Source organism: Misgurnus anguillicaudatus, chromosome 25 (assembly GCF_027580225.2).
Source record: "Misgurnus anguillicaudatus chromosome 25, ASM2758022v2, whole genome shotgun sequence".
NCBI lineage: Eukaryota > Metazoa > Chordata > Actinopteri > Cypriniformes > Cobitidae > Misgurnus > Misgurnus anguillicaudatus.
Genome location: NC_073361.2, coordinates 17593959 through 17882316, shown reverse-complemented (window position 1 = coordinate 17882316; position 288358 = coordinate 17593959). Strand labels below are relative to the sequence as shown.

Below are 288358 nucleotides of genomic sequence, written 5' to 3'. Positions count from 1 at the left end.
TGGCTACTTCCAGCAGGATAATGCACCATGTCACAAAGCTCGAATCATTTCAAATTGGTTTGAATGAGTTCACTGTACTAAAATGGCCCCCACAGTCCCCAGATCTCAACCCAAAAGAGCATCTTTGGTGGAACGGGACCTTCGTGCCCTGGATGTGCATCCCACAAATCTCCATCAACTGCAAGATGCTATCCTATCAATATGGCCCAACATTTCTAAAGAATGCTTTCATCACCTTGTTGAATCAATGCCACGTAGAATTAAGGCAGTTCTGAAGGCGAAAGATGGTCAAACACAGTATTAGTATGGTGTTCCTAATAATCCTTTAGGTGAGTGTATATCCATATATACACCATTACGTATAGTGTTGCTAACAATAAAAGCCCTAACTTTTCAGGGTCGGTTTCCCAGACAAGGTTAAGATTAATCAAAGAAGGGGCCTTAGTATTATTAGGATATTTAAGCAGTTTTCACAAACACATCTTACAAAAACAATACTGGTGTGCTTTTTGAGACAAAACAATGTACTTATATACACTATGTTGACAAAAGTTTTGGGACACCTGCCTTTATATGTACATGAACCTGAATGACATCCTATTCTTAATCCATATGGTTTAATATGGAGTTGGCCCATCCTTTGCAGCTATAACAGCTTCAACTTTTCTTGATAGACTTTCTACAAGGTTTAGGAGTGTGTTTATGGGAATTTTTGACCATTCTTCTAAAAGCACATCTGCTCGAATTCATTCCAAAGATGTTCAATTGGGCTGAGGTCAGGACTTGCTCATCCATGTCTTTAGGAAGGGGCCATCACCAAACTGTTCCCACAAAAGTTGGGAGCATGAAATTGTATAAAATGTCTTGATATGATGAAACATTAAGCGTTCCTGAGGCCATGGAAGTGATTGGAACACCTGAATTCAATGATTTGGAGGGGTGTCCCAAAACTTTTATAGTGTATGTTAAAATATGTCAGTACAAGGTGTTTATAAATGAAGACATGCATTTGGTCTGGCACTATGGTAAACCCTGTCAAGGAAACCACCCCTTAACCACTTATACTCTGCAGTTGGTTTGGATTTCCTCCTGAATTTGGCTTACTAAATTTCAAAAGCTCCCCAATAATGCCAAGGTGATGCACTTCTGCAGAAAATGATACCACATATGACAGCAAAGTTCCACGGACATTTAAACTATGTTGATTTCTGCAGAGTCTAAGAGGTTAAAACAGTTGGGGACAATGCACAAAGTAATCTTAGTACCTGTCATTTGCTGGGTGCTTACCTGAAAGTCAGGGTTGGGATTGGGATAGGGCAGCCACGCGGAGCGCGAGTTCTCCTGGTACTTGAAAGGCCCGCTGAACACTTGGGTAACAGCGCTCAGATTGAAGGCGCACACTGCCGATGCAGCAATGCTGTTCCTGAGAACACAGTCGGAAATGTGAGCAGACGACAGACACTCTCGCATTTGACAGATTTTACCCAGGACATCATTAAAGCATAGTGGGTGATAACGTAAAAAATGGATCTGTCTATTGCTGACTGTGATACAGCATCATGAAGGATAAAAGAGAGTAGGCTACAGTGAAATCTCTAAAAGGCAAAAGCATGGTGTAAAATTATAGTATCCCCATTTACCACACAACAAAACAATATGCAATTAATAAAAGCCCTTTGCTGACACTGCATCGCTTGCAAAATGTATAGTGCTGCTAGAACTAATGGGCCATGAGCTGACCTCTAAGATATTAAAGTATAACAGCAGATATCTTTAAACTGACCAATAGTCTGACCCTGTGTCTTATGACCTGCAGTGTTGGAAGGTAACTAAATGTAGCAACGCTAAAGTTATTTGGTAACAGTTTACAATAAGGTTCATTAGTTAACATTAGTTAATGTATTAACTAACATGAACAAATCATGAGCAATACATTTGTTACAGTATTTATTAATCTTTGTTAATGTTAGTTAATAGAAATAAAGCGTTTAATTGTTTGTTCATGTTAGTTCACAGTGCATTAACTACGATTAACAAGATTTTAATAAAGTATTAGTAGTTGTTGAAATTAATATTAACAAAGATTAATAAACGCAGTTTATTATTTGTTCATGAACTAATGTAGTTAACTAATGTGCCTTATTGTAAAGTGTTATTTAACTTATTTACAACTTATTATAACTTAAATTTACAAGTCCTTTTAACCAATATTTATCTTGACTACAGATGAGTTGTTTTAACTTATAAAATGTAATTGAAATAAGTCAACTCATCTCTAGTTGTTACAATTCGAGTTGATGAAACTTAAAAATTTAAGGCAGCAATTAATTTTTTTCAATGAAGAAACTTTAGCAATTTTAAAGTCTGATTTATTTTAGCGAATCGGTTCATTCACATGCTTCATGTAAATAAATGGTTCACAGAATCAAATGAACCATTCACTGATCAAAGAAAAAATTCACCTGATCGTTTCAACCCCCGCCACATGCCAATCGGCCCGCTTGCTTCTTTTTAAAGCAAAATATGGTGTTCATCATAAAGCTTTCAATGTGTTTTCTATTTATATTATCAGCCATATTTAATGGCTTAACTTGGTTAATGGCTAAACATTTATATTTATGCATTTGAAAGACACTTTAATCCAAAGCGACAGTAAATTACAAGGTAAATTTGTGTGTTTATTGAGTTTGAACCCATGACCTTCGGTTTTTCTAACGCAAAGCCCTACCAATAAAAAATGAATCCATCATGGTGGATCAGACAGTGCTTTACTTACACATTAGTGGTGAAAATTCCATACAGGAGCTCCAGCTCAGGCAGGAAAAACGTTCCCTGCAGCTCATTGTAGTTGAAGGGAATCTCGCCCGGCCGTGAGCAATTCAGCCTGGCCTTCATAAAGGTGGTCCAGGTGTCCTCCAAAAGAAAACGTCCCCCAATGTCGTTCTTGCAGACACGGGCGGCTCTGGAGAACACCGTCCTGCCGCAATCATGCTCCACCGCGTTCTCGCGAAAGAAGAAGTAGGTGAAGTTCCCGATGTCATAGGAAGAAACGAAGTTGGGTTCTGAGTTTGACAGCAATGAGAGATGTGAGAAAGACTCATGAGTGATTAATAACAGATGCTCTCGACCCATCATTTGTAGTATAGAAAAGATGCATTTATTAATCTTTTGCGTAGGTAATGGACAAACTCATTTGTCACGGGCGAGGAGAAAGGTTACGGTGAGAAATGATCAAAGCAAGCAAACGCATTTAATTATTATTCTCCATTCAAAACTGATGATCGAATGAGTTTCTCAAAGGCACAAAGATCAACTGTCACGACCAACTTTATTACATTCGAAGCGGGTGTGACTGACAGTAGTTTAATTTTCTTTTGCGATGAGAGGCTTAGCACATTTGCACAACATGAAGCGAGGAGGAACGAAATTGGAAAAAAGTTATTTTGTCAATTTTCTATGAACGTAAATCTTGTAAAATTAGTTTCTGTCAAGATTCTTTGATTACGTTCGCGCTATTACTTTTTAACACATCAGTTTAGACATTTTTTGTGGAAGTAGATGTTTAAGTTGGAGGAAAGAGTCTTTTTTGCTCCGGTGCCGAATGTGAATGTCACACATCTGCATCTACACAGAAACACACATTTTTATGCTAAAATACTTTTTTAATTTAAATATGCAGAGAGAACTATAGGTAAGCCATTCAAAGGTTAATCCCTCTGAAAAAAGTAAACATTGTGTCTCTGTGACATTATCAAAACATAGCTGTTTGTCTGAGCATCGTGACTAGCCAACAAATGGCATGAGTTCGGAGCTGGGCTATTTATCTTAAAAGTTTGGTACCAAAACGCGATAAATGGCTTTTCTTTTAAATGAGTTACTGGCAAAATCAGTATTGTATCAGGTAGTAAAAAAGTCAATTCTAAATTTTACGCAAAATATCCGCACACCATTCCACGCATTGTAAACAACAATGGCAGCGCATTGAATACACACAGAATCCTACTTTGTACTTTGTGATCACCAAACAAACAAAAACAAAATAATACTTTGATGGCATTGCTAAACCTATGTTGGTTTTCTGTGATGGCGAAGAAACGTAAGCCATCAAAATCGAATAATTTACGTGAGAGGCACTTGGGAGACGGAAAAATGCCGGATGTTGCTTGTTCTCCTGACAGCATCAAGCTTCTGTAATGCTAACACATTAACTCCAGGGGATCTTATGAAAAACTTTCCATTATTTTCTCAAAGTCAACAAACATCGAGCAGGACCAAAACTTTTTACAGCTGATCGCTGTCAAAAAAATTCAGCGACGACATCCCAAGGATGACAGCAGCAATGACAGCGTTCTTAATATGACAAAGTAAGTGTTTTGATTAATGCCATTAATGTTTATTTTTTTAATTAAAGTGTATACCACTAGTCAACTAAATGAATATAACATAGCAAAGATGAATGCACATTTATATATTGATTCAACAGATTTATAGCATTTTGGAAAAAAAAACTTGATTTATTGCATTTTGTGGAAAAAAATAATCAGTTTTTATAATAAATCTTTGGAAATCAAATTATGGATTTTAATTTTTTATGTTTTATAAACTAAAGATGCTCTCCAAACGTTTTTCATCTTGTCACTTTCTTAGTATAGAAAACACATTTTTACCCAAATTAGTCAAAATTGATTTATTGCGTTTTGAAACCAAACTCTTCATTTACTGACTGGTGGCAGATTGGGCAATTTGTTTGAGAAGCTTAAAAATTTCATACATTTCCATTGTGGCTCAAAAATGATACATCTTATACCACATTTATAATGGGTTTTCAAGCATTAGGGTTTTAGCTTTTTTCATGAAATTCACAGTTAAGTGATCATTATGCTATTAATGACATTTTAATAGTGCAATAGATGTAATTCACATTAAATCATATCTCTTCTTCTCAGGCGTACCATTGAGCCATTTGGAGTTGTACTGGGCAGTGCGCAGAGGTGGGAGTCCTCCCAGGCTTCGGTAGATAGCTGGGTCTCTGCCGGAAAAGTCCATAGCTGTGGCAGCATATAATTCCCCACTGGATGTGATGAGGGCGGTTGAATTATGCAGGGGGTTATACGGGCAACGGGCCATTCCACTGATCTGATCATGAATCTCGGTCAGGTTGGTCAGCTCTGATTTTGGAGAGACAAAGAGCGGGAATTCAGAAACATTAACACTACCGAATCCTTACATATACATGACAAGCTCAAAAATAGGCACTTGTGTTGCAGGTTATTTTTTAACAAATATAAGGTAACATTAACACAACACCATTTTTAACTAACAAAAAAAAATATATATATATATATATATACAGAATATAGATATATAGCGACTAATATAATATATATACACATTCATGAATATGTGTGTGTATTTATATACCTAATAATAACACACAGCACACACTCATATATTATGCCAAAAATCACTTTAATATTTATGCAATTAATCGTGTAATTAATCTTTGTTCAGCACTATATATTTAATCATTTTAAGTTATCTTGAGGCCCCCATGGAGGTTAGTTGAGGCCCCTAGTGGGCTCAGGCCCCCCGGTTGATAAACACTGCCCTAAACTGCTTTGGAAACTATTTACCATGTCTCCATAGATTATTTAGCTGTTTTTTTTTTTGTATAAATTGAACTTTTTATGTATCATTAAGTATCTAACAGTACATAATTTGAGATGTAGTAGATATTTGTGTGTTCAGAAGAAAATAATGTTATTATTCTCTTCTATGCACATCTTTCTTGAGTTGTTCTTGAGAGGCAATTGAAAACAAAAAAACCTGTCCTAGACCAAAATAATATTATATGAAGTACTTGTTTACTTTGAGATTAAGAAGAGAAAGAATCCATTATATATTTGACATAAATATCAAGGATGAAATTTTGTTTATTTTAAGAAACAGCATAGTAGAGCTGATGTAGCTTATGTTTTTCACTGTACAAATCATTTAATGTTGCCGAGATGCTGTCCTACTTCCAGCCGTGTCGTGTGCTATTTTGCAAGATGGCAAAAATGTTTATCTCATTACTTGGTTGTCACGCCGAGTGGCGGCTGCAATGGTTAAATGCTAATCATTTGCAACACACCCGTTCCATCCTTAGATGCAATACAGATGCAAAACTCAGATTCTTTCTTAGCGTGACATTTAGCTGGCAAAAAGGGAAGCTACCATGACAGGAAGGTAATTTACAGTTGTATACATTAAGCACAAGGGATATATCCCAACACAGAATTCAAACAGTTGGGACTTTTCAGGCTGGACCATTTTTCAATAGGATTTCTGAGTAAGGCACTAGAGAAACACCAGGACAGTTATGTATCTGCACTGCTGGAGAAGTCATCAGCGGGTCGCACTGGTTTCAAGGGGTTTTTGTTTTCTCAAAGGAAGCGATTTAAAGAGCAGTCAGCATTGGGTCTTTTGAGAGCACAGCCAAATCCTGTTCAACATATTTAAAAATATTTAACAACATGACCAAAACTGGCAGGCTGACAGTGCACTTGTTTGGACTCAAAATCCTTTACCATCTCAATAGACTGACTTAGCATTCGAAAAATTCAATTATTGTTATAACTAGACCAGACAAAGCAATTGTGCACCTTATGCTGCGTTCACACAAGCCGCGGTAGAGGTGTCAAGCGCGATTTCAATGTTAAGTCAATGTAAAGACGTGTTGACGTGCGTCTGTAGGTCTCGCGGCGCGAATGAGGTGTTTAGCGTGGCGCGGTAGACGCGAATCCACCTCATTCGTGTGCCTAGTTTGCGCAAATGGCGCGTATCGAGCGTTTCCGCAGAAAATGCGCAAGTTGAAAAATCTGAACTTTGGCGGAAAAACGCCCCACGTTATCCAATCAGAAGATTGCTCTAGTAGTGATGTGATTACAGGAAGCAAGCAGAGTCGCAGAAGTGATGCAAATTTCCGCGTGAATGAAGCGAGTACACTCAAAATGTCCAAGCGTCCAACTAAGCGTGGTAGACGCGAATTTGACGCCTCAGATGCGTTTGGTGTGAACCCCCAGTAACAGTTCAATATACATATTACTAGAAAAGTCCCTGTAAAGTCATTTTAAATGTGTTCTGACTTTGTCACACCACAGGAATTGTGTTATTAACCACCCAACCAATTTGAATGATGGTAAAATTGACAAGTAAATAAAATAAGTTATCAAAATCTTAGAAAAATAGACAGGATTCTCTGCTTTCAAATGCTGGGGGTGTGCCAGTGCTGTAATCACGCCCCCAGCATTTGAGAGCAGAGAATCCTGCCTATTTTTCCAAGATTTTCATACGATTTTTTGTGGGATAGCTGCCATATTTCGCAACTTTAAAAAACCACTACAACCTGAATGGATGCTTGCGACTGTGTTAGGGGCGGGGCACTGGTGCACCTTATGTTGCGTTCACACCAGCCACGGTAGAGGCGTAAAGCGCGAGTGATTTCAATGTTAAGTCAATGTAAAGGCGTTTAGAGCAGCGCGGTAGACGCGTTTCCACCTCAATTGCGCGTCTAGTTTGCGCGAATGGCGCAAATCGAGCATTGCCGCAGGAAACACGCAAGTTAAAAAATCTGAACATTGCTGTGAATGTCTCGATGACTAGAATTTCACGCTCGGCTTTCACGTGCGGATGAAGCAAGTACACTCAAAATGTTCAACCGTCCAACTACGTGCGGTAGACGCAAATTTGATGCATCAAACGTATCTGGTGTGAACCCACAGTAACAGTTCAATATGCATATTACTAGAAAAATCCCTGTAAAGTCATTTTAAATGTGTTCTGACTTTGTCACACAACAGGAATATCTTCCAACCAAATTTGAATGATGGTAAAATTGTCAAGTAAATAAAATAAGTTATCAAAATCTTGGAAAAATAGGCAGGATTCTCTGCTCTCAAATGCTGGGGCGTGTCAGTGCAGTAACCACGCCCAGTCGTGGGAAAGCTGCCGTCTCTCTCAACTTTCAAATACAGCTACAACCTGAAGTGATGCTTGCGATTGTATTAGGGGCGGGGCAATGCTCGTTGGCTCCAGTGCATAATCGAGCCACTGCTTAAGCCCCGCCCAAATAATCCTAAACACAGAAATGGTGAAAAATGGCTGGTCACTGCTTTTCCGAGGGGCACATATTCAAAACATGTATTCGGAGTGTCATGTGTGTTGCTCGTGTTTTCAAAATATGTGTTTGTTGCGTCATGTGAACCATGTGCATCACATGTTTTGTCAAAATAGGTGCCTGCTGCAAACACGTCAAAACCGTTTATGATTAAAGAGATGCTCACATTCACAAAATACACGCAAGACACTCCCTTAACAGAAAACTCTGATTACGCATGAGATTATAGGAGTATCTGGCAAACACGAGCGTCTTTTTTATCAAAAACCTTTAGACGCGTCTGCAGCAGGCACTTATTTTGACAAAACACGTGATGCATGTGACACGCCGAACACATATTTTGAAATGATGAACCACACACATGACGGGCTAGATACATGTTGTGACGAACTTCGCATTGTGCGCCCTCAAAAAAGGAAGTCACCGACCGCCACTGTGTTTCACGTACTGCAATGCAGTATTGCATAGTTCAGTCTTTGTACTGTGTTTCAGCAATACATTTCTAACATTTATAATGTGTTTAGAAACAATTTTCAAGATTGACTTTACCCCAAGCACCGTTAAATAACATATGCATGTTGTTAAAGACATCCTCAATAGTCCTACCTCAATAGTGACTAGCTTATTATGCTTTATTTGTACTAGGAAGTCTGACATATTTTGTGGAGTACAAGCGTATCAGTCTATCCTGAAGGCAGCTTAGATCCTGTGTGGCCTCACTTGAATGCTTTTATCTTACAAGCAGCTGACGACCACAACACTTGCCCTGTGTAATCAATGTAAAGAAGGATTATCCTTGATCTTGGCTCGGAGAAAACCATCGCCAGTAAGTCTCTCTGCTTCCTTCAGGACCTGCAGCCTGGCAGTAAAGTCGAGTCAATTTGCATGTTTGGCAAGACGAGGCGGCCTTTTGAGGCGGCAGTGCCAGGCTGATACTTCTGTCCGAGCCAGCGCCTGAAGGATGTGCCTTTCTGGGCGCAAAGAAAGATGAAAGGCGGTTATTGATGGAACACCTTCGGATAAATGGCATTCGGAAGTCACAGTAGATGTGGACACGCTACCCACAATGCACATTAATGGAGAGGATTGAAAGAGCCCTGTGCAGGACACGGACAGCTGTGGTTGTGCTACACACTTAGCAACTTAACAGCCTCTATAGCTGTTTGTTTGAAGATCAAGCCGTACCGACAGTATCGCAAAGACACAAAGGGGTGAGACGTTTTGCACGTGGCTTCCTGGCTCGAAGCTTTTCTCGCTGGCACCAGGTACTCAAGACGGTAAATCCCAGTGGTGATTCAGTTTTAAGTCAATAATTCCTGCAATTTCTTAAAGAGCATCTGAGGAGACGACTGACATCCAATACGAGCCGAACCTCATTATCACGTTTAAAGAAAGGATATAAGCGGTCATTTAAATTCACAGATTCGGGACATAAATGCATGAATAGAACCTAAGAGATTGTGAAGGGGAATGTCGTTAAAAAATGCTTATCTCTCAATCAACCTCACTGAGTGGCATTTATTGCGATTGCGATAGCTAGCGACCACGCCGCAAGCCGTGCATCAGCTAAATTTGTCAATGATAAAGTGCAAACGCTCGCACAATACCTGCATAACAAGTGTGAACTTTTTACAAAGGACATGATGTACCCACTAGACCTCAAGAAAGCTTTTTCCGAGGCCGAGCGCTGTTCAGTCAACAAGACTCTTATTGAAATAAACCGCAGGCTTTGGTGGAAATACCACATGCTATGCTACACAACCCACGCAGCGTAGAAAAGGTCAATGCTCGGGACAATCTTGCTTAACATTAGGCCATAGAAACTCTTTCATTACAATGAGCGTATTAATGCATTTACTGTACCGTGCGATTGGTGCAAATGGGAGTGAATGCATTTGTGCCGCAGGTAAACAGCCTGTCTCCATTGACCAGTAGGACACGGATGTAATTCTGGCACTCCTCCTCTGAAAAGACATTAGGGCAGATGCGTTAGTCCATAAAAGTGTGGTTTTTAAGTGCTCCGATATAAAGAAACAACATTTATGATACCATTGTTGTCAGATTTTATTATCGATTTGGTTATTGAAGGAGAGGTCTTTACCTACTCAAGTATTTACAGTAGGAGCTACTCTTGCCTTAAAGGGATTTTGGTCAACCATTAAAAATGTGAAGACTACTGTATACAGTGCAGGTGCTGGGTTACGGTTCTCCTCCAAACAACATTATTTGTGTGTTATACCAGTTGCAACTTATTTAAAACATTATTGCCTCAGTTCAGGCTTTTTGAGAATTTAGGAGCCAGTAAATCACACTTGTCTCAAGCACTTGAAATCTTGTCACCCCCTCACTCTCTCTCTCTCTCTGTTGATTTAAAGGTGTTTCATAGCATTGCTGGAGGGGCTATGCTTTATTCCCTCATCACAATAGCTGTTAACTTGTAAAGCCATTTATTTCTCTGCACTAAGCAAAGTACCGAAAAGCGTGATTTACAATTGCTAATGCAATTTGGCCGGCGGGCAGCGCTTTGCTTTACGGGTAAATAAACCGAGATTTAATATGCCCGACGCATCATGATGTGACGTGTTTATGAAAACCCCTGACAGATGGCCGTATTGCATAGCGTAATATACTGGCTATTATGCACTGTTAGCATTATAAACAAAGCAAAGTCAATACAACGCCACGCATTCCGAACTTTTCCCTTTGTTCTCGAAACAACAGACTTGGGCCAGATGCAAGAGCTGAAGGAGACAATAACTCACAGATTTCATTTAAACATGCTGTTGTAAAAAAAAATTTGCATATTGCTTTGTGATGTGTCTCAAGGTGCATTCCTGAAAGTTACTATTTTAATGTTTTTAATGGCTAAAAACAGAACGACATACAAAACCGAAGACGTCCGTCTGAATGTGTCTGGCTATAGAGATGGTGATTTTAAAAAGGAACTTTCCCCAAAGGGCTCACCTGTCCCAAATGTAAATGTAATGCGGTGGTAAATAAAGAATGCTATTAATGAATAAAAAAATTTAATTGTACACTCTCAGAATAAAAGGTATAAAAACGGTCATTGGGAATTATACATTTGAACCTAAAGAGTTCATATTTGACACTGGACCAGGGTTGTAACAAAAGCCAATAATACATTGTATGGGTCAAAATTATCGTTTTTTCTTTTATGTCAAAAATCATTAGGATTCTATGTAAAGACCATGTTTCATGAAAATATTTTGTACATTTCCTACCGTAAATATATCAAAACTTTATTTTTGTGAGTGGATGCATAGGGACTTCATGTGGACAACAGGCGATGTTCTCAATATTTAGATTTTTTTGCACCCCCAGATTTCAGATTTTCAAATAGTTGCATCTCAGCCAAAAATGGTCATATCCTAACAAACCATACATCAATGGGAAGCTTATTTATTCACATGATATATAAATATCAATAAAAATTACCCTTATGGCTGGTTTTGTGGTCCACCAGTGCTACCTCAAAGTTACCAGTCCTTCCAGAAAAATTTTGGAAGGAAAATAAAGAGTTTTTTTGTGATTATTGCGGGCCAAAATCCTTGATCTTGCGGCACATTTTCTTGAAAAATGCGATGGAATATGCAGGATATTTATGCAATTTTATGCCAAGAAATTGCGGGGACTTGCAAAACTGCGGGAACTTGCAAAAACTGCGGGCACTTGCAAAAACTGTGGTTGCGTAATTATGTCACTTCATAATGTTCCTATGGGAACAGGGGACATGGCTGCCCTTGTGTGAAGTAAATTCAAATTTTTTTTAACTTTCTGCCAGTGAATCGGTCAATGTATAAACAACCCTCACTCGACCAAGGTTTTCAACTAACTCGGACCGCAAAAAAATAAAAAAAATTATTTTTGTACCCGACCCGCTCCCTTCCCCGAATTTTTAAAAAGTAGTAATTTTTTAAAATATTTATTTGGAATGTTTTTTTCAAACGACTCAACCGACTGCGACCCGAATATTACAAAAAATATTTTCGGATGACTAGTAACCGGGGGTGACCGCAAGCACCCGCTCATTTCGGATCAACCCGCGCATCACTGCTTTCTGCTAAAAAAAATATATGACTTTTTGCTACAAAAATGTGGGCATTATGAAATCATGCAAGCCCAGCATATTTTGCGCATGTCATAAATCATTAGGATACTATGTAAAGACCATGTTTCAATAAAAATACTTGTAAAAATACAAACAGGCGATTTTCTCAATATTTCGATTTTTTTGCACCCCCAGATTTCAGATTTTCAAATAGTTGTAACTCAGCCAAAAATGGTCCTATCCTAACAAACCATACATCAATGGAAAGCTTATTTATTCAGAAATCATGAAATCATGCAAGCCCCGCATATTTTGCTCATGTCAAAAATTATTAGGATACTATGTAAAGACCATGTTTCATAAAAATACTTTGTATTTTTCGTACCGTAAATATATGAAAGCTTTATTTTTGTGAGTGGATGCATAGGGACTTCATGTGGACAACAGGCGATTTTCTCAATATTTAGATTTTTTTGCACCCCCAGATTTCAGATTTTCAAAAAGTTGTATCTCAGCAAAAAATGGTCATATCCTAACAAACCATACATCAATAGAAAGCTTATTTATTCAGATGATGTATAAATAACTTTCTCCCAGTAAATCGCAAGTCAATGTATAAACAACCCGCACTTGACTGATGTTTTTAACTAACTCGGACCGCAAAAAAATAAAAAAATAAATATTGTACTCGACTCGCTCCCTTGCCCGCATTTTTTAAAAGTAGTAATCGTTTAAAATAGTTGATTGGCATCTTTATTTCAAACGACCCGATCGATCGCGACCCGGATATCATAAAAAATATTTTTGGATGACTAGTAACCGCGGTTAACTAGTCACTCGCTCATTTCGGATCAACCCGCGCATCACTGCTTTCTGCTAAAGATATATATGACTTTTTGCTACGAAAATGCGGGGATTATGAAATCATGCAAGCCTCACATATTTTGCGTGTGGAAATTTGCAATTTATGCGGCGAACGTGTGGCGTATTTGAAAAATGCAGCCCCCGCATAAATATGCGAACTTTGACTGATTATGCATTGAATCATGCGATCGCACAATCGCATTTTTCTGGAGGGAATGAGTTACATAATGGTACCAATAGTGCATATATAGTACCGCAAAGATATACATTGGTACCAAATGTATACATATCTGTACCTAATTGGTACATATTAACACCTTGTTAAAGGATTTCATCCCAGTGACACCTTTGGCACCTTTGTTTTTGAGAGTGACAGCCATCTCCCTGGGAAAGGTGGCTATGGTAATTTATGATGATCCTCTGACCATGTTTCACAAGCAAATTAAAAGAGAGTCAAGGGGAAATGTACGCAGACTTAAACCTCAATGGGCCAATAGAAATACACTTTGGGGTTCAGGCAAGGCTGTAAGGATGGCAGGTTGATCCCAAACTCACTCCCAGAGTCCCATACCTGACTTAATTTAGCATACCGTACTAAAAAACAAAGGGGATCCTTTGTCTCACAACTGACAGACCTAAAGTAAGTGAAATATTAAGGAGGCTTAAGAAACAGTCTGTAGCACGATTCAGTCAGCCATCAAAACACAAGGGAGTAGATACTTTAATGCCATGGAAACAGCTCTATATGAAAGTAAATGAAACATGGGAATGCCTCAGACACAACGGGCTAGCTATTTTAGGCTGAAGGGTGATTACTTTCTTAGGTACATACTTGTAATAAAAACAACGTTCATTGTAACAGAGAGTACAAAATATTGAGGTGGGAATTTTGTATAAATGAATTTAAGTCTCGTATAGTGCATGTAATAATGTTTTAGTGTCAAACTACTTTTACAAATCAAGAAAAGGTGCAAACATGCCCATACGATTCATTTTTATTATATTTATATGCATCTTACAATTTCCTATCTGCTGACTCTGAGTGCTGGTTTGGATTTTTAGTGTACATCACATTTAAAATAAAAAGTGTGGATATACAATATCCCCAATCTTCAACACTTTTCTCCATCTTCAAGTACTACTGCCCAAGCCCCAAATAAAATTGACTATAGTGAATGATTTTCAAAGCACTGGGTATATGTATAAGTGGCATTTTGTAATGACGATAAAACATTAAACATTAACAAAAAAAATAAAACATTAAGGTAGATACTCACCTCTGATTTTCCCCGACTGAAACACGCTCCTTTGGTAAACTCATCACAGTGCCATTCTGCCTCCTGTAAACAGACACAGAAATTTATCCCCAAATGATTTTCTGCTAAATCGAGTCTAACGCAGTCATAGATCGAGCACTGGTGTGTTTTAGTCATTAATAAACTGAAAAAACAAATCTATATCTGCTACACAAGAAAAGTTTAGTAAGAAACAGGATATAGTGGCGAAAAAATTGAATCCACTCTCACTAGCCAGGTATTATTGATTGCAAAAGATAAATGAACTTGGCCATAGAAAGCAGGCTCTTGGATGATAATCGCTTATATGCATTCTAGAAAAAACAACAAGTCTGCCATCCTTTAAAATGAGCAAATTAAATGACTGCGTACATAGGCTACCATTCACATTTCACCACTGGCACTGAACTGCTAGATAATGCCAAGTTTGATGTCCGTAAACCACGTCCAAATGGAATCTGATTTCAAATGACCTCTTTGCATTTATTGACCGTGCTTTCGCTGGCACATATCCCAACTTAAGCTTGCCAAGTGGAAACAGGCAACTAACTATTAAAATACTATTAAAGAAAATGTTTTAGAGGCACAACAACCATTTAATCTTTCCGGGAAGTAAAAATGTATAAGAAATTATCATTCCTCTAAAAAAAGCCCAAACTGGCTAGACGGTAACCTCATTTTGAAGTGATATAGTAGGCATGAACCCCTGTGGCTGATAGCTGAGATGTTACTTTGACTTATTTCCAGAAGCATGGTGGAGAATCTTCTATTACAGAGTTATGAGATGGGATTCTTGTGTCAACCAGACCAGAGGCTGAACGGGGAAATCGTGCAATCATCCCTTGATGCATGACCCTTTGCAAACACTAATATTAAAGAAATTCCGGCTTTTCATTCCCTCCGGCCGATAGGGAATCTTTCCAAAGACACTTAGCAGACAGCAGGGTGTGAATGTGCAAATGGAGGATTGAAAAGCTGTTGTTTTGCCCAGTCATGTTGGTGAATGAGTTTCCCCACCGGTCCGATTCATGCCAAATCACCATGGCAGGGTGACGAAATGGGCTCATCATGCATTGAGGGATAGAGGCATCAGGGAAACTCCTTCACATCCTGGGTGAAATGAAAAATGATTTAATGTGTCAAAATAACCATTAAGGACTGATATAGTACGTTCTCTCCTTACACAACAGAATCACGACAGTGGAAATGGGCAAAGAAAGAAATCTAGTATTTGCTAAGGGAACCACTATACTTTTTCATGCTTCAAAGATGGCAGTAAAGTATACGTATTGTCATAAACCATAATTATAGCCACGCAGCTGAATTGAGGCACAACACCAGAGTTATAACAGTGGATCTCATGAACTTTGTTACTGAACAAAATCTTAGTCACAAAGAACAGTCATTCTACTTATATCCCAAGCAAGAAACTAGCTATTTTGAGGGCAGTCGCTCATAAAAACAAACTGCACATCAGCAGAGCGAACCAGAGTGCATGAGCAGCATTCGGCTGTGTTAAAGCGGTTTTAGTGAACGCTAGCACAAATTCTATAGAGGAAGTCGTTGCCCACTCGAGGTGTTGAGTTTAGCTCAGCAAAAACGGAGTGAGAGGTGAATTAAGAGTAATTACTAAAACCATTATCTCCACAAATCCGGTTAAATTGTGCTTTTGAAAATCGCATTATGAATTTCCAGGATAATCGGAACAATTTCATTATTTGATCGGTGTCATTCATCAATAGAGCTCATTACGGATGTAATGAAGCAGAACCATTAACAACTTCAGTGTTATTTGCTCACTGCAACAACTTTAAATAAATCTCATTTTTTAAATGAATCACACGGGAAAAGACAGGTAGACACCAGATCATGCTCTCATTTTCCTTGTTTTTCTGCTTATATAATTCAGCTCACATTACACTGGAAACAATCCCATTGTGACTGTCATTTTGATTAGCTTAATGAGGCAGAAGAAACTAATAGGTATAATTAAAAATATAAAAAAATAAACTGTATAATTGAAAAGCTCAGATGCAAAACTGTCTGACATATATATTTATAGCTGTAAGTGCATGGAAGACAGTGCAAGAGTTTTATTCAACTGGTTAAATGAGATTGTGACCAAATTTTTGAGCATTTTACTTTAATTCAGAAAGGAAAGAGAGACTGGAGACTTATTTAGAAGTGGAAATGTGCTTTTATTTGAATGTACTTAGTGGGTTTTGCTGTGGAAGAAAGTACAATTGTATAAAATAAATATATCATAAATTAATAAATTATTAACTTAATTACTTTTTAAATGTACTTTTTAAAAGTATTTAAAATTTAGATAATAATATACCTAATGTAAGAGAAAATATTTCCAAATGCAGTTACACTTATTTAAGGTGTCCTGTTGTAATTATACAGTTAAAGGATTAGTCCATTTCCAGATAATTTACTCACCACCATATCATTTGTTCAGTCAAGAAGAAATTATGTTTTTTGAGGAAAACATTCCAGGATTTTTCTCATTTTAATGGACTTTAATGGACCCCAACACTTATCAGTTTTAATGCAGTTTAAAATTGCTGTTTCAAAGGACTCTAAATGATCCCAAACAAGGCATAAGGGTCTTATCTAGTGAAACAATTGTCATTTTGACAAGAAAAATAAAAATATGCACTTTTAAATCACAACTTCTCATCTATCTCCGGTCATGTGACACGCCAGCGCGACTTTAAAAGTGCATTGTTTTTTTCTTGTCAAAAATGACAATCGTTTTGCTCGATAAGACTCTTATGCCTCGTTTGGGATCGTTTAGAGTCCTTTGAAACTTAGTTGAAACTGTAATTTTAAACTGCATTAAAATTGTTACGTGTTGGTGTCCATTAAAGTCCATTTTTGTCCATTTTTCAATGTCCATTTTTCTCATTAAAATGCGAAAAATCCTGGAATGTTTTCCTCAAAAAACATAATTTCTTCTCGACTGAACAAAGGAAGACATCAACATTTTGGATGACATGGTGGTGATCCTTTAAGTACTGAGTAAAATTAATTGAAATGAAGTGCACCTATTTCATTGCTAAAAACAGTGTTATTTTGTGTATTTGGTAATACAATGTGTTTGTGTGGTTTATGGTTAAAAAAACACATTCATTCCACATACATTTTTGTAGCTCCAGATATACTCTTTCATGAAACGCACTGATTTTGTACAAAACTCATTGATTTTACAAGCGCTGTGTCCCTGATTGGCCATCTAATCTGTACGTTGTGATTGGTCTGAATACCTCTGATGTCAGCCGGAAATGTGAAGCTCCTTACCATGTTTAAAATATTCGCTCACAATGCAATGCTAACAGGAGTTAACTTAACTCCTTAACTCCTTAACTCAATTTGTTAATATGTTGCTGAGGCCTTATTTTTACAAGCAGTTACATAACAGCTACATAATGTTCACCATATATAGCACAACAAAAACACTTCAATGCGTAAAATATGCTGAAAACACTTGTTTTTACAGTTTGACCCTTTTTGCATGGACAGACTCAATCCGTTGTTCCAGACGGGCTGTTGCAGACCCCAGAACTAAGCAGTCATTGTGAAGAACAGGTGGGCCAGAGAGACCCAGTCAGCAGAGTGTGGGCTGAGTCGCCCACCATGCGGCACTTGCAGAATTCCTTCTGGAATTTACCATATTTCACAATGCCAAGACAAGACAAAATATGCACAGAGGACTGTAAGTATTTCTGCTGTGCATGCTTGTATTGTCTGAGATGATATTGTCTAAAGAATGTAACCACAGGCACGCTCTGACTATTTTATGAATTCTGCTCCTTTCGATATCTCAGCTACAGTTCACAGATAAACGATTGCATCTGGCTCATTGTAAAAGTTACATTTTTTCCAATCGGATTAATTCTGTATTTTCATAATTATGGTGCACCGAAGTGTGAAATCTAAAGGTCCCTCAATAGCGAAGCCATCTTGCACTGCAACTGTAGGAAACTCATCTATTACCTCAATTCTAGCCAAAAGTGATCCTTTACCAAAACCCAATACATCTCTGCTCATTATATATGTAAATGGGAAAAAAAGTCCCAGCAGCTTTAACTGGGTTTGTTGCTAAGTAGCTATTATCGGACTGTAATTGCCACATTGGACTGCAATCCAAGCCTAGTCTCATGTTAATCAGACATCTGATGATGAAGTTACAGTGTATGGACTGCTGAAGGGGAGCTCATATGCTCATTTTTTCCTGAATTTTAATGGCTGAGTTACTGGCAGCAACACGAACAGCAGACCTCAGACATTACCACAAGTGTTCTGTTGATCAGTGCATGTAATTGTTTTAGTGACGGTGAGAAAGAGAGGTTAATAACATACATGACTGACAATCTGTCACTTTCACTTGTGCTTCAAATTGCATATAAAGGTAAAGTTAATAACGTAACGTCAAGCATTGCAGCAAAGTGCTTTAAAACAACACATTATATTATGGATATTAAAACTGCTGATCCAAAGTAAAGGTACATTTCTGATGGACAATAATTTACTGAGATTAAAGAAAGCTGATCTTTTTGCCCATGCACTAAGAGAAAAGCAAATGTTTGATTAGAGCATCAATGCGTTGTCATCATTTACTCATCCTCATGCACTGGAAAAAATTATTCAATTTTTTAAGGTAAGTGGTCGCAATCAATTTATTTAAGCTACTTTAAAAAAAAAAAAAACAGAAAAAAAACTTTTATTTAAATGTAGCTTAAATAAATTGATTGCAACCACTTACCTTAAAAAAATGAATAAATTGAATGAATCATTTTTTTCAGTGTGTTGTTCAAAACCTGTATGAATTTATTTTTTTCTGATGAACAGAAAAGAAGATATTTTGATAAATAATGGTAAACACAGCAGATAGTGACCATTGACTTCCATAGTAGGGAAAAATAATGTGATAAATGATAAAGAAGATATTTTGATAAATGATAAGCACACAGTTAAGGGTACCCATTAAATTCCATTATATTTTTTATTCCTACTATGGAAGTCAATGATCACTATCTGCTGTGTGTTTATCATCATTTCTCAAAATATCTTCTTTTGTGTCCATCAAAAAAAAAAAAAAAAGTCATACAGGTTAGGACAACATGAGGATGAGTAAATGATGACAGAATTTTCATTTTAAAGTGAACTATCCCTTTAAGCTCAATCGACTACATTTGTGGCATGATGTAATAGCTAAAACAGGAAAACTAGAAAAAACATGGCACTGAAACCCATCTAAAGGCAAGTCAGACCAACGCTATAGACCCTCAAATTTTCTGCGGGAAACCCTGACCACCTCTCAAAAATGCGTCAATCTACGCGGACTACACTGTAAAACCTAACAGTTAACTTAGACATAAGACCATTTAAGTTTTAAAACACATAAATTGAAGTACTGTGAACTTGAGTCATGTGCAATTATGCACTTATATTTAAGTAGTGTGAACTTAAATATAAATGCATAACTGCATATGACTCAATTTGTTTGAGTTCAGAGTACTCAAATGTATGCTTTTAAAACTAATGCAACCGGTTTACTTAAATGGTTTGAGTTGAGTTAACTTTTAGGTTTTACAGTGCACAAGCACTGTGATTGGTTTGCTAGAACCCTGCTCTTAGGTAAAAAAAACAATGTTGCATTTCCTCATACGCATTTCCGCCTGCGACATTAAAAACAAAAATTGACCGATATAAGTTCAGGAGCAATATTTAACAACTTAAGCTGCAAAAGAAGTCTATTTCATTGCTTTTTCGCTGATCCTTTTCTAACAACGTACACAACAAGCTGCTGCATCTTCGGCTTTTGCCTTGATACTGTAGGTTACACCGGTAACATGCCAGTAGGGACTCTGCATGTAATTGCATGTCAACACAAAGAACGGCGCAGAGGTATAAATAAAAACTGACACCTACAGTGTAGAGCAGTGGTTCTCAACGTCATTCCTGGAGGCCCACCGCCCCGCACACCCTGTATGTCTCCCCCATCTGACACACTCAGTTCAGTTCATGGAGATCCCTTCTAATGAGCTGATGATTTGAATCAGGTGTGTTAAATAAGGGAGACATACAAAATGTGCAGGGCAGTGGGCCTCCAGGAATAACGTTAAGAACCACTGGTGTAGAGGATAAGCAGAAGTATGAATCAGCCTTAACTCAGGAAAAAAACTTTACTTGTTGTGACGGCACTAACTATCACTTAATATTGCATCTCAATGCCAAAATAACATGCAACATCTCCAAAGCCAAACAACTAAAGCACATCAAGACATTTATGAAGCAGGTCATGAATAATACCAAGGCAAAGATGTGGCTTATTAATATTAATTAGGTAACGTACCTAAACAGTCTAGCAATATTGCCCCCCAACGTCAGCCGCATGCACAAATAAATATTCATTAGCTCAATCTTCTGCGCCACTGGCTGAAATATAAACAAGATAAAACGAAACAAAGATCCATAATTCAAAAACAAAACAAGGAGACACGGCAGAACGAAATCTCAGCACAACCACCTGACATGATACAATCATCGATCACGGTAATGGCTCTATTTTTGCTGAACAAAATGCACCGTTGCATGTGTGCAGTAGCTACGGCAGAGAGCCGAAATGTGCTCATGGGCATAGCACCTTGGAGCAAACTGCTAAACACAGGTTTAAATCACAATGATTTCCATATCTGAAGTGGGGGTGAATGTAAACGGCAGTTCCAGATGGGTACATCTAAAATAAGACGACCGCTGCAGTGCTGCATTGCATTTTGAGTGGACGACTGCTGAACTGACACAGCAGGTTTAATTGTTTGAGAAGTCATAAGCGTTTCTTTTCACATGATTGGTCAACAAGCTGCTTTGCTAAGAAGTGTAAAGCCTTGACTTGACCCTATTCAATAAAAATGAATACCTCAATTATTTAATGCCAGTGTTAAGCTTATGCATATGCATTAGGGAAGTGACTGTAATTTCTCAGTTGTTCATGTTGCATATTAACAACAGATTTAAATTTACCCTCACTAATCTTCTGAAAAGAAGCATACTGGGGAAACAAGCTCAGGTGTTCATTTGTCAAGCTTGAAATACAATGAAATGACTACAATGCAGATTTATTTAGGCAATTAATCAATGATGCTAGGAGTGCTGCTACTGTACAATATGCAAAATGCTCAAGGGAGAGCGGACTTGACAGTGAAAATCGGCTGAGCATAGTGTAATAGATTGCTGTAGAGTAAAACCATAAGGCTTAACAATAGTTGCTCCCTCTCTGACACCTCTACTGTTTGACCATTCAGAAAGCTTTATAGGCTTCAGAATGTACATGACACTATTCAGAAACAGTCCAACACCTACAGCTGAAGGAAATTTTAGTCCTGTCCAAATAAATATGGGAATGATTTCGTTTTGGAAGGTTGTTGAGCAAGTGTGCAGCTTGGTTTGATGATGTGCCATGTGACGCAGGTGTGCAACCGCATACATTTTTTAAACATAACCAAATATTTTCTATAAAGCATTATTTTTATAAAGTTTGCACACTGAGTTTGAAATCTTCTATGATATCTTCGCAAGTTAAAAAATAAATACGAACTAACGTTGTGTTAATCACGTTCATGCACTGCCTGCAAACTTTCGTCCATCATAAAAAATCGTATTGGGTTTAGTTTCTGGGTTTTTCACATGCATGGCAAGCATTTTGAGAGCTGTTTTGACAATTCAGAGCCACCTTGCAAGTGAACGCCAAAATCCTGAATTTTTCGCTATTCAATAACCATTTTAACAATAACACACTTTTTTTAACAATTAATTAATGAATACGCATCGTTTTTTAGGATGACAATTATAAAAAAAATACATACGACAATTTCGTATTTTAGTTTGTTAAGATCTCAAGTCTTGTGTAGCCTCTTATGGAACGGCTACAATTCCACAAGGGGGTGTATTTGTTCCTCAGACGTTGCACAATAAACGTGACATCCGAATATATTCATTATAAATCGTGAATGAAAAGTGAGATTCAAACGAATGGCTGTTAGTGAACTAATTGTATACACTATTTATATCGTAATTCGGTCAGAAACGTCAAGATTGAGAGATGAACAAATCGTTTAGGATTAAAAGGCTTGGATATTCCATTTCCTTGGACTTTTGGGGATTTACGAACAAATTGTTTTGGACAATTTCACTAAAGCAGATAAAGGGAAGATTTTGAAGGTAAGTAAATATCCTAAATCGGCGCCGCCCGGTTCAGGTAACTAACAACTAGATTACAGTTTTATGACTGCTGAAAATCATCTTAAGCTTTGCATGTGCGCTGAATGGAATCCCGAAAGTCTAAGCTTTTCAACGATGATTTATTTTAATTGTTTAGGTAAAGTCTTTTTTTAAATACTGAAGCATTGCTGTCCTAAAGATATTTATTAAAACTGTTGTAGGGTAGATTGTATTTACTTTACTTTGTTATTTTCTTTTACACAGTTGTGTGGACCTAGTTACTCTTAGTGTTATAAATGACATTATAACACAAAATTTATGTTTATGTATTTTAGGATTATGGGTATTCCTTACATCATCAAGCAGACTTGAATGCGCTAAAGTTTTTTATTTAAATTTACGTAATTTTTTAGGACTATGTGCAGTGACTATAAAATAGTTAAATAATACAAGAAAATATACAATAAGACTTACTATTCCCACACAGTTAATGTTGTACATGAATTTATTGTGTATTTGATTATAATTTACTTAGGAAAATCTAGTTCTCAATAAATGTTAATATTACAGTAGAAATAATGAGAATTAATCTGATATATTTTACTAAACCAAAAAGTTTTTTTTCCAGTGTTGTTCATATTTTGGGCGCACTGTATTACTGCCTGATGAACATTACTTATTTTCATTGCATAATGGAATACAAAAAGTTATATTTGTCACTGCAGTTATGTACGATATGTATTAAAATAATTTATTAGTAAAAAATAAATAAATAAAAAAGGAAGCATTTTAAAACAAAAAAAAATCACATTTATTTTATTTATTTTAGTTTTTATAGAAAACTTTATTGTTTTTATTAAGTTTATTTTTTTAGACATTTAAATAAATAAATAAGCAAACAAATAAACAAATCATGATCCATATAATATACAATAATAAAAGTTTTTTTTTTCAAGGAGAGGTCACATATGTTGCTATACTGTGATTTTGGTAATATCGACTACACTTAGTGGAGATGATAACAAAATGTAAAAATAAAGTTATGGTGAGAAACAAAAAAGGCCTTATGCTACATACACACCAAACACGGGGCATCGCTTTACTCGCTCTAGATTACTCGCGGGATTTAACTTCATGTCATGCAAACATTTCGCTCCAGTTGAATATTTTCAACTTGGGCGAAGACAAGTTTGAGGCGAATAGCGCGTGTTTTTGGCGGCAAACGCGCCGTCCATATCGCGTCATTCGCATCGCCCCACGACAGGATGCATCTGATCGCGTCTTTGCATTGACTTTGTATGTAATCTACTCGCGCAAATCGTTGAACTCGCTTTTGGTATAAACCCACAGTTAGAGGGTTAAACAGAAGCAAAAAATGAATAAAGACAACTGTAGGCCAAAAGGGTTTGTTGTTTGCCTTGGACTTGCTTCTGTGTGTCTATGTCTATTTCAGCAATGTCTTTGTATGCAGCCTAAGACACACTTCAGTGTCAAACTGAAGTTTGTCTCTCAACAAACAGATTTGCACTGTGAAATTGTATCTGAAAGCCAGGTTTCCTCACCTCTAATTTGGATGACAGTCTGACAGAACATCAACGACACACAGAGGACGAGCATTAGGAGACATCATCTGGACCTGTCAGCAAGTGTGCTAGCAAGTGTGTCTAAACAGAGTATGTGACTTTCCATTGACAAACCCCTCTTTCATTTTTTTTATATAAAGATTTCTCAGCAAACCATCAGCCCGACACTTTCACTTTTAATTAAAATACAGTATATCCAACCTGCCCCACTTTCCAAAGAGATCTGCTTCAACAAACTCTTTCTTCTGTGGCTGATCCGAACTTCTGGTTTTCATTTTGCTAAAGCGCCTCAGAGAAACCGTAGGGCAGTCTTAGTAATTTATGTTACAGACTGGATCAATGAAAGGTAACCTTTATCCTTAAAAAACATACTTCAGTCTACAGTTTCATCTGACACCACTGCAGAAATGAAAGCAGAAGATACTATTCCAGGTTAACACCAATATATTATTATTAGAGCTTTAAATTTAAAATAATAAATTATATTGAAACTGACATGTACATTAGTGACTATGTATGTATAATAATGTAATGAAATACCGTTATAGTGCTGACGCATATATCCTGCCATTAAAAGCCTTTTAATGTATTTCAATCCTGTGCTTTTAAACACCAGCTGAGGTGCTACACGAACATCACGGGTCATTCAGTGGGTTTATTTTTTCTATTCCTGATGCGTCATTGCTACTGAAAGTTATATTCTGTGAGATCAATGATGGATAAAAGCAGCCATTTCCAGACCATTTCATTTTCTGGACTTCCTGCTTATTGCAATGTATTGCCAGCATCATTGAAATGATACCCTCAGTGATATGCTTAAAAATTCACCAACCTGAGACCAGAAGTCGTCATATAATAAATAAAGATAATAGTACTTTTTCTAATAGTTGCTAGATTTTCAAAAAATTGTCATGAATTCTTTCAATGATTCACACTTAAAATAAAGTATTTTTTATTTTATTAAATGTGCTTCAGCCTTCTAAAGTATACAAGTAAAAAAAAGATTAAGTCACCAAAGCAAGACAATACACACCCAAAAAATTATTCAAGCCCTTCTTAGAAATGACACATTAAAATTGTGTTCAGTTAATTTAAAATACCTCATTAAGAGCAAGAAGAATATATTAAATTAGTCTAACACAAAATTAATATGTGCTATAATTTATTGATTTCTTTTTAATTGCGTTAACACAATTAGTTTGAGTTTGGGTTCTAGAAAAGAATACCGTGTTTTTTTTATCTCAACCTAATTTTATCATGTTCAGTCCACTTAATCTTTTTATGTTGGGACAACAGCTGATATTACTAACTGGGCCGTGGATCTGTATTTCCTAGCATGCTTTGCATGCAACGGCTTTTGGAGAGTAATTTTTTTAATTAAGTGTTATGCATTTTTAGGTAAAGAGAAAGACCTAATAGTGGTTAATGTTCGTTTATGTTATTGATTTAGAAGCGTTTGTGTTATATTTTTTCAAATTGTTTGGTTACCATCGTGCAGAAGAGTGGCACTTGTGGTTAAATTGTGGATGTGATGTATTTCTCTCAATGAGCACTAACTGTGTTAATGCCTGTTTGGAGATCAGTCTTTTCTCACATGCTCATCCAAAGTATCATAGCCAACATGTGCTCATGCTAATTAGTATGATATAAAAAGTTTTATATAAAATAAATGAATTGAGTTATTCAGACTACACTACGCTGAGTTATTGAAACTACACTACATTGAGTTATTGAAACTACAATAAATTGATTTATTCAAACTACACTAAACTGAGTTATTTAGACTACACTAAATTGAGTTGAGGCATCTAAAAACTGCTTTGGATTAAAGCCAGACGTGAAAATGTTAATGATTCATGCATGTACAAGTATACATACGCTACAGTGGGGTTTAGGTCAACAAAATTGGCAATCTTTCCATACAACATCTCATCAAAACATTTTCTTTTTCAGGAAAACCTTGAGCAAAGTCAGTATTGCAATGACAAAAGACATAAAAGACCAAAAAAGAGAGTACACACAAGGCACCATGCTGTGAAGAAAGTGAAAAAAATCTATGACTGGCCGGGCTCATCTTTGTGATGTTGGTTTCCTGTGTTCGGGTCTGAACAAAAGGCTAAAAACGTTGGGACTGGTCTGTTTGCTCTTTTTCCCCAGGAGGTCACACTTTTTGAGGAGACCCCGTGATGTGCAAGTTGTTAAACAGCCAGTGATTGGCCTTTTGGAGGGCTTAGAGAAGCCACTTCTTTACACTGGGAAATGCTTAAAAGACATTCCCAAACGGTTGGATGAGTGTTTACAGGGTTATAAGATTTTAAGAGCAATGGGAGGAGGAAAGCAACTTGTTTCAGCCATGCTAGTACAGCAGTAACATTTGGGTAATTATGCTTGAAAATTTCAAAAGGACATCAATAAAATAGGGTATAAGTTTAGGCCTAGCATTTCAGGTCCATTTGCCCATTAAACTGGGCTAAAACTGGATTTAATAGCCCTGGCAATAGTCCAGAATTACTCTGAAAAATAGTATCTATATACTTCATTGCCTTTATCACATTTAGTAGTGCAAATCAAAGCCAATGTCAAACTTATCAAGGGTTCAAGAACGTTGTTTACCAATAACAAAATGTACATTTACCACAAACAGACACCTGTGGCCGGTTGCATAAACTTCTAAGACTATTCTTAAAATTTAGTCATGACTTTTTTTCAAGGCTGATCATAACTGCTTTAAATGCTACATAAAAAGGTAGACTGGTCTAATTTAAATCCAAATATAAGACTGATTAGCCCTAACTAATTGCTAGTTAGTCAGACTCATTCTTAAAGAGATACCCCAGCCAAATCTCAAAATTACCCCATGATTTACTCACCCTCAAGCAATACGAGATATATCTTTTAGACAAGGAAATTTTGAGTTATTTTTATAAAAGTCCTTACTCTTCCAAGTTTATAATGGTAGAAAACAAGGATCAGGGAACAACCTCTGACTCCAAACCCCAAAAAAGCGCAATTAATCCTTCACAGAAGTAATCCACATGGCTTCGATGGGTTAATAAATGTCTTCTGCGGTTATCGATGCGATTGTGTAGGAAAAATATACATATTTCAAACTTTATAAACTGTAATAACTAGCTTTTGGTAACGCCGCCATCCTAGACTCACTCGATTCATGTATATTTTTCTTACAATATTGCATCGATTACCCGCAAAAGACATTTATTAAAGGGATAGTTCACCCAAAAATGAAAATAATTTCATTAATGACTCACCCTCATGTCGTTCCAAACTCGTAAGACCTCCGTTTATCTTCAGAACACAGTTTAAGATGTTTTATATTTAGTCCGAGAGTCTGTTGACCCTTCATTGAAAATTTATACGGTATACTGTCCATGTCCAGAAAGGTAATAAAAAACATCATCAAAGTAGTCCATGTGACATCAGTGGGTCAGTTAAAATGTGTTGAAGCATCGAAAACACATTTTGGTCCAAAAATTAAAAAAATTACGACTTTATTCAGCATTGTCTTTTCTTCCACGTCTGTTGTGAAGCGCATGCGCGAGACTAAAGTCACGTAACTGCAGTGACGTGGATGACGTGTTATCCTCAGACATGTTTGCGAAGTTTATTTTTTTCAAACTTACAGCATGCGTCTCCCTCAGACTGTAAACGCAGCCCGGGCGCACAAAAAAAACAAAGAACCCAGCTGGGGCGCACCAGATAACACGTCAGCCGCGTGATAACACTGCAGTCACGTGACTTTAGTCTCACGCATGCGCTTCACAACAGACGCGGAAGAGAAGACAATGCTGAAAAGTTGTAATTTTTGTTATTTTTGAACCAAAATGTATTTTCGATGCTTCAACATATTCTAACTGACCCACTGATATCACATGGACTACTTTGATGATGTTTTTATTACCTTTCTGGACATGGACCGAATACCGTACCTAGATTTTTAAGCTCTCAGACTAAATCTAAAACATCTTAAACTGTGTTCCGAAGATAACGGAGGTCTTACGAGTTTGGAATGACATGAGAGTGAGTCGTTAATGACAATATTTTCATTTTTGGGTGAACTATCCCTTTTACCCCTTGGAGCCATGTGGATCACTTCTTTATAGGATGAATGCACTTTTTTGGGGGTTTAAAATCAGACGTTGTTCCCTGATCCCTGTTTTCTCCCATAATAAGATTGGAAAAGCAACGACATTACATAAAATCCGAATGTGTTCATCTGAAAGATGATGGATGTGTGTATCTCGGATTGCTTGAGGGTGAATACATCATGGCGTAATTAAGATTTTTGCCTGAAGTATCGCTTTAAGACGCCACCTTAACTTGACAGCTATGTTTATGCAACCGGCCAAAATCGTTTAAAACGAATGAGAGCCTAAATAAGGTTTACGTATGACTTTAACAGGAAGCTTCAGCCCATGGTGTGCAATTGTTTTGTGCCGAAACTAAATCGACAGCTTTTAAATTGGCAGAAATCTTCTTCCTCAGCTTATGAAGTCGCTGTAATTGGCATTCACACATAACAGCAGCAACACCTGTTAGCCCCATCCTGGGTTTTCAAGGTGTCTGAGCAATTCTAGGTAAAGGAACAAACAAAAAGAGGAGACAGACACAAAAATTTTCACCCACCTGGATCAACGAAAGATCCTCTAAATGTAGCCTGAAGAGATGATTTCTGAAAGATTGAAAGAACAGACAAAAAGGATACGATTATTTTCAAGCATCTGAGACAATTTTTTTCTCAGACGGTGGGTGGGCATTACGGATATAAATTGGGGGGGTTTGTTAGTTGCAACATTTTAAGTGGTTTCATTCAGAATGGCAATCATGAAATGTGAGAGTAACTTAATCAGAAATAAACAACTAAATTACTAAATAAAACAATTGCTGAATAAATCATATTAATGTGGTCTCTGTTATAATGTGTACGATCTGGTGTACTTCTTAATTTTTCGTTTTATTTAAAAATATATAGTATATGACTGGAATACTTGGCTGTAGGCTACGGTAAATATGTGCTAGAGTGAAAACCCTCTTATGCAAAGTATAGCCCACTGTCACTTTAATGAGTTGGTGCGGGACCTTGCCTCAGGATAAGGTGCTTGTTTAAAACGGCACAGGCCTGTAAATGCTGACTGCATTTTAAATCCAGGAAGCAAAACACTCTTGTATTTTTATCACTGAATGAAATACAAAATGTGTCTTCTTGGATTTAGTTTAGGGGTAACAACAGCTATGCCAACAATATTGATAAATTAATACTATGGGGGGATTGGCAAATCAATCTGTCTGATGTGATTTTCCATCCATCTATTAAACACAAAAGCACACACACCCTTTCTATAAAAATAATATGTCACATAATATGACAATAAAGCCTGTATTAATGCGACAGCGCATGATAAATCAGGTTGCTATTTACTGAATTGACATTGAATCGTGTATTGATTGTGTTTCAGTATATTAATGCCAAAAGAGTTTCGTCTTATCATAGGCTGTTTTGCACAAGCCAATGGGCTTATTATCTTTGTCACATACAGTTACACTCACAATACAGATGTTTTTGAAGGATTCCACGTTATTCATCAACAATATATTTTAAGTTAATATGTAAACGTAGTTTGGTAAGATTTTAATGGGTGGGCTGCATCCCTCATGGGAACAGTGGGTATCACAAAAAGCTAAAAAGTATACATTGTTTTTCAAGAATGTCACCTTAGTCTACTTTTAAAATCTGATTACTTGACAGTAATGTTATTCTATGTCAAACAAGTTTGGTGATCCTGTAACATGTCCTACTTAGAAAAATCTTATGCATTGCATAACCTATGTCTGCTTCATATGTAGTGAAAGTGGTTTAAAAATCTGTTGGGTAGAGGCATAGCTAAATTCATCCCAATTGAATATCCTAAACTTTTGACAGGTCTGCTCAGGTTTGTCTTGGTAATTGGCAAAATTTTGCCAGAGGTCCTGGGTATCTTCATGAAAACACTGTTATTCAGTGACCTTGATCGGCACCTCCACACCATCGGTTTTTAGACCTGGCCATTGACAACCCAGCCAGATTATCTCCTCCAGGGATAACCAATCAAACCAAAATCCTCACAGAGCTCTATAAGACTTTAGCTTTCCTCTGATCTGAACAACATTAATCCACATCCCATATATCAGAGCTATTCAAATCTCCTCCTGTAGGGCCATCATACTTGAGAGTTTAGCTCTAACCTTAATCAAACACCTGAGCAAACGAATCAAAAGCTTTGAAGATTACTTTAAAATTAGAGGCAGGCGAGTGTGGAACAGAAAACGCTCCGGGCGGAGAGTTTATAGTCCTGACTTCATGCTATCCATAGTGGTGCATATTTTAATCGGTACAAGTTGCCGGAAATGATTGTTGTGTAGTTTCCAGTCTCCATCTAAAGTGCTTTACTGGATTCCCTCAGCTGCAGTTGTTTCTATTTGTCTTATTTGTGGGACTGACTGACTCCAGGGCCGTGCCAAACATCTGAGAATAAGACATCTATCGACAGCCCAAGCCATTAGCAGAAATTAGGCAGGCTTTCTTCTTCTAGGAAAATAACCAGAACACAATACTGAGTTTTATGTTTATTTCAATGCTAGGATGAACTGTTTTATGTCTGGAGTCCAAGAGAAACCAATTTAGTTTGTCCTCAAGAATAAAATTTTTAGGAAGCACTTTTGCCTCACAGAAAGAAGGTCCCCAGTTCGAGCCCTGGCTAGGTCAGGTGGTCTTTCTATGTGGAGTTTGCATATTCTCCCTGTGTCAGCGTGAGTTAACTCAGTGTAGTCTGGTTTCCTCCAACAGGCCAAAAACATGCAAGTTAGGCAAATTGGAAACCCCAACCTGTGTCTGTGATTCATACAACTTGTGTATGGATAAACCGGTTTTTGCCATGAATATAGCCATTGATGCTGGAATGGTGTAAAGAAAGAAAGAAAGAAAGAAAGAAAGAAAGAAAAACATTTGATTAAACTTAACTAAACTTTTCATAGTAAAATGTGTTATCGAACTGTCAAAATGGCAACGTACTGCATCCCATACAAAGTTTTAGGTCATCTGTCCACTCCCCTAAATACGACCAAGAGAAGCGTTTACTAAATAAGCGCCTCTATAGGCAGCAGATCAAACTCAATATATTGGGGTATGAAATTAGATATTGGGGTATAATTTTGCAATGATTGGGATGTATTGTGAGTAGGACTATATCTTCCGTGTCTCATTCAAAGGCTCTTTTGCTTGTTCCAAAACATCATTTTAAAGCTGGCAATGGAGGCTTGAGCCGTTGATAGCATTCTAATGCAGTTATTAATAAAGTTATTAGTAAGAGAGCGAGAGCGACATAGACACAGAGAGAGAAAGAAAGAGAGAGTGAGAGAGAGAGGGCGAGCGAAAGAGAGAGAAAGAGAGGGCGAGCGAGATTGTGTGAATGAGGCTACCTCTGTGCGTCTCTAAACAGTGCTGTTATTGCCTCGGAAAATCGTCTGTCATGTTGTTTTTGTTAGTCCGTTATTACAGTTAACTATGTGAAGTGATATAGAACTGTAATGCGGTCAAGAGAGCTGCCTGGAACTACGTTCGCCGTGCGTTTCCCAGAAAATAATTGCACGCCTCAGAACGTTCATCAGCCAATCAGATTTAAGCATTCAACGGACCGGTAGTATAAAGGGAGATATTTGTATTAAAACAAGAAACAGAAGCACCATTATCTTCCATAGTAGGAAAAAATACTACTATGGAAGTCGGTGGTGTTAAAAAACGATTTGAATACAAACATTGCTCAAATATCTTCCTTTATATTTAGCAGAACAAAGAAGTTAACACAGATTTCTAATAATATTAGGGTGAATAAAGGATGACAAATTTTTCATTTTGGAGTAAACTATCCCTTTAAATATTTGATTTTTACCGTTTTGGAATCCATTCAGCAGATCTCTGGGTCTGGCGGTACCCCTTTTAGCATAGCATAGCACAATCCATTGAATCTGATTAGACCATTAGCATCACGCTAAAAATATCCAAACAGTTTCGATATTTTTCCTATTTAAAACTTGATTCTTCTGTAATTACATCGTGTACTAAGACCGACAGAAAATTAAAAGTTGCGATTTTCTAGACAGATATGGCTAGGAACTACAGTATACTCTCAAACTGGCATAATAATCAAGGACTTTGCTACCGCAACATGGCTGCAGCAGGCGCAATGATATTATGAGCGCCTGAAAATAGTGCCCTGCTATTGAAAGTTACCAAGGGGACTATTTTCGGGCAGTGCACAATATCACTACGCCTCCTGCAGGTTGCCTGCACAGAGTCTGTGAGGTGCCCGCCAAAGCAAATTATATTAATAGTCTATTTAAACAATGATAAAACATATAGACAAGTAAAAAAATAAGTAAAACAAAAATGTTTTGAGTAGACTATATCAAAAAAGTAGCCCTCTAGATTATTTTATCTATTGTGGTAGCCCTTGCTCACAAAAAGGTTGCTGTACGTCGTAACAAGCTGCTTGCACAAATGACATATGGGTCGTTATTAATCGAGGATAGTCTCTAAAATGGCCTTGGCATCTCTCGGACACACACATAATAAAGTCAAAAAGTTTTATAGAAATGCTTTGCTTTATTTCTTTTTTAACACCTGCTCACGACAACAGATATTTGAGCAGTCAGATTTGTTAACAACTGTCAGATTCTGACAGCTAACTAGCACTTTCTTTCTTGTTACTTGTACGTTAAAAACGTTGTATGTGCTACTGCTACAATGAGTCACTAGTCGAGTGTATGGTAATCTCTGTGAAAAAGTAATTATTTTACCATTTATAGCACTGTGGGCGCATGAACTGTAACAGTGCTTCATTTTAAACCATTTCTGTGGATGTCACAAAATAATTGCTTGGAGACCTTCCAAGCCACTGACAGATCGGGAATATGAGATTAATTTGGCTGAAGATGTTCAGGAGGACAGTGTGAAAGTCTGGGTGGAAATCATCATGCTCATTAATTACAGCCGGACAGAAGGAAACCTTTTCTATTCTCACATTTTTATAACAGTATCTGTCAGTGTGAGATCTACAAGTATAGTCTTTGTGTGTCGCCACTGGTTTAAATGTGCAGTTTTGCAGAAAGTTGGATTATATATCACTGTTGTGCAAATCATGGGAAATTTGGAAGCTGTGGCCTTATGACATTCACAGTGGGTGTCCGTTAAGTGTTGCTAAAAATAAAATGTGAAGAGTATAAGCAGACACATTGCCCCAAACTTCGACAACCGAGACACTACTATTGTATTTTTCTACACTTCGCCACATTTGCTTTAGGACCAAATCCTAATTAAATTTCAAAGAGTGATAAAGGAAACCAACATTACCTGGCGCCTACGATCAGTTCGTTCTGCCCGGGGTCAAAGGTCAGCTGTGAATAATCGACCGTGCCCTCAGCTTTGAACCGGTGGATCCACGGCTCGATTTCTGCAGCAGGGAAGAGGACACAAGTTAGCACACACACATTTGTTTTATGTACCGTACCTCAGGGAGAAACAATTTATTCATAGTGAATTTGCGGGCGCCGGGCTGTGTGTGTTTGTTTGTGTGCGGGTGTGTAGTATGCATTGCAAATGCTCTCACTGTGGCGCCTTTCATATTAACCTCTGCCCCTGGCATCAAAGCCCGAGTCTTACCCTATGAAACATCTTTGTTGCCCTACCTGCCACTGTGTAATGTGATAGCTAGTGGGTTTGGTGGTCCCGTTATGCTAATTTTCCAAGTCACATCATTGTGACTTTCTGGCTCTGGAATGTAGTTTCAGATGAACTCATATTTCTGGTTCTAAAGTTCAAAAGGCAGGGGTTTGTAACACTTTAAAGCCATCAACGGCTGGAAACATTTGACACTGCATGCATTTCTTATAAGTAGCAGGTCAACTTTCATTTATCCTATATGGTATTCAGTATATGACCCAATCTGTGAAAACACAGCTAAAGTCATTTCTTATGATTTACTAAATCATTCTTCATAATGTAAAAACATTTAGTGAAAATATAACCTTGATCTTTAATATTGACTGCGTAAGGCTATGTCAAAGACTGAAATCAATGTGAAATAAATGATTGAAATCAAACTTTAATGCTCCTAATCTCATAATTGGTTTATGAGACTTAAGCATCTAGTTTCCTTACTTTATTGATTTGTTTTATGCAACAAACAATGCATATAGAATAAAAGAGCAAATAACCACCATTTTTTCTGTTCTTTCAATAATCAATTTAACAGCTACTGTACAGATAAACAAATGGCTGTTTTTCTTCTGGAGAAGTCTCAAAGCATACAAAAGGAAACCAGAATTCCCTAATGAATCACAGCATCAGTTACCACACTGTTCCTCCATAAATCTTGCATGTCTCTATGGGATAACCCTAACTTCCCTGCGAATGGATCTCTTAAGTGAATGTGGCTACCCTGCAGTCTCTTTGCATATTTATACCATGACGATGTAAATTAATTCTCATAGGACTGCATGACTTAAGAGGCTAAAGCTGTGTACTGTAGTAGTTTACTTATGTTAGCTAAATCCTGGAGTATGGCATTTTATGGGTACCATGCAAAGCAGTTTATTTGACTCGTATGCGAACACAGACGTTTGACGCATGCACATTGTGACAATTTGCAATACCTCTCCTGGGCTACATACTACATGCTGCTGGTCGAGCATGCATGACCTATCTGTACAAAGTACGCACGGTTTCAAAAATCAGGTGTTATGCGATCAGTACGTGCGTTGCCGCTTACTATTCTGAAGACAAAATTTACCTCTCAGGCATTGTAAGCTGACTCTTGCGTACATATAAAAACGAAAACAGGCTTAATGGGCATTCATGTTGGTTGGCCTTAAAGCCTAGAGTCTGTTTTTACGTGTAAATGAATGCACGCGCACGGTTGAATGCACAGCTTTGCAAAGCATAGTTTATTTGACTTGTACTGTATGTTGACACAGACGTTTGACGCATGGGCATTGCGACAAATTGCAATATTTTGGTCTACATACTACATGCTCCTGGTCGAGCATGCATGACCTACGCGTACAAAGTACGCACGGTTACAAAAATCAGGCGGTATGCGAGCAGTACACGCGTAGCCGCTTACTATTCTGAAGACGCAATGTACGTCTCAGGTATTGTACGCTGACCCTCGTGTACATATAAAAACGGAAATATACTTCAGGCTTAATGGGCATTCACGTTGGTTGGCCTTAAAGCCCAGAGTCTGTTTTACGTGTAAGTACATGAACGCAGGTGCACAGTCGAATGCACAGCCTTGCAAAGTATTGTTAATTTGACTCGTATGCGGACACAGACGTTTGACGCATGCGCATTGCGACAAATTGCAATATCTCTCCTGGTCTACATACTACATGCTCCTGGTCGAGCATGCATGACCTACGCGTACAAAGTACGCACGGTTACAAAAATCAGGCGGTATGCGAGCAGTACACGCGTAGCCGCTTACTATTCTGAAGACGAAATGTACGTCTCAGGTATTGTACGCTGACCCTCGTGTACATATAAAAACGGAAATATACTTCAGGCTTAATGGGCATTCACGTTGGTTGGCCTTAAAGCCCAGAGTCTGTTTTACGTGTAAGTACATGAACGCAGGTGCACAGTCGAATGCACAGCCTTGCAAAGTATAGTTCATTTGACTCATATGCGGACACAGACGCTTGATGCATGCGCATTGCGACAAATTGCAATACCTCTCCTGGGCTACATACTTCATGCTCCTGTACGAGCATGCGTGACCTACAAGTTCAAAGTACGCATGGTTACAAAAATCAGGCAGTATGCGAACAGTATGCGCGTAGCCACTTACTATTCTGAAGACGAAATGTACGTCTCAGGTATTGTACGCTGACCCTCGTGTACATATAAAAGTGGAAATATACTTCAGGCTTAATGGGCATTCACGTTGGTTGGCCTTAAAGCCCAGAGTCTGTTTTACGTGTAAGTACATGAACGCAGGTGCACAGTCGAATGCACAGCCTTGCAAAGTATCGTTAATTTGACTCGTATGCGGACACAGACGTTTGACGCATGCACATTGCGACAAATTGCAATATCTCTCCTGGTCTACATACTACATGTTCTTGGTCGAGCATGCATGACCTACGCGTACAAAGTACACACGGTTACAAAAATCAGGCAGTATGCGAGCAGTACGCGCGTAGCCACTTACTATTCTGAAGACGAATTTACGTCACAGACATTGTACGCTGACCCTTGCATACATATAAAAACGGAAATATACTTTGGGCTTAAAGGGCATTCACGTTGGTTGGCCTTAAAGCCCAGAGTCTGTTTTACGTGTACGTACATGAACGCAGGCGCACGGTCAAATGCACAGCCTTGCAAAGTATCGTTAATTTGACTCGTATGCGGACACAGACGTTTGACGCATGCACATTGCGACAAATTGCAATACCTCTCCTGGGCTACATACTACATGCTCCTGTATGAGCATGCGTGACCTACGCGTACAAAGTACGCACGGTTACAAAAATCAGGCGGTATGCGAGCAGTATGCGCGTAGCCGCTTACTATTCTGAATACGAAATTTATGTCACAGACATTGTACGTTGACCCTCGCGTACATATAAAACGGAAATATACTTCAGGCTTAATAGGCATTGATGTTGGTTGGCCTTTAAGCCCGGAGTCTGTTTTTACGTGTACATGAACGCACGCGCGCGATTGAATGCACAACTTTGCAAAGTATAGTTTATTTGACTTAAATGCGTACACAGACGATTGATGCATGCGCATTGCGAAAAATTGCAATACCTCTCCTGGGCTGACCCTTGCGTACATGAAAACGGAAATATACTTCAGGCTTAATGGGGATTAAAGGTTCTCTAAGCGAATCTGTGTGTTGATTTTTGAAATGTGTTTTCAAACAAACTGAGCGTAGTTAACTCCTCCCCCTCCCTTCCGTGCTTTCATGAACGTGCCCAAACCCAACCCCCAAATCCTTTTTGGCCTTTATTGGTTAGAACACTTTGTTATGGTTTCTGGTGTAGGTTTGGCCAGTTTGTTATTATTGCAGGTTGTGGAGGCTGGGCTGTCTACAGAGATCGCGTTTTTTACAGTTTGATCAGCGGACAGGCAGCAAGCAGATAGTGAGGAGATGTTTGCTGTATGTAACAAAAAATGTTTTATGGTCTAAAACGCATGAATTCACTTAAAAAAGCCTTTAATGTTGGTTGGCTGTTGTTGGTAATGTTGTTGGTTGTTAAAACCCTGAGTCTGTTTTTACTTGTACATGAACGCACGCTCACAGTCGAATGCACAGCTTTGCAAAGTATACTTTATTTGACTCATGCTTGTATGCAGACATTCAACGCATGCACATTGCAACAAAATGCAATGCATCTCCTGCAACATAATACAATCCACTGTACATGCGACCTATGCGTACAATGTATGCAGAGTTTCAAAAATCATAGTACCGTATGCGCACAATCTTTTGATGACAAAAATTGTGTATGTGGACCATCGCCTACATGTAAAAAATGGATCATACTTCAGCCCTTAGTCTCTGACCGATTAGAAAGCAACTTTTTGCCAGAAAGTCTTAGTACGTGGGTGCCATCTTCACAAAGAATACATACAAAGGACTTATTCTCAACTTTACTATGATTTCTACCATTTGTTACTGTCAGGTTGACTGCAAAATATTTTTAAAAATAATGACTCAAGTTTTAGTCATATAATGTATTTCCGAGTCATTAAACAATCTGCAATTGTTTATATCAAAAAACATTAATACGTCTTCGCCATTTAAAAGATTTTTGAGTATAGGAAGGAATATCTGCATAATACAGCTGGGATCTTTGTACTAGTTTGACAGAGGTGAAGCCCAAAGCATGCTTGTAAATAAAATGAGACAAAACCTCTTTACATAGAAAGTGTTCATATATAAATGCTGGGAAAATTTATTTTTTATGGCCTAAGAAAGTTTTTTTTCTCATATGCATTAAACATTCAAAAACACAAATATGTTTGACAGAGTGTAAATATATTCAGTGTTGAGGAAACAAGATTACATTTATAACTCCAGATGCAATCGTGCATCACCTTAGATGATGCAGTTCAAAAGTCTGTGACTGAAAATAAAAAACAGAAAAAACATTACCTTAAATAAAGACAAGTTATTATGTATGAATATTAAAAATTATGTTTGTGCACAATTTGCAATTTTTTTTTATTTAATATACATTTACCACCAATACCTTTTAATTTAATTTTACTTTTAGTGACTTTGACAAATGAACGAACATTTAACATTAAGAGCCAACAAACAGCATAATCCCAAAACCTACAGTAGGCACAGCAATGAAACTACTGTAGGTCAACAGACATTTACAATAGTAGTCTTTGATCGATCTGTATACGTAAATCAGTATAATCTTAACTAAGGACAGCTTACTCGTTGTTTACTGATCAGAACTTTTGAAAGTTCAGACATAAAACCAAATGATGTTGAAAGCTTTATTCCCCCACCGGCAAGCCTGTACAGACAATCATAAAATATATACCTGTAGGGAACCATCTGGTTCTTAAAGCCTGTCATTTACAACAAAAGAAAAGCCTTGTTTTCCCTCCTTCACACAGAAAGATATATAACTCTCTGGAGTCTGACCAAAACAACACACGAAGCTCACTCACCATGAATGTACAACATCAATCTAGATCTACATTATCTGTCTAGAACATTATTGTACAAACACCCACTTATGAGCTGTGTGGAGCACTATGGCTCCATGACTCAGATTAACATTTACTTTTATACAGTCAACCAATGTCAGTCTTTATAACAGAGATCTACCATTGGAGCACAGCTGGGTTTCTAGCGTGGCTGTGGGGACGTACGTTTATCTTCTTTATAGTCGTTGCGGCAGAAAGCCGGCCGTCAATTGTGCCCTTCCCACGTTTTGATTCCATATAGACAAGGATTACGTGGTCCATAGAGAAATATGTCAGCACAGCTCTGGAGGTGTTCCATTTAGGAAACCTTTGTCTCACTGCCAATGTCTCTTTTGGTCAGGATCAACACATGCATCTCTGCGCCTCGACCTTTTTTATTGATTTTTTCTGGCTCTGCTAGGAACATTCTCAACTATGCAGACTGCAGGCTTAATTCAGTACATTTAAAGAGCAAAATGTTTCTCTCATCCTTCAATCCGGTCTAAATTGGCTTGCTAGGTGGTCTGACAAAGTCTGAAAGGTTTAGATAAAAAAGCTGGACCCTCAATCACTCCTAGCCTTTGTCAGGATAAACTCAACACTAACTGTGTATTCGCCTATAATTACAGAGGAAGCACAGTTTCGCAAAGTAAAAAATTCAGTGAGCAGACTGTGCAAGGGTATTTATTAAGCCAGTACTGTATCAATTTTAGGTGTAAAAAACTTCAGGAAATCCTGAATGGCGTTTTATATGTGTTAAATGCCAGTGAATTGGAGTGATTTTGAAACAAGATTTGATAATTGCAGTCTGTGCGTTAGTTTGAGAGTGACAGAACCGGATGACAGAACCTAATAGATCGGTGTTTCAGTGGCGGGCGGTGACTTCTTTTTCGAGGGCATACGATGAGAAGCTTGTCACAACATGTATTTAGCCCGTCATGTGTCTAGCTTGTCATTTCAAAATGTGTGTTTTGCGCGTCATGTGAACTTATGTGTATCACACAATCATCATGTCAAAATACGAGCCTGCTGCAGATGCTTCGATGGGGTTTATGATAAAAGAGATGCTCACGTCTCAAAGTTTAGTGTTAAATTAGTGTCTAACGATTATTTTGTGAACGTGAGCATCTCTTTTATCATAAACCCTTTCGACGTGTGTGCAGCAGGCACGTATTTACTTTATGCATTTGGAAGAAACTATAATCCAAAATGACATTTCATTTATCTGAAATAGGTTTTATGCCCAGCTGCACTACTTCCTGAACTTCAGCCAGCTCCTTGTTTCCTGTCTGCCATTATTGGACAAACTTATTAATCCAGGTGTGTCTGATTATTGTTGTTGTGACTACTGAGGTCAGGCACACCTGGATTAATCAGTTTGTCCAATAATGGCAGACAGGAAACAAGGAGCTGGCTGAAGTTCAGGAAATGGTGCAGCTGGTCATAAAGCCTATTGGGTTCAAACCCATGATCTTTGCATTGCTAACGTGATGCTTTACAAAGGGGCAACCTTCCGGTCTCTATCGTGAAGCCAACACGGAGTGCACTGCAATTTATCGACTGGCCGCTAGAGACTGAAAAGGAGCCCTCATGTTAAAATGCCCCACTTTACAGCAGAAATACATATGTTTTACAGCCTGGTAAAAAGGTGTTTTTGCCCTTCATGATAACTGTGAGGGGCAAAAAGACAGGTATGTGTTAATTCATCTAAGTTTTACATAGTAAAATATTGGAAAACGGTGGTGTTTTCCTTTAAAATCGTGCCCAATGAACTGCATAGGTTTGTAAAAAAAAGATATGTGAGGTGTGAGCGTTTGTCTATGTGTGGCAGACCTTCAAGTCACTGCATGCATACCATTAACACTACCTTCACTGGGAATATATGATAAATGTGGTGCTAATAAAAAGGTTTGTGTTACAACATTTTGCCTTTTACCTTTACCTAACAATAAACACAGTATAATAAAGCTACATTTACAAGTAGGGAAACTTTTAGCAAACTCTACAAAGTTTTTCTTACTATGTTGAGTCTAAGATTGTTAAGGACTTGTCAACTTAGTGGATTTGAATTGTCCCATGTCAATAACGTTTCTAGTTTTAACATAGATTATTGGATATAATAAGATTGATCACCGCTATTACTATGAATAGGGGGAAATGCAACGCTCAATATGGCTGTTCTGGTGATGGAAGTCACACATTCCAGTCATCAATCAACAAAGACTGACGATTCTCTGGGGGATGAGCAAACCAGTGTGCATGCGACATAGCTTAAACAACGTCGAAAAATCAGTTTCGACCCCAATTTGAGCTTAAGAAACAAAAGCTTTGGTACAGTTGATAGAGATATCTGTATATTCCCCGTTCAAGTAGATAGGACTTTGCAAACATGGCTGTCTAGTGGCGCATCAAATAAAAAGACAAAATCCTAAAAGTGTAATTAACCCAGAAAATGTTTATATTTGACCCAACATTTGGTTAATACAACCCTATAAGTTCAATTACAACCCAATGCGCTGGGCTTGTCCATTTTTGACCCAATGGTGGGTTGAAAATAACCCAGCATTTTTTTTTGTGTACCCCCTGTTTCAAAGCATAGACCTGTGTTTGGCACATGAATATGGACTCTGTCACTCCATTTTAAAAATCAATGGCTTAATTAGCTACAAGTCCGTGTTACTATTCACTGGACCACGATTATGGACAGCTTAATTCTCCTTGAGTTTAGTTACAGTCGAACTTGATCACTTGGCAAAAACAATGACCTTGCCGTTCCACTCCATTAGCCCTGACAGAACCCCTTTGGCTTTGACATACAGCTGCACAATTGCTTATTGAAATCTGCCTCCTAAATTTACATCGATTACAATGCACATTCTCCAGGCAAGGGAGTTTCGTCATTTAAGCTACAGGAAAGGTGACTGAGTTTATCAGTGCAATTACGCCTCTTTGATTTTGGGCCAAAAACAATATTCTGCAGAAATATATAGCTGTTGTCATTCAAAAAAACCTTTAATGGCCTATTCACACAGTGTCAGACAAATATCAATTACATGATGAGCGTTACCCAGTTTAAAAGCTGGCATTGCTGACATAAGCTCTTGGGCAGTTTGGTCTGTGCTAAGTATTTTGCATAAGAGAGAGAGAGAGATGCTGACCTGTGTGTGAGATGAGTGGGTGTTCCGCTTTGTGGCAGGGGGACTCAGGGGCCCGTGTGGCCCCCCGGCAGGGCACTCCTCTGGGAAACAGCAGCAGAAGGCTGTGGAGCAGGACGAGGCAGCGGGCCAGGGGTGTTCCCTCTGCAGGGGGAGCCATGGGGGTCCACGGGACTCTGCTCAATACTGCAGGGGCATAGGGCACTGGGTATCTGTCACTGGACACTACAAGGAGAGAGAAAGTGAGAGAGAATGACTGAATGAGTATGACAAGGCTTGTAGATTTCAGTGGTGGCACTGTATTTAACTTTAAAACTAAAAATGCTAGGTAATTTCAACCTATGGTTGAGTAAAATATGGACAAACCCAATTGTTGGGAAAAAGAACCTAGACAGAAAATATGAAAATATGACATTTGACACAGACATCGGTTATAATTAGAGCTGTCAAAAGATTGATCATGATTAATCGCATACAAAATATAATATACACTCAATACTGTGTTTGACCCCCTTTCGCCTTCAAAACTGCCTTAATTCCACATGGCATTGATTCAACAAGGTGCTGAAAGCATTCTTTAGAAATGTTGGCCCATATTGATAGAATAGCATCTTGTAGTTGATGGAGATTTGTGGGATGCACATCCAGGACACATAGCTCCCATTCCACCACATCCCAAAGATGCTCCATTGGATTGAGATCTGATGACTGTGGGGGCATTTTAGTACAGTATTCACTCATCATTGTCATGTTCAAGAAACCAATTTGAAATTATTCAAGCTGTCACATGGTGCATTATCCTGCTGTAGGTAGCCATCAGAGGATGGGTACATGGTGGTCATAAAGGGATGGACACGGTCAGAAACAATGCTCAGGTAGGCCGTGGCATTTAAACGATGCCCAATTGGCACTAAGGGGCCTAAAGTGTGCCCGGAAAGTATCCCCCACACCATTACACCACCAACCTGCACAGTGGTAACAAGGCACGATGGATCCATGTTCTCATTCTGTTTATGCCAAATTCTGACTCTACCATCTGAATGTCTCAACAGAAATCGAGACTCATCAGACCAGGCAACATTTTTCCAGTCTTCAACTGTCTAATTTTGTTGAGCTTGTGCAAATTGTAGCCTCTTTTTCCTATTTGTAGTGGAGATTGAGTGGTACCCGGTGGGGTCTTCTGCTGTTGTAGCCCATCTGCCTCAAGGTTGAGCGTGTTGTGGCTTCACAAATGCTTTGCTGCATACCTCGGTTGTTATTTCAGTCAAAGGTGCTCTTCTATCAGCTTGAATTAGTCGACCCTTTCTCCTCTGACCTCTAGCATCGACAAGGCATTTTTGCCCAAAGGACTGCCGCATACTGGATGTTTTTCCCTTTTTACACCATTCTTTGTAAACCCTAGAAATGGTTGTGCGTGAAAATCCAAGTAACAGAGCAGATTGTGAAATACTCAGACAGGCCCGTCTGGCACCAACAACCATGCCACGCTCAAAATTGCTTAAATCAACTTTCTTTCCCATTCTGACATTCAGTTTGAAGTTCAGGAGATTGTATTGACCAGGACCACACCCCTAAATGCATTGAAGCAACTGCCATGTGATTGGTTGATTAGATAATTGCATTATTGAGAAATTGAACAGGTGTTCCTAATAATCCTTTAGGTAAGTGTATGTGTGTGCACTGTGTGTAATTATTTTGTATATAAATACACACACATGCATGCATTTAGAAAAACTGTTTAGCAGTTTTACAAGTATTGACAAAGAAGGCATAGAAGGGCAAGGCAATTAATACTATACTAACAAAATATATACACAAAATATAGATTTTAACCCAACAGTTGGGTTTGTAAATATTTTACCCAATTATAGCTTGAAATAACTAGCATTGTGTTTTTTTTAGAGTAAAGTCATTATGCAGCAGTATTACATATTATGCTTAAATAGATAACAAAATGAGCAAGTATGTGTAAAATGATTGATATTCATTCACATGAAAAGAGTGACATTCATATAAGTCAACAAGCTATTGAAAGAGAACACACAGCCACATACCAGACAAATATAAATGCAACATGCAATTGGAAATCTTTGCTCCAATCACCTCAGTCATGTCTGTTATGTGACTACAGTAATTGCTTATAGCATCCATGTACATTGATAACAGATCTTTATTGAGGTAAGCAAGAGGTTTTATTATACTGTAGTTTCCACAGAGATTTACATTTTTGGATGTACTGAAAGGAGTGAAGAGGGCGAGAGGGGCCACCATACAAAAAAGTAAGACATGAGTAAAAGAGTGTCAAGCGCAGCGTGTAGCCAGATAAAGAAAATGCAGCTGTTGAGGTCTTCATCTTTGACCTCTCTTCCACGAATCAGCACAGATGCGGTCCTCTAGCACGTCTGAAATGGCATACACCATCAGAGAGCACACCGCAAGGGCCCTTCACACTGCATTCACATGCAGTAAAACTCCAGTGAAGCTTTGCTCTCATGAGATACTTAAATTGTGGTTATAGATTAAGTTTATAATGGCCTGATGCACATGAACTCTTCAGGATCTGATTGCAGGTCTACCTGATGGACTTTTAAGCACGATCTCACCATGTTGATGCCAAGCACCTGTATCACTGGTTTACTAGAGCCTGTCAATCGCAATATCTCTCCATCTGGTTCTTTCTTAGGATAGTAACTCAACAGTATGAGAGATAGAATTGAGTCAAGGTCTGAAAAGGCCGGTACAGAACTCGATTACGCCTAAGTTGCCCTCATCAGCAGAGACCACAGGGACTTTCAGAAAACGACAGCGCTGGTTTGAATTGCCTGATGGTGCTGATGCTTTTGGAGATGCATGTCTGTAGGCTGGATCATGCACTAGTGCCGCTGAATTTGTGTGTAGCGTTTTGTTAGCACATGGTGGGCATGGAATAGAGTCAAAACCCACTTACTGTCTTTCTGTCAAAACACACTGATATCTATTACATCTGTAAACCCCCATGGAAAATTAATGCAAAATAAATATCAAATACAAAAGGGTATTACTTTACAATAATGTTGTATTTGTTAACATTAGATAATGCATTAGTACAAACTAACACTGAACAATACTTCTGCAGCATTTATTAATCTTGTTTAATCTATTGTAACTAGGGCTGTCAAGCGATTAATCACAATTCATCGCTTACAAACTAAAAGTTTATTATGCAATTATTATGTATAAATACACAAAAAGTAATGTATATCTATCTATCTATCTATCTATCTATCTATCTATCTATCTATCTATCTATCTATCTATCTATCTATCTATATATATATATATATATATATATATATATATATATATATATATATTAGGGCTGTCAAAAGATTAATCGCAATTAATCGCATACAAAAATAAAAGGTTGTTTTTGCATAATATGTGTTTGTGCACTGTATATATATATATATATATATACGTTTCTGTTTGTGTCACTGTCACGTATTGGTTACTCAACTTTTTTGTTCCATTGTCGCTTCGGTTTAGGGTTAGATTTACATAAAATGACATCCCTACCCAAACCCAACTCTAACCCCACTGTCAGGCGACATTTGGTTAAAGTTTAAAAAATATAAAAGAATTAGTCTTGTATCTTTTTTTAATAAATACTTAAAGTGACATACTAACGCAAGCACCAAATCTAACCCTAAACTGAAGCGACAATGGTTTGAAAATAGGACAAAAAAGTTGAGTAACCAATACGTAACAGTGACACAAACAGAAAAGCGTGACATGTTCACGCTCAAACGCGGCGAAACGTTGGCCAATACGTGCCTATAGGTACATAATTTTGTGATATAGGGTTGCAACATATATATATGTGTGTGTGTTTATAGATACATAACTATTACACACAGTACACACACATAAATTAAGTATACACAAACTTTTATTTTGTATGCGATTAATTGCGATTTATCGCTTGACAGCCCTAGATGTAACTGTTAACATTATTCACTAACATGAAAAATTGTGTTTAACTAATACTAAAAAAGATTAATTAATGCTAAAAAAGCCTTTATCGGTCACTGTTAAAGGTGCAGTGTGTAAATTTTAGCGGTATCTGGTGGTGAGGTTGTGAATTGCAACCAATGGCTCAGTCCACTGCTTACCCCTTGCTTTTGAAACACATAGAGAAGCTACGGTAGCCGCCACTGGACAAAAATGTCATCATCGGAGACAACTTAGTAAAAAAAGTTTGTCCATTAAGGGCTTCTGTAGAAATATGGTGGCTTAAATTGGCGACTTCCATGTAAGGGTATGTAAGGGTCTGTGTATGTAGATAAAAACGTCTCATTCTAAGGTAATAAACACATGAAGGTTCAATATAAAAAGGTCTTTATACACCCCTGATAATATAGTTTTATATATTATTTTGCATTTCTGTCAAAAGATCCTTCTGAAAATTACACACTGCACCTTTAATTTATGTTAGCTTATGTTTTTACTAATGTTAATAAATACAACCTTATTCTATTACCAAAAAGTACATTAAGTACATGTACTGTCTGAATATTTACAAAATAAAATACCTATTATACTACTTTGAAAAAAAGAACATTGTGCCTTTATATAGTTGATCCAAACCTATACTGTATGCTTATATGCTGTTATTTTTCTTATAACAAACAAGCACAGTTAAAATGTAAGTATTAGTATTTAAAAAGTGAACAATTTTATTTGTATTAAATTGTAGTTATCCATAAATACATTTGCACACAAAACATTTTGTATCGTAGCTATTCCCAGAGCTCTAAACACGTATCTATTAGCATTGTTTTGTGTTACCTGATATGCTTCTGGTCTCATGAGAGTCAGCTGTTGTGTATAACAGCCCTATAAGGAAATATAAGCTAGGCAGAGCTGTGGCCTAACACATTGAGTTGTTGTGCTTACGTGGACCATGCGTATTCGAATCTGGCTTGCATTTAGTGATTTCCTGAAATTCATTTCTACCAAATTAAGGATGGAACCCCTACCAAAAAAGGGAACAATTGCAACTGCAAGCTTAACCAATTATCACCAGAACAACAGAGTGTCTGGTCATTAATGTGTCATACAGAGGACACAAGCTGGGAGATTTCTTTAATCATAGCTGCACATATGACAAAATGAAATATTGCTGCTATGGTTCGGTGTGTCATATACAAAAAATAATGATGTATATAACAGTGATGAAGCATTTTAACAGTACTACAGGCTATATATGCAGAAACCCACCCAATGTCTCTCTCTCTCAATGCATACAGTGCAGACTAAGTGGCTTCTTCCTGCCTCAGCCTGTTAAACTGTCCTCTCCTAATATAGGAAAAGTAATGGGCGAGTACAATGGTCAATATGATCTAATTATTTCGGCAATAACATCAGATCCATCCCATATTACATTCTCCCACTGCAGTCTTTACATTAGTAAAATATTGAAAAAACATTTAGCGTTGAACTGCGCTCTATATAGCAATATACTATATAAATAATTCTGCTTATGCCGGGATGCATACAAACCAGAAAATATGGTCATAGCTTAAAAGAAAACAGGACGAGATATTTCAAACAGCTTTAAAGGCCGGTCAACAAAACAATGTTTAGGTCATTATGCAATACAGCTGTCGTGAGAGCTCATCTAATACACTTTAAATGAAACTGTATGGTACTATAAACTTATGTATTTTATCTGTGCTAGATGCTTGTGTCAAAACCTTCAACAATGGAGTTCAAACCCTCTCTGCCTCATACTGTGGATACATCTTCCTCTTTCATACCAGATAAGACGCATGCTGTAAAACCCCAGACTTCACCCAGAGAAAAACCAATAACGGTAAGAGATGAGGAAGTTAGGTTTACCAGAGATTGACAGGAAAGAAACACAAACCAGCGCAGACAGTCACAGAGAGCGTTTTTGTTTCCTGTAGATCAATTTCAGTCCTTCCAGTCTCTGCTTTTAACTCTGCTGTTCTTGATGTCTCCACTAATATGGATATTTCCACCAAAACCCTTGAGGCAAGTGGACTGAGAAAGCATTAGCAACATCTGGTCCAGAGAACAGAAAGCACAGGTTGTCTGGTTCAGGAAGACTCCAGGCATTAATACACATAATGCATAATTAAAGGACATTTTCATATGAGCTCCGGAGGACTGAATAAGGCTCGGTTGTGCTGTCTGAATCATTGTTCTCCAACTGCAAAAATATCTTAATTGGCCATAAGTGTTAGGATTATCAGTATCACATGGGTTGATGTGGCTTGTACCACTACTGTAAAAAAATGCAGCAAAAGTTAAAATAACTCTGTTTTGCAAGTCATTTCAACCTACTTTTTTAAGTTTTGACCTGTGATATATTGACATAACTTAGAAAAACAACTTAAATTTTTACATATATATATATTATGGGGGGGCCACACAGGAAATAATTAATAACAAAAACTGAATTTATAGTTATAAGTTTGAATATATAAATATAAACCATGAATATATAAATATAAAGTCTGAATATATAGTTAAATGTCTGAATGTAGTTAGAATATAGTTAGATTTTGGTATAAAAGCATGTTTCACATCGCCTATTTTTGCCATGAACCATCGATTTAGACAGAAAGGGGCCATACGACCAGCATGACCAACTACAGGTTTGCTTTTTTACACTGTACATACTATAAGGGAGCAACCCATTCTACCAAAAAGCTTACAAATGACACGCAGTGTGATTATCGTGCAATAGATACACCAAATTCCGATTTTGCGTGCATATGATACGCCAGTCCCTCCCATTCACCCACATGGCGAATCGTTTCGTGACGTTTTATTTATTGTTTTCTAATTTGTTTTCTGTTTTTTTCCCATTTTCGCTTGGGTTTAGGGTTAGAACAACTTTTTGTTATATAAAAATGACATCCTAACCCAAACCCCAACTCTAACCCCAACTCCAAGCGACCATGGCTTAAATATAGATAAAAACATAGAGAAACCTGTATATTAAATAACCTGCTTAAATAAATGTGAAATCTAACCCTAAACCCAAGCGAAAATGGTTTAAAAAACAGAAAACAAATAAGAAAACGATAAATAAAACGTGACGAAACGATTCGCCATATAAGTGAATGGGAAGGACTGGCGTATCATATGCACGCAAAATCGGAATTTGGCGTATCTATTGCACGATAATCACACTGCGTGTCATTTGTACGCATCTTGGTGAGAACGGGTTGAGGGGAGAGTATGGTTATGCCCCGTTTACACAGAGGATAGACGCATATATTTCCCTGCGGTTTGGCCTATCATTTACACGAAAACCCAGTTTTTATCACTGAAAACGAAAGTGGAGATTACTGATAACCCCGGTGTTGCTGTGTCAACTGGGAGAAACAAGGTTTTAGGTTCTGAAACATCACATTATGTGCCAGAAATGCTAAACGTCATGTGAGCGCCCTATGAAAGGAACAGGAAGTCTCTCGTGTTATTCATTGGTGTCGATTCTGAGGATTTTGATTGGCTTGCATGGCTTTATTCCTCTCCCTACACTGCCGCCCATAGGTTTGGCATAGTTATTATGGCGCTCGATGGCGTATTTATGCGGGTTGTTATTATTGAAAATGGAGGCGGGGAAATATTTGTTTCTCTAAATACCCGGCTATGTGTAAATGTGGCCTTATTGTCACAAAAAATATACAGTTAATGTAGTTAATTAACTGTATATATATATTTACTATAATTTTATGAAGAATATAAAAAAAACTACCCTGAGCCTACCCCCAATCATATATACATATGCAAATACATATAAACGGTTTCATTGGGTGCATTTGCGTTGTCGCACTTACGAAAGCCATTTATGTTGTTACTACAGTATACGCATATATTAATATATCTATGTATATATGGCTGAGGTATGATCATGAGACCCAGAAAATGTTTGGTGACATTTTTTAAACGGACAGAGAAAGTGTTGAAAATGGAGTTAATCAAAAAAGTTTTTTTTAAAGAGACTGAGAAAATGTTGTGCATGCAAACTGTGTGATGTTAAAGAATGGAAGGAGTTAAAATAAAGTTCAACACAGCCTATATGATCACATGGGAACAGCTGGCATTTCACAAAGTTTACCTTTCAGATATTACTTAAGAAGACTTGATGTGTGCAATCCTTACAAAACTGAACCTTGGTTTGACTAGTAATCACAGTCTTATTTTTATTTAAACCATATTCACAAATTCACTATGGTCTCACCATAAAAACCATGGTATCTTTAGTAAAACTATGGTTAATTAATTGGTAATAGGTCATAAAACATACATCACTTTTACTATAATAAAACAATGGTTAATTTTCTTAGAAGTAAATCCAGATAGATTTTTAAAGTAAGTGATTTTAAAAATGGAGATCATTCTTACGTGGCACTTAAAAAATATCTTGCTGCACGTTTTGTCATAAAGCCAGTGGCTCCTGTGTTCTTTTTAATTTTTGTCTGGTGCCATGTGATAATTATTATCACTCAGTATTTAAATATATAAAATCACTGTAACAAGGACAGATTAAAATTAAGTATAACCGATTATAATTGTGACCTTTTCTGTGAAATCCACACTGAAGTCTTATAAGCTAATTATGACATTAAAGGGCACCTATTTAATTGCTAAAAACAATGTTATTTTGTGTATTTGGTATAATACAATGTGCTCGCGTGGTTTATGGTTCAAAAAACACATTTTTAACATACCATAAATTTTTGTAGCTCCAGATTTCCCTCTCTTCCTGAAACACATTGATTTTGTACAAAACTCATTGATTTTGCGTCACCGTTTATATTTGGGGTTTGTACCTTTTGCATATCGTTAACATGTACTAACACACACTTACACACCAAAGGAAATGTAAAAACGTGAATCGGATAATTTGTGCTCTTTAAAGGTGTAGTGTGTAGATTTTGGCAGCATCTAGTGGTGAATTAGCGAAATGCACCCCTCCCTTTCGGAGCACATAGAGAAGCTTCGGTAGCTGTCACAGGACGAACATGTAATTGCCTGAGACAATGTAGTGGCAAACGCGCTCTGTATAACAGTTTGTCCGTTTAAGGCTACTGTAGAAAAATAATGGCGCAAAATGGCGGCTTCCATGTAAGGGGACCCACAGTGTATGTAGATAAAAAACGCTTATTCTAATGCTGCGTTTACACCAGCCGCGGTAGAGGCATGAAGCGCGAGTGATTTCAATGTTAAGTCAATGTGAAGACGTGTTGACGCGCATATGGAGGTCTTGCGGGCCGGATGAGGCGTTTGGCGCGGCGTGAAAGACGCGATTCCGCCTCTTCTGTGCGTCTAGTTTGCGTGAATGGCGAGAATTGAGCGCCTGGCCTGGTACGCGCTAATGGTGCTTTTTGTGCATTTTGCGTTTGACGCGAATTGCCGGCTGACGCCCGAGTTGAACATTTTTAACTTTGGCGGAATTTCGGGCTGCGTTAACCATTTAGGAGCCTGCTTGCTGCTTAGGCGCCAGCCACGCCCGGAGTCACTCATTCAACCTGAAGGAACGCTTGATATTGTCCGTAAGCAGTCACCCGGAGCTGTATGACACAAGTTCTTATTTCTATAGAGACAGGAATAAAAATGACTTCGCTTGGAAGAGTGTTAGTGAGGACATTGGGCAACCTGTTAAGTTGTAAATACACATTTCACTTTTGAGTCACATGACATTTATCGACCCGCGCCCTTTATTTTCCCCCTAGGTAAGTCTCTTGATAAATGCACAATCAACACCAGTCATCTTGCAAACAGATAACCGCATAGCACTTGCCCATCCCACAAGAAGCGGCTTTTGCCTCTGATGCACGTCAAATGCTTGCTTTTTCCGCGCATCTACTTCGCTCTAGACGCGCAAATGCATTCAAACTGTTCAAGCGGCAAACTAGACGCAGTAGACGCGATTTTGATGCCTGAAACGCGGTTGGTGTAAACGCAACATAAGGTAATAAAAACAATAAAGTTCATTATGTAAGGTCTTTTTTACATCACTGAAAACATAGTTATTTATATTATATTGCATTGCTGTCAAAATAAACCTTTTAAATGTACACACTGTACCTTTAAGTCATCAAAGGTTTGATTTGACATTTATTTCAATCTTTGACATGGTCTTACTCAGTCAGTATTAAAGATAAGAAGGCTATATGTTCACATAATGCTCTTTCATTATTATGTGAAAAACAGTAAACAAAACAAAAAAATGATTTAAGCCGTGTTTTTGTGTTTTTTACGTGGGTGACAATCACGGAAATGTGACAACTATTCCTGGTTTCCCACGATAGTGTAACCCTAAGAACAACACAGAACATAGTGTGCTCAAGGACATCCTGCTACTTTATCACAGAAAACACAATTTTGAATATTTTGTATATTTTATTCCACAAATTTGCAATTCCAGTGAATGTTTCTCCCCTGGTGCCACTCATTGTAGCAAATTTTTCAAAAAGAACTTGTCAAGATCACATTGTTTCCAAGTGAACTAATACATGTAAAACCACCCTGACGCCTGAAAAACTGAATCCAAAACAGCCAATCGGAATGATCCTAGGCTAGCAACTATAAGAAACAGTTCATGTATAGTTTGTGGTTAGAAAATTATGCAAATAATGTGAATCAGGAGTGTTTAAAAAGATAACTGAAATCTGTTTTGGATTTTAGAAAGTATGCAAGTCAATGCTGTCATGAATGTTTTCCGAGCCAGACAGTATACTACAACAAATACAAACATTTCCATTTAATACTTTGTGTTCCCATTTTCCCACTATTGAATCCCACTTTGATCTTTCCCTACAACTCTGAACTGTCACCAGAGGCAAGACTGAGCATCAAAAAAGCATAAAAGTGAAGTGATATGAGGCTTTGAGCAAATAACAACTAACACAAAACAGTTTACTATGTCAGTCTGTAAACATTTACTGTTTCTCAAGGCGAGACTGAAATTTTCCGCTAACAGCCTCCTTATCATCTACTGATATTTTTCTCAGCCAGACAGAACCATTTCCATCTCTAATCTAATGCTGTTTTCAGGTCCAACGCTCTCTCAAACGGTTAACCCAATACCGTTCGAACATACTGCTCATCTGAATGAACAACATCAGTCAACCGGACAGCCAGTCGCTGATCTTAAACTCCTAAATGCATATCTGTGTGCACAAGCTGATATTCATCAAAAAGAGAAGAAAATAAGAATACAAAACCTTTATTTCTCCCACGCTTTGCCAGCCAACCCAACTGGACAAAATTGATGGCGGGCTTGGCTAGAAGTGTATTAAACTTGTTTAGAATAGGCAGCCACAATTGCAGGCTAGTTACGAAAACAATACTACTTAAAAGCTGACATTGAGGGTTACGTTCAGTGCAAAAGCTATGGAGCTGTTAAAGAGTAGTTTTGGGCTGGATGGCCACAGACAAAGTCAGATTTAAATTTGGGACAGCAAACCCAGCAATTTCAAACCGTCACACCCTAACTCTCCTAAGGTATCCAGGGTTTATTTTTAACCGTCTGTTTCTCTTCTAGCCTCTTTGATGAAACCAGCGCTGACTATGCTTGATATTTAACAGACTGACACATAGCTTTCCCGATGTTGAAAGGACGCTTTGGCACTATAGTTATGCGGCTCTGTCAAGAGCAGCCGGTAATCACTAAGCGCTCCGTCACGAAAGCATTTTCACAAAAGACCCTCAGGCTCTTAAACATTTAAAGTGTATTTGTTAAGGTGGGTTTAACCTTTATCTTGAAACAACAACTTTAGATCAAGGTTGATGTTTTACAAAGTCACCACTGCACAGCTATTGCTGACCATTACCATCTATACATTTTTTTCTTTAAACTTTTAAAAAATATATCAACACACGAGCCAAGATTCAGGTTGAAAGTACACAGGAAAAAAGGTACGAAACTATACCTTTCTGTCACTGGAATGGTACTCTAAAATGTTACATTTTAGGAGTACAAAACAGTCAAATGTACCTTAAAAGTACGTAAAATACCCTTTTTTGTAACATGGCTGCAGGAGGCGCAATGATATTACACGGCGCCCAAAAATTGTCCCCTGCCATTGAAAGTTACTAAGGGGACTTTTTTCGGCTGCTGCGTAATATTATTGCGCCTCCTGCAGCCATGTTACAGCAGCAAAGTCCTTGATTATTACACCACAATGAGAGTATAGTTCCTAGCCATATCCAGTCCCTCCAGAAAAACGCAATTATAGTTCAATGCAATCAGCCAAAGTCTGTATATTTATGCAGCGCATTTTTTAAAATACACAGCACTTTAGCCGCATAAATTGCAGATTTCTGCGCGCAAAATATGCGGGGCTTGCATGATTTCATAATCTCCGCATTTTCCTAGCAGAAAATCACATATATCTTAGCAGAAAGTTGAAAAATTTTGCATTTACTTCACACAAGCGCAGCCATGTCCCCTGTTGCCAAGGGAACGTTATGAAGTGACGTAATTACTCGACGTGAACATCAATGAAAAGCTGCAAAAGCTAAAAACAGTTTTTGCAAGTTCCTGCAATTTCATCGCATCAAATTGCATAAATATCCCGCATATTCCAGCACATTTTTTAAGAAAACGTATCACAAGATCGGGATTTTTGCCCGCAACAATCACAAAAAAAGGACTGCATATCTGCCTAGAAAATCACAACTTTTAATTTTCTGTCGGTCTAAGTACACGATGTAACTACAGAAGAGTCAAGTTTTAAATAGGAAAAATATCCAAACTCTGGTTATCTTTCAGCAAGATGCTAATGGTCAAATCAGATTCAATGGATTGTGCTAAGCTATGCTAAAAGTGGTACCGCCAGACCCGGAGATCGGCTGAATGGATTCTAAAACGATAAAAATCAAATGTTTAACTCTAGAGGGGGCTTGAAAATTAGTATATTTTCAATAAGTGGAGTGTCCCTTTAAGGTACTGTAATGTACCCAAAAGGGTAAGCGAACGCCGACTGCCAGCTTTCTTTAGCTTTTCGCTTTGGTTGCTGTGATACTTCTGCTTTGTTTATCAGTTGTTGTACGATGTGACGGTTGGTTGTTGTGATATTTGTCCCACCCCTCCTCCACTGTGATTGGACGGGCGTGTGAAAACTGACATTGACGAGTTGACTATTTTTTAACTCTCGGCGCTCAGGGCTAAAAAAAACGCCAGCTGCTGGCTTTTCCGAAAAATGACGCGTTTCCATTGGAAACAATTGAAAACATACGCACGCGTAAAAGCTTTGGTGTGCACGCCCCCTTAAGGCACTAAAGGAAACCTTACTGTTGGTTTACACCAAACGCGAAGCGTGCAATCGCATCGTGTTGCTCGCTCTAGATTACTCGCGGGACTTAACTTCGTGTCATGCAAATTTTTCACTCGAGTTGAATATTTTCAACTTGGCCGAAGACGTGTTTGAGGTGAATAGTGCGTGTTTTTACGGCAAACGCGCAGCTCATTTCGCGTCATTCGCATCGCCCCACGCGAGGATGCGTCTGATTGTGTCTTTGCATTGACTTTGTATGTAATCTACTCGCGCAAATCGTTGAACTCCCATCTGGTGTAAACCCACAGTTAGGGTACCACCCCAGTGACAGAAAAGGTATAATTTTGTATATTTTCTCTGACAAATGTATCATTGTTGGGTTAAGTCATCATTTTATGCTGCTGTTTCGCCCCAGATGAGAACATACTGTAATTGGGTGGGGTGCTTAATCTCTGAATTTGCTTTAACAACACCATATCCTTCAGTCACAGAAGCTAAATAACAATAATCATGCACGTCTTTAAAATTATATGAACCTTTTGCTTGTTTTACCGGCATGTACTATAATCTCTTTATAGTGATGCTACCTATAAGAACATTTTATTGCTCGATTGGTTTCGCTTCATAGCTCAAGAGATTTCAGATATTTCTCTGTTTGGTTCAACACACAGAAAGGTAAAAGAAATCACAGACTTAAAGTGCTAAAGTCTTCTGCTTGTCTGGTTTTTCCCATGTGAAACAGACCATAGTAACATCATGTGTCCCTTCTCTAGAGTTTTATTCGATTTTGCAAACATATATCACATATACCAAACTATCAAAAATCAAAAAGACCTACAATATTTATCTGAGCTATGCAGTTAAGGTGAATTTAATTTGTTATAATTGCTGGTCAACACTTCTATGTCTCATATTTGCCTATTTTTATTTCATCTACAATGTAAGCAATTGTAGGAGAAACACAGCATGAGGCTTCAATTAATAGAAATATAATTTTAAAGAAATATAACTGCACTGTCAGAAAAAAATGGTCCCAAGCTGTCATTGGGGCAGTACCAGAGCCGGAGTGGGACTCATTTACAGCTTATGAGTTTATGACTGACTATATTAAAATAATATCATTATCATATATCACCCGCAAATTACGCGAGTGGGGCTAAATAAGTACTGGCAGGGGACAGCAACCTTCAACCAGGTGGCAAAAAAAAAAAAACAGTCCGGCCCACCGAGAATTGTCCTGGTCCTCCCTATGGCCAATCCGGGCCTGGGCAGGACCCTTTAAAAAGGTCCTAATATGTACCATTTAGGAACAGATATGTATATATTTGGTACCAATATGTACGAGGTACTAATAACTCTTTAGGTGCAAAGGGTTACTTTTTTTTACCATTTATTGACAATGTGAGAACTAAGTCTTCTGACTTAATACCAACCATGGTTTTCTCTGCAAAAGCCATATCAAATCGGACTCATAAACCGAATCATTTTTTACTCGACAGAGTTCAGATATAATCCAAAAGGTCTAAAAAGCTTTGGTTGCTGAGACATTTAAATGCCAAACCATGACATAGGCGGTGGGCTATCCCCCACATCAAAGAATCCTTTCAAGACGTAAACCTTCACAAGCTCTCAGACAAGAAGATAACAAGAAAAGTCAAACATTATTTTAGGTTGTACAATTCTATAAATCATGCATGGAAGCACACATATTGACTGACTGAACTCAAGTGCCCAATTGTTGTGAATTGCCCCATATGTGCTTAACCTGACATAAAACTCCTATTGAAAGGCATGCAGTTCTTTTTAACCCATCGTTTTCTACCTAACGCCCAGGCAAGCGCAAACACGCACCCCTGGAGGTACACAGATAAGGCTCATATTACCTGTCGCTTTGAACGTTTGACATTTTTAGGGGTTTAATTACACGCTTGGCCACCAAGAGCTGGCTGAACGTTGCAGCAAATGACACTATCACCATCCGCAGCTGCATATCAGCATTGTAGTAATGTGGTCCTTCAGCATTTCAACGCTTTCAACCTTTTATGAATAAATAGGGGGCATATTCAGAAGTGAACCTCAAATTCAAATGGTAATTTGGCTTTTTTATTCATGCAGAAAACATTGGGCGGATCGCTCTTGCCCCCACATTGTTCATTTAGTAATTTTTACTATTGGGTCTCCAAATGTAACGTGATTGGTGCCTATGAGAAACAACCAAAAGATCAAATTTTTACATTTTCATTCCTGTCGTCGGCACATCTGAATGTGGAACACACACAAATGATTGATGTGACAGATTTCACAAAGCTGTGCAGAACGTAATTTAGGAGAAGTCTTGCAATGTGAAACTGATTTAAACCATGTTAAGCTGCATAAAGCAGAAGGATAAATCTTTTATCGGTTTTTAAATGTGGCACATCTGCAATCAATGTCGCATTCGGCACACACGTTTACACTAAGAGAGCCAGGTGGTGGTGTGTGCGACTTAATCAGGTTAGAAACTGTGGCACAAAGATAATAACAAGAATTTATTCTGCCGTACAATTAAACTCTTTAAACAACTTTACTGAAAAGACTATGGAGACGATCGCTGTGCATATGGGAAAAAGGTCGATGCTTTGATTTTGTTTATTAAGTCCTCAGATATGCAGAGGGTGGAAATGTAAATAATTACTCTGCTCCAGTGGAACCAATTAATCACACGTGTGGAGTGTCATTTATTTGTCCCATAAAAGAAGAAGTGAGACACACAGGCAGCGACAGAGAGAGAGAGAGCAATGCAGTCCAGCTGTGACCAACGAGATGTCCTGCCAGGACTGAGCATGTCGCACAGCTGCACAGATAGTTTAGCTGACTTACACTCCTAAAAATAAAAGTGCTACAAAACAAAAAGGCTCTTCATAGGGATACCATAGGAGGACCATTTTAGTCCCCCACACAACCATAAAGTTAAAATGTTGTTTCTTTTCTACCTTTTTACAGTCATATTCAATAACAAAGACCCTTTTGTGAAACAAGGTCCTTTATGAAAGCATAAAGCCAAAAATGTTTCTTCTATGCCATCATGTAGCACCTTTATTTTTAGGAGTGTAGCGGTGAGTCGGGCAGATTACAGCACTTTCTACCTGTGACACCACTTCTAAAACAACCAAACGATCACAGTGCCGTCAGCATAAAGAAACACAGACTCTCTTGTTATCCTCTGAGCAATTTGCTGATCATATTTTAACACCTGTATGCAGACAACTGCAAACAAGTGTTAAAAGAATAAGGAGATGATGATGAGAATCAGTGATTCAGTGTTTAATTCAGTGTTCACAAACTTTTATAATACTGCTACAGCAACATCGCTAAACCTCAAGAGGTATGATACATCACTGATATCACACCAAAAATGTGTTTTTTTATGTCTATATTATTTAGCTAAAAGTGTCGTTCACAAATGTATAAAATTGTTTATGTAAATTATACATTAAATACATTAATTTGCGCTTTCATTAATTATAATCATTAATCACAATTGGGAACTGTATGGGAATATGAAGAGTTTGGTTTCAAAACACGATAAATGCCATTTAAAAAAAGTTACAGCCAAAATCAGTATTGTACGGAGCCCCTAAGGGGACATGGAGCAAAAATTGAATAAAGTTTAGTTTCACATGCGCACGTGAAACTATCACGTTGTTTCGCGTGTGCACTTGAAAGCCAAAATTTTTACGTGCGCATGAGAAAGTTTTGCGTGAGCACATGAAACTACATTTTAGATTTTTTTTTACTACAATGTCACTTTGAAGTTCGGTAGTATTGCATCTGGTCAGTTAGGGATGTGACAATTACCGGTTTCACGATTAATCATGATACAATGTCCTGACGGTTAGAATTCTCGTTTAAAATGTAATTATCATTACAACCATGTTTGATTACCGTGATTTTGAAAACTCGTGGTAAATCCTGTCCAGACAGAATCAGCTTGACGCAGGCGCGCGCATGCAACATTGGTTTTTGGAGAAGGCGTGGCGGAAGGCAGTAACAGGAGCACTGTGTTTTAATGCGTTGCTTATGTGTGCATTTGATGTTCTTATTTAAGGTACTGTTCATTAAAACAAGTTCATACATCTCAGGGCTCCATGTTAATGTTCATTTAATGCAGGGGTGTCCAATACGACCAGTCGATCGCAAATGCACATAAGTTAACAACTGTGTATGCTGCTCCATGCCTCCACCAGCTTCGGAAAACACAGCGCCAAATTCGCATTATGGTCTTAAAAACATGTCTTTTTGAGATGCTGTGCATTTCTTCTCAAGTGTGTTTTTATAAATCTTATGCCTGCCCGCTTATAAATCGTCTAACTTCCGAAATTTGGATGCACATTCTTGCCTTCATGCAGGAGTTGATCCACACGCACGGTGTATGTGCGCGCGATCGTTCGACCGACCGAAAGAGAGAGATGCTTCTGATAATGTTGTCATTTTCTAGTTTATAACATCAAAACCGCATCTCCGCTATTCCACTATTAGTACTCGGCATGTACTCAAGGATTTTTTTTAACTCCTCAAAAAGAATGGAGTAATGGTGACAGCCATAAAATTCAACGTAGAGATAGTCCTCCTAACACACATTTAAAGTGTTATTAAAAAATTAAAAAGTATTTTGTTAAAAAATGTAATTTAGCAGGTAGGTCTTGTCGGCTTTATCATTTTAAAAGTAAATTTGCCACACAAAAAAGGCTGGACACCCCTGATTTAATGTTTATGCTTAAAAAGTGCATATAGCTGCTAATTGTATTAGTTGTTTGCTGATTTTAGAAAATAAAACTTAAAATGTTAAAATGTTTTCAGCGTGTGTATCAGTTCTTTTTGAAATTTCCATCTCAATTTAAGAAAACCATGATAATATTGATAAACGTGATGACTTTGGTCACTATAATCCCATCCCTATGGTCAGTACTGAGAAGTAAATTCTTCATTTTATGCAAAATTTGATATCCGCCGTGTTATTCTGCCATCTTTTTTTCCTTTTTTCCAAACCACAACAAACGCCAGTCCTCTTTCTCTGCAGAATGCAATAAATCCGCTCAACAAATCACAGCGCACCATTCCAAGCATTGTAAACAATGGTGGTGCTTTGAATACACATGGAATCCTAGTTTTCCTCATCTACTTCGTGATCAACAAACAAACCAAACCAAAATAATACTTGTTTTGATGGCATTGATAAACCTGTGGTGGTTTTCTGTGGGGGAGAAGAAACGTAAGCCATCAAAATCAAATAATTTACTTGAAAAAAACTTGAAAAAAGAAAAAATGTCACCTGTTCTCCCGACAGCATCAAGCTTCTGTCATGCTAACACATTGACCCCAGGAGATCTTATGAAAAACTTTCCATTGTGTTACTCGAAGTCAACGAAAATCGGACCAAAACATTTTACAGCTGATCGCTGTCAAAAAACGTTCAGCGATGACGTCCCAAGGATGATAGCAGCAATGACAGTGTTCTTAATAAGACGAAGTAAGTGTTTTAATTAATGCCATTGATGTTTATTTTTTAATCAGTTTATACACTAGCCAACTAAAGGAATAAAACATGGCAAAGATGAATGCACATTTATATATTGATTCAATAGATTTATATAGATTTTATAACTTGTCATAGATTTATTGCACTTTGTGGAAAAAAAATTAGTTTTTATAATAAATCTTTGAAAATCAAATTATTGATTTGAATTTGTAATGTTATTATAACCTAAAGATGCTATGTGAAAGTTTGTAACAGAAAATTGTGGTTTTCATCTCGTCACTTTCTTAATATAGAAAACACATTTTTACCGAAATTAGTCAAAATTGATTTATTGCGTTTTGGAACCAAACTCTTCATATGTTGATATTCCTAATATTTAATAATTTTTACAAAAATTGTTTCCACACCGAAACCCGCCTGTCTTAGGTTACACAAACCCCTAGTTGGAAATCACTGGAATAAGTCTTTTAAATGTTTTGTGGGCATTTGTAGACTCGTATGATTAACTGATGTTCATAAGCATTGTCTCTCGAGACCCAAAATTCAGGGCAAAGTCAGGAGACACGCATGAGAGAGAAAGAGATGTCTCTTCTGATGGCTCGCATTTGCCTGTAAAACATCGCCTAATAAGCTTATTAACATCTTGGAGGGAAGAAAAATAAGTCTGATGATTTATGCCACATTGAAATACAGCATATTATGAAATACATGAATTTTAATGTAGATCTAAACTAATTAAGGTTTTAGGAAGACTGAATAATTGCACTCCAATGGCATTATAACATGCTCGGTGTGAATTCACTCACAAACACTGAAAAACATGGATGTTATTCTCCGAAGACTCTATTAGTAATGAGGTAAACATGAGGCAACAGGCAGATGAACTCACACAATATCCTAAAGTAGAGCAAATAAGATCAATTCTTCAGAAATGCAATGATGCTATGATGATGGCAAACACTTAAAAGGGAGGAAGAAGGGAGGGAAAGCCAAACCACTGGAGACGAAGGAAGCTTCCAGCTCTTTCTCAGGACCCAATGACCCAGATCTGAAAGATTTAAACCTTTTCTGCATAGCAACAAGTCCTCTCACCATCCTGAGAAAACAGCTTTGCTTCTACCTAATTTTCCCTAATTTGATTGCTGGAAATGTCATCATTAAATGCCTAACACATTTCAACCACACTTCACTCAATAAAGGTGTTAAATGTCACAGGTGTTATTTAAATTGCCCAATCAGGTCGCATTCAGCTGCACTCGAAGCTCGACATGCAAACCCGCCAGAACGGCAAACCCTTCCAGCGCTCATAAATAAAAAATAATGCGGCCAGTGGTGCCAGTATTTGAACGCTTGGTCACACTTAAATATGTATGAATGTCAATTGCCTTGGACAACAATATATCAAACAAGTGGCATGTGCAAACCAATGCGGCTTGATCAAACTTCACTTTTCTTAGTTATTTTTGCAAATACTTTTTGATCTCAAGGTCGTTTTAGTTTTTTAATTTTCAAGTGTACACAAATCCCTCAACAGAGTGAAAGTGTGACATGTTTGTCAACTATGCAGCGCATATTTGAAATGCGACCTCTGCATTTAACCCGTTCTAGTGAGTAGTGAACACACACACACTGCACGTCATGAGAACACACACACACACACACACAGAGCAGTGGGCAGCTATCCCTACAGCGCATTCTGGTGCCAAGCTCAAGGGCATCACAGTCGCATCCTGCCAGGCCGACCTTTGCGTAAAAATTCCGACTCTCTAACCATTAGGCTACGACTGCGCCCCAGTTACCTTCTGGTCTGTGATTGTTTATCAGTCTGATTAGTGGCTAAACTGACCTCTGAAACATATACCTTGTTGAAAATTAAAAATGTTTCTGTTTCCTAAAGAGAAGGGGAGACGGCATAGATCATCGCTGTTTGAGAGGTTTGGCAGCCAGGCAAGATTTGAAGGATCTGTAGTTCACAAAGTATACATTAATTTTACACAATTATGCTAGCTCAGTGTAGTAGTTGATTTCAATTAATGAAATTTACTTATTTATTTAGCTTATTATCAGAATTAATGTACTCTAAAGGGACTCTTGATGTTGATTCTTTGCGGAAGTGTATCGGAAGTTACATTTTTCATTACACTTAAAAGTGCAGTGAATAGATTACAATCCCACAATTATTATTTTTTTTACAGTTAGTTAATGTAGGGAAGAAAGTAACAAAGCGTGGTGAAAGTAACAAAGCGATTTTCTCTGAGTCCTGATAACATTGGCATTCCAAACTATGACAGTATCTTCAGCACACAACCCTTGACAGTGCTGACAAATATCTCGTTATTTTATCACCGTTTTGCGCATCTAGGTCTGGAAAGCTGTTTTCAACCATGATAAGTAAATTCCTTAAGCTTTCTATTTTTTGCTTATAACGCGTTGTGTTTCTCGTTTTACGTGTTAAAGTACTGATCAATATACAGGTTATTTAGTGCGCTAACACATCCTGAAGTTTGACTTCTCATGCTGCGTTTACACCAACCGCGGTAGAGGCGTGAAGCGCGAGTGATTTCAATGTTAAGTCAATGTTAAGATGGAGGTCTGGATGCGGAGATGAGGCGTTTGGTGCGGCGCGAAAGACGCGTTTCCGGCTCATTACCACGTCTAGTTTACATACGAGAATGACGCGAATTGAGCGCCTGGCGCGGTATGCGTGAATGGTGCTTTTTGTGCATTTTGTATTTGACGCGAATTGCCGGCTGACGCTCGAGTTGAAAAATTTGAACTTTGGCGGAATTTCGCGCCGCCTTAACCAATCAGGAGCCTGCTTGCTGCTGTAGAGGCAGCCCCGCCTGGAGTCACTCATTCAACCTGAAGGAACGCTTGATATTGTCCGAAGCAGTCACCTGGAGCTATACGACACAAGTTGTTATTTCTATAGAGACAGGAATAAAAAGGACCTCGCTTGAAAGAGTGTCAGTGAGGACATTGGGCAACCTCGTAAGTTGTAATACACATTTCACTTTTGAGTCAGGTGACGTTTATCGACCCGCACCGTTTATTTTCCCCCTTTAGTAAGGTTACCAAATACAAACCGGTAACTCTCTCGATAAATGCACAATCAACATCAGCCATCTTGCAAACAGACAACCACATAGCACTTGCCCCCCCCCCCCACAAGAAGCGGATTTTGCCTCTGAGGCGCATCAAATGCTTGCTTTTTCAGCGTGTCTACTTCGCTCTAGACGCGCGAATGCACTCAAACTGTTCAAGCGGCAAACTAGGCGCGGTAGACGCCTTCAAACGTGGTTGGTGTAAACGCACCATCAGAGTTTTTCAAAATAAAAGTAAATATCAGGAGTTCGTGTCGGGACGAAAGTAACACTTGGTACTTTTGTCCCACTGCTAATACTGTTGCAATATGTTGAAAATGTATATTATTCTAATTTGATTTAATTTAATTTCATAGTTTCCAGTTTGTACTTTTGCTTTTGAAACATTTTATAAAACTGAAATTATTTTTTGCAAAGATAGTTGTTTTGTTTGTGCTACGTTTGACCCACCTGTGTGTTACTTTCGTCCCTGCTGACATTATAGTGAAATTATAGTAAAGTCATTTTTACATTTGTTCAAAATTCCACGTCGTATTGATAGACCTCACTTGTGAGTTATTAACCAAAGCAAAAAATATATCTCTGTCTAAAACATTATCTTTTTAAGTTTTTCTAAAAAATGGCACTTTCACCCCTGCTCTTTCCTACATCTTACAGAAGATTTGACAAACGTACTTAATAGTTTTATGAATAAATATACAGTCCGGTTATACAGATTTTTTATAATACAATGTATTTCATAATTTTCCTGTTTTCAGGATTTTTTCCTCTTATGTCCATACTATTCCTTCTTCTTACGTCTTTATTTTGATTGTTATACAGTGCTTTTTTGTAAAGCAGCTTTGCAACAAAGCAAAATTGTGAAAACTGATACAAAAATAAATTTGAATTTAACAGTAAAACATGATCAATAGAGGTAGGAGGCCATTAATGCAAAAATAATGCAGTGTCTGCAACAAAACTCACAGCTCTAGACTGTAGTTCATTATATTAAAAAAATATATATGCTGCATTGCAAATGATCGGTTTTGTTGTTTATTCTTGCATGGGAATGAAACTGCAAAGCAAACTCACTGGTATGAAAATACTGCATGCGGCAATATTCCAAGTACTACTATCTGAACATTAAATAATGATGTTTAAATCGTAAATATATGTAAATATACTTTGTTCTTGAGGCACATTGGTGTAATTGAAATGTGACCACCCAGTAGTCTAATTAGATGTGAATGAGAAGTCAAATCTAGACATGAAATTAAATAACCCACAAGGGCTTTTAAAACACAGTGTGAGTCGAAATTAGGCTTTTGTTGCTACAGTAAAGTATTCAAAATGCAGTTTCACTACGGCTTTATAATACCACTGAGAATGAAGATGTCAATGTGATATTAAGTGGTACTTTTGTCATGTTGTAATATGTCCATAATGGTGTTGTCTTACAAAGTAGGAATTTTCCCATAACCAGCGAAACACTGTATATATATTTATATATACACTTTAAAAAAATCTTTGCTGCTTTAAAATTTTTTGTTGAATCAACTCAGATTTACAAGTCATGTCAACTTACTATTATTTATCTTGACAAGAGATGAGTTGCTACAACTTATAAATAGAAGTTGACTTTTTTCAACTGTATTTTATAAGTTATAACAACTCATCTCTAGTCAAAATAAATAATAGTAAGTTGAAATGACATGTAAATCTGAGTTGATTGAACAAAAAACAAATTAAGGCATATATATACTAAATTACTACAGAAATATTTAAACTTGGAGGTACACAACTTCCTACCCGGGTTGACATCCTTAAGCCTCGAGTATAGTTCGGTTTTACGTGTAGGTGAGGGGCAGCGAACTGTGTAAGGCTGTGTGTTCGACTTTGCACGCTCCCGTATGTAAAAAAAAATAACTACGCTTTAGACGAGATGTTAAAAGTGAGTTTCAAAACCTAGGGCCTTGCAACAGAAAAATACTGTACAGTCAAAAATACAGTAGGTACTGTTTAATTTTAAGCTGTATTTATAATGATTAAAATCTGATTTAAAAACACACTGCAACATAATTACAAGGCCTTCACCTCACTTACTGCCTTTTAAAGTAGAGGTATTCTCGGGTCCAAAAAAACGTACCCGACCTGAAATGACCCGAATCACTTTATACCTGAACCCGACGTGCAACCCAACTAGACCAGAATGTAAAAGGCACCGACGTGTGTGCAGTCTGCATCCCCGCATGCAGCAGTCAGACAGAAAGGAACCCGGCTGGTCTCGCAACCAATTTGGCGAGCTGCTCCGTTTGTTTTACTTTGTTATCTGATGATGACACAAAGGTAACCGCTAAAATGTACATTTAAAATTGACTGACATGTCTGTCTCAACGAAAATTAACCTGCCACCAGCCACACAATGTTGTAAGCGCTCTTGGCAAACAGAGGAGAGTTTTGAAAAGGACACTAAGGGACACACGCGAGAGAGTTCGGGTCTTCGGGTCTGTTTGAAAAAAAAAACACATTAATTTTAATTTACCCAAGACCCGATGCCGCTATTACTATACCCGACCCGTGTCGGAGGCACACGTGAAAGTTTTAGACCCGGGTCTCGGGTTGGACCTCGGGTTTTCGGCTCTAAGTGGACCTGTGAAGACCTCTATTCTAAAGCCCTATACTGTGCTCCAGTTATTTGTTTGATGTCAACCATACTACCTAGACAAACAAGGCGCTCCATCTGTAAGCAGTTTCCAAACTATAGCAGATGTTTAGGGCTCTATTGAGAGCATCACTCTTCTTGTGTATTTGTAAGCAGTGCGGGCTATGCGTTGGGCCTACAGCAGTCACTTAAGTACCAGAGGAGAGCTTGTTTTGGTTTAAGCAGCTGTGTTATTGCACTCGAGTCAGGTTATGTCGGGTCGTCTTCTGATCTTTTGAGATTAACTGAGCTAGGCTAAGTGTACTTTTGGGTAGAGATATAGTGTTTGATTAGAGCACTAACTTACGTATCGATATAGCATGACTGAGAAATCTTTTTTGGAGAGTGGGAGGGGAAACCGGGGCTAATCAAAGTTTTTACTCTATATTTATTTTGGTAGGAAACCGACCTATACAAATTATGAATTTAGACGAATAAACAAATATGAAAAATACAACAATTAATGAAACGCCAAAACATAAAAAATAACAAACTCCTGTTTTCATTTATAAATAAATGAAGTTTTGTCATGAAGACTATTCAATCGTTTTACTTCTACCTTCATTATATGAAGAGCTCAGATGCAAAACCCAAAGTGCTTCTGACATGTTTTCTTGGAATTTAACATTTTTTATCAGGCTCTTATGTTTAGGTTCAGTAATTTAATTTTAATAGCAATGAAAAGGTAAAAGTCAGTAATTAAAATGTTTTTTTTACAAATATCACTTTAGTCATTTCTAAATTGGTATTTTGGGTCAGTGACAAAAATGGCTTGGCAAGAATATTTTCAAAAACTTGTTTCAATTTCAATGCACATACTGTATTTATGTTTCTTGAACTTATGTTAATTTTATGCAATAAAAAATATTTTTGCACCATTTTTATGGTCTAAAAAGACTAAATTGACCTGAAAATGTCAAATGGTGTAACCGCCAATTTCTCCAAAGAATGAGAAATATTAAATATATTAATGTAAACATAATAATAAAAAAAATATATATATATATATATATATAATTTTATTAGTTATTTCTAAATGTACATTTTAATGCGTTTTTGTAATATTTGTCCTGGCATTTGCTGAAAACAGCTCTGTTTTCTAATTAATCTTTGACAAATGATGTAAAAATGTATGTAAAAAATCATATTACAATAAATTAGATGATTATCTTTCATTCCACATTTTTTTATGAATACATTTATATTTTTATTTAAAATAAATACTAGTTACACCAATTGACACAGACCGGTTACACCACAATGACATTTCTGCAATTATCCCCCCAAATATTCTTTCAAAATTAAACAAAACCAGAAATTTTAGACTTGGTCCTCAAAAAAGAGAATGTATGCAAGTAATTTGCAAATTCATTTTGAAATTTTAACCCTTTTACATTTAACTAAACCATACAGACATAGGGATACAGTCATTTACCCATTCAACAAATTATTTCACGGCAAAGCCCTCTAAGTACAAAAGTCTCCAGTCACTCTTCACTGTCCTTTCTGTATAAAGGTAAAAGGCTCCAAAGGCTTTTAATAATTACAAGAATATTAAAATTCAAATGGGTGTTCCAGTATATTATATAATATGCATCTAATGACACAATTGCCTATTTAATAAAACATTTATGTGAGTGACAAGAAAAAACTCTTCATAATGATCTTGTCACGTACTCTAACTCTACTAATACAAATGATAACTAGGAAACAGGATTCTATATATATATACTCTGGAACTTTATTCAATACACAACGATGACGAGGAACAGCTTCAAACACACATGCACATTCAACGACTGACCAGGGAAAGACACATGAGGGCAGAATATAAAGGGTGAGCAAACTAATAAAACACAGGAGTAAGAACTTAACTATAATGAACCACAGGTGTGACTAATAATGATAAAATGAGATAACAAATGAACTAAACAAGATGATTAACAATGAACAGAAATAAATGAAACACAAAAACCCTGACAGTACGCCCCCCCCTCCCAAGGCGCGTCTCGCGCCGTAACTAAAACAACACCGAAGTGGAGGGAGGGAGGGAGTCTAAAACAAAAATGTCCAAAAATAAAGGAGGGATTAGGAAGGGGTCTGGACCAGGCCCCAGAGACCGAACGGGATGAAGCCCCAGGGTGGAGTCGCTGGTGGGAGGAGCCAGGGTGGAGTATTGTTCTTACTACCCACCCTGGGGACGGACAACGGCGATGACGGCACTTGGAGGATCCAGGGTGGAGCCGCGCGAGCAGAGAACCCGGGGGGAGCCGAGGAACCGGAGGGGCGGGGCAGAGCTGGTGGGTCTCCTGACCGAGATGTAGGAGGTGGAACGGAGCTACGAGGCGGAGCCAGAGCAGAGGAACCCAAAGGTGAACGTCCGTAGGAGGGAGGAGCCCAACGAGCTGGAAGGGTGGAGTGAGGGACACTTGGGGAGCGAGGAAAACCCAGAGGCGAGGACGGGACGACGACCGACCAGGGCGAAGCCGGAGTGGTGACGATGCCTGGTGACGTCGCTGTAGAGACGGGAGCCGACGAAGGGGAGGGAGGAGAGACCTGAAGTGATGCCACTGGTCCGAAGGGACGAGGCGACCTCTTGGTCTCAGGGAGCGGAGGCGGAGAACTGGAGAGCTCCCCAAAAGCAGCTGGCAGAGAGGCACGCCACGGATCAGTCGAACCAGCGGCACTGACGCGCTGAGGATGAGCAGGGGCGTGTCGTTGTGATGGCTGCAGGTGCTTCAGACTGGCTGAGGTAGGCAGAGGAGGCGGGAGTGGGAGGTTGGGCGGGTCCAACTGTGACGAGGAGGAGCTGGACAGAACCAGCGGAGCTGACGAAGAAAGGGAAATGTCCATAGCACAGTCCAAAAAAATTTCCCCAAGAGACGTAATATGCTCACCCTCAGCAGCGTGGAGGTGGATGTCTTCCTCGACATCCTCAGCAGCTCCCGCGGCGAATCCCAGACAACTCGGCTCTCGCACCTGGTCGGGGGAGGGATCCGAGATCTCATCGACGTTGGGCTAAGGGGTTCGCTCTGGCTCACTGGTCGCATTGCCTTTCTCCGCCCGCGTTGGGCTCGAGGTCCATGGAGGGTGTTGGCGTGCCGGTCTTTGGGAGTGAAGTGGGGCTGGCGGCAAACTCCCCATCGGCGGGGCCGACGGTGAATGGGGAGTTGTTGTGGAACAGCACCCACTCCACATAAGCGGCGAAGTTGTTCTTTGGACCGCCCGCTGGAAGGCGTGCCTTTGACTGCGCGCTCAGGCTGGTCAAAAGAAAGACACAGAGCGCGCTATCAGGGTAGTGAGTCAGGCACGCCAGGTCTAAAAAGTCCTTGATGTGAACTTCCAGCGGACAATGTCCCTGCTCCAGACATAGAATTTTCACAGCCGGGATATCCATGATAAACTAAACTAAAAACCGAAACTGTGAAACGCAAAAACAAAAAACTAGCTGGAAACAGGAGGGAACACTAAACGCCACGTAAAACTTTTAGGTCAGTCGTTCTGTCACGTACTCTAACTCTACTAATACAAATGATAACTAGGAAACAGGATTCTATATATATATACTCTGGAACTTTATTCAATACACAACGATGACGAGGAACAGCTTCAAACACACATGCACATTCAACGACTGACCAGGGAAAGACACATGAGGGCAGAATATAAAGGGTGAGCAAACTAATAAAACACAGGAGTAAGAACTTAACTATAATGAACCACAGGTGTGACTAATAATGATAAAATGAGATAACAAATGAACTAAACAAGATGATTAACAATGAACAGAAATAAATGAAACACAAAAACCCTGACACATCTTTATAATGGCTCTGTATTATTAAATGTTACCATTGGATCAAGCTAACTCTACTGGGAGAGATTCCATGGATTACGCTGCATAGAAAATCTAAATGAGAACATTTAATAGCCATTTGACATCTCGTTTCAGTTTCCTTTCAGGAGTTAATGCATAAAAAATATATTTTTTAATAAAATATGTGACCATGTCTTTGGGTAAAGTCTCATAATTATGGGAATAGGAGTATTAAAGTTGTTGATTTCAATCTTTGACATGACCTTACTGAGTCTTAAAGATATCAAGGTTATATTTTCACAGAATGTTCTTTACATTATGTATGAAGATTTTATGTAGAAAAAGTAAATTACAAAAAAAAAGGACTTCAGCTGGGTTTTTACAGATTGGGTCACTTAGAAATAAATGAAATTATTAACTACGAACATGTAAAATGTTAGCAAATATGGCTACTGGTACTACTCACCATCTCCTAAACCACAAGAACAAATCACAACACAAATGTCTATATCAGTGCTTCCTCTGTAGAGTCACAATAACCAATTCTCTCCCCTTGCCCAATCAGAACGGGATGAATAGCACCTGGGATCACCACAAATAGCCCAACACCCAAATGCACCAGTGCGACCCCTTATTTCCCCCACGCTGTCTGGCTCAGAAATGAAAACAGCCCTTTAGGAAGTGAAGGACATGCGGGTGGGTGCAGCTGGATAAGCAAATGTTACATTAACTCCAGCTTCTCTGATCATGGTAGAGTCAACCAAAAATAACATGTCAATACTACCACAAGGCATTTCAAGCCATTAAAAAATCATTATAGTTGCATAGTGCATGCCACAATCATTTAACTGAATACATTTTTTTTAAAGCGAGAATGAACATTTAGTCACTTCAGTTTTGGTTTAACACGATTTCGTAAAGAATTTGCAGACACCCTTACCATAAAAAACCCAAACAGTTTAGATCGCAGGAGGAATTGTTTTCATTTCAGCAGTGTTTTGTTTGAGGCATACTGTGTTGTTTTAAATAATTTATGATGAGCAATTGAAATTTTTACCATCAAGGTTAGATAATCCTTTATATTTAAAAATGCATTTCAGGTTTTTTATTACAGTGTTTACAGTCTGTTACTGTTTTTTCTATCATTCCACCAGATAAATAAGAAATATAGAGACAAGCATTCCTCAACGAGCTCGCGTAACCCATCAAGATTTACGTTTAAGCGCAGTGGAGTTCATTCCCCGAACAGTTCATAAACAAACAGAAACAGGTGCTAACAAGATGGAGAATTTTGCACAGTCGGTGGTTTGGGAGCTGCACAGCCTCTCACCCCAACTTTTCTTTTTAATGACGGGCGTCTGAGAAAGCCCAACAATAAGTTATTCTTCTCTCACTGCTAGTGAACATGCCCTAGCAGAGCTCAATGAAATCGTATGGTGGTGATAAAATATCACAGCTCACATAAATAACATTTTAATGAGCCCCCGCACCCTTCAATTTAATGGTGACTGTAGGTTTTCCAGTCTGGCGTTCACTGGGGCCACCACATGTGGCCTGCAGGTGGGCCAGTCAGACATAGTCTACTGCCACGAAATTATTCCAAGCACCTTTGATTCTTAAATCATCCAGGACTACCGTTGGACAGGCCATTTACTTCTTTCTCTGTTCACCTTCAAATTCTTTCTCACCCTTTCACCATCTCACACACCAGAAAAAAGCGTGTGTGGTGTGCAGTCATGGTAAATTGAACCCGATTCGAGAGCAGAAATAACAGGATGTGTTCCTTAATTGTTTCCAAAGCACATTCAGCCATTATTAGCATGAAAGAGAAATCCTTGTATGCATAATCCTCATTATCCTCCTCCAATCCTAATTAACATGAAATTTAGCAGTGTTGAAATGGCCCATATGGACCCAGTTTGGTGGAGCTTTAAAAAAATGTCTGTTATGTAAAAATAGAAGAATGAGTAATAGTTAAATAAAACATTTTAAAAGACAGCACAACATTTTATAGGCCTCTTTAAAAGCTTTAATAAACTAGATAATTTCTTAACAACGTTGAAGAAAGAAAAACTTCACAGTACAAAAACAACTAAGTTCCACATAGTAATTATATGTTGTGCTCGTTGTTTTTACAGTAATTAAAAAGTGCCAATTTGTGAAAAGAAGAAAGGGAGATAAAAATAGATGAAGTTATACAAGGCATCACATAGGAGGTACTGTACCAGTGCTGCTGTGGTGTTACAAATACATGACCAATGGAGTAAATAAGTGGTCTTAAAAAGTTCGTCCATCCCAAGATTAAGATGTATTCATCTTGAGGTACAGTTTTTGGATAGCTTGCAAGAGGAACTAGGATAAAATCCTGGCCATAAATACACTTGTGTTTATCTTTACAGTTTTATCTATAACTGAATAGATGATGGATGGATGAATGGATGGATGGATGGGCGGGCGGGCAGACAGATGGATAGACCGACAGACAGATAGCATCAGAATGTAAAGTGCATGTGTACAAATGGACAGATGGATGGATACAGTTTTAACTTCATTTAGATACAGAGAGTTTAATCTGTAACTGGATGGATGCATGAATGGACAGATGGACAGACTAAATGACAGACAAAATCCTGATCATAAATACAGTTTTATTTTAATTTAGAGAGAATTTAGAGAGAGTCATTATCTGAATGGATGGATCCATAGATGGATGGATGGATAGAAAGATTGATAGAGGGATGTATGGAGAGTTGGACAGACAAAATCCTGATCATAAATACAGTTTAATCTTAATTTAGAGAGAATTTAGAGAGAATCTTTATCTGAATGGATGAGTAATAGATGGATTGATGGAGGGATTGATGGATAGACAGTTGGAAAGACAAAATCCTAAACATAAATACAGTTTTATCTTAATTTAGAGAGAATCTTTATCTGAATGGATGATGGACAGATGAAGGGAGGGATGGATAGATTGATTGATGGAGGGATGGATAGACAGTTGGACAGACAAAATCCTAATCATAAATACAGTTTAATCTTAATCTAGAGAGAATTTAGAGAGAAACTTTATCTGAATGGATGAATGCATAGATGAATGGAGGGGGGATGGATGAATAGATTGGTGGAGGGATGGATGGATAGACAGACAAAATCCTAATCATAAATACAGTTTTATCTTAATTTAGAGAGAATTTAGAGAGAAACTTTATCTGAATGGATGAATGCATAGATGAATGGAGGGGGGATGGATGAATAGATTGGTGGAGGGATGGATGGATAGACAGACAAAATCCTAATCATAAATACAGTTTAATCTTAATCTAGAGAGAATTTAGAGAGAAACTTTATCTGAATGGATGAATGCATAGATGAATGGAGGGGGGATGGATGAATAGATTGGTGGAGGGATGGATGGATAGACAGACAAAATCCTAATCATAAATACAGTTTAATCTTAATCTAGAGAGAATTTAGAGAGAAACTTTATCTGAATGGATGAATGCATAGATGAATGGAGGGGGGATGGATGAATAGATTGGTGGAGGGATGGATGGATAGACAGACAAAATCCTAATCATAAATACAGTTTTATCTTAATTTAGAGAGAATTTAGAGAGAATCTTTATCTGAATGGATGAATGGATAGATAGATAGATAGATAGATAGATAGATAGATAGATAGATAGATAGATAGATAGATAGATAGATAGATAGATAGATAGATAGATAGATAGATAGATAGATAGATAGATAGATAGATAGATGAAGAGAGGGATGGATGAACAGATTGACAAAGGGATAGATGGATAGACAGTTGGACAGACAAAATCATAAATATAAATACAGGTTTATCTTAATTTAGAGAGAATTTAGAGAGAATCTTTATCTGAATGGATGAATGGATAGATGAATGGAGGGATGGATAGATTGATGGAGGGATGGATGGATAGAAAGTTGGACAGACAAAATCCTGATCATAAATACAGTTTTATCTTAATTTAGAGAGAATTTAGAGAGAATCTTTATCTGAATGGATGAATGGATAGATTGATAGAGGGATGGATAGTTGATGGAGGGATAAATGGATGGATAGACAGTTGGACAGACAAAATCCTGATCATACATACAGTTTTTCTTAATTTAGAGAGAATTTAGAGAGAATCTTTAGCTGAATGGATGGATGGTTGGTAGATTGATAAAGGAATGGATGATAAATTGATGGATGGATAGATTGATGGAGGGATGAATGGATGGATAGACAGTTGGACAGACAAAATCCTGATCATAAATACAGTTTTTCTTAATTTAGAGAGAATTTAGAGAGAATCTCAACTGGATGGATGGTTGGTAGATTGATGGAGGGATGGAAAGATTGATGGAGGGATGGATGATATATTGATGGAGGGATGGATGATATATTGATGGATTGATAGATTGATGGAGGGATGAATGGATGGATAGACAGTTGGACAGAAAAGTTCCTGATCATAAATACAGTTTTATCTTAATATATAGAAAATCTTTATCTGAATGGATAGATAAAGGGAGGGATGGATAGATTGATGGAGGGATGGATAAATAGACAGTTGGACAGACAAAATCCTAATCATTAATACAGGTTTATCTTAATTTAGAGAGAATTTAGAGAGAATCTTTATCTGAATGGATGAATGGATAGATGAATGGAGGGATGGATAGATTGATGGAGGGATGGATGGATAGAAAGTTGGACAGACAAAATCCTGATCATAAATACAGTTTTATCTTAATTTAGAGAGAATTTAGAGAGAATCTTTAACTGAATGGATGAATGGGTAGATTGATGGATGGATAGATTGATGGAGGGATAGATTGATGGAGGGATGAATGGATGGATAGACAGTTGGACAGACAAAATCCTTATCATACATACAGTTTTTATTAATTTTGAGAGAATTTAGAGAGAATCTTTAACTGAATGGATGGATGGTTGGTAGATTGATGGATGACGGAGGGATGGATGGATATATTGATGGATGGAAAGATTGATGGAGGGATTAATGGATAGACAGTTGGACAGGCAAATTCCTGATCATAAATACAGTTTTATCTTAATTTATAGAGAATCTTTATCTGAATGGATGGATAGATGAAAAGAGGAATGAATGGATGGATAAACAGACAAAGGGACAGACAGATAGTTTCTTAATCTATAGTGCATGTGTCAGTACCAATGGTTGGATGGACAGCCAGATAAAAAGATAAAGAGACAGAATGCTTCTGAATCTAAAATGCAAGTTTCAGTACTAATGGATAAATTAATGGATTAATACAGATGTATCTTAATTTAGAGAGTTTAGCATCGAACTAGATGGATGGACAGACAGACAGATAAAATCCTTTAACTAAATGGATGGATGGATAAACAGACAGACAGACACAGACACTTCTGAATCTATAGTGCATGTGTCAGTACCAATGGATGGATGTATTGATGGACAGACAAACATAGAAAGACAGACACAGACAAAATATTGATCATAAATACAGCTTTAACTTAATTTAGAGAGAATCTTTAACTGGATGGATGCATGGATGCATAGGTTGATTAACACACAACTAGATATATAGATAGACAGAAAGACAGACAGACAGACAGACAGATAGATAGATGTAAAGCTTCTGAATCTACAGTGCATGTGTCAGTAGCAATGGCTTCCTTGAAGATTATCTATTAAGTATGTCTGTGTTGAGCTGTCTGAAGGCCAGCTGTCAGGGAGATCAGGCTTGAGCTCAGGGTTTATGTGCTGACAGAAGAGAATGTAATGAGGAAAATTGCAACAAGAGCCGTCAAAAGGTCAGCAGGTGAGATGGGGGAGTGCAAAGAGCGTAGACCTCAGCGGGGTCAACGATAGACTGGAAAGCCTCATGAAACAAGCCGGTCTTTTCATGGCTCTGAATGATTGCTCAAGGGCTCCATTATTTAAGGCCACTTAACACTTAAAACCATTTAGTTTCTGTAATTTGTCAGTGTGTGTGGGGTGCTAAAGTCAAGGAGTGGTGCAGAGGTTTTGACATCCTAAACTGCTGCTTTATTCACTGGACAACAAATGTTTGTTCTGTACTTGGAAACTGTGGTATGACCCTGCGTGTTTCAGCTTACCACAATTTATTCAGTCTCATTCAACACGATTCAAAGGAAAAAAAGCCTGTTGATATTATATTCATTCAGGACTTAATAGCCCATTAGGCAAAAGTGAGAGCAACAGGTTATTTCTCTTCTTGTCTTTCTAACTCAATATATTCACATCCGAGCACCTGGTCTTTTTCGTAAGGAGTTGAAAGTTGAACAGCAACTAAAACATACATTTATAAAGAAATTGTGGAAGTGTGTGTCGATTGTTCCATTGCAGGAACTCCAGATCGACAGGTAGATTAATTTTCTAGCTTACTAGCCCTCCTCCAGTGACATTTATCCAAGGTGAATACAAATGAAAGGACGCTTTTGATCTCTCACAACACTTGCAAAGCACCCCACAAGTACAGGTGTATGAGTTCTTAGCTCAGACCAGAAAAACTGGTGTGCTGGCATGACAAGTGGTACAATGAAAAAAATGTGACTATTTCTCCTTTGTATGAGAAATATGAATGGATTTCAAATTATTGAAGGATTTCAAAACAAGTACTGGCAAATATAATATTGGGAATTCATGGATGTTGTTTGGCTATGGTTGACCAAATTAAAGACGGTACCAAATGGGAAGTGGTGTAACTGTGGGTTCACACCAGATGCGAGTTTAACGATTTGCGCGAGTAGATTACATACAAAGTCAATGCAAAGACGTGATTAGAAGCGTCCTTGAGTGAGGCGATGCGGATGATGCGATATGGGCAGCGCGTTTGCTGTGAAAACACGCGCTATTCACCTCAAACGCGTCTTCGCCCAAGTTGAAAATATTAACGCGATGCCCGGTGTTTGGGGTGTACTTAGCATAATACCGAACACGGAAGAGGGGCTATTCGTGCGTAGTTGGACGCTTGAACATTTTGAGTTTACTCCATTCATTCGCACGTGAAATTCTCGTCATTCGTGACATTCACACGTAAATTTGTGCCATGGGAGGGGCTAATATAGCTCAAATTGAGTAAACTTACCAGATTGTTCGACCTTCTCACTCTTCTAAACAAGATCCTTTTAATTCCTGTAAAAGTATGAAGATGTCTCGTGTAGTGATGATGATTGTGCTCCATTGTTGTTATGTTTTTCTGCCTCCGCTCACTTCCTGTCTTTACGTCAATGCTAGAGCAAGCTCCTGATTGGTTAACGCTGCATGAAAATCCGCCAACGTTTAGATTTTTCAACTCGCGCAATTTCGCGCATTCCGCACTATCTGTGTCCTGCCTTCTGCGCAAAAATAACTGTCTGCAATTGATTCTGAATCGCAAGACTCCGATTCTGTGTTTCATGCGCAGCTAGTGCGTGTACTACAGGTCTGTGATCAGTAGGAAGTCCTTATCAATCTAAAATCATTATAAGTCTGAGTCGTTTACAACATGCATTTAAAAAAGCAACACTCGTCAAACACAATCATTCAAAATATTCTTTATTATCATGAAAATAGTAAACTATTTGAAGAACAGCGATGTAAATATGCTTATAGACATTTCCTGGAATAGCGTTTGTAATGGTTCTTCTTTTGTGGCACAAATGGAGTTTCTGCACAAGAGCGCCCTCTGGCTTTTGGATGTGGTGGCATTTCACTGTAATTGATTAGAATTTATTCATTCAGAAAATGTGCATTTGCACGATTAATCGTTACAGCCTTACTATTCGCATCTTTGCATTGACTTAACATGAAAATCACGTGCTTGCTGTCTCTTCCGCGTCTGGTGTGAACGCACCATAATACTTACATATTGTAAGCATGAGAAAGCTGGCAAGATATGGTTTGCATGGCAGTTGTGAGCACACCTTCACCCTTCATACAGGGCATCCAAGTTTTGCAGATTTTGGAAAAAAGATGAAAATGTAAATCAACAGCAGGTCATCTATATCCATTTTTGTGCCTGTAACACTGCAGTGTACAGTATTTGAAGAAATCCATCTAGAAATGGCTCATCTATGTCATATATATCTCTACATTATAAAATGGGATACGGGAGAAGAGAGCAGATGGTACTTGATCGATACAATTTACATATCAGACATCAAATATATTTTGTGATGTGTAAACATCTTTGCTAAAAATATTCTCTGATGTGTATACTTTCAATGACTTTATTCAGCCGGCAAAAAGTTGTCAGCTGGAGAGGATCACACCCACCACAAGATGAGAAATGTTTGCCTGTTTTCCATTGACCCTTCTCAACTCAATCTGGGGGTTTTGAAGCCTCTCACGGAGACATCTGTCTGCGAACAGATCACTTGGAAACATTTTCCAGATTTTAAATATAAATGACACCCGCTTCTAATAAAAGTAAATCTCTTATTGATTCCTGCACGCAGTTCGCATGAGCAAGCATATTTGAGAGGCGGCGGACGACGCATTTAAAGTGCCCTGCATGCGGCAGCGCTGCCCCATCCGAGCCATGCACTACGGCTTTTCGGGGAGACGCTCGATGCTTTAAGCAGGACTTAGGAGGCTTTGTATTGATTAGCAAGAGCTCTGCCTCCATAAAATCAAGATGTTCACAGACACGGCAGGGATTTGCTGCAAGCCATCACAACTATGAAGGCCGTGTGGCGTTGTTTACTAAAGAAACAGTTCAGATAAAAAATCTAATTTTGATATTCTTAATTCGCTCCCGTGACTTTAAAAACTTGAAAGATATTTTTAACTTTGAATGTAGTGCACAAGTCACAGGAATAATTTGTTTTGTCCTTTTTGAAGCTCCTGGCACCTGTTCACTTTTATTATATGAAAGAATCAGATCAAAGATAAACATTTTCTTTGGTTTTTGGTGTTTGTACAGACAAATTTACCTAACTTATTTTTTAACTCATTCCCCGCCAGCCATTTTTTGAATAGTTGCCCCCAGCATTTTTTTTGTGATTACCACAAAAGTTTCACAAAATGCCTTCCAGGAAAATTTTCTTCTAAAAATATATAAACATATTTTCTCTGCTTATAAACTCTTAAATATTGGTGTTTTTCTAAAAATATTAAAAAAAAATTTTTAGCAAAAAGCTGAAATAATTGCATTTTTGTGAAGGAATTTTGTTAGAGATCAGATTCAGAACAATAATCAAAACATGCACAGAGTTTAAAATTAGTAAATAACGTTTTGTCTTCAGTTTTTTCATAAATTGGATTATCCATAAAGTGGATAATCGTGGTATTGCAGATTAACATAAAAATTAATTCAACACCTTTTTTATGCAAACTTTTTCTCTTAATTGACGAGATAACTCGTCAATGGCGGGAAAGAGTTAAGAAAACAAAATACTTTGCTAGATACACATTTATTTAAAGTAAAAAAACAACAGCTTTCATAGCACATGTACAGGCCACGTGTAGTGGCTGTTTATACTTTGTTTTGGATGTTATTTTTTATGAAGGAGAGCATTTTAACTTTAACTCACTTCCTGTCACGTCCTGTCTGACTACATTGGCTTCCTTGAGCCCGTGGACTCGTCACCTGTCAGGGATGTCAAGTCCCCTGACACTTCCTCAGATTTGGATAGCACAGACGCACAGCAGGACATCACAAATATCAAATGTCAAAGAAGCAAGTACAGAGTTTGACTCATCCTCTGATGTGGCATAGTGGTACTTTTTTATATATGAGGAAAGATATGGTATATATAGGTGGTGCCTGACTAGATAGATAGATAGATAGATAGATAGATAGATAGATAGATAGATAGATAGATAGATAGATAGATAGATAGATAGATAGATAGATAGATAGATAGATAGATAGATAGATAGATAGATAGATAGATAGAGCTTCCATGTAAAACTTCATTGACAGTTTGACGTATCGGACTAAAGAAAGTACCTGTGCAGAAATTCAAAGCTAGAACTGACACAGAACCTAAATCATCCTGCCTCACCTCACAGGAAAAGAAAGCGAGAAAAACAAGAGTTAGATGGTGTTAAAACAAAAGCGGCGATGTCACGCAGACCACCTTCCAAAGCATCTCATTAGAGCCTCTTTTTTTTAAACGTAGACCTTCTTCACCCCAAAGCAAAGTCTCGGCTTCAAGAATCAATCTACACTCCCCCTATCTGCTACACCACATTTTCCCAAGCAAGACCCCAGACAGAGATGGATGTTGTTCTCAGCCAGACACAAGCTTTCAGAGCAGCAGGGGATGAGGTAGACTACAGCTCTATCTGAAAAAGCCCTAAATACATATTAAGTGCTTTCTCGCTATCTGCATCACTCTCCCCATACAGCCCTTGGTCACAATGCTGTTAGAATCCATCAGGAGCTCTTCACTTACACGGCATTAGAATCTGAGGCTTTTCTCTATACAAAAAAATCAGACTGCTGAGAGTAATCGTGTTTACTTGAATGGAAAAGTTTTCTTTAATGTGATTTTTATTGGTGTTCGGCTGTACGGCGTTTCGATGAATGATTCTGATATGCAGCCAACATCATTTCAATCCGGTTTATGTAGTTGGATACAAAACATTTTGATGAGAGGAAGACTAACTGACATATGATTTCTTTTCCGTTACATTTACGCCACAAAAAAACTTAAAATCAAACGTTTGCAATGATGTGAATAGACTGACGTGTCTGATACACTACCGATCAAAAGTTAAAGGGACATTCCACTTTTTTGAAAATATGCTAATTTTCCAGCTCCCCTAGAGTTAAACATTTCCTTTTTACCGTTTTGAAATCCATTCAGCTGATATCCGGGTCTGGCGCTAGCACTTTTAGCATAGCTTAGCACAATCCATTGAATCTGATTAGACCATTAGCATTGCGCTAAAAATAACCAACGGAAATAGTCCCCTGCATTGAAAGTAACCAAGGGGACTATTTTCTATTTTTAGAAAATCGCAACTTTTCATTTTATGTCTGTCTTAGTACACAATGTAACTACAGAAGAGTCAAGTTTTAAATAGGAAAAATATTGAAACGCTATGGTTATTTTATGGCGCGATGCTAATGGTCTAGTCGGGTTCGGTGTATTGTGCTAGGCTATGCTGGAAGTGCTGGCGCCAGACCCGGAGATCAGCTGGGTGGTTTCCAAAACGGTAAGAATCAAATGTTTAACTCTAGGGGAGCTAGAAAATGAGCATATCTTCAAAAAAAGTGGAGTGTCCCTTTAAAGACGTTCATTTTTTTATTGAATGTAAGTTTGTACTGCTATTATAGGGATGCGTTTCCAAATCTGGAACAGTTTTGGCTGTACAAACTTAGACACCAAACTTAGCTCTGATCTGATTCTTTTTCATATAATAAAAGTTAATAGGTGCTAGGAGCTTCAAGCTTCAAAAAGGAAAAAATGATTAATGTGAATTGCAAAATACGACTCGTATCAAAGTCATAATTTTGAAAATACTATTTTTGATGTAATGAAAAAAAATTAGATAGATAGATAGATAAAAATATTGAAACTCTTTGGTTATTTTTTGCGTGATGCTAATGGTCTAATTAGATTCAATGGATTGTGCTAAGCTATGCTAAAAGTGGTAGCCCCAGACCAGGAGATTAGCTGAATGGATTCCCAAACGGTAAAAATCAAATGTTTAACTCTAGGGGAGCTGGAAAATGAGCATATTTTCAAAAAAAAAATGAAATGTCCCTTTAAAAACGTTATTTTTTTTATTGAATGTAAGTTTGTACTGCTATTATAGTGATGCGTTTCCAAATCTGGAACAGTTTTGGCTGTACAAACTTAGACACCAAAGAAAATGTTTAGCTCTGATCTTATTCTTTTTTATATAATAAAAGTTAACAGGTGCTAGTAGCTTCAAGCTTCAAAAAGGAAAAAAAATATTAATGTGAATTGCAAAATACGACTCGTATCAAAGTCATAATTTTGAAAATACTATTTTTGATGTAATCAAAAAAAATATTGAAGTATTTTTTTAAATAAATAAATAAATGGTTGGCACAGTATACAAAACTTTCATGTCTTCAGATAAAAAATGAGAAACTTTTGATCTGTAGTCTATTGAAAGTGTAGCAAACTTTATCCCTTATAAATAACACTCAGATATGTCAATTTACACTATCCCTGACATTTTTGTGCTGTTAATACCTCTTTAAATGATTGAAAGGAAAGGCAGGTGTTTCATAAAGTGATTGAATCATCTGCCTGTTTAGCATCCAAATCATTAATGGCCCATTAAGTATATTATGCCATAAGTCAAAAGACCACATATATAAAATTTAGTACAAGAACAAGGTCCCAATAGCAACGGACCGTATGGCAATCTTCAACAGCTTGACATAAATCGACCGCAACCACAAAATAATTTTTGTCCATACAATTTTAAAACAACCGTCAACCACAAACCTGCTCTTTACATCCGTAAACAATGTAAATCAAAAGCGAAGCATAAAACACACATCAGCGATACGACTGAAAGTCTCCTGAAATCCAGTTTAGTGTGTATCCTGTAATACATCACGACAGGAACACATCACTGCAGCTCATTCAGACATCCAGTAAACGAGTCACTCAAAGCGGTGAAATGAACCCTTCACTGGTAGCGTAATATCATTCGGTCACATAAAAATTATGAGCCAGTAAAACTGAGCCTAGAAACCATGGAAAATCATTTTCAGAAACACTGACAACTCATGATTCAGGCTGAAGAAACTTCTGCCATCACAATAATAAACTAAACTCCTGAAACAACAGTCCCAAAAACTGCATGGTGCTACCTTCTCCAATTCCCTTTTTTGTTGGAACATAAGGTCCACTGTTTTAAATATAAACAGGTCACCGTCCAAGTCTTTCCTAAGAATAACAACTGAAGTTCTGATGGGGTTATAAAGTTGACCCGCTCAGTAAGCAGTGGTGAAACTCGCGCCCTTATTTAGAATTTACAAAAAGAAGTATTTTATATGAACAAAGCTTATACACAGATCTGTCAGTGCATGGATTGTGATTAAAATGACAGCAAAAGCAGCGTAAAACGAGGCTTTGTGGTTTTAGGACTAAGTAAGCATTTCAGCCGGCATGGAGAGATGGTGTTAATCAACACTGACATGTGGACATATCATTGTTTCCAGCAAAGCACGAGCATTAAAACATTCTTTCACGTTCAATGAAAAGCAGACTCGCCTTTAAATATTTGTAACAAATATTTCAAAAACTCATTTTGAAAGCATCCACCAGAACAAAGGCAGTCTGTTACTGTAGTCATGCTCAAATCTGGCATTGTTACAGACTGAATGAGCTGTCATTACAATATTGTACATTCACACTAGTATAGTGATGGGAAAAATGTATGCAACAGATAACATTTGCCCATAAACTGATCAACTGAATTTCAGGGAAGTTACTTTATTCAGACCTAAAGGTTCTTAAGGATAATAACCATTAAAACACACTGCTTTTGTAATTAAATGGCCATTAGAAAGTAAGTAAGGAATAATGTATAGGCAGCCGGTTGTTATAGCAGAAATAAGACCCGCCTGTACATTATCCCGCTTATTGTAGCTATTTACCTCATAAGTAAGGTGAGGAACATTAAAGAGCACCAATTATCAGATTCACAATTTTACATTTCCTACACTGTAAAAATACTTTGCTGCCTTAAAAAGTTTTGTAAAATCAACTCAGATTTACAAGTCATGTCAACAGAGATGAGTTGTCATAACTTATAGTTGAGAAAAGTCTCACAGGAACTCAACTCAATCATCTCTAGTCAAGATAAATAATAGTAAGTTGAAATGACTTGTAAATCCGAGTTGATTCAACAAATTTTTTTATGGCAGCATAGTATTTTTTACAGTGTACGTGGGAATTAGTACATGTTAACGATATGCAAAAGGTACAAACCCCAAAATAAACAATGATGCGGAGTTATCGTTTCCAATGTAAATCACAAACACTCGGATTGTAGGCAAAAGTTTACACGACGTGGACACGACGTTCATTATCTTAATTCCACTTGCTTCTGACTGACAGCATGCAAGTAGTCTATGTTTTCATATTTAAAGAATTTACTACTGACTAAACCATGATTCAAACGCAAGTTTTGAGCAGTGCAGAGTGGCGCTTTTTGTTTGTTGTTGCTACACTCACAAATCCAGATATGGTTTTAATGTTTTAATATCCTCCTTACCAATCTGTTAAACCTGCTCAAGTTGATAGATCAACTTGGTCATCAGCATTCAACTGGATCAGATTCAGCTTGTATTGATAAGGTAGTAAAGATGATATTAAAGGAATATTCAATTTTCTTAAAAAAAAAAAAAATCCAGATAATTTACTCACCACCATGTCATCCAAAATGTTGATGTCTTTCTTTGTTCAGTCGAGAAGAAATTATGTTTGTTGAGGAAAACATTGCAGGATTTTTCTCATTTTAATGGACTTTAATAGACACCAACAATTAACACTTAACTCAACACGTAACAGTTTTTTTCAACGGAGTTTCAAAGGACTATAAACAATCCCAAACGAGGCATAAGGGTCTTATCTAGCAAAACAATTGTCATTTTTGACAAGAAAAACAACAAATACACACCTCCAAAGCACAACTTCTCGTCGAGATCCGGTCGTGATGCGCCAGCGCGACCCCACGCAATACGTCATGACGTCAAGAGGTCACAGAACACGAACGCGAAACTCCGCCCCAGTGTTTACAAGTGTGGAGAAAGAGGACCGTTCCTACGTTGTTGTATGTCAACTGATACTAATTAATGTCTTTGTGTCAGTTTTTGTTTAAAATGGTCCGCAAATGTGCATTTCATATATGTAACACGTGACCTCCCTACGTCACAACGCATTTACGTTAGGTCGTGCTGGACCGGATCTAGACGAGAAGTTGTGCTTTAAAAGTGTATATTTGTTATTTTTCTTGTTAAAAATGACAATCGTTTTGCTAGATAAGACACTTATGCCTCGTTTGGGATTGTTTATAGTCCTTTGAAACTCCGTTGAAAAAAACTAAAAGACCACGCGTCTCCCGGTTTATAGCCCACCCCTAGTACGGTATGTGGAAAATAAGTTTTTTGAACCATAAACAATGCAAACACATTGTATTATAACAAATACACAAAATAACATTGTTTTAGCAATGCAATAGTTGCTCTTTAAATATTGATAAGAAATATTTTGTTAGCTCATTTTAAAGAGCGCAGACCTTCCGCGAGAATGATCAAACGTCACAAACACGCCATTTGGATTAATAATTTGTAGATACAATCTCATATATGTTATTAAAAAACATAATTTAATGCAACACTCAATATGGTGGCTCTTTGTGACAGAAATTCAAAGAAGTGGATTTTTATTAGAAGTGGAGGTTTTTGCCATGCACTTAGAGGGTTTTGCAGTGAAAGACATTCAAATTTGTAAAATATCAATGAAATGACTAAAGTGACATTTGTGAAAATAAGGCATTTCATACTGACTTATAACTGACTTCATACTGACTGAAAACATTGTCATTACCATTAATGTTAAATTACTGAACCTAAACATGAGCCTGATGAGCCACTCATAATTTTTGCAACTGACCTCTTTATATATAATGACATTGTAACAAATATACCATAAAATAAATTGTAACTGAAACACACACACACACACACACACACACACACACACACACACACACACACACACACACACAACAACAACAATGTCGCTTAGGATGCTGCTACCTAGTCTCCTGAGGTTGCGTATAAATAGCACGAAGTGTAAAACTCGTGCAATACATACGCCAAATTCCACTTTGGCGTGCATATGATACGCAAGTCCTTCCCATTCACTTAAACGGGGCATCTTTTTTTGTCGTTTTATTTATTGTTTTCTCAATTTTTTTTGTTTTTTAAACCATTTTCGCTTGGGTTTAGGGTTAGAATTTAGATTTGCTAAATAAGGTTATTTAATATACAGGTTTCTCAATGTTTTTGTCCATATTTAAGCCATTGTCGCTTGGAGTTGGGGTTAGAATTGGGGTTTGGGTTAGGATGTCATTTTTATATAACAAAAAGTTGTTCTAACCCTAAACCCAAGCGAGAATGGTGAAAAATAGCAAAAAAATTGAGAAACGACAAAAAAAGATGCCCCGTTTAAGTGAATGGGAAGGACTTGCGTATCATATGCACGCCAAAGTGGAGTTTGGCGTGTGTGTTGCACGGGTTTTGCACTTCGTGCTATTTGTGCGCATTTTCAGGAGACTGGGCTGGATAAAAGCATCTGCGTAAATGTAATGTAATATGTAAAATACAGGTTATGGTGAAAACAGATTTGTTACTATATCTAACCAACCTCAGTTAACCCAGTTCTGATATAATAGCCCATGTTTTCATACAACAAAGTTGTTTAATTTTCTTCAGTAGCTAGGACAATGTCAATAAAACATCTCGTGTTACACATTCTCCTCCTCAGTGACTGGCATTGTTGTCACATGGACCTCGCCGGTCTGCCATCAAGGTTGTGCTTTCGGTATCCATGGCAACCATCCATTCTCAGACTGATGTGGTAGATAGGGCCACACACACTTGAATAAGTTAGCGCATCATTAATCTCGACCTGTATTCTCTTAGGCCAGCTGTTCCTCAAGCATGACTTGCTCTACAAGGGTAATACAGTGATAGCCAGTGCCCCGGTCACCTCCAAAAACTACCACAGCTGTTTTTTGGGAGGGAGTTGCACGCTAAATATATAGACAAGAGGGCTGGGACAGGCAAACCACAAATATATATTCAAGGGAATTCCCCAAGTGCTCCTCAAATGACTAAAGATGCCCACAAGCCTTTTAAAAAGAAATGTGTTTTGTATAGCACACTGGATAGTTATGATGTTATCTTTATATCTTATTTAGTTTTATTATATTATTTTCTGAACTAATGCATTCATGAACACTTAATACTCTTTAGGGCAGAAACAGTGTTAAATTTAAAATGCAGTTTAAATTAAACTAACCTGAAAGGTGCTAAGATTTACTTGAATATGTCCATAGACAGTGTTAAACCTGTGGTGTAATCTGAACCAGTCTCATTGCCTGAAGGAATCTCATCATACTCTTTTAGAATTCAGCACTTTTTTACTTTACATTCCCGAGCTACTTTGTCCTATGGGACATTAATGTCCGTACCTTTGCAGGAGGACTCGCGCACTTCTATGATCTAAAAGTAATTTAACCATCTGGACTAGGGTCACGTTTTTCCAGAAGTATGCTGGTGATATATTATACTTATGCACTAGTCGTAAAGTCGCACTATGTGCCTAAATGCAAAAAACGAAAGAAAATCAAACAATTCTATTATTTTCTTAGACTAAAGCAAATTCGGAAATCTAAATATCATCAAATACTCGGTTGGACAATGTGTTTTTTTGATGCATGGGTAAAACTGGTAATGTTATAGTCTTTGGACCCCTCCTGAAAGCCACAGCTCTACAGGTGAGCTACTGCTTCCAAGAATGCCAAAAGTGTTCAGAGTCATTAAGCAAATGCATTTGCTGCCCAAACTACTTTAAATGGTAATTTTGCCCCTTCAGATAAAGATCATACAGCAAATGACTAAAAATAATATATTTGACGATTGCCGCACGTGTTTGAGTGAATATGTCCAACATTTATGCTATTATGCTTAATGACCTGACACATTCAGTAGTGCATTAAATGTGACCTGATGCATAGAAAACAGCAGTGTGGTGGACTCGCTGCAGAGGTCAAAATGCTGGAAATCAATTATATGTTTTAGGCACACTGAAAAGTTTATAGCATACATCAATTGGTGGATGTTTTAAAGTAAAAAACATATATTTCAATATACAGTTATAAAACAGAGAAGTGCACACTATATGAACTTAATAAATACCAATAAATAAATAAATATAGTGTTTAAACTGCAATAAGCTTCAGCTGCATGCTAATATGGAATATTATTGAATATATTATGAATCAATTTATATGGAAAAAAGAAAGATTGTTGAAGCCTATAATAAAATAATCTGATAATGTGTCAAGTGATTGATTAAGACGTAACACTTTATTGCGCTTTATCTCAATGAAACAATGTGAATTTACTCTGATACAGCGCCACCATGCGGTACATAAGCTTATATTCGCAAAAGTTCTTCCACAAAACAAACAAACAAATATTTTGTCAAAATGTATTTCTCTATTAAAAAGAATATTATGTGGGTAAATAAGTTGTAATGCAAATAATTGTATGCAGAATAGTGTTTAGGCTGAACTAATGCTTGAAAATACAGCGTGCTAAAATAAACACTTGTCCTCGTGTACTAATGTATTGCAAAAAAATGGCAGATCAATCTTGCCATTTTACAAATAAATGAAATAGTACCGCTGCAGTCTCATATCACATCACATAAAGCTGTTATTTTTGCTTCATAGTTGAACGTTTTCCCGTTTTGACATTGAAGAGTGTAATAGAAAAAAAGCATAAAACGAGTCACTTACCAAAATAAGTCCCGCGATATTCCTCCTGTGCATCTAGATGAGAAGAAGCTAAGAGTCAACGAGTTCTGCCTGTAACGGGAATCGTAAACGTGTAAATCCCAAAATCTCTCCAGTCCGCAGTGGTCTTAGTCCGTGAGAGTGCAGGTTTCTCCCCCTCTATACCCCGCTGTAGAAGAGAGAGCATTCACACATGACCAAGTCTGCAACAAATCCCTCCACTACTTTCCCAAAAGTGAGACCGGGAGCGACAGGAAACGTGGAGCAGACCTGACGAGTTTAACTCACTATGTGTACAGTTTGTGTGTGAAGCGCGCCCGTCAGAGAGAGAGAGAGAGAGAGAGAGAGAGAGAGAGAGAGAGAGAGACAGAGAAACTGAGCGCCCCCGTGTCTACTCTGCGGCGCGACGCGACACTAGAGCGTTCCTGACGAGCGCATACTGATAACAGTTGGACGCGTTCTGTTTTGTCGCCGACGCTTATTTTAAAATTAACATTTGAATGAGAAGATGTGCCTATAAATCTATATTTTCTTTCTACTTTAATGATATTTTCTAATTAGTGTTTTTGAATCTATCTATCTATCTATCTATCTATCTATCTATCTATCTATATATCTATCTATCTATCTATCTATCTATCTATCTATCTATCTATCTATCTATCTATCTATCTATCTAAACTGTCAGAAATAAAGGTACAAAACTGTACCTTTTACCTTTTTTGTTAGAAAAAAAGTCAAAATATATACCCTAGCTGTCAGTGGGGCAGCACCCTTTAAAAAGGTAATTGTATGGACCATTAGTACAGATATGTAAACCTTTAGTACTAATATGTATCTTTGAGATACTAATATGTATTTTTGAGGTACTAATAAGCTCTCTTTGGTCCCAGTATGTACCTCTGAGGTACTAAAATTAAATCCTTAGGTACAAAGCTGAACTTTTTGAAACAGCCCCAGTGACAACAGAAAAGGTACAGTTTTGTACCTTTATTTCTGACAGTCTATCTATCTATCTATCTGTCTGTCTATCTATCTATCTATCTGTCTGTCTGTCTGTCTGTCTGTCTGTCTGTCTGTCTGTCCGTCTATCTATCTATCTATCTATCTATCTATCTATCTATCTATCTATCTATCTATCTATCTATCTATCTATCTATCTATCTATCTATCTATCTTTTGATCCATCCATCCATCGACACCCCCACCCCCATCCTTCCTCCATCCGTCCACCCACCCACCCACCCATTTACCCATCTATCCATTCATTTATCTATCGACCATTTACCCATCTATTGACACACCCACCCCATCCATCCATCCATTGACACACCACCCCTCATCTATCTATCTATCTATCTATCTATCTATCTATCTATCTATCTATCTATCTATCTATCTATCTATCTATCTATCTATCTATCTATCTATCTATCTATCTACCTATCCATCCATCCATCCATCCATCCATCCATCCATCCATCCATCCATCTATCCATTGACACACCAACCCTCTATCTATCTATCTATCTATCTATCTATCTATCTATCCATCCATCCATCCATCCATCCATCCATCCATCCATCCATCCATCCATCCATCCATCCATCCATCCATCCATCCATCCATCCATCCATCTATCTATCCATTGACACACCACCCCTCATCTATCCATCCATCCATCCATCCATCCATCTTTCTATCTATCCAACCCTCATCAATCCATCCATTCATCTGTCTATCCACCCATCCATCCACCCACCCACCCACCCATCCATCGACAAACCAACCCTCCATCTATCTATCCACCCATCCATCCATTCCATCTATCAATAGACATCCCCCCTCCATCCATCCATCCTTCCATCCATCTATCTATCTATCTATCCATCCACCCACCCATCCATCGACACACCCACCCCCATCCATCCATTCATCTATAGACACATTCACCCTCCATCCATTCATCTATCTATCCATCCATCCATTCATCTATCTATCCACCCATCCATTCCATTCATCCATAGACACATTCACCTGTCGATGTATGTACATACATACATACATACATACATACAGCGACACACCAAACCTCCATCTATCTATCTATCCATCCATCCATCATCATCCATCCACCCACCCACCCACCATCCATCCATCCATCCATCCATCCATCCATCCATCCATCCATCCACCCACCCATTCATCTCATCTAACACACATTATTTATGTACTGTCCCGTGGTTGGGTAACAACAACAACCCAGCATAGGTTTGCGATTATACATATAGGGGCGGTTTCCCGGACAGGGATTAGACTAGTCCTAGACTAAAACATTTTTAAGAGCTGTCCAAACTGAAAACAACTTGCACTTACATATCTTAAAATACATCAGGGCCCTTTTTTTGCAACAAAATGCACACAGGTAATGTTTTTAGTAAGGCATGTTTGTTAAAACTAGTTATATTTCCTAATTAAATTAAGGCCTAGTCCTGGATTAAGCTAATCCCTGTCTGAGAAAGTATATACTTTACCAATTATCTTTGGTATACCATCAACAGTTTAGTAGATTAACTAAACTATTGGAGAAAGTTTAATATAATTGACTGATTAAATTTAATTAGCTAAATTTGTTAAAAAGAGACATGCAAATCCTTTTAAAGGCAAGCAAAAAGCAAAACATTTTTATTTTTGCATTGTTCCCTTGGCAAAAAGAACCTCTCACAAAAAAGCCCAGGGAATGAGTAATCCTCTTTTTTATTAACTTACATTGCTTGTTATATTAATCTACCACGTGCATACATATTCTAATAAATCTAGCCTAATAGAGCCCCATCAGGTCTAATATTTTGGAATATAGGGTACAGGATTTAATTGTACTCGCCTGTGATGCAGTGCTGCTTTGGGAAAAGGTCTTTTCTCTGGTGCTAGAATATGTAATGATTTCGGTATAATGCCCTATTTGTAATAGAGGGCCATAGGAAACTTAAAGACTGGTCCAATATAAGTGCAACTGCTTGCATGAAAGCCAGAGGATTATATTCCATGAATGACATATTGTGACCACCATAGAGACACCATAGAGATCGACTGCGAATAAAACATTTACATTTGTATAATGCAGAAAGTCATTATCAGGTTTAAATGTGCTAAAACCTTAATCCTTCAATGTTATCTACTGTCTTCATTAGCCAGAAACTTATGAGTAATCAAATCACAAGTCTATAAGTGTGATAATATGCCATTATTGCACCTATAAAAAGGACAAAGAGGTTTCTGGGAACTCTCTTAAATCAAAGAGCGTCCTGTATATAATTCCAGACTCTTGATTAAAGCTTTGAGAAGTCTAATGATTAAGATGCCAAGCAACCATCTATTAAAGTTAAAACCCCTTAACCTGGTCCTGTGTGCCTTTATACTGTATGCTGAACATGTTTTGGCAGAGCAAGGGGATAAACACTATTCCTTCTCTAAAATGTTTGCCTCGGCGCCCAAGCTGGTCACCACAGGACCATGTCCAGCCTTGTTACACAACATGCATCCATCACCAAACAACCGTTTGTCAAGTTTGGCCCCCGATGGAGGCATTAAAACAAAAAGAAAGCACAGCGCTAAACAACTACCTCAGCAGTGACTCCATCATAACTGACAGAGGTCCCTGGGGACACTCAAGGTACCATGAAGGAGGATGTGAAGCCCATCAGACATCATTCACCTCTGTGTACCTGAGCGGGACTCGCTGGGGCGTGGTGAATAGTCCCATGGTCAGGTGATTTTCCAGGAGCTTTTCCTGTTCTGGTAGGTTGGAGGTGAGCTGAAATCATTGACCCCTGTATGAGAAGCTTCTGGAGTGATGCTTAAAGAAAAAAAAAGAGGGATTATTTGTTTTATTTATCCATTTGTCTTTATATCAACCTAGTGCAGCTTTTCTGAGGCTTAGCCAGCTGAGATACAGACTATATGTCACTGTCTGAACTGTTTCAGACATGATGAATAGGATTATAACCTTTACTTATTTTAGGAATATGGCTGGGAAGTTTGGACTGGAAGAGAATATCAGAAATGTTTACGGTTCAGAAGTATTTACACTTAAAACCTGATTTCTGATTGTATGAATATTTCACACTGAAATGAACTTAAAGCGATACCCCAACCAAAAATCAAAATTACCCAATGATTTATTCACCCTCAAGCAATCCAAGATACACATGTCCATCATCTTTCAGAGTTATTTTAGTAAATGTACTTGCTTTTCCAATTTTATAATGGGAGAAAACAGGGATCAGGGAACAACGTCTGACCTTAAACCCAAAAAAGTGCATCCATCCTTCACAGAGGTAATCCACATGGCTCCAAGGGGTTAATAAAGGTCTTTTGTGGGTAATCGATGTGGTATTGTAAGAAAAATATCCATATTTTAAACTTTAAAAAATATAATAGCTTCCAGTCACTGCGCACCGTACCCGTGGCAACTAATGCTCACTATGCTAAAACTCCATATGAGTCCAAGATGGCACCGATACCGGAAGCTAGTTATTATAGTTTAAAGATTGAAATTGTATCGATTACCCGCAGAAGACCTTTATTAACCCATTGAAGCCATGTGGATTAGGGCTGTCACGGTTATGGAATTTGGCTGACGGTTATTTGACTAATTAATTGTGACGATCATGACAAATAATTGTTTAGGGCTTTGACGATTAATTGTCTGTTTTATTGATTTGACATTTAATTATTTTTGTTTGTTCATTAAATTATTTTCACACATGATCCTACCAAGGTCATTAGTACTGGACCACATGTCTGTAGTGGCTTCAAAAAAAAATTCCTTACAGATTTTTAAGAATAGCATCCTTCACTTCCCTAAATTTGGAATTTGGAAATGTATGTTTTATCTGGCAGTTCATACTGCTTATCAAAGTTTTGCACAATTTCTTTAATGCATTTTTTTCAACTGTATTGAATGGCTATGGCTTTTCAATGTATCGCATTACACTGTCAGTTAACCTGATAAGGAACACTGTGCCATACACGGTACACCCCCTCTCTTGCACGTGAGGCTGCATTACGTCATTGTAACTTTGAAGCATTAAATCTTCAAAATATACGGTCATGCGGCACAGCGTTGGAAAGCTTAGACTTTCGGGTTTCCATTAAGCGCACACACAAAGCATAATATGATTTTTAGCAGTCATAAAACTGTAATCTAGTTGCGGCGCCGATTTAGGATATTTACTTACCTTCAAAATCTTCCCTTTATCCGCTTCGGTGAAATTGTCCAAAACAAATTGTTCATAAATCCCCAAAAGTCCAAGGAAATGGAAAATCCAAGCCTTTTAATCCAAAACGATTTGTTCATCTCACAATCTTGACTTTTCTGACCGAAATACGATATAAATAGTGTATACAATTTGTTCACTAACGGACATTCGTTCGAATCTCACTTTTCATTCACGATTTATAATGAATATATTTGGATGTCACGTTTATTGTGCAACGTCTGAGGAACAAATACGCCCCCTTGTGGAATTTCAGCCGTTCCATAAGAGACTACGGATCGGCATGAGATACTAGCCGTTTCTCAATGTCAAGGATACTTCCTTGGCAGGACTAGTCCTTACAAGTCACTTCCTTCAGAGGCGAGGCGAGGCTCCTTTTAAGCATTCGGAGAACACGTTAAATGGAACAGGCTAGCAAGTGCACGTCATTACGTCATTACGTGATTGAAAGGTGTGCTTTCGGTGCTGCGCGCAGAGGATTGTGGGTGATTTCAGCGCGTGAAGAGCGCGAAGGATACAAATTTGCATCCTTTCCTGTATATGGGATATTTGTCGAACGAAGGACTCAGTCCTTGGCTGAAATTTCGAGGATCCTCGACATTGGAACAGTCCTTCGACGGACGTCGATGACGTAGCATCCTCGAAATTCCAGCTTCCGAGGATCCTTCCTTGACATTGGGAAACGGCTACCGTCTCGCTTATACACGCGCTACAGCTCCCCCTTGTGTTTTTAAAAGAGATGTGCAATCATTGCGGTGATCTGAAATCATCGCAATGAGGTCAAACAATCGCAATGAGATGATTATTTAATCATTGTGACAGCCATGGCCGGACTTACCATTGGGCTTGAGTGGGCTTGAGCCCAGGGGCCAGGGCCGGAGTGGGGCCACTTTTCAGCCCGGGAGTTTCAGGCCCAAGACCGGCCCACTTTTTCCATAGTGTTATTCCAAATTAGCACTTTTTTCAAATTGGATAAATAAAGCAACAGTTCAGCTCTTACGATAGTTTTTATTTATATCATGGTTCAACAAATAAGGTAAAAGTTAAATAATATTTCACTTAAGATAAGAAGTTAACAAAAATATTCCTCTACACTCTGGGTTATTTTTGACCCATAATGGGCAAATACCGGACAGAATAAACGCTGGGCCAAAAATAACCCAATGCTGGGCTGTTGTTATGCAACCATGGATTATAATAACCCAACAGTTGGGTTAAAACAACCCAGCATTGGGTCAATTTTAACCCAGCAGCGTGTTCTGTCCAATATTTACCCATTATGGGTCAAAAATAACCCAGCCCTGTTTAGAGTCTATTCCACAAAGAAAAGGTTGATACATTATTAGCATTGCTAATGCTATGAGGCCTATGATTAATCAGGTGCAATTAGAAATATTAAACCCAGTCCTAATTTAAAAAGAAAACAATTTGACAAAAATATTGAATCCAATATTGGGTAAATATATAGCATAAAAAGTGATTTATAAGCTTTTTTAGGCTGCTCATTTTTGACTGGGAACACAAAAGGTGTTAACTTATATGGTTCTGAACACAACCTGAGGGTTAAATAACTTTAATTCATATTGTTTACTCATTGCCTCCTCGTTTTTAGCTGGGAACTGTCTTATCTGCTGCTCAGAAACTGCTTGCATAATATTTGCAAAGTCTATGAATCGCATGTATACACTAAAGGCTGATATTTTAACAAAAAAAATGTTGGCTTGTAAATAGTTTGAAAACGGTATTAGCCGAATAATTAAGTTGCTAATGCTAACCATTACTAGGCTTATTTCTCTTTAAGTTACCTGTTGTCACTTTTGTTTGTCCTCTTGAAAATAATCTGTAAGTTTGGCAGCATCCTCCTACAATGGTTTTATTCTTCAACCTGTTTTTTTACGCCCTCCTCCTCTCAGACGCGTTTTTTTACGGTAGCGCCGGCCCGGCCCGGCCCAGCCTACCGGAGAAAAGTTTTGGAATAGACGTGCTATGGACCGAACCAACTCTATGGGAGGGGAGGGGAAAACTCCTTCACATGGTACAACCCATGCAGAGGCTGCGCGCTGCGAAACGTGTGAAGTGTCATTAAAGAGAAGACAGACTAACGTGACAAATGTAAAAAAAAAAAAAAAACTCGACCGGCCCAAAAGTGAAGCGGCCCACCGGGAATCCTCCCGGTTCTCCCGATTACCCACTCCGGGCCTGCCAGGGGCCCTGGCCAATAGGGGCCTCCGTGCCGGCTTGCGTTCGTTTGATTTGTTCAGTCGTTTTCATTTTTTATTTTACAGCCTATTGGTTGGTGCTGCATTTAATTCGTTAATATATGTCAGTCATCTTGGTGCTGAATATGACGCGCTGAGTGTACTGCTTTTGAAACCCATAGATGCTAGTATAATAGCGAATACGCGATAACGCGAAATGAGAGTCATAAATGAGCTTTACAAATAACGAGAAAGAGCAACGCGAAAATGAAGCGCTCCGTATGAAAGATTACTAGAGTAGGTCTTGTAACTCTGTTTTTTCTTGTTTGTTTGTAATCTAACGTGATACGCAGCAGGTATACGCAGTATACCCACTAGGAAAGGTCAAGGATTTCCGTATACCCATTTAAAAAAGCGTGAAAATACTTAACAGTGTGTGACAAACCTTTGACACTTTCATTCATAAATTGACATCTGAATCACTCACCATTCGCATGCTCCACTTGCTACTTTGGCGGGTTGAACCTCATATACACTCGGCTATTTGGTATTTGGTACATTTGACTTCATGCGGCACTTCGCGATCCGATCATTATATTAACTTAAATTATCACGGCGCAAAAATGACTTTAAAGCAGACGGGGGTATTCATGTGGTTCAACAACATTCAAAAAAATGACATCAGAGTACCGCGAGAGCGATTCGAGAAATCACACGGAGAACTCTGCTTTCTAATCGCTCTCGCGGTACTTTGACATCATCACCAAGCGGTCTGCGTAGCGCCAAATGAAATCCAATCTGCTCGCAGTCTGCAGCTCACACGACACTGTAACCAAACTGTGAACGAGTGGAGCAGAGCTACGAAACATAACAAAATCCGGAGAGTTAACCACGCAGATATGACTATGTCAACATTTAAATCATCAGTCCAGTTTATTACTTCATCTGGAGGTGAGGATTCACTAAATTATGGCCATGTTGATGTCCTGATGGTTTTTGATATAATCCACTAGCTAGCCTACCTGTAGTTTCTCTTTCAGCATGTTTGCTTGTGCTTAACAGAATCACAGTTTTTTTTTTTTTTTTTTTTTTTTTTTTTTTTTTTTTTTTTTTTTTTTAGAATCACAGTTTAAACTTCTGAAAAGTGTTCATTTTTATATCTACGTTCAAGGTTTTAATGTATTACGTTCATATCAGACGCAAAAATTAATGAATGATCATTTTTGGTGTCTAATATTACATGATGGTCTTGTCATAATTATTAAATAACATCCTAAAATCTTTTCTTTTCACTGCACCACTTAGGCTATATGCACAAAATACCCTTGTTGATTATGTTTATAACTTTATATGGTGTGTAATAAGGTGAATGTTAATCAAAACATATCATTCTCTTCTTAAGCTAAGTCTAACACAACGATTTTAAATAATGTTATGGGGTATTTTTTAATGTGGATGATTAATTTGGATTTGTGACATCCCTAAAATACATGATTTAATTTTAGACTGGGCTTATTTTCTGCTATAGAGATATAGGGGCAGTTTCCTAGTCAGGTCTTATCCTAGTCCAATACTAAAATGCATGTTTGATCTATCTTAATTTAAACACATCTTGCACTGATATATCTTAACATTGTCTCAAGACGCACACCAGTAATGTTTTTTGTAAGGTTTGTTTGTAAAAACGACTTGAATGCCCTAATATAACCTATAGCAATAGGCCTAGTGCTAGATTAATCCAAACCCTGTCGGGAAACTTCCCTAAAATGTAGTTCTATGATATATTTTTTTATTTAGGTTGTTTACTGTATGTGCACTCTCAGAAGATAATTTACACAAGCTGTCACTGGGGTGGTGCCCTTTCAAATAGTACACCTTTGTACCTAAAGAGTGCATATAATGGGTACAAATGTACCTATATCTGTACCTAAATAGTAAATATTAGGACCCATTTAAAGGGTACCGTCCCAGTGACAGCTTTTGTACCTTTTGTTCTGATAGTGTAGGGCCCAAAATGTATTCAAGCCCAGGGGCCTCCACCCTGTTAAGTCCTGCCCTGGTGACAGCCCTATTACATCTGTGAAGGATGAATGCACTTTTGGGGGGTTTAAAGTCAGAAGTTGTTCCCTGATCCCTGTTTTCTACCATTATAAAGCTTGGAAGAGCAAGGACATTTACTAAAATAACTCAAAATGTGCTCGTCTGAAAGATGATTGACATATGTATCTCGGATGGCTTAAGGGTAAATAAATCATGTGGTAATTTTAATATTTGGGTGAAGTATGTCTTTAAGGCTTGGATTTCTAAGGAAATTAACAATGATTATTTTATTTCATTATTATTTTAAGCTAACTGCAAGGCACATAATACAAATGTTCAACACGTTCCATAAACGAATGCTGAAGAGAGATAAACCAATATTACATCAAGTATATTTCAGCTCAGATCAGTTGCTATTTTTTCTTCTGTGGAGATGAAGCGATGTGGTGATCTCACGTTTCACGTTTCCCTCTATGGCACACAGAGGCTTTTCAGTGAAGGTTATAATGTCACAACCCCAAATCACAACCTTCTCACCTCAAACCCAAATAGACTAAAGCTTGTCATTATGACAATTACAGGTCATTTACTTGTGCACTAAGCAATTTAAGATAATGACCATTCAGACTGGTGCATTCAATACAATTTTTTGCTTTATTTAAATCACATTCTTCCTAATACACATTGATTCACAGAAGAAAAGTGAATTTCATTGCAACATTATGTTTCAAACTACCAAATGTTTGTTCTTAAACTTTATTTTTACTGTAGATAGCCTATACCCTGTGTATCCTTCCTAAACCAACACATTTATAATCATCATTTCAGCGACTTTGATCATGCCCTCACAGTTTTGCTAATGGAAATGTTGCAAATAAATGGGGTTTTAAATTAAGAATTGCCCACCTCAGTGCAGGTAAACATTCATCAACTCTCATGTCTCTATAGCAGAGGCCACTGCATCTTAACAAGCTGTCCAAAAACCCACACATGGAAACTTTGTTAACAAGCAAGTTTACATTGGGGTAATTAGTTTTAGGCACACACCAGACAAGTTAATACATTTTAATTACTCGCCGTGATAGGCAGGGGTCAGGCAAAAAGAGCAACGGGGCTGGTTAGAAGTTTTTGTTTTTTCTAAGACTGTTTTCAGGTCGGCTGTTGCAACTAGTAATCTTCTCTCAGTGTCTGCCTTCACTTGTCTGAGCCTGTCATAATATTGACTGCATGTGCTGTTGAAAATACAACATAGCAGATAGACTGAAGACCTCTTCAGTATGCTTTGGTACTGATGTTACGAAGTTTGTACCTTCAGGATGATCTCAGAAAAGTTACTGTCAGAAAAAAATGGTCGCAGGCTTCAACCTTTAAAGGGCCTAGTGGGTAATTCTTGCGAAATTAGACTTGAGGTGTCATGAAACATTTTGATAAAAAAAAGTAAATGCTATCAAAATAAGAAGCATACAGTTACAAACATCTCTTCATGTAGTTTTTTGCACATGATTTCAAATGACATCATACAAACCAATTTTTTTCCACATTTAAGGGGAAAATGTTCATTACTGCAACATGTCCATGACTGGATTTTGGTTCTTTGACATGGAAATATTTAAAATTAAAAAATCTAAAAAATAAAAAGCTTCAGTGCATGTTATACTATAAACATTTACAGTAAAGAAACATGTGGTATTTGGTGATCATTGGTTAATGTAAAGACAATAATAAGAAATATAATTGTGTCCAAGAAAAATTTTCTCATCCTCCGCAACAAATTTCAATCATTGTTTAATCCCTCAAAGAACTAACAATTAAAAAAAAAAAAATTGTTGGAAGGGACATAATTGATTGTGACACTCAAAGTGGCTACCAGGTAAGCAGTTCTTATTTTTTCTCTCCAGATAAAAGTTAAAATTTTGTTTGTCACAGTACCTAGACAACTTTTTAGTTCATTACCGAAACATGAGTTTGTAAATTCATATGTTTAATGTAATATCATGTTGCGGTAATGATTATTTTTTATAATGATAATCTAAAAAATTTTAATAATTCTATAAGAAATATTTTTTAAATCCTCTAAAAATAATAGTAAGTTCAGACCTTAATCTTAAATGTGCAAAAAAAATGGCTTCAATGGCTTTTAAAAAAAATCTGATGCTGGACACCTTTTAAGTCTGTATTTCGTGAGAATCACCCTAATATGTATCATTTAGGTACAGATGTGTACCAAATGTACCTTTGAGGCACTATAATATGCATTATTTGGTACCAATATGAACACTTTAGGTACAAAGTGTCAGCTAGGGACCATTTTTGTGACATTGTACACTCTAAAAAAACAAACGGTGCTATATAGAACCAAAACTGTTGATTTGAATCGCAACCATAGAAGAACCGTTCCCAGTGCCATACAGCACCGGTGAAGCACCTGTGCAGAACCACATAGGGGCCATACAGAACCACTATAGCACCACATTTGGTTCTACATAGCACCATCTGGCTCTACACCGGTGCCTCACCGGTGCTATATGGCACTAAAAACGGTTCTTCTATGATTACGAGCAAAGAACCACTTTTGGTGCTATATAGCACCGTTTGTTTTTAGAGTGTAGGAGCACATGAATCAGATATGTGGATTAAATGCATCATACCAATACTAAGAAAGACACAACAGATTCTGCCGCAATACACTTATTGTATTGCTGTGCTAGTGCAGATACCGGTTTCAGGTGAAAGAAAGATTTTCCCAAATCATCTCTAATATCTAGGATCAGAGGATTTGTGTCAACACTGCAAGCCACACTAGTATTCTATCATGTGCCCTATGCCTGTCAGCAGTGAAGCATGGGATTGAATTTAGCTTGTAATAGAATAAAGCACATTGTCTCACTCCAGTGAAAGAAATAAGAGTAATGTTGCCTTTTCATGCAACTGAAGAATCCGTTCCGCAAAGTGATTTTCAAAGGATAAGATATCTTCTGCTTTGGTTTGGTTTTCTCTGGTTTGATCATGAGCATTGTGATGGGGTCTGTTTTTGAGGTTGCATTTATCAAAAATTGCATTTGTGATATAGGGATGAATGGAGTTGAGAATAAACAGCATCTTGAAGTTCTGAAACAAAAATAACATTTACAAAAAGGTAACCTGATTTGTTTCTCGAGACATTTTCTCATGTCTAACTCTTCATTAGGAATTTTAATTAAACGCCTGCGTAATCTCAGACGTCCATTTTTCTTTTCCTCTCACGTACGTTTTACTTTCGTTCGCTGAATGCTGTTGAATGAACAACCACATTATCACTTAATTAATTTCTATCAGCTATGCCACAATGGCTTCAAGAGCAAAAACAGCATCTTTCAAAATGACAACACGCTACAATCGCTTTCCTTGTTATTGAAGGTTAATGTCGCGTTCTCATTTTCATCGGCTGTTCATTTCAAGCCTTGTTTTGAAGGTGTCATCTTGAAAATAATGCACATGGCACTGGACAAAATTGGGTTTCTTTACTCTATATAAATAATGGTGCTTAGGTTTTTGGGTTTTTCAAAAAAACATTCAGCCATAGGTCATTAAAATAATCATTTCTTATTTATGTTTTTATAATCTAAAGAACCTTTTAACCATAAAAAACCTTTTGTGAAACAGAAAGGTTCTTCAAATGTTAAAGTTTTTTTTAGTTAATTCTTTTACATAATTTTGAACACAGTAAAAAAAGATTTGTTGGTTCAACTTGAAAAAGTAAGTGTTCATGTGTTCACGTGTCAAAACCATGTATGATAAAAGAGACACTCACGTTCCCAAAATACACGCAAGACACTTCCTTAACAGTAAACTCTGATTACGCATGAGATTCTGCGAGTATCTGGCAAAGGTGAGCGTCTCTTTTATCATAAACCCTTTAGCTGCGTCTGCAGCAGGCACTTATTTTGACAAGACACGTGATGCACACAGGATCTCTCGATGCACAGAACACATATTTTGAAAAAAGGAACCACAGACATGTTGTGACGAACTTCGCATCGAGCGGTGCCAGATGGGCCGGTCTGAGTATCTGCTCAGTTACTGGGATTTTCACGCACAACCATTTCTAGGGTTTACAAAGAATGGCGTGAAAAGGAAAAAACATCCAGTATATGCGGCAGTCCTGTGGGCGAAAATGCCTTGTTGATGGTAGAGATCAGAGGAGAATGGGCCGACTGATTCAAGCTGATAGAAGAGCAACTTTGACTGAAATAACCACTCGTTACAACCGAGGTATGCAGCAAAGCATTTGTGAAGCCACAACACGCACAACCTTGAGGTGGATGGGCTACAACAGGGAAGACCCCACCGGGTACCACTCATCTCCACTACAAATAGGAAAAAGAGGCTGCAATTTGCACAAGCTCACCAAAATTGGACAGTTGAAGACTGGAAAAATGTTGACTGGTCTGAAGAGTCTCAATTTCTGTTGAATTTGGCGTAAACAGAATGAGAACATGGATCCATCATGCCTTGTTACCACTGTGCAGGCTGTGGTGCTGGTGTAATGGTGTGGGGGATGTTTTCTTAGCACACTTTAGGCCCCTTAGTGCCAATTGGGCATCGTTTGAATGCCACAGCCTACCTGAGCATTGTTTCTGACCATGTCCATCCCTTTATGACCACCATGTACCCATCCTCTGATGACTACTTCCAGCAGGATAATGCACCATTTCACAAAGCTCAAATCATTTCAAATTGGTTTCTTGAACATGACAATGAGTTCACTGTACTGAAATGGCCCCCACAGTCACCAGATCTCAATGTGGTGGAACGGGAGCTTCGTCCCAGAATAAATGCATGTTTGAGCTGCTTTATTTTAAAAACACCATATCTTGTCTTGAGATGCACACATGTATTGTTTTTTGTAAGGATATGTTTGTAAAAACTTCTTAAAAGAACTCATATTAATAAGGCCTAGTCCTAGATTAACCTCAACCTGTCCGGGAAACCGCCCCTAAGTGTTTAAAAACAGTAAAATTCTACACTGCTTTTATTTCAAATAAAACTGACAGCAATCGTTGAACCAGCCAGCCAGCCCAAACTTTTATCGACTGGATTAATTAATATTCAGATAAGGATTTGGAAAAATGACTCATTTAATTCCCCAGCAGTACACAGACAGCAGAGAGATGTTAGCATGGACATCTGCCAGCCAAACAAGAACCTCCAATGTTTTCTTTTGTGTTATTAAACCAGTGAGGGTGGCCCAGTGGGAAGCACTGTTGGCCGGTTCGAGCCCCGGGAGGTCTTTGTGGAGTTTGCATGTTCTCCCTGTGTCTGTGTGGGTTTCCTTCAGGTACTCCAGGTACAAAGATGTGCATGTAAAATGAATTGGAGATGAACAACTGTCCTTGCCCAACTTTTAGCATATAGAATAGCCAGTTCTCGCCATAAATATAGCAAAAGATTGAGTACAGTATCATTATAGCTTAAAGTCGCAATGAAATTGAAATGAAAAAAAAAATGATTGTGGTATTATTAACAAATGACTTATCTGTGAGCTTCATTATTTAAAAAAAAATTTGTGTGTGATCATAATCAAAAATGCAAATCTCCTCCTCTCCTCAAAACGATCTCTCCTCACTTCCGGTCATATGGTATGGCAGGTGGGCGGGGTCTGGGAGAAGATCGCAGCGATTAGCAATTAGCAACATGACCCAACTTCAAACGATCCAATCAGATCTCGATGGACAAATTCAAATCCAGCCGTTTCATTCGGATATACGTCACCACGGGGAAAATAAGGTAATCGCTACTTCCGTTTCATGGCGACTTTAAAGGAATAGTCTACTCATTTTCAATATTAAAATATGTTATTACCTTAACTAAGAATTGTTGATACATCCCTCTATCAATCTTTGTGCGTGCACGTAAGCGCTGGGGCGCGTTGCGGCGCTTCGATGGCGTTTGGCTTGGCCCCATTCATTCAATGGTACCATTTAGAGATAAAGTTAGAAGTGACCAAACACATCAACGTTTTCCTATTTAAGACGAGTAGTTATACGAGCAAGTTTGGTGGTACAAAATAAAACGTAGCGCTTTTCTAAGCGGATTTAAGGGAGGAGCTATATTGTGTGGCGTGGTGGCACTTTTGGGAGTGCTTCGACTCGCCTGAAAAGTCCGCTCCCCTTCTCACTCTCATAATGGGAGAGGGAGGGTGTTACTGCGCCGAGTCGAAGTACTCCCAAAAGTGCTATTACGCCATAAAATATGGTTCCTCTTTTGAGTCCGCTTGGAAAGGCGCTACGTTTTGTTTTGTACCACCAAACTTGCTCGTGTGGCTGCTCGTCTTGGATGGGAGGGACGTTGATGTGTTTGGTCGCTTCTAGCTTTATCTCTAAATGGTACCATTGAATGAATGGGGCTAAGCTAAATGCTATCGAAGCGTCGCAGCGCGCTCCAGCGCTTACGTGCACGCACACAGATGATAGAGGGATGTATCAACAATTCTTAGTTAAGGTAATAACATATTTTAATATTGAAAATGAGTAGACTACTCCTTTACCAGCTCAAACACGGCTTCATAGAAGTCAAGCATAGTGTTCGAATGAACTGTGATACATTCTCTATCACAGACGGTTTTCGCAATGGATCCGACCATACATCCAGCCTAAAGGCGCAAAGTGAATTCTCCAGAGCAACAGTTCAGGCCATAAAAATTTCTACTCAACATGGCTAATGGCAGTCCGACTGACTGCATGTAACCTCTGCCAGACTTTGCGAATGAGATTTTAACTTTGCACACCTGCCACCTTTAAGTACAGGCAGATGGGTATTGCAATTCAATTAAAATGGAAATCTTGTTCAATTAATGTAGTGGAACAAAGGATTTTCCGGTGGTAACAAGAAACTGGGGGCCTCTGATTATCCGAGGCTCTGTTGATGAGCCAGACAATGGATTAACATGGCACACATCCGCAGACGCCGAGACAGGCAAATACACGCATGGGTAAAGTCATGAGCTCAGGTGCCAGGCAGCTCTGCAATTTACACAGCTTAAAATATCAGCCTTAAATAAAGCATCCATGTCAGGTAACACATAACATGCCACAAACAACATGCATGGTTTTATCTTCATGTTACGCTACAGAGCTGAAGACTTATAAATATTAGCACTGTGTCATTAGTGGAGCTAATTTAAAAAGCGTATGATAACACCATGAGCCCTGACATAAGTTAGAAAAACCCCTGCTGGGGTGACAATTTTCCATTTGGCCAAACCTTCCCTGTAATTTATGTAAAAATATTAATTCAACACATGACAATAAATCACTGCGGCAGGCAAATATTGCCTCTGCCCCGCAATACTTTAAGTTGAACACAGCAGCGAGTTAAAGCTACTGACCTTGAGTGACTTTGTTGTCCTGTTTTCAATGTATAATTAAAAGAGACAAGATTAATCGTGTCAGTATGTATTAGACTTGGTTGGCATGGGGTTTGGGACATCAGTGAGCCAGCAGTCTTGGAGCATCTCTGGCACGAAACTTTTCATTTTCCAGCGCTGAACAAAGAGCCAGTGCTGCTTGTTTTCATGCCCATCATCCAATAACCAGCGTCATGTGAGTTTTGTTATGAACAGAGGAATCATCCGTGCTGTAAACAACACATCAAAACAAATTTGGGCTAAATATCCCTCTTTCATATAGCAGAAAGTCCTCACTAACAGAACATCTTGCATGGATTAATTCATGAGCGCATAATGCACGTGTCCTCAATAACGACAAACATTAAGACAAAGCAACTTTTTTGTATGCGAAATCAGAAAATAAATGAAAATGTCAATATAAGACCATATGATTGTGGTTAAATGGCAGACTGTCAGAAAGAAGTACAAAAATTTACATTTTCTGTCGCTGGGGACAGATAAGGAAAAGGAAAAAATTTGTTTACATTTTAGGGGTACAAACAGTAAAGGTCACACTCTTCCTGATCCCATTTTTTGAACTTTAGTTAGTGTGTAATGTTGCTGTTAGAGCATAAATAATACCTGCAAAATAATAAAGTTCAAAGTTCACTGCCAGACGATATATTTTCTTTAACAGAAGTCCCCTTTCAAAGCCTACAGCAAACGGCCGGTTGGGACTACAGCCCTCTACTTCCGAATTGAATGACATCAGTGGCCCTGTCCCAAATGGCGCACTTCATGTGGACTTTCGGTCTTGTGGCTTTAAATTGCGCGTGCTCGCTTAGTCTACGAGTCCGTAGGGTGTCCCATCTGTAATTTTTATGCTTTGAAGTCTGCTCATCAGCGCCCCCTTTGCCCCCTTGATGCAGTCTCCAGCGAAGCCAGCACTGCAGCAGGCTTCACGCACTTTACCAACCCAGAAGTCTTTGCAAAAGAGCAATCAGACCAATCGGACGTTCGAGTCTGTCCCAAAATACGACTCCGGTGCACCCACGTGGACTCGCATCAAGGGGCCCTAAGGTCTGCACTCTTGAGGTGAACCACTAGTCTGGAGTGTGCCATTTGGGACAGGGCCATAAGTTTTTGACTAAACTCCGCCCACAGGAATACGTCAGTCAGCAGCTTTGGCTCATAACATGCTTGTTCGACTTCATGCGACGCTGCAAGAACCGACAGCCAGATGACGTACCACGAGAACGATTCAAGAAATCATACAAAGTGTAATGCACGCTGCGTCCGAAAACTCAAGGCAGTGACTCGTTGCCTCGCTGCCTCATGAGGAAATGACTTCGGAGGTATGAAGGCAGCTTAGAGAAAGACTTTCGGACACACTTCAAAGGCAGCGTGTTTGAAATATAAACAGAGAGCGCCTTTGTGATAACTAATCACATATTTGAAAACTACAATACAAATTTCTCGCTAGAAATGCAATTAAAAGGTGTAAAAAGTGAAAATCTATCTTTATTTACTCTAAATTTGTGCTCCAGTTGCGTCCTTGGCCGCCATTTTATTTTTTCGAACTCGACTGGGCTCGACCAATCACATTCTTAATGTACGCCCACGCATAGGTATCTCAGGAGACAGGAAGTAAACCAAACATTGAATTTGGACATGCCTTGATGCCTTCCTGCCTTGGAAAGCTGCCTTAGAAGGCAGCAATTTAGAGTTTTCGGACGCAGCCTTCGTCTCGCTCTTGCGCCACTTTGACGTCATCCGCCTGACAGTTCTAGCGGTGCCGCATGAAGTTGAACAAGCCTAACGGTACATTCACACGGAGCGTAAGCGTTGACGCTTGACGGAAGGCTTGTCTGAAGCGTGACCAACAGCCAATCACAGTGGCCGCAACACATGCTCCGGTCTTCCATCAACGTAATTAGCTGGCTCTGCCTAGGTTACTTGCATAAGGCGATCTGATTGGCTGACGCGCGCATTGCCACTTGAAAAGTTGAGAAATGTTAAACTTCTGCCGCGAGCAACGGCACTGTCGCGGCGCCGACGGATCCACAATTCAATGGAAAGCGTCGCCCCGTGTGAATGCGCCATAACGGCTCTGCTAAGCTAAGCTGCTGTCGAATCACAACCTATTTTTTAACAGTCTGATCACGACAAACCAAACAAACTACACAATCAGAACTCGTTACGTATTTCTGAAGGAGGGACTTCATAGAACAAGGAAGACATCAGCACATTTTGAGGACAGTGAAAACAGCAGTGTAGAGATAAGTAAATTGTGTGGAAAAATACAGCGTTTTTTACACGTGAAACATGAACACATGTTATATTGCGCACTGTAAACACAATCAAAGCTTCAAAAACGCAAGAAGAACAGGACCTTCAATAGATCCAGTAATGTACCCAAAAAGGCACAGCATTGTTTTGTTTAGTAACTTATACCTGTAAAGGTACCAAACAGAAACTTAGGGTACAGCGTAGGTTTAATAAAAATAATTGACTTCCAAAGAAGGAATGGAAGTCAATAGGTGGCGTCAACTGTGTGGTTATCATCATTTATCAAAATATCCTTTTTTTGTATTAAACAAATAATAATAAAACAATAAAGTTAAGAACAACATGAAGGTGACTACAGAATGCTAATTTTTGTGTGAACTATCCTTTCAAGCATAAAAAGCATGCTTTAAATCAGTTTAAAAGATCTTACCTCTAGGTACAATAGTCCTTTCAAATATCATTAAATACGAATAGATTTCATTGTTTAATTTTTGATGTTAATTGTACATTACAGGTATAATATTTGCCGTAACTTATGTTTATCTCCTGCTGCTACTGTCAAAGCAGCAATTAAACACAATCTGCACCAGACGATGCAGTTTAGGTGACAGCTTAAATCTGGTTTATACCCTCATAAAGAACTGCACACCAAACAATAATTCTCACATGACATTTTCTGCTCATCCGATAATCCTAATGAATACTTGATAAGTGCACGCTAGGATCCAAGAAAAGAGGGAGAGAGAATGGGCCAGCTCCAATAAAGAGAAATAAAGATTTGACCGAACCAGAGGAAACGCAGATGATTCAGAGTATATTTGAGGAATCAACCTCAGCTCCAGCTTGGTGTATTTACATTTGCTGATTCACCTGTGCTGGCAAATATTTGTTTCTCACACCAGACTCACATCGATGAGGGCTACGTGAGTTCAGGGTAACAGGTCTTGTGTTCCTGTAGGGTGGATTAAAGCGGTCACCCATTGAGTGCTTCTCTCGTGCTTCAGCTCTTGGCATGAGCTGCGGAAGTGAAGGATCTCAACACATGAGCATTAAACGTCAGTTAAAGATCATTTGTGCACTCAATGTTCACTTTTTTCCTACTATGGAAGTCAATGAGGCTCAAAAAAATTATTTCAATGCACAGTGTATTTATGTTAATTTTATGCAATAAAAAATTACATTTGCACCATTTTTATGCAGTTAAAGGTGCAGTGTGTAATTTTTAGAAGGATATCTTTACAGAAATGGAAAATAATATACAAAACTATATTATCAGGGGTGTATAAAGACCTTTTTATAATGAACCATTATGTTTTTATTACCTTAGAATGAGACGTTTTTATCTATATACATAGGGGGTCCCCTTACGTGGAAGTCGCCATTTTGTGCCGCCATGTTTTCTACAGATGCCTTAAACGGACAAACTTTTTACTAAGTTTTCTCCGTCAATTACATGTTTTTCCAGTGGTGGCTATCGTAGCTTCTCTATGTGTTTCAAAAGCTAGGGGTGAGCAGTGGACTGAGACGTTGGTTGCAATTCACAACCTTACCACTGGATGCCGCTAACATTTACACACTGCACCTTTAAGACTGAATGGACCTGAAAATGTCAAATGGTGTAACCACCAATTGCGGTAAAGAATGAGAAATATTAAATATTTTATCCACCTTGATGGCATGTAAGTGTAATCATAAAAAAACATTTTAAAATATCATTTTATTAGTTATTTCTAAATGTAAATTTTAATGCATTTTTGAAATATTAGTCCTGAGTCTGACATATGCTGAAAACAGCTGTTTTCAAATTATGTAAAAAAAAATTTAAACTAGATGATTATTTTTATTCCACATTTTTTATGAATATATATATATTTAAATTTAAAATACTACGAGTAACACCAAGTGACACAGACCGGTTACACCACATTGACATTTTTGCAATTATCCCCCATATATTCTTTCAAAATGAAATAAAACCAGAAATTTTAGACTTGATCCTCAAAAAAGAGAACGTATGCAAGTAATCTGCAAATTTAAAGCCTTTTACATTTAATTTATCCATACGGACACAAAATTATTATCGTCACGTCATTGAACCAAACATTTCTTAAAATATCTTCTTTTGTATTCAGCAAAGAAATGTATACAGGTTTGTAACAACATGAGAGTGAATAAATGATGACAGAATTTACATTTTTGGGTGCACTATCCCTTTAAAGGTTCATTTTTGTATCTTTTTGGGAATATGACACATTGAATTGTTGTACCTTTTGGGATACAATTTTATACCCTAAAGATAAGGAACAATTGCAGTTAAATTGACAAAACATTTAAAGGTACACAATAGATCCTTAAGGTACACAATGTTTCCAAAAAGGTATTGTATTATGTTTAAAGAGGACTTTTTTAAGATGTCAAATAAATCTTTGGTGTCCCCAGAGTACATATGTGAAGTTTAAGCTCAAAATATCATATAAATAATGTATTATAACATGTTAAAATTGCCACTTTGTAGGTGTGTGCAAATGTGCCGTTTTGGGTGTGTCCTTTAACATGCAAATGAGCTGATCTCTGCACTAAAAGGCAGTGCCGTGGTTGGATAGTGCAGATTAAGGGGCGGTATTATCCCCTTCTGACATCAGCAGGGGAGCCGAATTTTAATGACCTACCCTGAGAGATCTATCAAAGCACAAAAAGTTGCAAATATCACGCAAAGTTGCGTTCCTCACATATAAGATAAAGCTGTAGTGAATGCCAGGAGCCACCCACTTAACTATTTTAACAGAGATGTATCAACCCACACAAGAGTAGGAAGCAAAGCACAGAGGGCATTGGCTCTGTAGGGATATTAATATGAAAATACACAGCAGGCTGTCTAAAAATTGAGAGGCAACTACTGAGAACTTGAGAAAATATCCAGCGTAGTGTGCTAGTGCCATCTTGTGGAAGAAAATGTTTCATACTATTAATACACTCAGAGAAAAGGTAAAAGTTGGTACAAATTAAAAGATGGTACAAATGTTGTTTTCAAAAAGTATACTTTTGTACCTAAAAGGTGCATTTTGGTACATCAAAGGTACCAAAACAGTACATATTAAGATCTTTTTAAAAGATATCGTCCCAGTGACAACCTTGTACCTTTAATTCTGAGAGCGTAATTCTGCTGTAAAGTAACGTATATAGTATTTGTAACTGCATAACATGCACATACTACATTATATAATATACATAATTCATATACATGCATCACTATAAATATAATCCGTATTGAGCATGTAAAAGCAAATTGGTCAGATTTCCATTTTGACCAATGAACAGAAGGTATATGTAATAGCAAACATATTAAACTTGATCTTTAAAGGGGATATTTCACAAGACTTTTTTAAGATTTAAAAAATCTCTGTCCCCAGAGTACATATGTGATGTTTAAGCTCAAAATATCATAATAGATAATGTATTACACCATGATAAAATTGCCATTTTGTAGGTGTAAACAAAAATGTGCTGTTTTAGGGTGTGTCCTTTAAAATGCAAATGAGCTGATCTCTGCACTAAATGGCAGTGTCGTTGTTAGATTAAGGAGTGGTATTATCCCCTTCTGACATCACAAGGGGAGCCAAATTTCAATTAGCTATTTTTTCACATGCTTGCATTAAATGGTGTATCAAAACCAAGTTACTAGGTTGATCTTATTCAGATTTTCTAGGTTAATACAAGCTCTGAGGACCCAATTATAGCACTTAAACATGGAAAAGCCACTAAATGTAAAGTGTCTATTGCATTTGTCAGTAAAGAACTCTCGATACTTTCAGACATTTCACCCAACTTTATTTTTGAAAGAGATTTGAAGGGTTTTTCCATAAATACAAAAATAGCATATACAGTACTTCAGTTTAAATGAGATAATACATGTTAGCTATTTAAATCATGATTAAATGAAATAATATAGTGAAAGTGGAAGGACAGGGGCGTCCGTATAGGAAAATATAACTACTACACACACACATTTTTTAAAAGCACACTTACAGCACATCCTTTCATGTGGACTTTTTTATACAAAAATGATTGATCCCATTATGTTAACCTGGTATATTGACAATTGCACAGAGATGACTTCATGCGCTCACCACAACACATCAGCATTTTCACAAGGAAGTTCATTTTGGGTTTATCACACTTAACACATGCCATAACGCGCACATACGCACAGAGGATTTCTATTCCGGTTAGCAAAATTAGTTCATAAGGGCACTGTGATTTCGAATGCATCAGTGTATTACAGTTAACCTGATAAGCGATACAACACAGGAGTATGACTGCTTCACATTTACACAACAAGTCAGAACCAACAACCACACTTATCCACACTGGCTCCGGTTGATTCATGGATATCGGACGTCTACCAACAGATTAAGGCAATAACAACACATTTAAAAGTGCTTCACAGGGCAAAGTTTTTTTTCTTCTTTTTTTAATTGTCATCACATATAAACTAAGGTTAAAATAAACCTTCACTTACTTGAACCTCTCCCTTTGGGACTTTAGAGAAGAAAAAAAGACAAAGTTTGTATAACATTGTCCATAGATAGCCTATGTACAGTTCACGGAATATAAACTCCGTAACGCTGTGCTGATGCTCATTTCGTTGATCCCCAGGACTGTCGCAAATAATATTTTTTTTAAATAACTGAATTATGTGGTGTCTGTCGTATGGCTAAGCCCTGTTGTGATGCTGGCTAAAATGAGAATAAGGCATGAGTGAACTAAAAGCACCGGTTTTTACCAGCGTGGGCAGAGCAGTTATCATCTCCACCAGCAGATGGCATCAGTTATTCTTTATACTGCATATTGTGCACTTTACAAGAGAACCAACAAACATCCTTAATCCTGTATAGTTTACAGATTGCCTTGTAAAGAAAATAAGTCCAGATGGAAAAAAACAACAACAACCTGGGGAAGGGCTAAACCTGTTGCCTAGCCCTTGTTTTGAAATCAGGAAGATGTCTAACTTGACCTTCCCTCGGATTGGCTGTGGTTGTCTGCTTGCTGATTGGCTGGAGAGATGGCACTGGGTGTGTAAGGAGGTGGGGCTTCGGTGATCAAGCTAGAATCGTTGCCGTCTGGGATGGCGATGCTGAGGGATGTATCGGTTTCGTCGTTTTGCGCATACTCGCTGTATGGCGGAGGCTTTAGATCGTTTGCTGTATAAAAGAGAGAGACAAAAAAAAAATATGCGACATCTGTATCAACTTTATAGGTTACTTACAGATTAAACAAAAAGGTGACAGAATGTGACCATTTTTAACCCTCCAATGCGTTCCAGCTAACAAACCTTGAAATGACCCAACAATGCAACAATGCAAGGTCATGCTTATGAAGTTACAAAACTTGCAGGCCACTAAAAATTATCCTTCATGGCTCAATGCCCCCCCAAAAAAACATTTCAACGGAACAGGTGAGTGTTTTACCATGTACAGACTACAAAGCAAAACTGCACATACTGAAAAGGATTTTGGAAAGCGCTGAGGGTGGGAGGGGAATTTCTATTATCGCTTCACATCAAATATCAATGGTGGAAATGCTGAATGATATGGAGGATCTCACAATGACTGCTCACTGAAGGTCATATGACAAATACCACATCCTGCTTTACAGATTTTATCTTACTGTATCTATAGTCATGCTGCATCTTTCCCACAATGTCTAGTTTTCGCTGTTCTTCTAAACATGTAAAATGTTAAACACGTTCTTTACAAGAGTATTTGAAAGCGCCTTGCATGCGTTACCTCAGAAAAGAAATGGCTGCCAGAAGATCAATAAAACATGAATGAACCATAATAAACAGTTGAGTGAACTCAGATTGAGGGAAGGCTTAGATTAAGCACTTTCTATAAACACGCAGGCTTAGTTTTGCAAATAGCATAGCTGTAAGCCGATGGATCAGCAGTGCACATTTTAGATGTACAAATGACATGTGGGTGCTCAGGATAAAAGTGATGTTTCTTGGTGAATTACATTGGCATCTTTGCATTCCATAAAGAGTATTGGTTTTAGCCAATTATGCAAGGGCACCTATTATGCAAAATTCACTTTTAAGGTGTTTGGACATAAATGTGTGTTGGCATTGTGTGAACACATCCACCCTACAATCCACTCACTCCTTTTTTAATCCCCATTAAACCAAAGTCAAGGGCCCCAGACTAACTTTTTTCACTAGGAGCACAATGGCCCCCAACTGAAAATTTTAGGGGCGCAACCAGAAAATTTAGGGGCACACACCGTAAATCAACATGCTAACCAAATATTCACATTTGTACTAATTTCCACTGTATTACTAATAAATACTATGATGATAGATGCAGAAAGTACAATGTGCTGTTTCAAATTCAGTGTCACATCACAAAAAAAAGGTCAAATTTACTGTTCGCACATGTGCGACTGAATGTAAAATTCAGTGGCACACTCTTAAATTTTGGTGGCAGTCTGGAGCCCTGAAAGTAGTCTCATTAGACATGCTGTTTCGATGGTCTTGTTAATGTGATGTCACACTGATAAAGCCCCTCGCACAGCCACTGACTGACAGTCCTGTATTACCTCTCCACTGCTAAACAGATAAAAATATTGTATACGTTGTAATGCACTGCAAGTCGTTTTGAATGAAAGCATCTGCCAAATGCATAAATGTAAATTAACAATTTGTGTGCAGTAAATCTAAAGCACAGATCTCTGAATGGCAGTCTCGTCCATGTGTTAATATCAATAGCTGGCAGCTGGTGTACACGAATGTCCTTTTTGAAATGTCGGTTACGAAATTAAGAGACATTGATCATTGACTAATTTAAGATGGCTTGATGTCTGCAGGCCCACTCTCCAACTGTTGTCATGAAATTGTCCCAGTTAACCATTTACAGAGAACACAGCAGAGTAAAGGCACAAGAATCAAATTTTCAGATATATAGAAACTATGACAGAGCTTGACGTGGAAAGCCTGCATCCAGAATCTCATACTGTGACAGTACGTACTGAATTATAGGGCTGTTAAATATAACTGTTTTTCGATGCATCGCGTCGCTAATGTGAATGATTACTGCACTGATGCATAAAAACTAATAATCAATTATTAAAAAAACAATGTCTTTTTCTCTCGCTCACATCTTGCGCACACATTTCTCTCTCTCTCTCTGAGGTGAATGTGCACGTGCAGGAGGTGCATTTTATAAAGCATATTTTATATTTTTGAACTTGGACTGATGTTGAAAGTTTTTTAGGATGCAAAGAGCTCAATCGACATGTTAAAGGTAGGGAACAAGCAATGAATGTTGTTATAAAAGATGTCTTTCGTTTTGTGGCTCCTGTGCAGGTTGTCAATTCAACAGAAAAAGTTAAACTATAACGAGCCCTTTAGCCTAAATTCAGTAAAAGAAAAGAAAGAAAAAAGAAAGAAATTAACTTTAATGATGTTAAACAATTACAATTTAACCACAAGGAACAACTGTTTCCTTATGTATTTACATTTGAATAGAGCCGTATTACCACTTTCCAACATTTTTGAATATCTTTGGTTTACTTCTCTTCCGGGTGCTCAAAGGATAGTAAAGTGTCCATCAAATGCAGGAAGTAGGATGTCATCCGGGTACTTTTCGGCTACTGTTTTTTGAAAACTATGAATTTGGACATGCTACTAATATTGCGTACTATATAGTATGGAAGTAGCTGATTTCAAGTTTGCATGATGCTAAACTACATCATCATACCAAATGTTGTCTGTTACTACTATGCGTGTTACAGGTTTGGTTCTTCAATGGTTTTGTCTTGTTTATATAATCTTTCTGAGTAACAGAGGAAGTCTTCTGAAGAAATCAACTGTTACAGAAATATATCGCAAGTTGTTTTTAGAAGTGAGCATACAGTTACATAGGAGGGAGTATCAGTGGTTGGAGTGCAACAAAAGTTTAATCATTTACATGTCAGCTATGCAACGGGTAACCATTTGGAAAATTTGGAGAAGTATTTTTAGGGATGATTTACATTTTGCATTTGGCAGACAAAGTGACTTATAGTGCACTGCATTTAAACCTTTTACCAAGCGCCATGATAAGTTGAGTTACATGAAAAATTAAGTGCAGTTTATATATAGGATCAAGCAATGTTAGTATTTGATGTATACATTAAGACTAAGAAGACAATACTATACAAATCCCTATAGTCCAGAAAATGCTTGGTTGTTTCAGCCCATGGTTGAGTAAAGTATGGACAAACTCAACCGATAAATTAACCTACACCTTGGTTTTTTAGCCCAAAATTTGTTTGGGTCAAATATGGACATTTTCTAGTTTACTATAACCCAACGGTTCGGTTTGTCCATATTTTACGACAACATTGACTGAAACAACCCAGCCTTTTGTCTTCATAGCCTTTTTCATAGCACTCCATGACTACATTACAGAAAAATATATCATATTAATGGTACACTATGATTTCACCTTCTCTAAAATGCGCTCCAAGTTTTGATTAACAAATTTCTTGTCGTCCCAGTGCAGGCCATGGTGTATTTGTACAGTGAGTCAATCTTACCTCCAGACACGGCCTCATATGGTGGAGGCATGTCTAGATGAGAAAGTGATGATGATGGTGGAAGAGAGGCGGAGGGTTCGCCCACCGAGCCGTCGTCCTGAACGCCATACCAACTGGGCCAGATTGATGTCTGTGGAGCAGAAGGAGTTAAACACCCACAATCAGTCAGGAATCAGACATGTTGTATGTTTAGGTAACATACAGGAAACATTTCTCTATCCACACTATTCCTACGCTCAATGACGCTTTGCGCGAATTATGGGTGCGACTTCCGGCGCGTACTGTCACTGAACCAGAGCCGGCGATTTCCATGTTGATTACGGTCAAAATTTCATGCATGAACCAGTGTGAGGATGAAATTAAGAAGTGTCCTGATACATCAAGATATATTCAATCGTTTCATGTTGTTCCTCAGGGGTCTTCAATGCGCAAATATAAAAGCACAGAGACATGTCGTATCTCTACAGTGGGACAGTCAGTCGAGTGTTTAATACATGGAATATACAGAGACTTCTTGTTTTTAACCTTTTCAGGTGATGGTTTAAAATGTTACAACTGTCCCTGGTGTGAGTTTTTTAAAACGGCAATTTTTAAATCGACTTACCGAGTTTTTATGGCGACACATCAAGCTTCACGCGATCCGACAGCAGCAGTAACTTATGCTTCTCATTCAACACAATGCGAGTTATTTAAACAAACTATAATAAACATATTAAACTCCTATTACATATTTTCAGTATTGTTTTCATTTTATGAAAATATTATACAGTAAATAAGACATGAGCTTATGAAATTATTTGCTTAAAAAATTATTTAAAGCATAACAAAAGTAACGGTATGCTTAAACACATCACAAACTATTATAAACATTAACTAATAAGCAGTTAATGTCGTAGGCTATATATTATGTACTGTAATCTCATTTTTGTAATAATATATAGTAGCAGAATAAATAAATCAGCATATTTTTATCAGCATAATATGTTGTTTTTGAATAATTATTGTATTTATTGTTCACTGTCAGTTTCTATGAAAGGTTTTACTTGATAGATGTGTGGATACAGTTAATAGATGCACGTGCGCCACATAAACATTCAGTTCTTGTGCGTGTATTATAGTTAAAACAACTGTTTTGTAGAGATTTACTGCATTTGTATCATCTATTATGGCAACCCCTAACTGCACAATATTTGCCGGTCTTCATAATAAGCATTAAAATGCTAGACAAAATGTCAGACTCGTATCCCTCGCAATAGGACTACTATTAGCTGTAGTGGCTGACTGGAAGTTTTACCCATCTGAGCTCAAGACGGCGTCGCCCGCATTTACGTCAGGAATAGTTTGGATAAGAGAATTTTAATAATGTGGGTGTGAAAACAGATCAGGAAAGTGTTTGCGAGAGTCATACTTACATTGTGCAATCCATTGACCTGACTCTTGTCTACACACATATTTCAGTTCATTCAGAAACAGCTGCCCATTTAATACACACTGACTGATAATAATACTGATAAAGATCATCCTGAAGCATGCACATAACAAACTATTTTCATATTAATAAATATGTATCTCCATTTACAATTCAACTTAAAACCTTTGCCATAAAGATCATGAGCATGTGGCGTCTCTAATTTGTACAGTAAGTTATAGCATGTTCATCTATCTTATACTAATGATACAGTAATCTGATGCTAAACAAACCTCTTTGTTGAAAAGACTCCTCTTTAATGTAGTGCCTTTACCACATAACCTTATAAGGCTAAACAAACTACACATGATGTCCTACTATGATCTGACTGTTAACTGCATGACTGTTGTGAAATTGAGGGCATTTCCGGTGTAGAGGGCTGGAGGCTTGTGTTTCTAAAAATATATCATTGCACTTCAGAAGAAATAACAACTGCAGTAAATGTCTGACATAACATAGACATGGAAATAAGATATGGCCTATAAAAGTTAAGTTTGAAAAGCAAAGATGATGCAATAAGAATGATGTGAATGGAAATCTAAGATGTATCAGAGTTAATAGTGCTATAGATAAAACATGTTCATATATTATTATCTTTGAAGTATTGAAGTAACATGCATTTATAAACTTAAAGTATGGTCCATTTTTTATGCATTCACAAGGGTCCACATAGGCTGCGTGATGCAATTTTCGTTTTCCGAATCGCCAGATTTTTGAAACCCCACTTACATTGTATGCGTAGGTCGCATATGCGCCTACAGGACAAGTCAGTATGACATTTTGTCACAATGCGCAAGTGTCTAATGTCTGTGTACACGTACGAGACAAATAAACTATACTTTGCAAAGCTTTCGACCATGCACATATTTTCACGTGCACAAAATTTTGTCAAAATAAAAAAATGAATTTAGTGTTACGGGTTTCAACATGATCCAAAACGTTTTCTACACTTGAGTCTCCTACAGAGAAATGTTACACTCAAGGATACAATAATCTGACTGTATGAGTGAATAAGCTTTAGATAAACTGCCAAAAAACACAATAACATTCCTAAAAGGTTTTGTCAGCATTGTCACGTCCCTTAGCTGTGGGCCCCACTTTTCCTCCATCTAAACTGCTTCTCCTGGCATCTTCAAGCCTTTTCACAGGCACCGGCTAGATTTGACAAGTGCTGGGCACCAACAAGTGAAAGCATTCTCTTATACAGGAGAGCTCACACAATTATAGACCTGTGCGAATTACACACACTCGAGACCTGAGAAGCAGCCCTCAGTTTGGTTTAACAAATCCTCGATGTAGCTTTTGGAGTGATACTTTTTTGCATCATGAGAAAAAAAACCAAGGTCAAAACTGGTGTTGTGAAAAAGCAAAAGTGGAGGCGCACGAAAGCTGCTTCTGACCTTCTGAGTATGTAAATAGTACATGCAAAGTCTCTACAGGAACATGAATTTAAAGAAATTACCCTTATTCAGTCTAAAAGCCAAACATACTTCAACCTAGTTATTCCCAATCTTGCACAAGATGGTGCCAAGGGGCAGTTTTATGACATTTTATAAAAAATATCAATTCGATTTAATCAAACTTCAGAAAAATATAGCTACCAACCAAAAGCACTACATTTTATATTTCAATATGCTTTTATGTTTTGTTTAATTCGAAATCTAAGACAAGATTATTTTATATCATGAATTATTAAGTGTAAAAATTATCCAAAAAGTTTTTACATGTCCATTTACAACCCTAGGATTTGTCCTTTTAATGGAATGGTCTATTGTTATTTATTTATTATTTGGAAGGGTCATGAATAATAATGCTGAGCTCTGCGGCTCATTTCAGTAGCTCACACTAGTAAACAGACCTTTTATGTTTGAGCATGTATAAGACGAAAATACAGATTTTTGAGGAACAAATAATAATTTTAAGATAGTTAATGGATGGTTCTGAGTGGCAAGTTTGTGTTTTTTTTTTTCAGTATGGACCTGCAAAATTGTCAATAGTAGAACTTCAGCCTAAACGCTAGCATATAGCATTAATTAGCATGTAGCACTAACTCAGCAGTCACAACTTTTTAATTAATATGCAATTTAATGTAGGGGGCGTACATCTCGACTGTGACATCACAGTCAGCGTTATGTTGAGATGGCCTGTTTTCCAGCAGTCTTTTGCATGCACGAGGTTTACATAAAATGAGGAAACAAACACGTGAGGCTCACGATATGTCATTACAATGCACAGAGCTATTATTTTTCATCTATGCCTAGGTAAATACAGTTTTTTATACTATGGGACATTGTAATGGTTTTACAAAAGTTAGCTCATACAACTCAAGTGCTTTATACCCAAGTTCATAATAGATGCATAATAGATGTGTAATAAATTGATTTTAAAGCTTGAAAGCCCTGAAAACTACTTATTTTTAACATATGGAGAAGTGTGGAAGTATACTCTTTTTTTCGTATTAAACCAGTGGTGTTAAGTGGTGTGGGTCTGGAATAAATGCCAACAGTGTCTCATTGGTATTTACATACAAACATTTTCTGACACTTTAATGGTCACATATGAAAAACACCCCAATCTAGTTTTAGTTTTGTTGTTATGAATCTTAGGGATTTTTCGCTTTTAAATACCGATTACATACGCATCTAATGACTCACAGTCAAATAGCCACACCCTAAAAAAACTGAAAGCAGTTGATAAAGCTTTGACTCACATTTTGCCTTTCGCAGACCTGGTGCAGGTATGCTCTTCCTCCCACAATGACGATCTGTGTATTGCGGGGATTGCTGAGGTATGCAGCGAGCTGTCTTTGCCTCGAACGGTACCAGCAGATGTAGAAGAAGATCTTAATCATAATAAATATTATGACGACTCTGAAACAAATAAAGGAACAAGCTCATATAATCGTTGTGAAAGAAGATAATTAGGATAATTACTAAAATTACATGCCATGAAGAAAGTGAAAATATAATATCAGGAAATACATTCTAATTTATTTACTGTCATATATATTCATTAACATCAAACTGTTAAAAAAGAGCTGACAATGTTAAAAATAATGTAGCAAATATAATAGTAATCACATAAATATCCAACAAAAGACCACAACTTACATGTACCAGTACAACTCCATGTTTCTCACCAGTTGGTATTTATTATCATAATCAGCTTTCAAGCTGTGAAACTGAAATAAAACCCAAAACAGCGTTTGGCAGGATTAGCATATGTAAGTTTTATTTTATATATAGACAGTTGTGACTTGTACAAATGTAATAATCTGCGTACTGTGTACACACAACTTTTAACGCTTTTAACTTTTAAAAGAGAGTTTATGTCGCATCGAAAAATATTGTGTAATATACAGAATTTGATTATGTTCTTTAACAAAAACACAAACAAAAATCTAAAAAAATAAACTAACACGACCACTGGCTTAGAGTATTTATGTAAACAAGGCTAACTTACATAAACACGATTAGCCTTCAAATACATTCAAAGTGTCATTACGTCTAAATTTTAGACACATAATTTTAATAACACGATTGTAATTAAAATGAGCTTAACTTACCTTTTAAAGCTTATAAAAGTTATAATTCACTCCAGTTTTAGGGAACTAGCACAGCACCCGCACCTCTAACGTTACCACAAGAGAGGAAGTTGCTTTGCTAACGGGCTAGAAAAGAAATTCACCCTAGATAAATTAAAAACAGAGAGTTTGTATAATTTTACAGACGCTCGGTGTCACTAACTTCTTGTAGACTGAGTGTATCTCTTCTGTAAATAAATTGTAATATTTGAAACAATCAACGGTTTCCGAGAAAGCACTCCGTTGCTGTATGTTTTTTCCATGAGCAGGGGTTTCGCTGTAGTTCTGTTGTCTAACAAGGCGTCTGCTTAGTGGCATTATGGGAAAAACTCCCGTCAAAATAAAAGTCCCTTCTACTTTTGTTTTATTGTGGTTAATTAACCTGCCAAATGTTTATACATATTATGTATTTACATTTGTAGACATGATGCCAAGTAAAATCTGTACTGTCGTTCTGAGGTTTTGAAAGAAAAGATTTAAATATTGTTCAAAAAGTACATAAATAGTATCATAACCCCCCCTGGTGGCGTAAGAACAAACTTCTGTTATTATATGGCTTTCAGGACAATGACATTTTTTAATTTGCTTCATCTTTGGTCAAATAATTACTTTTGATTAAAGGAACCACTATGTTAATTATATGCATTTAACTACATAAACAATTAAAGCCAAAAGCCATTTAAGGTATTGAATTTAGAATACACTATTAATGATTTTGGGCAAATCCAAAGCAAAAAAAGTACACAAACCTTTTCCAAAAATGCATTTATTAACATGTATTCCAATTTATTCCTAAATGAATTGCATTCTCCAACTTTATTTCTAAACACAGATTATATAATTCAAACATGCCAAACATTTCACAAGACAAAATGTTTCAATATTAGCACCCATGTTTCTAGAACCTTAGATTTATAATTCAGTTCCTGCTAGTCAACATAGTTATGATGATCAAGTTAAATCCATGTTTGGTGTAGCGACATACAGAAAAAACTTTTTACAAATGCTAGTTTCAATGTCTGTCATTTAAATTGCCAACATGTGTGTAAAACATCATCCTTATCGGTTGTCTTCAATGACAATTGTCCTCTTGGGATAAGTGTCTATCTCTACAAAAATATACCTGAATTCATACTTTCCTGTCTCTGGATTCTGTCAAAAAAAGCAGCTTTGTAACAACATGCAAACAATTTAAGTACTTTATCTACTTTATTTTTAATTACATTTTATTTAAAATTAAATGAGATGTTGGTGTACCTCCTTTGATTCTGAATGAACAGTTCCCCGTAAGCCTGGTTCAGATCCCTCAATGTAAAATGTCAGCCTCATGTGTTTGAGTCCATTCTTTACGTACTCAAAATGACTGCAGATAATCACAATAAGTATAAAGCATATGATGTACATGTATCAGAAGTGTTTGTATTCAGGGATACTAAAAAAATTACTTGATATGTTGTCTTCTCCCACGTCCACTGGTCTTCCCAAAGCATTTAATAGGCTCACCAAAAGCTCCAATTACCTTTACATTTAACAAAGGAAACATTTTATAAACTTATTTATAGATTCAACAATAGTGTATTTCATATAGTGTTCCTTAAGCATTATTTAGCAAGGCAAGGATCATGGGTTAAATTAGTTAATAATAAAACATAATAAACCTCTGGGTGAGATCTGCACTTCTCAAAAGCTTTTCCATAGATTTTGTTTGGACTTGATGAGGAAAATAGCTCTTGAAAGACCACATACAGCAGTCCACCTGTATAGATGGATCATGGAAAACATATATTATATCATTTAAAACATTAACACATGCATAACAAATAATAAATGACTTTTTATTTGAATTATATCACTATAACTATATCAGCAATTATCTGTTTATACTATATATAAATGAAACACACTTCACTTTACCTGTAACTCCAAGTCCAATGAGCACCACAATCAAATATGTGAAATCTTTGCCAGCCTGTTTAGCTGCAAAAGAAAATCAAATAGTATAATACAAAGACTAAAATATCATATTTATTTATAATTATACACAATCTTTAAAAAGTGTTTGTATATTTTGTATATCTCTTCCACATTTTAAAATAATAGTAAACTAAAACTATGGATGTATCCATATAACGTTGTGATTAAAAAAAAAAAACAATAAATCAAACTTTTTTTAGCATCTTCAGTGTAGCCACTGCTTGCTATAAACCTAGTTTTGTTAAAACTTTTGTAGGCTTTTAAACTGTATTTACATATATTGACTGCTTTACAGTATCTACATTATTTTGCCCATTATATCCTCAAAAACATTTGAATATTTTTGTATCGTGTTTAAATAAATTAATATATGTTTATATATTAACTTCTTCCATATTACTAATTCAAACCTATGCCAAAAGGTTCAGATCAAAAGGTTTATAAGATAATAAAAATCAATCAGTCAGGTGACCCTAAACCTTTGTAGTGTATACAGAGATAAAGCATGAATGTTTAGCCTATGTAGTCTTCTTCATATCGTTCAAGCAGTATAGGAATCATGTCTTTGTATATCCCAAGTAACGTTATACAGTAATATTTAGGCATAAATGTGGTATATTTTCTTTGTAATGCATGTACCTTTCTGTGCTGCAGTAGAAGTTGGTGTATATGAAGTTTTGGAAACGGACACATTATCTGTACCCTTCTTTCCATGGTCCTTACTGCAGAATTGAGCCCCGGCATGAAGAGATCGATTGTGACACAATATCCACTGCGATCCAGGACATCGATTTGTTTGGTAAACTGAACTTTGTGTGTGTGAAGCCGCTATCTGTTGCGGCAATCTGTCAAGCACACGTTTTAATATGTGCGGCACATTATTTGTCGTCCTGCAGAATCTTAATACTAAAAAACTCATCGTCATTCACTTTAGTTTAAAATAATTAAATTAGGTAGCTAATATAAAGGTTTTGTCGTGTAACTCCTAAAACAACATGCTTTAAATATTGACTTCAAAGAGATTGTTGCAATATTTAACTCGATGCCAGCTGCGTAGTTGGCTTCACGCCTTTTTTCATCATTTTTCAAAATAAAAGTAGCGACGGTTGTGGCTAGAAAGGCTACAGCAAACGCCGAAATCTCGCAGGATGAGGGCTGTTTTAATCCTTATCATACCCACAAACCTAACTCTGAATGCCAAATTTAACGGTATTTATGCCGTGCGTGTATGCAATATAGTCAGAAAAGCTGTTTTCATTACAATCCTCCACCTAAACCTAACCCGAATCCCAACATCTCGCGAGATTGCGGCGTTTGCTGTATCCCTTCTAGCCAAAATCAGTAGCGATTGGCGTAGAAGTCTTAACTTCACGTTTCCGGAGTTATCTTCAAACTATTGCGTAAGATCCAAAAGGTACGAAGTTCAACACGCGCAACACACGCTTACTTAAACTGTAGAACACTAAACAACAACACTTTTTCGAGACAACTTTGACAAGTCTCAGGATGCCAGCACAAATTATCAGCGGGAAAAACATCTCAGCTCAGCTCAGAGAGAGGCTGAAGAAGGAGGTGGAAGACATGAGGAGCATGCACCCCAACTTCAAACCAGGCCTTGTGGTGTTACAGGTGGGAGACAGAGATGACTCAAACTTATACATAAGTATGAAACTAAAAGCTGCTGCTGAGATTGGAATCAATGCTGTACATGTCAAGCTTCCACAGAGCGCTACTGAACATGAGGTTATATGCAGTGTTAATGAAATCAATGAGAATTCCAGTGTTCATGGGCTCATAGTGCAGCTGCCCCTTGACTCCATCCACACTATCAATACAGAGAAGATTATCAACACTGTGGCTCCAGAGAAAGATGTGGATGGCTTGACGAGTATAAATGCAGGAAAACTGGCTCGTGGAGACCTTGGAGACTGCTTCATTCCATGTACGCCCAATGGATGTATGGAGCTCATCAAACAAACAGGTGTGTCTTTGGTGGGAAAAAGGGCTGTGGTGATCGGCCGCAGTAAGATTGTGGGTGCGCCAATGCATGATCTTCTCCTGTGGAATCACGCTACTGTAACAACATGTCATTCAAAGACTGCAGACCTGCCCTCAGAGGTGGGAAAGGCAGACATCCTGGTGGCTGGGATTGGAAAACCGGAGATGATTAGGGGAGAGTGGCTGAAGAAGGGAGCTGTGGTTATCGACTGTGGTATTAACACCATCCCAGACAGCAGTAGACCCAGTGGGAAGAAAATCGTTGGAGATGTTCACTATGACTCCGCCAAAGATCATGCTGCATTCATCACACCTGTACCTGGAGGAGTCGGCCCAATGACCGTGGCGATGCTTATGCAGAATACAATTTTAAGTGCCAAAAAATTCCTACAAGTAAAAGAACCTGGAAAATGGAATATAAATTACACTAAACTCAGCCTGCAACGTCCTGTTCCGAGTGATATTGTTATATCTCGCTCCTGTGTAGCGAAACCCATTGAGCTGCTTAGTAAGGAAATTGGTCTTTTCCCAGACGAGGTCGAGCTTTTTGGTAAAACCAAGGCCAAGGTCCTCCTGAAAACAATTGATCGGCTTCAGGCACAACCAGATGGGAAATATGTGGTTGTAACTGGAATTACACCGACTCCTCTAGGTGAAGGAAAGAGCACAACTACAATAGGCTTGGTTCAGGCACTCGGGGCTCATCTCAAACATAATGCATTTGCATGTGTACGGCAACCATCCCAAGGCCCGACGTTTGGCATCAAAGGTGGCGCTGCTGGAGGGGGCTACTCTCAAGTTGTTCCTATGGAAGAGTTTAATCTTCATTTGACGGGTGACATTCATGCCATTACTGCAGCCAATAACTTGGTAGCCGCTGCGATTGATGCTCGTATCTTCCATGAAGCAACTCAGTCTGATAAAGCTCTTTTTAACCGCTTGGTACCACTGAACGAAGGTCACAGAAAGTTTTCTCCAGTTCAGATCAACAGACTTAAAAAACTGGGTGTAGAGAAAAATGATCCCAGTGCATTAACAGACGAAGAGATAACAAGCTTTGTCAGGCTGGACATTGACCCTGAGTCTATCACATGGCAGCGAGTGCTGGACACAAATGATCGTTTCCTAAGGAAAATCACAATCGGTCAGTCTTCAACTGAGAAGGGCTATGCCAGATCTGCTCAGTTTGACATCACCGTGGCCAGCGAGATTATGGCAGTTTTAGCTCTCACCACCAGTCTCGAGGATATGCGACAGAGGCTTGCGAAAATGGTGGTGGCGACCAGCCGCAGTGGCCAGCCTGTCACCACAGAGGATTTGGGAGTGTGTGGAGCTCTGACTGTGCTCATGCGAGATGCCATCAAACCCAATCTCATGCAGACATTGGAGGGAAACCCAGTGTTTGTTCATGCAGGGCCTTTTGCAAACATCGCACATGGAAACTCGTCGATTCTGGCTGATAAAATCGCTTTGAAACTAGTTGGGCCTCAGGGATTTGTGGTCACTGAAGCAGGTTTTGGAGCGGATATTGGGATGGAGAAATTTTTTAACATCAAGTGTCGTTATTCTGGGCTCAAGCCTCACGTTGTGGTTTTGGTGGCTACGGTTCGAGCACTGAAGATGCATGGAGGTGGACCGAAGGTCACGGCTGGCATGCCTTTGCCCAAAGAATATATCGAGGAGAATCTCACACTGCTGGAAGCCGGTTGTGCTAACATGAAGAAACAAGTGGAAAATGCCCAGCTTTTTGGAGTGCCCGTAGTTGTAGCCGTCAATGCTTTTAAGACTGACACGGATTCTGAACTAGATCTGGTTTGTAAACTGGCAAAAGAAGCAGGGGCATTTGATGCTGTACGTTGCACTCACTGGGCTGATGGGGGCGCTGGTGCTGCAGATCTTGCCAGAGCAGTGGAAAAAGCTGCAGATTCACCCAGCTGCTTTAAGTTGCTGTATGATACTAAGCTACCCATTGAAGATAAAATCAGAATTATAGCGCAGAAGATCTATGGTGCTGATGACATCGAACTCTTACCAGAGGCCCAAAAGAAGGTGGACCTGTACAACAAACAGGGTTTTGGAGATTTACCTATCTGCATGGCAAAAACTCACCTGTCTCTTTCTCATGATGCTGAAAGGAAAGGCGTCCCAACTGGATTTGTTCTTCCCATCCGTGACATTCGTGCCAGTGTAGGGGCAGGCTTTCTCTACCCATTGGTTGGCACAATGCCAACTATTCCAGGCCTTCCCACTCGCCCATGTTTCTATGACATTGATCTTGACCCTGAGAGTGGAAATGTTGTTGGACTGTTCTAAGATTCATTCACACATGATTACTTGCAGTGGATTAAATGCGTTCATTTCCTCATAGAGCAAAGATTATAGTTATAGTTAATGTTCAACCATGTTGTTATAATTTCTGTTTCAGTTAATCGAATTGCCACTCAATTTTGAATACATGTTGTTACTAAATGGAAGCAAAAAATAAACGGTCTCATGGACAAAATCAAATGTAATTTCTAACAAAAAAAGATTGTCTTTCATTTTTGATATCAAGATTAATGTAACTGTAACACAAAAATTTCTGTGAGGTATTTGTTAATAAAACAAAAAAGCACATTAGTGTGTACATGAAACATACTTTTCAGTGTACATATTTTTTCTTATATTGTCAAACAAACACAAAGCCTGTTTTGGCCATGAGTAAAACTCTTCAAGCTGCAAAATTCTGTATTTACCACGTCCTTATTCTTTGCTTTGTTGGTTTTATCATTATTATTTTACATACAAATCAACTATAAATACTGCATGTTTTAGTAATACATAAGAAAATTCAGGATAGAACAACAAAATAAGTAGGTTTCACTTTATTTAAAACAATCTTTTCAGCATCAGTCAAATGTGTTTTTTTAACTAAATACATTTTGTCAAATAATAGGTTTCTCAAATTTCAAGTGGCAAGGAAATATTCATACATGGTGTGTTTCACCGTTTTCTCATTAGTAAGTAACTTTATATCATTTTTTTATTATTTTGGTGTATGCATAGACAAAACCAACTGAAGTCATTTTTTTCTTTGCGATTATGCCTTGTGATTAAACTTCAGTCTAACCTGACAAATCACAGGATTAGAGAACTAATCACATTAAAATATCTCCGATACTGGGAGAGACTACACCTCTCTATCAGTTGGTTCAAAAAAGTTTTTGAATATTTTAAACTTGTTCAACTATGCTCTTCACAAAGTTCAAATTTTATGCACCTACTTAAGACATTACAATTTGTATTGAAAAATAATCTGAGCATAACAATATACCCACTGAGGTTGAATCAGAGGAAACAAAGACATGTCTGATTCAAAATCCACTGAATGAAAAATGTACATCAGTTTGTATATTCGGGTTCAGTCCGGTGTCTGAAAATGGAATTAGTCCACACGAGCTTCACAGTTTCAGCTACATATAAAATACAAGTCGCCAAGATATTTCACCATTATTCACTAAAGATTGACAAAAAGCAAACTTGACCACAATGCTGCACCATTTCAAATCAAGTTTCCTCAAATGCTTTGAGGCGGTTTCCATTAGATGTGTCCATAAGCTGTCAATCTTAGGTGAGGTTTAAGGTTTGATGTAAAAGCCTGGAAAAAAATGAACACATTATCAGGTAAACTTCAAAATAAATACAGATTCCATCTTAGTATCCCATGTGTTGGTATTTAAGAAAAAAATACTATAGATAAACAAAAATAATATATCAACACTGACAGCACCCAGAACACAACAAATCTGGGTTTTATATAAATAGCATTTCAATTCATTTTTATGCATTAACTCAAATGATACTTTTTTTAAATACTTAACTTCAGAACTCATAAAGTTGGAAATAGCTTTTGTGTCTTTAACTGAGATAGCTAATTAAAACCTTTTCAAGCTAAAAATTCTCATAGAATGCAAAAATGTATTTATTTAAGTTTTTTAAAATACCTTTAAAACAAATTTAAACAGAAGTGTTGTGAAAGTAAACATACAGATGAAGAAAAAGACTTTTATTTTGGAAACATTGTCATTACTGTTTACAATAATAAATGTCTGGCTTCAATAATCAAGGACCATTAGCTCTGCTGAGCACCTTCTTTAATGAATTTGTGATATTTAATTATTAAGCTTTATCAGTGATAGTATAAGCTCCAAAATACTGCAGTATTTATTGTGCATGTATCAATTTTATTAATTTACTTTAGGGACAAAAGCATGGAAATTAATATGTAAATTACTATAATATAATTAATATGAATAATTATTTTTTAAGTAGTTTTTATTATCATAATTTTATCAAATAAAGCGTAACATTATAATTTCCAACATTAATCTTTTACTTTATCACACTTGCTCTTGCCCTCTATTGAACGCCTTACATCTGGCTATAGTCACATCCTTTCCTTTGTGATTACAAAACCAAAGCTTTTGGCAATATTTTATGTGTAGCACTAACATTATAAATCTACATGAATTGTTTGTGATAGTTGCAGATTAATAACATGATTGTGCAATGAAAGCATAAAAAGTAAACTTAACAACATTCATAATTATTAATGTCATTTTAATTTATATTAATTGTTGGCATTTGAGATATTGAACAAGTGATCTACAAAATATTCAACACTGTTTACATACAAAGTTTGTGGGCTACTAAAATGTAGCAAATGCAAACTTAATCCATAATTTTTTCTAAATAACAACAATGAAAGTTGCAAAAAGGTATTTATGCAATGCAAATATCCCATATTTTTTTATTTAATCATCGAGAGTATGTTATAAATTTTATAACTTTAACATGCAGTTGGTTAGTATTGAAATAAAATATTTAGGGGAGGAGGGGCTAAATCTCATTCCATTTGTAATAATATTTATCCTTAAACCTACAATAAATTCATCTTGGATTTTCTGTACATACATGTACAGTTGCTCACTTTAAAATTATAAGTAAACATGCATATTCTTAAAGTCTCCTCAGACATAAAATATAAAAAGAAATAGTAAATTCACAAATGTGCAATGTCTTGAGTGAAAGAATCATTATAAAAAATAAAATAAAATAAATAAATACCACTTTAAGCGGCAAAATATGAATGCATGCACTTGAACAATAAGTATTGAAAGTATAAATTCACATTTAGTCGTTTATGTAAATTAAAATAAGCAAATCAATATTTTCACAAACCTTCATGTTATGTTCTGCAATCCTAAATAAGTAATCATAAAAAAATGCAATACGCTTAAATTAGGTTTATGTTTTTGAAGCAATTTCATCACAGTTACTTCCACTGTTACTGTATCCAAGTCCATCAGTAGGTTGTTTTGACAAATTTGTCGTTAAAAATGTCCATATTTTATCATGCTGGTGTTAATCTCCGGTCCGCATTTTCATATCTCATTGAAGCTCGTTCGTACTGATCCAGGATTGCACTATTTTCAAGAAGTCTACATGATGGAGACAATGCATGATGAAAGATGAGAAAAAAAACACAGCACTGCACATTAAACAGTATGATACAACACAATAACACATACACACACAATTTGCTGTGCACAAGCATAACAAAGCCAGTATATCACCATTTAAGACAAAATACATGACCTGCAAAAGTATTGAAATAAGTATATGTACATCAAAATATATACATTGTCAGAAAAATAGTACAAAAAAAAGGTACAAAACTGTACCTTTTCTTTTACTTGGGGTTGTATCCTCAAAGGTCAATTTTTGTACCTTTATGGGTATACAACACATTGAAATCTTGTACCTTTTGGGGTACAATATTATACACTAAGGACCTATTGTGTACCTTAAGGAACAATTTTGTACCAGTTAAACTTTAGGGGTACAAAACGATTAAATGTACCTTTAAAGGTACACAATAGATCCTTAAAGTACAGTATACCCCAAAAGGCACAGCATTTTGATTAGTATACTTGTAAAGGTACAAAAAGTCGAGCCTTAGGGTACCACCCCAGCCACCGAAAAGGTACAGTTTTGTACCTTTTTTCTGACAGTGTATAGTTGAAATGCATTTACTGTATGTAACCTTGAAAAAGTGTTTTAGAAAAAAAAAAATCTTCCTAATGTAAACATTTCAAAGAAAAAAAGACACTTTTACAACACAGTCAGTTACAAAGCAATTTCCATTCAGTGGCATGACAAATGTACACAACCTTAACAATAATTTTGGGGCAATGGTCTTCACAGAGATGCCATAGAAGAACCATTTATTGGTTCACCAAAGAACCTTTTAGTCAAAGTTTTTTTTTAAATAACCATTTCTGTCTTACCCATAAAACGTTCTTTAGATGTTCAAGGTTCTTTAAGGAACCATACAGCCAAAAATGGTTCCTCTATATGGCATAGTTTAGCACATGTAGCCTATTTGAGTCTATAAAACAAATACTGTATACAGGCATTACAACAAGACAGTGTGTTGTGGTTCAGCTGCCCCAGTGGAGACTGCTTTTTAACATCTTGTGAACAGTTTAAGTAAAAATATCTATATGCTAAGCAAGCACTGACATTGATTTCATGCATAATTAAAAAGAAAATGTATTATAAAATATACTGAAAAGCAAAAATGACAAGAAACAAATAGGACTTGACTAATAAGCAGCAATGGTCACATTTTTTCATGATGACCATCTCAATGGCAATGAATGAATAGAAAATAAATACCGTAGTACAAGAACGAAACTTTGTGACACTTGACTCACAGTTATAACACAACATGTAAAGAAATACAATAAGTTCTTACCTTCAGATTGTCTGTTACACCCTAGTTGTGTTGTACTCAGATTCATGTTTGTTAAGAGACCCAATGAGGCAGAACCTGGAATGTCATTGCTTGTATGTTTAATATCATGAGACTCATTATATTATGAATTACAATGCAATTTGTGTTTTGGTTCTTGAGCTAAACTTTTACTGGAGGAGAGCAATAAAACCTGCAAACAATGTGCATTTATGTAGGTTTTTCCTCTTTAAAGGATTAGTCCATTTTCTTTAAAAAATCCAGATATGTTGATATGTCATCCAAACTGTTGATGTCTTTCTTTGTTCAGTCAAGAAGAAATTATGTTTTTTTGAGGAAAACATTCCCGGATTTTTCTCATTTTAATGGACTTTAATGGACCCCAACACTTAACAGTTTTAATGCAGTTTAAAATTGCAGTTTTAAAGGACCCTAAGCGATCTCAAACAAGGCAGAAGGGTCTTATCTAGCGAAACAATAGTCACTTTTGGCAAGAAAAATAAAAAACATGCACTTTTAAACCACAACTTCTTGTCTTCCTCCAGTCCTTTGATACGCCAGCGGGACCTCACGTAATTTGTCATCAGGTCAAGAGGTCACGGAAGACGTATCGAAACTACGCCCCATTACAAGTGTGGAGAAAGAGGACCATTCCAACGTTGTTGTATGTGGAATGATACTAATTAATAGCTGTGTCCCAATTCAAAGGCTGCGACCTTCTAAGGATGTATTTTAAGACCTATTTTGTCACAGCAGCGCGACTTGAGGCTAGTAAGGCTGTCCCAATTCAAAGGATGCTTAGAATGAAGCCTCAAAATGCGTCCTTATTTCTCTGCGCTGTTAAGAATAGAACGAATGGCCGAGGATATCCCAAGATTCATGGCGCGACTGCAACGGCTGCATATAACGGCTGTATATTCTAAAATAAACAATTAAAACCTTTATTAAATAAAGTGTGCATTTATCAGAAAAAAATGTTCCTGTCACTGTTTTAGTATTATAAGTTATGTTTTGTGTTAATATTATTCTTTTTATGTTGCGTATATTTCTAAGGTTGATTAATTTGATATACTGTTGAATAGTTTTATCTACATCAATGTGTCAGTTTATTGTTTAAAATGGTCCGCAAATGTGCGTTTCATATATGTTACACGTGACATTTCGACGTCATTACGCAATTACTTAAGGTCGCGCTTGCGCGTCACACAGCCGGAGGAAGAAGAGAAGTTGTGTTTTAAAAGTGAATATTTTTTTCTTTTCTGGCCAAAAAAATGACAATCACTTCGCTACATAAGACCCTTATGCCTGCATTAAATCTGTTAAGTGTTGGGGTCCATTAAAGTCCATTAAAATGAGAAAAATCCTGGAATGTTTTCCTTAAAAACATAATTTCTTCTCGACTGAACAAAGAAAAACATCAACATTTTGGGTGACATGGTTGTGATTAAATTATCTGTTTTTTTTTTTTTTAAAAATGGACTAATCCTTTAACCACTCAAATTTACTTAAGTTTGACTAAAGTCCACACAATTCGAAACAAATGGAAAAACGCATTCCTTTTTTATTTTCTCTGTTGTAATAAAATAAAAGGTCCCTGCTAAGTTTTCTTTAAAAAATATAATTGTTCTCACTGTTAGACCATTTGATATTTTATTGTGCACTTTGTATAGTGCAATCTGTAAAACTGTTTAAATAACTTTTAAATAGCTCTTCTGGTAATTAAAAAAACATATTCTGGATAGTTCACCCAAAAATGAAAATTCTGTCATCATTTTCTTACCCTCATGTTGTTTTAAAACCTATATGATTTTATTTAATCTGTTGAACACAAAATAAGTCTACGATACCTATTAACTTCCATAGTATTTGTTTATCCTACTATGAAAGTCAATGGGTACCGTCAACTGTATGCTTAAAATCATTTTTCAAAATATCTTCAGAATCAAGAAACTCATACAGACTTTTCATTTTTGGGTGAACTATCCCTTTAAAAATGAAGCTCCATCTCATCAAATTTCCTTATAGATCTTCATACAGTAGGCCTATAATGTATGTCCACATCTGTGCTTAAAGATGGGTCTGCTTTGATGGTAAATGGCTGTAAACAGGCCGCGGTTACATTCCTGCATATTCTGTAAACAAACACAACTCAGACCCTGACGCTTGTCTAAAAACTGGAAGAACAAAGGAAATAATGGACGAAAACAACTCAAACAATTCAATGAGGAGCTGAGGGAAAAAGCTACACTGTCAGAAAAAAGTCAAAATATGTACCCAGTTGTCACTGATGCCGTACCCTTTAGAAAATACAGCTTTGCACCTAAAGAGTTTAGTTTATGTAAGTACCTCAGATTACATATTAGAATCTCCAAGGCACATACTGATGTCAAATGTAAACACATCTGTACCTAATGGTACATATTAGGACCTTTTAAAAGTGACAGCTGGGGTACATATTGTAACCTTACAGTGTAGAATAAAAATTAAAAGTGGATGTAAGTTGATCCAAAATATACATGTTTATTAAAAATACTGACCGTTGCACTGCATTCTCATGTCTGGAGAGCCTGTGGCTGGTGGTAGGAACTTCCTCCAAATCATCATCCATGTCACAGGCATCTGCGGCGTCTTGTGTGTAGGTGTGTCTCGTCACCAGTATGTTCCTGCGGTTGGTTTGAGGAGGAAGCGGCCGCACCGGTTGCGGTGGGAGTTCGGTCAGTATGGCCGCCGCCGCCTCTCGGGCGCTGAGGTTTGCGCGGCTGCCCTTGGAGCCGGGCATCTGCGAGGAACCGCAGTGGTGCTCGTGAACGCACCGAGAGGAAGCACGCCGCAGCTTGTGGTAGCTTTCAAAGTCCTCGGCCAGTTCGGCCAGGTCTGCGGAGGTGGCCGCCGTGCTACGGAGGGTGCAGAGTTCGTAGTGAGGTGGCTCCTGGAACACCTCTTGGAACATGGTGGGGTCGAAGTCCTCGCGCCTCAGGATATATTTTTTCCTTGGCTGCTTGATTTGAACGATTACTGATACCACCAGGAGGATAAACACGATGCAGCATGTTACACCAATGATGGTACTGTTCGTGTTGTTAAGGTTGTCCAAGATGTTAGCTTTCCGCTTTTCTGTAAAATAAAACAAGAAGCGTGATTTATTACTCCAGGCGTGGTGTCATCTCAGGTTACTTTGTGAAACAGATGTATCACAGAGATTACAAACAGCACGAAGAACCAGTAAATCCTTTTAATGGGAGATGTTTGACATTTATATACTACAGTGAACATCTGAGCTGGCTTTGGTTCAAGGCGGTGGAGTGTTTGGGTCGACGGGTGCACACAAACCATGACATTTCATACCTAATGAGGAACCTTTGAGACTCTTGTATATTTGAAAATTTGTCTTTTTAAATCTCTATTGTGGGAATATATAAAAATATAAAAATTCCCATTTTTATCATTAAAGAGGTAGCTAACCCCCCCAAAAAATGAAACTTCTGTCATAATTTTCTTACTCTTATGTTGTTACAAATCTGTATACATTTTATTGTTCTGATGAACAAGAAGAAAGATATTTTGAGGAATGTTTGTAACCAAACCAATCATGAGCCCCATTGACTTCCATAGTAGGAAAAAGGAATACTATGGAAGTGAATTGGGCTCATAAAATGTGTTCATCAAAACAAAAACATGTATACAGGTTTGTAACAACACGAGGGTGAGTAAATTATGACAGAATTTTAATTTTTGGGTGAACAATCTCTTTAATATTTATTTTGCATGGAGCCCTTATTTGAGCAAGTACATATACTGTATACGAGGAGCTCAGATATCAAAACTGAGGTGATATAAACCGAATGCTCTCAGGACGTATGTTCATCAAACAGTGTTGGCAAAGAACCAATAGGATTTATTTTTATGGACCAGCTTAAACCATTTTTATGATCTCCCAAAGTAGCACAAGTATTGATCTTCAATCTATGTGAAACAAAGGCTGAGCTATGTGCACACACCGACCAGTAAATTTCGCCCTACTGTAAGATTTTACCTTTGCAGTGGTTCTCATCCCAGGGGTAGACACAGTTTTGGACTCCATTGCACACCAGTGTGTTATTGATACACATGTTACTGTGGCAAAAGAAAGTATTGGCCTCGCAGGGAGCTGTGGGAAAAATGGATAACGCTGATGTTAATTTACACTTCATTCGAGCTGTTAATAAGACGCCGTCTATACTCTAAACCCTCTCAACACAATTCATCAAATGAATCATACTTGATTTCTATCTGACTGCGTCTATGCATCGATACAGTTCAAATTTAGAAAGCCATTACTCAAACTAACTAAATCAAGTTCTGTTGCCTTCTGCCGGGGCATGAATTTTAACCAGCTTCTCAAATATGCATGAAAACAAGTCCATGTCTGTAGAAGTTGTTCAGCTTTTTGTAAAATCTTACACTATTAATATCTATCTGCTTTTGCCTCTGAAGTTCATATATTCATATTTAGGGGTGGTTTCCCGAACAAGGTTTAGATTAATCCAGTTATATTAGGAAATGTAAGTATTTTTTTTATTACAAACAAGCCTTACAAAAAACAATACTGGTGTGCATCTTGAGACAAAACAATGGCACTTATATATGTTAAAATATGTCAAACCTGAATTTTAATCTTGGACTAGGATAAGCCCTTTCCGAGAAACCGCCCCTTAAAGGATTAGTCCATTTGCTTAAAAAAATCCAGATAATTTACTCACCACCATGTCATTCAAAATGTTGATTTCTTTCTTTGTTCAGTCAAGAAGAAATTATGTTTTTTGAGGAAAACATTCCAGGATTCTTCTAACCCCAATGGACTTTAATGGACCCCAACACATAACAGTTTTAATGCAGTTTAAAATTGCAGTTTCAAAGGACTCTAAACGATCTCAAACGAGGCATAAAGGTCTTATCTAGCGAAACAATTGTAATTTTTGACAAGAAAAATAAAAAGTATGTACTTTTAAACCACAACTTCTCGTCTATCTCGGGTCTAATGACGCGCCAGCGCGACCTCACGTAATTGCGTAATGCCGTGGAAAGGTCACGTGTTACATAAAACGCACATTTGCAGACCATTTTAAACAATAAACTGACACAAAGACATTAATTAGTATCATTCCACATACAACAACGTCGGAACGGTCCTCTTTCTCCACACTTGTAAACACTGGGGTGTAGTTTCAATAAGTCATCCGTGACCTCTTGACGTGACGACGCATTACGTGAGGTCGCGCTGGCGCATCACAGGACCAGAGACAGATAGAAGTTGCTGTTTAAAAGTGCACATTTTTTTTGTCAAAAATGACAATCGTTTCGCTAGACAAGACCCTTATGCCTCGTTTGAGATCGTTTAGAGGCCTTTGAAACTCTGTTAAAACTGCAATTTTAAACTGCATTAAAACTGTTAGGTGTTGGGGTTCATATAAATCCTGGAATGTTTTCCTCAAAAAACATTATTTCTTATTGACTGAACAAAAAAACACATCAACATTTTGGATGACATGGTGGTGAGTAAATTATCTGGATTTTTTTTTTTTTAAGAAAATTGACTAATCCTTTAATGATTTAATTTAATACTGAATTTTTACACAAGTTTTTGCCCTAATTGCTCAGATATCACAATGATAATGAATGCAGATAAAAGCTGCAAGTATATTTCCACAACTGCTAAAATCATTCAAAGATCAAATATTTGTGTCATGCATAAAAAATACATAAAGGGAGGGTGTTTAAGTCATCTTCATTTGAAGCTGAAAAAATATATCAGACATGAAATCATAAAAATTATAGATGTGAATAAAATTGCATAAAAATCTCATCAGGCTCAATTAAAACCAAGGTGACTTACAGGGGGTGGAGCTTCTGTATAATTGACCTCGACTCGCATACATACGTAATACCTCACACGCCCACCCATGTGTGACCAATTCCCGCACACATAACTTAATACAAACAACTTTGTTACTTGCTGCTATTATGGTCATCAGAGGACACCCAGCTTATCCAAAAATCAAAACATTTCTAAAGATAAAATAACACAGAGTCAAGGTTGCACAGATGTCGAATTATTAATGACTGCACACCCGAGCTGCTCCCAGATGAGAAATAACAACGCAAATTAAGATGACTCATCACTCTGGATGTACAGTACCGTCCTGCAAATACAATTCCTATTCTCACCACAAGGTAGAGCTGCAGAACTATACCTTTAACCAACTTGCCAAATGAGATGGGACTTTATTTAAAGGTGAGTCTGCTGCTCCAGCCTGTAGAGAAATTAATCTCAGTGAGCTTCTAATAAAAGTGGCCTTTTGCTCAGTGCTCAACGTTCCCTCTGCACCCCGGTGCATAAATTAACCGATGATGGTGCTCTGACGAATGATTCCACGCACCAATGTGGACAGGTCTTTGGTTTAAGCCTCGCTGAAGGTTGATAGACCTGCCACAACTCAATTTGTTGAATTACTAATATATGGAAGGATCAAGAAGGTATGAAAGTGGTGTGAGATATTGTCTTTTACACAATTTGTGAATGAGGGCTGATCTGACATCAGAGTCAGTAATTCATTCATTTACATTTATACGTTTGGCAGGCACTTTTATCCAAAGCGACGTACAGTACATTCAATCTGTATATTTGATCAGTATATATGATCAAACCCACAACCCATGCACTGCTAATGAGCTCTACCAATTAAGCTTCCTTCATTATTGTCTTAACATCATATAATTATTTTGTAATAAACTGAATGTAGTAAAGGTAGGTGCTGAGCCTAGCAAAACAGAGAGAGAGAGAGAGAGAGAGAGAGAGAGAGAGAGAGAGAGAGAGAGAGAGAGAGAATAAGTAAGTGGCTGAACAAGTTATGCAGGGGTGTTACCCGGGCAACCGCACATCCTGTGTTCATTCACTGGATAGGGCTGTACAAAGGACACTGGGCTCATACAGAAATCCACCTATCGCTATTCACGAAGACCGACGCAGACACGCAGCTGCCTCTTTCTATCTCAGAAAGAGCATTATGTGCTTTCTTCACCCTCAAGGCCCTCTGCACTAAACCACCAACTCATTCCCAAAACCATTCTTCACCTGCATGCTCCGGGACATCCGCCTTCCGTTTAAATGCAAACTTCTGTCGATTAAAGCCCGGCAATCAATCAGAGGAAGTGAAGGATTTCCTGCTATGCTTGAGACTGTGGCACATTCCATACTCTAGCTACCTATATAGTAAACCAGTATAATATGTTATGTATCCAGTCACCAGGCCTGGTTCCTCTAAGATTAGTACACACAAAAAAATTGTCAAACTATGTACCCTATCTGTCACTGGGGAGGTACCCTTTAAAAAGGCCCTAATATGTACTATTAGGTAAAGGTATGTATACATATAATATGTAACTTATATGGATCTCTAAGGTACTAATATGAAGTAATATTTAAGAGCAGTGATGTTCTTTTTAAAGAGGTACCACCCCAGTGACTTCAGGGGTACATATTTAAAACATACATTACTTGTATGGTTCATTGTACATCTTCGTTGGAGCTGTTAAGGACAGCGACACCCAGTGCATTCTGGGACATTTTAGGAAGTGAAGCCGAAAATGTCTTTGACAAATCAAAATCACCCTTGCAGTAAGGGTTGCCAAATCTGTGGATTTCCTGGAGAATTGGGCTACTTTTATAGAGGGTATGCATTGACATCACTTTTCCACGTGACCACACCGGAGAACACCCTGTTGGGTGGCAAACGATAAACAAAATGGCTGGTTTTCATGGCGGCTGCTGCGAAAATGCCAGTAAAACAGACTATTATTAGCTTAAATTGAATTTAGTTGGACTTGATAGCAGAGGTGGACAATACCTAGTTACATTAGTTACATTTTCCAAGCATCTGTGATTTATAAGGGTGTTTGTATTGGGAAAAAATTTACTTCACTAGATTCTAAAGCATATAATCATACTGTGTATTCTTTAATATTGCATATTAAAATGTATTTAATACCTAATTACATTAAAATTGCGTACTTTTACTTGAGTAAAAGTACGTTAATGTACTTAAATATTAAATGTAAAACAAAAACGTGTATTTTTTTTTTATTGAAAAAATTAAAACAAAAACGTGTATTTATGTAATATGTAATAAAATGTAATAGAGTAAAAATTAAGATAATATGCTTTGGAATGTTTTCCAAAGAAAAACACGAATAAAATTCAAATACTTGAAAAATACTTTTAAGTAGAAAGTAAAACCTCTGCTTGATAGTGACCCTAGCAACTTGTCAACCCACCTGTGGTCTGTGGACGTTGGCATGAACGACCAATTTACTTCTCCTTTCGGTGTTTTTTGACAGTCTATAAAACGATAGCTCCCAATTCCTGTTAAATCTGTTAGTACAGTCTATCGCACAACAGCTTTTTCCAATTTAGATGCGTTTTCCCCATGTTTTCGCTGAATTCACACTATACACAAATGCTGCCGCTCTGTCTTTTGCCACTCAGTGGGCGTAACTGGAGTCACTTTCGCCGAAGGTGACGTCACGTGCAAACCCTCTATACTGTGGCTAGGGATGGGACGATTACCGGTTTCACGATTAACCATGATAAAGTGTCTTGACGATTAGTATTATCGTTTAAAATTTTATTATCATTACAACCGTGTTTGATACCGTGATTTTGAAAACTTGCGGTAAATCCTGTCCAGCCGGAATCAATTTGACGCAGGCGGCCACGTGCAACATAGTTTTTTTGCACAAGAAGGCATTTAAGGGATAATGTATTGTATTCATTCACTGTAAACTTATTAGACAGATTTATTTATTTTTACCACAGAAATAATTTCAGGGACATGAAATATTAAATTGTGATTTTTAAAAATAAAACTTTTTTTTAAATGTTTTCAGTGTATCATTTTTTTTTACATTTCCATCTAATTTTAACAAAACCATTATAATATGGATAACCGTGATAACTTTGGTCACTAAAATCATGACATTAAAATACCGTCCCATCCCTAACTGTGGCAATGGGTTTATTTCACATCCTATAATTATTTATATACAGTGATTTTCAAGAAGAAATTACGTGTAATGCATAATTGTAAAATATGCATTTTGGGGCTGGCAGTGGTGTATTTTGAGGTTTGATGTTTGGGATAAGTTTTGGGCTAGTTTTGATTGCCTATTGGGGGATTTTTGCTACACAGACCTGGCAACCCTGCTTGTATGTGTAGTTTTACACTGGTACTAGATGGTGTCGTGTTATTGCTGTCCTTTAATGTTTTACCCATTAGTCTCTGGCAGGGACATGATAAGATTGGCATACTTTTTGGGCCATTGGGACAGGACACAGGAACAGCAGTGGGACAAATATGGAGGATGGCGTTTGATGCCGGCGGCATGCAGTAATGATGAGCGTGCTACAGTAGATGCCAAACATTAACCCCACGTTTTATCACCTTCTCCCTACTTCCTCTCCCTTAGCATCTACTTTATCAGCCAAACACTCAATCTTTATTATTTCGTTCTTACTACACAATTCCTCATCTTCTTTTTTCTCTTGCCCTCATATTAAGCTTCACAGCGACTCGCCTGCATCTGATGCTGTGAACCCCAACTGTTATGGATCTCAGAATAAAAGACGCCCAGGAGGAGGGGTCCCGCTGTACCCCCCATGCTTCTAAGAAACAGCTCCATCACTGCAGAAACGTCTCGGGTTAGGTATGTAACCCTGGAAGGGAATGAGATGCTGTGTCTCCCTTGCCATACTTTCGGTATACCTGTACACCCGTCTCAGCATATGCCAGATAAAGTGGATGTTCCTTTCTGACGAATTTATGCTCTCTGGCTTATCACGTCACACCCAACCATTGGTCGAATTTTATATACATACTCAGGCGCCTAAGTTATGCATCTCTGACGCAGCGTTGAAGTTCCCTTTAAAGGGAACAGCTCATCCCTTAAAAGAAATATCCTGTAAAATTGTACATCGACAGGACCCTCCCCCTTTAGCCCTTGTGTTTCTTATAAGGGTGTTTAGCAGGGGAAAAGACAAAAGAGGAGAACTTTATATTTAACATGGGAATGCATAAAAACAGATTTACCAAGGCTGCAGTGCGATAGGGGTCCACTAATTAAATAACACAAGACAAATCAGCAGTCAGTAGGGGATGTAGTTTTATGTATCTCATTTTAAGAGAGAATATATCACACCCCGATGTCCTTTTGTACCTGTGATCTCGTACGCTGACCACTTGCTGATGGTGCTTATAAGATAATGTGCTATTGGCAAGACCTGTGGTGCGTTTCCGACTCAAAGCGGCTAAATAGATGGCTTGTGTTTCTTTAATAGACCTACGGATGAGTTGCTTTTATTTCCATAGACCTGCTCGATTAAACAGTCTATCAGGTGTGCAGGTGTAGATGAAAATGAATGGCAGGGTGATTTCTATATTTTACATTAGAGTAGTGTATATTAGATTACGTACGGATGGGTACCAAATATGTACCTCTGAGGTACTTATATGAACTCTTTGGATGCAAAGGTGTACTTTTTCAAAGGTTACCACCTCAGTGACAGCTAAGGACAATTTTTGACAGTGTACCATAATTCTAGCGGTCCTAATTAACAGCTACACTGAATTTATAGCCCTCATTCAAACCCTATAAGGGTGTCTCTCTGTGTTTGCGTGTGCTTGTATCTCTTACGCTCTTGGAAGGTAGTGAAGAGAATACGGAAGCGACTCTTGCGGCTGCCCTCGTCGGCCCACATGCGGACCACGCCCAGCGCGGTCACCAGCATCACGTCGTTGGCTACCGTGCTGCAGAACTTATTCCTCAAGTCTTCCACCGAGCTGCTCCCGTCGTACACCGCCACAAAATTACGCTTGCACTCGTTGGAGTTCTGCATCTCGTAGTCAAGGAAACGCAGGTAGATCTGAAAGAGAAAGGCATGCTGTTATGCTCATTGGAAATTGGCAGGAATTTCGATATCCGCGCAGGAAATTGGCCCTTCTGTCCAAACAATCGTTTTCCTTTCCTCATCTGTCATACAAATGATATTGCGATTACTTACAAACTGTCTTTAACACAGATATTGGGCCGTGAACTCAGAAAAGCCAGTTAATTACACGGAGAGATCGATAACACGAAAGCAGGGGATCGCGGGAGATTCATGGAATTGAGTGAGAGAGTTTTTCAAAAAGTTTCAACGATGAGCACTCGAGCACGCCAATAAACTGCGCTACCGCTCACATCAACCCTGTTGGGCTCACTAAAAACCAAAGAGGTGTTAGAATCCACCATCTGCTCTATTCTCACTCAATCTAACCCTAATCAAGCTTTATTCACACCTCCCCACATCCAAAATCCCAATTACACTGTTTGGGATATTAAACGTACTGTAAAAATGACCCATACCGTGACGTGCCAAATAACACTATGTGACAGGCTTGACAGCACCGAAAAGCTTTAATATTAGCATAGACCGTTCTCCTCATGTGCCCGGCACCCTTTGCATCTCCCAGCAGTGGTTGGAGAGTTTGCAATACCCAAATGTAGCGCTATCACTTTTAATGAGCACTCAGTGTTATATTATGACAAGTAAATTGAGAACCGCAGTTTTACCAACGAGTATGTTACCCAATTGCTCAGTAATCCTCACTGTAATAACATTTCATTCAGCAGCCACCCACCGTATACTAACACCTGCAATGTACGTAATGAACTACAGGAGCCACATTCTTTCTGAATAGACAATCTCTCATTGTCAGCAAAACACTGTGGGGGCGTCACTTATATGAATACAAATACATAAAACCCCACTCACTATACAGATCTAATGAAATGAACGAGGCTTCCCACACGTCCCTTTGTTACCCTTAGAGAATTACATGAAGGTGGAAGGAGATCCACTACAGTGCTTTACGTGCCAGCTTGTTAGCACTTTTTAGGCACAATTTCCTGGGAGATATATGAGGAATGTTCGAGCGAATAATTAGACGTAATTGATTTTGAAGGTTGTCTAGATAACTGAGTTGATCTCCGCTGATTAAGAAAGACTCACCTATTAATCTAACAACAGGGTGGGTTTGCTGTTTAAATAAACAGGTGACAGTTTTGCAAGTAATATTTTAGCACATGAATCTTACTAAAAAGCCATTATCTTTTTTTTGAGACAAAAAAAATACATCTAGCTACATTTTAAGTTTAAGTGCCCTCAAGCTGGCATAAAAAATACATGCCCATGTTGCGCTACCGTCACTAACAATGAAAATGTTGGTTTGTCGAAACATAATGTGTGAACTTTTACAGTAACATAATGGAAAATATACATTTATGCATCTGATAGATGCTTTTATTAACTTACAGTACAGTGCATAAAAAGTATATTTTATATAGGTATGTGTGGTCCCTGGAATCTAACCTATGATCTTTGCACTGTTAATGTTATCTGACCAACTTAAAAAAATAATTTGTTTTATCATGTATTTTAAATCCCACCACACTGTAAAAGATGCAGCATTTTTGTTAAATCAACATATATTTTTAAGTTACTTTAACTTAACATGTTAAGTTAAACAATTTTAACTTGTTTTATAAGTTATGTCAACTTATCACAAGTCAAAAGTTAAAATAGTAGGTTAAATTAACTTACAAAACCAAGTTGTTTTAACTTCAGTCATGCTTCATTTTTGACAGTGCATTGCATTAAAGAGTCATGGTCCGATTCACGGAACGAAATAGGTGCTCTTTAAACAAAATGTCCCTGTTGTAACACCTGCTGCCACTAGGGGCATTAATTTAATAAAATATTCTATGTGTGGAAGTGACAAATGCCCTTTACAACAAATGTTGTATGGTTTGGATGTTATGTTGCTGTTTTCCAGGCACTGAAATAGTACTCTTTCATGGGTATTTAAATAATTTTGTTATCACTTGTTTCGGTGCAAAACACCCCCATTTTATGTAAATTAGTCTTATTATAAATTGTGCCTCAACACAATCGTGGAGAAATTCTGTACACTGGCAGCAAATAGGGCAGACTCTGAGAGATCTGGGTTCGACAGATTTTTATCCTCAGGGCTGCTGAAAGCAAAATCCAAAAACTGTTGCTGAAAGTGTTTCACTAACAACTGAATGGCCAATAACAGGCCAATAATAATGCCTTGCAAACCCCAGGGTACAGATATTGCCAGTATTATATGATGGTGCAAAATCAATATTATTTCTGGGCTATCCACAGATATCAAATCCAATAATCAAGGCAGTATTAGCATAAAAAAATCATAGATGACTTGCCTTATATCTTTTTAATTATTCACAATCAAATTATAAGGAGAACAAAAAGAAATTCTTAAATAATAATTATAATTTGTTACATTTATATAGCGCTTTTCTGCAGCACTCAAAGCGCTTTACATATGAATGGGGGGAATCTTCTTAAAAGGTACAGTATGTAAATTTCACTGCTAGAGGTCACAAAATAATAATAAATGTGCCACTTGATGATGCTGTGAATGATGGGAGTTATAAAATAATTTTTAATAACTATTCAACGCTATCTCACAAGAATTCGTACATATTTTACGAGTTGGCTAATTTGTATTTAATCATACGACCACATTCGTAAGTTTTGGTACAATTTGCATTCACCCCTGTGACGTGGGGGGTTAGTTGCGGGGTTAGGGATTCGGATTTGTTGTTGTTTTTTCATGAGAATCGTACGATTTTGCACGATTAACTTCCTATGAATTGATACGAATTAGCCAACTCGTAAAATATGTACGATTTCTCGTGAGATCAGGCTGAACTATTACCTTATACAGAGTGGCTTTTTAAATACTGCAACCACTACTTCCATCATTTTTATGGGATGCACTGTTTTGCCATGAGGAGCGTTCGACTGTAAGTGCTGCAACGAACGATCAGCTTATGACATCAAAGTACTGCTTTCACAATACTTCGATTTCATACTCTGACCACTCAAGCATACCTATGATTAATACAGCAGTAAAAGAAACAAAGTGGACACGACACCACTGACAGGTTAGGCACTGACATGTTATGGTTACAATAGTGAATTTCTCTGGATTTAAACATTGTCAAAAACCTTTAGGGTAATGCAAGTACACAAGTTAACAAAATATATAACACAGTGCTAGTGGGTTTTGAATATTTTAATGCAAAAAAATTGTAATAGTTGTAATTTACCTATGCTAGGTTGTTTCAACTCAAAATGTTGAGTTGTTTTAACCCATTGTTGGCTGAAATAAAAACATTTTCTGGGCTAATTTAACCTAACTGCTGGCTTGGTCCCTTTTTGACGCAACGCTGGGTTAAAAATAACCCAGCATTTTTAGAGTGTAGTTTCATGCCTCATCTAAAGTTTCAAAATAGATCTTAAATATTTCAAAGGGCCATATCACACACACGGACCACAGCACAATGCAGTGCAATGCGCGACGCAAGGGTCTTTTGCTAGTTTAAACCCGGCTCAATTATCATTTTCAAGTTTAGCGACCCATTGTTTAAATAGCAAATGCATTTGCACCCAATTTTGCGCTCATGGGCGTTCTGGTCTTAAAACGCGGTGTGTTAAGGTTACTAAAATAGACTACGCACAATATTGTTTTTGTTATTTAATGAGCGCAATATGTGCCTACAAGCAGGACGACAACTATGCTTATCACACACTTCACATGCATTTTCTAATGCTATACTATTATATGTCAACAGTTGTCTTATCAATGCTTATTAATAATTCAAACATTCTCATAAACACAACTTCACTAAGTTTATGGGCAATATTTGGGCATTAAAGGGATAGTTTCCCAAAAATGAAAATTCTGTCTTCATTTACCCTGGGGTCAATGTGTTAGCATGACAGAAGCTTGATGCTGTCGGGAGAATAAGCAACGGGCTCCCGTATCCCTCTCGCGTAAATTATTAGATTTTGATGGCTTACGTTTCTTTCCCGTCACAGAAAACCATCACAGGTTTATCAATGCATTTAAAGTATTCTTTTGTTTTTGTTTGTTTGGTGATCACGAAGTACAAAGTAGATGAGGAAAACTAGGATTCTGTGTACTCAACGCGCAGCCATTGTTTGTTTACATTGCATTGAATGGTGTGCTGTAATTTGTGGAGCGGATTTATTACATTCTGTAGAAAAGGAGGAGTGGCATTTATTGCGTTTTGGAAAAAAAGGGAGAAAAGATGACAGAATAATACGGCAGATATTGGATTTTGCGTAAAATTAAGAATTTACTTTTAAATACTGATAGTAACTCATTTTTTTCAAAAATGGCATTTATTGCGTTTTGGAACCAAACTCTTCATATTTTGATAAATGATGGTAAGCACACAGCTTATTGTAACCAGTGACTTCATTAGTAGGAAAACAAATATTTTGGAAGTATTGTGATAAATAATAAATAAGATATTTTGATTGTAAGCACACAGTTGACAGTACCCGTTTAATTCATCGTATTTGTTTTTCCTACAATGGAAGTCAATGGTTAGAATCAGCTGTATGCTTACCATCATATTAAAATATCTTATTTTGTGTTCATCAGAAAAATGAAACTCATACAGGTTTAGAACAACATTAGGGTGAGAAAATTATGATAGAATTTTCATTTTTGGGTGAAAAAATGGCTCTCATCTGACCTCTTCTAACAACAACTTATGTCTAGACACTTGTATGAATTACACGTTACCCTTCATGTTACGTCTTCTGGAAAACAGTCTACAGAAATACAGGAACTCCTGACCTTAATCATTATATGTAAATCAGTGAAAAACTCCATCTGAATTACGCCCAAGAATCATGCCAAGGTTCAGCTTGATTATTTGAGTACACACTAATTGCCAAGTAATTTACCTTTATCTTCACCTGTTCCTCTAGAATAAATTAGTCGTGGCTGCCTGACACAGAGACAGCAACATCTGGCCAACTGGGACCTGCTTTTTCTTCAGGGCATACGGATGTGTTTGAGGTGCTGTTTACATCCTCCACTGTGCTGACTTATTTGTACCTTGCATTAACCGACCTTTCCCAGTAGACCAGAGAGAAAGAGCAAGATACGTTGTATGAAGTGCCGTGCATCTTGCAGCTCAAAGAACATTTTGTTTAGGAAAATAATTGGTTGGGCTGGGCATCATATTGTATTTTGGCAATATATCAATATTTTTTTCTAGTTGGATACGTCTATATATGAAGAGTTTGGTTCCAAAACGCGATAAATGCCATTTTTGAAAAAAATGAGTTACTGCCAAAATCAGTATTATATCAGGTAAGTAGTTAAAAGTAAATTCCAATATCCGCCGTGTTATTCTGTCATCTTTTCTCCCTTTTTTTTTCCAAAATGCGATAAACGGCACTCCTCCTTTTTTACAGAACGCAATAAATCCATTCCTGATATTACAGCCCACCAGTCACGCAATGTAAACAAACAATGGCGGCGCGCTGAGTACACGGAGTCCTAGTTTTCCTCATCTACTTTGTACTTCGTGATCAACAAACAAAACAAAATTATACTTTATTTGCATTGCTAAACCTGTGATGGTTTTCTGTGACGGGAAAGAAACGTAAGCCATCAACATCTAATAATTTACACAAGAGGTACTCGGGAGACGGGTGCTTGTTCTCCCGACAGCATCAAGCTTCTCATGCTAAAACATTGACCCCAGAGGATCTTATGAAAACTTTACATTATTTTACTCAAAGTCAATGAAAATCGAGCAGGACCAAAACATTTTACAGCTGATCGCTGTGAAAAATGTACAGAGACGACGTCAAGTATAACCGCAGCAATGACAGTGTTCTTATTATAACAAAGTAAGTGTTTTGATTAATGCCATTAATGTTTATTTTTTAATCATTGTATACCACTAGTCAACTAAATAAATATAAAATGGTAAAGATGAATGCACAAATATACATTGATTTAATAGATTTATAGCATTTTTAAATAAAAAACTGTCATGGATTTATTGCATTTTGTGGAAAAAATAATTAGTTTTTATAATAAATCTTTGAAAATCAAGTTATGGATTTGAATTTTTTATGTTTTTATAACCTAAAGATGCTATGTGAAAGTTTGTAACAGAAAATAATGTTTTTCATCTTGTGACTTTCTTGGTATAGAAAACACGTTTTTACCGAAATTTGTCAAAATGGATTTATTGCGTTTTGGAACCAAACTCTTCATATGGTCTAATATGACTCTCATTCTTTACAACAGAAAATTTTGCAGAAAATGCCCCAATATTTATTGTTTCTAATATCACCAAGATTTTCATGATTATTGGATCTGTTAAGCAATTTTGAACATGCATTTTTTCTATCAATGTGCAGGGAAAACACACTTAAATACTTAGACAGGGTTTTCAGCATCTACGGTGACAGCAACAGACAGCAAAACCTGAAAATTAATTTGCAAATGAATATGAAACTGTCAGTGGCTTTTCTATTCTTGATGTATAGGTGATGAAATAGACCCCACCCCCATTTAATTTTCCCATCGGACAATAAATCAAATAAGGATAAAGGGTGTACATGTCTGGAAGGTTACATGCATGTGCTCGTAATTGGATGAGAAATATGAAAGTCTGCAGAGGACAGCTATATGAGTAACATTATCTGATTTCAAGGGGAACACAAAATGGATCCCTGGCCATCTGTGCTCCAAACAATCATTTCTGTATGAATTCAGCCAACAAAATATGACATCGATTCAACACTTTAACACAAAATCAATCTAACTATGAATGTTGTATTTGTATGTAGACCATACAGGTAGGATAGGATGTCCTGTACATATGTGTACATGTACCGATTGTTTACGGTATTTAACAGGAAACCATAAAGTTACATGGTCTTTATCAACATAAATTCTTCAAATATTGTGTACTTATTCATAAAATGTAATAAAAGTTTATAGCACGGAAACCTATAGGTTGTGATTTCCCCCCCAAATATAGCTATGTAATGCTTCTTAATGTGAAAAGACAAGGACATGAGCTTTGATTTGTGCCTCTGGAAGGACATCAGATAGAATGAAAATCAATTTCTGAAGCAAGAAATCAAACCAAGCCTAAATATTATCACCAAGCCACAGCATAACACATATTTTTGCTCTCTAGTCAACACTTGTTAAAGAAGGTTATCTGAAAATCCACAAGCAAAGGAAGCAATTTGTTGTGTTCGGTCATATCTGACTACTGATCAATTCCAACCTTAAACCTCTGAGTAAATGCAACCTTTGCAGACATCTTAAACCAGATCAAGTGAAATACAAGAGAGATTAATGTCAAATGCATCTATTTTGTTAGTTGTTTATTAGTTGTTTGTTTTAGAAAAGTTCCTCTCATGGCAAACTGATCCTATTTAAAGGTCACATACTGTAAGACACAGTGTTTCTGCTAATCTCATGGTAATCTTGAGTATAGACTATTGCATCCTACATAGTCTTTAGTTTTATCAGATTTATAAAAAGACAGATCAGCTCAACTGCTTTCCTGAAAAAAAAACGAGTACCACAGGCGGTGTGAGTAACGTGCAAGCAATACACACAAAACATTATTATCTCTGGAAAACGTATGATTCCCTACATGTTCATGTCGTTACATTATATGCACAGAAACGACACAGACATTTGATGCAGTTTTACTTATCGCCTGCCACTCATGACCCGGTTGGGATCGTCCTATTTTAATAAAATCCAGCGTTACCCTACTGAAAAATCCAGCAAAGACCAGCATAAGCTGGAAGATGGTTTTAGCTGGTTTAATGTGGCAGGAGCTGGTCTAAGCTGGTCCTCCCAGCCTGGCAAAGCTGGTCAAGCTGGTGGGTCAGCTGGTCTTCCATGACCAGCTAGGTCCAGCTAGACCAGCTTAAAAAGTGACCACAACACAGCTAGACCAGCTTGCTACACCAGCAATACCAGCAAAAACCAAGCTGGGAGACCAGGTAAGGCCAGCTCACCAGCTTGTGCTGGTCTTGGCTGGATTTTTCAGTAGGGTAAAAAAACACACACGCACAACTCCACCGCTACCCCGGATAAACAAACTATATCCATTGTTTCCATAGCTGAATTTTCCTCACAGACAACAACACTGGTTCTCTGGTGACATTAACAGCTGTTGGTTGGTGTGCGTGCGCTATTTCAGTTAAAGTGCCCATATAAGGGCTTCCACTGTACTTCCTGCACTGAAATTGCCCATGAAAGAAATAAAGCAAGATTGTTACGTATAAATCTCTGATGTTCAAAAAAAAACTCAGAAACTTGTACAAACCCTGGCGAAGTGCATTCAGCACAGAAATACTCGTCACACGTCCAACTGCTTTTTTGATACTTTGTGTCTATGTTAAAGGAATATTCAATTTTCTTAAAAGAAAAATCCAGATAATTTACTCACCACCATGTCATCCAAAATGTTGATGTCTTTCTTTGTTCAGTCGAGAAGAAATTATGTTTTTTGAGGAAAACATTGCAGGATTTTTCTAATTTTAATGGACTTTATTCATACCTTGAGCAAAGTCCTTGTCTTTGTCGTGTCACTCGCATGAATTTCTATAAATAGTTTTTCGTGCCCGTGGCACGACTTTCTTTTACGTGTCATTTTATGTATTGTTTTCTCATTTTTTTTCCCTATTTTTAAATCATTGTTGCTTGGGGTTAGATTTGGGGTTTGGGTTAGGATGTACTTTTATGTATTGATTTCTACATGTTTTTATTCCACTTTTAAAAGTATTCTTTGGGTTAGGATGTCTAAAAATGTAACAGAAAGTGATTCTAACCCCTACCCGAAGCGACAATGGTAAGAAAATAGGAAAAATTATAAGAAAACAATACATAAAATAAAATGAAATGAAAAAGAAAGTCGTGCAACGGACACGAAAAACTATTTATAGAAATTTGTGTGAGTGACAAGACAAAGACATTCATGCTCAAGGCACAAGAAAGCTGAATTTCAAGCCATGGACACGAAAAAATGTATAATATTTTGCGTTACTATAACACGACTTTCCGTAAGATCATGTTGATCTTTTTATAATGTACATTAAGGGGGGGGGTTAATGCTATTTCATGTGCTATTTCAAGTGTCAAAAAAGTAGTTGGACATGTGACGAGTATTTCTGTGCTAAATTTTACTTCGCCAGGGTTTGTACAAGTTTCTGAAAGTTTTTTTCGAACATCAGAGATTTATACGTAACAATCTTGCTTTATTTCATGGGCAATTTCAGTGCAAGAAGTACAGTGGAAGTCCTTATATGGGCACTTCACCCAAAATAGCACACGCACACACCAACCAACAGCTGACACGAAATCAATGTCACCAGAGAAGTGTGTTGTTGTCTGACTTTCTGTGAGATCAGTCTAAAAAAATAAATAGTTCTGGTATGTTGATTGGTGAATACAGCATTCTAGCTGTTCAAAAGTACATAGCGGTTTATTATTTTTGTTGCATAAAACAAAACTATATTCACAATAGCGTGACCTTATGGCTTATCATGTAATACGTACCATATTTAAATGTAATGTATGCACAATGCACAGAATAAACAAACCCAATTCAGTATTTCAGTTCCCGTGTGTGATAAATGATGCTAAATGTGTGCACATCTGGATGGGAATAAACACTGAAAGAAAAAAACTGAGCAATCTAAGCTTGCTGTGTGCTGTATTATTGTATCTGGAAATGGAAAAAGGCAGCCGAAAATAAAGCAGTTGAGTTTTCTGTGCAGGGTTCGAAGCTAGGGCCAGGGCAATTTCATGAGCTTTAAACCCTGGCAACAGTGCTCTGATTAAAAAAGTGACTCTGACCCCAAATAAACCCAACCGTCTGACCTTTTCCACACGAAGGCCTTTTCTTTCATTCTCATTTGCCATAAAACAATGTTAACCATGAGAGCTCCTTCCCACAGAAGAGCACAAATTAAATCTTGTTAATATCTCAGCTGTTTCTTCAAATCGATTAAGGCTTTAATTAGGTCTTAGGTTTTACTTCACTACTGTATGCAAAGTGAGAAATGTCAACATAAAAAACTTTTCTTATCAAATTAAAAATAGCAAGAAAAACATCTACTATAATAAAGTTGATACTGACAGTAAATTCAGTATAACTCTAGTTCCTGTAGGTCAATAGACCTTCGCAAAAACCCGCCCCCTTTTGCTATATCCGGCAACAGCCGAAGCACTACCTCAGCACTTAAAGGATTAGTCTATTTTCTTAAAAATAAAATCCAGATAATTTACTCACCACCATGTCATCCAAAATGTTGATGTCTTTCTTTGTTCAGTCAAGAAGAAATTATGTTTTTTAGGGAAAACATTCCAGGATTTTTCTCATTTTAATGGACCCCAATACTTAACAGCCTCTGGCTGTGTCACAAGCCAGTGTGAGCTCACGTAATACGTCATCACGTCAAGAAGTCACGTGTTACATATATGAAACGCACATTTGCGGACCATTTAAACAATAAACTCACACAAAGACATTAATTAGTATCATTCCACATACAACAACGTCGGAACGGTCCCCCTTCTCCACACTTGTAAACACTGGGGCGTAGTTTCGCATATGTCATCCGTGACCTCTTGACGTAAAGATGTATTACACGAGGTCACGCTGGCGCGTCACACGATTGAATGAAGGAAGACGAGAAGTTGTGGTTTAAAAGTGCATATTTTTTTATTTTTCTAGTCAAAAATGACAATCGTTTCGCTGGATAAGACCCTGATGCCTCGTTTGGGATCGTTTAGAGTCCTTTTAAACTGCAAATTTAAACTGCATTAAAACTGTTAAGTGTTGGGGTCCATTAAAGTCCATTAAAATGAGAAAAATTCTGCAATGTTTTCCTCAAAAAACATAATTTCTTCTCGACTGAACAAAGAAAGACATCAACATTTTGGATGACATGGTGGTGAGTAAATTATCTGGATTTTGTTTTAAGAAAATGGACTAATCCTTTAAATTTAAACAAAAGCATACAGAATTGCTTTCAGTGTATACATTGAGGATTTGAAAGTGAAGTAAACAAAATAAAGATCAAAGCTATAACCTACAGGTCATAAAACTGAAATTACTAGCTAGCATTACTGTAACAAATTTACGATCAAATTTTACCTGCCGTTTTGACAGTTCTGCAGTGTGGCAATGAGGTAAAACTCCAGAAGAGTCGTCTTGTGTGACATGGCTTTTAATTGGGATTATGTTCATACAGTGAAGGACTATTTAAAATCGCAAAGTGTGCAGCAAATTTAACTTGAATAGCAACAGGAGCACATAACATCTGCATTATGATTGGTGGTGGTCACCTGTCAATCAAACGTCTGGCAAAGGGAGCGCATTTGCAGAGCAAAGGTCATGGGTTCTAATCCCAGGGAACAGACATACTGATAAAATGTATAGCTTTTCTGCACTGTAAGTCACTTAAGGGAAAAGTGTCTGCAAAATGTATAAATGTAACCTAGAACTCAGTCCTAAGCAATGAAATGGCAATCTTTGAGTAATACATTTTTTCTATATGCCACACACCCAGGAACTGCCACATTTTTATTCACATATATTTAACAGAATTCCACCTAACTGCATACAATTCCGCCCTGAGATGATTTTAAAATGACCGCATAATGCAAACGACTGCAAAACAGAAAGCCAAGTGCTAAGTTAGACAGTTACTGCGCTGCTGGAGGCAGACCGAAGCTGTCGTATTTTAGAAATGTGGCAGGCTGGCTAAGGGAACGGCAATAGGAAATAATAGTAATGTTATTAGGAGGACTGACCTTGGAGCGAGGAGGGGCACGAATGTACCACTTGCAGTCCACTGCTTCTGTCTGCAAGGCTTTGCCATCTTTGGTGATCTGCTGTGATTCAATGATGCCTTCCGGTCCTCCCATCTCGAATTCACAAACTGCAGCAGAGGCGATAGAGGAAAACAGATGAGACCCCGCTAGTAAAAGCCATTAGTTGTATATTCATATGGAAAATGCATATAGAATAATGAACAATACCCACAGGGAAGAGGTTTGGGGACTCCTATGTCTTTAAAGTCAGGATCTGAAACAAATGAATAAAGTAAGATGTAAAACAGCAATTTCACAACAATGACACCCGTGACTGATAAACATAAATATTGCACTCTGTTAGATGAACTAAACCATTCAATGAAACAATCAATATGTACTGATCAATACTGTTTTATTGCCTCTATGAATGTGTGGAAAGTCTTTAAAAATAATGCAGAATTGAGTGGAACAGTGAAGTTGTATTAACCTTTGAAAAGCACCTCTTTAAAAAGTGAACCAAGCGGGAAGCATTCAATAAACTTTGATTAGGCTGCTCGCCTAGCAGTCTGTCTTTTACTCTCTATGTCTCTCCTCTATGTTCATAAAAACAAAAATAAAGCCTAAAACTATTAAAAACGATTTCATTTTCCAAGAAACGATCAGTGAAACAAGGTACTTAACCTTATAGAAAATGGTGATCAAGACCTTTGAGACGGGTCAAATCACCATAGCAACAACATGCAGAATTTATTGTTTAATAATTGCTACTTTTTTATTATGGGTCATTTTTTTACAACAAATACATGACATATTTTCTAACGAAAAAAGTAAAACTGCAACAGTAAAAACCTGTTAATTGGCTAACTCTAAAAAACCTTGACATATATGATTTAAAACTGTACTTACATTTAGTTTTATGATGAAATAAAGTAAAATGTATGGCTTTTGAAAGTAAAAGATGCTAAATACAATATATTTTATAGTAAAAAATATCTAAAATATTCAACGGGATTTTACATGCATGTATTTTATGGTTAATTATTGTAAAAAAAAAATCTGTAAATTAAAATGCACAGTGATAAACAGTAAAAGGACATTCCCACAATTCCCTGCTTGATTCTTCAAATTTGATGATTTTATATAAATGAATATGTGTCCTCTTCTACTTTTTACTACTTACAAACATTAGAGGGGTTTATGTTACACTTTATGTTACACAAGTTGTAAAATAAATGTTTATAGCATTTTTTGTCATTTCACATGTGTTACCATCATGGTGTTTTGTGCTACCCAGTCTCATGTAGATGCGTATAAATAGCACGAAGTGTGAAAATCATGCAATACATATGCCAAATTCCAATTAGGTTTGCATATGATACGCCAGTCTTCCCCATTCACTTAAACGGCACATCTTTTTTGTTGTTTTATTTATTGGTTTCTCTTTTTTTCTGTTTTTTTTACATTTTACTTGGGTTTAGGGTTAGATTTGAGATTTGCTCAAGGATGTTATTTAATATACAGGTTTCTCCATTTTTTTGTCTATTTTTAAGCCATGGTCACTTGGAGATGGGGTTAGAATTGGGGTTTGGGTTAGGATGTCATTTTTATGTAACAAAAAGTTGTTCTAACCCTAAATCCAAGCGACAATGGTAAAAATATTGCAAAAACATTGAGAACCCAATAAATACATTGGAATTTGGCGTATGTATTGCATGATTTTCACACTTTGTGCTATTTATACAAAACTCCGTGAGACTGGGTTGTGAGACAAAGTAAATTATACTATGCATCAACCATCTCAGTTTTTCTGAGAACCAAAGCTGCTATTTCTTGTTTCGTAAAAAAATATGGATTTACTAGAGCTTAGCAAAAAATAGATTTTTCGATTAATCGCTTTTTTTTTTTTTAAACATGGTTGATTCAAAATCGATTCTCAAAGAGCAGAATCGATTTTTTCTTTCATATTGATTTCCACAAATATTGAACGTAAGATTAACGTTAATCTAATTACTAGTCTTCTTCACTAGATGTCACCCTCTTTTTTGCCTTACGCGATGTTACCAAGGAGCGAGAGGCGAGCCTGTCATTTATTCAATCAGTGCTTAAAATGGTGGTTTCAGGTGCTTTATCGACGTTGATGCCACCTTCACATAAAAAGTCAGAGGAATGGAAGCATTTTAGATTTCGGAAGCAAGACGACCACGATAGTGTTGTGGCTTTTAATTTCTTTTTATTAATTACCCACTTGTAAACTGCTGTTTACTGTTCTTTTTTATTAATATAGTATTTGTATTAAATCTATATTCATTGAGTTGAATCGAGTGTAAAACCGACACGAGAACTGAAATTGAAAATTAAATCAAGAATCGAAATCGAATCGATAGCTTTTGAATAGAAAGTGAATCGATTTGTAACATCTGAATCGATACCCAGCCCGAGGATTTACAGTGTGCCATAAATCAAATGACCAATCAGGTGCTTACGTAACAGTATCTTAGTGATTGCTTGTTTTTAGAATTGTATTTACATCACCACACTTTTTAAATAGAACGCTATTTCAAACAGTCTAAAATCTTTATACATCTTTCGTGTGTCCCTACCTTCGGTACACCTCTGTACTTTTTCATAACTAAATATATCATAAATCAAGATATCAAAAGCAGTAGTGTGCAATACAGAACTAACAGGTGGGCAGTTTATTGACCTCACACGTCTGTGATTAGAAAGGCTTAAAATCAGTATGGCTGATATTTCACTCTGTGATCCCATTGTGAGCATTGATATTCACACTGTGGACAACAGTGATGACATTTAAAAACGTGACTCTCATTAAAGCCAACTTTGTATATAACACACATGCACGCAAACACAGTACTTGTTACTATTGGAGAACAATAGTGACAAACCGCAACAAGAAAGTATGAATGTCAGTGAATGTCACTTAAAACACTTAAAATATATGACACAAGTTGAGTTATTTATTTCACACTTTGGGTCCTTTTGAAGGGTTTTCTGGTTACTATGGCAGTCTTGGTCACCATCCACCCATATATTAACCAGAAAACCTAAAACAACACAAAAAAGAAAGACATTGGGGGTTCCATCAACAAATTAACCCATGAGTCTACACCGTCTGCTACTGTCTACAGTCTTTATTGTTTATAAGGGAATCAAATGTACATCACAGTTACCTTTAGCCTACAGGTGAGACAGACTGTTTTGTGGGTTGATCTGGCAAAAAAATCCTGGTTTGTCCATGTCATTTCAACCCACCTATAAGCACTTATGTGGGTCACTGTGTATCACTGTATTCAGCTGTCAGAGGACCACCATCACTATAATGACACATTCAATCTTTTTTTTTTAACACGGACATGGGAAAATTATACTGCGGGCTATGCAGCACTCAGACATTAAAGGGGTCATGTTCTTTATTCATATTTCATCTGAAGTCTACTTATAATGTTAGTCAAGGTTTCGTGCAACAGAAACGATTATAATTTTATTTGACATGGCTACTGTCTGCTCTCTTCCTACTGTCATTGCTAGCTTTAAGATTATTTATATAAATTTGCTAATTTCTGTGTATCTGTGTAGTATATTAGGAAGAGTCAGGTCATGCTTAATATTTTACACACTACACATGCTACTCAAGATGTATTTGTGACCCTGGACCATTTATTTTTTTGAAATGGAAATGTATACATCATTAAAAATAGAAAATTAGAATTATCTGAAAATCTGGAACTTGAGACTGCAAAAAAATAAAAATGTTGAGACCAAGTGCAAATGAACTCCTTACCAACGAATATTACTAATAAAAAGGTGTGTTTTACAGGCTTACGACCTTACTGTATGACCTTGTAGACTGAATGGGGAAATTGTACGTTTTTACATAAAAAACAAACTTGAATGGGAAATTCCCAAGGAACGGGTAGCAACACAACGTTTGTAGGTAAGTTTCTGGCCAATTTTGATCGCAATTTTGCTATATCCATTCACAAAAATAAAGGTTTGATATATTTGCAGTAGGAAATTTACAAAATATCTTTATTGAACATTGGGCCTCATTCACTAAGCATGCGTACGCACAAATGTATGCGTGAGATGTGCGTAGGCTAGGGATGTTTTCACGAACAAATCGTGGTTTAACAAAAACTTTCGTATCAAAATGTCTTCTAAATTTACGCAAAATTTCAAGAAAACATAAAACCACTTGTACCTTTAATCACGTATGATATGATTATAATGTTTATAATAATGTTGATATTTAAAATGTACATGATTATATTTTATAATATTTTCTGTATTATATATTATTATACATCAGGGTTTCCAGCAGCACATTGCAGTTCGGGCAACCCGCCTAAGCTGGGAAACTCTACCGCCTTAACTAGGTATTCCAAAAAAATAATAATATTATCAGGGCTGTCAAAAGATTAATCACGATTAATCGCATTCAAAATAAAAGTTTGTGTTAACTAAACATATGTGTGTGTGTGGTGTATAATTATTATTTATATATAAAAACACACCCAATTATGTATATATTTAAGAAAAATTTGTTATATTTACATATAAAATATTTATATTCATATATAATATAAATTATATAAATGTATATACAGTATTTAAATGCAAATATTTCTTAAATATATACCTGAATGTGTGTGTATTTATATATACATAATATTTACACACAGTACACACACATATGTTAGTTAAACACAAACTTTTATTTTGGATGCGATTAATCACGATTAATCTTTTGACAGCCCTAAATATTATTATAATTTTATTATAATAATAAAATTCGCTGCACAAAAGGCCGTCAAGTGCATTTCGGAGAATAGCGCAGACGCGCTTCACACCGTGAGCGTGCACGCGCGCCACAGCCGAAATGGTCCGTCAACTGTCTGGAGGATAACCAGTTGATAAATCGTTAGCTGGGAATTTTAACATCTGGTTCAGTTTGTGTTTATTAACCCTTTAGTTTCACTTCATCACGCAGCTATATTTGTTAGAGGTATTTGTTAAAAACATTTAATTCATTAATAATCTAGTATGTGCTCATTTTATGTCATAGTTTCTTTAAAATTAAGCTTTATTTGAGTGTTTTAAATAAAAATATTTTTATTTTCATCATAAGCCCCGCCCCTTGCCATACACCCGGCCCTGCCTAACCCTACCACCTTAACTAACAAATTTTCTGCTGAAAACCCTGTACATGATCTATATTAATATACATTATATTATACATTATTATAGCCTACTTTTTCTACACCTAAAGAAGATGCGCATAAAGACAAATCTTCACGCTTTCCTTCCTCACTTTTTAAATCTCTATATAAAAGCGTCTGCTTAATGTAAACGTCATGTAATGTAATGAGAAGTCCAAACGTCAATCACTTAATCTCATGTCTGTTTTATTTTAGATACAGATGCGCGTCTCTATCATATCAATTAAATGTAATTTTGTTAACGCATCCAATACTTCTTTAATGTTACTCCGGACGGTGGAGAGCACTGGCTTCCTCCAGCGACAGCAAAACCTCCCAAATAAAAAATGCAAAGCAAAACAAAACTTTACCGATAATAAATACATCATGGAATTCTTTTGGAGCTCTTTTGCTTCTATGACAAACTGCTCTAAAATTTTCTATGAACCAGCGCTGCGGAAAGCCCTTATATGGAGCTGGTTTGGGCGTGTTTTATGCAAATTACCAACGTTGTGCACGCGGCCGCTCATGTAGAACACGGCAAATTCACTAACGTAAGAACAAGTATAAAATCAAACTCATGTCTGTACGCACGTATTGTGAATTAGGCGGAAAGTTTTCGTAAGAAGTTTAAGTGTGCGTATAAATACAAAAAACTTACGCAATTATTAGTGAATGAGACCCAAAAATCATAATATACTAATGTTTCCTTTCAGTCGGTCACTACGACGTCACGTCGTGACCGACGAACTGGGAACTCGCTTAGAGAGACCAATCTGCTTCGAATACTACAAAAAACGCCAATGAACTTGGCATTGAGATATTTGCATAATGCTGGCGCCGCCCCGCCAGGTGCGTATATAAGGCGCACGTGCAAATAAGGAAATCAGCTTTTTTCGCTTCGAAAGCCGGCTTTATCTGACTGAGAAGCTACTCTCTGCTCTTCTGGGAACGGTTGCTGAAGTTGATTGACAAGCAGTACTAACACAGCGGACGCTCGCAGTATTCCACTGCTCTGCATATTTTTTGTTTTGAGTTTAGTGTGTGCGTTGCCTTTCCCTGTGCGCATCATCAGCTGAGCACCTAAAGAGTGATTTCCCTAAAGAGTGATACGTGAGAGCTCTGTGTCTTTTTAAAGACAGCCACTCTCTCGTATATTCGGAGATCGGCGTCCTTTTCAGGATTGCTTTTCGTCCGTGCGATCTTGGATGTGAGAGGTATAAGGGTTCCAGTTTCGGTCACGAGCGCTGTCTTCATGCTTGGGCATCAAGCACTCTGAGGCTGCGCTCGTGGGGAGTTTTTGTTCTCTCTGTGAGAGCATAACCCTCTTGGATTGCGGAGACGACTGACGTTTCTACGGGAATGCTGTCCGCGCCTTTGCAGTGCTGACACCGCCATGGTGCGGCTGTCAAGCGCTCGCATGACGCTCTTCGCATCACTACGCTGAGTAGGACGGAGGATACGTCCTCTACCTACCGGCCTTTCATCCTCAGCCGGTTGAGGCTCCGGTGGAGACGGCAGAGTCGTGTTCTACGATTTCTGCCGATCCATTGGACCTCCTTCTGGTCCCGTTCACTTCTGCAGCATCAGAGGGGTGTCCAATTTCCTCCGAAGTGGAGTCGTTCCGGAGATGGCGGCCGTGCCCGCTCGAGCGGCGGAAACGGTAGAGTTGGAGAGGTTAACCCCTCTCCGCCCGAACCGTACTGCCCACGTGATTGGTATTTCGGAGCTGCTCGGGCCTCTCAGTCCTCTGCTCCTGTGCCTTTCTTCCCGACGGCACGAAGAGCTGACGTGATTTGCGGCCATCCGGTCGTTCAGCTTCAGCTTCACCCCTCATCTCCCTCACCAGGGGAGCCGCTAAGGGCGGGGACCCCTTCAGTGGAGCGGGGGGTTGCGATTCAGCTGCGTTCCTGGAGGGACCACCCAACCCTTCCCTCCCGTGTTTGTAGACAGTCGTCCGGTTACGGGCGCTGTCTGTCAGGCATGCGGAGAGGCGGCTTCAGCCCTGCACGCAATAACGTTGCTACAGGTTCACCAAGGATTTACGAGGGAAGCCGCGACCTTCAGTCGTGCGATGTTCACCACAGTGGTTCAAGATCGCCACCTTTGGCTGTGTCTGGCTGACGGACGCAGGCGAGAACAACTTCTTGAATGCTCCTGTCTCACAGACCGGCCTCTTCGGCGAGGCCGTGGAGTCGTACAGCTCCACTGCGCAGACTGAGGCGATCTCTTAGGTCATGCCCGGCGAAGGAGAGCTGCCCTTGGTAAAAACCACCACGCCGGCTCCTCAGTCTGCCTCTCGCCGTCGGCGTGCTGCGGCGACCACCTTCGTTCCCCTCCTCGGACCCCATCTCGGCAGCGCGGTGGAACCGGTCGTCAGCAGCTCGCCCCGCCCGCTTAGCCGCTTCCCGTGAAATCGGGAGTTTAAGTGGCCAGTAAGCGGGCGACCCGGATTGGCAGAGGATCACTCTTCAGGAGACGGTGATTCGCTCCTTCCCCCGATAGAGGGTCGGGTGGAAAATTCTTGGTTTGCATATGTTCCACCGGCTTTTAGCCGGTACCCACTTAACCACACATAGAGTGCATTCCTCTTCCCTCTCCAGGTCTCCAGAGGATCGAGAGAGCCGTGAGCGGGCACACACCAGCTCACCCTACCTCTCCTCTATCGCCAGCGGGTGTTCTGAGGAGTCCGAGCCCTCCACTCAGGAGACCGGATCACCAGCAACCCCTTCGGTGTCTGCGTCCTCAGCTGAGGAGACCGGACGACCGTTTCCCTCAGCGGGCTCAGGTCAGTGTCACACACACACATACTGTGATGCTTATGCTGTCACGGCAGACGCACCGGCAGTCTCACCTGTCTCGCTTCGCTGCCCCACCGCGGGTACTTTGGTAGTGTCGTTAATTCTCCTCGTACGGTGCCTGGGTGCTTGGCTTCAGTTCCCAGCCCGTTTCGTTGGGTTTTACGCACGATCCGCCTCGGTTACGAAATACAATTACCGGCACAACCCCGAAATTCTCGGGCTTTCGTTTCACTATAGTGAAAGTATCCGATGCACATGTACTGCGTGCATAAGTCGATGTCCTGCTGGCGAAGGATTATCGAGCCGGTCCCTCTTACCGAGATGATGATATGATGATAGGGTTTTCCAGCCTTTATCTCATAGTACCCGAAATACGCGGTGGGTTACGATCGATTTGATTTACGCCCGGCTCTACGGAGGTGGTCTTTTTGGATGATAACGCCGAGGCTCGTATTTCAATATTCAGATCGGTTGCAGCTTTAGACCTGTAAGACGTGTACTTTTGTGTCCATCTCCCCTCGCCTTAGACCGTTTTTTCGCTCTGCGTCGTGGGGTGGGCATATTAATATTAAGTACACCATTCGAGCTGTCTCTCTCTCTCCGTGTCTCCATGAAAGTGTTAGTCACGGCATTAAAATATCAGAGAGAGAGCGTTGTTCGCATTCTGCTTTATTTACGTTGACTTATAAATAGCCCGTTATTGGCAGACGTGCGCGAACACAGAGAGTTAATGCTTCGGCATCTCGCTCGTTTAAGTCATCAGGTCGACTGGGAAAGAGCAACTTTGCCCCGTGCAGAGGATCCTTTTTCTCAGTATGGAATTAGACTCGATCAACTAATTGGCGTGTTTTACAAGAGCGCGCAAATAGTCAGTTCTGACTTGCCTCGGTTTAATTCGAGGGAAGTACGCGGTCCCTCTGATACAATTTCAGAAGCTCCTGGACATATGACAGCATGCTGCAGCCGTGACACTGTTCGAGCTGCGTCATATGAGACCGCTTCAGCGTTGGCTTTACGATCGAGTCTCGAGGAGAGCGTGGCGCACCGGCATACATTGTGTAAACACTACACCTGCGTGTCATTTAAATTTCCCCGTAGTAGACCCAGCATTTCTGATAGCAAGATATGCCTCTGAGGGGTCTCCTGGCATTCTGTAGCATGCGATGCCCTAAGCACGGGATGTTCAGCCACGTATGACGGGCCTGCAGTCTGGGGTGTGCATAGCACCCCAACTGCCGCGAGCGGTGCGCTGTATATCTGGGACTTGTACGCTCCGCTATGGAGATGCGAGGGAAGGATGTATTTGTCGACACCGATAACTTTGCGACTGTTGCGTTATTTACCGTTAAGGCGGTTTTGCGCTCTCGTCACCTGTCGCATCTCGCTCGTCATCTCCTCCTTTGGAGTCAGAAGCATCTGAGGTCCCTTCGTGCCATTTACATCCCGGGATCGCTCAATACAGCGGTACGCGCTTCCGAGCTGCGCCCCCGGCGAATGGCGACTCCACCCCCAGACGGTCCAGCTAATTTGGAAGAAGTTCGGTTGTGCGTAGATAGATTTGTTTGCGTCGCCGGACGATACCCACTGTCGCCTATTTTATTCACTAACCGAGGGCAGCCTCGGCGTGGATGCGTTGGCACACAGCTGACCGCGGGGGGTGCGTAAATACGCATTCCTTCCAGTGAGCTTTATTGCGCAGACACTGTGCAAAGTCAGGCAGGACGAGGAGAGCCTTTTATTAATCGTCCGTACTGGACGACCAAGAATTGGTTTTCATAGTTAATGCTCCTCGCGACAGCCCTCCCTGGCGGATTCCCCTGAGGAAGGACTTTCTTTCTTAGGAAGGGGCACATTTGGCACTTGCGCCCCGACCTGTGGATATCCATGTACGGTCGTTGAGCGCGCGCAAGGTTTAGGTGATTTATCGCAAGCGGTATCTAACACCATCGACGCGGTCCGAGCACCGTCCACAAGACGGGCTTACGCGCTTAATGAAACCTTCTCGTCACCCGGTGCTCTTCGCAACGCGAGGACCCAGAGAATGCCCTTTAACATTATGCTTTATATCTTTAACATGGGTTAGATGGTAGGCTGTCCCTCCGCCATTAAAATTGATATCGCCGCTATTTCTGCTCATCACTCACTTATCTACGGCAGATCAGTTGGCCAGCATGATTTAATTATTACATTTTAAAGAGGCGCTCGCAGGCTAAACCCCTCGCGCCCTCCCTCTTTTTTCCTGAGACCTGTCCATGGTGCTGAAGCCTTCAGGTCTCCGATTTAGCCTTTGCAGTGTGCGAGTCTAAGTTTTTATCAATGAAAACTCTGACCCTGCTAGCATTGGCCTCCATGAAGAGAGTAGGAGATTTACATGCATTCTCTGTTGACGATTCGTGCCTTTAGTTTTTGGTCCTGCTGTCTCACTGAAGACCCAGACCAGGCTACGTGCCCAAAGTTCCCACCACTCCCTTCAGAGATAAGGTGGTGAGCTTGCAAGTGTTGCCTTTGGAGCAGGCAAACCCAACCGAGGCTTTGTTGTGCCCCGTACGCGCACTGCGATTCTACGTGGTCCGCACGCAAAGCTTCAGGACCTCAGACCAGCTCTTTGTTTGTTATGGTGGCCAGCAGAAAGGGAAAGCTGTCACTAAGCAGAGGATGTCTCATTGGATAGTTGATACTATCGCCCTGGCTTACAATTTGCAGGGCATTCCTTGCCCCTTAATTTGAGAGCGCACTCCACTCGGAGTGTTGCCTCATCTTGGGCATTAGCTCGTGGTTCCTCGCTGACAGACATTTGTAGAGCTGCGGGTTGGGCGACACCTAATACGTTCATTAGATTTTACAATGTTCGTATCGAGCCTGTATCCTCTCGTGTTCTTTCCTCACCAGGGAAGGCACGGAGAGCAGACTCGCAAGTCGGCTTGCAGCCTCCGACTGAGGCTCCAAATTGAGTTTTCAGTATGGAAGGCTAACAGAGCAAAAATGCGTAATGGTTTGATTTGCTCCCTCCACTGCCTTGACAGCCTTTGTTGCGGAGCATTGGCTGTCAGCCTTTCACTAGTTGTATTCTTACGAACCTACGTGTTTGGCCAGGGCCCCACATTGCGTCCCAACGGGTTCCTTTGTGAGTATTATTCCGTGGGGTTAATCCTACTAGCCCACGTTTCCCTTAGCAGAGCACTGCTTTGCTTACACAGCCACGGCTGTCATTTAGACCTCAACTACGGTTGACTTTCGCCCACCAATAGCCCTTAACGGGGCGGTGGCTTCCGCAGCGTCCCTATACCGCTCAGATAGGGCGCTTCCCAGTCGCTGGCACTACTGTGGGTTAAAGGAACATCTAGTGCCCGGCCTTCTGCCTTAAAACCTAATTCTCCTTATCCTTAAGTGGAACCGGAGGGCTTTACGCAGACACTGGAAGAGGTCAGCCCCTAGTGGCGTTTTGGTAGGGATTCCCAGTTCGTCGGTCACGACGTGACGTCGTAGTGACCGACTGAAAGGGAACGTCTCGGTTACGGATGTAACCCTCGTTCCCTGAAGGAGGGAACGGAGACGTCACGTCCCGTCGCCACAGGTGCTGCCACCTGCTGTTTAGGCCGGTCACCTTCCGGCTTTCTCAGCGAACAGAAGCTGATTTCCTTATTTGCACGTGCGCCTTATATACGCACCTGGCGGGGCGGCGCCAGCATTATGCAAATATCTCAATGCCAAGTTCATTGGCGTTTTTTGTAGTATTCGAAGCAGATTGGTCTCTCTAAGCGAGTTCCCAGTTCGTCGGTCACGACGTGACGTCTCCGTTCCCTCCTTCAGGGAACGAGGGTTACATCCGTAACCGAGACGATTTTTGGCATAATTTTTTTTTATAATTTTGACCCATGCAATGCATTTTTGGCTTTTTTTAGAGAGAAAGAGAGAGAGAGAGAGAGAGAGAGAGAGAGAGAGAGAGAGAGAGAGAGCTAATGATATTCACTTGCAGAATGAAGATGAGATGTCTGATCAAAGGAAGAAACAGTGTGGAAATAGGACCTGGGTTCTGCCATTTGCATTCAGAATGAGCCTCTCACTTTCACTCAGTGTCTTCAAACCGAATCCAGTCGCTCTGTTCACCTTTGAAAGCATGAATCCTCAGACAAGTAAAGATGTTTTGTATAGTGGTTCAGTTTGCATTAGGAATGGGGCATATGTGATATTTCAAAATACATCTCAACTGTATTTTACATCTCTGTACTGTATTGATATTCTCTTCTCATAGCATGAATCAATATTTCTATTATATTTTTTCCACGAATATCTTCAATGAAGTCTGCGAGGAGATGAAACATGCAGCTGTGTTAAGTTTATAACCTAGTAGAATATACTGTAACAGAGGCAAGCATCAAAATCTCTAAAATATCACAGCTTGAATAATGTGCAATTAAAAGTATGAATGGGAATATTACCCTAATGTTCTATCCCTACTGACTTCCCCTCAACTTTACCTACAAAAGAATCATGTAAATAAAACACATCCTTGTTTGGTTGTGTCTATCACCTGTAGCTATCTTGCTCTCTTTCTCTATCAGTTCAATCAAGTGTAGCTGCCACCCCCTATTTCTGTTTCGGCAAAAGATGTGGATCCTCTTAGCGAGCACGGAAAGGATGCTCGAGCAGAGGTCTGTTATCTGATCTGGGTTGTGTCTCATTCTTCCTGCTCTTCATCTGATAATCTTGTAAAAAGGAAACCTCCGACTCTGTTTACCCACCCACAGTGTTAGCGACACAAGCCGAGGCTTTGCTCCCTGTGGACGGAGCGCTCAAACGCTCTTCTGTCCGTTTTAATTTCCCTGCTTGAGATCTGACGCGAACTGGAGGCTAAACCAGGGACAACTGTCAATCAATATGACAAAAAATGTGGCTGCTTTCTCATTAAGACATCCAAGATTTATGATCGTCGATCGGTGACAATATTAGCACTTCATGAATCAATAAGGTGTACGCAATAAGGTGCATGTGTATGTGCTAAAGCCATGACTACTGTATTTGGTAGGAAGGTGTGGAGGAAAATTCGGAGTGGCAGGACGTTAATGAAACAATGACCTTCAGGTTAAGAGAGCTGGTTGGCGGGCTGATTTATGATTTGGATGTATGTTCACTTTAAGCGGTGGGATTCGTCAAACCCCATGGGATCTGTCTTCAGCCACAGTCATGTGTAATACACCAGTAAAAGTTACCTTAAACACATTTCATACATGAAGAACGAAGCAAAAGACGTCTAAATGTGAGACATGAGATTAGAACATTTTTCTTCTGTAATGTGATGCATTTCTCAGTTAAAAATAATATTTGATAAGAAATGTATGTTATGGCTTAATTTCATACATAATGATCCACTTTGGTAGGAAAAAGCAGACGCTACATTCCACAAAGCTGCCAGAACGAATATAAGTTTGTTAAAACAAAAATATGTATTTGGCTATTGGGTAACAGTTTTCAATAGCCTTCATGGCCGCAGTGATGTCATTATAACATAAAAGCCATTCCAGAGGCGTAGCCAGTGTCAAGGTTAAATGAAGAGCTCGGATGCAAAACCATTATCTATTAAAATCATTATCTCATTTTTGACGAAGGTGGCGTTTAAAGGCTCCTCATTTGAGCTCCTCAAATGCAACATGAACTACACTCACCTAAAGGATTATTAGGAACACCATACTAATACTGTATTTCACCCCCTTTTGGCCTTCAGAACTGCCTTAATTCTACGTGGCATTGATTCAACAAGGTGCTGAAAGCATTTTTTTAAGAAATGTTGGCCCATATTGATAGGATAGCATCTTGTAGTTGATGGAGATTTGAGGGATGCACATCCAGGGCACGAAGCTCCCGTCCACCACATCCCAAAGATGCTCTATTAGGTTGAGATCTGGTGACTGTGGGGGCCATTTTAGTACAGTGAACTCATTGTCATGTTCAAGAAACCAATTTGAAATGATTCAAGCTTTGTGACATGGTGCATTATCCTGCTGGAAGTAGCCATCAGAGGATGGGTACATGGTGGTCAAAAAGGGATGGACATGGTCAAAACCAATGCTCAGGTAGGCTGTGGCATTTAAACGATGCCCAATTGGCACTAAGGGGCCTAAAGTGTGCCAAGAAAACATCCCCCACACCATTACACCACCACCAGCCTGCACAGTGGTAACAAGGCATGATGGATCCATGTTCTCATTCTGTTTACGCCAAATTCTGACTCTATCATCTGAATGTCTCAACAGAAATCAAGACTCATCAGACCAAAATCTTTCCAATTTGGTGAGCTCGAGCAAACTGTAGCCTCTTTTTCCTATTTGTAGTGGAGATGAGTGGTACCCGATGGGGTCTTCTGCTGTTGTAGCCCATCCGCCTCAAGTTTGTGCATGTTGTGGCTTCACAAATGCTTTGCTGCATACCTCGGTTGTAACGAGTGGTTATTTCAGTCAAAATTGCTCTTCTATCAGCTTGAATCAGTCGGCTCATTCTCCTCTGACCTCTAGCATCAACAAGGCATTTTCGTACACAGGACTGCCGCATACTGGATGTTTTTCCAGTTTCACACCATTCTTTGTAAACCCTAGAAATGATTGTGTGTAAAAATCCCAGTAACTGAGCAGATTGTGAAATACTCAGAACGGCCCGTCTGGCACCAACAACTATCCCACGCTCAAAATTGCTTAAATCACCTTTCTTTTCCATTCTGACATTCAGTTTGAAGATCAGGAGATTGTCTTGACCAGAATCACACCCCTAAATGCATTGAAGCAACTGCCATGCGATTGGTTTATTAGATAATTGCATTAATGAAAAATTGAACAGGCGTTCCTAATAATCCTTTAGGGGAGTGTATATGAATCATTTACAACATAAACACAAAGGAAAAACTAACTCCTTACAGTGCCACACTTTCTCATTTAAGTGCACCCACAGTATTACTGTGATTTCCTAGGGAATTTTCACAGTCAACATAAATCCAGCACATATTATTCACAGTTATAAAGCACTGTGAGAGGACAATATGAAGGGTGTTAATACTCTCACGACCTCTGTAAACAACGCCCTCTGTTTCCTAAGCATGCATAATCTTGCTTAGAAGAAGAGATATTACAGTATATATTACAGCATTTCTTGCCTCATCTGCATCACTAGAAGCATGTGTATGCACAAAATACTTGCACAACCTTCCACAGATTTGCTTGTGCAGAGCCTCGGTTTGTAAACCCTGGCTTAGACTATAATCTTTTGAAGCGTACAGTATTTACCCATAACAACCTAGAGGAGATTTATATTTCCTCAGACCCGGAAATTGTGTCTGCCAGCTGTGAACTGCACAGGGAAGCGGTCTCATTAGGATACACGTGCACGTACATAAACGTAACACTCTGTCAACATAATGTCAAGATGCAGTCGATTGCTAACCAACATGTGTGTCCAATTTCATTGGATAGAAAACCTTGAGTGCATTAGCGCTGGATCGTTTGGTTAAGGCAAACTGACACGCAGGCTAATTGGCAGGCACCAAATCATATTTGTATACTCAAAAGAAAAATAAGTGCATGAATTGCTTTTCAATTTAGGTTGATCATAATGCCAGTTACAGGCATGAAAGCGCTGTGTGTGTTTTGGCATGCTTCAATAAGCCATTTCAAATGACTGAATTTTAAAACAGCTGCTAAGAAATAAAATATACCCATAAGTCACATTTCATTTTCATGGCTTTTCACATTTAACTTACATTTAAATAACCAACTTTTAAGGTCATATGTCTGTGAAATCAAGGCTAAAGTCTCATAATCTAATCTAAGCATCAACGTTTGATTTCAATCAAAGATTTTATATTGATTTTAATCTTTAATATAATCTTACTCAGTCAATATTAAAGATGTCAAGGTTTCCCTAAATGTTTTTTACATTATGTAGGATGATTTTATGTAGAAAACAGTAAAGCACAAAAAATGACTTTATCTGGGTTTTCACAGACTGGGAGATCAAACAAATGAATAACTCCAATTAAAGGCAGTGTGCATGATTTTTGAGAAACGCTTTGGAAAAGGGAGTTGGCTGAGTACCAAAACACACTTGTAGTCAATCAGCAGTAAGGGGCGTGTCTACTAACCGACATCGTTGCCTGGGTTGCGTATGTGTGGGACGGGTCTATCAAAAGAAGGTCCAGATTATATTGGGGTAGGTGCAGGTTTGTTTAGGTGATTTCAAATGTCAACATTGGCTTTCAGAGATCATGCACCCCGCCTTTAATCAGCCTATCCTCAGTTAGAGGCGGCCAAACAACCCCTTTGCTTTTTTAGATTCATGAATCAATTCTTTATCAGTGCTGTCTGATGGGAGATGTTACAACACAAGTCCAGGCATGCATGTGCACACATGCAAGCATATGGAAATGTGTCTAGCACTTTTGACCATACAGGGCATGTTCATGGCATGATGGCAATAATCTTACGGTATGTATACGATGTATACACACTCTAAATTCTGCTGGGTTATTTTTAACCCAATGCTGGGTAAATATTGGAAAGAAAACATGTTGGGTTAACAAATAAACCAATACTGGGTTGTTTCAATTCAATGCTGGGTTGTTTCAAACAACAAAGCATAGGTTTATTTATAACCCAACATGTGTTTCGTCTGATATTTACCCAGCATTGGGTTAAAAATAACCCAGCAGAATGTAAAGTGCAGGATATTCATTTGTATTCAAGTAGCTCAGTTGGTACAGCACTGTGTTAACAGTGTTAATGTCATGGGTTTAATTCCCAGGGAACACACGTACTGATAAAATATATAGCTGGAATGCCAGTGTAAGTCATTTTGGATAAAAGCATCTGCAAAATGTGTAAATATAATAATGCAATATTATATAAAATGCAATATGATGCTTGTTAAATGTGGATAATATACATTTGAATAATTGTGTAATATGACAGCTCTCTGTATTGTTGGCATTTATGCATTTAGAAGATGCTTTTATTCTTACAGTGCATTATAAAGTAGGGGAGAGTGGGGCACAACCCAACGTTTTTTGACTTTGGCTCTATCATTCAAAAAAAATTAAAGGTGCAGTGTGTAATTTTTAGAAGGATATCTTGACAGAAATGCTAAATAATATACAAACTATATTATCAGGGGTGTATAAAGATATTTCATAATGAACCGTTATGTATTTATTACCTTAGAATAAGACGTTTTTATCTACATACACAGAGGGTCCCCTTACATGGAAGTTGCCATTTTGGGCCTCCATGTTTCTACAGAAGCCCTTAACGGACAAACTTTTTTACTAAGTTGTCTCCAACGATGACATGTTTGTCCGGTGGCTACCGTAGCTTCTCTATGTGTTTCAAAAGCGAGGGGTGAGCAGTGGAATGAGCCGTTGGTTGCAATTCACAACCTCACCACTAGATGCCGCTAAAATTTACACACTGCACCTTTAAGTCATAATTTTTTACACAATCAACACACACATCTCTGCTACAAATGAACACTTAATGGTTCTTTGTGGGACCTGCAGTTATACAATTACACCGAAAGTGACACGAGTACAAACATTACAACTTACCCTAGAGGTGGGGTTCATTATAACAAATAATTGTAACAAACAGAGGGTTGTTGTAACACACGGTCGAAATTTTGTTTAAACACAAATAATTCAATACAATTCTGTCTATATACTAAAGGTGGATATTGTTTATATATCTTTCTATTATAGATAGATATCCATACATTCATTCATCCATGATCCTTCATCTAACCATTCTTGTATTATGCATAAATGCATATAAAATAGATTTTTTTTTAAAGGGCTGCACAATTAAGTCAAAAAATCATAATTGTGAGTTATTTCCCAGTTATTATTTTAATTAATAGTGTTTACATTGTTGTCATTTCATTATCATTGTATACCTGAGGCTCAATTGTACTAACCCCACTGTGTAAAAATATTTTCAATTCCAGCTATCAGTTACTAGGAGTTGGTCACATGTTTCAAAATGGTGTTTTAGGTAACAAGACAGTGATTAAAATAATATAAGGTTGGATTTGGTGACTTACACACCCAGCTCAGAAATCGAAAAAAAAAAAAAAACATAAGATGAAGAAATTTACTTTTGTGCCTCCAAAACTTTGTTCTATATCTTAACCAAAACACATCAAAACTTTTCACAAATTCACAGGAGATCATCTTCTGACAGTGAGAGAAAAGACCAAAAGCACAGATTGCTCAGCCCTGTATAAATATGTAAAGTAGCTGCGTTACAATTAACCCTGCGTTAGTTTCTCACCCCTACAAATTTTTATTAGTATGTGTTCCCTGGGTTCAAACCCATAACCTTTGCCCTACTGTACAACACAGGAACTATACAGGAATTATTATGTGGATAGCTAAATATGTTTCGTGTGTTTTAGCTACATAGTGTTTAATGTGGTTTTAATGTTGTATTTAAACAATATGTCTTCAGGGAACTGTTTCCCACATCGCAACGTGCTCAACCTTTCATTTATAATTTGACATGGCCTTCCATTTTCAGTTTGTCAAATAAACCGAAAGCAATATTAAACATGATTTTCAATATTTCATTTCATTCTTTGATCGAGCTCCAAAGGAGGCTGAATCCCTCAATTCGGCCATGTGAGGTTAACAATCAATTTTGCATCAAGCAGAAAACACTTTTCTGAATGCCACAAGAATAAAAATGTGATTTGAGGCAAACAAGGTTGGACACAAAGAAAAACCAACAAAAAGAAAACAGCCTCTTTGAGATCCACCTGCCACTTTGATGGAGAGAGAGAGAGAGTGGGTGCTGTGTCCCCAACAGTCATTAGGAATGATATTTACTTCTGAGTTCATTAGAATTAAAAAGCCGTGCCAAGCTCTACTAGAGTGTCTCGTTGGTTTACACTCACTGTTTGAATTGTGTGCCATTTTTCGGTTAAATACTACCAGACTCACGCTTTCAAAGAAAACAAAATTACACGTTTCAGACAAGTTATATAGTATATAACATTAAAACTGTGTGATCACATAGAAACACTGACCCCTTAAAGGGACAATAAGAAGGATTTACCCCCATCTAGGGGTGAAATTGTATTTTGCATTCAAAGGAATAGTGCTCTCTAGCGCCTCGCTTTTCCAAATGCGTGTTGCAACTACGATAGCCGTTACACTGTAAAAATACTTTGCTGCCTTAAAATTTTTTGTTAAATCAACTCAGATTCACAGTCATGTCAACAGAGATGAGTTGTCACAACTTATAAAATATAGTTGAGAAAAGTCAACTTAATTTTATAAGTTATAACAACTCACCTGTAGTTATAACAACTCATCTCTAGTCAAGATAAATAATAGTAATTTGAAATGACTTGTAAATCCAAGTTGATTCAACAAAAAATTAAGGCAGCAAAGTATTTTTTACAGTGTATGTACTCACTGATCTCCTTGTCCGTTTCGGCTGGTTCACGTGTTCTGAACGAAAACGCATTGTGGAAACGCGTTGGTAGGCTAGTGCTTTTTGTCCCTCTCTGCTATTATACTTTATCAGTATGGCGGAACGACATTGATGCCTCCTTGGACTTACCTGTTCAGTGTAAGTAAAGAGAAGAAATTCTAAGCTTACAAAGAAAAGTCAGATCACTGTCTTTTGACACCAACAAGGACATATTTATGAATAAAGACATTGATTTTGATTAATAAAACACTTAAAACCCTACCTACTGTGCGTTCACACCAGCCGCAGTAGAGGCAACAAGCGCAGATGATTTACATGTTAAGTCAATGCAAAGACGTGATCAGGCAACCTGCGGCGCGGTACGCGCGGTAGGCGTGGCGCGGAACGTATTTCGCGTGAATTGAGCGTTGCCGTGGGAAACGTGCGAGTTCTAAAACTGAAGTTCGGCGGATTTCCACGACGCGTTAACCAATCAGGATCTTGCTGTAGTAGTGACGTAATAACAGGAAGCGAGCAGAGTGGCGAAGTCCCAGCGGAGTCCCAGAAGCCCCTCCCATGATGCGAATTTCCGTGTGAATTTCTCGAATGACTAGAATTTCACATGCGGCTTTCACGGTTGAATGAAGCGAACTTAAATGTTTAAGCGTCCAACTACGCGCGAACTACTACGCGTGTGAACGCACGGTTACTCTCCCTTTAATAAACCTACTGTAAAACCCTCCAGGGTAAACCCCCCAAAAGGCTTTGTACCCCTTAAAAGAAACCCACACAAAGCTTAATTCCCCACCATAAAGGGATAGCTTGCCCAAAAATTGCATTTCTGTCAACATTTAATCACCCCCATGCCGTTCAAAACCTACATACGACTCTTTTGTTCAACACAGAAGATATTTGAGAAAAGTCTACAGTCTCATAAAAATAAAAAAATTTGGGTCGGTAGCCTTTCAAAAAGTTCAGCTTTGCACCATATTGGTACCTCGGAGGTAGGGTTGGGAATCGAATTTTAATTCCAATTCTGGAATTCAATCCATAAGAAAGGAATTGGATCCTTGTTATAAAATTACAATTTCCATTCCACTTAACGATTCCGGACCACACGGTCACATGTTTACATTTGGTACCAATACTGTATGTATCTTTGAAATACTAATAAGTACAGTATTATTGTGGTACAAATATGCACTCTGGGACCAATTTGTACTTCTGAGTAGGGCTGGGCATCATTTCAAGTTTATTGATTCTGATTCCAAAATCGATTTTGCTTATTGATTCCGATTCCTAACGATTCTCAGTTTCGATTCCAAAGAGGTGAAAAGCAATAACAGTCAAGCCTTCATAGATCAAAAATAGACATTTATAGACATAATTTTCAGGTCATCTGCCAAGATCTGACCTAGCCATTTGTGCACAAGGCGCAGGACCTTCTTCTCAAATACTTAAAGTCAGTTCACACGATGGACTGTGGTGGAAGGTGCACTAAAGTGGCTGCATTTTGCAAAATCAGAAAAAAATAAGCTTAGTGTAATTATTGTAACAAACTATTATGTTGCAAGATGGCTGTCACCAGCAATATGGCAAAGCATCTGTGGTTGGTTCATTGTATCCAATTAAAAAATGCACCCTGTTTGCTCTTCATAGTCGCTTCCGACAGTAGTGTGCCGGCACATGCTACACGTAAGACCCCATTTTCCCTCGCTTTGTAAAGAAGGCTCATACAGTAAAAAAAACTCAGGAGTGTGACAGATCGATCACAACATTTATAGTGAAAGGGCTACATGTATTTTCTGTTGTTGAGTCGCCATCATTTAGGAAGGTGTAACGTTACGAGGGAAAATGATTTAAAAATCATTTTGAGCTATAGCCTAGCCATGTTTGTATAAAAGTTTTGTAGCTCCTAAAAAAGTTTTTATGTAGCCTCCTTTATTTGTGTTCGGCTGAAAATATTGGCACAAAATAAGTAATTTTGATCTATAAAGGCTTGAATGTTATTGCTTTTCACCTCCTTGGAATTGAAACCAAGAGTGGTTAGGAATTGGAATCAATAAGCAGAATCTAATTTGGAATCGGAATCAATAAATTTAAAACGATGCCCAACCCTACTCAGAAATACAAATTGGTCCCAAAGAGTGCATATTTGTACCTCACATATTAGTATTTCGAAGGTACATATGGTACCAAATGTAAACATAAATGTACCTAATAAGAACTTTTATAAAGTGTACAGTGTATACAATGGATGTTAGTGGGGGCCAGTGTTTGGTTACCAAATTTTTTAAATATATATTCTGGATAAGAAAGCCATAGAGGTATAGAGCAACATGACGATAAATAAATGATGAAATAAATTTGATCTTTGGGTGAACTATCCGTTTAATTAGGAAAAAAACAGTATTTACTTCACCAGTACCTCTCTCTGCAACAGCCTCCTTTAAACCCTAACCCTTTACATTTCTATTCAGGAGAAATTTTATGGACTGAATCTCTGAGTGACTTTTACCACATTAAAAGCACAGCCGAACAGTCTACATGCTCGGATTTTATTCTTTTCTCTCACTGGGTCACAGCCTTATTGCTTTCAACAGAGTCCTCATCAGAAGAGAATAGATGCCCTCCCTGTCATTGATCAAGCCGTTAATTCAGCCGAAGAACTGCTGGAGGGTTCACTCTTTGGCATTCCTATTTCCTGGAGTGAAGCTGAGGACAAACATAATTCCTTAAACCGATCGATATCATCCATCCTTCACTGTGCTTGGCGATTGTTAGGAGTGAAACCCTGACGGGGCAGTTGTTCACACGCTGATGTTTTGTTTAAATAAATGCTTTCCAATAAGTAGAATAAACACTGTTCACATTTTGCTATTCGTGCAATAAATCAACACTACGGTAGAGGTCTTTCATTACGGTAACCATGCATATTATACATCTGAGACAAAGCTCAATCTCTAATATGAGGTAATTAGTACATGCATTTTGAGACCAGATTCTTCATTCAGCTTTAGATTCGCAGCCTAATATTGGAACACACTGTTGAGTATTTACATTTCCAGCGCTGTTTTGTTGATAGAGGAAGAGCTCATCAGAGTTTAACAACACACAAAATGAATGTGTTAAAAATAATCCAAAGTTTGAATAAATAAGACGTTGGTAAAAATCAGCAAATATCTGTTGTTCAGTATTTGTTGATATAAAAGTACCAAATCCCTTTGCCACCTCACATCTCAGACTCTTTTTTTGTAGACTGATGTGTGAAAGTTAAAATGGACTTGATTAATTGAGTGTTTGTGTGAGAGGTTTTAAGATGCTCTGGATAAGTGCCGTGCTTGGCTCTGGTAAACAAAAAGCTTTTCTTTGAGAGTATATGTTTGTTTCAGACAGAGAGGGTACTGCCTAGCTTACTTAACTCTGGACTGCTGCTGGGCATTCGTGGTGGATCCTTGCACAGAGCTTGACAGAGTCAAATGTTTCAAATGAGTTCAAAATAAAAAGGCAACCATATGCCTTACACAGTGAGGAAAATAAGTATTTGAACACCCTGTTATTTTGCAGGTTCTCCCACTTGGAGATCATGGAGGGGTCTGAGGTTGTCATCGTGGGTGCATGTCCACTGTGAGAGACATAATAAAAGGAATCCAGAAATCACAATATATGATTTTTTGGCTATTTATTTGTATGATACAGCTGCAAATACGTATTTGAATACCTGTCTATCAGCTAGAATTTTGACCCTCAAAGATGTCCACCTCCACTTCATTTATTATCCTAAATTAGATGCACCTGTTTGAGGTCATTATCTACATAAAGACACCTGTCCACCCCATACTATCAGTAAGAATCCAACTACTAACATGGCCAAGACCAAAGAGCTGTCCAAAGACACTAAATACAAAATTCTACACCTCCACAAGGTTGGAAAGGGCTACGGGGAAATTGCCAAGCAGCTTGACGAACAAATGTCCACTGTTGGAGCAATCATTAGAAAATGGAAGAAGCTAAACATGACTGTCAATCTCCCTCGGACTGGGGCTCCATGCAAATCTCACCTTGTGGGGTCTCAATGATCCTAAGAAAGGTGAAAAATCAGTCCAGAACTACACTGGAGGAGCTGGTCAATGACCTGAAAAGAGCTGGGACCACCGTTTCTAATGTTACTGTTGGTAATACACTAAGACGTAATGGTTTAAAATCATGCATGGCACGGAAGTTTCCCCTGCTTAAACCAGCACATGTCCAGGCCCGTCTTAAGTTTACAAATGACCATTTGGATGATCCAGAGGAGTCATGGGAGAAAGGAATGTGGTCGGATGAAACCAAAATAGAACTTTTTGGTCATAATTCCACTAAACGTGTTTGGAGGAAGAAGAATGATGAGTAACATCCCAAGAACACCATCCCTACTGTGAAGCATGGGGGTGGTAGCATCATGCTTTGGGTGTGTTTTTCTGCACATGGGAGAGGGCGACTGCACTGTATTAAGGAGAGGATGACCGGGGCCATGTATTGTGAGATTTTGGGGAACAACCTCCTTCCCTCAGTTAGAGCATTGGAGATGGGTCGAGGCTGGGTCTTTCAACATAACAATGACCCGAAGCACACAGCCAGGATAACCAAGGAGTGGCTCTGTAAGAAGCATATCAAGATTCTGTCTTGGCAAAGCCAGTCTCCAGGCCTAAAACCAAAAGAGAATTTTTGGAGGGAGCTCAAACTCCGTGTTTCTCAGCGACAGGCCAGAAACCTGACTGATCTAGAGAAGATCTGTGTGGAGGAGTCGGCCAAAATCCCTCCTGCAGTGCGTGCAAACCTGGTGAAAAACTACAGGAAACGTTTGACCTCTGTAATTGCAAACAAAGGCTACGTTACCAAATATGCGTACGTGCGCGTTCTGAATGTGCCACTACAAAGTCTGAAAACAACTAGTATGGTGTTCCTGATTCTCAACCTGTGGATGTTTTGGGAACTTATAGCAGAGCACAGATGACAACAGGTTTACTTGAGACAGCGGAAGCTAGCATGAAGGTAAAGCTAATCTTTTACATTATAGCAATGACGCTGGTAGTGACGATTCTTTCAGACCAATCAGTGATCTACAGTATTTTCGCGTCATATTTTGGTATCAGCTCGGGTTGCTTGGAACCCCAACTGAGATGGTACTAAAAAAAGTATTGGGTACTACGTACTGCACCCAGTGGAAAAGCCCCCAAAAGTAGGTACAATGTGTAGGCTACATTTCATAATTTTGTTGTTTTCTATCATGTATTTTCTCTTTACTTCTATATTCTGTTTTTATGTCTCTACTGTTTGCTCTAAAACAAAATTCCTGTGAAGCTGCTTTGCAACAATGCAAAACCGTGAAAAGCGTTACAGAAATAACTTTGAATTGAACTGAATTAGGGGTCTGAAGCAGAGCTTGTGTTTAGACAGATTTACAATGAGCGTGTACAAAACAAATCTGTGCTGAACGTCTGTTTTCCTCAGTGGCAATTTTTATGGGTGAATATTTTAGCTTAAGAGTCCATCAATCTTTTTCTGAGGGTTCTGAACAAAACAAAATTCTGTAGCAATACAAAACTAAGTGTTTTGACTGATCACAGCAGACATAGCCTCTTTATTGAACCAAAACAATGGCAAACATCTTAATGAGGTTATTTAGCCACAGTGTAAAGTCCTGTAATCATTTGTTACCCGTTCTCTGAAAACCCAGCTTTTTTGCGATTTACTGTTGTCTACATAAAATCATCCTACTGTACACACTGTGAAAATATATCCTTGATGTCTTTAATATTGACTTAATAAGGTCATGTCAAAGATTGAAATGAATGTGAAATCAATGATTGAAATGATTTTTGAAGCTCCTAATCTCATCATTAGATTATTAGCCTTTTGAGACTTACGCCTGGATTTCACAGACAGGGTCGCATTTGCTCTCATCTTGGATGTCTGATGTTCAAGAATCTTTGCAGTCTGTTCATAAAATGTAAATGAACAATCATCTCTGCTCTGTTCGGCTCTGTTCAGCAATCAAGAAACCACACATTCTTCAGCTCAATCTTTGGCCGTGTCCCTCCTACTGAGCCATCGGCTTCTGACTGAGATCTGACTGGCGACTACACACTAGTTTACACTACACTTTAGTTTACACTAAAGAAAATCCATTGACTTCATCAATGTAAAACAGAAAAGGGTTTGCAAAACACAGCTTAACATAGACATTGATTAACCAAGAATTTCCCTCAGCAGGTTTTGGTTGTGCTTCCGTACATCTGATTTGCTAGGCTATTATTTGAAGGAAAACATCACCGTTTTTCAATGTTTTACTATATTCTTACATCAACTTAAAAAATTAATACATACTTATCTTTTTTCAACGCATGCACTTCATCTTTGCACAGCGCTTCATTAATGTGTTAGCATTTAGCCTGTAGATGATCTTACTGAGGTTGAAGTGGTCCAAACTAAGTGCTTTTCTGCACTTAATTTTTTATCTGCTTAAAAAATCGCCACATTTTATTTTGTGCCACCATACTTACTCATGTAACTACTCATGTAACAGTCTTTAAATAGGAAAAACATGGAGGTGTTTGGTGGCTGCTGGGTTCATCCCTGTTTGGATCCTAAGGAAAGAATGAGGCTAGGCTAAATGCTAACACATTCACGACGCGCTGTACAAAGATTAAGTGCATGTATTGAAAAAAGATAGGTATGTATTCATTTGTGTAAGTTGAGGTAAGAACATAGCAAAATATAAAAAAACGGTGGTGTTTTCCTTTAACTTCCTAATGACACATGAAATGGACTCTTCATATTCCTCTCCATAAAAGCTTTCTTTATTTTGTAAGGACCGTAAGCCTCCCCTTCATATTTAGTAATTCCTTCTGCAAAAGATGGCAAAAAAATCAAAGCCAAATTAGCTAATTTAGATCTGAATATCCATACAATTAGACCAGTGCTTGGTTTAAATGCTCTACATCTTTTGTTTGAAAGACAGAGATTATGCTGTTCATGGTTATTTGCAAAAGCGGTGAAAAGAGCTCTTTCCTATTCAATCGATCCTGATTTGAATGCCGCAGAGAGGTATTATTGAAATCTGCTTTAGCGAATTAGACAAACCAGAGCACTGAGCTATATACCGTTTTACAAACGATCTTAAAAATAAAGGTTCATGAAATCACTTTACTAGTCTTTGTTTTTATATCTGAAGTCTCCCTGTACATTATTACAACGCAAACGTCATAAGCATGTACATAGTTATTTACTGAAAGTTGTACATTTGGCTTTATAAACAGTTTTATACATTCATCTTCATTATACAGTATCAGACCAGCAAACAGACCGCAGCATATTTAGTATTAATGACAAATTATGTTATCTTTACAAGTTACCTAAACTTATTCGGAGAAATAATGCCTGACCATGCTGCTTAAAGTCAAAAAAACTTTATTTATACCCGTGTCATTTACAGAATGCAGCAGACACACTCAACTTAAAGTTTTTTTTATAAATCCATTATCCTGCCCGATTTAAACATAAACATTGCAAATAACACCAGAATTAACAATTAATTTACATACCCTAAAATTAACCTTGTGTGACTGATAAGCTGTAAAGCGGGTGAAATTAGATCATGATTTTGAATGGAAGTCAATGACGCCCTCTGACGGTTGGGTATACCAAGATGGCCGCTCGAACTCTGCGCTGGCTTTACCTCACGCTGTTATGTTAAGCGCTCTATGCACAATACAGTCATTTATATAGATCAGTGGTTTGAACCCATGACCCTAACGCAAGTTTCTACAACAGAACTAAAACTGCATTTCTATTCTTCTTTTCTCTTTGTCCACTTTCCAACTCTAATCAAAACACTTCATCTTACCCAGTTTAGCAAGTCATGCATGTGAATTGAGTTCTCAGAATGCTGTGAGGTACGTTCCAGCAAACTGCTCCTGATAAGATCCCCTCACGCAACAAATGAATGAACCACTGTCTTTAATTTGCACATGGCACACTGGAGATGATGCGCATTCCTCCTTCTTCGAGGAGGTGCATTACCCGGCAAAAATAAGTCAATTCCTATTAAATAAACATCACAATGTCAGCGCAAATACCAAAAAAGACTGCAGAGTTTTTGCGAAATTTGTGCAAAGGCGTCTTTTGAAATCCCACCAGTTACAACAAACAGCCCAATTATGTTTCACCGAATCTACTGTCAAAATAAATAAAGTGCTTCACTAGAAACAATACAGGCCTATATAAAAGCGGACTCTGATTTTATAGCCATCTGAATTCAACCAAAACACAATTACACGCTACACTCCCCCGTCTCTGAACAGAATGTCAGCTTATGTTTTTCTTTTCAAACTATTTGATGAAGCTCAGTAAATGGTGTAATGGACCGTGACCAGGTGCTGTTGTGCTGTTCGTCATTAAATAATGCAACCTTAGAGCTTTTTAATACAACCTCCCATGACCTGCCTCAGAAATTGTCATTGCAGAATACTCTTGCATTTAGACATAAATACATATTCAAAAATTAAAGATAGTCTATCTACAAGTAAAGCAGATATAGCACAATATGATTTACAAGTATAGAAATAATAATCTTGATTTATAACTAGACATTCCTGAAATAATATCCTGGAATTTAATTTTTTTAGGGCTGTCAAAAAATTAATCGCGATTAATCGCATACAAAATAAAAGTTTGTTTTTGCATAATATATGTGTGTGCTGCGTGTAATTATTTTGCATATATACAATAATAACGCTTTTCTTAAATGTATACATGTATGTGTTTACATGTGAAGAGTTTCGTTGCAAAACGAGATAAATCCGTTTTTTAACATCTTTGTCAAAACATGTTTATTATTATGTTATCATGTCATTATTTTATTTTATGGTGCTACTTAGCTGTATTTTTTAAGTTATGAAGGTTTAAATCAAAACAAGCCAAATGCAGTTGAATTGATATTAATTGAAATGCACAACCAAAAAACGAGATTTCTGACAAATAAACAAAACTCTTCATGTATGTGTATACAAAATAATTACACACAGTGCCCACACATAACTAAGGACAATAATAGGTTAATAGAAACTTGTAATGCTTGCCTGATGCCAGGGAAGATAAGACGTGACCAAAGAAAAACAACAAAAAAGTCAGTCAGTCAGTCTGGAGGTATGATTTCATTTACTGTGCAAGAAGTGGAGTTCAATTTCTGCTTGACAGAAACTTTTCACCATACATTTTCCTGTATAAAAAAATGCGGCTTTGACATATGAACTCCGTTTGTGTCTATGATAAAGTCATAGAGTGTCAAGCCACAAAAGAGCAGGTGGACAATTTTCACTTGTGGTTGACTTAGACCGACTACATACAGATATGCGAATGGATAATATCTGCCACAATGATTCAGACAAACACTTTTACATTCAGTAAGCATGCAATGCATTTCTTTGACTTTTTTTTAAACTACATACTAAATCCACTCAATCCTCGAAAACGTGATGCTGTACGTGCTTCTGCTTATCATTCTGAAGATTAACAACTATTTAACCAATCATTCAGTTCAAATGCTCAGTTGATTGAAGAAACTTGTGAAAAACAATGTCCTTAACTTTATGAATTTGAATGTGGTTTTAAAGATAATCCACTATTCAGAAAAAAAAGATGAGTTCTGTTCTCACAGCCTTTTCAAATGGTGCCAAACAAAAGTTCAATGCACCAGGCTTGGTGCAGGTCTTCTCATCTGAAAAGTCTGATTTAGATCAAAAGAACGCCTTTCGCACACACCCTATCCAACTGTGGACTGCAGAGACGTTTATTGATAAACTCAGCTTCAGCTGACGTCAGGAAGAGAATTCATGGCCGAGTACGCTCAATGCAGTGCTGCATGGAAAATAAGTCAGTTGCATTCTGTAGAAACTGTGAAAAAGCACCGTCCCCTGAGTGCTGTTTCTTTAGAAGACACATTTACTTTCTGATGTGTGTGGACTGCAAGATGATTTCAAGGTCTCTCTGAAGGAAAGGTAACAATGATGTGCACACTACGCATACTTAAAGTATGAAAGTTTTTTCATTTGTGTTAACATGGATAGATAGAGTACAAAATAGCTTCAGTGTGCAAGCAATGAAGAGCACCCTTACGAAAAAGAAGTATACTTCAAGTTCATTTTATTAAGTATACTTAAGTAATGTTGGAGTATAGTTTTAAGTATACTTTATGTAGTAAGTGTACTAACATTTATGTTCTAGTAGTATACTTGTAAGTGTACTGCTTGAATACTGCTTGGGACTAAATTGGCCCACTTTTAGTATATAAAAGTATACTTCTAAGTGTACTATAAGTGTAAGAGTAGTCAACTTTAAGTGTACAATTAGTGCACAATTAGTTCTTCATTTGTACTGCAAGTGAACTCATTAGTATACTAGTAGTTTTCTAGACTTATACTTCAAGTGTACATGCAAATGTTCTGTTAGTGTACTCTTAGTAAACTAGTAGGTTACTAATTTTGTGCTGCAGGTATACTTCCAAGTGTTCTTTTAATTTATTTTTAGTTAACTAGTAGTTTACTAGTCATATACTTCAAGTGTACATGCAAGTGTTCTGTTAGTGTACTCTTAGTAAACTAGTAGGTTACTAATTTTGTGCTGCAGGTATACTTCCAAGTGTTCTTTTAATTTATTTTTAGTTAACTAGTAGTTTACTAGTCATATACTGAAAGTGTACATGCAAGTGTTCTGTTAGTGTACTCTTAGTAAACTAGTAGGTTACTAATTTTGTGCTGCAGGTATACTTCCAAGTGTTCTTTTAATTTAATTTTAGTTAACTAGTAGTTTACTAGTCATATACTGAAAGTGTACATGCAAGTTGTCTGTTAGTGTACTCTTAGTAAACTAGTAGGTTACTTATTGTATGCTGCTTGTGTAACAAAGCACTTTGACACTGAGGATCCATCTTCAGGTTTTTATTAAACACTCATATTCCAACAGGCAAGGTCAAACAACAGCAATGTCAGGCAGGCAAACCGCTCAGCAATGACAGCCGGTACAAATCAAGACTTTGCGCTAACTGAATGTTTCCAGAGAGTTTATATAGGCTGTCCAATGAGCTTCAGGTGGCAGAGTAATCAGTCCAGGTATGAGGGATTATGGGAAATGGAGTCCAGAACGAAAGTTAATTTTCAGGGGATTCAGCCATATATATATATATAGATACATATACAACCTCAAAACAGAAAAAGTTGGGACACTGTAGAAATTTTGAATAAAAAAGGAATGGAATAAATCTCATAAACTTATATTTTATTCACAATAAAATATAGATAACATATCAAATGTTGAAAGTAAGATATTTTGAAATGTCATGCCAAATATTGGCTCAATTTGGATTTCATGAGAGCTACACATTCCAAAAAAAGTTGGGACAGGTAGCAATAAGAGGGCAGAAAAGTTAAATGTACATATAAGGAACAGCTGGAGGAGGACCAATGTTTAGGAATAGGAATGGTGTCCCATTCTTGTCTAATACAGGCTTCTAGTTGCTCAACTGTCTTAGGTCTTCTTTGTCGCATCTTCCTTTTTATGATGCACCAAATATTTTCTATGGGTGAAAGATCTGGACTGCAGGCTGGCCATTTCAGTACTCAGATACTTCTTCTACGCAGCCATGATGATGTAATTGATGCAGTATGTGGTCTGGCATTGTCATGTTGGAAAATGCAAGGTCTTCCCCGAAAGAGACAACGTCTGAATGGGAGCATATGTGGTTATAGAACTTGGATAAACCTTTCAGCATTGATGGTGCCTTTCCAGATGTGTAAGCTGCCCATGCCACACGCACTCATGCAACCCCATACCATCAGAGATGCAGGCTTCTGAACTGAGCGCTAATAACAACTTGGGTTGTCCTTGTCCTCGTCCTCTTTAGTCCGGATGAAATGGCGTCCCAGTTTTCCAAAAAGAACTTCAGATTTTGATTCGTTGGACCACAGAACAGTTTTCCACTTTGCCAAAGTCCATTTTAAATGACCCTTGCCCAGGGAAAATGCCTGTGCTTCTGGATCATGTTTAGATATGGCTTCTTTTTTGACCTATAGCGTTTTAGCTGGCAACGGCGAATGGCACAGTGGATTGTGTCCACTGACAATGTTTTCTGGAGCCCATGTTATGATTTCCATTACAGTAGCATTCCTGTATGTGATGCAGTGCCGTCCCGAAGATCCAAAATGATCCAATATTTGGCATTTTTTTATTTATTATTTTTGTTTCATTAGCTCACTGATAGCATACGAAAGATTTAGCTTCAAATTGAAAGTACAATTAAAAGGTATATGTCAAGTATAAAAATTAATACACAGGAACATATTGTACTTTAAGTGCAATGTATATATATTTATAGTATGATGTTAAGTTCACTTAAAGTAGTAAAGTAGTATAGTAAAAGAATACTTGCAAGTATACCTGCAGCACACAATTAGTAACTTACTAGTTTACTAAGAGTACACTAACAGAACACTTGCATGTACACTTTCAGTATGGCTAGTACACTACTATTTAACTAAAAGTATAGTAAACGAATACTTGCAAGTATACCTGCAGCACACAATTAGTAACTTACTAGTTTAATAAGAGTACACTAACAGAACAATTGTATGTACACTTCAAGTATGACTAGTACACTACTAGTTAACTAAAAGTATAGTAAAAGAATACTTGCAAGTATACCTGCAGCAAACAATTAGTAACTTACTAGTTTAATAAGAGTACACTAACAGAACAATTGCATGTACACTTTCAGTATGACTAGTACACTACTAGTTAACTAAAAGTATAGTAAAAGAATACTTGCAAGTATACCTGCAGCACACAATTAGTAACTTACTAGTTTAATAAGAGTACACTAACAGAACAATTGCATGTTCACTTTCAGTATGAGTACTAGTTAACTAAAAGTATAGTAAAAGAATACTTGCAAGTATACCTGCAGCAGTAAATTAATAACCTAGTTTACTAACACTAAAGATTCTCCATAAAGATAATATACATTTGTACACTACATATACTTTCAAAATTTACTTAAAATATACTGTTTCTAAAGGATGCTAAATAATGTATTTTATAAATATGCTGTTAGTGCATTATTATAATGATAACTTTAACAGATAAAGTATACCTAAAGTAAACTTTAAAATAAGTTCAAATTATTATACTTTAAAAATTGCACAGAACTTTATCTCCAAGTATATTTTTTAAAGTATACTTTTAGAAAATATACTAAATTATAATTATTTTGAAATATGTTAAAAGTTTAATTGTAAGCAAATATGTTGTAAGCATACTTTCAATATATTCAAAGTAGTACATTTCTTTCTAAGTATATTTGTAATGTACTATTGCAAAGTTAAATATAGTTGAAATACAATAAAGTATATTTATTTTTCACCAGGGCTATTCATTCATTCATTACTTTATACTATATAAGTATATGTCAGTAAACAAGTATAGGCCAAATATACTTAGACATTTCTGTCAGTATAGGTCAAGTATACTTTATTACAATTTAAGTATATTTCTGAGAAAGACCTAAAGTACATTTTAAAAAAGTACATAAAAAGTAAACTGAAAGTATACTTTCTTATTTTAAGTTTAAAAGAAGTATACTTTAAGCACACTTGAATAAACTTCTTTTTCGTAAGGGCATGGATGGGTTATATTATTCTGATGCTGAGGTGGTAGTATGGAGGGTTATTATTTTTACTCTAGAGAGAAATGTACTGGAAAAAAATTGGAAACAACCCTGAATGCAGGAAGAATCTTCAACATTTTCCTGAAACAGAAAGACTACAGTATATGCACATTTTTGTTAAAGCTTATTTGTGTTAACATTTAATAGTACAATTGCATATAGATACATGGACAAACGGTGCTTTTCCATTGGATAGTACGGCCCAGTATGGTTCAGTATGGCTAGCTTTTTTGTGTGTGTGTGGGGGGGGTTCACTGTGTACAGTACTTAGTTGTGCTTTGTAGTACTACCTCGGTGAAGTTCCAAGAGAGCTGTACTGATACTAAAACATGACGTGTGTAACACTGAACAGATTTCAATGCTAAATACAAGATTAGCCATTTCTATGTAAGATTGAAAGGCATGTATAAATGAATATGATGCTTGTTATTTATCATATTAATTGACTAAATGTTCAATAGTCGAAGAAAAAATATAGGCTATATCATATCTATTATTATATTTTCTTTAACAATAATAAAATGTACAATAAAAAGGACAATCAAATTTGCAATAATGCGATATATTCTATATACAATACACTCACCCAAAGGATTATTAGGAACACCTGTTCAATTTCTCATTAAAGCAATTATCTAATCAACAAATCACATGGCAGTTGCTTCAATGCATTTAGGGGTGTGCTCCTGGTCAAGACAATCTCCTGAACTCCAAACTGAATGTCAGAATGGGAAAGAAAGGTGATCTAAGCAATTTTGAGCGTGGCATGGTTGTTTGTGCCAGACTGGCCCGTCCTGAGTATTTCACAATCTGCTCAGTTACTGGGATTTTCACACACAACCATTTACAGGGTTTACAAAGAATGGTGTGAAAAGGGAAACCATCCAGTATGCGGCAGTCCTGTGAGCGAAAATGCCTTGTTGACGCTAGAGGTCAGATGAGAATGGGCTGACTGATTCAAGCTGATAGAAGAGCAACTTTGGCTGAAATAACCACTCGTTACAACCGAGGTATGCAGCAAAGCATTTGTGAAGCCACAACACGCACAACCTTGAGGCGAATGGGCTACAACAGCAGAAGACCCCACTCATTTCCATTACAAATTGGAAAAAGAGGCTACAATTTGCATGAGCTCACCAAAATTGGACAATTGAAGACTGGAAAAATGTCTGATGAGTCTGGATTTCTGTTGAGACATTCAGATGGTAGAGTCAGAATTGGGCGTAAACAGAATGAGAACATGGATCCATCATGCCTTGTTACCACTGTGCAGGCTGGTGGTGGTGGTGTAATGGTGTGGGGGATGTTTTCTTGGCACACTTTAGGCCCCTTAGTGCCAATTGGGCATCGTTTAAATGCCACGGCCTACCTGAGCATTGTTTCTGACCATGTCCATCCCTTTATGACCACCATGTACCCATCCTCTGATGACTACTTCCAGCAGGATAATGCACCATGTCACAAAGCTCGAATCATTTCAAATTGGTTTCTTGAACATGACAATGAGTTCACTGTACTAAAATGGCCACCACAGTCGCCAGATCTCAACCCAATAGAGCATCTTTGGGATGTGGTGGAACAGGAGCTTCGTGCCCTGAATGTGCATCCCACAAATCTCCATCAACTGCAAGATGCTATCCTATCAATATGGGCCAACATTTCTAAAAAATGCTTTCAGCACCTTGTTGAATCAATGCCATGTAGACTTAAGGCAGTTCTAAAGGTGAAAGAGGGTCAAACACAGTATTAGTATGGTGTTCCTAATAATACTTTAGGTGAGTATACAGTATATTTAATCATTTCTTTGTTATCTGTGTTTTTAATAATAGTGGTTATAATGGTAATAATGATAATAATAATAATTGTAATAATCGTAATAATAATAATAATAATAATAATAACAACAACATTTTCTTAATGTGCTAAAACATATTTGTCTATACAGAAGTATGGATTCATAAACAACATTGATTTCAAAGGTCTTCTTTGACATCTATTGATTTTCTATGCTTGAATGAAGGGCTGATTAGAGTTTTAGAAAAATATAGTGACATAAAAAAGACAGCCGAGATGAGAGACAGGATAAGAGATAAAAGACTATAAAAAATAGAAACCAACAAGATATCAGTCTCATTCATATCACATTTCTCCGTGGTGTCTTCTCTTGTCATCTCATCATTATAGATGGCAGAATGTCTCATGTTGACCGCCTGACACATCAGAAGCGTTCCCTCCTTTCTCAGCAAATACCATAATGAGTGCAGAAAGTCATTTCATTGGCACGTATAGACAGTGGATTTCCTCAGGCCATGCGTAACTAATAGCTGTTTCATGTGTGCGCTCATTTTGTAAGTGCGCTCATCTTTCCATCCACTGAAATTAAAGCTATTATTTGAAAATTCGTTCTCCTATCCCATCATAAGGGGTAGGCAGCTATAAGTAAACCATTTGTAGGTCATTTCCACAAAATGGCCCCATGATACTTTTAAAACATTGCCGTGACCTTTCTCTTCACAACAATGCAAATATGGCTCAAGCAATGGTGTGAGTTAACTGAATGAGAGGAGAGTTTGTGAAAAATTGGTTTGTTCAGAAATTACACAACAATGCTTTAAGCTGTCCTTCAAAAGGATGAGGAGCCAAGTTGCACGACAGCCAATCAGTCTAAAATCATTTGAAATGCCCGAATAGCATCCATAATTAAATCATCATCAGCAGTGAGCTCTTATTTATACAGATTTTCACAAATTACATAAATAATCGCATTTAAGCCCTACTGAGGTTGAAAATCATATGCAAAACCAAATCTAAGGCTTTTATCAGACAAAAGAATAGCCATAAAATTATAGAGGTGCTGCTGAAGTATTATTGAAGCAAGATATCTGACTTTTTTGGATAGTTTGGATAACAGGATAGTGGAGAGCAATGGGAAGTCAATGAACTAATTTTCTCAACAATTATTTTTTGTGTGTTGCTTTGTTTAGGAAGTAAACATTTTATCAACTTTAAAAAGATCACAGGTTCTATTCTCAGAGAAAGTTATTTATTTATTTCATAACACCATTCCAGCATCTCTGGCTATATTCATGGGTTTACCAGATCATCAAGTTAATCCTTACACAAGTTGCCAGTTCACTTAAGTTGCATTTTTTTCAACTGTGCAGAAACCGGAGAACCCCAAGTAAACCTACGCTGACACAAGAAGAACATGACACAAACTCCACAAGGGAAGACCTCCCAACCCAGTCGAGGCTTGAACTGTTGAATGCCTAATTCTGATTGGTTGTAAAAAGTTCCACGGGTGTGCATTATTTTTCGATATACGTGCACCTGACCTATCAAATATCTTAAAATATCCACCAGAGCAATGTTTGTGGTAACCGTGGTATAAGAGGAATAATAGGCTTTATGCCCAGCTGCACTACTTCCTGGACTTCGGCCAGCTCCTTGTTTCCTGTCTGCCATTATTGGACAAACTGATTAATCCAGGTGTGCCTGACCTCAGTAGTCACAAACAAACTGATTAATCCAGGTGTGCCCGACCTTCACAACAACAATAATCAGACACACCTGTATTCATCAGTTTTTCAGATAATGGCAGACAGGAGACGGGTGGCTGGCTGGAGTTCAGGAAGTAGTGCAGCTGGGCATAAAGCCTATCGACTCGGGCAAAATAAACACTCTGCTTCCCGTGGTGCCGCATTACCACCTGTGGGTGTGCATTATTTTTAAATAATTCAACAGCCTGTCGTTAATTATTTCTTACATATTCGATACATAAATGAATCATTATTTTGACCCAGTTGACAAACTGTGTTACAATTATATTCAAAACAAAAAACACTGGCGTAAGCTGCTTTGGATAAACACATCTGAAAAATGCCTTAAAAGCCTAAATGTAATTGTAAGTGTAGGTGAGTAAGTAAAGGTCAAGGACACAAAATGCAGTACTGGGACACCGCACAGGCTGGACTTGAACTCATGACCCTGTTAAGCACCACAGCCCACAACCTCTGTGCCCCTGCTCAGACTGTTATGGTTTTTATAATGAAATTAAAGAAATATAGCTTAGTCAGGAAAAACATCAGGCACACAGGGAGCCATCCATTAAACCACACATTTCATATTTGAAGTTCAAAATGTTCCAGCAGATACTGTTCTAAAAAGCCAAAATCAGATACATCAGAGAGTCTCAGATCCTCGTTCCTGGAGCATGTACGGTACAGATCTTACTGTAATGAAAGCTAGGCAGACATTTGTGGTATAGACATAATTGATTGGTGGTCTGACTGAATGCAGAGTAAGATGCCGGAGAGGCCAGTTATCCATTATTGGCGGCCTTGATGAGCAGTGTGTTCAATAACATGACTTCCTCTTTCTCATCACTCTCTCTCACACAATTTTTTTCATTGATCAAACTGTGTGCATGTATTTGTATATACAGTAACACTTTACTTGAAGGGGTGTTGAAGACTGACATGACACCTTCATAATCATGTGATGACATAAACATGAAGGAGACTTTAGGCACATTTATGACAACTGTCATTAAGTGACATTTGTTCAATTATGTCATTTTTAAAGCAAATATGACATTGTTTGAGATGTCTTTGTCATGACAACTTGACATTACCAAGACAACATAACTGGCCACTTTTTAACAGTGAAACAAATTGAATTTGTCATTAAAATGTCATTAAGTGTTAAAACTCTGTCATATAGTTTTATAACAGCATCAATAATATTTTTTAGTTCATAATGTTTTTTTAGTTTCCCCCAGGTGTTAGAGAACTAAAATAAATCATCCAATAATAATAATAATAATTAAAATTGATAAAATTTTATTTTATTGCATTTGGAGACAGAGTCACCTAAAATTAAATGAAAACAGTACAATGGTGGGTTAAGCCATGCAGCGTTGGGTCCATATCGCTGGAAAAACATTAATTTAATGTTAATTTTGCGTGAACATGTCACTTATTTTTGTTTACGTGTCACTGTCTTGTATTTGTTACTTAACTGTTTTGTCCCTTTTTTCAAACCATTTTCGCTTCGGTTTAGGGTTAGAATTGGTGTTTGCATTGGATGTCACTTTAAATATTGCTTTCAACATTTTTTCATGATTTATTTTTTATATTTTATGATTTTTAAACCATTGTTGCCTGGCAATATGGTTAGAGGTAAGAAAATAGGACAAAACAGTTGAGTAACAAATACGTGACAGTGACATGTAAACAGAAATACGTGACAAGTTCACGCAAAAAGGTGAAAAAGCGTGTCAGTGTCATGGAAAACACTCACAAAATTATGTGACTATAGGTATGTAATTTCGTGATACTGGGTTGTACATAAAGTTGAGTATAATCTTTTGCTGGTCATTTTGTTAAGGTATTTAAAATTATTTGACATAATATTAACACTTATTGACATTTTAATTACAAGTTCAATTTGTACCACTAGTAGGGCCCTATAAAATCCGTTTTATTTTTTCCCAAATTCCGTTTTATTTTTTCCCAAATTCCGTTTTCTCCGTTTTAATTTTTGCAAATTCCGTTTTATCTGTTTTAATTTTTGGCAATTATATTTTTTACCCTTTACTTTTTTTTAGTCATAAAAAGAGTGTGCCTTTAATGTTAATGATTAAAATGTAAATGATTTGGGGGGAAAACTGGATAAGAGGATTACTTAATGACTATAAAAGATGCATTTATACACGCACATACACACACACACGCGCGCGCGCGCACACACACACAACTCAATTCAATGCATTGTTTTTTAGTGTTGTTGCCGGAGGCTACAACAAGGTGTCAACGCAGTGATGCCTTCAAAAGTGCCTTAAACACATCAATCCAGCGGAACGCGATCCATATTTTATACACAATCACTTGAAATGCATATAACTTTACAAACATACACAGGATAGTGATCTGACTTAGGACAGCATGAGCACGCAGCTCTTTGCACATGCGAGCGAAAGAGAGACAGAGAGCGGCGCCATGATGCAGATGATTATATTTTAAATGCGAGGGATAGTTAGTTTGCTTCAGCTCGCTTGAAATGCATAAAACTGAACAAATACATGAGGATTTGTGTTCGCACTTCGGACAGATGCGTGAGCGCGTGCATGTGAGAGGTACAGTGAGACAGCAATGGATGAGAGAGTGTATGTATCTTTGCGCTCACCGTAAACAGAGTGTTGACTAAACGTCCAAAAGTTCTCCGGTCACATAAAAGTCATGTGAGACCTGCTCGGAACTAAGTGCTTAGCGTCGAATTTCTTAATTTTTTCGCTGACGAAAGCAGAGTCGTGGAGAGCCGCTTCGCCATGGTTTCAGTGTTTTGGAGGAGGTCTGAAACGACGGGAGGGGGCGTGTCGCCCAGATTTACTTCCCCCGGTCTGCATTTCCCCCAGACATACGTTCGTCTCCCACACAAAAACATAATTTTATTCAAAATATGTAAAATCCGCAAAATTCCGCGTTAATACTAGATTCCGTGTTAATTAGCCAATTCCGCGATTCCGTCCGTGATTCCGTTATCGCGGAAATTATAGGGCCCTACACTAGTTGAGGTCAAGAAAAATATTCACAATGCTGTTATAAAACAATTTGACAGAGTATGAACACTTAATGACATTTAAATGACAGTTCAATGTTATGTTAACCCATAAATCTAGGTAGTTTCTTAAGTTTGATAATTATTCTGCTATGTCATGTTTACAGATTTATGACAAGTTATGTTGTATTGGTTTATGTCAAGTTGTCATGACAAAGACATCTCAAACAATGTCATCTTTGCATTAAAAATGACATCATTGAACAAATGACACTTAATGGCAGTTGTCATAAACATGCATAAAAACTTCTTAATCTGTTATGACGTGTCATGTCATGATTATGAAGGTGTCATGTCAGTCTTATACACACCCTTCTTCAAGTAAAGTGTTACCATATATACTGTACACTGTAAAAAAAAATCTGTAAAAATTACAATGTTATTGCAGCTGGGTTGCCGGTAATTTACCGTAGATTTAAATGTATGTTATTTGCTGGCAAGAGTTTGTTCAAAGTTAAATACATTTTAAATTTTAACAAGTCTTTATCTTTACAGAATAAAATATACAATAACAGCCTCATGCAAAGCATTCTGGGAACCAGAAATCATCATCAACCTTTTTCTGTTTTTTGCTTCAGATTTTGCTTCCCAGAATGTTTTGCTTGATGCTGTTTTTTTAGTTTTACTCTGTAAAGACAAAGACTTGTAAATGTTTAATGTTCATTTAACTTTGAACAAAATGTGCCAGTAAAAAAACATAAATTTAAATCTACGGTAAGTTTCCGGCAACCCAGCTGCAATTTCTATGAAATTTTTATCTATATATGTACCGAAAATGTATAAATATGTGTGTGTATAAATCTACATCTATAGCAATACATGATTTTTATTTTACTACAGTCAGCCTCAAAATTTGATGGGTCATATGTCTACTATACCCAGAGCTGTAGTGCAGAGTATACGCAGGTATACAGAGTATACCCATTGTTTTATTAGATGACATGGAGTATACCCACTTCTAAATTTGCAAAATATTAAATGTTAATTTCATAATGATCTTTATGCTGAGAAGTCAAGCAGCAGAAGTTAAGTGACAATATAGACCATTTTGGAGTGAACTAAATATGCAAAACTAGTCTTACATTTCACTATTTAACACAGGGGGTTCAATCTTTTTATACATATTTACATACATCTACATACATAATGCCCATTTAAACTATGTGCTGGCAGCTCCACTTATCCCGTTTAAAGCTTTGTAGTCAAATCTATTCCAACTGCAAACAAAAAGCACAGATGAAATTTTTACTCTGCAGTCAATAAATAAAAGCCTCAATATTTTATGCTTATAAATGTGTCGCTTTGTATGATGCTGGTTCCTCACATTTTGAAATGACTGAATTGTTATAAAGCCAGGAAGAACAGTAATTACAAAGAAAACTTTAATTATACTTTGGCAGAACTTCATGTTTCAGGAGTGGTTTGACACATTTAGCTGTCTGCTTATATATTAATCATTACATCAGGCAGTAAAGTCCCTGAACTTTGATTAATTGAGAAATTTATATTTTAACGAGGAACAAGAGCGCATGTAAAATCTCTGAAGGATGCCCCTTGCTCATAAGTGGAAAGCCATGTAAAAGTGCCAGCTGATGGGTGTTAGTGGCTGCTGGATGTCAGATACAAGCATGACAACTTTGACAAACTGACAAATTTTACTTTTTATGTTTATTATTATTATTATATTTCTCAGTCTGGAGATTAATAAAGCATTATATTATCTTATTATTATTATAAAAGTGGGAGCATTTTGCATAAGACAGGACAGAATCTGATAACCGATGAAAGGGGGTGGGATCCAGAAATAACACAGGTTGGACTGCACACAAGCACACAGCAACTGAAGGTCTTAAATTCCGTTTTATTTTTTCCCAAATTCCGTTTTATTTTTTCCCAAATTCTGTTTTCTCCATTTAATTTTTGGCAATTATATTTTTTACCCTTTACTTTTATTTTAGTCATAAAAAGAGTGTGCCTTTAAAGGGATAGTTCGGCCAAAAACGATATTAAACCCATGATTTACTCACCCCCAAGCTGTCCGAGTTGCATATGTCCATCGTTTTTCAGACAAACACATTTTCGGATATTTTAGAAAATATTTTAGATATTTCTGTTCATTAAATGTTATGTTACGGGGTCCAGCAATAGTCCACGACCTTCAAGTCCAAAAAAGTGCGTCCATCCTTCACAAATTAAATCCAAACGGCTCCAGGATGATAAACAAAGGTCTTCTGTGGGTAATCCGTGCGGTGTTTTTGTAGAAATATCCATATTTAAAATGTTATTAACTTTATAAACTAGCTTCCGGTAGCGCAGCCATTTTGGAGTGATGCGCATTCAGGATGAGAGCTTACGCAGCGTACAGAGTTTCTCTGCTGCTGCTCGGTGCCCCCGCCCTCCGAATTTGTCATACGTCACTAAGAAAAGTGCGTACACTACGCTAATCCTCTCTCCTGAGTCTAAGATGGCGGCGCTACCGGAAGCTAGTTTATAAAGTTAATAACATTTTAAATATGGATATTTCTACAAAAACACCGCACGGATTACCCACAGAAGACCTTTGTTTATCATCCTGGAGCCGTTTGGATTTAATTTGTGAAGGATGGACGCACTTTTTTTGACTTGAAGGTCGTGGACTATTGCTGGACCCCCTAACAAAACAATTAATGAACAGAAATATCTAAAATATTTTATAAAATATACGAAAATGTGTTTGTCTGAAAAACGATGGACATATGCAACTCGGACAGCTTGGGGGTGAGTAAATCATGGGGTTAATATCGTTTTTGGCCGAACTATCCCTTTAATGTAAATGATTAAAATGTAAATGATTTGGGGAAAAACTGGATAACAGGATTACTTAATGACTATAAAAGATGCATTTACACACGCGCACGCGCCCACACACACAACTCAATTCAATGCATTGTTTAGTGTTGTTGCAGGAGGCTACAACAAGGTGTCAAAGCAGTAGTGCCTTCAGAAGTGCCTTAAACACATCAATCCAGCGGAATGCGATCCATATTTTATACACAATCGCTTGAAATGCATATAACTTTACAAACACACACAGGATAGTGATCTGACTTAGGACAGCATGAGCACGCAGCTCTTTGCACGTGCGAGCAAAAGAGAGACAGAGAGCGGTGCCATGATGCAGATGATTATATTTTAAATGCGAGGGATAGTTAGTTTGCCTCAGCTCGCTTGAAATGCATAAAACTGAACAAATACATGAGGATTTGTGTTCGCACTTCGGACAGATGCGTGAGTGCGTGCACGTGAGAGAGGTACAGTGAGACAGACGTGGATGAGAGAGTGCATGTATCTTTGCGCTCACCGTGAACAGAGTGTTGACAAAGCTTCCAAAATAACAGTTCTCCGGTCACATAAAAGTCATGTGAGACCTGCTCGGAACTAAGTGCTTAGCGTCGAATTTCTTAATTTTTTCGCTGATGAAAGCAGAGTCGTGGAGAGCCGCTTCGCCATGGTTTCAGTGTTTTAGAGGGGGTCTGAAATGACGGGAGGTGTGTGTTACCCAGATTTGCTTCCCCCGGGCTGCATTTCCCCCAGACATACCATCTTCTACCACACAAAAACAGAATTTTATTCAAAATATGTAAAATTCCGCAAAATTCCGCGTAAATACTAGATTCCGTGTTTATTAGCCAATTCCGTCCGCGATTCCGTGATCGCGGAAATTATAGGGCCCTAGGTCTTGGCAAAGCCCACTAAATTAATCTCTGACAAAATAATTACATTTTTATAATTACAATATTTTGAATATTACTAATACAATATTACATTTCAAATGCAATTTCAAATCAGTTATGGGAATGCTAAAGGATAGCTTTTGCAAGGTCCAGCTAAATGGGAGCATAGCAATTGTATTGACTGCATTCTGTGGAAGTGACTCCAGTAAATCTTTTAGATCCTGTTGCTATTTGCCGGACTCCATTACCACAGTACATGTGGACAAGAGAGATAAAAGCAATTGAAAAGTTTTGCAAGCTACCTAATTATTTTTTTTAGTGGTGCTATATCTTAACAGTAATCAAAACATCAAGCCCCAGTGTGTAACAGAAGCTTTACCAATTTTAAATAGATGGTGTAAACTGCATTGTGTAGTCGTTTGCTTTGTTAACATTTAAGAAAGGAATGCAACGTTTAATGAATGTTTTATGAAGCTTACCAAATTTACAGAGAATGTGTCATTAAATGGAATTGTTAAAAAAACCAAATACAAACTTTCACAAAATCCCCACTCTTGTCTGAGGACAACTTGTCTTTTTTGATCCACTTCAAATGTTGACTATTGTACTTTTGGCCTGTGTTCAATCCACCTGTTTCTCATTTTAAAGTTTTTTTTTCTTCAGAAAACAAGATTTTGGCTGCTTGTTCAATTAAATAAATCAAAATTAGATAATGCAACACAATTCATTGCCATGCATTTATTATCTTCACAATGCAATTCATATATCTATTTGCATAAAGTATTTGCATTCACCAAAGCAGAGATTTAGACTGACATACAAAATCAAGCTTAAGAACTTAATTTATATTTAGAAGCAGTTTCTATTTTTCGGTATTTATTGGTGATGCAATGGCGTGTACAGCAGCGAACAGGATCTCAAATCCAATGCAAGTATTGACCTTGAATAGGCATGAGACACTACCATATGGTGTTCACTATAAGCACATGTGTATGTGATACAGTAACACTGCAGGGTTTGTAATGTCACTACTGTTGCCTCATTACCGAGTGTCAGTAGGGAGGATGCCACAGAGCACGGCCTCCCCCTCTGGTTCATTTATATGCCAGCATGCTCTTTTAACTGGAGTCCAATCTGTCTCAGATTGCAGCCAACTTGGGAGCACCTTGTTTATCAGCAGGGGAGCATATGTTGCTTCTTCCCTTATACTGAGGTGCCACTGGAGTGTGCCTGAAGAGGATGGTATGTGTGTATGTGGTCGTGGGTGGGCAAGTGTTGGGTAACTTGCTTTGAAACTGTGGCTCGCCAAGCAACTCATAATTTTAGGTTGGTTAGACTTTTTTTTAAATAGTAGACAAACAAAGTAAAGTTTAGCTAATTATAGCAAAGATAAAAACAGAAAATCCATTTAAAAAAAGTTTTGCACAAAGATGAACAATGTTGTCATTTCACACGGGTCCGCGAAAACCGCTAAAACCACTGTATTATGCCCGGCCAGTAGTTGGCGATATGACCCAACGTCTAAGCATACTGTGCCACACAGGTGCAATTAAAATGGTTCCCGTATGTTTACAAACCAGTGAACCATGTTTAGTGCTATTTAGCACAGTTTGTTTTTAGAATGTAGTACGTATGTGCATGACCCTTTCGTTTTCACAAATTCACATTTTTGCAGTTTATACAAATGCTTACAATAATCAATATTGTTTTAAAAAACGTAAAGTTCGAAACATGTTGTCAATTCTTTGCATTTTCAGGCCCCAAAAATGCCATAGTTTGGTAAACGAACGGCCAAAACACAAAATTATTTTCCTATTTAGTGGAAAACAATAAACATCCCTGTAGACATCAACTGAATCTGAAGAAAAAGATCTGTGATTGGTCGCTTTACATGTTAATCAGACGGCCTCTTGACTGTGTCTTGGCCAGTGAAAACTATGGGAGAACTGTGACGAAAGTAAAGCGGGACGAAAGTAACCCTGATAACATTTGAAACTATGACAGCATCTTTAGCACGCAACCCTTGGTAGAGCTGACAAATCCTCACCGTTTTGCGCGTCTAGGTCGCTGTTTTTAACCATAAAAACCATAAGTAAATTCCTAAAGCGTTTTCAGAGTTTTACAAAATACAAGTAAATCGGGTTAAAGGTGAGACGTTTCTGTCAGGACATAAGTAACACTTACTTTTGTCCCGCTGCTAATACTAGGCATTATGTTAAAAAATTATATTATTCTAAATTGATTTAATAAAATTTTCAAAGTGTTCAAACTGTTACATTTTTTTATTTTCAACAATTCAAGTTTGTACGGTCAGGTTAAAGGCGCTCTAAGCGAATCTGTGTGACGTCACTTTTTGTTAATTTTTTAACTGTTTTCAAACAAACGGAGCGTAGCTAACTCCTCCCCCTCCCTTCCGTGCTTTTATGAACGCGCCCAACCCCCACCCTCAAATCCTTCTTGTCGTTTTATTGGCTGGAATACTTTGTTATGGTTTCTGTTTGTAGGTTTGGCCACTTTGTTTTTATTGCAGTTTGTGGAGCGTGGGCTGTCTACAGAGATCGCGTTTTTTACAGTTTGATCAGCAGACAAGCAGCAAGCAGATAGTGAGGAGATGTTTGCTGTATGTAACAAAAAAAATGTATGGTCTAAAATGCGTGAATTCGCTTAGAGCACCTTTAATTTTGAAAATTAAAAATAAAAAAACTGAAATTTTTCATGAAATTGTAATATCATAATTTTTTTGCAAAGATAAATGACAAAATATGTTTCCAATTACATATAAACAAGGTCATAGTCATGTATATTTACTAAAAACAGGTTAAACACAAAAATCACCTCTTACCACGAGTGTAAGAAAACGTTGATACATGCGAGAATCATAATTTTTTTTTTTTGCAATTCTGTATTGACAAAAAATGCAATATCAATATAAAAAAATAATTCATGGCAGTTGTTTCGTTTGGAGTTTACATCCTGGCCACTGGATTCTTCCAAACTCTGAACTTAAACAGTGACAATTTTTTTTGCAAAGGTTTACATGGTGGTGTATTCTGAATGACAGTTTTTCTAAAATTATATCCTATTATATTTCTAAAATAAGAAATATCCTATTTTACTTTACAATATCGCTACTAAAATGATTAATCGTTAAAAGTTCGTGATCTCGATCCGACCCCCCAAGCTATCTTAAAGGAATAGTCTACTCATTTTCAATACTAAAACATGTCACCACCCCAACCAAGAACCGTTGACACATCCCTCCACCATCTGTGCGCGCGCACGCAAGCGCTGGAGCGTGCTGCGACGCTTCGATAGCATTTAGCTTAGCCCCATTCATTCAATTGTACCATTTAGAGATAAAGTTAGAAGTGACCAAACACATCAACGTTTTTCCTATTTAAGACGAGTAGTTATACGAGCAAGTTTGGTGGTACAAAATAAAACGTAGCGCTTTTCTAAGCGGATTTAAAAGAGGAACTACATTTCATGGCGTAATAGCACTTTTGGGAGTACTTCGACTCGCCTGAAAAGTCCGCTCCCCTTCTCACTCTCATAATGGGAGAGGGAGGGTGTTACTGCGCCGAGTCGAAGCACTCCCAAAAGTGCTATCACGCCACAAAATATAGTTCCTCCTCTAAATCCGCTCAGAAAAGCGCCACGTTTTATTTTGTACCACCAAACTTGCTCGTATAACTACTCGTCTTAAATAGGAAAAACGTTGATGTGTTTGGTCACTTCTAACTTTATCTCTAAATGGTACAATTGAATGAATGGGGCTAAGCTAAATGCTATCGAAGCGTCGCAGCGCGCTCCAGCGCTTACGTGCACGCACACAGATGATAGAGGGATGTATCAACAATTCTTAGTTAAGGTAATAACATATTTTAATATTGAAAATGAGTAGACTATTCCTTTAATCCAACATTTCTACGATTCGGGTAATTATATTTTCAAGGAGGAAAGACGCAGTCTCTGCAATTCTCGTGACAACATGCAATCACCAACAGTCTTGACATCAGATCGGGTATTGCGCAAGCCAATGTGCTCGTGTTCATGTTTGCGCCGTGGGTACAGGTACGTCTGACAAGAACCCTGATGTTGTTTAAGTACCAAAAAGAGGATCTTATTCCAGATCTTATGTCTTCCGAAAGGGTTTTTAGCACAGGGGAAAACATTGGCTGCGTCCACACTTGCGGTCTTTACACTTGACCACTTGGCTACTTACATGACGATTTCCTGTATTTGTCCAAAGTGTTCTAGTGGCCGTCAAGATCCCAAGCGTGCATGTAGATTTATTCACCTGATGGGACACACTTAGCAAGTGTAAAAATGTCAATCTATGTAGTGGCAGCAATTTGCACCAAAAGGTATTCTTTTTTTTCCTTTAAATAAAATACATAATCACTCTGAAATTAACATTTGCTGAACTTAAATATTATCTACACTTATCTGAAACTGTCAGAAGCAGAATTCTTTGCACATGTAAAAACTAATGTTAACCTAATGTTCAGGGTTTATTGAGAATGGTGATCTTTATTTTAAGCAAAAGAATCATGATTCTCATTTTATACAGAATCGTGCAGCTCATCGCAACATATTGCATCGCGACCCATGTATTGTGCTACGTGAGATTCTTGCAGATACTGGCTATGTAAAACTAACTAAACACAATATTCATGATTATTTTTGTAATTTGTTAATTTGCATGAATTGTCTGAAAGATACAATTCACTAAAATGACTCAACATCCCTAGGCTACTTGAGACACAGGAAGGACATTTTCTAAGAGTCTGTTTCATTATAACCTCGCTCAGAAGAGCTGTGTGCTCCTTCCAGTGTGACTTAAAATCAGCACATTTTGTCATGCTACACCAGCACTACTTTCCAGAAAAAAAGCTTGTTAAAAAACCTGCACTATTTTGAAAACAGCTGAAAAAATATAAAGTTAGTAGTACACTCCAGCAGCTATGTGTGCGTGTGTGTTTTTACGTGTGTGAGGAACACAAAACAGTGCCTGCTAGCATAGTAAGTGTTGAATGAAAAGTATGTGTGTGAATAAATAGTGAGAATCTATACGTGGGAGTGCATATGAATCGCTCTGAATGACTAAAGGGTCACATTAATGATTTTCCAAATGCTGGCTGTTCCATTGTCCAATCGTTTTACACCGACAACACAAAAGAGCTGTGCTTCAATGAATGCATGACACATCGTTGAGTCATATAAACACACACAGTACACTTCTATCACAACGCAATCCCAAGTACCCCATGACAGAAAATTCTACCTTGTGTCATTTTTATATTTCGGGTGCAAATGCGATTTTGCAATCGTGGTAAATCTGATATGCACGGTAGAGATAATCCAAAGGCTGTGTGACATTTACAATGTGAATAAAATCACCCGCTTTAACTTCCATTTAAACTCGCTGCTGCATTCAACCTGACAGTTTATCGCATGCCGGATATACCTGCACGCTCCTTTAATTCATACTTTTCAATTCTGCCTAAATTTCATAAAAGAGCATCTTGTATCCAAAGTAACCGGCACAATTCATCTGTTGTTACTTGGCAACTTCCCCAGCGTTATGAATTACACCGAGCATCATCAATTCACGTCATCAGAGCCAGCAAACAATAAACACAGGGCATCTACGCAGGGCAAATCATAAAAATTGTGAATTGTGCGCACGTACACATACATAAAGGCAAGCAGATATATTGGATATCCTCTCAGAGCCTGTCAGCTTTCCCGGCTTTGAAAAACAGTCTGCTGGAACAATTCCTAGGAAAGTCCTCCAGCTTTTGAAGTTAAGTACTGCTACACCTCTTTCTCCACTAGACAGACATGATGATGTTATTAGCACGCGCTCTGTAAATAGCTGTCACGTTCCTGTGAGGATCCTGACAGCCAGCTCCGCCTCTCAGAGCCCACCGTGTGTATTTTTGCGAGTGCTGGGCTCTGTACCCCACATAACAAATGAGCAACATCAACATTATGCATACATTTTGTACTCGGGGCAGTTGACTTACAAAGCAGGATATTTTTTACAAAGCATTACTAAGCATATCACTGTACATTGTATACTAAAAATTTACACAATATTAAGTTTAAACAATTGCAATGATACTATGTTCTATTTAGGCTTCTATTTTTTCTTACCACTTTACTGACAATACTTATATGTATTTACGGTAAAGCAGATTTGCAACAGTGCAATAAAAACACGAAATAAATAAATTTGAATTGAACTGACAATAAAAAGTGACTGACAATAAAGGGACGGTATTTGGCACTGCTCACTGATTTATTCCCATCTTTAAAAATCTATTTAAAATCTCATCAACTGTTCTGGATTTTGCTATTTATTCACCCTCCATTGAAGCCGTTGATAAGATTAGGTAAACCTTCCCAACAGCTTAACATGAAGCTTTAACAAGGTGCACACCGTTCTCGACTAAAAATGGAAAACATTTCATTTGTTCAGTTTGTTCATTTATGAGGCAACATTTTGGGAAGCTAAAACACAAACAATTTGGTTCTACAAGGCTCAAGAGTAAAAAAAAGGCAAAAATATGTGTGTGTGTGTGTGTGTGTGTGTGTGTGTGTGTGTGTGTGTGTGTGTGTGTGTACCTGGTAATTATCACGTTGGGGGGACCAATTGTCCCCACAAAGATAGGAATACCAGTAAATTTGACCTAGTGGGTACATTTGAGAGGTCCCCATGAGGAAACAAGCTTATAAATCAAACAGAATGATGAAAATCTAAGGTACATAAACAAGCGGCTGTCGTGGTCCGCACATAACTTCCGGTAAACTTCGCTAAGAATAAATAACAACAAAGTTCTTTAAACGTAGTTTATATATATAACAAGCTCAAAAACAATAAATAGATTACCTAAGGAAACTAAAACATTTGTTATTTTCGACGAGGCATTTGTTCAAGAGATCAATTTAGCGACTAGTCAGACCATTAAAAAAACAAAACTGGAAGTAAGGTCTGGATCCAGACGTGTATCGCGTCAGCGCACGTGCGTCTGATGAAACCATCTATACTGTATCAAATTGGGGGGTGTCAATATTTAAAAAAAAAAGATTTATGGAAGTTGTTTTGTTTGCAGTTTACATCCCGACAACTACAATTTAACTACCCCCCCCCCCCCGCGAGTTATCTCGTCAATTAAACATTTGCATGAAAAACGTGTTCCAGATTTTTTTATGTTAATCTGTATTACCGCGATTATCCACTATCCACCCAATTTATAAAAAAACTAAAATTATTATTTACTAATTTTCAACTCTGTGTATGTTTTGATAATTGTTCTGAATCTGATTTCTAACAAAATTCCTTCACAAAAATACAATTTTTTCAGCTTTTTGCAATTTTTTTTTTTTTAAGAAAAATACCCTTATAAAAGATTTTATAAGCATAAAAAAAATAAATAGTATGAAAAGTTTTTTTTCCCGTTTTGCTTGTTGTTTGTTTAAAAGCAGAGGGTCTATTCTTTCATTTGATATATTTGTATGTTTTTAGAAGAAAATTTTCCTGGAAGGCATCTTGTGAATTTTTTGTGAAAATCACAAATAAATGCTGGTGGGCGACTTTAAAAAAAGGCTGGCGGGGAATGAGTTAAAAATGGCTGGGTTAATTTTGACAAATAATGGGTAAATATTGGACAGAACACACTGCTGGGTTGTTTTAACCCAACTGCTGGGTAATAATACCCCATTGATGCATAACAACTAGGGCTGGGCCGAAACCACTTTTTCATGTCTGATACTGTCGATACCACAACCTTGAGTATATGTCAATAACGATACCCATCCAATACCAACTCTATCTCCCTTTTAATCAATTAAGCTGCAAATAACACATTTGTCAGCCGTACAAAAAGCTTAAACAGAGCTACAGAACTTAAACGTTTTACTGAAATTTAAGACTCAATGTGCAATACTGCTGCTTCATTTTTATTTAAATGTCTCAAACAGACTAGAAGCAACATTTTTTGTTAGTCTGCACAAAAATTCAAAATGAAATTTAAGCTGTAACTTTGGACAATTTAAAGTGCAACTTTGTAACGTTATGTAACGATATGTAACGTATCATGAGACTCTTGCTGATACACAGTCCTAGAAAACATGCATAGCATTAGGGCTGCAGCTATCGATTCTTTTTGTAATCGATTAATCTAGCACTGAATCGATCGATTAATCGAGTAATCGGATAATTTTTTGTGTGTTTTTAAACAACCAAAACAAATAATGCATAACGAAAATGACTTGGCTGTAAAATGTTAAAGCATTTGGCTTTTATTTCTAAAAAAAAAAAACAGGTATTTGGCTCCAAGAAATAAGCCTATTTATTTCAATTTTTTACCCATTTAGTGTTTATAAGTGCTAGTGCCAACAATTAAACACTTTAATGTATTAATATGCACAACAGGTTTCATGCTGTAATCTAGCCCTGACATCAAAGTAAATATCTGGTTTATGTACATTTCTACACCTGCAGCATTTACCATTAGGCTTTTAACATATAATATATCATTTCTGGGGTGAGCCTATTTGCTATGGTAACAACCTGTGTGTATGCGCGCACGTGCACTTGTGTTTGTGTGTGTGTGCACGCGTTCTGGGCGTGAGGAAGAGTGACAACCCAGTCAGACGTTCAGTTGCTTCATTGCATTTTGGTACTGCAGAAATACATACATTACTTTTCAATAGAACGCTGCATTTGGTTTGCATCACTTGCATTGCGGTGCATTTTAGGTTAAGAATCCGTTCGAAAAATCACAACATCACGTCCCGCTGTATACGGTGAATGCATGCTGAAATTATTGTTGCGTGGCTACATAAAAGTTTAAGCATATGTGATGCATTGCGCGATCGGTCTGACTCGCGTGAGAGAGAATAACTTCCTTATGCTAAACTCCAATAAGACAGAGATTATTATTATTGAACAAAATATGTCATATTACAAGTTGCCCATATATGATTGCACTGTGGTGCCATTTTTTGGTACACACACCTGTAGTGCATGCGTGTGTGTCAAGGGGTTCTTTTTTAAACATCATATCTAGTCAAACCGCATAACGACATCGCTACAAATACAGTATGGGATTAAAATCAGCGGAAGCTACGTTACCTTGTTTCATCGACGCTTGGTGAAACATCAGTGGATGGTTTAAGTTCAGATGCTGAATGTAATGATCCCAAACTTTAGACAGTCTCTCTCTGCCGTTTATGAACATATTCGCTCCGCCATCGCGCCAACTAAATTCTAAATGTATCAAGCGCTATGATGTGCTTCCTGAACATTGAACAACGGTCCGTGTGAATCAGAACTCGGCGCGTGTAGTGCGCGTCATAGGAATTTAACGAGGCTTCGAGGCAGAATTGTTGCCTCGAGGAATTTTTTGAATCGAGTAAATCGAGTAACTCGATGAATCGTTTCAGCCCTACATAGCATTGTGTGACATTGCCAACTACTGCCCCGGGATGCATAAAACACAAACACAAAGTTAACTTTTTCTGCTTTTAGTACATTGTTGTTGTGCAAACACAGAATGACTTCATACCATATCTACTTAACTCTACTTAATATATTTTCCATACCATCTCTGTAGCTCATGACAATTTTGTCCCTTTTGCAGTTCGTGTATCACCTCAGCTTAACCAGCGGAGCCCAGAATCCAGTTTCACATACTGTGTCTGTCTGACTGTGCGATAATTGCTGGAGAGAGAGCGACTGAGAGGTCATGGGGGAGGTGAGACATGCGATGAAGAGAGACACACAAAAAAAGGGAATGAAACGAGGAGCAGAGAACGACAGAAGTGATAAATAAAGATACGGAAAGATTCAGCAACAAAGTAAAAGTCGTGTGGGGGAAGAAGGAAAAGTTTGCTGTATAAAGTGACAGATAGCTGGTGCTTGGATCAACAACTGTACCTCTTATGAAGTCAGATCCTGGAAGAAAAGTGGAAAAGTCTTATACACAGTACAGTGTGTTGGACTATCTTCATAAGATGTGATCTCTCTACATGTATTTGGTGCAAAATTTACTTTTTGCCATCCCTGCCAAAGGCATGAAAAGTAAATTAAGATAATTTACTGGCCATAAATATTACTTACTGGTAATGAAACTACATTATGCATTACTTAGCTGTTTTCCATGCATGTGACAAAAGTGCAAGCAAAATCAAACCTCATGCTTTGCAACCACAAGGGTTCACTGGGTAAGATGAAATGTATATTATATACATAAAAAGAGTTGTGTAGGTCCACCACATCCACATGAAGCCAGAGATTTCCCTACCCAATCTTTTTTGAAAATCCGTCCTACTCCTTTTATTCTCCTCCGTAAACATAGCATCATCTCACAAAATGTGTACTGTGTGAACAAAAGGCAGAAACAATGCCGCAAGGGGACGTGTTGTAGTGAGGACGTGTGTGTCATTCACGACGAGAAATGTGTGCAAACTGGAATAAGGCAGTTTTATAGAACAGCACGCGCCATGCGCAAGTTCATGATCAGATCTAGACTATAAAAAAGATATATGATGCGACGTCGCTTCCTTCCGTTGTAATGAATTGAAGCCAAAACTGCCATGTTAGGTGATAATGTCAGTTTGGAGCCAGGGCATGCCCAGAAGGAATCGCCAGTGGAGCCAGAGGCGGAGCCCCGGTATCAAACTTCTGTCCAAATGCTCGCATGTCCAATATAACCACGCCAATGACAAGCCCCATTTCTATAGCATCAATTTGCACAATTGAACATATATAAGCGTGATAACACAAAACACTGGATCTGTCTGTACGAAAATGCCTTTACGATACAAAATTTGTATGTACACAGCTGTTTTTTATTAAGCCAACATATGAAATTAAATTGATTTCCCGCTGTAAATTAAAGGCACACTATGGAACGTTTTGGCCACTAGGGGGTGCTAGACATGTATTTTTCACATCTAGCGCCCCTAGAGGCCACAAGCGCCGCAGCAAAGGATAAAAAGACAACTCTTTAGGTCACAAAGTGTGCCTTCCAGCATGTCATATGAATATAATTTCATGGGTTTTATTTTATTTCAAACGCAAAAAGATCACGTAGCTCACGTTTTCTAGCCAGTTGTAATGGTGGTCGCTTGGTTAAAGTTTATATTAAAAAAATTTGCCTTAAAGGGGAATCGAACCCTGATCGCCCGTGTTCTAGGTCCATGACGCCACCACGGCGCCACAATGTCACATAAGTCTCTCTCTAAACTCTCCAAGTCGTCTCCAGTAAACGTAATTCACGTAAAAATAGTGTTCAGGCGCCAGACAGGACTTAAGTTATATATGCAAGCAATATAACATTACTTACTAGTACAAAAGCATAAGGGCCAAGTCAGCATCGGTCAGAAACCCCTCCTCCTTCTTTAGTTCACGCCAGTGAGCGACGCTGGCCCTATATAATTGATACTCGTCCTTCTTTTTATTCTGTCACTTTCCCCTTTTCTCTTTCTGGTCTCCTCCGACAAAACCTTGGGTTTCTTTTTCTTAGTTGCTGCTTCGGCCATGACAAAAACGTCAGAAAAAATAAATAGTTGCGCTCTCACGTCCGAATTTGAGGAAGTGAAGGAAGTGACGTATGCCATAAAGCAGATTTTTGTAGTTTTTTGTTTTGTGCTCGGGTTACTACCCGAAACCCCAAGTTTAAAAGTAAGAGTAAAAGCGATACAGACCCCATCAGGCTAGGCGACAATTTTTTAAAGATTAGAAAATAAAAAACTAATAAATCAGAAATAATAGTATAAACCAATAGTTAAAGTGACATACTAATGTAAACACCAAATCTAACCCTAAACCGAAGCGAAAATGGTTTGAAAATAGGAAAAAGTGGTTGATTAACCAATCCGTGAGAATGCCACGGAAAAAGACAGTCTGTAGCAGAGCCACGGAAAAATGCGGAGATCCGTGAGAATGCCACGGAAAATGAGCAAAAAAATCTGTGACTATTGTCACGGCTAGTCCGTGTCATGTTTTGTTTGTCTCCGATTATGTCACCTGGACAATTCACGGACTGATTCCTCATCACACCTGTTCATTGTTAAGTGTTTTTGTATTTATACTGCTGTCTGTTTCACACCTGTCGCCAGATGATTGTCATTACTACCCTGTCTGTTCCCGGTGTCACATTTTGGATGTTCCTGTGTTTGCTACCCTGTTACTCTTCGTGTTTTGATTTCCCTGTTTTATCATTAAATGTTATTTATTTTGAACTCTGCGTTTGCGTCCTGACTCTCCTACCGTGTCATGACAGAATCATCTGGCCAATTATTGGACGCAGCGAGTTCGGGGAGGGCTGCTTCCCCATACAGTTCATCGAGGGGGAGTAGTGACATCGGGGCGTGCATGCTGCCAGCCCCGATGTCTCTTGGGACTCACCAGGAGAGATCACTTGCTCCTTCAGGAGGAGTATCGGCCCAGGCGGTCTTCGCTCGGTTGAGTCGCCGTCTCTGGTCCCTCGGAGGTCCACCGCCGTGCCCGTCTTGGGAGCCCGGAACGGAGACCACGCCCGATCGTTTCCCCGGGGTGGTCATCGCTGTGAGGGAGCCCGTTTCCCGCGTTGGTGGGACGCGACTTCCGGGGGCATCGGATCCCCGGCGATTCCAGTTGGGGGTAATTCGTCTGCCTCGGTCCTCATGAGGGTCGCTCCGGTTCGGCCGGCTCACCGCCTTGTGGTTTCGTCCCGGCAGCCGCCGGTATCGTCAGGGTTTCCAAGCCCTCCATCCCTCCCTGGATCCACCCTACCAGACTTTGTTTTTTGTTGTTCATGTGAGTGTCTGGTAGCCACTTCTAGAGGGAGGGGTTATGTCACGGCTAGTCCGTGTCATGTTTTGTTTGTCTCCAATTACGTCACCTGGACAATTCACGGACTGATTCCTCATCACACCTGTTCATTGTTAAGTGTTTGTGTATTTATACTGCTGTCTGTTTCACACCTGTCGCCGGATGATTGTCATTACTACTACCCTGTCTGTTCCCCGTGTCACATTTTGGATGTTCCTGTGTTTGCTACCCTGTTACTCCTCGTGTTTTGATTTCCCTGTTTTATCATTAAATGTTATTTATTTTGAACTCTGCGTTTGCGTCCTGACTCTCCTACCGTGTCATGACAACTATCCCACGGAACTTTGTGAGATCAGGTTGGTAATTTAACCTATTTTAAGTCGATATACCATCACAAGGGTCTTGAAAATATATTATGAAGGTTGAAAAACTTCAAAGTGTTACTTTAAATGATTATAATAAAATTAAACAAAAAGTTACATTAAATACAATTACATGTTAATTTTTATGTAGATTATTTTGTGGCACTTTTGCCACCTTTCCCTACAGACATTGTAACTTCTTTGTAAACGTGTGTACCTTGTAATTCCTACGGTGTGGAGACCAAATGCTCTCGCAAAGATAGTAATAAGATAGTAATAACAGTAATTCCTTGACCTTGTGGAGACATTTTTTGGTCCTCATGAGGAAACAAGCCCATAAATAAAACTCAATGTTTTTATGAAAAAATATGGACAGACAGACCAAAGAAATCTAGCATACGACCAAGGCTAAAGCATACATTTGTATGTACACTAGCAACTAAAGCACACTTGGTTCTAAAACAGACCACAATGCTCGCCAACGCTAAAGTCTAGAGTCCAATTACATCAATTTTGGCTATCCCACGAATATCTGTGATGTTTGCCCAGACAGACTGACAGCCCACTGACTGGCCTTTGATGTGTACATTAACAAGCCCAGACCTTTTGAGTATTCACGGTGACTTTGATATCCTCCATTAGTTTGAATTTTCACACCCCCACTCACAGCACCTCAAAGGAGAAACAACGTATTGTTTGCACATTAAATTAAGACGGTTCTGTTCAGATCAGAGGAACTGAGTTAAGTCAAGCTAGTTTGAAGACAAACTCCACCCTTTTATGAGAAACTGGTAGGGGCAAATGGGGAAAAAACAGATAACTACATCATGTATGGTTGTGTGTCTATAGTGACAACAATATACACACAGCTGTGTAGACACACAAGTGTGTTCCTATAGCTCTTTTGGTGGTGCATTTGGTTTTGATGCAATATAGATGGTTTCAGCAGTAACAACACAAACAAACGGCTTATTTTCTTAAAAAAATCCAGATAAATTACTCACCGCCATGTTATCCAAAATGTTGATGTCTTTCTTTGTTCAGTAGAGAATAAATAATGTTTTTTGAGGAAAACATTCCAGGATTTTTCTCATTTTAATGGACTTTAATGGACCCCAACACGTAACAGTTTTAATGCTGTTTAAAATTGCAGTTTCAAAGGACTCTAAACAATCCCAAACGAGGCATAAGGGTCTTATCTAGCGAAACGATTGTCATTTTTGGCAAGAAAAAAAAAGCACTTTTAAACCACAACTTCTTGTCTATCTCCGGTCCTGTGACATGCCAGCGCGACCTCACGTAATTGCGTAATGCCGTGGAAAAGTCACGTGTTTCATATATGGAAACGCACATTTGCGGACCATTTTAAACAATAAACTGACACAAAGACATTAATTAGTATCATTCCACATACAACAGCGTAGGGACAGTCCTCTTTCCCCACACTTTTAAACACTGGGGCATAGTTTCGCATACGTCATCCGTGACCACTTGATGTGATGACGTATTGCGTGAGGTCACGCTGGCTCGTCACACGACCGGTGGAAGACGAGAAGTTGTGGTTTAAAAGTGCATATTTTTATCGTTTCGCTGGATAAGACCCTTATGCCTCGTTTGAGATTGTTTAAAGTGCTTTGAAACTGCAATTTTAAACTGTATTAAATCTGTTACGTGTTGGGGTCCATTAAAGTCCATTAAAATTAGAAAAATCCTGAAATGTTTTTCCTCAAAAAACATAATTTCTTCTCGACAAAAAAAAAAAGACATCACATTTTGGATGACATGGTGGCGAGTAAATTATCTGGATTTTTTTTTAAGAAAATGGACACGTAACCACAACAACGTACGTGCATCCAACGAAATGCGAACAGTCATTTTGAATAAAATTATCTGGCAAATGCATAACTGTTAATTTAAATGTAAATACCAATTATTTCACTATAACTTTCACTAAATGAGTAGTTAGTCTAAAAATGTACATTTTCTCAATGTTTCAAACATTGCTTTCTATCTTTATGAAGTAGAAAAACATTATGATGTATGTTCTGTCAATGCAATTACAATGAATGGAGACAGGAGCGCTTCATTTTAAAGTTCATTATTCCTTTAATAAGCATTTTCTGTATACCTAGAAGCATGAATGACTAAATGAACGCCACATGACCTGGCAGTGACCCGTCAACACATAAAGCATGACTCATTGAGACTTGTATCTAAACTACACAATGTATTTATAACAAACCTCAGGAGCAAAGGTTAATGGAAAAAGTGATGCATCAATTGAGTTACATTAAAACAATCACTGGGGGAAGCGATAACAACATCCTTTTAAATGATTTTTCATTTTCTAATATTGGCTTTTTGTGCGCAAGGCACACATTACTATAGAAGTGGTAATCAGCCAATGTGCTATTAGGTTAATAATAATGTAGATTAAAGGAATCCCGAAAGAGATCAAACACTGAGTGTGTAATGAAATTATAAAGCAAGCTAATTTCAGCCTAGTAACTTCTTGCTCACCCATGCATGGACAATCAATAGACAGTACATACAGTATCTTTATAGAATAAAAATAAGTAATCTTTCTGGAGAGCAATAATGGCTGGGTTCAATTTTCTGGTCAACCCTAAACCCATATTCTGATCGTATGAGTTTAAGACATACCCACAACTCTAAATCTAAATCAACCACAATAAATCTAAGTGGGCTCTGGGGCCCCATAGTGATGTTCAAGACAAAAGACTGACAAGAGAATTTTTATGATTTACAATCTTTAAATTGATCAGCATAGCCATGGGAGACATCCAGATGGTCTCTGCAAATCTATTAGCTTTGAGGTCGTCTACTTAAACACTGGTTTTTTAATATATTTTTGAGGTAACATAAAGGAGATGCTCCAGAAAAGAACAAAGCCATCAGTGCAGGATGGTCTTTCATTAATCTTTAACTTTTAAAAATATTTTTGTAAAGGGATTTTAGTAAAGGAATAAACTCAATAATGTAAATTATTTATGCTGTTTTTATTTACTCACTTTAATGTATCCAGTATACACTCAGCTAAAAGATTATTAGGAACACCATACTAATACTGTATTTGACCCCCTTTCACTTTCAGAACTGCCTTAATCCTAAATGGTATTGATTCAACAAGGTGCTGAAAGCATTCTTTAGAAATGTTGGCCCATATTGATAGGATAGCATCTTGCAGTTGATGGAGATTTGTGGGATGCATATCCAGGGCATGAAGCTCCCGTTTCACCACATCCCAAAGATGCTCTATTGGGTTGAGATCTGGTGCCTGTGGGGGCCATTTTAGTACAGTGAACTCATTGTCATGTTCAAGAAAACAATTTGAAATGATTCAAGCTTTGTGACATGGTGCATTATCCTGCTGGAAGTAGCCATCAGAGGATGGGTACATGGTGGTAATAAAGGGATGGACATGGTCAGAAACAATGTTCAGGTAGGCCGTGGCATTTAAATGATGCCCAATTGGCACTAAGGGGCCTAAAGTGTGCCAAGAAAACATCCCCCACACCATTACACCAACACCCCCAACCTGCACAGTGGTAACAAGGCATGATGGGTCCATGTTCTCATTCTGTTTACACCAAATTCTGACTCTACCAGCTGAATGTCTCAACAGAAATCGAGACTCATCAGACCAGGCAACATTTTCCCAGTCTTCAACTGTCCAATTTTGGTGAGCTCTTGCAAATTGTTGCCTCTTTTTTCTATTTGTAGTAGAGATGAGTGGTACCCGGTGGGGTCTTCTGCTGTTGTACCCCATCCGCCTCAAGGTTGTGCGTGTTGTGGCTTTACAAGTGGTTATTTCAGTCAAAATTGCTCTTCTATCAACTTGAATCAGTCGGCCCATTCTCCTCTGACCTCTAGCATCAACAAGGCATTTTCGCCCATAACACTGCCGCATACTGGATGTTTTTCCCTTTTCACACCATTCTTTGTAAACCCTAGAAATGGTTGTGCGTAAAAATCCCAGTAACTGAGCAGATTGTGAAATACTCAGACCAGCCCATCTGGCAACAACAACCATGCCACGCTCAAAATTGCTTAAATCACCTTTCTTTCACATTCTGATCAGTTTGGAGTTCAGGATATTGTCCTAACCAGGACCACACCCCTAAATGCATTGATTAGATAATTGCATTAATGAGAAATTGAACAGGTGTTCCTTATAATCCTTTAGGTGAGTGTATATGAATAGTGACCAAAGCCAAAACTGTATTAGTTGTATGATCTCTATATGTATGTGCATTCACTGTAGGTCTATGAATTATCCCATTAATTATTCTTTAAACCACACCAAAGATATTTTTTGTGGAAAACTGATGAAAAATAATATCATCTCTGCCAGCCATGCAAGTCAAGTACTGTATTATGTTCACGTGGTTTAATGTATCTATGCAAATGTATCATAATTAGTCCTAATAGTCACCTAGTGGTTCTATTTTCAGCTGTGTAATAAATGATGGCCACATAATACATCTTAAATTCATAATACAATTAGCCTCTATGCAAGTGGGTCATTTTACACAATAAATATGCTCAGTTCAACTGTTTTCATTTACAGAGGAGAGAAATATAAATAAAACAGCCCACTGAGAGACTAAAGAACAGACAGCTACTGAAAATCTAATAAAAGGCAGGTGTGCAAAAATGCACAGCAAATGTTATATTTTTCTGGGGTCAGTATTCAAATTCAAGGTGATCAAGAACAAAAACACTTTAATGTGCAACATTAGAGACAGTTACAGATCAACAACTGTGCTATGCTTCACATTAGAGATTTTATGTATACATCGTCAGAAAATAGTCAGAATCTTTTTAAGGGAACTGCCAGAAAGGTCTCAGACAAAAGTCAGTTTATCAGTAAATGATGAAGATCTTTGTCTGAAAGAACATGACAAATTTCTTTAGATATTAAATCAAGAAGATTCTAGTAAAAGAAAAATCATTAGCACTCTCTGTAGAGCTGCATTCAATTTTCATCATAGCTCGACGGGTATAAAATAAGTTGAAAAAGTAACTTTAAAGGGTTTTACTCATTTGTGTCTCTGTGTGTGTACTGTCACAATGGTTTTACACAATAATTATAAATTACACAGAACAGTATTAAGCCGTCATAATGTCCATTTAGATAAATGTGCTTAATTGTGTTAAAGGCACCATATGTAGGATTTCACCACTACACTCCGAAATAAAGGTACAAAAGTTGTCACTGGGACAGTACCCTTTTAAAAAGGTACAAATTTGTACCCAAAAAGTGCATATTTGTACTTAAATGGTACATATTGGGACCTTATTTAAAGGGTACTGCCCCAATAACAGCTTTGTACCTTTATTTTTGACAGTGTAGAGGTTGCTATTTTTATATGGAATTCGCTAATCATATTTACGGAGACAAGGGATGAGACATTATTTAAAAATAGGAATTTTTCTTGGTAACTTTTGGGATAAAGTACACACAACTCCATAAAATATATAACACTGCGTGAATTTTGGATATTTTATTAGAAAAGTCATACATATTGTGGCTTTAAATAAATGTTATGCATTTAAATAATCAAAATTATAAAACAGTTATGGAAACTATCTATACATTAATATTTGTTAACATCTATCCCAACCTGATCTTACACAAAAACATACCAATTTTTCATGGTTTATATTACATTACTTTCAGTGATTTACAAGCAGTGGCGGCTCGTGACTGCTCATCCGAGGATGCGCTAATTCAAAGTGTTCGGATTGTCAAGTGTGTGGTTCCCTTTTCCAAAATATGTGTCTTGCGTGTCGAGAGATCCTGTGTGCATCACGTGTTTTGTCAAAATAAGTGCCTGCTGCACACGCGTCAAAACCGTTTATGATAAAAGAGACGTTCATGTTCCCAAAATACACGTAAGACACTTCCTTAATAGTAAACTCTGATTACGCATGAGATTATGCGAGTATCTGGCAAACGCAAGTTTCTCTTTTATCATAAACCCTTTAGACGCGTCTGCAGCAGGCACTTATTTTGGCATGACACGTGATGCACACACGATCTGTCAAAGCGCAGAACACATATTTTGAAATTACGAACCACACACATGACAAGCTACATACATGTTGTGACGAACTTCGCATTGTGCGCTTCAAAAAAAGAAATCACCAGCCGCCACTGTTTACAAGGTATACATTTTACGTATTCCTGGGATCGAATACACAACGCTTTGTGCTACTAGCGCAATGCTCTACCACTGAGTTATAGGTACACAATTTGGATTGAACGATTTGCAATATTGTATGAATTTGTACAACATTTGAATATGAATTATACAATTACAAAAACATGAATGAAATCAGATCATAGTAAACGGCACAAATGAGATTGTACAAATTCATTGTTAAAACCTTGCAAAACAGGTACGCATTGCCATGAGATTATATTGTCTATCACTGTCCTAAAACCTTGTATTTGTGCTGAAACCACAATTTCAATTTGCCAACCTTTGAAAATGAATAAGATCATGGTGTAGATTCACTTGATGGCTGAACAGCTTGATCCAATCACAACCCTCCCTCCCCTGTGTACAATCAATCACAGTGGGCGTGGCCTCCAGAAAGATTGATGCACGAAGCAATCGACATCAGCTGAGAGAGCAGATGACATCGGTTGGACATAATAATGTCCGCTGAAAAATCTATGCTGGCACAAATAGATCTTTCACCTGCTCAAAACTGACACCTCATTTAAAGACTTCATTACCGTTAAATCAGTTGTCCCAAGCAAAGCAGGCCGTTGTGTCATGATCAGATCAGACAGTCCCCTCTATATATTTCCTATAGTCATTTATTCTTACCAAAAATACAACGACAGAGTCCACAATGTTGCTCATATGTTTACACAAACGGCTACAGTATGCTTCATACTAATATATATTGATCCGGCAGCCATGTTGAATGGTTAAGTTTGAACAGCATGTCTATTCCTCAGTTCACTGGTAAGCTAGAGGGTGTGTATCTAAGGGTTAGCCCCAGGTTTACCAAGCCTGAACTTAAATCCACTTCCCCAGTGCTCTCTCTCTCTCCACCGACAGCATAGAGGCATGTTTTGTGTTTCTGGCTGTGCCCTCAGTCAAACTGCTCATGTGAACAATTCAATCCCGCTCCCTAGAGCAAGTCCACAACCAGATTGACACAGGCTGAATTTTTAAACAGTCATACATGCTTTCAAAAGAACAGATCATGTGAATCCTCCAATATGCCACCATGTTGGCTAGTCCAAAGCATAGGAAAAAGTTTGATATATTCCACATCAATAGATCCGTTTCCATTACCCTTCAAATTGCGCAAATTGAAATAGCGAATGGGGTATACGCGTAACTTACTTCTGCAATCCTGTTAACCATAGTAGCTACATTGCTTCCGGTTCTGTATGCTTTGCGCTGACATGGTGCTGTTTTGATACATGAAGTCTTCAGGAGCTACCAAAGATGAGCATACCTGATGTCCATTGGATATGCTCGTTAACATCTTAAACATAAGTAAAAAGAAAATGTACTTACTTTTTATGATACTTTATATCTTTTGACAAAGGCATTTTTTCTCACAATCACATACATTTAGATATAAGAATAAAAAAGAACACAAAACAAATAATAATACTACGAATATCAATAACAAGCTACGATAACACATGTTGGTAAGCGGAAGTGATTAATTCAGGGTTAACAATGTTCAACATATCCCTATTGAAAATGCACTCAAACATATACATTTCGGAAAAAAAACTCACCCGCACGTACAAAAGTTTTTATGTGGGTGGTTTATCAGACAATTTAAAAAAGGAGTATATCGCAAAACTGCAATGGAATTTTTTTTTCGCATTTACAGCAGTGGCAGCTCGTGACTGCTCTTCCGAGGGGCGCAAATTCAAAATATCTGTTCGGAGTGTCATGTGTGTTGTAGGGATCAACCGATATGGATTTTTTTTAATGCCGATACCGATACCGATTTTTGTTTCATCAGCCTTAGCCAATGACCGATACATACTGCCGATTTTCTTGAGCCGATACTGCTTTTGCTCACTCAATTTACATCATAAAAATGACACGATGATGCCAAATGATACAATTTAAAAAAGTAAAATTTATTGAACTTAAAAAAACTATATTTTTATAAATAAAAACAGGTGATGGTGGCTATGGAACCATGAACTGCACTCTCCACAATGACGAAGAACTATCAGCAAAGGATATTGATTTCTAGCCCTTTACTACTACAAATATATATAGAGATGAGAAATAAAAACCAGCTTTGTCCAGCTATGATCAGCTGTTAGGCCGAGCTTTTGATGTTGTCATGGAACGGTTGGTTGTTTTTAGTCACATGACCTGCAATCGCTTGCGGCTTCCAGCACCCTGTCTGTAAATAATGTTAGAAAAAATCGGCGAACACATCAGCCTCATATCGGCCAATGTCGATACACATAAAACTCGCAAAAATCTGCCCGATATAATGCTCTATTTTGTTTTTTCAAAATATTGGTTTGTTGTGCCATGTGAACCATGTCAGGGCTCCAGACTAACTTTTTTCACTAGGAGCACAGTGGCCCCCAACTGAAAATTTTAGGGGCGCAACCAGAAAATTTAGGGGCAACATGCTAACCAAATATTCACATTTCTACTAATTGCCACTGTATTACTAAATACTTTAATGATAGATGCAGAAAGTACAATGTGCTGTTTCAAATTCATTGTCACATCACAAAAAAGGTCAAATTTACTGGTCGCACATGTGCGACTGGATATAAAATTCAGTGGCACACTCAAATTTTGGTGGCAAAATGCCCCCATTTGGTGGCAGTCTGGAGCCCTGCATGTGCATCACGTGTTTTGTCAAAATAAGTGCCTGCTGCACACTTATCAAAACCGTTAATGATAAAAGAGACGCTCACGTTCACAAAATACACGCAAGACACTCCCTTAACAGTAAACTCTGATTACGGATGAGATTATGCGAGCATCTGGCAAACCCGAGCGTCTCCCCCACCACAAACCCCCTAGACGCGTCTGCAGCAGGCACTTATTTTGACAAGACACTTGATGCACATTGGTTCACTTGACGAGCCAAACACATATTTTGAAATTACGAACCACACACATGACGGGCTACATACATGTTGTGACGAACTTCACATCGTATGCCCTCGAAAAAAGAAGTCACTGGCCGCCACTGCTTTACAGGTCACTTTTTAATGAGTTATCGCAAGAGAAGAAAATGTAGTTTTAGTCGCATAACATCGGTTAATGGAAACGGCAGAATTTCAGAAAAGTTTTTTATCGACATTTAAAAAATAAAAATAACGTTTTGTGCAAATCTTTAATGAAAACTTAATGAGAAATGTGGAGAGCACATGGAGATTTTGCTTGCTGCATGTTCTTAATATTATGTACAGAAGGATGTTTTTATGTAGAATAGTAGACTTTTTTGGGATTTTTATACATTGAGTTACAAATTAATTGAATTATGTTGTCCACATTAATTGTATAGCTTTACAGCTTATGTATGTAAGCAATTGTCTATTTCTATTTCTCCCAAGACCATTTAAGATATCTGACAAAGATTTACATAAATGAAACATAACTGAAAAGTCTTTGAATGAGCAATAGTCTGAGCATTACAGTTTTCCTCTAGGAAGTGCCATCAGCATGACAACTACACAAGACAAAACACGGCTCGGCATTTATAGCTTCGTTTTAAAACATCTGGCTGCAAATGGATTTAATAACCCACAGCTCTTGCAAAGATGTCTAATCTGCTTATTGTGAACTATTTATATTGACTGAATGAGAGCGAAATGTGATTAGATGTCTTGTCCTAATTCAAGTCAAGTAATGAAACACTTTCCACTAACAACCAGGGTGCTTTTTTGCATAAACCCCCCATTATGAATCCCGGGTCAACCACATTTTAAATTCTGGGCTGCACACTAAAGTAAAGTCTACTAATTCCACTAATGTGACCAAAGGGAACCAAATGAATGATGGTTGTGTGCCTTTCTTTGGCCAATTCAGCATCTCAAATCTGTGGTGGCACCACTGATCTATATAAATGACTGGATTGCGCATGACGTCACAACTGTGAAGCCACCGCGCCGCAATGTTGGTATACCCAAACATTCCATAAAATCAATGGACGCGATCAGATTTTAATGATAAAACATCACTTTACAAGTCTTCGTTTTTTATATCTGAAGTTACCCTGTACATTATTACAACACAAACGTCCTAAGCATGTACATAGTTATTTACTGAAAGTTGTACATTTTAGTTTTTAATCAGTTATTATACATTCATCTTCATTACAGTATCAGATCAGCAGACAGAACGCAGCATATTTAGTATTAATGACAAACGTGCTCATTCTGAAATCTATATAAATAATCATACTTTGTACCGTATGTGCATGTAATCATTTGCTGGTTTTATGTTATCTAAACTTACAAGTTACCTAAATTTATTTAGAGAAATAACGCTGACCGTGTAGCTGAATTTCAAAAAAAACTTTATTTATACCCGTGTCATTAACAGAACGCAGCAGAAACACTCACCTTAACGTTTTTTTATAAATCCATTTTCCTGCCCGATAAAAACATAAACATTGAAAATAACACCAGAATTAACAGTTAATTTACGTACACATATCCGCAAAATAATCTTGCGTGACTGATACGCTGTAAAGCGGGTGAATTTAAAACATGATTTTGAATGGAAGTCAATGACACCCTCTGACGGTTGGGTATACCAAGATGGCGGCTCGAACTCTGCGCTGGCTTCACCTCACGCTGTTACGTTAAGCATTCTATGCGCAATCCAGTCATTTATATAGATCAGTGGGTGGCACACGTCTGGGAGTTGAATCATTCTGATTGGCTGATCGGCATAACCAACCAGTACACAAGAAGAAAAACGAAAGTTTGCATGTTTTTTAATATGTGAATATTTTCTAAATATAGGCTCATAATACATTACAGACATATCACAATTCGTTTATGGTGAGCGAGATTTGCGTAAAACTAATAAGTGAACACTGTTTTGTTCTTGTTGAGTAATAAATACCAACTACAGCCACCTGCTCGTACATAAATTTCTCTCATCTCACGAAATCACAGACAGGATGTGCCATTTGGCCGGCAAAATGCACTGACAGCTCTCGAGGAAGGTGTACTGCAAAACCTATTAAATTAGAAATTGTCATAAGCGAATTTCATTTTCCAGTGAGCGCAGTATTTTCAGTTGATTCTTCTGACATCTATAAAAGCATTTTCAGCTGCGGCATTGAAACCGATAGTTGTCCTTACAAATGGTGCAGACTCTCTCCAAGCTCCATGAATATTCAGAAGGAGCAGGGCCTTAGGGAAGCTGTTATCAGACACTTCTCTCTTCTGCACAGCACTGCTACTTTATTTTTTCTTTCCTCTCCCCATTTTTCTCTTCGAACAGCTCGGCATTTTCAGCGACTGGATATAATAGAAGAGAAGAGAGGAGGATTTCCGTGCGACTGGTGTGATTAATTGAGCTCGGCAAACAGAAAATAAAAAGTCAGTGGAGCCATATTGTTCAGTGGCTTGTTTAGTGATTGTGTGCCAGAGAGTGATGAGCTCACATTCCCCGTTCCGGAGGCCTTCTCGGATCAAGGAAGTTAATAATTCCAAAGGGAAAGCATCAAATAATTGACCTCTGGACAAGGAAGCTTTACGGTCAACCGGCAATGGCGAATGGTCACGAAACGAATAATTTGCGCTTGCATAAACAAATGTTGCCAGACTTAATCAAACACACGCTGCCACATAAATGCCCATAATGGTACAATTTTACACCCTTAAACCCTTTGAGAATAAAAGGTGCTGTGAGATCAATTAATATGGCAGCTGGATTCATTTTATGATGGTGTGCTGTATACTTTTCTAATTTTGTGGTGTCAGCTTTTACTTGGACGTCTTAGAGACCAATAATATGCTAAAAGCCGACTGTTGCTCGTGGATGAAGGGGGGGGGGGGCAGGTCACACCGGATAATATTTAGTGGGGTCCTGACCTCGCTGGGCCGAATGCCACCATTACTATGAATAAAATACAGCTGAGTCCAGATATTCATAGGGATCTTGGCCTCATGAAAGCTTGAGAGGGTGAGCTTTTATAAAAACTCATATTGGCAGACCCAATCCTTTGATACGCCGCTATGGAAAGCTAAAATCTAATATTATGAACTTGAAGCTTTAAAGCCCACAACCATAGTGGGCTTTGGGATTATTAATCTAAAACATTCAGGGCTTTATGATGTGTTTTTAAGATAAACTATAAAACAGTTGTTTTTAATTATACATACATAAGAAGTATGCATAGTATTTGTAATCAAACACACACTGTAAAACATTTGCAGCAATTTTGTCAAATCAACACATATTTTTTGTTACTTTAACTTATCAAATTAAGTTAAACAATTTCAACTTGAAATTATAAGTTATGTCATCTTTTTTACGCCAAAACTTAAAATAGTAGGTTGAATTGACCTGCAAAACTAAATTGTTTTAACTTTAATTACATTGCATAAACACATAATACATATTGAGTGTGTTTACATGCACAGTCTTATGCTGATTATGCTTAATAAACTGATAACATGTACGGTCATGTAAACGCGTAAAAGTATCTGGGAAAGCCCATAAACTGCGTAAGTAAAAAAACGATCGGCACAGGTAGTTTTTTTATTACCCCGATTTCGCGTGGCATGTAAACACCTTAACCGGCTTTCTCGCAGTTTTGTTCATGTGCGCATGTCTCCGCGTGTGAAGGATAAACGTCACATAAGTAAGTGCAACGTAATCCATAAAAGTCTTCGCTCGACTCAAGCAGTTGGCCAAGAAACTGCAAAAATAAAAGCTCATGTTATATTTCCTGGCTCTGCAGATATGTTAATGGTGCGTTCACACCAGGGGCCTCATTTATAAAACTGTGCGTAGGATCCTTACTAAAAGTCTATGTACGCACAAAAGCCAAAAATATTCAGATTTATAAAACCTTGCGTACGCACACCAGCAAGCAATGTTCCTTTTATAAATCACAAATCACCTGAAAGTGTGCGTACGTGAATTTGTTAGTTCGTAATAGGGATGTCATGAGAACCGATACTTCGGTACCAAGTCGATACCAACATTTTTTAAACATGACTGTACCTGCTTTCTCAGGTACCAGAGGTACCGAGGTTGCAATACTCTTCCGGTACTGATGGGGGCAGCATATACGCGCGAGTGTATTTGACGCTCCACAAGAGTTAAAGAAAAGAAGAATGCCTCGTAAGAGCACACGGGAATATCTCTAAAGTAGCTTGATGCTATTAAACATAGAATTGCATACCATGCATCGCCATTTAGCTATCCTGTTAGCAAAATGTAGCCTAATGTCACTGGATTAAATAATTATTAAAATGTTAAGGGTTTTTAATAACTATTTTCATCCTGCAACAATGTGAGTGATAGTATCGACTACTAGATTTTTGGTACCGTGACATCCCTAGTTCATAAGCATGATTCTTCATGCCGATTTTGTTATGAACATCATAATTAGGACTATCATAACGATAACATTTAAAGAAACGATTGTCCAGGAGCTTGTTTGCTGTATTTCCACACTTTGACATTTGATGATAAAAATGCACAATAATTAAGGAAAATATTTGGTTATTTACACTGTGTTCAGCAGTTATCTAATGGATGCGTATTTGACGCTATAATGTATTCCTTGCAGTGGGGCCATTTCGTGTTCCCGTAGTGGACAATGTGACCGTGAAAGAGCGCTGATTAAATATAAAAAATTATTTTTGATTTAAGATTGAATTTTACAAGATGTTTATGAAACAATTAAATTCAGTGTAAGTGCACATAACACTACTTTTGGCATAATAAGGCTATGATATAGAGTGAAATTAAATGTGTTTGTGTTATCAATACTTATAATTGTTCTTGTCTTATTAACTTTCTTCAATCTGATTTCAGTTCACTTTCTAGCCATCTGTGTTGCAATTTCCCATTAATTGTCTCCAGAATGTGCGTACACATGAGTCACAGTTTGCTTACAGGTGCGCACATTCTGTCGTCAAATTTTTCTTTATACATCACAACCTTTGCGTGCAACCTGGCGTACGCATGCCCCGTTTTTTGCGTATGCACGCTTTATAAATGAGGCCCCTGACACGGAAGAGTCGGCAAGCGCGAGTGATTTACATGTTAAGTCAATGCAAAGACGCAAATAGGCATCCTGCAGCGCAGAAAGTGTGAAATGCGTTCACACCAGCTGAGGTAGAGGTGTTAAGCGCAAGTGATTTTAATGTTAAGTCAATGTACAGACGCGTTTATGCGCGTCTGGAGGTTTTGCGGAGTGAATGAGGCGTTTAGCGCAGCGCAGTAGACACGAATCCACCTCATTTGCGCGTCTAGTTCACGCGAATTGCCGCGTTGCAGCGGAAAACGCGCAAGTTAAAAAATCTGAACTTGGGCAGAAAATCACGCTGCGTTAACCAATCAGGAGCTTGCTCTAGTAGTGATGTGATTGCAGGAAGCGAGCAGAGTTGCAGAGGCCCCTCCCATGAGGCGAATTTCCACATGAATGCCTTCGAATTACTAGAATTTCACATGCGACTTTCACACGCGAATGAAGCGAGTAAACTAAACGCATGAAAACAGTTTTCTGTAATAAGCAGATTTTTGATAGTTATTCGCTTATTCTGTGCATGTAAACACACTCAATGTCTGAATTATACGAATAAAAAAACATGTAAATAACCACATAATAACATTTTTTGCGTGGACATGTACCAATCATGTTCAGAAAATGTAAATATCCATTTTTTATTAAATAGTTTTCTAGACAGATTCTTAACAAGAAGTAATTTGTTTTGAAGCATTCTTCATTTTACTATCATTCAGTCACTTATCTGAGGCTTTTTGAATCTGCATACTAACACCATGCCAGTGCAAAGTCCATAAATGCTAAATTATACACAATTACAGTAATTTTTGTTTCTAAAGATGCAACACTGCAAATCTTACCTAAACCTTTTGCATGACAGTGAGAATACCATTAACCTATTGTACTCAACCCTGCAATATAGTGTCTAAATGGGCGTTAGGATTAGCAAGACGATAATAATACAGAACACCGTAGGCAGGCCATTATGAATGGATGGGTTAAGAGATGAATGTTGTATGTGATTAAATTCAGCATGGGTTTCTAGCTGCTGGGCCTTAAAGCATGACACCATAAAAAAGATAGGTATAAAAACAGATCATGAAAGGATTAAAAAGCAATGTATTGAGCAAGAATGTGATGAACTTCCAGTTGTCTGTCACAACCAGATGTTATATCAAATTTAACATGTTCAGCTACTATGTGGTTTATACTTTTGCACCAATGCGATTTCACTGTGGTTGCATTTTATGGGTCATGGTTATGGTTGGTGTGTTATAAACCAAAAGTAATTTATACAAAAATAACCAAGACTTTCAATGTACAGTGGTATTTCCCTTTCCAACATCCTGTTTCAATAGAAAAGAAGTGCAAAACGAAAAGAAAACTGCTTCTGTCAAGTACATTTATGGAGTCTTTAAGACCCAATGAATTGTGTGTGTGGAGGTTAGGTCTTCACCTCTCTCTCTCTTTCTCTCTCTCTCTCTCTCTCACTCAGTCACTCACTTTTTCTCTCTCGCCATGCTGACTGCAAGCACACTTAGTCCACGTATTGATTTTGGGGGTAATTGGCTCAGGCCAGGACAGGGAGATAAAAATGTTGGGAGCTAAATAACATTGTACTATTGGATTTTTTAAGTTTTGGTTGGTGGCTGTGATAAACACACTGGATATCCCTTGAGTGAAAGGTAGGTTTTGATAAGCCAGCAGCACACATTCTGTGCCAGTACACACGGTTAGTTTTGGAGGATGTTGAGATTGGCGACCTCCATGTGAACGTAAAAGTCATTGAGAACAAAATCGTTGTCTGCATTAGGTCTGCATAAACACAATACCTTACAAAATTGCCTTTGCATGATAATAATATACAGAGATAGGTGTTTTTAAATTACAACAAAAGCATTGCTCTTTAAAACCAATTCAATGCTCCATTAACCAGTCTAGACTGCACCTGGTTCCCCGATACAGAACAATACAAACAGCCAAATTCGTTTGCAGGAGATAAACAACACATGAAGGAGCCCCGGTGTTCCTTTCCTCCTTGTCTGCAGGAGCTTGTGCCAAACAACTCAGTCTGATAGCTTTACTTAAGCAAATTAGATTTCCTTTAGGAATTACTGTGCCATACCTGAATTTTTCATGACAAAGGGAAAATATTTTTTTTGCCTTGGACCCAAGAGTCAGTTTTGAAATAAGGATTCACATGTCTTGTACAGTATATGCACATGAAAGGGGAAGGAGATAGTGTAGTCGTTTATGAAGCCAATGAATCGTTTCAGTGAAGAGCCTTGAGATTAAATTTGTGTGACAAAAATAAAGACAAATCAAGAAATAACTGTATGACGAAATCTTTTTAATGTGCGTCATTTAATTTTGTCAGCTTGGTGTGAATGTACGGGAATAACAAAGCATACTCTAAAGCAGTGGTTCCCAGTCCTGGTCCTTGAGGCCCCCCGGCCAGAAGGGTTTTGGTGTCTCCTTATTTGACACACCTGATTTAACTTATCAGCTTGTTAGGGAGACATGTTTACCATTTTTGAAGTAGGCTGATACATTGAATCAGGTGTTGTAAATAAGAAGACATCTAAAACGTTCTGTCAGGGGGCCTAGAGGACCAGGTTTGGGAAGCACTGCTCTAAAGGAGACAAATAAATCCATAAATGTGACCTTGGACCACAAAACCAGTCATGCTGTATATTGTGGCAATAGCCAACAATACATTGTATAGATCAAAATTATAATTTTTTATGCCAAAAATCATTAGGGTACTTGAGTAAAGATCATGATCCATGAAAATATTTTGTAAATGTCCTGCCGTAAATACATAAAAAATATTTCATTAGTTATGTGTTGCTAAGTACTTCATTTGGACAACTTTAAAGGCAGTTTTCTCAATATTTAGATTTTTTGCACCCTCAGTTTTTCAAATAGTTGTATCTCAGCAAAAATGTTCTTAACAAACCATAGATCAATGGAAAGCTAATTTATTCAGTTTATTTATTCAATTGACCCGTATGACTGGTTTTGTGTTCCTTGGTCAAAAATGTTAAAGGAAAACACCACCGTTCCCTTTCAGTCGGTCACTACGACGTCACGTCGTGACCGACGAATTGGGAGCTCGCTTAGAGAGACCAATCTGCTTCGAATACTACTAAAACGCCAATGAACTTGGCATTGAGATATTTGCATAATGCTGGCGCCGCCCCGCCAGGTGCGTATATAAGGCGCACGTGCAAATAGGGAAATCAGCTTTTTTCGCTTCGAAAGCCGGCTTTATCTGACTGAGAAGCTACTATCTGCTCTTCTGGGAACGGTTGCTGAAGTTGATTGACAAGCAGTACTAACACAGCGGACGCTCGCAGTATTCCACTGCTCTGCATATTTTTTGTTTTGAGTTTAGTGTGTGCGTTGCCTTTCCCTGTGCGCATCATCAGCTGAGCACCTAAAGAGTGATTTCCCTAAAAGAGTGATACGTGAGAGCTCTGTGTCTTTTTAAAGACAGCCACTCTCTCGTATATTCGGAGATCAGCGTCCTTTTCAGGATTGCTTTTCGTCCGTGCGATCTTGGATGTGAGAGGTATAAGGGTTCCAGTTACGGTCACGAGCGCTGTCTTCATGCTTGGGCATCAAGCACTCTGAGGCTGCGCTCGTGGAGAGTTTTTGTTCTCTCTGTGAGAGCATAACCCTCTTGGATTGCGGAGACGACTGACGTTTCTACGGGAATGCTGTCCGCGTCTTTGCAGTGCTGACACCGCCATGGTGCGGCTGTCAAGTGCTCGCATGACGCTCTTCGCATCACTACGCTGAGGAGGACGGAGGATGCGTCCTCCACCTACCGGCCTTTCATCCTCAGCCGGTTGAGGTTCCGGTGGAGACGGCAGAGTCGTGTTCTACGATGTCTGCCGAATCCATTGGACCTCCTTCTGGTCCCGTTCACTTCTGCAGCATCAGAGGGGTGTCCAATTTTCCTCCGAAGTGGAGTCGTTCCGGAGATGGCGGGCGTGCCCGCTCGAGCGGCGGTAATGGTAGAGTTGGAGGGGTTAACCCCTCTCCGCCCGAACCGTACCGCCCACGTGATTGGTATTTCGGAGCTGCTCGGGCCTCTCGGTCCTCTGCTCCTGTGCCTTTCTTTCCGACGGCACGAAGAGCTGACGTGGTTTGCGGCCATCCGGCCGTTCAGCTTCAGCTTTCACCCCTCACCTCCCTCACCAATGGAGCCGCTAAGGGCAGGGACCCTCCAGTGGAGCGGGGGGTTGCGATGCAGCTGCGTTCCTGGAGGGACCACCCAACCCTTCCCTCCCGTGTTTGTAGATAGTCGTCCGGTTACGGGCGCATTCCGTCAGGCATGCGGAGAGGCGGCTTCAGCCCTGCACGCATTAACGTTGCTACGGGTTCACCAAGGATTTACGAGGGAAGCCGCGACCTTCAGTCGTGCGATGTTCACGACAGTGGTTCAAGATCGCCACCTTTGGCTGTGTCTGGCTGACGGACGCAGGCGAGAACAACTTCTTGAATGCTCCTGTCTCACAGACCGGCCTCTTCGGCGAGGCCGTGGAGTCGTACAGCTCCGCTGCGCAGACTGAGGCGATCTCTGTGGTCATGCCCCGGCGAAGGAGAGCTGCCCTTGGTAAAAACCACCACGCCGGTTCCTCAGTCTGCCTCTCGCCGTCGGCGTCCTGCGGCGACCACCTCCGTTCCCCTCTTTGGACCCCATCTCGGCAGCGCGGGGGAACCGGTCGTCAGCAGCTCGCCCCGCCCGCTTAGCCGCTTCCCGTGAGATCGGGAGTTTAAGTGGCCAGTAAGCGGGCGACCTGGATTGGCAGAGGATCACTCTTCAGGAGACGGTGATTCGCTCCTTCCCCCGATAGAGGGTCGGGTGGAAAATTCTTGGTTTGCATATGTTCCACCGGCTGTTTAGCCGGTGCCCACTAACCACACACAGAGTGCATTCCTCTTCCCTCTCCAGGTCTCCAGAGGATCGAGAGAGCCGTGAGCGGGCACACACCAGCTCACCCTACCTCTCCTCTATCGCCAGCGGGTGTTCTGAGGAGTCCGAGCCCTCCACTCAGGAGACCGGACCACCAGCAACCCCTTCGGTGTCTGCGTCCTCAGCTGAGGAGACCGGACGACCGTTTCCCTCAGCGGGCTCAGGTCAGTGTCACACACACACATACTGTGATGCTTATGCTGTCACGGCAGACGCACCGGCAGTCTCACCTGTCTCGCTTCGCTGCCCCACCGCGGGTACTTTGGTAGTGTCGTTAATTCTCCTCGTACGGTGCCTGGGTGCTTGGCTTCAGTTCCCAGCCCGTTTCGTTGGGTTTTACGCACGATCCGCCTCGGTTACGAAATACAATTACCGGCACAACCCCGAAATTCTCGGGCTTTCGTTTCACTATAGTGAAAGTATCCGATGCACATGTACTGCGTGCATAAGTCGATGTCCTGCTGGCGAAGGATTATCGAGCCGGTCCCTCTTACCGAGATGATGATATGATGATAGGTTTTTCCAGCCTTTATCTCATAGTACCCGAAAAACGCGGTGGGTTACGATCGATTTGATTTACGCCCGGCTCTACGGAGGTGGTCTTTTTTGGATGATAACGCCGAGGCTCGTATTTCAATATTCAGATCGGTTGCAGCTTTAGACCTGTAAGACGTGTACTTTTGTGTCCATCTCCCCTCGCCTTAGACCGTTTTTTCGCTCTGCGTCGTGGGGTGGGCATATTAATATTAAGTACACCATTCGAGCTGTCTCTCTCTCTCCGTGTCTCCATGAAAGTGGTAGTCACGGCATTAAAATATCAGAGAGAGAGCGTTGTTCGCATTCTGCTTTATTTACGTTGACTTATAATAGCCCGTTCTTGGCAGACGTGCGCGAACACAGAGAGTTAATGCTTCGGCATCTCGCTCGTTTAAGTCATCAGGTCGACTGGGAAAGAGCAACTTTGCCCCGTGCAGAGGATCCTTTTTCTCAGTATGGAATTAGACTCGATCAACTAATTGGCGTGTTTTACAAGAGCGCGCAACTAGTCAGTTCTGACTTGCCTCGGTTTAATTCGAGGGAAGTACGCGGTCCCTCTGATACAATTTCAGAAGCTCCTGGACATATGACAGCATGCTGCAGCCGTGACACTGTTCGAGCTGCGTCATATGAGACCGCTTCAGTTTGGCTTTACGATCGAGTCTCGAGGAGAGCGTGGCGCACCGGCATACATTGTGTAAACACTACACCTGCGTGTCATTTAAATTTCCCCGTAGTAGACCCAGCATTTCTGATAGAACAAGATATGCCTCTGAGGGGTCTCCTGGCATTCTGTAGCATGCGATGCCCTAAGCACGGGATGTTCAGCCACGTATGACGGGCCTGCAGTCTGGGGTGTGCATAGCACCCCAACTGCCGCGAGCGGTGCGCTGTATATCTGGGACTTGTACGCTCCGCTATGGAGATGCGAGGGAAGGATGTATTTGTCGACACCGATAACTTTGCGACTGTTGCGTTATTTACCGTTAAGGCGGTTTTGCGCTCTCGTCACCTGTCGCATCTCGCTCGTCATCTCCTCTTTTGGAGTCAGAAGCATCTGAGGTCCCTTCGTGCCATTTACATCCCGGGATCGCTCAATACAGCGGTACGCGCTTCCGAGCTGCGCCCCCGGCGAATGGCGACTCCACCCCCAGACGGTCCAGCTAATTTGGAAGAAGTTCGGTTGTGCGTAGATAGATCTGTTTGCGTCGCCGGACGATACCCACTGTCGCCTTTTTTATTCACTAACCGAGGGCAGCCTCGGCGTGGATGCGTTGGCACACAGCTGACCGCGGGGGGTGCGTAAATACGCATTCCTTCCAGTGAGCTTTATTGCGCAGACACTGTGCAAAGTCAGGCAGGACGAGGAGAGCCTTTTATTAATCGTCCGTACTGGACGACCAAGAATTGGTTTCATAGTTAATGCTCCTCGCGACAGCCCTCCCTGGCCGATTCCCCTGAGGAAGGACTTTCTTTCTTAGGAAGGGGCACATTTGGCACTCGCGCCCCGACCTGTGGATATCCATGTACGGTCGTTGAGCGCGCGCAAGGTTTAGGTGATTTATCGCAAGCGGTATCTAACACCATCGACGCGGTTCGAGCACCGTCCACAGGACGGGCTTACGCGCTTAATGAAACCTTTTCGTCACCCGGTGCTCTTCGCAACGCGAGGACCCAGAGAATGCCCTTTAACATTATGCTTTATATCTTTAACATGGGTTAGATGGTAGGCTGTCCCTCCGCCATTAAAATTGATATCGCCGCTATCAGTTGGCCAGCATGATTTAATTATTACATTTTAAAGAGGCGCTCGCAGGCTAAAACCCTCGCGCCCTCCCTCTTTTTTCCTGAGACCTGTCCATGGTGCTGAAGCCTTTAGGTCTCCGATTTAGCCTTTGCAGTTTGCGAGTCTGAAGTTTTTATCAATGAAAGCTCTGACCCTGCTAGCATTGGCCTCCATGAAGAGAGTAGGAGATTTACATGCATTCTCTGTTGACGATTCGTGCTTTTAGTTTGGTCCTGCTGTCTCACTGAAGACCCAGACCAGGCTACGTGCCCAAAGTTCCCACCACTCCCTTCAGAGATAAGGTGGTGAGCTTGCAAGCGTTGCCTTTGGAGCAGGCAAACCCAACCGAGGCTTTGTTGTGCCCCGTACGCGCACTGCGATTCTACGTGGTCCGCACGCAAAGCTTCAGGACCTCAGACCAGCTCTTTGTTTGTTATGGTGGCCAGCAGAAAGGGAAAGCTGTCACTAAGCAGAGGATGTCTCATTGGATAGTTGATACTATCGCCCTGGCTTACAATTTGCAGGGCATTCCTTGCCCCTTTAATTTGAGAGCGCACTCCACTCGGAGTGTTGCCTCATCTTGGGCATTAGCTCGTGGTTCCTCGCTAACAGACATCTGTAGAGCTGCTGGTTGGGCGACACCTAATACGTTCATTAGATTCTACAATGTTCGTATCGAGCCTGTATCCTCTCGTGTTCTGTCCTCACCAGGGAGGACACGGAGAGCAGACTCGCAAGTCGGCTTGCAGCCTCCGACTGAGGCTCCAAATTGAGTTTCAGTATGGAAGGCTAACAGAGCAAAAATGCGTAATGGTTTGATTTGCTCTCTCCACTGCCTTGACAGCCTTTGTTGCGGAGCATTGGCTGTCAGCCTTTCACTAGCTGTATTCTTACGAACCTACGTGTTTGGCCAGGGCCCCACATTGTGTCCCAACGGGTTCCTTTGTGAGTATTATTCCGTGGGGTTAATCCTACCAGCCCACGTTTCCCTTAGCAGAGCACTGCTTTGCTTACACAGCCACGGCTGTCATTTACCTCAACTACGGTTGACTTTCGCCCACCAATAGCCCTTAACGGGGCGGTGGCTTCCGCAGCGTCCCTATACCGCTCAGATAGGGCGCTTCCCAGTCGCTGGCACTACTGTGGGTTAAAGGAACATCTAGTGCCCGGCCTTCTGCCTTAAAACCTAATTCTCCTATCCTTAAGTGGAACCGGAGGGCTTTATGCAGACACTGGAAGAGGTCAGCCCCTAGTGGCGTTTTAGTAGGGTTTCCCAGTTCGTCGGTCACGACGTGACGTCGTAGTGACCGACTGAAAGGGAACGTCTCGGTTACGGATGTAACCCTCGTTCCCTGAAGGAGGGAACGGAGACGTCACGTCCCGTCGCCACAGGTGCTGCCACCTGCTGTTTAGGCCGGTCACCTTCCGGCTTTCTCAGCGAACAGAAGCTGATTTCCCTATTTGCACGTGCGCCTTATATACGCACCTGGCGGGGCGGCGCCAGCATTATGCAAATATCTCAATGCCAAGTTCATTGGCGTTTTAGTAGTATTCGAAGCAGATTGGTCTCTCTAAGCGAGCTCCCAATTCGTCGGTCACGACGTGACGTCTCCGTTCCCTCCTTCAGGGAACGAGGGTTACATCCGTAACCGAGACGTTTTTCAATATTTTACTATGTTCTTACCTCAACTTAGATGAGCTAATACATACCTATCTTTATTCAATGCGTGCACTTTTAATCTTTGTACAGCACCTCATGAATGTGTTAGCATTTAGCCTAGCCCCATTCATTCCTATGGCTCCAAAAGGGATGAATTTAGAAGCCACCAAACACTGTTTTCCCTAATGACTATTACATGAGTAGTTACATGAGTAAGTATGGTGGCACAAAATAAAACTTTTGTTTGGAGCCATATGAATGAATGGGGCTAGGCTAAATGCTAACAAATTCAAGAAGTGTGCAAAGATTAAAATTGCACGCATTAAAAAATTGGTATGTATTAATTCATCTAAGTTGAGGTAAAAACATAGTAAAATATTGAAAAACTGTGGTGTTTTCTTTTAATAATTCCAATGCTGTTCTAAGCTAGTTTCCTTTTAAAAAGTCCACAAAATGATAAGTCTTCACCTTTGAAGAAACACCCAGAATTATTTCCACCTATTCTATGAATTTCTTGTCTTCCTCTGACATGATGGATATGTTCAGGGCGATGTTTTCAAGAGATACATTAATTTATGTTTTCCACATTTGTTTTCTCATTTAGATTCCCTGCTGTGTTTGCACTCATCAAATTTTATGTTGTTCAGACTTCACAGTGCAAAACCCATAAATGTTTCTTCCTGTATACTGAATCACCCACAACTAAATCCATTTTCAGAAGGGAACAGCATTTTGTGTGCCTCTTTTCTGATTAATCCTCGCTGTAGCATCTGAAGCGAAACACTAAGTGTGCAATTTTCCACAAAGAGCTTCCAAGATATTATAATGGGTAGTGATGCTGCCATAGTAAAGTGTACAATTCACCAGACATTGTGGGAAAAGCAGTTTATTCCAGTAAAGCTATGTAATTTTGAGGCATTGCTGAACTGGTAAATCGTACTGAGTTGTCCCATGAAACAAATAAAAGGAGCATACTAAAGCAGTATGATTTTGGAGGCAGTTTCCTGGACATGGCTTATCCTTGTCCCAGACTAAAATGCACGTTTGAGCTGCCTTAATTTAAAAACACTGTGCAGTGACACATCTTAACATATATCAGTACCCTTGTTTTGCACACCTGTATTGTTTTTGTAAGATATGTTTCTAAAAACTACTTATATGTCCTAATATAACTAAGGCCTAGTCCTGGATTAATCTAAACCCTGCCCGGGAAACCGCCCCATAATGATCAAAATTATAATTGATATGATATCTTTATAATTGGTTGCTAATGGAAAATGCACATTTATCAATTTATTTGTGATGTCTCCCATCTAATCACTGTTCTGATCTATAATAATAATAAAGGGGGAGTATGCCAAACCATCGTAAAATAATAATCTTGAGATGAAGATGAAGTTTTGCCACATTGGACTCTAAATCTATTTAGACTCCCAGAGGCTAAAACATCGATTATACAGTAGACTTCTGCACTCTCAGGCTTTATCAGACCTGAGAAAAGGTATGTGGTGGGAAAATGTGGCCTCCTGAATGTACCAAAGTTCATTCCCTAGGTTCAATTTTCAATTTTTCGGGTTTGAATCCATCACACTTCAATACTATATAGAGGCCATGTGGACAGAGGAGCCATATATCCAGCTCTCTTTTCTAATCTCAGATGTCATTACAATGATTTAAAGTCAATACAATCTACAGACCACAAATTAGGAGATCAAATACCCCCACTACATCAGAACCTTATCTGTAGGCTATTATTGAATCTGAGATTACAGTACTTATTTCTGATTTGCTGCATCATTTGAGTGTAAAAATAGAACAGTGAATATGAATAATGAATATTATTCATTATGAGTTTGAAGCATGTGGTTATGAGTGCTGTGAATGATAATTTTAGTGCAACAATATGCACAACAATACATAATGGAACCAGCCCTTACACAAGAAAGACTTTTTAAAAACAGTACAACCAAGAACAAATCTAAATTTACTTGTTATTTTGGCTCTTTTGATATTTGCAAACAGGATTTCAAACATGCTACACATTATAGCATTGAGGTGCTACTTGCTAATAGCGATTATCTCTCAGACATAAAGACAACTAAAATATACTAGCAACATGTTAATCATGTTAAAACCATATTATCATCTTTAAAGATGCTAGCATCATTGGAAATCAACTAACATCATGGAAACCCTGCTACATCATAGTAAATCATGCTAACATCATGCTAAATTGTGGTAGCATCATGGGAAATCATGCTAGCATCATAGTAAATCATGCTACGTCATAATTAGTCTCGCGTAGCCAGACCTTCAATACTGAAGGTCTGATGTTTTTTGCTGCTTTTTCTCGACAAAGCCCGCCCACGTGCTGTTTGACCGACATGTCAAATAACCAATCACAGTTTGTTTCGTCTAGCGTCACGTTTCGGACTCCCCACAATAACGAGCCGGCTGGCAACAAGTCAGTTATTGAAATAACCAGCTGCAACCGAATGGCATCTACGTAAACAACATTACTCACCATAGAACAATGTTATGCACTTCATCAACAACCACACCAAGGAGACGCTCCCATTAAACATCTGTTTGAAGCATATCTCTTCACTTTTTAACACATACAAGCAATTCAGGAGAACCGAACTTTTTGACTCCACTAACTGCCTCAAGCAAAACTCTTGGACGTCTTTTAGAGAGTCTATGCTGCGAACTTTGCAAATTTTTGAGAATCTAATGTTTAGCTGATCATGATAACTGCTCATTATTATCCACGTGAACACGACTGATTCTCTTCCTCATGGAGCTTTGTTTTCCAGGGACCGAAACTAATCGCGACACTCCTGGAAATCCGGTTTATTTCAACCAATCAAAGACGACTTTGACATTCTCACAGGGTTTCCAGGAAAGTGTACGAAAAACATGAGACGTTTAGCCAACCGTTTGTGGGCGTGACGTCTGAGGCTGAGACTACATCATAATAAATCATGCTAACATCATGCTAAATTGTGCCAGTATCATGGTAAACATGCTAGCATCATGGTAAATCATGCTAGCATCATGGTAAATCATGCTAGCATAATGGTAAATAATGTTAACATCATGGTAAATCTGCTAACACCATGGTAAATCATGTTAACATCAAGGTAAATTATGCTAGCATCATGGAAATCATGTTATCATCATGGCAAATTATGCTAACATCATGGTAAATCATGCTAACAACCGGCTTCTATGGCATAGCAACAGCTAACCCTACTGAAAAATTCTGCTAAAACCAGCATAAGCTGGTAGCTGGTTTTAGCTGGTTTAAGGTGGTTTACGCTGGTCCTCCCAGCCTGACAAAGCTGGTCATGCTGGTGGGCCAGCTGGTTTTCCAGCATGAAAAGCTAAGTCCAGCTAGACCAGCTTAAAATGTGACCAAAACACAACTAGGCCAGCTTGCTACACCAGCAAAACCAGCTTCCTACACCAGCAAAACCAGATAAAACCAAGCTGGGGGCCAGCTAAAACCAGCTCACCAGCTTATGCTGGTCTTAGCTGGATTTTTCAGTAGGGAACAACCAGGTAAAACACCTTGGCAATGGGCTTAAACTCCTTAGCAATGGTTAAAAATGGCAATTTCTAATATGTAAACATAGGGTGACCGTACGTGCCATTGTTCCCGGTGCAAACCAACCGAAATCCTGGCCAGGACTTGTCCGGGAAGAATGGCATGTAAGGCCACCCTATGTAAACACTAAAAAATTATCTCTAGCCACTGGACAAATTTTTGTGATCACATAGCAGAAGCAACTTTAGTCAATGATTCCCAGTAGTGTTACAGTTCTAATTATAAAATAATTGCATAAGTCATTATATAATAACATATTATATTACATCACATCAACAAAAATGTATAAAGTGACAGTCAAGGTTTATGGGGTAAACAAGGACCCATAAACCATCAGATACCACATAAACCACAAATACAAATGCCCACAAAAGTCCTGTTTTATTAATTGGGCCTCGCTGTGTTTGACATTTCAATCTAATGGACTGCTCTCAACTCATTTCTCTTATATAACTTCCTTCAGAAGACTTCTCACTGCATCCAACAAAGCTGTTGAAAAAAAATGAATGGGCCACATGAGGCTTTCCCAAACAAGGTTATTAAATGGCCACTGGATCACGAAAGCAGTCCCAGAAATGCTTTTCAGTCCGTCTTGTTTTCCTTATTACTTCTGCGTCTGTTTACAGCTGGGACAAAGGCTTCAAACAGCCAGCGGGATCAGAAAAGGCACATGAGGGGAGACGCTCTCCTTGTTATTTAACCCAGCTAGATCTTGTCTAGTAACACAGCTTTATCTTTTGCAAAGACGAGGTGGGGTAATAAGGTCAGCCGAACCCCGGAGACAAGGAAGTGAGACTCAGGAGACAGAGAGTGTGAGTTTTTGAGATAGTGAGAAGAAGAGGACAAGGCACGTGGGGTGGGCAGATGGATAAAGCAGACGTGGGATGAACAGAAACAACTGACAAACTCTAGAGAAGTGTTCACCAACCCTGTTTTTGGAGATCTACTGTCCTGCAGAGTTTAGCTCCAACCCAATCAAACACAACTGAACCTGCTAATCAAGCTTTTCATGGCTACCTAAAATATTAGATGCAGGTGTGTTGAAGCAGGGTAGGAACTAAAGTATGCAGTAGGGTAGATCTACAGGAACAGGGTTGATGTCCACTGCTCTAGAGCTTAAAGGGATACTTCACCGATTTAGCATTCAGCTTTGTATCAGTAGAAACCCGGCAGTATTTCTAAATGACCCTCCCTCATGTCCCTGTGAGGGGAGAGATATCTGTATTTTGGTTCTGGAAAAAAGTCCTCCGATTGACACAAAATGACGATTTTTATGCCTGCACTAAAAGATAATCTGTTTTTGTGTGTGTTTTAGTAAGTGTTGGTTTGGTGTGTTTGAGTGCTCATTGTTACAAATACACAGCAAAAGTTCAGTGAAATTTTTATTTGTGCATGGTAGAAAGAAATACTGATACTGACATAATGATGTACAAAAAAGGGAGAAACGGAGGCCAGAGTATAAAGTGAGTATTTTGTTTGTTTTTTACATCCGTCAGCTGAGCTATGGTTGTTATATTTACGTCTATAAACCGTCAAAACCGGCAAATGATGGAAACTTACTGCGTGTCCTTTCCTGGTTTTGACTGTACATCCCAATACAAAGCAATTTCCATGGGAAAAAGGTAGTATTTAAAATAATCTATCAACTAACTCGTCAAAGAGACTCACGTTAACCGGTGTCATTTCAGTTTTCGAGTCAACTTGCTGGTAGTTAGCCTGGGTGTGCCTCATAAGCCTTGAAAAGTGAAGCTGCTGGCTCTTTGATCGCCCCCCCCCGGTGGGTGGCTGCAGTACAAGTCATAAACCCCGCCCTCTCCATTGAAACGAATGGGACTCTGCTCTAAATAAAAAAATTATTTACACTTCCAATAAAAGTTTCCGAAAGATGTTTTTTGTCCTTTCAAGTAGTTGTTATCACGCTGATATATGTTCAAGTGTTCATTATTGTGATAAGTTTCATTTTAGCTAGTAATTTAATTTAATGCTATAGAAACGGGGCGTGTCGTTATGATTGGCGTGGTTGAATTGGTCCGCGAGAGTGTTTGGGCGGAAGTTTGATACCGCGGCTCCGCCTCTGGCTCCACGGACGATTCCTTCTGCGCATGCCTTGGCTCCAAACTGATGTTTTTACGTAATATGGCGGCGACCGTGGTCGGACATTTTTTGCTTCAATTCATTACAATGGTGGGAGGCGACATTGCGTCGTCCATCTTTTTTTACAGTCTATGAGCTAGCCTAGTTGAATGTCCCTCCCTCCTGCCCTATCGAACCGGTAGACGTGGCCTAGTAGAGCAGCGAAGCAGTGCATTCTGGGATTTGGTGTTTTTATCCACATGAGCCAAAAACACATTTTCTGGCTTTTCTCGGCCTAGAAGGCACCAATTTCTAAAAAAAACTTTACATTTCTACTACATAGGTGACCCAATTTAATAATATATTCATATTATTAATTCGCGTGAAGAATTCCTTTAATACTTTTGAGTGTCCTGTTTTTACTGCTTAATTCAGTTAGGTAGATGCAGAGTAGGGTTATAAAAGAAAGTGACAACCACCGGGCACAGGTCTTGCACATTGCTGATGGGGCTGTGCATGTAAACACGACAAAACAGGTTGGGAAACCCTGCTACTGTATAGAGATCTTAGTCTACTCCAATAAACTCTCATACAACTCTTGCATGATAATTGCATTTGAAAGCGAGGTGTGACTGCACACAACTGTGCACACAATTTTATTTTAACACGATATGAGGAAGTAATTACACACATCGTGCACCTAATTCTACTTTCCCATCGCAGAGCCAACCAACGTCTGAGCTCGGCAATGGATTATACCATGCATCTATAATTTCAGATGTAGCAACTAACCTTCAGTGAAGACACTTTTAATTACTTTTCTATTAAATATGGAAACTTGAGCATTAAAGGAAAAGTTCGGCCAAAAAAAAACACTTTAAAAAATGTGCGTACCGTACACTTTTTTGGTCACATGACCTTTCTAAGTATACCCGTCACTCTTTTGGGAACAAAAAGACTTTTCTAGGTGGGTGATTCTCACAAAACCATTGAAACACCACGGCACTAATGATTTTAGCTGTAAAATGTGTAATATAGTAACATTAAAAAGCATCAGAATTAACACAATACTGTGTTCTACCTTGCACAATGTGTGATTTCAACATAAGAATTTATAATTGTATATTTTATCTCATTTTCTGCTGAAATTCTCATTACCGCAATGTGTCCGGCTGTGTTTGAACATGCGTTATGTTGTAATTTAATCAAATTAACATAAAAAATATTAAGAAAAAAAATAAATGGATGTTTTGCTAGACTACTTTAGATGACAGAAAAAATATTTACTGAATATTCATGTATAATAATAATGAAGAAAAATTAGGAAAATTATGTGTCCATGCCTGATGTTCTCATCCTCCGCAACACTTTTTGAGAACAGTTTAAGCACACATACAGAATTTTAATAAAGTTTGATTTTGAGTGACCAAGCACATGGACGAGTTACTTCAAGATGGCTACCAGGTAAGATCATTTTTTTACATTTAATTTGAAATATTGTCTTGTCAGAATGCTTACATGTCATTTTGATTATCATTACCGCAACATATGCTTTTTAAATGTTAATTTAATTAATAGAAGCATAATACTTTGATTTTAAATGCATGTGCAGAATCTCCAAATTATGTTCTTTCAGGTTTGTCATGTCATTTTGAAAATATGTCAGTGTTGATGTTTTCTGACTGTTGCGGTAATGAGATTTTTTAGGACTATTTTTTTAAATGATGTTACAAAAAGTGTTAAATGATAAGTAAAAGTTTTTAAAAAAGTAAATTTAAGCAATTTTTACATTTTCATGCTTGACATTTTTAAAACCAAGTTTTCGTGAGAATCACCCAGGTATACCAATAGGTGTGTTTGACTTCATGCGATGTGAGAGCAAGTCAAAATTAGAGTTGAACAAGCCTTCTCAAACTTTTGGTCACATGACTTGCTACCAGATTCATTGTGTGGTATCACTAGATCTTTTTGGACTAGGAGTGCCTTGCAGTACATCTTTGCAAAAATACAAATCTTGAAATCAGAGCCATACATCAGTTGGACCTGAGATTGCTAAAGCAAGCAAGCACAGGATTTATGAGGTCTGATGCTGGAAATATCAGTACTAGTGTTGCCAGAGTCCTGGCTTGATAAAGGAAGACAATTTACTAAATTCCTACGTTTTTACTGCATACTAGCAGAGCTTTGATTAAGTGACCATTTTAGTAGCATACATTCTCATTTAAATACACCAATGCTTCATCCTGTAATGATAAAATGCAAAAATCCCGGGGGATCGAATATAGCACATCCAACACATGCATGTAATTTGCCACATCTAATTTGTACTCCTCCTTATCCCCTGCTTTTCATTCATCTGTGGCACCTTCTGCATTAGCATGTGTTACCATTGGCTGTAGCACAGCAGACGCGCTCTTTGCTTTTTTCTGACAACAAGGGAAGTGAATTTAGGGACTTTTTATCTTCTTAATTATGTAAATTATATGCCACTGATATTCCTTATCAAGGCTAAAGGAAGCCGAGCTTTCTTCCTCGGCAAGCTGTGGAGCCATTCAGGCTGAACGTTTTTTCCAAACTTGCTAAAAGAATTTCCGCCCTGACTCACAATAAGATGGGAAAAAGCAGTGGCTTATAACTCATTTCTCAAAGACGACTCTAAATCTGTGTTGCCTTCAGTTGTGTGCTACTTTCTCATGCACCCAGAGCCACAGCTGTGCAATTCATCTCCAGTATTTAGGCCTCTTCTTTAAATTTCAATGTACACATTTTGACATTGATCACATATCTCATCGTTCCATCTGCACAAGCATTACTCTATTAAACTTAGTGGTAGGTATCACGTTTCATTCAGGCATATTTTTAAAAAAATATTTTAATCATGGTGAGTGTGAATTAAAGAGTTAATTCTAGCACCACTTAAACTAGATGTCCACCAGAGTGCAATGAATACAACATTTTGAGCTTTTGCATGATTAAGGGATTTCGAGGGATTCCTTTGAAAATGCATGATAAGTGCAATGAATTGTTGTTCTTATCAAATGGCATCAAACTGGCGATCATTAAAGCAATCCCTGGGAAGGATTGCCAGGATTCATTATGGATCAAGTTTACTTAATTTTCATTGACATAAACAACTCGAATCCCACAATAATTGCTACATGAATTATAGGCTTGGATATTGAAGGGCAACTACTGATTGCATCAAGGATTCAAGTCAGCCTGCAGGGGATAACTATACCCTGAGGTAACCAGGTTTCCGAACCGGTTCCAGTACTCTTAAAGACCAACAGGCAAAGCCAAATCATTCAACTCAATGCCATCAGGCTAGAAAATAACATATCACAATCATAAACATTATCGACACCAGAAAATCAGACTAGAGGAGCTCTTGTGATTAAAAATCATGGTCCACCGTGAAGTATAAAACTGTATATATAATACCTGCTGTGAAATTGTAGCTTGCAGAAAATCCCATTGCTTCCAATTCACCATCAGCAACAAATTTTATCCATAGGTAGCGGCCACTCGATCTGATATATGGAGGGTTCTGTTGGCCGCAGTAGCGTCCAATTATTGGAGAAAAACCAAAGGGCCCGTCCCGCACTTCGATGTGGTCAAATTTACATTCCCATGAAGGTTCAATTGAATACTTTTCATCAAAGAAAAGATCAATGCATTGTCTCGGGGGAGCTGAAAGGAAAACAAACATGATGATTGACAGCTGTAACCGATGACGGATGATGTCATTTGTTTGACATTGTTTACATGGAAAGGGTTGTGCACTCACATACATTTAATTCTAGTGGTGTAAAAATGACTGTCAGTACAAAATGCTAATAACAATATGCTTTCGGTTAACACGTAATTTATTCTATTAATGCAAATGAAAACCATAATAATGTTTACTAACATCATATTTGTGCGGCATAGCATTTATAATGAACTGAATGCTCCATTGTGCTATTGAACGTGCAATATAAACAACCCCCACCGACCAACCAATCGTCACATGATGGATTTATGTTCAAGATCCATTTGCCACACGAAGGTTTGTACCTTCAATGATGTAGATGCATTCTCGCTCTGGTGGATATTTGTTTGGGTAATTGGGTGAGGTGAAGAGGCCTCCCTCTGGTTCTTTGACCCAGGTACCACACTGACCTGCCGGCTGCACTCCTGAATTGTTTTTCACTGAAAGAGAGCAGTCACATGTCAGAGATTGCCAGGAAAGATGGAGAGTGGGTGGCTATTTTGTGTGACACAACATCATTACCTGCTTCCTTCTTTGTTGCCCCAGACAACCCAAGCATGAGAAGACCTGCAACAACTGCGACAGAAATAAAAATCAAAACAGCATTGAATTATTATAACTCATGGAAACTGAGCTGTAGCATCCATCAAGCTTAATTGAATAGTAGTGCTATTAAGTATAGATGTATGGAAGTGCATTAATAAAAAATAAGCAGGCATGTGCATCATTGCGTTAGCGGCGCAAACGGTTGCCGGTTCGAAACCTAGAGAACACACATGCTGGTGCACTTTGGATCAAAGCCAAATGCGTAAATGTAAATCTAAATAAGGTTACGCGTACACATAGTTATTCAAATAAATGAAATGCTATATAAACACGAAAATAATAAGCTAATGCAAGCATGCTAATTGAATTAGATGCGAGTTTAGAAAAGAAAAGATGATTGGCACAACTGTAGCAAAAAAATCCTCAATATAATGCCATGATGCACGTGCAACTGCATACCACTAAACGATTTTAATAAAGGATTTAAACCGGTTAAAAATTACAAATAAAGTTCCAGCAGGAATACAGACAGGCACGTGTAAGACCCCGGTAAATGCAAATACACCTCATGCGTAAAATTAAGCGGATAGAAGAGCGAAGTTAACCGACAGCTGGACTTACCGTGAAGGAACCTGTTCCCATGTACCATGTCTATTCCTTTCACAAAGCGCTTTCTCAACTAATTCCATTTAGATGGGAATACTTTCAGAAGAAAATATCGAGATTTGCAATATCACAGCGAATATGTCAACATTTCACAGCCCTTTCATTCATTTCACTGTAGTCGATTCGGTTACGGAGACTCCAGTTATCCACAACTATTCATTGGTAGTTTCGTATAAAACAAGATTTAAACATCCGCACGATTTCCATCCAAACGTTTCCAAACCCCTCTGGTGATGGATTAATAGGTCCGTCATTAGCTTTCCCGCTCGTTCCACCTTTCCAATGTTACCATGAAAAGATTCATACAGGGGAAAGGTTGCCAAATCTTCCATCCATCTCTATGGAACAGTTATCCATTTGCGCATCGTTTCGCTCCTTTACAAAACAAAGCTGAGGCAACTTCGCGAAGAAAACTCGTAATGGGTTTCATAAAACCCTTTCCCTGTGTTTCCTCGATAGGGTACGCAATACAAACCACCTTTCCAGTCATGCGCCTCTGCTTTCCTCAACCTCAGAGTTAATTCATACCATCGCTCCTCTCTGGCAACTGGCCATTCATTATGTTATGTCAACAGCTTAAAAGGATGCGGCGGCAAACATGACTGTTCGTCATGAAGGTCTGTAATCCATTTTAGATGATGTTCTTGAAAACGCAATGTAAAGCCGGGCAGACTGCGGGATGCAACCAAAACAGCTACAGCAAAATATTGGGGTAAGCAGAAAAATTGCACTGTGTAAGGCTGGGGAATAAAGCAGCGAAGGAGATGGCTATCTAGAGAGCCACGACTCCCATCAGCATCCCCAAGCCATAAATGTACCTGCAGTGTTGGATTGGCGAGGAACATCTGCAGCCTGCGGACATGTTCGGTCCGGAGTAAAGTAATGAAGTATGCACACACTATACAGTCATGAGGACTTATGTGGGGTGCTACTACCAGACAGTCACTTTTTTTTAGAATAAATTTTAATTAATAAAAATGATAACTTCATTCATTAATAAACTTGCGCTCTCCGAGGGTTTTGCAGTTGCCTCATTACGCGCTTTTTTCCAAAAATAAGCAAGAAGAAAATCATCAATGAATTTACATGAAGAGTTTTTGAAGTAGCCTATTTAAACCTTTTTAAATGTGTTATTATTTTGGCTGCTAAGCTTATGCAGTTTGTTTTTCCTCGATAGTCTTTTTAAAATTTTTAAATCAAATCAAACCTTTGGTTTTTATGATTTTAAATATATGTTAGTAGTACTGTTTCATTTCCCTTAACTCTTCTTTTCAAAGCATTCCAAACCATTTTAAACATTCATAACATTCTTAAAAAAAAATAGGAGTGCTTCATGATGCCATTTTTGGCTAAATGGTTTTATAAAGAACCTTTAACATCAGAACAACGCTTTCTGTTTCAAAAAAGGTTTTTGTAATCAATAAATCATCCTTAAATAAAAAAGAATTAAAGAAAAATAGAGAACTTTAAACTAAATAGTTCTTTGAAAAACTGTTTGGCATCCCTGTAAAGACCTTAAGCATCTTTATGTTTAAGGATCTTATAGTTGTCAGTACCCAACATAAGTGAAAAAGATGCCTATTATCATAGTTAAAATGAATAAAATGAAATTTTGCTAAACCCTACTTTTTTGAGATGTGCATGGAAATGTGTATAAACAGCACACAGTGTGAAAAGTCTTGCAATACCAAATTTCAATTTTGCGTGCATATGATACACCAGTCTTTTTTTTCTATTCACTTAAAGGTGGGGTGCAAGATTTTTGAAAAACATTTTAAAAAAGGGAGTCGGCCAAGTACAAAACACACTTGTAGCCGATAATCAGTAAGGGGGCGTGTCTACTAACCGTCATCTTTGCCTGGGTTGCATATGTGTGGGGTGGGTCTATCAAAGGGTCCAGATTCTATTGGGGTAGGGGCGTGTTTGTTTAGGTGATTTCAAATGTCAACTTTGGCTTTCAGAGATCATGCCCCCCCCCCCCCCCTAATATGGCATCTTTTCATGTCGTTTTATGAATTGGTTTCTCTTTTTTTACCATTGTTGCTTGGGTGTGGGGTTAAATTTTAAAACCAAATCTTCTCCCCTCCTGAAAACGATCTCTCTTTACTTCTGGTCATATATGGCAGGTGGGCGTGGTCTGGGAGAAGATCGCTGCAATTAGCAACATGACCCCATTTTCAAATTATCCAATCAGATCAGTTGGATATAGGTCACCACGTCGAAAATAAGGCAATCGCTACTTCAGTTTCAGGGCGACTTTATGTAGGTGTTTCCATGTTTTTGTCTATTTTTTAAACCATGGTAGCTTGGAGTTGGGGTTTGAATTGAATTTTGGGTTAGGATGTCATTTTATGTTACAAAAAGTTGTCTAACCCCAAACTCAAGCAACTATGGTAAAAAAGCAAGAAAATAATAAATAAAACAACATGAAAAAAAATCCAAGCCCATGTTTTGTTTTGAAATTTGGCAATTGCAATATTTTGTCTATCTTTTTTATTACTTAATGACAATTGGGATCATTTCCAGTGTTTCTCTAGCTCAGTTGGTAGAGCATTGCATCAGCAGTGCAAAAGGTCACGGGTTTGATTCTCATGCAGGAAGCGCACACTAGTGATCAGTGCGAGTTGTCGTGTAACCCGTGGGCCCCGCGGGTCGGGTAAAGAATTTGCAACTTTATGGCAAATTCATGGCAGAAGTTGAAATTTTCTCAACTTTTCAAGCAGCAATGCATGCGTTAGCCAATCAGATCGCCTTATGCAAATAACCTATGCAGAGCCAGCCAATTACGTTTATGGAAGACCGGAGCATGTGTTGCGGCCACTGTGATTGGCTGTTGGCCACGCTTCAGACAAGCCTTCGGTCAAGCGTTAACGCTTTCGCCCCATGTGAATGTACCGTAAGTTGCTTTGAATAAAAAATGTCTGCCAAATGTAAATGGAATAGTGTTGTTCATAGAAAGAGTGAGTACACCATGCTTAGTCCTCCTTGCTATAGTTTACTGGCATGTTCAAAAGTCGTAAGGATGTGAAAAGATTTTATACTGTAAGTAGACCTTTGCAACCAGTCCTTTTAACTGATTCTATAATCCCATCAACCATATTTTGTCAGATCATCAGTCTGAAGTATTTTACATATTAATGCTAATGTGAAGCACATACTGTTGTTTGCAGATTTGTAGAAACATTAATGCAGCACAAAAAACAAAACAAATACTTTCATAGAAAGCCACAGTTACAAATTGAGTATTTCAAAACCATCCGCTTTCAGTGATTAGAGACTCCTATTCTGTATTTTTTGTTTGTTTGTTTGATTGTTTTGAAAATGTTCAGTATTTGGATTTAGGCATGGATGAAGCTGATCACAAACTCTGTGACTTCTGCTCAGATTGGCAATGAGAGATATTAACATTGACAGATAAAAACCAATTTGTCCCAATAATCGCCTCACTGAGCTCTTTTTTTAACAGAGATATTGATGGTCCTCATTTCAAAAACTGAGGAAAAACTTTGATACTGGATATATAGTATTCTTTATTATAAAGACACACTGTGTGTCATGCTAAACTAGAAAAAAATTAGAATAAAGACTTTAGATTGAATTTGATGTCCCTAAGTGATTTTACAACTTGATTTTCTTACTGTATTGTTACTTAATTATATTATATTTTTCAATAATATAAAAATACTTAACAAACAACCCTTAGGAAATTTATTGCAGACAGACCAGGCCAAAGGGAGCAATGTTAAAGCTGCTTGGAAATAATTTTTTGAGGAAATTTTTTTTAACACTCAATCAGGTCTGTCCCTCTGGCAATAGCTGTATAAAATTTAAAAGTGGCCTTTGGACCAGATTTATTTTCTTAGACAGATAGCAAAAGAAAAACAAAGAAATCTTTTTCATCACTATCAGCAGTAGTACCTGATAGGAAAGCACAAGAGGCGAGATTGTTTTATCAAGTGGTGATAGTGGTTCTTGAAATTGGAATTTCTCCAGGAAAAACTGCTGGAAGTTGAATATCTTGCATTGGACCATTATTCATCAACTGATGCTATTTATGACCTCATGACTGTGATTTGGAGCTAATAAAACACTACTTTAATAATGTTGTTTTTTCTGACTATAGACTTACATTTATAAAAAGAAGCAACTTTATTTAAAGGTGCCATAGAATAAAAAAAATTATTTACCTAGGCATAGATGAATAATAAGAGCTCTGGTAATGTCACAACGTAACCCTCAAACTCATTTGTTTCCTCATTTTTATGTCAACCTTGTGCACGCAAAAGGCTGCTGGAAAACAGGCCAATCTCAACACTGAAAAAAAATGATTCATTCAATTTACTCAATTTTTTAAGGTAAGTGGTTGCAATCAATTTATTTAAGCTATATTAAAACAAAAGTTTTTTATTTTATTTTACTTTACTAATCTTTTTTGTTTAAATGTAGCTTAAATAAATTGATTGCAACCACTTACCTTAAAAAATTTAAGTAAATTGAATGAATAATTTTTTTTTAAAAAACGTCCATTAACAATCTCCAAACAATATTTTTTTCTCAAAATCTGTATTTTCGTCTGATACAGGCACAAATATAAGGTTTGTTTACTAATGTGAGCTACTGTCATGAGCCTTAGAGCAGAGCAGAGCCAATCAAAGCAGAGCTCAACATTATTATTCATGACCCTTCCAAATCCTACCAAATCCTAGGGTTGTAAATGGACATGTAAAAACGTTTCAGGATAATGTTTGCACTTAATAAAGTTACCTTCTATGTAAATATCAAAGAACAGTTTAACATATTATTCAATGCTTTCTTTGGCACCTTTAAATGAAGGGAAAAGTAAAAAATGTATATTAAAGAATTGTGACAACTTTCTCACCATCTTGCTCATTTGGCTTTCGCAGCGTACTTTTCATCTGTGGATTCACTTTAACATTAAACAGGCAATTTTAGAGAGATTTGAATGTGAATGTATAAACAATAATCCTATTAGAAATATTTTTTTCAAAACCCTTACCAAATAATATACTTAAACATCACAGTTATTCTGGTAATTTAATAGTAATTCACCAAAAGATCTGTTTGAATGAGACTAATGTGCAAATCAGTGATTGAAATCAAACTTTGATGCTTCTATTATTAGATTATGAGACACAGACTGGGTCACATATAGTTTAATTATTTAGAAAACAGTGGCCAGGCCATTCTTCAACAATTCACTATTACAGTTTCATAGAAGTCATACAGAACTTGAATAATATGATGGTGAGTAAATTATCACGGGATTTTCATTTATGGGTGAAATATTCCTGTAAGTGGAAGAAAATGATGTCAGTGAAGCATTCTAATTAAAGCGATTTATAAGTCTTCCCTAAAAAGTGACTTTTTAATGAAATGTGTGCATCTCCATCATTCGTACTGAGATAAGCAGAGTTGTGGTTCTGCCGCTCTGAGTTTGTAATTATAAAAGCTCAGGGGAGATGGGACACTCAGTCATGTATACACATTAATAAACACTACATTCATGAGTAATCGAGAACTGTTTTTGAGAGGATAGACTACCACTGAATTAATTCAGCCTTTGCGGAAAAACTGATGCATACTATTAACCATTAAACTGCAATAAAGTTGTAGATCATAAGATTTACTGCCAGTCAGATTAGTATTCAATCATAAAACTCTGTTATATTTCACAAAATGAAAAATGCCAATATTGTAAAGTATTGGCTCAGAGAAGCCCAATGAACCCAAACCTGTTTTACCTCTGCTGATGTCTGCCTGTGTCAGTTTTGAGGTTATAGGAAGGTGAGTGCTATGAGGCTGTCAGTCTTCAATGTAGTGCTTGACTTATCACATTGAAACACATTACTCACAATAAGGCTTGTGTTTAATGCTGCCTTCCACATTTTTGCCACTACAAATGGCTGGGTTTTACACAACTGCTGGGTATTATAACCCATGTTTGCTTAACAACAACCCAACATTGGGTAATTTCTAACCCAGCATGGGTTTTGTGCAATATTTACCCATTACAGAAATAAACAAATAAAGTTTGGTTCTGTTTTGAACACCATTGCCTTTAAGTAAGGGATAATGTAGAGGCAGCCGGTAGTTATTGGGAAATAAGCCCCGACAGTGTGATCAGGACCCGACGCGAAGCGGAGGGTCTTGTATCACACTGAAGGGGCTTATTTCCCAAGAACTACCGGCTGCCTCTACATTATCCCGCTTATTACACGGCTACTTGCCACATAAGAAAAAAAACTGGACATGAATATGAATTTGAAACATTTTATTGGCATATTTGTTTTAAATTAACATTTTTATCCTTCCGCGAAACTTTGCACAGATGCATAAAATGATCGCAATACCTTATTAAGATCCTCTGCTTCATACTTGTCTTCATTTTTTCTCTTTTAGCCAGTCTTTGAGAAGTTTTAATGCCCATTCTGTATTTTTTTGTGTGTCAAGTTCAGTCTCAGTAAGCTGTCTGTGTCTTGTCGTGGTTGTCCATAGTGTTTGTCACAAGATGGCGCCAAACAAACAGTAATCTTTATTGATCTTTATTGGCGCGGAGCGATTTTACTCGTGCAAGTAGTCCGGCTATGCGTTATTATTTTGGAGCGGTTATTATTCGAAAAGAACGAACCTGCAAATGTCTCAACTGACCAATCAGAATCAAGCATTCCAGAGAGCCGTGTAATAATTTTTTTTAACCAACATGTGTATTTCTTTGTAACCCTTTTGCCATATTTACATTGCAGAAAGCAACGCAGCAACCCAGAATTTTCTGTTCGAGATTTTAACAAAGGAAAACTATGTACATTATATCTCTGTCAGATTAGATCAAATAGACCTACCAAGATTTGTAGAAGAAAACAGTCCTTGGGGAATCAAAAGGTTTTTGCTGAGCTTTGCTGGACTAGATAATATTTGTGCATCACAATTAGCAGGCCAGCTACTTCTGTCAATCAAACCTGATCTCACAGGAATTGTACGTATTTTACAACATGGCTAATTCGTATTTGTACAAAGTAAAAACATTGTACAAAATATGTATTATTAGAAAAAATACAGCAATGAAACTCCACCCCTAACCCCTCCTATAGCTAAACTCAACATTGCAGGGGCGAAAGCAGGTGATACTCTAAAACCAGAAAACCAGAGACTATCTTAAAGGGACACTAGACTTTAAAAAGAAAAAAAGGCAAATTTTCCAGCTCCCCTAGAGTTAAACATTAGATTTTTACCGTTTTGGAATCCATTCAGCCAATTTCTGGGTCTGGCGCTAGCACTTTTAGCATAGCTTAGCATAATCCATTGAATCTGATTAGACCATTAGCATCACGCTAAAAAATGACCAAAGAGTTTCAATATTTGTCCTATTTTAAACGTGACTCTTCTGTAGTTACATCGTCTACTAAGGCAGACGGAAAATTTAAAGTTGAGATTTTCTAGGCCAATATGTCTATGGACTATACTCTCATTCTGGCGTAATAATCAAGGACTTTGCTGCCGTACCGTGGCTGCAGGAGGCGCAATGATATTACGCAGTGCCCGAAAATAGTCCCCTGCTATTGAAAGCTACCAAGGTGACTATTTTTGGGCGTTTAAGTTTAAAATAGGACAAATATTTAAACTCTTTGGTAATTTTTTTGCATGATGCTAATGGTCTAATCTGATTCAATGGATTATGCTAAGCTATGCTAAAAGTGGTACCGCCAGACCCGGAGATCGGCTGAATGAATTCCAAAATGTTAAAAATCAAACGTTTAAGTCTAAGGGAGCTGGAAAATGAGCATATATATATATTTTAAGTGGAGTGTCCCTTTAAGACCAGTAAACCATCTTTGACTGGTTTATATTGGGTCTTTTATCAGAAAGAAAATATGAAATACATACTGAAAATCTTCCAAAGCATTAAATAAAAAGACATAAATATAGAAAGATACATAATCAAGATTAAATGGGAAAAACAAGAAGAAAATTTACAATGCTGTCAGCCTGTTTTGCATTAAACATCTATTTCAAGAGATTATAACCGTCTGACCATGAGCAAATATTTGCACAGAACGTAATGTTTCATTAGCTAGCAGTAATGGTGAGCGGAGACATGGACTATTTTTGAACCAAAGGCATGCAGAGGCAATTTCAGTACATGCTTGTCAGTTTGTATTCACCCCCTATAGTGTTGAAGAAATATTTAGTAATATTAGCATCAATCTTGTTGATCTTTCTAAAAAGCCCTTTTATAGGTCTTGGGGTTTTTTAGACTAAAGAAAAAAGTTTTCTTTGTGTCAGCCAATGGTTATCATTTAGAGAGTTTGACAGTCCAGATAGAAAATGCAATATAATTCGGCTTCATTCTAAAGGAAAGGAATGAGATTTTAATAATAAAGGAATTATATTTAATTGCCTCCGGGTGTCTTGTTTCTCCTCATAATTTCTCATCTAATCAGAGATTGCATCTTCCTGTTTCATTCTACTTCACTATATCTCTTAACCATTTTGAAAACTGTCAAAGTAATTTGTGCAACCATGGTGTTTGCATGCACAAACATTGTAGGCTTCTTATGACAGGTTTTAACCTATTTAACTATTCTAATTCTCATTCTAGAGTGGTGTAGATTACGTTCAAGACAGCTAATTATTCATATTCATGCATTTGGTAGGCACTTTAACCCAAAAATCATGATACATTTTATCATTGTGTGTTCCCTGGGGATCGAGCTGTGCGTAACTAATGCAATGCTATACCTACAAGAAGCTTGAATTGAACATTTAAAGCTAATTTCCCCCACCCCACCTATTTTGACAGAATACCATATGACTTGGTGGTCTAAGATAAAAAAAATGAATTGAATGAACTAAAAATGTTACGCTTATTTTACGTGAGCATAATTCTTGCCGTTGTTTTAAATAGGCTACATAAAAATGATTGCTGGCTGCATCCTTTAGTTCCAAGCATCATTTTAAAATCATGCAGTTTTACAGCGTCAACACAAGGTGATTCAATAAAACGTTGTGTGACAACACCCAGTTAAAATACTTTTCCATTCACAAATCACAAATATTTACCATATATCTCACTGTTGTATTACTAACTGTAAACATATTGTGGCAGAAATGTGGGATATTCATGTACAATTTTATAATAATAAAGACAGTTATTAAATATTAAATATTAGATTTTACTCAACAAACCACCAACAGAGCATATAAATATATAAAATATAAAATAGTTTAAAGCACTGCGAAGTAAACTTTTATGTATATATTTTATATATATTTTATGTATATGTGTCATCAACCCATCTGTCTTGCTTATAGACTTTTACATTAACAGTTAATTTATTTCACTACAGGGTAGAGTCCAGCCCATGAAGTCAACTAGTTCAGGTCCAGTATTAAAAGAATAATAGTTCTTGGAGAAAAACAATATTCAGGTTTGAAATCCTGCTGTAATGTAAATCATTTAATTTTTATGCATTTGTAATTTACCAGAAACATTTGAATAAATATTGATTGTTTTGTGTGTTCAGAAAAGTGTTTTTGTTTGTCAGAAAAGTTTTGAAATGAAATGTTCACAGAAAAAAATGTAACACATTGAAAAAATGTATCCCATGCTATGCTATGCTATAAGTGAGAAAATAAATGTCATTTTTGTGACAAACAGTGTCTTCGTTTTACAGTACACAAAATAAATGCAGTAATCCCTATTACAGTAGTAGTTATGAAATACAGTACTGTGATTATTACTGTAAAAGAGTTTACAGTAATTTAAATTTTACTGCAATTACATTTACAGTAAGGATACTGTGAAATGAAATAAAGCAACTTACTTGCTAATTGCTGCCAGCAAGTTACTGTATTTTCACAGTATTCTTTTACAGTGTGCCTACAAAATAGATGTGCCTGTCTTATCAAAAATCATGTGTCAAATTTATTTTTGTTCATATCTTTAATATTGACTGAATAAGATCACGTCAATGATTGAAATCATAATGAAATTAATGGCTAAAATCAGACTTTGATGCTCATTATCTCAGAATTTGATTTTGAAACTGTAGTATAATTTTTACAGACTGGGTTACATAAAAAAAATGTTTTGTCATAATTGTGCTGCTTTTTCTCACATATTTAGACATTTGTATCCATTTATAATTGAACTATTGTTTGAAAAGGGCTGGATGAATGAATACAGTGTGGATACTTGTCTATTATAAACAGATATATAAACAAAATCCACTTCAAGTATATAGACAAAATAGTATTGAAATATTTGTCTGCAAATTAAATTTTTAGCAAGTGTTACAACTAACTCCCTGACTGTTACATTTAACCCCACCTACAGTAGGGGTAAGTTGTAACGTTTGCACTTCTGTCACGTTTGGTGTAATTGTCCAAGAATGGTAAATAATATAAACAAACTTCAAATGTTCATTTGTAGCAGAGATGTGTGTGTTGCTTGTGTAAAAATAAAATTAATCAAACTCAAATATTTTTTGAATGATTGAGCCAAAACCAAAAAGTGTTAGGTTGTGCCCGCTCTCCCCTACTCTTTGGTACCTTTGAGGTGAACTCTTTAGGTCCAAACATATACTTTTTGAAGGGATACCACCCCAGTGACAACTAGGAAACATCTTTTGGCCATTTTTTCTGACAGTGTAGCACCTTCATTTTAACCCAACTATTATTTTATGTCTAAATAGCTAATTTTAGCATTTACACTTAAATTTATGTGTATGACAGAATTTTTTTAATCAGAATGTGTGGGTTCAAACCCGTGACCTTTTGCGCTGCTAATGCAATACTCTACCACTGAGCATAACACCATTATACTGTAACACAGAGGGCCCTATTTTAACGATCTGAAACGCAAGTGCAAAGCGCAAGTGACTTTGTGGGCGGATCTTGGGTGCTGTTGCTATTTTCCCGGCGGGAGAAATAACTCTTGCGCCAGGCGCAAATCAATAAGGGGTTGGTCTGAAGTATAGGTTCATTATTCATAGGTGTGGTATGGGCGTAACGTCAAATAAACCAATCAGAACGTCATCCAACATTCTCTTTAAACGCAAGTGTGCAAGTTCCATGGCGGGTTGCTATTATTATGACAGATTTACCAGGCGCACGCCAGGAGCGGTTCACAGCCGAGGAGACCCACGTTCTTGTAAGAGCAGTCAAAGACAGAGAAGTCGTTTTGTATGGGGATGGGAGAAACCCGCCCAAATCAGCGTCGGTTAAACAGGCGTGAGAGGAAATAGCCACAATTGTCTCATCAGCTGGCATCCCCAGGACGTTGTGCCGCAAGCGCTATTTCAGGAGACGGGGGAATCCCAAGCTTGCCAGCATATTTCGGGCACGCCATGTAACGGGAGGTGGATCTGCCTCTACACATGACCTGACGCCAGCAGAGGACATCGCTGCGTCCATCGCTGCAAGTTCATTCCCTAGTTTGCCGACGTGCGTCTGTGGAGGGAAAAACCCGCTGTGCGCCGGTGCAAAATACGATGCGTTACTGACAAAGTCAATTGCGCTGGGTGCAAGATAGGGCCCAGAAAATCAAACACAACTGATTCATAATAATAATGTTAGTATAAAGCATTATCTTTAAACAAACACCAAAAATAATATTAGTCATCTAAGAGGTTAATCTGTAATTACAACAATTTTAATGATGTTGGTCCTTATGCTAGCTGGATTCAAATGAACTGCCCTTGGTTTTCCAGGTTTAAAAAAGACCATCTTGTCCTGGCCGCTGGCTTTTTGTACTCTCTTCAGTCTGGACCTCATACATTTTGTCCCTGTAGTTTAACCGTCTCTATAATTCATCACTTGACCTCATTAGCATGATGGTGGGGGAGCAGAGCCGAGCCGACCGCGTCACTCCTCGGGCTCCATCACCTCCACAGGGGAAATAGAGAGACGCTTCTCCTCTTAACCACAGGAAAACTGGAGCTTCTGGTTCTTCTTAAGAAGCACAAAAAGGCTAAACAGCCAATAAACTTTTTCCCAGTTGCCCCATCCATCTTGTTTATACAGTATATTCAGAGATAAATATACTTCAGGTACTCCAGTGCCATAGTTTGTTCCTGACCAAGCAGATCTACCGAAGTCATTCCAGATGGCTGTGTAAGGTTTAACTTTGACATGATTCATTTTAAAGCACACACTCAAGACACATAACCATTATTTGAGAACTAGGGGTTGTAAAGCTGCTGAAGTGTCTGAAATCAGATGGAAGCCTTTGACATAAACAGAATTCATGAGCCTTTGCTTGATTATGTATGAGGTTGAATGATCTTTATGTGGCGTTAAAACTAATATAAGATATAACTTATATAAAATGAATTAATAAACCAATGCATAAGGAATTGTGATTGTAAAACCAAGCTCCTATTTACAGAAATAAAACGTTAAGAATTCACAGTCTTAATAAAAAAAACTGCAGCTTGCAAATTCAAACAAATGATTGATTACATTTTTTTGTAGCTTCATTAATGAAACATACATTTGGACTGTCTGACATCTGGATAGATGCATTTGTAATAACTACCAGGCAAAAAACTGCAATATGTGACAGCTCAATAATTCATTCAAAAATGTGCTCCACCAATCTTCCAGATTTTAGATACTCTCTAGATACTCACAATAAACTTCACCCGGTCCTTTCAAATAAAGGTGCTAAACATCAGAAGTGACAATGATGAAATAAAAATCAGAAATCATAGTTGAAAAGGCGAATTTGAAGTTTGAAGAAGCTTACCTGAGAGAGGACCTGAAGGAGCAGATGGTGTAGTTTCAAACATTGCATTGTCCTTCAGCTGAACTCACTGTGCGTGTTTGTTAAAGCAACACTATGTAGTTTTTTTACCTTTAAATAATGTCTTTAAAATTATTTCAGTGATATAACAACTTTTAACCGGACAAACTGTACTGTTGCTGCAACCTGAGCAGCCTCCTAGCTTCTACAAGCACACTCTGAAAGTGGCAGGTGGAGGGTAGAGCACACAGCCCCGCCCCTCCCCCTGCCTGCAGAAGAGTGTCTGATAACAGGCACTGTTGCGCTTTTCAACCACATGGGGGAGCTGTAAGTCATTTTTACATGGAAACTACATAGTGTTGCTTTAAGGAGAATCAAGACAAAATAAAATAAAACAACATCCCTTTTCCCATGTAAAATACACCAAGCTTTAACTCTTACTGTAATAACAATATCGTAAATTAACTCTTTTGGATAAAACCATCTATTATAATGACAGATTGCTTATTGCATCCTTACTAAATACACTGTAAATCTGAATGGCATACTCATTATTGCCTATATGTAATTACATTTACAACAATAAAGCATGTTAATATTTGCCACTATTATGAAACTAAATAAAAATGCAATTACTTCATATGATCAAAGACACCCCCGCTGTGAAATTCTAGTTTCAATGTTACTACTAGTTTATCAAATACACATTATTCTCATTATGCCTCGTCAATTTAATTTTAAAATATCACTGTTTTTATGAGGATGTCAATCTGCTGTGGTAAAAGGTTAATATGAAATTGGAATGTAAGAAAATATATATATTCTATATATTTAAAACATAAATAAATATTATAAAATCTGCATTTCAATTTTAAACAGCTAATAGATCTTTCAACTTCACAGGGTTAATGGCTGTTTCTCAATTCTAAGAACGCAAAGAACGGACTTGCGTTCTCGTGGAGACTGGTCTTGCCAGGCGACCTTGGAAGAACAAACTTAAAAGGTCGCGAGAACACAGAACGCACCTGTAAGAATTGAGATGTGTGCGATCTTCCTGCTGGTCACGTGACCTCCCCAGATTTCAACGCGCAAGTCTGCACTCGATGCATCCTCGATATCAAGAACACATCCGGGTATTTTCACGCGTCCTCTGTACTTGCGTTCTTGAGAATTGGAATTGAACTTCGACTGTTAATGATGACGTAGAGCGAGGACACAAGATCGCTGAAGAACTCATATTGAGAAACAGCCAATGTCTTTAGAGTGTTACTCTGATCGCATCTGTTAGTATGCGCCATTACGTGCGGTCACGTTTATAACAGCTACACCTCAGATCTAAACACTAGTTGTTATGGTTATGTTTCAGATGACTTTTAATTTGTATAGCTCTTTTCATTGCCTCAGTTTTTGAACAGAGTAGAGATGCTGGCTTGTTTACATTAATTTCCTCTCCTCATGTCGGTGATGCAGGTTGTAACTTAGCTTCAAATCCAAATCCAGTCGGATGTATTCTTTCAAACTGTATTCACCATAAAAACATGAAATATCAGCTGGAGTAGCTTCTCTTCGCCTGTTGCCATACAGCAGGCATAAATAACAGAGGCAATCGCAGTTGACATGCAATTACACATGCAGACCTCTAGTAGGCAATATCCATGGGCATGTTACTGGTGTAAAAAAAGCAGAAGAAGAAGCAGCTTGTTGTGTACGTTGTTGGAAAAGGATCAGCAGTAATGGCGGTAAATAGACCACGTTTTTGGTTGCAGCATGAGTCGATTTTTGATTTTACTGTCACACGCAGGCGTTTTTTTTACATTACGAGTGGGGTTCTAGCAGAATAGGGTGAACATACATGCCATTCTTCCCAGACGCGTCCTGGCCAGGATTTCGGGTGCATCTTCCGGAAGTCATTTTTCTTGACCACATATGTCATTGAGGTTTATATTTCAGGTTCTATTTCAGAAAAGCAACCGTTATATTGTAAGGTAAGAATAAAACTACAATTGTATCTCTTATGTTTTTAACTGAAATGTGAGAACCTTGATGACGTGTGCGGTTGACAAATTCAACTTCCGGAAGACGTAACCGAAATCCTGGCCAGGAGGAATGGCACGTATGATCACCCTATAGAAGAACAATCACAGCACTTGTGGTCCGAGTAAAATTAAAGCGTTGTTACATTTTTGAAGAGATGTGCTTCATGCTGTGCAGAGCTAAAGTATGCACGACTTACAATGCAGGTATGATGCAGAAGCATAAATCAGCATTTAGTACTCGAAAGGTTGCTGGTTTGAACACTGCCATGAGCTGTGCCATTGTGTCCTTAAAGTCCCTGTAAAGTCAATCTTGAAAATAGTTTCTAAACACATATAAATGTTAAAAATGTATTGCTGAAACATGCCACAAATACTGTAAACTACGTATTGAATTGCAGAGCTAGATCATTAAACAGTTTTCTGTGTACAGGATTATTTAGGCGGGCCTAAAACGTTGGCTCGATGACGTACTGGACCCACTGCGCATAGCCCCTCCCCTTTAATCCAAGTTGCTGCACATATATCATCCCGTTTAAGATGTTCATGGACTTTAAGCAACACTTTGTAAAAAAACTAATTCTATTTAGATTGATAACATTTTAAGGAAGCCAGCTAGGGCTTAATATCTTCATTGAGACATAAGAATGATATAACAAGTCTGTAGTCTCAGTAAATCTTTCTTCCCACCAACCTTGCGATTGACCGTCCACTTCTTGTTTAGCACCTTAGAGTTTTATAAACTAAGTGACCCCTGGTGCCAACAAGCCAAATTTGAAGTGGTTTAGTTCTACAATGCAGTCCATTACGACACCCTACCAGCCTCCCATAATTGATCAACAGAGGACACTGACAAACTACTTTACACACCAGCAATACATCAAAAAAAGAGAAAGCACAATAATTCAATTCAGAATCCAGGACTGATAAGAGTCTAAGTGCATACAAATTTTTCAGCTTCAGTATGAATCAAATGGAGAGACAAACATGTTTATTCAAAGAGAAAGTGACCATTTAACATGTTGAAAGATGAGATGTTGGTGATGTGAAGTATTGGGCGTGTACAACGTGTTACCAGGTGATTTAGACGGATTCAGACGGTAATGAAGTCTCTCACTTACCACGGATACGAAAAACACTGCAGATGCCATCAGCTGAACTCACAGGGGAATAGGACAGCGTGATTAGCATGCTGTCTTTGGAGTGCTTGGTTTGTAATTAAAATCTTTATCTGTAAACAAACAACCTGTTTATTGTGTTTTCCCTCTTTAAGTGACATATCTGCTAAACAAGAGGGAAAACAAGCTTATTTCACATACAATACTTTGTTTCATATTGAGCATAACAATTAAAGGGAACAAGCTAACCCTTTTGAACTTTTGTCGCCATTGTAAATTTATGGCACTCAAAGGTCACACCCACATCCCATTTTTAATTTATGAAGTGTGTGAACGTTTATTCCATCAATACCAAAATCATTTTGTCCTGCCACGGTTTGCACACTTTTGATTTTAAAAGGAGGGGGCTGGCTGGCTGTGTCCCTCGCTCAAGATGCGATTTTTTTCTGCCATACATATCACCAAAACCTTCGGTTCAATTTTAGACACATTTACATTCCATAAGTGTCCCCAGGCATCTGCGCCTTATCAATGACTGTCAGAGCCTTTGTCGGGTACCGCACTAATGTGCATTAACCATGGTAACATCGCCTTAAAAAGACTGATGCTTTTGTCTCATCTCTCGCTGTCCCATATATCTCTGAGCATTAAAACGCACATCAACCTTTCATTTGACTGTGGTTTTAGAGGCATCCATCAATACAGATATGAAGCAGGCTACTGGGCCTTTTCTGCGCCTCGGTATATAGATTGATACCTCAGAATAGTCACAAAACAGCCTTGCTTATCCAATGGAGTCGGCATTGATTGAACAACATTCAGAGCTCTTACTCAAAGCATTCACGGAAAATCAAAGTAACAAACAAGTGATCTTTAAAAATCCACTAACTAGGGCTTTGGGTTTTCATCATTTTTAGTCTGTGTCCGGTCCAATTGCATGTACGTTTATGCATTTAATTAATGAAGAGATAGAGTGCATTCCAGCTTTATATTTTATCAGTATGTGTGTTCCTTGGGTAATGAACCCATAACCTTTCGCATGGCTAATGCAATGCAATACCAATTGGGCTACATGAGCACATCTTGTCCTATCAAATATCATTATTTGACGAGTTTGGTTCCAAAACGCATCCATTTAAATAATAAATAATAATAATAAACCCATTTTGACAAATTTCGGTAAAAACGTGTTTTCTATACCAAGAACGTGACAAGATGAAAACCACTATTTTCTGTTACAAACTTTCACATGGCATCTTTAGGTTATAAAAACAAAATTACTTACAAAAAAACACTTACTTTGTCATATTAAGAACACTGTCATTGCTGCAGTTACACTTAACGTCGTCGCTTAGCTTTTTTTACAGCGATCAGCTGTAAAATGTTTTGGTCCTGCTCGATTTTCGTTGACTTTGTTTTCGTTTGACAATGTGTAAGCATGAGAGAAACTTGATGCTGTCGGGAGAACAAGCAACCGTCTCCCGAGTGCCTCTCGTGTAAATTATTAGGAGTTGATGGCTTACGTTTCTTTCCCATCATCACAGAAAACCATCAAAGGTTTATCAATGCCATTAAATATTATTTTGTTTTTGTTTGTTTGTTGATCACGAAGTACAAAGTTGATGAAGAAAACTAGGACACTGTGTACTCAACGCGCCGCCATTGTTGTTTACATTGCGTGGAATGGTGCGCTGTAATTTGTGGAGCGGATTTATTGCATTCTGTAGAAAAGGAGGACTGGCGTTTATCGCGTTTTGGGAAAAAAGGGAGAAAAGATGACAGAATAACATGGCTGATATTGGATTTTGCGTAAAATTAAGAATTTGTGTTTAAATACTGATATAATACTGATTCTGGCAGTAACTAATTTTTTTCAAAAATGGCGTTATTATCGTGTTTTGGAACCAAACTCTTTATTTCTTTATTGTTATTTTTCATGCTCATACTTTTAAATGTTATATGAATTCAGTTGACCTAACTATTGTACTCATTGTTCTCCACTTATCATTTCAAAGAAGTGCATAGCAACTTGAGATAAGTGCAAGACCAGCAAAGTCCTTGACTGTGTCTCAGGCACTATCAGCTCTGCCAGGGTTCACCTGGAGAAGAGAGCGACTCGATGGGAGCCTTCGGCAGGATGGATGACCAACCCCATCCGCATCTGTTTTACCTGCTACAGCAAGGTGGAATAGTTCTTGGGGGAACGCAAGTGGGGCAAGCGACCAGGCAATGTCACCCAGAGACAATTTCATACATTCAACATACTTCTGTGGCATTTTTGTATCATCACTTAAATACAAATGGAGTTGAGATGATCATACTGCTCTTTAACAATGAGTGTAAATGATGACCCAAAAGCTGCTCCAAAAGTGGTCCCCATGATTTATAAACTATTGTATTCAATAGTTCAATAGTGTTTTGAAGCCATTTATTAAGTTATTAGGAGAGTTAAGTGCAATTTATTGTCATGTGTAGGTTCTAATTTCCACAAATTATATTGATATTTGATATGTATGTTTCAGGCAGAAGTAGTTCTAAAAGACTGCATTGTTTAAAATGAAAAAAATATTGACGTATGATATTTTTAGAGCAGTTTTTGGGAAGGTGTAATTTTGTGGCCTTAGGAACACTTAAGGAAGTTTTTTATAAAATCTGACCCTGTTCAAAAAATAACAATGCATGAAAATCAATGTTGCTACCAATCTTTGACCCATCTCAGGTTATAATAATAATAATAATCACATGGTGGTTCAAATGTGTTTTTTGGAAAATATTTAGTTTTTTGTTTTTTTCTGTTAAAAAACATGGGCTAATGTAAACAAACAGGCATATAAAGGGTTAAAATTTCCACAAATTATATTAATATTTGATATGTATGTTTCAGGCAGAAGTAGTTCTAAAAGACTGCATTGTTTAAAATGAAAAAAAATATTGACGTATGATATTTTTAGAGCAGTTTTTGGGAAGGTGTCATTTTGTGGCCTTAGGGACACTTAAAGGGATAGTTCGGCCAAAAACGATATTAAACCCATGATTTACTCACCCCCAAGCTGTCCGAGTTAAATGTAATATTACGGGGTCCAGCAATAGTCCACGACCTTCAAGTCCAAAAAAAGTGCGTCCATCCTTCACAAATTAAATCCAAACGGCTCCAGGATGATAAACAAAGGTCTTCTGAGGGTAATCCGTGCGGTGTTGTTGTAGAAATTTCCATATTTAAAATGTTATTAACGTTATAAACTACCTTCCGGTAGCGCCGCCATCTTAGACTCAGGAGAGAGTATTAGCGTAGTGTACGCACTTTTCTTAGTGACGTATGACAAATTCGGAGGGCGGGGGCACAGAGCAGCAGCAGAGAAACTCTGTACGCTGCGTAAGCTCTCATCCTGAATGCGCATCACTCTAAGATGGCGGCGCTACCGGAAGGTAGTTTATAACGTTAATAACATTTTAAATATGGATTTTTCTAGAACAACACCGCACGGATTACCCTCAGAAGACCTTTGTTTATCATCCTGGAGCCGTTTGGATTTAATTTGTGAAGGATGGACGCACTTTTTTGGATTTGAAGGTCGTGGACTATTGCTGGACCCCGTAATATTACATTTAATCAACAGAAAGATCCAAAATACCCTCCAAAATATCCGAAAATGTGTTTGTCTGAAAAACGATGGACATATGCAACTCGGACAGCTTGGGGGTGAGTAAATCATGGGTTTAATATCGTTTTTGGCCGAACTATCCCTTTAAGGAAGTTTTTTTAAGGAACTCTTTAGGGTTAAGGCAGCAAAGTATTTTTAACAGTAGGAAAAAATCTAGTTTTTAATCAAATATATAATTTAAGCAAATTTTTGCTTAAAACAAGCATCTACCAATCGAATAAGAAACAATTTCTTAAAGCAAACGTATTTTTGTCTTGTTTTCAGTAAAAATATCTAAAAATTCTTAAAGAATATATTTTTCTTGATGAGCAAAATGACATAGGAAAAAGTCTTTTTAGACAAAAAATATAAAATTTAAGCAAATGTTTGCTTAAAACAAGCATCTACCAATGGAATAAGAAACATTTTCTCGAAGAAAACTTATTTCAAGAAAATTTTTCTTATTCCATTGGCAGATTTTTTTGCTTGTTTTAAGCACTAATTTACTTAAAGTTGATATATTTTGTCTAAAAACTAGACTTATTTTCCTAGGTCAAGAAAATACATATTAATTTAAGAATGTACTGAAAACAAGACAAAAATACTAAATAAGAAAGTTTTTTTGATACATTTTTTTTGCAGTGTACTTTTGGTACCAATATGTACCTTTGATTTAACAATATGCACCTCGAGGTACTAATATTAACTCTTTAGCTTCAAAGCTGTACTTCTTAAAAGGGTAGCTCAGAAGTGACAGCTGGGGTTTATATTTGACCATTTTATCTGAGAGTATAAAGCTCTCAAACTGGTTTAGAGAAAAAATTGAACCACATTTGGCATTGCTGAGTTGCAAACCTGGCGTTTTGATATTCCTTATTTAAACAAAAACTAGTTTTGAAAACTTGAGATGGAGGGAAAGTTTTTTAAAGAATAATGGTAAGCATAAGTGAGTATATGAATTTTTATTTTCAGCACATAATTCCTAAAAGCCCTTTAGCTTTAAAGCGCACTTTGATTTCTCTGAGGATTACAGTTCCTCTGTAAAATGTTATTATAGTTATTACTATTCAGAACTTTTAATTTAATTGACTGACAAACAATAAGTAAGGTACACAGGTGGCTTCGCTTCATTGCTTCATCCCATTTGAAATTGGACGTCGTACAGAAAGCTTGTAATTGCATCTTAGCATTCAGTGTCTCTGCTACTTTTAAAGGCAATGTAATCTTAATGGTATTTTGATGGCAGCTCCTTGAAGGTTTAGGGTTCAATTTGACTGCCTCACTTTCAATTAGCTGTGGCCCCTATACGCTTTATTATGTTGACAAGTGAACAGCATTTCCCAGTCATACACCCATGAGAATGGGACTGACCTCTCTAGCTTTTACTGTGCGTGCGTGAGGGGGAGCGGTGAGAGAGAATTAATAAAGCAATTAAAAACACTGCATCAGACTTTAGTGAAAATGGAGTTCAATCCTTGCATACTATGTACTTGATGAAACAGCAGTAATAAGCTTTTAAACAGCATGTTAGGGTTAATGCATTAGATATAATAAATCATATTTTTAAGCATTTATTAATAGGGTATAAATGAAACATTTTTATCATTTACTAACCCTTGTCTCATTCCAATTTCAACAGTTTTGCAGGGAATTTGTCTTGTCTGGATCTGTGTGAAATACACAAAGAACAAGTGTATACGTGTAATTTATTGCCTTTTTATTGTAATTTATTGTATTTCTTAACTGTAAGTCGATTTAAATAAAAGCATCTGCCACATGAATAAATGTAAATGTATCTTATGCTCCATGAGAATCAAACCCACAACGTAACGCAATACTCCGCTTATTACAGGAGGGCAACTCAGAGAAACCATATGGTAATTGATATTGTATGAGTGGCCAGAATCTGTTGCATTGCTATCAATCTCTATACTGTAGATACTTAAGCCTCAATGGTACAAATATTATAATCAAACTTGACTAATTAGTTGACGCCAGACCTTTAGTTAGCGACACAGCTGTGAGTGGAAGGGTTGCACAGAGCACTTTCCTCTGAGCTGACAGACTGCTCTCATGGTCACATCATTAGAATTAGATGAGCTTAATTAGCAAGTCTATGCATATTAAAGAGCACAATGTAACAGACCAAACAGTCTTAAAGCACAGTGTGCCACTGGGGTTTCTGAATCGACCAGTAAGTGCAGATCTAAGATTTCACACATCACTGTGCTTACCTGGAATGCCTCTATTTTAATGTTAATACACAGAATTGGATGGAAAACATGTACAGTATTTTTTTAATGGCTTAAATTTGAAGTATAATCGATATCCGGCAGGGCCTTGACATCAAGGCTTCACTTCATATTCACCACTGCGCAGACTCTGGCTCCAAATGACATCATCAGCGCAAGACACCAGCGGCCATTTTTGAGATATTTCGGCTTTTTTTCCACTACAATGGAAGTCTGTTGAGACATTTTGTTTATATTTGTATAGTCTATGGTATTTACTAATATACATTTGTTGTAATGCAACTTTGCAACAGATACTGTCCTCCAAAAAATAACAACCTCATAAGTCGTTTGTGCAAGCACCTTATTACGACATGAAGTGACATATTAAGGCATTAGTGTCCTCTAGCGGCAGTAGCTTATAAATACAGCCTGTTGTTACGTTTTAATTTTTTTGCCTTATACATCAGATTAGTACCGAGCCCCTAAGGTGACATTGGAGTAAAAAAATCTAAAGTTTAGTTTTATGTGCTCACGCGAAAACCTTCATGTGCAGATTTTTTTTAAAGTTTAGTTTCGCATGCTCACGTGAAACTATTGCGTGAGCAAGTGAAAGCGAAAGTTTCTTGTGCGCACGTGAAACTATTGCGTGAGCACGTGAAAGCGAAAGTTTCTCGTGCGCACGCGATGGTTTCACGTAAGCATGCGAAACTACATGTAATTTTGGAGCATCTAACCCCACCCTCACCCTAAACCCAACCACTTCTCAACCATATAAAACACAACACGCAAATAAAAGTACAGTCAGGTATTTATTGCATAAAATAGTCTAAAAGTATTACAAACCATTCGCGTTGCAAACCTTGCAAACTGAAGCTATACAATTACTTTATATGAAGAACTTTGTGATCAAAACACACAGTCAGATCTCATTCAAACATAAACCAGCATGACGTAGTGGGTCACAAGAGCCAATAACGCTTCACATTCTTATCTGACGTAATGATGGGATTGGTCACGAGACACACGAAAGCCAATGCCTTTTCACAATCATAGATGACGTAGCATCGCAGCAGTTTTTGAATCAGTGTATGTTCAGATCTGATATTTACAGCGGAGTAGTCATAACTTTTGCATCTTTTCTTCAAATAAATCGATCGTTTGACCTTGTTACACTTGGTATATTTTAAGTAAATTTTTTAAAAGGTGTAACTGTTTTTTATGCTGTGTTTATATCATATAATAAATAAATGGGTATGTTATTTGCCCTAAATGCCTGAATAGTGTAATGTGTAATAATATACAATTAATCCAGGCGGTTAAATTGAAAATGTTATCCCTGTACATGTTATCATAGCAAAATTATACACCAAAATATAATTTTATACCCTAATATATTAAGTTTCACCTGCAGCATGTAGAGGCGCTGATTTACTAAATGAATCTATTGGTCGTATTTAGCGATATGGACAAACGACCAAAGTAATCATATGGGTTGGATGATATGTTGATAGATTGATTCCCAGTGTAAACACTGTGGCACTGATGTGGTTTGTTTTAAGATTCCCACCAGACCAACACATTGGCGTAAAGATGTGGTGTAAATTTGGGGCCAAGCTATCTATTTGGCAATAATGATTTGGAAAACATTTTAACAACCATTTGGTCACACTGATGGTACAGAAGTTACCCACCGCGCCTTCAAGGGTTAATCATTTTAATACACTGCTATGCAATTGTACAATTATGCACAGGAGACTATTGGCAGGGTTTTGGCAGAGGCGAACCGCTCGTGTGCATTGAAGAGTGGCAGATATGTGCTGCAGCGATGGCATTTTCATTTGCTGCTTTAAACTATGGGATGTCTTTCCATGTTATCAGCTTTGCGCAAAGCAACGGTTTCTTTCTCCTGTCAGACAAGCAGACTGAAGGAAATTGGAAGCCAGAGACATCAGGACAGAATCCTGAACTCATCTCCGTGTTTTTGAAAAAAAAAAAAGCGAAGAAAACAACGAAAAATGGTCAACATAAACTGAAATGACTGAGTTGTCTCTGAATCTCATGACTAAGACATGAACACATAAAACTGTATTAGGTGGTTTTAAAATCTGTTTGGTGGTATGACCAAATCCAGCATTACACATTTGTACTCAGTTTTATAGTTTATATTTTTATGCTATCCAAAAAACTGTATTATTGAACCTATATGGGGGCGTGCACACCAAAGTTTTTACGCTGGCGGCCGGCGTATATTTTTAATTGTTTCCAATGGAAGCGCGGCGTTTAAAAAAAAAAATCAGTTCTTAAACGGCCATCCAATCACAGTGAAGGAGGGGCGGGATAAATATCACAACAACCAACTGGCGCATCGTCCAACGACTAATAAAAAAAGCTGAAGTAACACAGCAACCAAAGCACTCAGGTGAAGAAAGCTGACAGTCGGCAGAAAATAGGCTGGGCGTTTTCAGCGGCGTTTAAAAGCTTTGGTGTGCACAACCCCTAAAAAAATTGATACTGTAAGATTTCTTACATTTTAGAAAATGTCCCCTTTATTTGCATGGTCTTAAATTTTTTTATAAAACGGTTAGTTCCAATCCTTGATTCTGATTGGTCAATAGGTGTTCTTTATTCACGATAAAACACTGCTATGACCGCTTCACCCAACGGTTTTATTTAATATCACTGCGCCCTTAGCAACACCCTTAGCAACACATAAACATATAATGAGACAAAGTCTGAGAACAGTTTGTTGTTTTTATTTTAGTTGTTTTTGTTGTTGTTCGCAGTCAGGGACTATTTTTTCTAGCGGAAGGAATGCTTTTATTGATTTAACTTCATGAAAGTTGCACTAATATTTTTTTAACTTTAATATTGTGTGGTAACCGTTTTATAAAAGCAATAAGGTACTCGAGGCAAGTGCTGTATCGTGAATAAGTAACGGTTCGCGTCGTGCCTAACAACGGCCTTCAGCCGTTACTTATTCACGATACAGCACAGCCTCTCATACCTTATTGCTTACCTATAATACTGTATTTAGTTTTTAATAAATGCACAAAATTCATTTCTTGGAGTTCTTAGCTCAGCTGATAGAACATGGCGCTAGCAAATTCAATGCTAAGTTCATGGGTTTGATGTATGCAAAAAGCATCAGATAGGCCTACACAAATGCAACTAAAGTAAACCATATACAATATTCATGCCCTAGTGCATGCTGGGAAGACTGAACCAAAATAATCATTTTTTTAGTGTTGTCCTGGACGAATAAAAATAATGCATTAATCTAACTCATCTGAATGGTTGTTGGCTGGACTTAATACATCAAAGTAAATCATAGCGCTACAAGTGCATCAAGATGCATTGTGCATTCGAAAGCAGTACAAAATTTTTCATCTAAGAATTCACTTTACACTGACAGTTTATTAAAAAGCTGTATTTTTATGTAACTAAATTTAATCTATTTTCATCAAATGCCATTACCATTTTTTATTATATTTTACAACTTTGCATGGCAAATGCAAATCTGCATCTTAAATTCAAACCCACTGCTGCACTTATCTCCAGGCCTCCTTTCAAATTTCATTGAAATTGACAACAGACATGTTTTATGCATATATGTTTCCCCCAGCAATCATGCCCAACAGATTTCTGCATGGGTTTACAAAGCTGTCCCTCACACAGATGTAGAAATTCACAGAGGGATTGCAAGCAAGACAGTATCTGGGCATTGGTTTGACTGATAATTAGAAAACATCAGTATTCATTCCAAGTTGACAAATACATTGCAGCTGTCGCTCTGTTTCTGTCAAATACCGCTTACGTGTATTTATCTGAAATGGCACATGTGATATCTTACATGTTTGAATCAAAGATGTCTATAATTCTTGAAGTTCACTGTAAGCACTCCTACAGTACTGTATTATTCACATAATAGGTTGTCACAATGGAAGTAAGCAATGTCTCATCATGACTGCTAGGTTGTTTTGAGTCAATTACCTGAGCTATTATTATCATGTGACTAATTACTCAAGAGCGAAGGGAAAATATCATGGCAACGTTATTTTCCTAAAGGAACGCTCCATAGGACTATCCAAAAGTATAACTCCATTTCACACATTTAAAACAACTTTAAATCAAATGCAGTACACATATGGCGTGAATAAATGGAGGCATCTACCAGCAGGGACTTACAGGCCGAACCCTGACTAGCCGTGTGATATAACTGAAGTTTTCCTAGAACAAAAGCTGAGCAGAACCGGCAGTCGTGACTCACATGGAGCACTGCTGAGATGAGTCATCTGATGCACTGTTTAAACTGCTCATTACGATGATACACAGCAAAACCCGGAGGCTACAGACACACACACACATGCTCAAGCCTAAATGCTCTTACACTAGACAACTACCTTCAGCAATCATCCATAGCCTTTAAACCGCTGTCAGTATAGTTTTCATTAAGCAGGTCTTTATATGCATCTGATGTTTGTATACCTGAAGCGCTCTGACCTTTAAAGAGAAGTAAACGCTGCATGGGAGCAGGTGCAAAGTAGGGCCAGAAACACACAGTATGACATGTAGGGTCTAATTCACTAAGTAGTCGCTCGTGTTATTTTGGTTCAAGCACTTGAGTGTTTTATTCACTTAACTTCAAAATCGGATTTTATTCACTGAAACAAATATGCGCTGTCCATATTATTTTCATTTAACATGGAACAAACTGTTGCCAGTAAATAACATCAATTTAAATCTACAATAAGTTACTGGCACACAGTTGCATAACTACAGCAATTGCTGAAAATGCTGTTGTTTTGAAAACACCTGTGTTTGTGTGAACAGGGAATGAAGCATAAGAAGCACAAGCGATTCATGAAACGTAACAATACCATTTTTATAAACATAACACATTTTCCTGTTTTCTTATGAGCCAATTGCACCTATTAGCATCATGTATTTCATGTAAATAGACAAAGAGCAACTATGATTAAATATGTTTGTATTGTATTGTACTTATTAATACCAGACTGTTCTCACAGCAAGTCGTGTTATAGTCATCAAAATTTTTATTAATTTATTCGTGTCCATGGCACGAAATTCAGCTTTTTTTCGTGTCTTGAGCATGAATGTCTTTATCGTGTCACTCGCACACATTTCTATAGAAAGTTTTTTGTGTCCGTTGCACAACTTTCTTTTTCGTTTCATTTTATGTATTGTTTTCTCATTGTTTTTTTCCTATTTTCTTACCATTGTCACGTGGGGTTAGAATCACTTTCTGTTACATTTTTAGACATCCTAACCCAGTGGTTCCCAAACTTTTTCAGCGTGCGGCCCCCCTTGTGTAAGGTACATTCCTTCGCGGCCCCCCCAAAGAAAATTTGTGACAAAAAACTGTTCTAAAACTCAAAATTGTAATTAAAAAAAAAAACATTAAATTAGTGCTTTTGGTTAGTAGCCTTATTTTTTTAGATTTAATTACACAGAATTCATGATAAATTAATGTATTTCATAAAATGTCATAAAACTGGGCCCCCCCTGGCACCATCTCGCGGCCCCGGCCCCCAGTTTGAAAACCACTGTCCTAACCCAAACCCCATCTCTAACCCCAACTCCAGGCGAGAATAGTTTTAAAAGCAGAAGAAAAACATGTAGAAACCAATACATACTGTAAAGTACCTCCTAACCCAAACCCCAAATCTAATCCCAACCACAAGCGAAAATGATTTAAAAATAGAAAAAAAACGAGAAAACAATACATAAAATGACACGAAAGAAAGTCGTGCAAAAGACCCAATAAACAATTTTTAGAAATTGGTGCGAGTGACACGAAAAATACATTCGCGCTTAAAGCATGAAAAAGCTGAATTTCGTGTCATGGACACAAATAAATTAATCTAAATTTTCGTGACTATAACACAACTTTCCGTCAGATCGTGTTGCAATATACTGTATAGACAGTTTCAGCAGTAACAACATAAACAAGCGACTTTCGTGGTCAACATGTAACTTCTGGTAAACTCCGCTAAGGATAAATAACAACAAAGTACCTTAAACGTAGTTTATTTATATAACAAGCAAAATAAACAGGAAACAAAAACATTTGTTATTTTCGACGAAGTATTTGTTCAAGAGTTCAGTTTAGCAACTAGTCAGACCATTAAAGGTGCAGTGTGTAATTTTTTTAGAGACATCTAGTGGTGTGGTTGCGCATTGCATCCAATGGCCCAGTCCACTGCTCTTCCCTTGCTTTTGAAATGCATAGAGAAGCTACGGTAGCCACCACCAAAAAAAATTTCATAGACGGAGACAATTTAGTAAAAAAGTTTGTCCGTTAAGGGCTTCTGTAGAAACATGGTGGCACAAAATGGTGACTTCCACGTAAGGGGACCCTCGGTGTATGTAGATAAAAACATCTCATTCTAAGGTAATAAAAACATAACGGTTCATTATAAAAACGTCTTTATACACCCCTGATAATATAGTTTTGTATATTATTTTGCATTTCTGTCAAGAGATCCTTTTAAAAATTACACACTGCACCTTTAAAAAACTCTGAAGTAAAGTTCGGACCAGATGCGTATCGCGTCACCGCACGTGCGTCCGATGAAACCGTCTATATGTTCATATACCTGTGTATCATCCAGTAGCATCTTTATTAATTGGACAAATAATCCCTCATGGTCTCGTTCTGATGGATGGTCCTCTATTCGAATCTAAATTAGGGAGCTTTTGGCAGTACATGGATTGAGCAATTGAGTAGTTGAAAGGTAATCAATGAGCTGAAGGTCTTATATTTAGCAGTAATAACCTTCATAACATCCTTGGATCAAAGAAATTGATGCTCTAGAGTTAGTATGCCTTCAATAAAGCTGGCAAATCCTTGAATTAAGTTTTATACAAAATTTATTATTTTTAAAATGCATTTTATTCATACTACTTTGTAAGAGACACAAAAATGCTTAATCTGACATAGGTATATTTCTGTAAAATCACATTCTTCATCTAGCAGTACTAGAATTGCACCAATATATTGGCCAATAATCAGTATCGGACAATAAAAGCAAATTTTCACAGTCATGGCCGATATATCCTGTCAATCAAAAGAGAACAGGAAAATGCAATGAATTTGAGCGATGTATATAGAAAATGTAAAGAAACATCACAAGTAATGGTCATTATATGAATGAATAACATTCAAAAAGATATATCTTCAGAATTTAGTTAATGCAAGTTTATATAACCACCAAAGTCCCGCAGATATCGGCAGATATAAGTCTGAATAATCGGCTATCGTTATCTGTAGAAAATTTCATATCAGTGCATCTCTACGTACTGTAGTATACATCTGACTGACCTGATGTGCACCAGCTCTTCATCATCCTGCTAATATAATTATCACTAATTCGGTTCTTTGCAGTGTGTGTAGTAGTACACTATATTGTCCTTTGGCACCACAGGTTAATGAATTTGTTCCGTATCATTTTTCAGCAACTGGTTATGTTCTGTGTGTGCTCTCTTGAGCCATTTACATATCCTCTGTGTATAGTGCATCTTTGTCATTTATAGTCCCAGTTAAATTCTTGAATCATTGCTCACAAAACAACCCAACAAACTGAAATCCCTTTGGTACCCAATCTCTGCAAATCCCCCAGGGATTAGGACACTACATCCTAATCCTGCTCTCCAAAACTGAGTTCCCTCCCCACCCTTAATGCACCCTACAGTCCATCTAACTGAAACATACAACAGTGTCACCCAAAATGCCCATCTTAAGGCTTTCAACCAGTTGAAATTATCCTGAAATATGCAGTTAGGATGCAAGGATAAGGGATACGTGGAATCTTTATGAACTTGGTGACAAAGAAGAGATTTGAGATAAAATTCAGATGTTGGGGATACACATGCTGATCTAACAAGTGCACAGTAGGTTATATATTAACGACATATCTGTACAAAATACTTAACAGTGATGTATACTTTTTCTGTACCATAACTATCTTATTATGAACTTACTGTATGCAACACTTATTCAGATTGTTTAACTCAAATGCATGGAAATAGACAAGTCTTTCTCAATAGGCTTTATGCCCAGCTGCACTACTTCCTGAACTTCAGCCAGCTCCGTGTTTCCTGTCTCCCATTATTGGACAAACTGATTCATCCAGGTGTGCCTGACCTCAGTAGTCACAAACAAACTGATTAATCCAGGTGTGCCTGACCTCAGTAGTCACAACAACAATAATCAGACACACCTGGATTAATCAGTTTGTCCAATAATGGCAGACAGGAAACATGGAGCTGGCTGAAGTTCAGGAAATAGTGCAGCTGGGCATAAAGCCTATTATGACTGTGTTCAAAATATGAGCTCATGATGTAAATATTATTTAAAAAAAATAAGATGAATTGAGATTTAAGTTTGCTTGTGGTCCCAGACTCTTTCCAGAGTATTGAAAATGAAATGAAACATGAGAAAGCATACAGTTCTATCCACCAACAAATAACAAATAAGAGGCTTTGCTTGGCACATTTACATGAACAGCTAATTGAATTAAGAGCACTACATAAAGACACAACTGTTTAGAGGAAAAGCTCTTGTGTTCATGGATTCAACTGGTTGTTTTGTGATAAAGGTAAACAATTGTTTGAAACCATATGCATAGTGAATGCTGTTTTACTCCAAAAGGATGAAATTCACTACCTCAAGGCTTTTGTTTTCTCTGGAGATGGCCCTGAATCTTCAAGCTGTCCTTGGATTTTGCCAAGGTCACTTTAACAGTACAACAGACGTAAACTATAACAAACGTCTAACTCCTGTGGCAAAGGTGAATCGAGATGCTGTATTAATGCATAGAGCATGAAAACAATTAGGGGGGACAGATATATCGGCCGATAATGCTATGCTTCTCAATGAATTACGGTGAAATGTCGCTACATCAAAAAGCCAGAGGGCGCTCTCCTGCAGAAACGCAATATGCGCTGTAGACGAAGAACCAGACACATGCAGCTACGAAACGCAGCTTCAGGAAATGGCTTAAGCCTTAAGGATATATTTATATTGCTGTTTTTCAAACGTTTTAAGTTATTTTTATGATAATAAAGAATATGTATAATGATTATGTTTGACGGGTGCTGCTTTTTCAAATGCATGTTATAAATTACTCAAACCAACAGTGATTTCAGATCGATAAGGACTTATTGATCAAAAGCCGTAGTACATGAAATAGCTGTGAATAATATCGGCTGTGCGATTCAGATTAGTTATCGACCACGTATCATTAAAGGAATAGTCTACTCATTTTCAATATTAAACTATGTTATTACCTTAACTAAGAATTGTTGATACATCCCTCTATCATCTGTGTGCGTGCCTGTAAGCACTGGAGCGCGCTGCGACACTTCGATAGCATTTAGCTTAGCCCCATTCATTCAATGGTACCACCCAGAGAAAGCTAGAAGTGACCAAACACATCAACGTTTTTCATATTTAAGACGAGTAGTTATACGAGCAAGTTTGGTGGTACAAAATAAAACATAGCGCTTTTCTAAGCGGATTTAAAAGAGGAACTATACTTCATGGCGCCATAGCACTTTTGGGAGTACTCCGACTCGCCTGAAAAGTCCGCTCCCCTTCTCCCCCTAATAATGGGAGAGGGAGGGTGTTACTGCGCCGAGTCGAAGTACTCCCAAAAGTGCTACCACGCCGCAAATCACAGTTCCTCCTCCAAATACGCTTAGAAAAGCGCTACGTTTCATTTTGTACCACCAAACTTGCTTGTATAACTACTCGTCTTAAATAGGAAAAACGTTGATGTGTTTGGTCACTTCTAACTTTATCTCTAAATGGTACAATTGAATGAATGGGGCTAAGCTAAATGCTATCGAAGTGTCGCAGCGCGCTCCAGCGCTTACGTGCACGCAGACAGATGATAGAGGGATGTATCAACAATTTTTAGTTAAGGTAATAACATAGTTTAATATTGAAAATGAGTAGACTATTCCTTTAACGTATATCGGCATTTATCGGTGCACCCTAAAAACTATCATGTTTTTTAACTGTAAATCATAAAATGTATACTAGCAGACACAATTATAAACTATGAGTAAAATAGTCCCACTTTGCAATCATTTACAACACTTCCAGCCATAGGTACAAGACAAAATTTTATCTAGTAAGACCGAAAATTGCTGGCTAGGATCACAATAAAGCAACATACTTCCAAAAAACTCCAGGTTGTTCCAGCAAATGCTGGAAGACCCCCAGAGCCCTTCCTCCAGAAAATGTTCAGCCTTTAAAGATGAACAATTGGCTCTTTTTACTGGAAGGCGGGATGCCTCATGAATTTAAAACAACTTAGTTATGCAAAACCTACTATTTTAAGTTTTGACTTGTGATAAGTTGACATAAGTAACATTAAAATATATGCTGATTTGATATAATTTTCTAGAGTCTAGAGTGGCTGTACTGAGCTCTGCACATTCCCATATTCATAATAATACTATTGCACTGTCTTGTTCATATTAATAGTGTTTCATTTTGTCAAGTTCAGTCGGGTCAACGTACAAACGAACACCTAAATGAGGAATAATAGAGTTTACTGATCTCATATTGCCACAGATTAATTCATTTACTGTATAAACAAAGGGACTTGAAACATCACTGTGCATGTTTTACAATCCCTTTGTAGTTGTATTAAATAATAGCAACATTACTAGTAGAAGAGTGCTTAAGAATAGGAAAGAGTAGGTCTTTGCAGGATGTGCTTTTTAAAAATGCTGTATTCACACATTACGCAACCACAATAAAAGCTACAATTTTCTTCAATTGTACTTCCAATACTGTGCCAAATGTATTCATTATTTTTCTAGTGTATTTTTTTACTCGTATACCAATGCAAAGTACATTATGCCTCATGAACCCAAAGATTGCAAGAAATCCAAATATTTTCACTTAATTAAAAGAAAGCATAACTCAAGGGTATTTTTCAAGAACCTTATAGGCTTGTGTTATGTCTGATCTGAAGACACGTTTCCATGGAAATGCATTAAGTGAAGATGTTTCAAGACTCTGATAAATGTATTTTAATTACTATGTGAAATTGTGTGAAACGTGACATCTGGTTATTTCAGAAATATGCAAAAATGTAAGATTTATTTGGCGTTAACATTAATGAGCATGTTTTACAGATGTGTTAATAAATGGCACAGACATAAAGGATTTTTCAGTTATTTTATAAAACAAAATCTACACTCACCTAAAGGATTATTAGGAACACCATACTAATACTTTGTTTAACCCCCTTTCGTCTTCAGAACTGCCTTAATGCTACGTGGCATTGATTTAACAAGGTGCTAAAAGCATTCTTTAGAAATGTTGGCCAATATTGATAGGATAGCATCTTGCAGTTGATAGAGATTTGTGGGATGCACATCCAGGGCACGAAGCTCCCGTTCCACCACATCCCAAAGATGCTCTATTGGTTTGAGATCTGGTGACGGTGGGGGCCATTTTAGTACAGTGAACTCATTGTCATGTTTAAGAAACCAATTTGAAATGATTCAAGCTTTGTGACATGCTGCATTATCCTGCTGAGAGTAGCCATCAGAGGATGGGTACATGGTGGTCATAAAGGGATGGACATGGTCAGAAACAATGCTCAGGTAGGCCGTGGCATCTAAAAAATGCAAAATTGGCACTAAGGGGCCTAAAGTGTGCAAAGAAAACATCCCCTACACCATTACACCATTACACCACCACCAGCCTGCACAGTGGTAACAAGGCATGATGGATCCATGTTCTCATTCTGTTTACGCCAAATTCTGACTCAATAGAAATCGAGACTAATCAGACCAAGCAACGTTTCTCCAGTATTCAACTGTCCAATTTTGTTGAGCTCGTGCAAATGGTAGCCTCTTTTTCCTATTTGTAGTGGAGATGAGTGGTACCGGGTGGGGTCTGCTGTTGTAGCCCATCTGCCTCAAGGTTGTGTGTGTTGTGGCTTCACAAATGCTTTGCTTCATACCTCGGTTGTAACGAGTGGTTATTTCATTCAAAGTTGCTCTTCTATCAGTTTGAATCAGTTGGCCCATTCTCCTCTGACCTCTAGCATCAACAATGCATTTTTGCCCACAGGACTGCCGCATACTGGATGTTTTTCCCATTTCACACCATTCTTTGTAAACCCTAGAAATGGTTGTGCATGAAAATCCCAGTAATTGAGCAGATTGTGAAATACTCAGACCGTCCTGTCTGGCACCAACAACCATGCCATGCTCATGTTCCTAATAATCCTTTAGGTGAGTGTATATTGTCCTGAGCAGTTATCAATGACACAAATTGCTTCATTTATATTAAATAAACTAACAACTTACCACAATTATACATTTTGTGATGTAAAATCTTTTCCAAAAGTATTTGGAAAACTGTCTTATGGAGAAAATACTCAGTAACGGTGTTAAATAATGAATTTGCACATGGCTCTCAACTCCCACTGCTTTGGACATTTTGTATGTCTCTCTTATCTGACAGACTCAGTTCAGTTCATGGAGATCTTTATTTAAATCAAGTGTGTTAAATAAGGACGACATACAAAATGTGCAGAGCAATGGGCCTCCAGGAATAACGTTGAGAACCACTGTCTTAAAGCATATTAAAAACACCACGTAGACAAATAAACAAACAAAAAAAGATTTTCACCACAGGGGGACTTTAAGAAACCAAAATGAACTGAAGAAAAGATGACACTCGTTCAAACTTATCTACTGGCATTTCAAATGTCAAGATGTCTGGATCATCACCAAGCACATCAGCAGGGTGCCAGACCAGGCTGTCTTTGAGACAATGATTAATAATCAATAAGAATAAGGGCCATATAGGGTTATGCTGTGTGCTCTAGGCAGAGACTGAAGGTTTTGCTTGATTAATCTCTATAGGAGTGAAGGTTAGAAGTAATACCGTGACTATGACCGCAATCTATTTGGTACCATCCTATGGATGCCACCATTAACCTTAAGTAAATGGATTCTAATGGCAAGGCCCAATGAATTCAACCATCATATAGAAAGCACCCCCAAATATTAATGGCAAAGTGATGTAGTCAGCAGTCAGTTTATAAAAGAGTTTGGAAAATAATCACTGTAAATGTTCTCTACGTGTAAAATCGTGGTTTGATGTAAACCGGGCAATGAAAAGGAGACATCTGCTGAAGTTTGTAAAAGAACATTGCGATCTTTTTCCTCAGATGGTCCATTAAAGCGATTAAAGCAATCACACGATATTATACTTCATTATAAAAGATCTCTAGTTTGTAACAAAGTAGGACTTTTCAAGCTAATCATCTTCGTGCGACGCACATTTTCCCCATATTTATTATCGTTTCATTTTCCTTCATAAATAACGATGAACTATTAAGTATGATGATCATCTTGATATTGTGATGATGTTCAGTACTTAGTAATGTGTAATGACAAACCTCAACCTCAGTCAGTTGAGTTTGGTCGCTAAGCAACAAGATATGTAGCATAAAGACTTAGTAGTTATATAAAGGTCATCTTTTGTGAACATAAAATAGCCTTATCATATCAATGAATACTTTGAGTTCTATATCTTACAATCGTACTTATTTATCTTACTTATAAAGATGTTTATTTGTTTTTGGTCGCATTTCTCTCACAAGTTTCAATTTCGAAAGCATAAACCCCCTAAACCTTAAAACAAACAGTCATGTCAGAGTAACTGTAAGATAAGGTTATTAAAGACATTTCATGAAAATCTGTCTTTTTCCATGTTTAAGTGCCATAATTGGGTGCCCAGTGCTTCTATCCACCTAGAAAATTAGTAAAGATCAACCCAGTAACTTCGTTTTGCTAAAGCATTCTCTGCAAGCCAGAGGTGTAAAGAGTAGCTGAAAGCCATACTTGAGTAAAAGTACAGATTCCTTACTGTAAAAATTACTCCACTACAAGTTACAAGTCACCAATTTAAATACGACTTGAGTAAAAGTATTAAAGTAACCCAATTTAAAAGTACTCAAGTATTTTTACTCGTACTGAATGTTGGCTCAAAGATGCACTAGTCCTCAACACAAAGAGACATTGTAGGTCAGTGAAAACTAAGAAAGTTTATTTATGAGGTTTTATTTCCTAATATAGAAAAGAAATCGAACACCTCAAAATTTTGACCTGGCAGAACAAACACAGATTAAACATAGTCATAGTCTTTTGATTAAAATTTAATTTAGTTTTAGTCATATTTTTGTCATCTGAATTGATTTAGTTTTAGTCTAATTTTATTCAACATTACATTTTATTTAAACCCATTTAATTTTAGTCTAGTGTCATTGTGTATTTGAATGTGCCATGCTGAAAAATATATAGCCTAACTTTGTGATATTAATATATGGTAACACTTTACAATAAGGTTCATTAGTTAACATTAGTTAGCTACATTAGTTAACATTAACTAAAAATGAACTGCACTTAGCATTAATCTTTGTTAATTTTAATTTCAACAATTACTTATACTTCATTAAAATCTTGTTAACATTAGTTAATGCACTCTGAACTAACATGAACAAACAATTAAAGCTTACATTTTTATTAACTATTAACAAAGATGAATAAATAATGTAACAAATGTATTGCTTATGGTTTGTTCAAGTTAGTTAATACATTAACTACTGTTAACTAATGAACCTTATTGTAAAGTGTTACCAAATATTCTTATAGGCCTAAAGATATAAAAAGATATAATTTTAATATTTAAAAAATTCCAGTAAACTAAAATTACACTAACAGAAATATGATAATGCATATTTAAAACAGGAAGTTGTTCATTCGAAAGATTAATTGAAAACACATGTAGTGCGTAACACCACTATCTCACATTAAGTGCACATTTAGTCATGCATCCCTCTTTACAGTAAATACATTACAGCATACTTGGTTAAATTTGAGGACAGTGAAATTGTACACTTGTTATCAATCTTATAATGGACTTAAGTTACTTGAGCAATCAGTACAGGACATCGCTGGTTTATTTTGGCTTATATAGTAAGTTATATCAAGTTATGTAACTTACCAGCTTAGGTTAGCTGATAAAGTAGCATCAGAGTATATAAAACATTGTGCTTGCCTTTGAGTTGCGGAATGACCCAATCGCGCTTCACTTTTGTTTTGATTGTAGCATCACCATATGTTTGCGCTTTATCTCTTCTCACGCTAACTTTTCTCTACAGTTTATGACATACGCAGCACGCAGATGTCCCGCTACGGCGGCTCAACGCAAGCCATTCAGTGTTTGACATCAAAATACCGCGAGACCAGACTTCTCCATATGCATTTGATTCGCTCTCGCAGTACTTTGATTTCATACGATTGCCCTGCGTAGCGCCAATGAAGTCCCTCAGTTGTGTGTGTCCGTCTAACCTCGCGACCACAGATTCTATCCATCATCACTCTCTGACACTTTCGTTTCGTTTTTATTTGACGAATAAACAATGTAGCGAGTAACGTTAAGTGTCATTTCAAATGTAGTGGAGTAAAGAGTACAAATACCCAATCAAAAATGTAATTGAGTAGAGAGTAAAAGTTGCTTATATTTTTGATACTCAGTACAAGTACAAAGTAGCCCAAAAAATACTTAAGTACAGTAACGAAGTACATTTACTCGAGTACTTTACACCTCTGCTGCAAGCATGTGAAAAAATACATAATTGAAATCTGGCTCCCCTTGTGATGTCAGAAGGGGATAATACCGCCCCTAAGGGGCGTGTACAACAAAGCTTTTTTACGTGTCTGAAAACGCACGGCAGACAGCTTTATTTCAGTCAACTACCAGTTTTCTTCAGCTGAGCGCTTTGGTTGCTGTGATACTTTTGCTTTGTTTATCAGTCGTTGTATTTGTCCCACCCCTCCTCCATTGTGATTGGACGGCTGTGGGAGAACTGACATTTACAATCTGAGTTTTTCACTCAGTGTTAAATATTTTTCATCTCTCGACGCATTTACATTGGAAACTATTGAAAACATATGCCGGTGTAAAAGCTTTGGTGTGCACACCCCCTTAATCTGCACTATCCAACCACGGCACTGCCATTTAGTGCAGAGATCAGCTCATTTGCATTTAAAGGAATAGTTCACTTTAAAATAAAAATTCTGTCATCATTTACTCATCCTCATGTTGTTCTAAACCTGTATGATTTTTTTCTTTTAAGGAACACAAAAGCAGATATTTTGAGAAACTATGGTAAACACACAGCAGTAAGTGCACTCTAAAAACGGCTGGGTTATTTTTGACCCATAATGGGTAAATATTGGACAGAACACGTGGTGGGTTAAAAAAATTGACCCAATGCTGGGTTATTATACCCCATGGTTGCATAGCAACACCCCAACATTGGGTCATTTTTAACCCAGCATGTGTTCTGTCCAATATTAACCCATTATGGGTCAAAAATAACCCAGACATTTTTAGAGTTTGACCATTGACTTCCATAGTAGGAAGAAAATATTTTGGAAGTATTGTGATAAATGATGAAGAAAATATTTTGATAAATGATGGTAAGCACACAGTTAACGGTACCCATTAAACCCATCATATTTTTTTATTCCTACTATGGAAGTCTATGGTCACTTACTGCTGTATGTTTACCATCATTTCTCAAAATATCTTATTTTGTGTTCATCAGAAAAAAGAAATTCATACAGGTTTAGAACAACATGAGGATGAGTAAATTATGACAGAATTTTCATTTTAAAGTGAACTATCCCTTTAAGAGGACACACCCAAAACAGCACACTTTTGCTCACACCTACAAAGTGGCATTTTTAGCTTGTTATAATAAATTATCTATATGGTATTTTAACCTAAAACTTCACATATATACTCCGGGAACCCCAACTATTTATTTCACATTGCTAAAAGTCTTGTGAAATGTCCCCTTTAAGTTATTAAGGTACAGTTATTAATAAAATGAATATGACGTGCCCCTGTAGTCACCTTACATTGCAAGACTCACCTGTGCATAGATACGAAAAATGTAAAAAGTAAAGATCTGTAAAAAGGTTTAATGATCCAAGGACGATCACATTGAATGATGCAGTGGCAGTGAATTGGACATTATACATGCTACATTACATATGTTCCTATGAATGCTTCTACTACTACATCATTTGACTGTACATATGTAACCACATAATTGCATTTGTATTTTGGTGCCACCAGGGTCCCCTTGAACTGTCAGGACCTCCAAAGCCTCAGATTTCATGCCCTGAAAATGCAAAAGGATGCGAGCAATGACCCTCAAAGTAGACAGTGCATGTTTCATTATTATGCAAAGCCCCCACCAATCTTTTCCAAAAATGTGTGTGATTTTGTTTATGACCGAAGTGAGATGTAGTTGTAACACTCAATACATCAAACATCAGATAAAATATTTTTTTTAATCGGACAAAGTACATGGAAATTGCAGCACTTTCAAAAACTTAATCTTGTATCTGTGAACCCTTGTAAGAATATATTTGTATAAAGCACAGTGCATCTTTTGCAAACTATTCAGGGTCAGATGCACACTTATTTACATTATGAGGTGTAAAGCAATTAGCACATGTGCCCTAATTAAACTGCCTTCCACTAATCAGGTCACAATGAATGAATCATGGTATATTTTCTATACAGAAGATGAAGTGAGAAAAGAAGGTCTTGTGTGTTCACCAGCGGATTTTCCATTATGCTTACACTGTATATCGAGCAGTGTCCTTAACTGACATTGAATGGACTAAATATAGACATCACCCACATCCAAATTATGTGCAGGCAGTAAAAGGTGGAGGTTCATGATAGATACAGCACGTCAGAAAGGGTGTCAGTATCTTTTGTAATAAGTCATAAGGGCAGCTGGGCAGGGGAATAGATGACAGAAACTCCTTATCACACATCTGCCTCTTTCTCTCTGTTACACTCAACACAAACTGAGGAAGTCTGAGGTTATCTCTGTGACACTGTGGGCAAATTAATCCACTCTGAAAACTAAAGACAACAAACTTTTCCCAGAGACAATCCATACGAGAAGTTTTAGGTTAAGTTGGTATCCTGTATCAGTTGCTAGAGCATAGGGCTAACTGATAAAAATGTGTGCACAATTGTACTTCAAGTTGCTTCAAATAAAAGCCAAACTGATAAATGTCAATGGAAATTTTATACAAGTGCTTCAGTAGTTGCGTTTCCATTACACTTTGAATTGCGCAAATTAAAATTGCGAAGTGAAAACACACTCAATAGAAACAGGTCTTGACCCTCACTCACCTGATGTGCTTAAGGTCCGGTTTACACGTACATTGTTATTTTAAAAAACTGAGACATTTCCCTTCATTTGTGCCCTTCGTTTACATGCAAGCAAAGAACTCGCATCTGAAACCGATTCTTCTAAAAACTCCGGCAAGAGTGGAGATTTTGAAAATCTTCGGTTGCACGGTTGCATGTAAACTGAGACAAATGGATGTTTAGGCAGCCAACGTCACAGTATGTGCCAGAGATCGCACCCGGGGGTGCGGGAAAGGGGGGGTAAACAATGATGATTCTCGGGGCCCACGAGTAAGAGGGGGCCCAGAGAAGCCCCCAAAATTGTGGTGCTAAAAAATTGAATAGTAAAAATTATTAACTTTAAATTATTCTATTTGCTGTTTCCTGGTATCAAAAAATGTATTTGTTTAGAAAACACAAACGTTTGTGGGCCCCTTTCCCCCCTCTCAATTGTCATAAAATGGTTCAGCCGCCCAAATTGTATAATCCAGGCAACACAGCTTGACTTCACTTATAGTGATGGCAGAATATCAACTTGACTGACAATAAAGTGAAAATTCATCAAAAATATGTAAGTCAAAAAAGGAAATAGAAAAAAGTGAGAAGTTAAAGAGGCAAAGGGTCGACATTATGTTACCCAATTTTTCACAAGAAAAGGTGGGTTTGTAAGTAGGCCAAAATTGTTAGTGGACCGCCCGTCCGTGACAATGATCATAGCTTACGGCACTTTTCTGTGCTAAAGCGCACGCTTTGTACACGAGGCCCCAGGTCTCTACGGTAGCATTTTTCGACAAGTAAGCACGTTTATTTATGCACGTGATTTATTTAGACAAAGTTATTGACTATACAAATTTCAAACGGTCAAAATGACGCCTTGTTTGTTCTAGTGTTAAAGATAATTACCACACTGCAAAAAATTATTTTCAAAAAAAAATTCTTAGTATTTTTGTCTTGTTTTCAGTAAAAATATCTAAAATTTCTTAAATAAAGATGCTTTTTCATGATGAGCAAAACGACCCAAGAAAATAAGTCTAGTTTTTAGACCAAAAATATTACATTTAAGGGATTTTGTGCATAAAACAAGCAAAAAAATCAGCCAATGGAATAAGCAAAAAAATCTTGAACATTTTTCTTAAACACTAAATTCAAGAAAAATTTGCTTACCCCATTGGCAGACTTTCTTGCTTTTTTTAAGCACAAAATCCATTAAATTTAATATTTTTGGTCCAAAAACTAGACTTGTTTTCTTGGGTCGTTTTGCTCATCAATAGAAAGCATCTTAATTTGGGAATTTTTTGATATTTTTGCTGAAAACAAGAAAAAAATACTAAGAATTTTTTTCTTGAAAATCATTTTTTGCAATGCATAAGTTTAAATGTTGCGGTTAAAATGACTACTGGTGGCCGTTCTAGTGTTAAAAGTGCATGATAAGGGAACTCAATTTTCTCCCCATGTTAGGTCAAGAAAACCCTGGGAAAAATAACAATACACAGTTTTAGTTAAACATTCAACACTGCAAAAAATGACTTTCTTACTTAGTATTTTTGTCTTGTTTTCAGTAGAAATTTCTAAAAATTCTTAAATTAAGATGCTTTTTCTTGATGAGCAAAATGACCTAAGTAAATGAGTCTAGTTTTAAGACAAATTAATATACAATTTAAGTGAAATTGTCCTTAAAACGAGCAAAATGATCTGCCAATGGGGTGAGAAAACAATTGTGAAATAAGATTTCTTTTTTCTTAAACACTTAATTCAAGTAAAAATGTTTCACCCCCTTGGTAGTCAAAATACCATAAAAGCGCATGATTTTATGTAAATTAATATGAAAAAAGTCTCAGCTGTGTTGGGGGCCCTGTCAAGATTCTTTTCATGGGGCCCAAAATCCTTAGCAGCGCCCCTGATCGCACCTACGCCAAAAGTGCGAACAGGAAGTGATTCGTTGCTGTTTTCGGGATTCTGATTGGCTTACGTGGGCTTGAGCTTCTTGTTATATACACGGGTACGTGTCAATGAACACTTTCTGAAAACTGACATGTGTGTACGAAGTTATTTTTGAAACCGGAGAGGTTGAAATGTCCGTTTATGAAAATAGCCGCCCACGTGTAAACGTAGTGTAAGTCACATGAGCACTCTTTAATGCAAATGTATCGCTTATAAGTAATAATTAAAACTATAGTAACTATAAC

At 38.0% G+C, this 288358-nt stretch overlaps 5 protein-coding genes across 10 annotated transcripts in view; 1 reads left to right on the top strand and 4 right to left on the bottom strand.

The window, feature by feature from the left end:
* The window catches only part of sema5a (sema domain, seven thrombospondin repeats (type 1 and type 1-like), transmembrane domain (TM) and short cytoplasmic domain, (semaphorin) 5A), a 163181-nt gene extending 73755 nt beyond the window's left edge, over window positions 1-89426 (bottom strand). For 2 of the 3 annotated variants that reach the window (XM_055182136.2, XM_055182137.2), the window contains exons 1-9: window positions 89110-89425; window positions 42127-42348; window positions 33602-33701; window positions 28843-28888; window positions 14369-14431; window positions 10022-10120; window positions 4953-5166; window positions 2777-3062; window positions 1288-1423 (exon numbers count right to left, since the gene is read on the bottom strand). In XM_055182136.2, coding sequence (XP_055038111.2) covers window positions 1288-1423; window positions 2777-3062; window positions 4953-5166; window positions 10022-10120; window positions 14369-14431; window positions 28843-28888; window positions 33602-33701; window positions 42127-42283 — 1101 coding nt within the window. In that variant the 5' untranslated portion in view covers window positions 42284-42348; window positions 89110-89425. Of the gene's footprint in view, window positions 1-1287; window positions 1424-2776; window positions 3063-4952; window positions 5167-10021; window positions 10121-14368; window positions 14432-28842; window positions 28889-33601; window positions 33702-42126; window positions 42349-89109 lie in introns of all 3 variants that reach the window. The other variant, XR_008638280.2, reaches the window with a different exon arrangement.
* A 22659-nt stretch (window positions 89427-112085) lies between these two features.
* Window positions 112086-122230, bottom strand: LOC141362049 (uncharacterized). Of its 2 annotated transcripts, XM_073863766.1 has the most exons (6): window positions 122068-122225; window positions 121887-121991; window positions 121432-121502; window positions 121032-121191; window positions 116854-116983; window positions 112086-113480 (listed from the first exon to the last, which is right to left on the bottom strand). In XM_073863766.1, the coding sequence occupies exons 3-6, from the start codon at window positions 121449-121451 to the stop codon at window positions 113284-113286; spliced, it is 507 nt and encodes a 168-aa protein (XP_073719867.1). In that variant the 5' UTR covers window positions 121452-121502; window positions 121887-121991; window positions 122068-122225; the 3' UTR covers window positions 112086-113283. The 2 variants fall into 2 exon arrangements, with proteins under 2 accessions (XP_073719867.1, XP_073719866.1); XM_073863765.1 differs by having other exon boundaries at window positions 121887-122230.
* A 668-nt stretch (window positions 122231-122898) lies between these two features.
* timm21 (translocase of inner mitochondrial membrane 21) lies at window positions 122899-124967 on the bottom strand. Its single transcript, XM_055183046.2, has 6 exons — window positions 124518-124967; window positions 123819-123881; window positions 123563-123660; window positions 123350-123423; window positions 123162-123267; window positions 122899-123056 (listed from the first exon to the last, which is right to left on the bottom strand). Exons 1-6 carry the CDS (start codon window positions 124801-124803, stop codon window positions 122964-122966), a joined length of 720 nt encoding a protein of 239 aa, XP_055039021.1. The 5' UTR covers window positions 124804-124967; the 3' UTR covers window positions 122899-122963.
* Window positions 124968-125251: 284 nt separating this feature from the next.
* On the top strand, window positions 125252-128513 carry mthfd1b (methylenetetrahydrofolate dehydrogenase (NADP+ dependent) 1b). The gene has a single exon (XM_055183042.2). The coding sequence runs from the start codon at window positions 125385-125387 to the stop codon at window positions 128187-128189; it is 2805 nt and encodes a 934-aa protein (XP_055039017.2). The 5' UTR covers window positions 125252-125384; the 3' UTR covers window positions 128190-128513.
* A 212-nt stretch (window positions 128514-128725) lies between these two features.
* On the bottom strand, window positions 128726-246979 carry neto1l (neuropilin (NRP) and tolloid (TLL)-like 1, like). 3 transcript variants are annotated; one of them, XM_055183043.2, is made up of 11 exons: window positions 246053-246979; window positions 245408-245461; window positions 245191-245325; window positions 244576-244824; window positions 155716-155757; window positions 155484-155611; window positions 143398-143626; window positions 136706-136819; window positions 135210-135786; window positions 132676-132750; window positions 128726-129513 (listed from the first exon to the last, which is right to left on the bottom strand). In XM_055183043.2, exons 1-10 carry the CDS (start codon window positions 246078-246080, stop codon window positions 132690-132692), a joined length of 1617 nt encoding a protein of 538 aa, XP_055039018.1. In that variant the 5' UTR covers window positions 246081-246979; the 3' UTR covers window positions 128726-129513; window positions 132676-132689. The 3 variants fall into 3 exon arrangements, with proteins under 3 accessions (XP_055039018.1, XP_055039020.1, XP_055039019.1); XM_055183044.2 differs by lacking the exon at window positions 128726-129513 and adding an exon at window positions 130169-131356; XM_055183045.2 differs by lacking the exon at window positions 132676-132750.
* Window positions 246980-288358: the final 41379 nt, after the last annotated feature.

Excerpts from the sequence above, each read along its gene's own strand:
- mthfd1b (XM_055183042.2), top strand. The coding sequence starts at position 125,385 with ATGCCAGCACAAATTATCAGCGGGAAAAACATCTCAGCTCAGCTCAGA.
- LOC141362049 (XM_073863765.1), bottom strand. The coding sequence starts at position 121,451 with ATGGAGTTGTACTGGTACAT. Across the intron at positions 116,984-121,031 it reads AGGTCTGCGAAAGGCAAAAT|ACATCAATCTGGCCCAGTTG; the intron begins GTGAGTCAAAGC and ends TCTGCTCCACAG. Across the intron at positions 113,481-116,853 it reads ATATGAGGCCGTGTCTGGAG|CAAACGATCTAAAGCCTCCG; the intron begins GTAAGATTGACT and ends TCTTTTATACAG.
- timm21 (XM_055183046.2), bottom strand. The coding sequence starts at position 124,803 with ATGACGATGAGTTTTTTAGTATTAAGATTCTGCAGGACGACAAATAAT. Across the intron at positions 123,268-123,349 it reads GGGAGAAGACAACATATCAA|TCATTTTGAGTACGTAAAGA; the intron begins GTAATTTTTTTA and ends GATTATCTGCAG. Across the intron at positions 123,057-123,161 it reads TTCATTCAGAATCAAAGGAG|AATCCAGAGACAGGAAAGTA; the intron begins GTACACCAACAT and ends TTTTTTTGACAG.
- neto1l (XM_055183043.2), bottom strand. The coding sequence starts at position 246,080 with ATGGTACATGGGAACAGGTTCCTTCACG. Across the intron at positions 155,758-244,575 it reads AAGCTACAATTTCACAGCAG|ATCCTGACTTTAAAGACATA; the intron begins GTATTATATATA and ends CATTTGTTTCAG. Across the intron at positions 135,787-136,705 it reads GGATGAGAACCACTGCAAAG|AAAAGCGGAAAGCTAACATC; the intron begins GTAAAATCTTAC and ends TTTATTTTACAG.